The sequence below is a fragment of the Sus scrofa genome, chromosome 5 (assembly GCF_054392235.1).
Source record: "Sus scrofa isolate SSC_HxYL_T2T_F1_AM1 chromosome 5, Sscrofa_HxYL_maternal_Yorkshire_Landrace_v2.0, whole genome shotgun sequence".
Taxonomy (NCBI): Eukaryota; Metazoa; Chordata; class Mammalia; order Artiodactyla; family Suidae; genus Sus; species Sus scrofa.
The window spans coordinates 21,043,470-21,311,584 of NC_139387.1; the positions used below are offsets into that span (position 1 = coordinate 21,043,470).

A 268,115-nucleotide genomic window follows, 5' to 3' on the forward strand; every position below is an offset into this window, starting at 1 on the left:
ACTGGTTAAGGTAGTATTTGCCAGGTTTCTTCACTGTTTTCTCTTTCCCTATTTGAAAGCAAGTCAGTAAAGTTTAGCCCATCCTTAATGGGGTTGGTAGAAATTAAGCCTCTGTGAGGAAATTCTTATTGAATAAGTACTCGTGTATTTATTTTATAGTTGGGTTATAATTCAAATCTACATTATTTTTATTGCTCAAATTGTCCCAACTTTTTTTGTTTTGTTTACTCCAGCTCTGGACATTGGGAGCTCTATCAGGTGGACTTCTGTGTCCATTTGATATGTCTACATCCTTTTACTTTTTTGAGCATTTTCTTACTTTCTGATACGCAAGTTGCTTTAGGCCCATCTATATTTTGCCTAACACAGCTTGAGGTCAGCCATTTCTCCAAGGAGGCTTTGTTCATTTTATTGGAAAGTATGCTTAAAAGCCAAGACCTAGCTCCAACATTTTACATTCAGTTAATATTAACTTGTGTCTAGAATGATTGAATCTGGATTGTGGCCCCTTCTGAAATTACTGACAGCCTTTCCAATTTCCTGTCAACCTATGGATTTACTTCCCTTCCTACCTAAGAGTCCTTGGTTGATTGTTTATACTACAGCTACAAACATTCTTGATTATTTTTGTACATTTGACTTCCTGTGTCAGCATTGACAGTCACTCAGCCATTTGATTTCCTCATGTAGCCATTAGCAATATTACATTTTAACATTTAACTTTATTAGGGTTTTTTGGGGGGTGGTTATTTTTTGGCTTGGCAGCCCTAAGTGAGCCTTTAAAAGTTGTGTCAACTATTCAGTCAATAAACATTTATTAAGCCTTTACTATGTACTAGGTTGTGGATAAAAAATAAAACAAGGCAGGAGTTCCCGTCGTGGCTCAGTGGTTAACGAATCCGACTAGGAACCATGAGGTTGTGGGTTTGATCCCTGGCCTTGCTCAGTGGGTTAGGGATCTGGCATTGCCCTGAGCTGTGGTGTAGGTCATAGACACAGCTCAGATATCCCCTGTTGCTGTGGCTCTGGCATAGGCTGGCAGCTAGAGCTCTGATTGGACCCCTAGCCTGGGAATATCCTTATGCCGCTGGCACAGCCCAAAAAAAAAACAAAAAAATAAATAAAAAATAAAACAAGACAGGCCCTGCTATCAAGTAGTTCAGAGTCTGGCAAGTGAGACATACCATTAATTGCAGGTTTCCCAATCCTGACCCCATTTCTCAGCAGATGATTTTCTTCCAATTTCATAGAGAAAATGGAAGCATCAATTTCCTCAAACTTTCTTCTAACAAAGATCTATTTATTCACCAATACCAATTTACCCCTTCTATCTTTTTAGAGAAATATTTTGCTTTTGCAAGGCCAACCCTGCCACTTGTGCTCTCAACCTTATTTCCTTTGACTTCTTTTTGTTCTTGCTTTTTCTTTTTCTTTTTTTTAGGGCTGAATGTGCAGCGTATGGAAGTTCCCAGCTAGAGGTCAAATGGGAGTTGCAACTGCCGGCTTGCACCACAACCACAGCAACGCAGTATCCGAGCCTCATCTAACCTACCCCACAGCTCCTGGCAGCTCCAGATCTTTAACGCACTGAGTGAGGCCAGGGATCGAACCACATTCTCTTGCATACTAGTCAGGTTTGCTACTGCCCAGCCGCAACCCCTTTTTGTTCTTTATTTCGATAGCTTTTTTTTTCTCCTTTTATCTCCAGTCTCTCCTTGATTCCCTTTTGTTGACCTATGAGCGTGTTTGAGGTCAGCCTCCCTGCCGCTCCTCCCCCATTTTGAAAAACCCCTGCTTCCTCTTCAAGCTGCTGATCTAACCCTTTCATTTCCAAAGTTAGTGAAAGTAGTTTACGTTTAACTTTTCTCCTGTACTCACCCCTCAGGCCGCTTTGTTCAGCACCCAGTGTTTGGGTTTTGTTTTTTTTTGTTTTTTTCTTGTGTTTCAGGGTCACACCCACTGCATACGCCTGCTGCATATGGAAGTTCCCAGGCTAGGGATCAAATCTGAGCTACAGCTGCTGGCCTATAGCCACAACAACATGGGGTTCGAGCCATGTCTTCGACCTACACCACACTCACAGCGACACCGAATCCTTAACCCACTGAGCAAGGCCAGGGATCGAACCCGCATCCTCATGGATACTAGTCAGATTCGTTTCCACTGCGCCATGACAGGAATTCCTAAATTCTTTCTTAATACCAGTGCCCTGGTTGCCTGCTCCAGTGCTCTTTTCAGTCCTTAGCTTATTAGACCTCTCCGCCACAACGTGCATCTTGGTGCTTTCTTCCATGGAATGTGAGACTGAGGCACTCACACTTGTGGTTCTCCTTCGACCTTTCTGCCTACTTGCTTCATTCTCCTCCGTAGCCACTTCCTCCTCTGTTCCTGAAATAATGGTATTCCCCATCCTAGGTCTTTTCCTCACTCTGCCTTTCACCCCTAAACAAGTTGCACCCACTCTTTAGCTATTGCATACATGATGGTAACTCCCAAATCAAAACCCTTCACTTTTTTTTCAACCTGATACCCTGCTGAGTGGACATTTTCATCTGGGTGTCCCACAGATAACTCAAACTCAACATGTAAGAAAGGGAAATAATCCTTTGTGTTTCTTACCTCACTTAGCAGTAATGACTACCCCTTGATCACTTACATGTGAAACCCAGAATCACTTTTTAATTCTCCCCTTTATCTACCAACATTCATTTGATTACCGATTCTGTCACTATTACCGATACAGTATATCGCAATTCCCTCCCCCCTTTATTTTTATTTCCACCATCCTGGTACTCACCCTGATACAGTATATCTCAATTTTCCCCCCCTTTATTTTTATTTCCACTGTCCTGGTACTCACCCTGGCTACTGCTTAGGTCTTATAACTGATCTCCCAGTCTCCCTGAGCCCCAGTCATCCATCTTCCACGTTGCCATTTGACCATTGTCTAAAATCTTTGGCTTTTAAGAAGAGTCTGGGAGTTCCCGTCATGGCTCAGTGGAAACAAATCCAACTAGTATCCACAAGGATGCAAACACACAGACCTTTTGTTCATACTTTTATTATTTTTTTCTACTTACTTTTTTAATACTTTTATTGTTTTCAAGTTTTTAAATATTTTTTTCAAAGCTGATTTTACTTTTTAAAATATATATATAAATTTTATTGGAATATAGGTGACTTACAATGTATTAGTTTCAGGTGTACAGCAAACTGAATCAGCCATACAAATACATGTAGATCCATTCTTTTTCAGATTCTTTCCCCATATAGGCCATCACAGAGTAGTGAATAGATTTCCCCAAGCTATATAGCAGGTTCTTGTTACCAATCGATTACATATATAGTAGTTTGTATATGCCAATCCCAACTTCCTAATCCATCCCTCCCCCGAACTTTTCACCTTTGGTAACCATAAGTTGGTTTCAAAATCTTTGAGTCTGTTTCTGTTTTATGAAAGCTATTTTGAACATTTTTTATTAGTTTATACATATTAGTGATGTCAATATATATGCGTACCTTTATTTTTGCTTCTTCTTTTTTTTTTTTTTTTTTTTTTTTCTCTTTTTGCCAGTCCTGTGCCATGCAGAAGTTCCTGGGCCAGGGATCCAATGTTCACCCAAGCTGTAACCAGAGCCCAGCAGTGACAACATTGGATCCTCAACCCACGGAGCCATGAGAGAATTCCAGGAACTCCTGCTGCCTTTTTCCTGATGTTCCCTTGGCCTACAATAATCACCCTCCTTTTATTTGTTTTCAATGTGTTTACCTCTGAGACAGTTTTTTTAATTTTAATTTTTATTTATTTTTGCATATCTATTTTTAAAATTATAGTTGATTTACAATGTTTCTTTAATCTCTGTGGTATAGCAAAGTGACCCAATCACACACAGTTCCCTCCGTATTCTGTACTAATGTTTATTTTTTGGCTGCACCCATGGCATATGGAGTTTCCCAGGCCAGTGGTCAAATCTGAGCTACACCACAGCTACGGCAGTGCTTGATCCTTAACCCACTGTGCTGGGCGGGGATTGAAAGTTTTATCTCCTCATCTACCCAAGCTGCTGCAGTCAGTTTCTTTTTTTTTTTTTTTTTTAACATTACAATAGAAAGAAACTTTAATTTTTTTTTCTGAGAAATTATGACAAAGCATTCATCTCTGTAGCACACAAGCATTATGTATACTCGGAAACTAAGAATATTTTGAAGACAGCCTAAAACTCTAAAATTTTGTTTTGATGGTTAGACTTGTTATTTATTGCAGTCAGTTTCTTAACCCACTGCACCATAGCGGGAACTCTGGACCATCGCAGACTTTATTTATTTTGTCTTTTTAGGGCCACACCCGTGGCATATGGAGGTTCCAGGCTAGCGGTCTAATCGGAGCTACAGCTGCCAGCCTACACCGCAGCTCACAGCAATGCCAGGTCCTTAACCCACTGAGCAAGGCTAGGGATGGAACACTCATCCTCACGGATACTAGTCGGGTTTGTTACCACTGAGCCACGATGGGAACTTCCACTGCAGACTTTAATCAGGGGATCCTAATGAAGAATTTTGTGTATATGGAATCCAGGAAGCCTTTCTTCCTACACTGAAGTTCTTTCTCAGGGCCTTCCTAATCCCCCAGTTCTCAAATCCTTACCCATTCTCTCACCATCTCAACTCTAAACTACACTTGCCCAGAGCAGGTAAAGTTGCCAGAAACCTGGCTGGAATGTTTCTTTTCTTTTCTTTTTTGGCCATGCCCACATCATGCAGAAGATCAAAACCACTCCACAGCAGTGACCAGAGCCATGGCAGTACAGCACCAGGTCCTTAACCCACTGAGCCATCAGGGAACTCCCATCTATCTTGAGGGTAGTTATCCAAGGCTTTGGTAAATGAAGAGACTGCCTTTCTGCCCGAATCCTTAACTTGATATCCTCTGGAGGAGTCTCCCGAGATGCTCCTGATACAGAAGCTGTTTTAGGAAGTTCCTCTGTGGGACAGTGGGTTAAGGATCTGGCATTTCTGCTATGGTGTGGGCTTGATTCCTGTCCTGGGAACTTCCACATGCCTTGGGTGCAGCCAAAAAAATAGATATTTTTTTCCTTTAACTCCTCCCCCGGTCCCAGATTTACCTGACCCGGAACTGATGAAGGAAAATAGCTGTAACTAAGGACGACATGCTACCTCTGGACTCCTCAAAGGGCCCAGGTAGGGATGGGCAGCTATCCGTCTGTCCATAGCTCCAATCATTCCTCTAGCTGCTACTTCACACTGTGGAGCTTTTATTCCCTCCTTCTTTCATGCAAGCCTCCCAAGAGAAAGGCTCCAGAGTCGAAGAGGACTCAGACTCTCATAACTGATCTAGGCCAGACCATTCCCAGAAAGGGTATCCAGGCAGCCACCAGGGGAACAGAAGCTAGGGAAACAGGGAACTGGTCTCCTCTGGCTCTAATTCCCATGGGAGCAGGCTGCTCCCAGGTGTGGAAATGACCAGTCACTGTAGTTTCTTATTCTGGGCAGTCGTCTGGAGGAGCTGGACTCCAGTCTTTCAATTGCAGCACAAGCTATAGACCTCTCTCCTTCCATCTCCATGCTGACATTCCCTCTACACATCCTGTGCCCTCCCTTCGCATTTTATAGTTCCTGCAGCTTGAGAGATATTGGAGATGTGCTATGGCCATTAGTCCTCAGAAGAGGCCCTTTCTGCCCCCTCAGTGTGTCTGCTGACCTCTGGTGGTGATAGTTTGAACTGTACCCTCTTACTCTTTTTCTGGTTAGTTCTGGCAGGTATTGGTACACTTTTTTCTCAATCCTTATTCAAATATTCAAATACTGTGTAAAATGGGAATACTTTTTCTTGCCAAATTTTGAGTTTCTTTCAAGCATCATGGCATGCGGCAAAGAACAGGACCTGGGCTTTAGAGTCAGACTTACTAGGGTCAAATCCTAGCTGTGCTGCTTCCTAGCAGTGACCTTGGGCAAGTTACCTAAACTCAGCCTTCTTGCCTATGAAGTGAAGATGATAATAAATAGCTCAATGAGCGAATTCGATGAGATTATTGTAAAATTCATTTCCCTGTGGTGCCCTAGCACATAGGTGTTCAATAAAATTTTGTTACTGGAGTTCCCGTGTGGCTCAGTGGGTTAAGTACCTGACGTTGTCACTGCAGTAGCCTGGGTTGTTTCTGTGGCTTGGGTTTGGTCCTGGCTGGCCCAGGAACTTCTCCCTGCTGTGGATGTGGCTAAAACAAATTTTTTTTTTTTTTTTTTTTTTTTTTTGCCATTTCTTGGGCCGCTCCCGCGGCATATGGAGGTTCCCAGGCTAGGGGTTGAATCAGAGCTGTAGCCGCTGGCCTACGCCAGAGCCACAGCAACGCAGGATCCAAGCTGCGTCTGCAACCTACACCACAGCTCACGGCAACGCCGGATCGTTAACCCACTGAGCAAGGGCAGGGACCGAACCCGCAACCTCATGGTTCCTAGTCGGATTTGTTAACCACTGCACCACAATGGGAACTCCTAAAAAAATTGTTGTTACCTTCTCAATAATGGTGATTTGTTTAGTGTGTGACTCAATGTCAGTTTTGGAAATTTGGCAACATAAAATTCACCATCATACCTATTTTCAATGTGACTTTTTAAAAACTCTGAGTAATTTTATACAACTGCTTTTCTGACTCTTGAGTTTGGAAAATGAGGTCAACTCTAGTGTGGGCCATTCTGTGCCCAGGGAACGGCAGATCTGAGCCCCAAAAAAAGGGCTAGACAAGCTCTTGGGCACAGCTGAATGGTTCCGAGCCCTTGACCTCACTTTGGTTTCCAGCCTAGGAAGGGCTGACAGGATCCAGCACTCTTTCCCAGGGTCAGCAAAGGGCCCAGGTTTGAAGTTAGGCACCACTGGGTTCTCAGCAGGGCCTCCAAGGCCCCCTCCTCCTGCTTTGCAGAGAAAAGCGGAGGTGGCTGAAGAGAGGAGGATATGAGATTGGTTCTCTGCTCCTCCCTCTCTCTCCCTGCTTTTCCCCACACCCATCCTCTCCCCCACAGAGACTGGGAAGAGGGAGGGGGGCGGAGTTGGGGACTGAGGGCTCGGAAGCCCCACGGTGCCCTGTGTCTGGAGGAAGCCCTGGCCAGGGGCAGCTGTGCTGGCTCTGGCTCTGTGCCTCTCACTGCTTCAGCATGATGCTGGGGACTCTGGGACTTTGGGCACTGCTTCCAGCAACAGTGCAAGGTAAGTGTCTACAGGGAGAGCAGGGTCTTTCCATCTACCCGCTGAGGAAGGAGGCATTTGAAGCAGCAGCCACCCCTTTGGAAGAGTGGTGAGTAGGGTGGGTGAGTGACGGTGAAGGGTACAGCCACGTGTCCCTGTGTATGTAGGGTGGGGGGGTCAGGTTCCAGGCTTCTGCGGACCCTGGGTCCTCCTGTGGCTTTACCATGCTGGCCCTGGGATATAAAACATGTTTTGTCTCTCCTTTGGATGCAGTTTTGGCCCCCGCATTCACTCCCATCTTGAACCCTCCCCTCTCCTTACCCTGGGTCGCAGCACCCCCAAGCAGGCGGACCTGTGTGTTCTTTGAGGCCCCTGGAGTGCGGGGAAGCACAAAGACTCTGGGGAAGCTGCTAGATGCAGGACCAGGGCCCCCCAGGGGTATCCGCTGCCTCTACAGCCACTGCTGCTTTGGGATCTGGAACCTGACCCAAGACCGGGCACAGGTGGAGATGCAAGGTGAATAACACAGCATGTGGCAGGTGGGAGAGAGGCACATCCTGGGTGGGGGTGGCTGCTGAGGAGAGGAGAGGTGGACTGTGTGGAGGGAAAGAAAAGCCCAGGAGGTAGAAGGGACGCCTCTGATAGAGAAGGGACACCCTCTGGTTTCCCAGACCCCATGATACTCTCTTGTGCGTGCTCTCTCTCTCCCTCCCTTTCTCTCCTCTTCTCCCAATCCCACCGCACTAGGATGCCGAGACAGTGATGAGCCAGGCTGTGAGTCCCCCCACTGTGACCCGAGCCCCCGAGCCCATCCCAGCCCCGTCTCCACTCTCTTCACTTGCTCCTGTGGCACTGACTTCTGCAATGCCAATTACAGCCATCTGCCTCCTCCAGGGAGCCCTGGGACTCCGGCTTCCCAGGGTCCCCAGGCTGTCCCAGGTAGCTACCCAGGGTGCTGGAGCCAGGTTGGGACTGAGGCCCAGGTTAGGATGAGAGGTAGAACCAGGGCCAATTCTCACCCTAACCCCGGCTCAAGCTTTCTTCCTCCTGGCCTTGAGAAGTTGGTTGCCCTGGTGACTGGGAGATAAGGGGGCTTGTGACCAGGGTGGGGGTGGGTAGAGAAGCAAGATCTCTGACGAGAGGGAGAGGAGCAGAGAGCATAATTTGGGGCAGGGCTCATCCCGCCTGCATTCTTGCTTTAACAGGCGAGTCCATCTGGATGGCACAGGTGCTGCTGGGGCTGTTCCTCTTCCTCCTGCTGCTGCTGAGCAGCATCATCGTGGGTACTAATCTGCCCACCCCTCCCTTGTGACCCCAAGACGTTGCCCCAGAGCTCTGACCCCTCTCCAGGCTCCCCTGACCCCTATTACTTCCCACAAAGCCCCCTTTCCAGTCTCTATCCTCAAGTACCCTGACCCTAAGGCTCTTCTCTGCCCCAGCCCTGCTACAACGTAAGGCCTGCCGAGTGCAAGGTGGGCCAGAGCCAGAACCAGAGCCAGAGCCAGAGCCAGACTCAGGCAGGAACTGGAGTGCCGAGCTGCCCGAGCTGCCCGAGCTCTGCTTCTCCCAGGTGCCCAGGGAGGGAGGGATCCTCTAGGCACTCCCGGAGGGCATACTGGGGAGGAAGCCTGGCCCGGTACTAGCTGAAACCTGGCGCCAGCATCGTGCGTGTGTGTCCGCATCAGGTTATCCGGGAAGGAGATCACACAGTGGTGTGGGCTGGGCAGCTGCAAGGCAAGCTGGTAGCCATCAAGGCCTTCCCCCTGAAGGCTGTGGCCCAGTTCCAAGCTGAGAGAGCACTGTACGAGCTGCCTGGCCTACAGCATGACCACATTGTCCGTTTCATCACCGCCAGCAGGGGCGGCCCTGGCCCCCTGCCCTGTGGGCCCCTGCTGGTACTGGAACTGCACCCCAAGGTGAGAACTGAGGAATGTATCTGTGTGTGTGTGTGTGTGTGTGTGTGTGTGTGTGTGTGTGTGTGTGTGTGTGCTGGATGACAGCTAGGTCCTGTGCATGCTTATTCTTCTGCTTTAAATTTCTTCTTCTCTGGAACATTAAAAATGCTTTCTATTGTTTTTTCTTGTTATTACACAAGCAGTTCTTGCGAATATTTTGGACTCATAATATATAGACAAGGAAAGGGAGAAATCAAAACAATTCATATTCCCAAACTTAAGGAGCTATAGTTAACAACCTCTAAGCATAGCGCTCCAAACACATTCATTCAAGTAGTATTGATGAACTATATGTCATGCCTCCTGTGCTATAGGAAAAACATACCCAGTCCTTGCCTTTCCAGATCCTATAGAGTAGTGAGAGAGACAGAAATGGATCAAGCAAACTGTAAAGTGTCAAGCATGTTAGATGCTGAAAGAGAGGTTACCACAACAGAAAAATTAAATGCAAAGGTCTTCCTGTTGTGACTCAGTGGTAATGAATCCAGCCAGGACGTGGGTTTGATTCCTGGACTCACACAGTGGGTTAAGGATCTGGCATTGCCATGGGCTATGGTGTAGGTCACTGATGTGGCTCAGATCTGGCATTGCTGTGGCTGTGGTATAGGCTGGCAACCATAGCTCCAATTAGACCCCTAGTCTGGGAACCTCCACATGCCATGGGTGTGGACCTAAAAAGCAAAAAACAAACAAACAAAAAACCAACCAAACAAACACTGCCTTTTTGGTTTTGGTTGTTAAACATTCTTGTCACCCTGAAGATGCTCCATGTTTGTGGAATGAGGGGCTCTACTGCTCCTTACACTCCAGTTTCCACTTGCTCCCCGCTGGGTCTCCCCAGTCCTGGCTCTGACATAGGCTGACACCTCAGGGGGGTGGTTCATGAAGGGTGCCCCCGCCTAGCCTGCTCTGCCTCTTCTGTTTCTCCCAAGTCCTTTGAGGCAGCATAAGGTGCTTAGTAGTAAGTGATGCCGGAGTTAGACTGCTTGGGGTCAAACCCTCTCGCCAAGTGATTTCCAGCAAGGTTACTTAGCTCTCAAGCGCCACATCCGTAAAACGTGTGTGACAGGAGTACGTCCCTGGTAGCGAGGGTTATAGGAGGCCTGGCTCACAGTAAGTGTTCAGGACACTTGAACTAGAGCTACTGTATTTCCTGTCGGCCCAACTGATGCCTGTCCTTCCTCCTCCACTGCCCGCTGCCTTGGCCTGGATGTGTCCGTGTGCAAGTCTGCTAGGAGAAGTCTGTCTGTTGAGCTCTGCTCCCTGGGGTGGATCAGCCACCTCCAGCCTTGTGTGTCCCCCTCTTCACTCTCCTTCTCCCCAGGGCTCCTTGTGCCACTACTTGATCCAGCACACCAGTGACTGGGAAAGTTCCCTGAGGATGGCGCTGTCTCTGGCACAGGGCCTGGCGTTTCTCCATGAGGAACGCTGGCAGGATGGTGGGTGAGCTGGTGGCAGGAGGCTGTGGGAGTCAGGAGCCACACTGCTGTTTCTGATTTTCCCTTAGCTGGGAGGGGAAGGATTGGGTCAAATAGAGAAAGGAAGAAGGATCCATGCCCCTCCCACTGTGGCTTCTCCCACAGGCCAATATAAACCAGGTATTGCCCACCGAGATCTGAGCAGCCAGAACGTGCTCATTCGGGATGATGGGTCCTGCGCCATTGGAGACCTGGGCCTCGCCTTGGTGCTCCCTGGCCTCGCTCAGCCACCCACCTGGGCCCCTACTCAACCCCGAGGCCCAGCTGCCATCATGGAGGTCAGTACTCTGGAGAAGGCTGAGGTCCAGGCTGGTGGCAGCGCTGCTGATGAAGATGCGCAGCAGTGCCCTACAGCATATGCGATGTTGCTGAGTCTAGCTGGGGGGATGTTGCATGGATCAGTGTTGTGATGAGGGTTGCCAGGGAGATGATTCTTGGCACTCCATCCCTTCCTGTCCAGGCTGGTACCCAGAGGTACATGGCACCAGAACTCTTGGACAAGACTCTGGACCTACAGGACTGGGGCACAGCCCTCCGGCGAGCCGACGTTTACTCTCTGGCTCTGCTCCTGTGGGAGATCCTGAGTCGCTGCGCAGATTTATACCCTGGTAAGGTGTGACAGTGCTCCTCATTTTCCCCTCCTCCCAATTCCCCTCCATCCATTCTGGTGGTTTTTTTTTTTTTTTCTCTTACTTTTTAGGGCCACACCCACGGCATATGGAGGGTCCCAGGCTAGGGGTCAAATTGAAGCTGTAGCTGCCAGTCTACACCACAGCCACAGCAACACGGGATCTGAGCCACGTCTGCGATCTACACCACAGCTCATGGAAATGCCAGATCCTTAACCCACTGAGCAAGGCCAAGGATTGAACCTGTGTCCTCTTGGATGCTAGTCAGATTTGTTAACCACTGAGCCATGACAGAAACTCCCCGTGGTTTTTTGTTTGTTTGTTTGTTTGTTTTTTCCCCTCCATCCATTCTAGACCTACCTACCTCCTAACCCCGGAAGCTCTACTCTTCTCCCTCTTGACCTCTCCACGAGGAGGCGCCCCCTTAGGCTCCTGACATCTAGCCCATGTTTCCTTTCCCAGACAGCAGCCCACCCCCCTTCCAACTGGCCTATGAGGCAGAACTGGGTAGCAGCCCCACCACCTGTGAACTGTGGACCTTGGCAGTAGAGGAGAGAAGGCGTCCCCACGTCCCATCCACCTGGAGCTGCTTCGCCACAGTAAGAGGCCACAGGCTGGTGGGTTGGGATCCTGGAGAGTCTGGGCATGGGCTTCAAGGGCTTGTCTGCAGGACCAGCCCACGTATTCCTATCTCATCTCCCACCACTCTTGGTTTGTTCAGATGGAGCTGGGCAAACCTGCTCTGTACCAGTTCGTCTGCTTCCGCCGTTAGTCTCACACAGCCCATTGCTGAGACACACACCTTCCTTTTGCTCAGTCTTGCCTAAGTCTGACCCTTTTTCCTCCATCATCGTTTGCCCTCAGTTCCTTCCTCCATGAAGTCCTCCTTGGCTTTGCTTCTGCCCTGAGCTCTGCCCCTAAGATAGCTCCCCTCCCAATACACTGTAGCCCAACATTCAGCTCTATAGCTCTGCATTCTGTCCTCCACATCTGTGTTTCTGCCATGGCCCAATAAAAGCCAAAACTAGGTATAAGGGGTTAAAACAGTGGTCTGATAGTGAAATTTCAAGGTTTCCTAGGAAAACAGTTTCCTAATAAGAAGCCCCTTCCCCTGCTACCTGATCTGAAGTGTCCAGTGCCCAAGTATCTATTGGGTTCAATAGCAAAGGCCAGGCCTTGTTTCCAGAAGACCCTGGTTGCCTGAGAGGAAGGAGATGTCTCAGTGACATGTTAAGCCATCAGCCTGCATTAGCTGCTTGGAGGAAATGTGGCCCCTTTGGAGAGAACCTGTCTTACAGAGAACAAGAAGCAAAGGGCTGGATTTCAGTGGTGGGGAGGAGGGGGCTGCAGGAAGGATCAGAAGAAGAGCGTGGAGAACAGGGCCATAACAGATATCTTTTTCACCCTGGGGCCACTCAGGATCCTGGGTCAAGCCTGCCTCCTGGTCATTCTTCCCAGGACCCTGGTGGCCTGAGAGAGCTCCTGGAGGACTGCTGGGATGCAGACCCAGAAGCACGGCTGACAGCTGCGTGTGTACAGCAGCGCCTGGCCGCCCTGACCCATCCTCAGGAGGCCCGTCCCTTCCCAGAGGGCGGTCTACGTGGATGCCCACCTCTCTGCCCAGAAGATGGTCTCTCAATTCCTCTCCCTCACCATTTGCCCTTACAAGCCTCGGCTGAGCATCTGCCACGTCATTGTTCAGCAAGGCCCTAGTTCCAGAAATCCTCAACTCCCTGTACCGCTTCTCATGTGTAAAGATGCAGTTTATGTATAATCTGTGTACATGCAAACATAAATACGGTAATCAGATGCCTGTCTGCTTGGCCTCACCACTGCCTTTCCTACTTACCGAATGCACGAATTGATCCTTCTGTGGGCATCTAGTCCACCGCTTCTTTCTCTTTCTTTTTTTTTAGGGCTGCACCTGCAGCATATGAAAGTTCCTAGGCTAGGGGTCATCCTATACCATGGCCACAGCGACTCAAGATCAGAGCCAAATCTGTGATCTACACCACAGCTCACAGCAACACCTGATCTTTTTTTTTTTTTTTTGGCCAGATCCTTAATTCATTGGGTGAGGCCAGGGATCCAACCCACATCCTCATGGATACCAGTCAGGTTCCTTACCACTGAACCATGATGGGGACTCACTGTCTCTCTTCTTTTTCTTCTGTTCTATTTGGTGGGATGTCATACTGGGCCCTTGGGAAAGGATGAGAACAACGAAATCGCAAATCTGAAGGTGCTCCAAGAACCCTAGCTCATTGCACTGGGGTCTCCTACAGTGTCCTGGGGGAGTGTCCTCCCCTGAGGTTTGGGTGGGAAGGCCTCACAGAACACAGGCCACTGGAGAGGACAAGAACACCTTCCCTGTTGGGCTCCTCTAGGACAGAGAGAAACTTGGTGCCCTGGAGAGTCAGGGAAGAGGGAAGGCAGACCTCCTGTTGAGGGGAAGGCAGGCCCCACCTTGAGCTGCTCTTGAAGAGCAGTTTGCCAGGAGTGGTGGGGGTATAGAGGGCATCCCTGGCCCCGGGAGGTGATCTGTCACGTGGCGCAGTAGGCACTGCAAGGAGCCCAGGTAGCAAAAGTGGAAGGTGTGGAGAGAGGAAAGTTGGCTGGGGCACTAAAGGCAAAGCCTCGTGAGCCCTGCTGAGTTCTCTCATTTATTTATTTATTTATTTTGGGTTTTCTCTATGGACGTTTCTTTTCTACCCCAGGGCCCTTTGTCTTTTTTTTTTTTTTTTTTTTTTTTTGTATTTTTAGAGCCGAACTCGACCCAAGGCACATGAGAGTTCCCAGGCTAGGGGCTGAATCGGAGCTGCTCCACCACAGCCACAGCAACTGAGACACAGATCTGAGCCTCATCTGAGCTTTTTATACATATACATATATTTTAATATGTATATATAATCACAATATTGTAAACCAATTATATTTCAGTAAAACTTCAAAAAATTAAAAACGAAGTTCCCGTGTGGCTCAGAGGATTACGAGCCTGATGTGGTGTCTGTGAGGACGGGGGTTCAATCCCTGGCCTTGCTCAGTGGATTAAGGACCTGGCATTGCTGCAAGCTGCAGTGTAGACCACAGATGTGGCTCGGATCCCACATTGCTGTGGCCTGAGGTGTAGGCTGGCAGCTGCAGCTCTGAGTCAACCCCTAGCCTGGGAACTTCCCTATGCTTCAGGTGCAGCTGTAAAAAGAAAAAATAATAAATAAATAAATAAATGAAAAAAATAGATCAGTTCATTTAGGTACAAACATACCATACTAATGTAAGAGTTCATAGTAGGGAGAACTAGGTATAGAGAATATGAAAACTCTGTATTCTCGATTTTTCTCTAAATCTAAAGCTGTTCTAAAAAAAAAAAAATAAAGCTTTAGGGAGTTCCCTTTGTGGCTCAGCGGTTAACAAACCTGACTAGGATCCATTAGGATGCAGGTTTGATCCCTGGCCTAGCTCAGTGGGTTAAGGATCTGGTGTTGCTGTGAGCTGTGATTTAGGTCACAGACTTGGATCCTGCGTTGCTATGGCTGTGGTGTAGGCCGGCAGCTGCAGCTCCGATTGGACCCCTAGCCTGAGAACTTCCATATGCTATGGGTGCAGCCCTAAAAGAAGCAAAATTCATTATTCCATGATTCTTTTTTGTCTTTTTAGGGCCGCACTGGCGGCACATGGAGGTTCCCAGGCTAGGGGTCCAATGGGAACTGTAGCTGCCGGCCTACGCCAGAGCTAGAGCAATGTGGGATTCAAGCCCAGTCTGTGACCTACACCACAACTCATGACAACGCCGGATCCTTAACCCACTGAGCAAGGCCAGGGATCACACCTGTGTCCTCGTGGTTGCTAGTCAGGTTTGCTAACTGCTGAGCCACAACGGGAACTCCTCCATGATTCTATGATAAAATATTGAAGTCCTGATTGTAAAGATTACTTCACCAAATCCAGTATATCCCTAGTATGGCATTGCCATGATTAGTGATTCCACACTCATGGAGAAGAATATGCATGTAAATAAACTTTTTAGAAACTTGGAAACATAAACCTATGAATAGAAAAGGACTCATGGAAGGGAAACTGTGTGGCTGAAGACAGGGTGGTGGACAATGGGAAGAATTTTTTACTATCTACTTTTTTTTTTTTTTTTTTTTGCATTTTTATGGCTGCGCCCATGGCATGTAGAGTTTCCCAGGCTAAGGGTCGAATCGGAGCTTTAGTTGCCAACCTACACCACAGCCACAGCAACACAGGATCTGAGCTGCATCTGCGACCTACACCACAGCTCATGGCAACACCGGATCTTCAACCCACTGATCAAGGCCAAGGATCAGATCTTCATCCACATGGATACCAGTCAGATTCGTTTTCACTGAGCCATGACCTGAACTCTCTACTATTTTTTTAACCTCTTGAATTTTCAACTTTTTGCATATTTTGTATATTAAGATTAAATATTCACTTATTAATTTAAAAAGTCTGTGCTGGGGAAGTTCTCTTGTGGTGCAGCAGGTTAAGGATCCGGCATTGGCGTTTCCACTGTGGCACAACCGGATAGTGTTCCGCCGTGCTGGGACACAGATTCGATACCCGGCCGGGCACTGTGGTTAAGGATCTGGTGTTGCCATAACTGCCGTGTAGGTTGCAACTGCAGCTTGGATCTGATCCCTGACCCAGGAGATTTCATACGCCTAGGGGTGGCCAAAAATTAAAAAAAAAAAAAAGGATCCAGCATTGTCACTTCTGCAGCTCAGGTTGCTGCTGTAGCTCAAGTTCAATCCCTGGCCCTCAAACTTCTGCCACAGGAGCAGTCAAAAAGAAAAAGAAAAAAAGTCAATGCCTAGAAATAAAAAGACTAGAGCAAGCTGAGCAGCCTCACCTGCCAGGAGACGACCAGATCACTTCCCTTCACAGCTTCACCAAGGCGACCTGAAGACAGAACTGCCCATGGCCAATGCGTATTCCTCCATCATAACTGTTAAATGTGCTACCTGGAGTTCCCATCGTGTCTCAGCAGTAACAAACCCGACTAGGATCCATGAGGACTCAGATTCGATCCCTGGCCTCACTCAGTGGGTTGGGGATCCAGCACTGCTGTGAGCTGTGTGTGTAGGTCACAGATTTTGCTGACCTTGGCAAAGCTGCCAGAGATATTTTCAACAAAGGATTTGGTTTGGGGGTTGGTGAAACTGGCTGTGAGAACAAAGTCATGCGGTGGCATGGAATTCTTAACACGTGGTTCATCTAACCCATTCACTGGGTAAAGTTGCTGGGACCTTGGAGACCAAATATGAATGGTGTGAGCATGGCCTGACTTTCACTGAGAAGTGGAACACTGATAATGCTCTGGGAACAGAAATCACTATTGAAGACCAGATTTGTCAAGGTTTGAAACTGACATTTGATTCTACCTTTTCAGCAAGCACAGGAAAGAAAAGTGGTAAAATCGAGTCTTCTCACAAGAGGGAGTGTATAAACCTTGGTTGGGATGTTGACTTTGCTGAACCTGCAATCTGTGGTTCAGCTGTCTTTGGTCATGAGGGCTGGCTTGCTGGGCACCAGATGACCCTTGCCAGGGCCGAAGCAAAGCTGACAAGGAATAACTTTGCAGTGGGCTACAGGACTGGGGACTACCAGCTACACACTAATGTCAAGGATGGGACAGCATTTGGAGGATCGATTTATCAGAAATACGTGGAGATCTTGACACTTCAGTAAACCTTTCTTGGACATCAGGGACCAACGGCACTCGCTTTGGCATTGCAGCTAAATATCAGTTGGATCCCACTACTTCCATTTCTGCAAAAGTCAACAACTCTAGTTAAATTGGAGTGGGCTGCACTCAGACCCTGAGGCCTGCTGTGAAGCTGTCACTGTCTGCTGTGGTAGATGGGAAGAGCATTAATGCTGGAAGCCACAAACTTGGGCTTGCCCTGGAGCTGGAAGCTTAATCCATCGGAAATAAACCTCTGGGAATGGATATCAGATTTGACCTTATATTATTTCCAGTGTGACCAGCAGGCTTCCCCACTCCCACCCCTCAAGAAGGTGATCAAAGAAAAAGAGATCTAAACGAGAGCTGTATTTTAAATATTTAGACAGGTACTTGTTAGATGGTTCCTAGTTGAAGTGGTTATCTATCTAGTTATCAATGCAGCAGTCATGCAGTCACCTATGCATCTCTTAAATGGATTTAACTGTTAAATGTGCTACCCGGAGTTCCCATCGTGTCTCAGCAGTAACAAACCCGACTAGGATCCTTGAGGACTCAGATTCGATCCCTGGCCTCACTCGGTGGGTTGGGAATCCAGCATTGCCGTGAGCTGTGGTGTAGGTCACAGATTCTGCTCAGATCTTGCATTGCTGTGGCTGTGCTGTAGGCCAGCAGCTGTAGCTCCGATTCAACCCCTAGCCTGCACTATAAACTCTATATTCTTTGGGTGCAGCCCTAAAAAGATAAATAAATAAATAAACAAACAAAAAATAAATAAAATGTGCTGCCCACCAATAATGAAATAGACCTTTATGAAAACTGAAAAAAAAAAAAAAAGACTAGATGGAAATATGCCAAAATATTAACAACCAGTGATTCTGTTTGGGTGATGGGACCTCAAAAGTAGTTTGCTTTTTCTTTGGCATGAGGGAGTTCCAAGGCTGAGGTCGAACCCATGCCATAGCAGTGACGATGCCAGATCCTTAACCTGCTGAGACACTGGGAATTCCAAAAGTTCTTTGCTTTTTTGTCTGCTTTTCTGTGTCTTTAATTCTCTCTCTCTCTCTATCTCTTCTTCTTCTTTTTTTTTTTTTGCCTTGACCACATGTAGATGTTCCTGGGCCAGGGATCAAATTTATGCTACAGCAGTGACCCAAGCCTGGGTAGTGACAACACCAGAATTATTACTGTTATTGTCTTATCATTTTAACCATTTTTAAACATACAGTTAAAAATGGCATTAAGTACATTCACATTGTGCAAATGTGATCTTGTCTTTCTCCAGAATTTTTTCATCTTTCTGAACTGAGATTCTGTACCCATTAAACAACAAGTCTCCATTCCCTGCTGCCTCCAGGCCCTGGCAATTACTTCCCGTCTCTATGAATTGAGACACTAGGTACTTCATATAAGTGGAATTATATAGTATTTATCCTTTTGTGCCTGGCTTATTTCACTTAGCGTAATGTCCTCAAGGTTCATCCATGCTGTACCGTACCATGTGTCAGAAGTTCCTTCCTTTTTTTAAGGTCGAATACTATTCCATTGTATGCATATATCACATTATGTTTATCTACCTGTTGATGGACATTTGGGACTTTTGGGACATTTGGGATTTTTCCATCTTTGGGCTATTATGAATAATGCTTCTATGAACATTTGTTTACAGAATGATTTTTGTTGTTGTTATTTCAGGTGTTTGGTTTTTTGTTTGTTTGTTTTTTTGTTTTTTGTTTTTTTTGCTGCACCCATAGCATGTAGAAGTTCCCAGGCCAGGGATCAAACCCATGCCACAGTAGTGACCTAAGCCACAGCAATGACAATGCCAGATCCTTAACCCACTGAACCACCAGGGAACTCCAGCACGATCTTTTAAAAATGGAAATTAGGAACTCCCATTATGGCTCAGCAGGTTAAGAACCCAATATGTGTCCTCAGGGATGCCAGTTAGATCCCTGGCCTCACTCAGTGGATTAAGTATCTGGCATTGCCACAAGCCGCGGTGTGTATGTCACAGATGAGGCTCCGTCTGGCATTCACATGGCTGTGGTGTAGGCCAGCAGCTGTAGCTCCAACTGGACCCCTAGGCTGGGCACTTCCATGTGCGGTGGGTGTGGCCCTAAAAATAAAAAAATAAAAATAAAAAATAAAAAAGGAGAAGAGAGGCAGTACAAATTTATACCGGTATTTGCTTGATGTAACGAAGACATTGTGGAAGTATGTATATATCCCTGGCTCTGCTCAGTGGGTTAAGAATCTGGTGTTGCTGTGGCTGTGGCATAGACCTGCAGTTGTGGCTCCAATTTGACCCTTAGCCTGGGAACTTCCATATGCAGTGGCTGCAGCCCTAAAAAAAAGAAAAACCAATTACAAGGGTTATGTAGGTTGGGGGAGGTTGGGGAGATAGAGAACAAGAGGAGGAGAGACTTCTTACTTTATACCTCTTGGTTCTTTCTGATTTTCAAATCATGTGCATCTATTACCTATTCAACGAAAATCAATACATAACATGTAAAAGTAGTTTCAACCTTTGTCTTAAGGATAATGCAAAGCCACTGAAGAATTTTAAACAGTAGGGTGCCATCAGAGTTGCCTTTAGAAAACAATTCTCCAGGTTGCAATGTGCAGAATGAATTGGAAGAGGGCCAGAGTGGATGCTACATGACAGTTAAGGGGACACCACTTCATACCCACTAGAATGACTATATGAGAATAAAGACAGGCAGTAACAAGTGTTGGTGCAGATGTGGGGAAATTGGAGCCCTTATACATTGCTGGTGGGGATGTAAAATTGTGTAGCTATTTCGGAAAATAGTCTGGCAGTTCCTCAAATAGTTACACATAGAGTTACTATATGACCCAGCAATTCCTCTGGCAAGTAAATACCCAATAGGACTGAAAACACATGGTTGATGCGCTCACCCCCACACCACCTTCCAGTCTGTGGGCCATCCAGGAGCAGCTGAAGCCATCCTGAGAGGGAGGGGCGGGGCAGCAAGGCAGCCTCCTTACAGCTCCTTGGAGAACCTCCTGCCTCCCTACTGGAGCTGCCAGCAGCGGCCAGCCTTGCAGCAGGTATGTTCTAGGTCAATGGCTTTTTTCTGCCTTTTCTAGGGCTGCGCCTGCGGCATATAGAGGTTCCCAGGCTAGGGGTCCAATTGGAGCTGTAGCCACCCGCCTACACCACAGCCACAGCAACGTGGGATCCGAGCCGCGTCTGCGACCTACACCACAGCTCAGGGCAATGCCAGATCCTTAACCCACTGAGCAAGGTCAGGGACTGAACTCGCAACCTCATGGTTACTAGTTGGATTCGTTAACCACTGAGCCACGACGGGAACTCCAGGTCAATGACATTTAAGTCTCCAGCTGGATTCAGTGGACTAGGCAAATGGGGCATCCAATGGAAAAAAAAAAAAAATTCATGAAACATGGCTATCCACTCATTATTTATGATGTGTTCCCTGATGCAGAGTTTTCTAGATGCAAGTGAACTGTAGTGTCTTTCCTAACAGATGAAGCTGAAAAATCTGACAGAATTATTACAATGTTGCCCACCAGTACTGGTGCAATGGAAGCTTATTCTGGAACAAATGAAATTCTTAAAAAAATTTGGAGCAAGGCTCAGTAACAATAGAGTCCACGGTTTCAAAAGAATTGACCAAAGAAGTTGAGAAAAGGTGAGCAATTTTCATAGATGCCCTTGTTTCTGTTGCGGTCGGTCGGAACTGCTCGACCTGGGAGCCTAATGGTTATGGTGGGAGGAGTCAAAGACGAATTTGCTGCTGCTCAAGAGGTGCTGGGGGTGCATGGGCTCCGTTGTGGAGCCCTTAGGGCTGGATAGGCTGCAAGGATCTGCCACAATATGCTGTTAGCTATTCATATGATTGGAACTGCTGAAGATATGAATCTGGGAATCAGGTTAGGGCTTGACCCAAAACTATTGGCTAAAATCCTAACTATGAGCTCAATCAGGACAGTGTTGATCAAGTGATGGATGGAGTATCCTTGCCTAATAACTATCAGGGTGGACTCAGAGCAACACTCATGACTAAGAATCTGGGATTAGCACAAGACTCAGCTACTGGCACAAAGAGCCAGATCCTTCCAGGCAGCCAAGGCCATCAGATCTACAGGATGGTGTGCACAAAGGGCTGCTAGAAGAAAGACTTCTCATCTGTGCTCTAGTTCCCAGGAGAGGAGCTGTTCTGAGTTTGCCCTTTGGCAGTAGTGGATACTGTTGGAAACCAAACTTTATCTTGGCACTTTCTTTTTTCCTTTTTTTTTTTCTTTAACAGCCTCATCTGCAGCATATGGAAGTTCCCAGGCTAGGTGTTGAATCAGAGCTACAGCTTGTGGCAATGCCGGATCCTTACCCCACTGAGCTGAGGCCAGGGATTGAACCCCCATCCTCATGGATACTAGTTGAGTTCATAATCCGCCGAGCCACCAGAGGAACTCAGAGTTTTCTTACAGCTCACTCTACAAGAAAATGGGTTTCATCAAAGGTCCCCTGTCTGGTTTTTGTTTTGTTTTGTTTTTTTTTACTCTTCTCTGGTTTTGACTGTCTAGGTCACAGTAAACCCTGGAATTTTTTTACCCGTTTATAACTACTACTACTACTACTACTACTACTTATTATTATTATTATTTGTCTTTTTAGGGCGGCACCCATGGAATATGGAGTTTCCCAGGATAGGAACTGAATCCAAGCTGTAGCTGCTGGCCTATGCCACAGCCACAGTAACACCAGATCCAAGCCTTGTCTGTGACCTATGCCACAGCTCAAGGCAACAATGGATCCTTAACCCACTTAATGAGGCCAGGGATCAAACCAGTGAGCTCATGGATACTAGTCAGATTTTTTTCTGCTGAGCCATGACAAGAACTGTCACTACTTATTATTTTCATTTTTTATTTTGAATTTTATTTATTTTATTATATTTTTTCTTTTTAGGGCTGCACCCTCTGAATATAGAAGTTCCCAGGCTAGAGGCTGAATCAGAGCTACATCTGCCAGCCTACACCACAGCCATGAGCCGTGAGCAACACCAGAGCCTTAACCCACTGAGGAAGGCAGGGATCGAACCTGCATCCTTGTGGATACTAGTTGAGTTTGTTACCACTGAGACTTGATGGAAACTCCTATTTATTGTTTTAAAAATCTATTTAGGGAGTTCCTGTCACGGCAGTGGTTAACGAATCCAACTAGGAACCATGAGGTTGCAGGTTCGATTCCTGGCCTTGCTCAGTGAGTTGGGGATCCAGCATTGCCGTGAGCTGTGGCGTAGGTTGCAGACCTGGCTCAGATCTGGTGTTGCTGTGGCTCTGGCATAGGCCGGCAGCTACAGCTCCGATTAGACCCCAAGCCTGGGAACCTCCATGTGCCGCAGGTGTGGCCCTAGTAAAAGGCAAAAAAAAAAAAAAAAAAAAAAAAAAAGACAATAAAAATCTATTTAGCAAACATATAATGTCTGAAAATTTTTTCCTGCAAGCCACTGATAGTCTCTGCTAACTAGCCGATTGACCTTTACCAAAACTTTGAACCCTGACATGAGCATTAACTAAATCCCTGCATAGTTCAGTCGGGATAGTATTCACTCCAATATACAAATAACACCACAGTTTTTTCAACAGGATAAAAACCTATCTTAGAGGAAAGAAAAGAAACTAGTGTAGGAGTTCCCGGCGTGGTGCAGTGGTTAACGAATCCGAACCAGGAGGTTGCGGGTTCGGTCCCTGCCCTTGCTCAATGGGTTAACGATCCGGCGTTGCCATGAGCTGTGGTGTAGGTTGCAGACGCGGCTCGGATCCCGCGTTGCTGTGGCTCTGGCGTAGGCCAGTGGCTGCAGCTCTGATTCGACCCCTAGCCTGGGAACCTCCATATGCCGCAGGAGTGGCCCAAGAAATAGCAAAAAAGACAAAAAAAAAAAAAAAAAAAAGAAAAGAAAAGAAACTAGTGTAAGTAAAGGGATTAGAGAAATGGGACGTAAGTGAATTACTACTTGCGTCCCTCAGAAAGCTTGTCCTTTTAACCAAGTGGTGATATTCTTGCATTACTGAGGTCACTGATTTATTTTCCAGGAGTTGATAAAGCAAGAGAACGCCTTGCTGCATGTTAGATAATTTGGAGGCTATTACATTTATTTTGGTGTGTCTCTCATAACAACACCCAATGCTCAGCAAACTTGTTTTTTGTATTTTTGCTCCCTGTACATTCTTACCACACATTTTTTTTTTTTGACTTCAAAAGAATGACATCTTTAGAACTGTTTTAGAGCCAAGGATGGTATATGTTTTAGATAATTACTACATTGTTCTAAATATAACCATGTAGGAGTTTCCTCTTGGCTCAGTGGGTTAAGGATCCAGTGTTGTCACTGCTGTGGCTTTGGTTACAGTGGTGGAGCAGGTTCAGTCCCTGGCCCAGGAATTTCTGCATGCCATGGGTGTGGCCAAAAATTAAAACAAACAAATATAACCATGTAATTTTTTTTTTTTATTTTTAGGGCCGAACCTGCAGCATACGGAAGTTCCTGGGCTAGGGGTGGAACTGCAGCTGCTGGGCTATACCACAGCCACAGCAATGCAGGATATAAGCCCCATCTTCAACCTACACCATAGCTCATGTCAACACCAGATCCTTAACCCACTGCATGGGGCCAGGGAAACCCACATTCTCATGGGTAGTAGTCCAGTTCTTTTTTTTTTTTTTTTTTTTGTCTTTTTGCCATTTCCTGGGCTGCTCCCACGGCATATGGAGGGTCCCAGGCTAGGGGTCGAATGGGAGCTGTAGCCACCAGCCTACGCCAGAGCCACAGCAATGTGGGATCCGAGCTGTATCTGAGACCTACACCACAGCTCATGGCAATGCTGGATCCTTAACCCACTGAGCAAAGCCGGGGATCGAACCCACAACCTCATGGTTTCTAGTCAGATTCGTTAACCACGGAGCCACGACGGGAACTCCAGTAGTCCAGTTCTTAACCCAGTGAACCGTGCAGGAACTCCTAACCATGTAATTTCGAATTTAAATAAATTTCTATGCTGAAATAAAAAAAGAAAACACGGTCACACCTATGATTATGCACAAACTTGTACACGAATGTTCATAGCAGCAATATTCATAATAGGCAAAACATAAAAACAATTCAAATGTCCATCAGTTAATGAATGGATAAACTAAATGTGGAATATCCAAATAGTGGCATATTATTTAGTACTTCCTTCAGAAAAAAGAATGGAGTTCCCTTGTGGCACAGGAGGTTAAGGATCCCAGGTTGTCACTGCAGCAGCTTGGGTCACTGCTATGGCAAGTGTTGACTCCTGGCTTGGGAACTTCCATATGTGGTGAATGAGGCCAAAAAAAAAAAAAAAAAAGAAGAAGAGGCCATTGCAGCATTCCCGTTGAGATATGATGGTAGGCTGGAAGCAGAGAAGATTGAAGAGAAGTAGAGAAATTTCAGATTTATTCGTGAAACAAACGGACCCTTCCCGATGCTGGAGCGGGAAGAGGGGAAGGTGAAGGAGAGAGCCATCAAGGATCACCTCCGGCGTTTCTGCTTTGTGCAATTCGACAGATGGCGGAGCTATGTAGTTGATACAGGGAATCCTAGGAGAGATTAGAAATCTCTGTATTTCTCCCAAGAATGTTTCTTTACTTTCTATGGACGCTGACAGAGGCGGCAATATTGAGTTTTAGGGTGAATATCGGCAGCTCCCCGCCCTTCCTTAAGCTGTGTATATATATCTGTACAACATTTATCATGGTATATTTACTTTATAAGGTGTGGCACCCACTGGACTAAGAGCTCAGAGGTCAAGGGTTGAATTTCCTCTAGGTACTCACGAACTTGCTCTGAAGCTGGCCCCGCCCACCCATAGCCCCGCCCCCAGGCATTTCCGGCCCGCTCGCCCTCTGCACCGGCCTCACCCCAGAGCGCCCAGCTCCGCCCCCACTGCAACCATTGCCTTTTAGCCTAGTGGGGACTAGAGTGATTGACGAGCATGTTCTCCAATCCTAAAGCCCAATGTTGTTATATTACCAATTCGGAGGCAGCACAGGCGGATGCCAAAGCCTAACGTGAGAGGGTGATCGGGAAGTGAGAGTGGAGGCTGCGGAGGACGCCTCCGCCCAGGCGGTGGTATAAAGCTGACGGGACGTCAGTATTCTGTTCCTTTCTTTCTCCATTCCTGGGTGAGACGCCCCTTCGTTGCTGGGGAGCCGGGGTCTCCACTTGCCTTTTTTAAAGGGTAAGAGGGTGTGTCTAACTATATAAGCGTTTGAGGATCTTTCCTGAGCTGCCTTACCTCCTTTCGCCTCCAGGCAGGTCCTTCTGTTAGCCTGGGGTGCGGGGTCCTGTCTCCCGTCACCCATCCTTGGGGACGGTGAAGTTGTTTTAGATCCCTCCGCAGCCTATGGTGGTTAAAATCTTCCGGACTCGGTCAAGGAAAGGGAGAGGAGTGATGGGGATAGCGAGATTCGCGCACTCAGCCCCTCTCCCGAGGAGTTAGAATCCGCAGCCAGAGCGAGTGGAAGGTGGAGGGAAACTAGGTATTGGGGGCGAAGGAGCGGGTGGAAGGAGACATTTCTTATGTGGCGAACCTGTTAGTTCCCTGGGAGCCTACAGTGGGGCAGGAGGCGTTGAAGTTGGGCTTGGTGTCTAAATCACCCACCCACTTCTGGGCCGTCAGCTTTTAACCTTCATTTCTTTCTCCTCAGGCTGGTGAAAACCCCTGAACATGTGGAATCCCAATGCCGGTAAGTGTTTGGGGAGAATCTCTTCTCCTGCCCCAGTCCCTTTTCGGATGGGCCACAACAGGAAGTTTGTGTCCGTTTCTCCTCCACCTCTGCCCTAACCTACAAAAAAGCAAAGTCCATAGCTGCCCAGTGTCTTCCCCCAGAGTTCACTGTCTCCAGGGAACGTTACCTTTTCTTTCTCTTGTATAGGTTTGTCTCCCCTCCCCTCCATGCTCCTCTTTCTTCAGCTTTACATTTTTTCCCCCCTAGGGCCACACCTGCGGCATATGGAGGTTCCCAGGCTAGCGGTCCAATTGGAGCTGTAGCTGCCTAACTGCGCCACAGCCACAGCAACGCGGGATCCGAGCCGCGTCTGCGACCTACACCACAGTTCACTGCAGTTCCTTAACCCACTGAGCGAGGCCAGGGATCGAACCCACAACCTCATGGTTCCTAGTGGGATTCGTTAACCACTGAGCCACTACAGGAACTCCTCCATTTTCCTTTAAGTATTGAGTGAAAAATGGAATCCCCTTCTTTTTGTTGTTTGTTGTCAGAAGCTCTGGGCAGTTCTAATCTTAAATTTATTCTTTGCTTTTTCCACCAGGGCAGCCAGGGCCAAATCCTTACCCGCCTAACGTTGGATACCCTGGAGGTTGCCATCCTACCCATCCACCATCTGCCAACCCTCCCTTTCCTCCAGGCCCCCTTCCCACTCCTCCAGGAGTGCCCCAGGGGAATCCAGCTTTTCCCCCTGGCGGGCCTTGTTATCCTGTGCCACAGCCAGGGCATCCAGGATGCCAGCCCTCAGGTCCCTACCCACCACCTGCCCCTTGCATGCCACCTGTGAATCCATTGGCTCCTGGCATGGTAGGACCAGGCATGGTGATGGACAAGAAGATGAAGAAGAAAATGAAGAAAGCTCATAAAAAGAAGCACAAACACCACAAGCATGGCAAGGTCAGTGCCCTCTGGAGCCTGGCTAGGAAGAGGTGCCCCCTCAGAAGGACTAGGGTGGCTGGAGGTGGGAAGAGAGGTAGGTGGCAGGGACAAGGAATGGGGATTCACAGTCTGAGGACTTGGGACAGGGCATTGTGTTACTCTGGCAGATGGTGCTTCCTTTTTGTAAAGGATTCCCACTGCGAAGAATTTAATAATCTTGAAAATAATTATTAGGCTAATTGGGCCTTCTGTCTGCCAGGGGCTATGTTGAGCCTTAGAATGGCTATCAGAATCAGGTGCTTTTCTTTTTTGCCTTTCTTTTCCCAGAGCTTTGGCCTCCCCACCCCCATGCTTGTTCTGGCAAGTGGGACACACCCACTGAGGTGGTCAAATGTCAAGACCTTTGGCCAAGCAAAGTCTTATGTAATGATAGATAATAATCTGGTCCTAGTTCCTGGAATTTCTTTCTCTCCTTCACTGTTCTCAGCTTGTTGTATTAATTACGTAGGTCTTCTTGTCCAGCAGGGAAACTGAGGACAAGAGCCGTCAGTGACTCAGGCTCCAATAAAACCCTCAATTTCGTGCTCAGTCTCAGGCTAAGTATCTTCATGCCAGAGGAGTGTAAATTAGCAAGTAGCTCTCAGGACCAAGTAGTAAAAGTAGCTCTCAGAACCAACTCTGGAAGAATTGAACCAACCTTGAGATATTTAAAAAAAATTTTTAGGGCCACACCTGAGGCATATGGAAGTTCCCAGGCTAGGGGTTGAATCAGGCACCACAGCCACAGCCATGCTAGGTGCAAGTGGTGTCTGCAGCCTACAGTGCAGCTCACAGCAACGCTGGATCCCTAACCCACTGAGTGAGGCCAGGGATTGAGCCCGAATCCTCATGGATTCTAGTTGGGTTTGTTACTGCTGAGTCACAACAGGAACTCCCTTTTTTCCCCCTTCTTCTTCTTCTTCTTTTTTTTTTTTTTTTAATTTTTAGGGCAACCTTGATCTTAAGGAGGCCTTAATTTACATTTTTCTGCTTAGCAAATTTTTTTTTTTTTTTTTTTGTCTTTTTGTCTTTTTTGTTGTTGTTGCTACTTCTTGGGCCGCTTCCTCGGCATATGGAGGTTCCCAGGCTAGGGGTTGAATCGGAGCTGTAGCCACTGGCCTACGCCAGAGCCACAACAACGTGGGATCCGAGCCGCGTCTGCAACTTACACCATAGCTCACGGCAACGCCGGATCGTTAACCCACTGAGCAAGGGCAGGGACCGAACCCGCAACCTCATGGTTCCTAGTCGGATTCGTTAACCACTGCGCCACGACGGGAACTCCTGCTTAGCAAATTTTTTTGCCTTATGTATGGCTTTGGGTGCTAGTCCTGTTTCTGGATCTTTGGTAGAAGTCTGAGGAGAAGGAAAGGTGAGATTGAATGGAGGGATTAAAAAATGTTTTGGATGGAGTTCCCATCGTGGCACAGTGGTTAACGAATCCGACTAGGAACCATTACGTTGCGGGTTCCATCCCTGGCCTCGCTCAGTAGGTTGAGGATCCTGCTTTGCCATGAGCTGTGGTGTAGGTCACATGCAGCTTGGATCTGGTGGTGTAGGCTGGCAGCTGCAGCTCCGATTAGACCACTGGCCTGGGAACCTCCATATGCCGCGGGTGCCGCCCTAGAAAAGACAAAAAAAAAAAAAAGTTTTGGGTGACAGTTTTTTTTGTTTGGTTTGTTTGTTTTGTCTTTTCTGGGGCTGCTCCCTCGGCATGTGGAGATTCCCAGGCTAGGGGTCGAATCGGAGCTGGAGCCACCAGCCTATGCCAGAGCCTCAGCAACGTGGGATCTGAGCTGCCTCTGCAACCTACACCACAGCTCACGGCAACGCCGGATCCTGGATCCCGCCACGATGGGAAATCCTGGATGACAGTTGTTAATGGGAGCATGCATGTAATGAACCTTCGGACTAGGACTCTCCCAACCTTCTCTCCCACCTTCTTCACTTTCTCCTAGTCCGGGCTTAGGAAGAAATAGAGATCCATGCACACACAGCTGCTGATTCTACTCACTTTTGTTAACTTCGTAGCCACTAGGAGCTGTCCTAATCATGCAGCTGATCCATACTATATAAGGTAGCAGCTGTTTTTCCTAGCACTATACTATGCTTGTGCCTATAATTGATTCCTTGCTTAGGCATTGGCTCAGGTAAAGAAAGTTGGAAACTTGCTAAGAATGCAGTATGTTAGGAGTTCCCGTCGTGGCGCAGTGGTTAACGAATCCGACTAGGAATCATGAGGTTGCGGGTTCGGTCCCTGCCCTTGCTCAGTGAGTTAAGGATCTGGTGTTGCCGTGAGCTGTGGTGTAGGTCACTGACGTGGCTCGGATCCCGCATCCCGCTTTGCTGTGGCTCTGGTGTAGGGAGCGGCCCTAGATAAGGCAAAAAAAAAAAAAAAAAAAAGAATGCAGTATTTTAAATTCTATCCAGTGATTTAGGATGGTTTCATCCACTCCTGTATGCTCACTGCTGAAGGAAATCCTTGCTTTTGGTGATTAGGGGGCATTCTGGTTCAAGGCTCCTGACCTTAGAAAGCACTTGGTTGGAAGTTGCCCTGTGGCGCAGCAGGTTAAGGATCTGGCATTGTCATTACAGCGGCTCAGGTCGCAGCTGTGGCAACAGTTCAATCCCTGGCCCGGAAACTTGGGACTTCCGCATGCAGAGGGTGTGGCCAAAAAATAGCACTTGGGTGGAGGCTTAGGGCACCAAAGAATGTCCCATGGAGGGACCAAAGGTCATTTGGATCTGATGATATCTCCTTTCCCCTTTCCCCTTGCAGCATTCCTCCTCCTCCTCCTCTTCCAGCAGTGACTCTGACTGAATACAGGGCCTGGACCCTTCCCTCAAGTCTCTCCAGTTCTGCTCTCCCATCAAGCTTCAGATGCCATCTTGTCCCGGGGGAAATTAGCCCTCGTGTCCTACCCTTCCACCCTCACAGTCTGGGCCTCATTCTGCTGTTCATCCCTCACTGGCTAGAGAAAATGGGGAAAGAATTGCCATGAGCTAGTTTGGATAGAACTGTCAGCTGATGAGTTTTGCAGGAGAACTATTTTTTGAAGACGGTGAGATCTTTGGGCTAAATGAGGAAGACAAGTCTAAGATCTGCAAAATGTGATTCTTTACTCTTCCTTTGTAATACTTCTGATTGGGGAGATGCTGTGAAAATTTAATTATGGGGGAAAAAAACTGTACCTTTCTTGTGATTGTGGCATACTTGGGTGATTTAGTGGTGAATAAACATTTCCCAGCAAGCTCTTTATTGGTTGCATTAACTGCAAGTCTACTGAGAAGTGGAGTCCACTTGGTTAATGAGCTCTGACTGCTATTTTGAAAACTAATCTCTACTCCTTGGCACAGTAAGCCATCTCAGATCCTCCTCTCACTCTCCAACTCTCAGTCCAAATAAAGCTGTTTCTCCTAGTCTCTGTTCACCTGTGCCATTACCGTGGTTGGGTCTAGCATGTTCTACGACTTTTGCTGCCCTTGCGCAGACCCTTTAAAGTGTATCAGTTTTATAGTAAAGGACAGAGCATCATCAGGAAGATACCATACCGTCCGTATATTTCTCTAGTGGGAGGATCCTTCAGAATTGATTCAGGCTTTGTGGAATGAGTTTTATTGTCTTCCATTTGATGAATGGATATAGGTATTTAGTATAAGTTTTTATATCTGTTACAGAGCTTCTCAACCTTGGCTGCATCATCAGCTAATGGGGAGTGATTTAGGGCTTTGCCTGAAAGGCTCTTTTTTTTTTTTTTTTTTTTTTAAGGGCCACACAGGTGGCGTGTGAAGGTTCCCAGGCTAGGGGTCAAATCAGAGCTGTAGTCGCCAGCCTACGCCACAGCTACAGCAACGACAGATCCAAGCTGAGTCTTCGACCTACACCACAGCTCATGGCACCGCACTGGATCCTTAACCCACTGAGCGAGGCCAGGGATTGAATCTATGTCCTCATGGATGCTAGTCAGATTCATTCCCACTGAGCCACAATGGGAACTCCTGAAAGACTCTTGACAAGTTTTTAGGAATGGGGATGGGAGTTCCCAATATGCCATGGGTGTGGCCCCTAAAAAGCAAACAACAACAACAACAATAACAAAAAAAAAAACAATTGGGCCTTGCAAAGCAGTATTTTTAAGAAACTGGGTGATTCTGTTGTACAGCTAGAAGTGAGGGCCACTGGTTTATCGAATACCATTCATGGTATTACAATCAGGTTCAAAGATCGATAAAGATAAGGATACTATAGGAGTTCCCATCATGGCACAGCAAAAATGAATCCAACTAGGAACCATGAGGTTGCGGTTCGATCCCTGGCCTCGCTCAGTGGGTTAAGGATCCGGTGTTGCATGAGCTGTGGCGTAGGTCACAGACACTGCTCGGATCTGGCTTTGCTGTGGCTGTGGCGTAGGCTGGCGGCTATAGCTCCAATTCGACCCCTAGCCTGGGAACTGCCATATGCTGCAAGTGCGGCCCTAAAAGGACAAAAAACAAACAAAAAGTAAAATAAAATGGGGGGGAAAAAAGATACTATAGAATGCAAGGAGGGAGTTCGCTGGTGGCCCAGTGGTTAAGGGTCTGGTGTCACTGATGTGGCTTAGGTTGCTGCTGTGGCATGGGTAATTGCTGTGGTGTGGATTTGACCCCTGCCCTGGGAACTTCCAAATGCTGCAGGAATAGCAAAAAGAAACAAACAAACAAAAACTGCCAGAGGGATATAAACCTAGAAATAACTGGGGAGGGAAGAAAGAATCGAAGATAACTTCAGGAAATGTGACATTTTACTTACCTCTAGGCCTTGCGTGGAGAAATATGAGCAGAAAAAAATAATAGTTTACCAGGTGGATGTCAGCGAGGAGCTGGGAAAGGCATATGCTTGGATACCAGGTGTAAAGCTCTATAGCATGTTTGGGAATCACAGGTATCCCAGTGGGGCTAGATTAATTCCTGGGAAAAGTGTTTATTGAGGAAATACTGTGTTCTGTGTTTGAAGCTACAAAGATGAATAAGACAATCCCTGTCCTTTATGACCTGCAAGATCTAATGGAGCAGATGGACCTGTGAATATGTAAGTAGGTTATTATAAGAGGGACCACAGTAGAGACAGGATCAAGCAGTGGGTGAGCAAAGGAAGGAGTGACAGTCCCACTGGGAGATGAGTGAGCTCCTGGCTGGGCCTCAGGATGAGTAGGAACTTCCCAGTTGGTAGTAAATGATATCAGCTAACACTAGCATTTATTATGTGCCAGGCACCAAGTGCTTTTTTTGGGGGGTTGGGAGGTCTATACCCTTGGCATATGGAAGTTACCAAGCTGGGATGCTAGTCAAATCCAAGCCACAGCTACAAGCAAGTCTACAGCTGTAGCAATGCCAGATCCTTAACTTTCTGCCCCACGGTGGGAACTCTACCAAGGGCTTTACATGTATAACTCGTGTTAATCTTCACAGCAACTCTATGATGTAGGCACAACTCTTCATTTTGTGGATCAAGAAAACTTCATTCCAGGAGTTGCTGTCGTGGCACAGCAGAAACAATTGGACTAGGAACCGTGAGGTTGTGGGTTTGGTTCCTGGCCTCGCTCAGTGGGTTAAGGATCCGGCGTTGCTTGAGCTGTGATATAGGTCACAGACGCGGCTTGGATCCTGCATTGCTGTGGCTGTGGCGTAGGCCAATGACTACAGCTTCAATTCGACCCCTAGCCTGGGAACCTCCATATGCCGCAGGTGCAGCTCCAAAAAGCAAAAAAAAGAAAAAGAAAACTTCATTTGGGATTTGAACCCAGGCAGTGTGACTCCTGGGTCTGTTCTCTTAACCTAGTGGATTTCAGGTGAAAAAAGGAGTTTTGTAGAGGCGCAGAATTGTAAAAAAAAGGCACAGGATGAAAGTTCAGGAATTCCTGAGCCTGAAAGCAGGAATTGAGGCTGAAGTGGGGGAGATGGGCCTAGAGGAAGGAGTGGACCTGAGAAGTGTTTCTTTCTTTCTTTCTTTTTCTTTTTTTTTTTTCTTTTCTTTTTTTTTTTTTTTTTGGTCTTTTTTTCTTATGTCCTTTTAGGGCCGCATCCATGGCATATGGAGGTTCCCAGGCTAGGGGTCTAAACAGAGCTGTAGTCGCTGGCCTATACCACAGCCACAACAATGCCAGATCCGAACCGAGTCTGCAACCTACACCACAGCTCATGGCAACGCCGGATCCTTAACCCACTGAGTGAGGCCAGGGATCAAACCTGCAACCTTATGGTTCCTAGTCGGATTCATTTCCGCTGCGCCACAACAGGAACTCCAAGAAGTGTTTCTAAGATGGAACCCACAGGGATTAGGGATTGAATGTGGGGCTTGAAGAACAGGGAAAGGAGTGTTTTCTGTTGGCTGTATTGCATCCATGACTTGTCCCTGGGGTGAATTAATGTGAAATAAATGCTTAAATGTCTTTTAGAGCTAGCTTCTAATTTCATTAGGAAATCCAAGACCAAGGCCTGTTTTCCAGTGTCCTGGATTTGAAGGCCATTCTAATGTTTTCTCCCTGTCACCCTCTGTTTTCATTTACTCATCAGCTCTTCCTTTCTGAGGAGGACAAGGGAGATGTGGACACAAGGGGATTGTGAGGTGAGGAGAAGCAGATGTGGTCAAAGAAGGAGAGACAGTGAGAAGGGGTTGGAGGAGGGAAACACAAAGAGAAACGAATTTTGGGAAGAAAATTTACCAACCTGCTTCTTCATCAGTTTTAACCATGGACAGCCCATTTCCCCTTCCTGGTTTTTCTAAGCCACATGCATAGCACCTTGCTGTTTTGCTATTGTTTCTCAAAAGTCTGTTAACTTTTTGGAAGCCAAAATTAATACATGTACTTGGGGGAAAGTTGCAGCTTTTTGGGGGCGGGGGGCACGCTTGCAGCATATGGACATTCCCAGGCTAGGGGTCAAGTCGGAGCTGCAGCTGCTGGCCTATACCACAGCCACAGCAACGCAGGACCCAAGCCATGTCTGTGACCTACACTGTCTGTGACTTACACTGCAGATCACGGCAATGCCAGATCTTTATGCCACTGATCGAGGCCAAGGATCAAACCTGTGTCCTCATAGATACTAGTTGGGTTTGTTCCTGCTGCACCATAATGGGAACTCCCTCCTGTTGCCTTTCTTTAGGCTACTAGTATTACTTGCCTGGCTCCTGAGAGCAGTGGGTAGGTGCGCCCTGTTTTGTCTATCAGTATAAGACTCTAAAGATGGTGGTTCTGATGCTCTATGTCCATGAGAGGATCTGGGAGTCTGCCATTCTTTCCTTACTAGAAATGTATAGAAAGATTTCCACAAAATTAATTGAAAATTGGGGAAAAAAATTGGAAAGGAAAGGAAATTCGTTAGATCTAAAATACAAGTTGAGGAATTCCCGCTGTGGTGCAACAGGATCAGCAGCATCTCTGCAGCGTCAGGATGCAGGTTCAATTCCCAGCCTAGCACAGTGGGTTAGAGGCTCCAGTATTGCTGCAGCTGCAGTATAGCTTGCTGTCGCAGCTGGGATCTGTCTGATCTCTGGCCCAGGAACTCCATATGCAGCTGGGATCTGATCCCTCGCCCGGGAATGCCATCTGCCTCGGGACAGCCAAAAAAGGAAGAAAAAAAAATTGACACTGCAAGTCTTGGGGTGAGTCTTCAGTTTGATGTCCTTTTGGAATCATTTCCCTATATCAGGTTATTTTGAGACCCTAGGCAAGTTCACTGGACTAGTTTGGTTCCCCTTCTGAGACAAATTTACTGATTCAAAAAAGTAGCAAGTACTGCTGTTGGATATATCTTTTTCAAAGCTGTCTGCAACTGTTGGCCAGTCCTGATAGAAGCCATATTACTGTCTGTAGAGTTATTAGAAGAGTTGTGTTGTGATATTTTATCAACTTTTAATTACACCTTTGTTTTGCCCCCCTCCCCATGTTAGAGATGATTTAATGGATAGCCACTCACTTTCACCCAAACTCTCAGAGCCCCTGGGGTATAAATGGTCCAACTGCAAAGTCTTAAGGTTAATCTGACCTTCAGCCCAGGCCTCACAGTAAGCCTGCTTTGGTTTGTTTTATTCTGGATGTCCTAATATTTTCCTACTTCCTCTCCTCTCTTTCAGTATTCATTCTGCCCTTTGCCTTTGTCAAATGACAGACTTCTTTTTATTTATTTATTTATTTATTTATTTTTAAATTTTATTTATTTATTTTTTTGTCCTTTGAGGGCTGCACCCGAGGCATACAGAGATTCCCAGGCTAGGGGTCTAATCAGAGCTGTTGCTGCCGGCCTACGCCAGAGTCAGAGCAACACCAGGTCCGAGCCACATCTGCGACTTCCGCCACAGCTCACGGCAACACCAGATCCTTAACCCACCGAGTGAGGCCAGGGATCAAACCCACAACCTCATGGTTTCTAGTCGGATTTGTTTCCGCTGAGCCACGACAGGAACTCCAGACTTCTTTTTTTTATTTTTATCTCACATTGTTCCTAATGCCCATGCTATCATTTGGGGGGTGGGAGGAAAGTACTGGAGTCCCCAAGCCATATTATTTTCCACTTCGGAAAGCTTTCACTTTTCACATAACTCCACTGAATTGGGGTTGCCCAATAAAACTTGACTAATATTAAGGATAGAACTGACACCCAAAGAACTTGAACAAGGTTAAATAATAGCCCTCCATTTTTTTTTTTTTTGTCTTTTTTTTTGCTATTTCTTGGGCCGCTCCCGCGGCATATGGAGGTTCCCAGGCTAGGGGTCTAATCGGTGCTGTAGCCACAGGCCTATGCCAGAGCCACAGCAACGCGGGATCCGAGCTGCGTCTGCAATCTACACCACAGCTCACGGCAACGCCGGATCATTAACCCACTGAGCAAGGGCAGGGACCGAACCCTCAACCTCAAGGTCCCTAGTCGGATTCGTTAACCACTGCGCCATGACGGGAACTCCCATTTTTTTTTTTTTTTTTTGTCTTTTCTAGGGCCGCTTGCACGGCTTATGGAGGTTCCCAGGCTAGCGGTCGAATCGGAGCTGTAGCCGCCGGCCTACATCACAGCCACAGCAACGCGGGATCCAAGCTGAGTCTGCGACCCACACCACAGCTCACGGCATCACCGGATCCTTAACCCACTGAGCAAGGCCAGGGATCAAACCCGCAACCTCATAATTCCTAGTTGGATTTGTTAACCACTGTGCCACAACGGGAACTCCAAATAATAACCCTCTAGTAACTGTCTCTTTCAATATGCTCTGTATTTTGTTTTATTCTCTTCCAGGGCTCCTCCTTTTTTTTTTTTTTTTTTTTTTTTTCAGTTGTGCCCACGGTATGCACAAGTTCCTGGACCAGGTATTGAATCCTAGCCACAGCAGTGACAAAGCTGAATCCTTAACCACTAGGATACCAGGGAACTCTATTTTTTAAACAAAAGTTTTCATGCAGGAATTTACAGATATATATACAAGAGTAGAGAAACAGTATATGAACTCCTCTATTCTCATAACCTAGCTTCATTAATTGTCAATATCTTGCCCATCTTCTTCCATTCGTATCATATTTTTCCCAATTTTATTATGAAAACTGTTTTTTAAGTTTGAGGAACTGTGCAATGATCACTCATAAACCTACCATCTACACTCAACAGTTGTTAACATTTGACCAAATTTGCTTTATTGATATACCTACGTGAACCATTTAAAAGTCTGTTCTGGAGTTCCCATTGTGGCTCAGTGGTAATGAACCCAACTAGTATTACCAAGGACATGGGTTCGATCCCCGGCCTTGCTCAGTGGGTTAAGGATCCAGTATTGCTGTGAGCTGCAGTGTAGGTAGCAGACGTGGCCCAGGTCCAGCATTGTTGTGGCTGTGGTATAGGCCAACGGCTACAGCTCGGATTCAACCCCTAGCCTGGGAACTTCCTTATGTCACAGTTGCAGCCCTAAAAAAAACAAACAAAAAGTTTTTTTTACATCACCACCCCTCACCTTTAAATATTTCATCATGCACCTCTTAAAATAGCATTTCTCCTACATAACCACAATTTCATTATCACACCTAAGACAATTAACAATACCTCCTAATATTAGGTAATATTCAGTTCATGTTTGAATTTCCTCAGCTGTCCCCAAAATGACTTAAAATGCTTTTTTTTTTTCTCTTCTTAGTGCTGCAACTGTGGCACATGGAAGTTTCCTAGGCTAGGGATTGAATTGGAGTTGTAGCTGCAGGCCTACGCCACAGCCACAGCAACTCGGGATCCAAGACACATCTGCGACCTACACCTCACACTGCAGCTTGAGGCAACACTGGAGCCTTAACTCACTGACCAAGGCCAGCATCGAACCCACATCCTCATGGATACTAGTTGGGTTCTTAACCCAGTGAGCCACAATGGGAACTCCTATGGCTATTTTCTTTAAAACCAGGATCCAAACAAGATCCACCATTTTCCTTTTCCAGAGAATAGGGTAGTTGTCTTGTTGAATTCCCACATTCTAGATTTGCTCATTATCTCTTCAATGTGTTTCACTTTTTCTATTACCCTTGTAAATTTCCTGTAAATTGCAAATCGGTTCTGAAGGCTTGATTAGATGAAGATCAAACACTTGCCGGGACTACTTAATAGATGATGTATGTATGTATGTATGTATGTACTTATGGCATCTCATCAAGGACTATGTCAAAGTTGTACTATTAGTGATGCAAAGTTTGATCAATTTGTAAAGTGGTGACTATCAGATCTTTAAAGTTAAAATTTGGGGGGCTTTTAGTGGGACTTGCAAATAATCTATGTGGTGATATTTGGCACTGGGAGAATATCCTGTTCCCTAACAGCGTTTCACTTAAAATTTTGATGATTGATGATGGTTGCTTGAATCATTTATTTCATTTTGGGTTAGAGAATGAATGGTGATTTTCTCTTTTATTTCTCTACATTCATCATATGGAATTCTTGTTTAAAAGTTTCCCCTTAGTACAGTTCTTCCTAAAAGAAAGGGTAAAAGCTTAATTCATTCCTTTAATTACCAATTTTCAGAGTAAGGAGTTGGTGTAAAAGTTACTTCCATTATGGCAAATTAGTTTTTTTCTCTTTTTGAATCTCACTATAGACTACTTACTGAGTTTTTCCCACCCTCTCTTGTCAGTGCCTCCTCACCCCTCCCATTTTCCCATTTCCTTTATCCATGGCGACTGCCAACTCTCTCCGTACTAACGCCTGAGCTTTCCAACCAGCCCGCTAGGGGCCACTAGTTTCCTCCCTGGCCCCTGCGCTGCCGCTCTATCCTAGACTTCGCCATCTACTACCAGTTATTGTCTCGCTGGTGCCAACGCTGTCCAAGGAGCCGCTCTAGGCTATTGGGAGGCCGTCCGCATTGCGTGGGGAAGGTTTGGACGACGCAGTCGCCTCGCCGGCCCCCGGGGCGGTTAGCGCTTCCGGGGTCGGAGGGTGCGCGGGGTTGAAAGCGGGCCGCTCCGCCCCGTCCCCCTCCCAGACCAGCAGAGGCAGCAGCCGGAGCAGCCGCAGCCTGCGCCCTCTCCCGCCCGCCCGCCCTCCGCCCGCCCGCCCGCCCTCCGCCGCCCTCCACCCGCCCCGGGGTCTCTTTCCCCCTTCCTCCTCCTCCTCCTCCACCCCCCCCTTCCTCCTCCGCCCGCCCGCGGGGCCCCCCTTGCCTTCCCGCCCGCCCCTATTGTTCCGCCCCCGGCCTCCCGCCCTTCCCCTTCCCGCCCGCTCCCCTTTTCCCCCTCAGTCGCCTCGCGCCTGCAGGTAAGCTTCAAAATTTTTCCTCCGCCCCCGGCTATAGCTGTATTTCTGCTCTTGCCATCGTTCTTAGCGGGCTCCGGTCCCCGTCACGAGCCCCGGCCTCGCGTAGTCCCGCGTGAGCGCCTTCCCTCTCACTCTGCTTGGCCGGCCATTCACGCAAGGCCCTGGCTCCGCCGAGGCCTAGTAGGCCTCGCGCAAGGCCTCCCCCCATCCCCCCGCCTTTTCCCGGTGGCGGCTGCGCAAGAGTCAAGGAGGGCGCGCGCGCGGTAGGGGGGGCGGCGGTGGATTTGTTGGTTGAGGGGGGTGGGGGGAGGCGATGGCCGGCTTGCTGGCCGGGCGGGTGAGCGCGGCTCCCCGCGGGGGTCAGGCGCTGGCGCAGCCACACGAGGAGGCGCTACTAGTCCGGCCCCTCCCCCTGGATCGCAGCGCCCCCCCCCGACCGAACCGTTTATTTATTTTTTTTCCTCTTTTCTAGTGGAGGGATGGGGGGTGCATTTTTTAGGTGGAAAATGCTTGGATGACCAAGGAGAAGGGGGCTGCGGAGTTCAAGGGTGGACGGGCTCCCAGTTACCGAGTTATTCAGGACGTTGTCTCGGGGTAACGAATTTTGAAATTACAAAATGCCTGCCGCTATAGACCCAGACAGAGCTATTTATAGGAGAAGGGGTAATGTACTGCAGGATTAACTGCTGGATTCCTGGGATTGGATACACTTACATTGACCTAGTCAGGAGAGAAATATGACAGGGATTTCTTGGATGATTTAGAGTTGGAAATGCTTCTTTCTGCCTTACCTCAAGAAATGGCTCCAGATATTTCAATATTCTTGCCCTTTCGAACTTGCATTTATTGTGGTATTTGTCAAGTGCTTCTGTTGTATGTTAGTAGCTATAAGGAATTAAACTGCCAAATTTTTACCGTGTCTTATTTTTTTAAAATGTCGTTCTTACAGACCTAATAATGTCTCCCCCCCATCCCCACCCCCAGCACTCTTGTTTTTCCATGAGTGAAAAGTGTTGAATGCTGGTATTTTTCCAGCAATTAATTATATTCTGAAACCGGGGGAATGAGGTGCTTTGGGGATGCAAAGCCCATCTTTTAAGTAATCACACACTTGAGGTAACCATGGAGCAGCTTGCTATATACAGAATGGTCTGGCAGCCACTTAAACACTTTTAATATTTAGGATATGGTCCTAGAGCAAAGTTAAAACAGTGGCTGGTTATATGAAGAGGGAAAACTTAGCTGTAGGAGAGAGATCATTGATGTTTTGAAGGGCTGGATACTAAAAATGTCACTGGAGAAATTTCACAACTTTGGGGAGATTATTTTTAAAGCTAAGGTTGTTAAGTAGTAAGGAGGTGTTGTAGGCTAAGCTATATACGAAAACATTGTTTCTACATGTCATCAATTAAAGCAGAAAGGTTAGGAACATTAGAGGGTAGGGTGGGGAAAAGGCTTCATTTGGTAGGAAAGGCTCATTACTTCTATGGCCTTAATACGTTTTTAGCAATACCAGTTATTTTGATTGTTTTCTTTGGAAGAAAATTTAAGATTTAGTAGAGTTGAATAAAGATTGCGTGGTAACAGGTTAATAACAGAAAGAAGGAAAATTTTCAACTCTTGAGGCACTATCAAGTTGGTTTGGGAAAAGAGGGCTCAGGCTGCACTTAATGTATTGAGTCATTTCTCAAAAAGGAATATGGAACCCCAGCTTGCATAGAAGGCATTTCAGATAATACTTTTTTCATTGAGGTGGTTGATTTAAATCTTTTGAAAATTATTTGGTGACATCTACTGACATTCAGCACTGTAATATAAGCTAAATCTTAATTTCTTTATGTAGAAATTGCTGCCAGTAAGAATATTTACATGTGTCCTCACTAGATTCCAGTGTGAGCCTAACAAGGAAGCGAAAGGTTGCTTCCCTCACTGTAGTTGGTTAGAGTTTTGCCTTCATTATTTCCAGGTGTTTCTATTCTTTTGAAGCTTAGTCTGCTGAAGGACAACTGATGCAGGTTCAGCAGTTCCCTTAGAACCATTGCCAACTGAAGAAATCTTTCACATCCTGAGAGTCAGCGGAAACCTTACCATTAATGAACTGGAAAGTCGCCTTCCATTCTTTGTTACAAAACTTGAGCTGTTAATGCAGTTGTGCTAGATGTATACAAGGCTGCCAAGTGATAGACTGTGCACTTAAGGAAAAGAGTCAGAAAACATTCATAATAGTTAAAATAACCTTGGGAAATATTGCCGTTGTTTTCCTACTCTGATTTTGGTCATATTTGTGTTTCAGTTTTTGGCTTTCACCCCCCCACCAGTGACCAAAGACTTGACCACTCAAAGTCCAGCTCCCCAGAACACTGCTCGACATGGACACCGGTGTGATTGAAGGTGGATTAAATGTCACTCTCACCATCCGGCTACTTATGCATGGAAAGGTATGCACCAGCTTGGGAAATTGGGTCATAGTAACTGCTAGGGGAGGGGCCAGGAAGAGAGAGCATGCATCTTGGAGCTCATCAGATTAGCACTGTGGGGCATCTGGCTTTAGCACTCTTCTCTAGTGGAGTAGAAGAGAGTGTAGTGGGGAAATGGACAGACTTTCCTAGGAAGCTCCACTGAGCGGGAAGGGCTTAACTAGAGGCCAGAGCCAAAGAGTGTCTCATACCTGAATAAGATTTTTCTCATGGAACTTGCTATAGCTTGTGATAGTTAGATTTCCCCTGTCCAAACAATTTTGGATAACTTTAAGGTGGGGTGGTATATTTGGCATTTTGAAAAATGAATTATGGAGTTGCTGTCGTGGCACAGTGGTAAACAAATCTGACTAGGAACCATGAGGCTGCAGGTTTGGTCCCTGGCCTTGCTCAGTGGGTTAAGAATCTGGCGTGGCCATGAGCTGTGGTGTAGGTTGCAGAAACGGCTGGGATCTGGCGTGGCTGTGGCATAGGCTAGCAGCTGCAGCTCCGATTTGACCCCTAGCCTGGGAACCTCCGTATGCATGGGATTGGCCCTAGAAAAGACCAAAAAAAAAAAAAAGAAAGAAAGAAAGAAAAAAAATGAATTATATTAAATGCAAAGATAGTATTTAATCAATTATTCCTTCATGATTTTTTGTTAGCTTCACTTATATTTTGAGCAAAGGATATAAGCCTTTCCATTCACTTCTAGTAAATCTTACATTTTTTCCATTACTTTGGACTGTAACAATTAATTCTTGTGATAAAGACCACTTCATATTTGACACTAGTTTTCTCCATTGCAGGAAGTTGGCAGTATCATCGGAAAGGTGAGGCAGTTTCACTTCAACTCTAATTACTATTTAGACAATTTGGGTTTAAATAGCCAGTGGAGCTCACCCTTGACTTTTCCCCTTACAGAAAGGAGAATCGGTTAAGAAGATGCGAGAGGAGGTGAGTTATTGGGGATGCCGGGGTTAGGGACCATTACCTTAGGAAGTTAAAAACTTTTAAAGCAAACCTTCTTTTTAATGAGAGATTAGAAGAGGGGAAGATGTTAATACCAGGAGAAGGTGGTATTTTTCTGGTTTGGTTATTTGTCATGACAAATAGTATGCTGGGAAATGTAGATCTAGTAAGTCTTAAATTCATTCAAAACTTAAAGCAGCTTCTGTAGTCTGTTTGAGGACAAACACAGTATGTGAAGTTTTGTCAACTTTGCCTTGTGTCAGGATCATGTGTATAAGCAGCTCCTTGCCCATCTTATTTAGGAGGGGTTATATATTTGTGTGTGGTATGCTCAGATCTTTTTTGTCTGTTTAACGTTTTGGTTCTGTTTCCTATCCAGAGTGGTGCACGTATCAACATCTCAGAAGGGAATTGTCCTGAGAGAATTATCACTTTGGCTGGACCCACTAATGCCATCTTCAAAGCCTTTGCTATGATCATTGACAAACTGGAAGAGGTTTGTTCCTTGTCCCTCATTCTTTTTTTTTTTTTTTTTTAATTTATTTTTTCCCCTCACTCTTCATTTTAGGTGCTCCTAGATAGCTTAGTGATTTTCCAAGGATTTAAAAAAAACTCCAGGGCAGACTAGCTCATAAAAATCTGTGAATGGGTCCTTTGCTCCCATTTAGCAACCCCAGAATTGGACCATTTGTAGTTTAAAAAGAAGTTATTTTAATCTGAAGAAACATAGTTGACCCTTGAACATCAGGAGTTTGATCTGTACAAGGTCCCTTGTACTTGAAATTTTTTCAATGAGTACATCAGTATTGCATAGTATGTCATACAGAACCACACAGTCCATGCATGTGGAACTATAGATAAATTATACATGGATTTTTGACTAGGGTGGGGGCCAGTGGTCCTAACCCCTATGTTCAAGAGTCATCTATAGTTTGAGTGCTCAAGTTGGCAGCAGCACATACACAAAAATTGGAATGATAGAGGTTAGCGTGGCCCCTTTGCAAGGGTGTCACAAATTTTTGAAACGTTCCATGTTTTCTCAGTTATAAAATAAGTCAGGTGAGGGAGTTCCCTTGTGGTGCGTGGGGTTAAGGATCTGGCAATGTCTCTGCAGCAGCTCGGTTGCTACTGTGGCTTGAGTTTGATCCCAGGAACTTCAACATGCTATAATTGTGGCCAAAAAATAAAAGTTAAGTCATGGAAGGTTATATATAGCAATAAGGAATATAGTAATACTTTGTTTTGTGACAAATGGTTAAGTAGACTTACTGTGATAATCGTTTTTTGTTTTTGTTGTTGTTTTGCCTTTTTAGGGCTGCACTCTGCGACATATGGAGGTTCCCGGGCTAGGGGTCAAATCAGAGCTGTACAGCCACAACAACATCAGATCCGAGCCGCATCTGTGATCTACACCACAGCTCATGGCAACACCGGCTCTAACCCGCTGAGCAAGGCCAGAGATTGAACCTGCAACATCATGATTCCTGGTCGGGTTTGTTTCCACTAAGTTACTATGGGAACTCTTGTAATGATCATTTTGTAATGATTAAACAAATGTCAAGTTACTGGTATACCTGAAACAAAATACTGTGTATTGACTATACTTTAAAAAAAAACCAAGTTCATATTGTGGTTCACTGGGTTAAAAATCTGACTGCAGCGGTCTGGGTCTGAACCCTGTCCAGGTTAAAGGATCTGGTGTTGCCACTGCTTTGGCCTGGATTCAATCCTTGGCCTGGGAATTTCCGTTAAACTGGCTATTAAAAAAAGAACAACCCAGATAGTTTGACTATTATCAGGCACTCAGTGTAAAAACAACAAATGTGTGAAAAACCAGCCTTTATTTTTATTTCTTTTTTTAGTTAAAATAATTTTTTTCTTAAATTGTTACTTTTTTTTTTTTTTCTTTCTAGGCCACTCTGTGGCATGTGGAGTCCCCAGGCCAGGGATCAGATCCAAGCCACAGTTGGTGACCTATGCCACAGCTGTGGCTGGATCCCTAACCCATTTTGCCAGGGCAGGGATTGAACCTGTGTCCCAGTGCTCCAGAGACACTGCTGATCCAGTTGTGCCACAGTGGGAACTCCTATTTTTTTTATTTCTTGAAGGTATGCCACCTGGTTCAATAGTTGGATGAATAAATTAATGTTCTTTTGTTAGCTCTGCTGAACACTAATACTCTATAGATACAGAAACCTTCCAACCCTGTTTGCAGTTAAGCTTTTTTAAAGTCAGTCTGGAAGTTCCCTTGTGCTGTAGTGGGTTAAGGATCTGGTGTTGGCACTGCAGCAGTGTAGGTTGCTGCTGTGGCTCAGGTTCCATCCCTGGCCCAGGAACTTCCGTATGCTATGGGTGTGGCCAAAAAAAAAAAAAAAAGTTAATCTGGTAACTGCCAGAGCTATACTTGGAGGGAATATGTTTTATAGGCTATCAGAAGCAAAACGTCAATACTAGAGATTTTTCACAGAAGGAAGTCTCTTTGTTCAGTAAGTTGCCTCAACATTAAAATGCTGAACAACCAGTGCTCTTGCCCACTCAACTCTTTAGTTTCTCTGCTGTAATGCTGGTAATCACACATTCGACACTACAAGCAGAGAGAGCTTTGGAGCTTGCTGCTTGATGCCTCAATGGTGTCTGAAATTTTATCCTTACCAAGATCAGAAATATATTTGGACCTGCAAAACCTTGCTAATCCAGAGCTTGTAGCTTAAAAAACATTCAGAAAATCTGGAGTTCCCTTCGTGGCTCCGTGGTTAACAAATCCAACTAGGAACCATGAGGTTGCGAGTTCGATCCCTGGCCTTGCTCAGTGGGTCAAGGATCCGGCATTGCCGTGGGCTGTGGTGTAGGTTGCAGACGTGGCTTGGATCCCGAGTTGCTGTGGCTCTGGCATAGGCCGGTGGCTATAGCTCGATTCGACCTGTAGCCTCAGAACCTCCATATGCCTTGGGAGCAGCGCAAGAAATTGCAAAAAGAAAAAAAAATTTTGGAAAATCTGTTTAAACATAACAAATAAGGAGTTTCTGTTGCAGTGCAGTGGAAATGAATCCAACTAGGAACCATGAGGTTGTGGATTTGATTCCTGCGCTCTCTCAGTGGCTTAAGGACCCAGTGTTGCTGTGAGCTGTGGTGTAGGTCACAGACATGGCTCAGATCCCATGTTGCTATGGCTGCAGTGTAGCCCAGCAGATGCAGCTCAGATTCAAACCCTAGCCTGGGAACCTCCATATGCCGTGGGTGTGGCCCTCAAAAGTAAAAAAAAAAAGCTTTAACGAAAAAGTTTCTTAACAAATATCTAACTGTTCTTCAACTATAATGTAAATAAAAATCATTTAAAAAGAAGTTTCTGGAGTTCCCGTCGTGGCGCAGTGGTTAACGAATCCGACTAGGAACCATGAGGTTGCGGGTTCGATCCCTGCCCTTGCTCAGTGGGTTAACGATCCGGCGTTGCCGTGAGCTGTGGTGTAGGTTGCAGACGCGGCTCGGATCCCGCGTTGCTGTGGCTCTGGCGTAGGCCGGTGGCTACAGCTCCGATTCAACCCCTAGCCTGGGAACCTCCATATGCCGTGGGAGCGGCCCAAGCAATAGCAACAATAACAGCAACAACAACAAAGACAAAAGACAAAAAAAGACAAAAGACAAAAAAAAAAAAAAAAAAGACAAAAAGATAAATAAAAAGAAGTTTCTGGGTCTATCTACTACATAGAGTTTAAACTAAGAAGTGATGTTTAACTATTTTAAAGCCATAACTTTTTAGAAGCGGCATATTGTTAGAGGAAAGACTGGGTTTTGGAGGTGATCCAGTCTTCTAATTTCAAATTGACAGCTTCTTAGATGTGACTGGGCAGGTACTCAGTCTCAATTTAATTATCTCTACAATGGAAATATTACTGAAAATTAAAACAAGGGTAAATAGAACTACACCATTTTATCTTTTTTTTTTTTTTGGTCTTTTTGTCTTTTCTAGGGCTGCACCCGCAGCACATGGAGGTTCCCAGTCTAGGGGTCTAATCAGAGCTGTAGCTGCTGGCCTACACCAGAGCCATAGCAACGGGGGATCTAAGCTGCGTCTGTGATCTGCACACCACAGCTCATGGAAACGCCGGGTCCTTAACCCACTGAGTAAGGCCAGGGGTGGAACCTGCAACCTCATGGTTCCTGGTCGGATTCATTAACCACTGTGCCACGACAGGAACTCTTTTTTTTTTTTTTTTGTTACAATTTCTTAAGAGCACAGAATTAGTTGCTTGAATTTGGGTTGCATCGTTATTTCACCTTTTTTTTTTTTTGGTCTTTGTCTTTTCTAGGGCTGCACCTACAGCATGTGGAGGTTCCCAGACTAGGAGCCTAATCAGAGCTAGGTTCTTAACCCACTGAGCGAGACCAGCGCTTGAACCTGCAGCCTCACAGTTCCTAGTCAGGATTCGTTAACCACTGAGCCATGACAGAAATTATTTCACCTTTGTCTTAATTTTTTTTTTTTTTTTTTTTTTTCCCTGTGCCCATGGAATGTGAAAATTTCTGGCCAGGGATTGAACCCACACCACAGCAACGACCCAGGCTGGTGCACTGACAACACTGGATCCTAACCCACTGTGCCACAAAGGATCTCCCTCTTAATGTTTAATTTTTTGATTTCAGTATTTTATTTTGCTCTTTTAATTTTCAAAACCAGTGATCAGTTTTCTCCCTACCAAGAACATTGCTCCTAGGGTGAAGGAAAATATGTTTATGGCTAAATCTGAGGAATTTTGTAGAGCTTTTTATCTTTTCAGAAATATGGGGGGGCAACATTTGAGCCTTTGTTGATGCAGATCATGACATAATATAGCTCTTATAAGGGTAAGTGGTTCTTTTATGTTAGTTAATGAGTTCCTCAGTATCTGTTTAAACTCTTATATTCTGGTGTTTTTGACTAATTTCTTTTTGTAGGACATCAGCAGCTCTATGACCAATAGCACAGCTGCCAGTAGACCCCCAGTCACCCTGAGGCTGGTGGTCCCTGCTAGTCAGTGTGGCTCTCTCATTGGGAAAGGTGGTTGCAAGATCAAAGAGATTCGGGAGGTAGGTAACTTCTGTGGTTTTTCTTTTTGAAAGTAAATTACTCTAAATGTGGCTTCCTCTATTAACTTTTACTTTATCTAGGAAAAATTGGTATTTGTTAAGATGAAGATTTTTTTAAAGTAACAGTCCTAGAAGACTACAACTTGGTGTGTGTATGTTCTACATGATATGTATACGTTTTACATTTTATATATTTTGACCATCAGATGGTGGAAGATTAGTCACATTCCAGCTATTCTGTATGACATGTTGGCAACTTTTTAATGAGGCTACATAATTCTTTTTCATGTCTGGAGAGAGAGATTATAATTTGATATATAATAATAGTAGATATTTTTCTTGGCCAGATTCCTAAATAGCAAAGGGAAAATGAGAAGGTATATTAGGATGTAGGTGTAATTGTCCCTTTTAAGTTGTGGAGTTACATTGTATTATGGAGGCTTCCAGTTGTATCTGGGACTTACTGAATTGGTTGTTGGAATGAAATTTGAAAGGTTTCTAAAGGAAAACTGTTGTACATGCCATGTGAGCAGAGATTTTGATTTTATTTATTGATGTACTCCAAGTACCTGGAATGGTGCCTGGCATAGAGAATGGGCTAAATATTTGTTCGAGAAGAGAATTAAAGATGGGTGATATTTGTGGGTATTTTGTTTGTGGCCCACAAAGCTATCATTAGCTGAGAGGAAACCATCTAGAAGGATCTTTTTCTTGAGAGCGGGTTAAATTTAGGCTATTATTCAGGCTTATTCTCAGCTTTCAGGGGCTAATTTATTTATAACTGTGATTAGACAGTCTTATCTAGAACAAGGGAAGAGCAGGAAAGGAGGATAAAAAGGGTAAGATAGGAGATGGGATGAATGTCTACTGAGTTTTAGACTCTAAAATTTTTGTTGGGAGATATTGGAGAGTATGAACTGTTTTCTCTGATACTTGAATTTCTTTTTACCCCAAAGAGTACAGGAGCTCAGGTCCAGGTGGCAGGGGACATGCTCCCCAACTCCACTGAGCGGGCCATCACTATTGCTGGCATCCCGCAATCCATCATTGAGTGTGTGAAACAGATCTGCGTGGTCATGTTGGAGGTAAGCCCTCAGGCTCATGCTGAGAATGGGGGGAGGGTGATTTAGGGAGACAGACTGATCTATATTTAGAAAGACTAGAATTAGGTGAGGCTGTTAAAAGCCTCCAGTGGGGGGGTGGGGGAAAAGGTTCCCTGAGTTCATATTTTCCTTACCCTAGCTTTGACTTTTTCTTATAGTCCAAGCAAAAATAGAAACTGCTAAGCAGCGGTGATCATTTGGTTTTTAGCAATTCTAGTGGAATTGGTAGAGGAAGATCCACTACTCGGACTGAGTGGACAAAAGATGTATCTGGGTTCCTGAGAGCTACATTGTCTTTCAGATTTTGGTGTTTTGGCTCTCTGTAACTTTGATGTATTCTTTAAATTTCTGTTCTGAGGCAGGAATTATATAGAAACTTTTTTCTGTATCTGTGATGTTTCTGAATGACTTACAAGGTCCTGATAGATACGGTTCAACTAGAAGACTGGCAAAATTAAGGGAAATTAAACCTTGTCATAGGAAGTTGTTTCCATATTGGTGAGAAAGGAAAGCAGGACTTTCAAGAAGAGTTTAGAAAAATATTTGTGCACATTTCTGTATTCTAGATATAACATTTGGGTGCTTTATTTACTATTTTAGCATTATTTCCTATTCAGGACAATATGTAAGGTCTTAATTACCAGCTAAAATGTACATATGTGGATATTCCCTAGTGGTCTAGTGGTTAGTGCTTTCACTAATGCCACGTGGGTTCAATCCCTGGTCTGGGAACTGAGATTCCACATCAAGCCACTGCAGGCTACAACAAAAGTAACAAAAAAAATATACACAAAGATTTTTCATGTTCGTTAGACTTAGTTGAACACATGAAAATAAATACCTAAATTATTACAGTGGGATCTGTCTTGATGAGAGTACTGTGAGCTCTTGTAGTCCATGGACCATCTTCTGTTTTAGAGGCAAATAACTAGATGATCTAGCCAGAGATAAGATTGGTGGGTGAGGGGATGGAAATAATACAGTTTTTTAATTTAATTGACCTGTGTGAGCTTAAGCCACACAGCTGAAGCAGCTTTGAAACCTTATCTCTTTTTGTTTTTTTCCCCTCTGACTCTCTCCCAGTCCCCCCCGAAGGGCGTGACCATCCCGTACCGGCCCAAGCCGTCCAGTTCTCCGGTCATCTTTGCAGGTGGTCAGGTAAGAAAATTTTGATTGGTGGGCTAGGGTGAGCAGGGATTATATTTGAAATTGTCAATTGCCAGCAGCACACCAGGCCACTCTGCATGCTTGCTGAAATCTGTACTCTGGCCATAGTTTGACCTGCTTTCAGTTTTATTTATTTTTTGTACTGGGGAAAACTATGAATGCCATCTTATTTAATTTTTAGCAGGCAATGGGAGTTTTGTAGGCACTCGGAAGAGGTAATTTAAGGTGGGTTGGGTTAGAAGAAAGGATTAAACTACATTGGTGTCACTATTTCTCTCCCCACTCCTACCCCATCCATGATTTTTTATGTGTGGGATGTTCTTTAGAGGTCTGGGTAAAGGTAGCAAAGAGTTGGACCTCTGAAAGAGATTCTTGGATGGTGGTCTCAAATTGGGGGGTCCTGAAATTGAGTGTCCTACAAACTTCCCCTTCTCCCCACCTCACCTCCCCTACTCCTACCCCTTCACTCCCAAACTCCAGTGTGTTGTTCCTGGGCTCTTAACCTCGTAAACACTGGTTTGAACCCACATGGCGTAACTGAAATCAGCTGGGATAAAGGGTTCAGTGTCTTAGAAGTGGGAGAGAGCGCATGTGGGGCTGTGACCCTTGGTGTTAGAGTAAGAACACCAGAGTACCCCTTTGGCCTCTCCTCCTTCACCCACCTAAACTCTGAGTCTTTGGCATATGGTTTATTCTGTAGTTAGATTTATGTGACAGGGGCACTGATTAGCACCCATGGTAGTTTTGTGCTTTTGGCTAGTATTTGAGGAATAGGTGGGTCTGTTTTTTTAAATATTGAAGTTCAGGTTAAAATAGGTGACCTTCATTTTGATAGTTGCAAGTAAAATGCTCAAAAGTGCCTTTTCCTACATGGGGCTGACTTGTTATTTAGAGAAGCAGTTACTCAGCTAGTTCCATCTTGTATTTGAACTGGGGAAGCACTTAAGTACATTGCATTCATATTCTATCGAGTTGTTATAAAACTGAACAAGTTTTGGGGGATTTAGTTTGTCTTAGAGTTCCGGAAGCTTTCACAAGAAGTTAATCATAGCACAGTGTTACCTTGACAGTTTAGTACCTTGCCTTAACACTAGCCTTGTGCAAATTGGTTTGTCAGAGGGCTCTCAGTCAGTCTGGATAGTGAGGCAGGATAAGCAAAAGCCCAGAGTCAGTGTAGCAGGGAGGTTTAGTTTTAGGAGTTTCCCCTTCTCCCCTGGAACTACAGGTTCCTACTCTTCTGGATTCTTCCACTCCCATTTGGGATTATCCGTGCCACATGGCAGCAATCCTCTCCCATTTACAGTTCTTCCTCATTTCCCTTTCCTCCCCCACCCACCCCCTTCTTACCTCTTTGCTTTCCTTCCCTCCCTCCCCTTTATTCAGTTGACCACCCTCTAAAAGCTTGCAGCCTCCTCTTCGAGTGGCCCTGTTGTCATGGATTATTCCCATGGGCCTTTTTAAATGAACAAGTTCATGCAGTGTCCACAGATGGACCTGTCTTTTGTTCCTTTGTGACAAAGTGGGCTCTGTAGAGGTTCAATTTAATCCCACACTGACCAGAAGCTGTCATCAGCTCTGTTGTCCCGCCTCTTTATTCTTACTGAAAATAGCCCAGTTGTGCAGTATGAAATCTGCCACTATAGGTAACTTTTTTTTTCTTTTTAATTCACTAATTACAGCTCGTTTCAAATTGTGTTGTGAGCTCCTTTTTAAAGGAAAATAAAAAATTAAACAACTTTTTTTGTGTGAATTTCATGCTGGTGACAAGGTGCCGGATTGACAGCCCTGGAGACTGAAATCCTCTATTTATCCACAGGACAGGTACAGCACAGGCAGCGACAGTGCGAGCTTTCCCCACACCACCCCGTCCATGTGCCTCAACCCTGACCTGGAGGGACCACCTCTAGAGGTGAGAGGGGATGTTCAGTCTCCAAGGCTCACTCAATCCTTCCGCCTCAGCCGAGACTGCCAACACGCGGGGGGCCAGTGGCGCTGGTGATTTTTGTGCTGTGGACACCACCTGTCCACGGGGACCTGGACTGACCCCCCCACATCATTTCACACAGGCCGCGTAGCCCACCAGATGGTAACACCAACTCTTTTTTTTACTTTTTTTTTTCTTTTTTTGTTCAACCCGTCTTCCCTGTCTCCTGCTCCTCCTACCCCATTTTCACCTTCCCACCCCTACCTGGGTGCACTTTTGGGGTTACTGGCCACTGTGATGTGAGAAGCTTCACATCCTGTTAACCAGCTGCTCCTTCCTTCCCCTCCTTTCCTGACCCCCCCTTGTCCCCCACCCCACTGCCCTGAAGACCCAGCTCCCTTTTTGGGAGGTTACGGTGTGGGGGGAGGAGGGCATAGTGGGAGCTGCAAGTGCCTTTTATGGAGGGGAGGTGGGAGAAGGCAGGACTCAGAACACAGTGGTTTTTTTTGTGTGTGTGTGTGTTCTATGGTCAGCTCCCTAGTGCTAGGGACCCAGCTAGCTTCAGGTGCACTTAAGGTCTTTAGGCAGACGTAGAGAAAAAAATAAGCTAGGGAGAGGGAAGTGTTTCAGAACATGCCATGTAGGTTTGTGCAGGTACAAATCATTCATGTTACCATGATTGGTAGGAGGGTTGGGGTGGTTGAGGGAAGAGACTGTTTTCTCCTAGGCTATCTTGTACACGGGGAGAAAGAAGGGGGCTCGGTTGATCCAGGCATTGTTCAATCCCACTTCCCACATTTTCACTAAGAAACAGTTGTGTTATTTTGTCTTTGATTGCAGGGAACATGGCTCCCCTTATAGGCATCCTGGAATAAGCCATCATATTTAGGGTTTAAAGAAGGCCAACTCAGGTCTGACTGTATTTGCGAGATACCATCTACTGCCTCAAACCCTGGCCTCTCCATTCTCTAGTTCAGCTCTGGCTTCCTGGCTAGTTGAAATCTGTCTTTTTTTTCCCTCCCCGCCCCCCGCACTGGGTGGCTGTCCGTGATTGGTTTTTAATAGGAACTGTTTTCCTCCTTTTGTAGGCCTATACCATTCAAGGACAGTATGCCATTCCACAGCCAGATGTAAGTTTTGTTTTCACTTCTTGTTTCCAAAAGCTCCCTCTCCCATCCAAAATTGTCTCATTCCTTTCTCCATGTAGGCAGAAGTGAGTTGGGTCTTAGACATTTGCAGTATTGTTTTCCTCACAAGGTGAACTCTATATTGTAGCCCTTAAATAATCTTTTATCAGGGGATAGTAGCACCTGAATTTTGACATTTCATTCCTGGTAATTATAATCTGGCAAATTATTAGATTCTGCTTTTTTCCATGTTCCAGATCTCTTTAAAAGAGACTGGACCTATGCATCTCTGCATGGAGTCCTTTCCATGGGGGTTGAGGGGGCTGGGTGTGCCCTCTGTACTCCTCAGTCTGAGGTGAAAATTTAAAAAGCATTTAGAAGCATGGGGAAAGGGGCTTGTTTAGACAGGAGGGATAGGAGGCTGAATACTTGGGGATTCAATTCAATAAAACCTTGCCTGTCACTAAAAATTCCAACTTAAAAAGTGCTGGTATTTAGACTTTAAGAGTATTTCTTTTTCTGCACTTTTCCTCTATCCTTACTAACGCTTTCAGGTGCTGAGCTTTAGATTTGGGAAGTTGAGTTTGGCTCTTGGTTACTGGTAGGCCTAGGAAGGTGAAGTAGCCTTGAAGAGGAGTTGTTTTACAACAGCCAGGACAGTTTTATAGATGAGAAAAATAGCTGTAGGAATCATGGGGTGGGGGTGCTAAACCCAGTTTGGTTTTATCTTAATCTCTCTCCTCCTTGCAGTCTCCCTGCCTCCTCATCTCCTTCCCTCCTCCCAATACTGACAGAACCCTGCATGGTGTGTTTTCCCTGGCACCACTGCACAGTTTGTTTACCTAGCCTGTCTGTGCTTGTCCCTGGGGCAACTGTTGCAATGGCTGCAAACACCTTCATTAAATAGGCCATGAGGGAATGGTTGTCAGGCGGATGCTGCTGCTTTTCTTTTCACACACCCAAATGCATTCATTCTCTTGGTACTGATAGCCTTTCTATTTCTAACTCTTAACTTTACCTTCATGTTATGCCCATTCGCCAGAATTGTGACACAAGCCCCATCCTTACCCTCTCTTGTAGTTTGAGTAATAGCTGACTTTGTGGATCAGGAGCTCTGCATTTTCAAACTTGAATGTGCTTGAGCCCTAGTTATGTTACTGTTCTAATGCCAGCCTCTCCTGTTTTTCTTCCTGCAGTTGACCAAGCTGCACCAGTTGGCAATGCAACAGTCTCATTTTCCCATGACGCATGGCAACACCGGATTCAGTGGTACGGATACCTCAATGTTTATTTCTATAAGGTGTAGTGCAAGACAGAGGCCAGCCCCAAGGTCTCAGTTTGACATCTGTTTAAAACAAATGTCATTACCCAGCATCCTGCTGGTTTAAACCTGCCTGTTTTCTATGGCTAAACTGAAGGAGGTAATGTGTTTGTTAACTTGGTTTTCATTTGGGGTGACTTGTTCTAAAAGAGAAAAAAGGCCCTGGAAGGTTTGGGGTGAGGTCTGGGGATGCTTATCAGGCAAAGGGTAGGCTGGTATTTTTTCTAATCCATCCTCACTTCCTGCCCCTTTGATCTGATTGGCACCCCCTTTCTCTCCACCAGCTATTCACAGACCTGGGTAGAAAATCCATTTGTGCCAAATTATGTAGCATTTTTTAGTTTTGGTTTGGTTTTGGTTTGTTTTTGGGCTTTTTTTTTCTATGTAAGGAATAACTTGTCCGATAGGGTTAGGATGAGACCACCAAACTCATTTTCACTTGTATCTTAACAGGCATTGAATCCAGCTCTCCAGAGGTGAAAGGCTATTGGGGTAATGATTAAAAAAAAAATCTGTAGTATTCTACTGTTATATTAATAAACTGGTGGGAGTCTTGTTTCACTGCCCATGACATACTAGCAAAACATGCACATGGCAGAAAGGAGCTGAGAGAGCAAAGCAGGGGTGGGCCTTCTGCCCCTGAGGGTCCCTTGATGGATCTGGCCTACCCCCCCTGTAAAAATATTGAGTTTAGCAGCCATATCTAACAGCAGGGCCAGACTTGAGAGGTAGCCAGCTGGCCTGGTCTAGTCCAGGTATGGGTGTTTGCTGATGGGATTTTTTTTCTTTTTCTTTGGAAAACAAAATAAAAAAACAGGAAAAAAATTATGGAGCAAAAGATAGGGACTAAATCTGGAGAAATGAACTTCCCTCACCTTACTGCCATTTCGTTCTCACTGACCTTCAAGTGTAGGTTAGGTTGGGGTGTTGGGGGGGTGTTAATCTGATATAGGTGTATTTAAAGCAACTCTGCATGTGTGCCAAAAGTCCATGGTACCCAATAACAGGCATGATATTGGCGCTGGTGATAGCATCAGGTGAGATAAAATTGGAACACGACAGCAGGAAAACCAACCAGAAAAGGGGAGAAGTGCAGAATTACTTGATTAGATTTTGGTTTTGAGGGTTGAGGATACCACATTCCCTTGCCCCTTGCTTCCATTCCCTTACACCCTAATAGGCTGGGCTTTACAGGAAATGGCATGAAATCAGATCTTCTGTGTGTACAGAGGAACCTTTCCAGCATAATTTCTACACCCCTTTCCCCCTCTTTCCTCTTTGGAGGCTTCCAAGTTAGTGATGAATCCCAACAGCCAATGCTGGGTTTCCAGTTTGTTTTCCTTCTGTTAGGTAAATGTGCAAATCAGTGGGAGTTTGTATGCTGTGCATTGAACTTCTTTGCTCTCTTCTGTCTTTTTAGCAGGTTTGGATGCATCTGCTCAGACTACTTCTCATGAACTCACCATTCCAAACGATGTAAGTATAGTTAGTTGGGTTGCATGGGATAAAAATGAAAGGTTTGGTTTTAAAGGATAGAGCAGTGTCGACACCTAGGGAAAGAAAATGGCATTGTAGACACCAAATTAAATTCTTAAAACTATGTAAAATCCTGAATAAAAACTTATTGAGGGGATTGATAAAACTATCGTGTGGATTATCTTGAGCCAGAAGGAACCTTTCTGTCTCAAGTAGAAATTCCCATTTGTCTTTGTTTCTTATAAGATCCAAAGCCTTATCCCTAACACAGTGGTCCTTGGATGTTCTAACACAGTGGTCCTTGGATGTTCTATCTGTGCTGTTCAACATGGTAGTAGTAACTAACCACATGTAGGCTTTTTTTTTTTTTTTAGGGCCACATCTGTGGCATCTGGAGGTTCCCAGGCTAGGGGTTGAATAGGAGCTACAGCTGCCGGCATCTACCACAGCCACAGCAACGCAGGATCCGAACCAAGTCTGTGACCTACACCACAGCTTATGGCAATGCTGGATTCTTAACCCACTGAGTGAGGCCAGGGATCAAACCTACAACCTCATAGTTGCTAGTCAGATTCGTTTCCACAGCGCCACCATGGGGACACCTTTCCCCCCCTTCACTTCGGTGCCACACCTCTAGGCATAGGGAGGTTCCCAAGCTGGGGTCAGATCAGCTGTAGTCACTGCCCTACACCACAGCGACAGATCTAAGCCTTGTCTGCGACCTACACCACAGCTCACGGCAATGCCCAATCCTTTAACCCATTTAGCAAGGCCAGGTATTGAACTTACATCCTCATGGATGCTAGTTGGGCTCTTGACTGAGCCACGACAGGAACACTACATGCAGCTATTTGAATTGAAAATAACAATAATAAGTTGAATTTCTGTCTCACTGGCCACCTTCATGTGTTCAGTAGTCATTAGTGTCTGTGGGTATTGGACAGTGCAAATGTTGACCAATTTTTTACTTTTTCCCAAGGTAGTATAAGTTAGCTAGAATTCTTGTTAGTATAGTAAAAGAGGTAATCATAGCAGGATGAATTTAGGCATCTTCGTTGACAGAAACGGGAAATACTTTTACCTTTATGCCTAGCCACAGTAAAGTAGGTTTATCATCATCCTTGCTTTATTTCATTTTTGGAGTTAGTACTCTGAGGAAATGAGCTAGGAGTCAATCAGCTCAGAGTTGGCTCTGATGTGTAGTGGTCAGAAAAATGGGGCAAATCTGCAGTCCTCTGCTCTACCAGCTGAGCTATCAAGGGGACAAAATAGGGCAAATCTGTATCAGGAGTCTGTGAGTAGAGTGTGTAGAATACAGATAGTGGGAGTTCCCGTCGTGGCGCAGTGGTTAACGAATCCGACTAGGAACCGTGAGGTTGCGGGTTCGGTCCCTGCCCTTGCTCAGTGGGTTAACGATCCGGCGTTGCCGTGAGCTGTGGTGTAGGTTGCAGACGCGGCTTGGATCCCGAGTTGCTGTGGCTCTGGCGTAGGCTGGTGGCTACAGCTCCGATTCAACCCCTAGCCTGGGAACCTCCATATGCCGTGGGAGCGGCCCAAGAAATAGCAACAACAACAAAAAGACAAAAGACAAAAAAAAAAAAAAAAAAAAGAATACAGATAGTGGTTTCCATTGCCACATTTGTAGATAAGCCATAGAAGGCTAAGGGGTGGGATGGATTCTTGGACATAGCCATGCAATTCTTAATTTGGTATGCCTTTTCTTTTTTTTTTTTCCCCCTTAAGTTGATTGGCTGCATAATCGGGCGTCAAGGCGCCAAAATCAATGAGATCCGTCAGATGTCTGGGGCGCAGATCAAAATTGCGAACCCAGTGGAAGGATCTACTGATAGGCAGGTTACCATCACTGGATCTGCTGCCAGCATTAGCCTGGCTCAATATCTAATCAATGTCAGGTAAGGGTTCCTTACTTTTTGTATTATTGATGCCCACACAAATAATGTGTGTGTTGGGGGAAGTTACACTGTAATATTAAGTTGGGATTATTTGGGGGATGGAAGTGGAAAGGGTAGAGATGGCAAAAGAAAGTTTAAAGTCTACCTTTAGACTTTAAAGTTTAGCTCTACTTTTCATCCATTCTTAGTGTAGGAGAAAAGTGAGCAGATTGTAATAAATTTGCATGGGGTTTGGGAAAAGGGGGTAGATTGTTTGCATTTCATTTTTTGATGTGTTTTTGGAGTAGAAGGGATGGGGCATGTCTTCAGTGGTAGGACTGCTCTGGCTAGTACCCCCATACTAACTTAAAGCCAAATGTGGGTCTCTTGCTGTAGATGTCATATAAATTAGTATTTCATTAATTAAGTTTAGGCTCCAAACCACCCTTAATTGAAATAAGGATAATGGAGTTATGAGTTACGTGACAGCAAGGTAGTTTCTTGGAGGCAGTCGTTACCATTTTTTTCTGAAAACATCCATTTTTCTCAAATTGCCAGTATGTTCCATTGTTCAGAGCTTGTGGGAGAGGCACAGGTACTGGAATGTTTTAAGAAATACCTAGTGATTTCTTTCTTCCCGCCTCACCATCTCATTTCATCCCTTAATGACTTCCTGAGGTTTTATTTTTCTTATCCAAACCTGGCTAATGTTAACATACACAACTGTAGCAAGACTCTTCACAGTCCAGTGGGCATCCTACAAGGCATTTGTATTTCTTGCTTAGCACATGTGCTTAAGTCATGTTCTTAATTGCTTACTAATGTTTTAAACCAGTGTTAGCAGCTCATTTCCCAAGAGGCTTAGCTGTCCCTCTTATATCGACCTTGTTGTCATTTACTTCTACCACAGTTATTTGGTCCCTGTTGTGCTTTAAAGTTTTATGAGTTCCTGAACCTAGTGCAAGGGAATGGAATTTGTAAATATTTTTTGCCATGTTATACTGACCATGTATTTATTCCATGGTCTTTTATCCCCTGGTTAAAAATTTATCAGTTCCCCAGCAGTGGTTCTGACTTTCTTTTTGCCTTCTGTTTTTTCCTGCCTTGAGGTATTTGCTAGTCTTTATGGAGAGACTTTTGTATGTCTAGATCTGCTTTCTTCTTGAGCTACCAAGCACATCAAATTCTTATGTTCAGGCTGAAATGGTAGTTGATAGCTTTGCATGGAGGCTGTTTGCACAGGTTTGTTTCTAATTGGGGTGGGGGGTTGTTAAACGAGGCAGAAATCATGTTCTTGGAACCTGAAAATCAAGCTGTTTTTCTTCTGCTTGGATAGACTTGCCCTGAATATTGTCAGATAGTTTTTCCATGTAACCCGCTTGCCTGATCCCTAACTGGGTCAGTGGCTAAGTTATAAGGAAGCAAAACTTTGTCCACCTTCATTTTCCTGATTTAGTCACTCTTCAGGATCATCCAAGCTATGTACTTGGGTCAAAAGTTTTTAAAGCTTCATTTAACACCAGGCAAGGACTATGCATACACATAGCTTACTCTTCACTTTCTCATATTGGCCCAGTTTGAATGCAGGGAACAAACTGGTTTTAATATGAACACAAGGGAAGAAAGACTTCTGTTTTTTCAGTAATGGACTCTTAAGCATTAATGCTGATTCTGGTGAGTCTTTTTTATGGATTGCAACTATCTTCGGATTTAGGAAAACAAAATGGAGTCTTAGGAGGAACATCCCTGCCTTTGAAGAGTTAATCTTGTGCAGTAGGTTGTCCAAACAGACTTCAGCAAATACCTGCAATTCTGGCTTAGACACATGCAGGCATTTGAGAGCTACAGGTCATCACTGTTATTTAGAGCTTATTTTCAGCTAAGTGGTACTTTTACTTGATTAAGCTGAATTTTTCAGTAGTGCTTGAAGTTAACCCTCCAGTTTTGTATGAGAACTATGGTCAGTTAAAAACAAAGAGCCTTTTTTCTCCCCATCCCTTCACCAGAAATGAGGCCTTAGGTCTTATCTACACTTCTGTTTGAAAATGCTGCATTCTTTGAAGTTTGAAATTAGTGACCTTCTTTGGATCGCCTGTCCCTTTCCATCCTAATCTACTGGTTAGTTCCGGTTAGTTCGCTGTGGAGGTAGAAGCAAATTTTAATATTAATTATAGGAAAAACAATTTTTAAAAATATGTTGTTAGCATCCCAAAGCTTCCCAAGTGATGGGTGGGTAAACATTTATTTCTTCTTTGAAGATTTATGAGTACTTTTTCATTTTCTGCTTGAAATCATTCTTTTTCTGCCTTCTGGGTTAAATCAATGTGTCAGATATGTGGAAGTGTGTGATTTCTTTTCTCATTCTGTCAGTTTTTTATTCACCATGGCAGTTTTAAATAGCGTTGTGGAATGGGATTTTGTAAAGCATACATTTTTAGAGGGTGGGACGTAGGATAAAAGACAGCTTGTCACAGGTTGATATTAGGTCTTCCTAATTGGCAGCCAGAGGCACTTACTGAAGCGGTTTTTGTCCTGTACTTTTTCCCTTTTGTGGTCTTCCCTTCCACCCACCCTTTTTTTTTTGTTCCTTTTTTCCTCTGTTACAGTTTAGAAAACGCTAAACCCTCCTCCCAGGCAGCCTCCGTCACGATCCCTGATCACCTCAGCATCAACCTCTCTCAACCCTCCACCCCTTCTTCTTCTTCTTCCTCCTCCACCACCACCCCCTCGCTCGCCACAGCGGGGACCTCCGACGCACCCTCCAGCCTCCCCAACCCTCTTCCGACCGCCCCTTGTGTCTCCAGTCTGCTTGGCATGAAACCCATCCCTCTCCTGGCTCTAAATGTTGTGTCTGCTGCTAAGGGTACCGGGGCTTCAGCTACCACCACCACCACCTCTGCCGTGCCATGTGTAACTAACAAACTGAAAAGCGAGAAACAGAGATTCTCTCCCTACTGACTGCATATTTTTGGGCACCCTGTCAAATATTTCTTGGTTTATTTTGTTTTTCTTTGTTAATATTGGTGAGAATCAAACAATTGTGAGCTTGTGACAGTTTCCTTTTTACTATTTTGGGGGATAACAGGGTGGGGGCAGGGGCAATGGTAACCTGTGTTTAGGTTTAGGCCATTTCAGCCGAGTGCCTGAGTTTGTCTGACTTGTTGAATTCTTATCTAGAGCCATAGTTCTTGCTCTTCATTCTCATTCTGTTACTTTTTGTAGCTTTATTCTGCCTTGCAATATAACAATGTGTTAGGCTCTGTGTTACTGAATAAAGGCTTCTCCGTTAACTTTTTTTTTTAATTATATCATGGTTGAGTTATCAGCTGGCCTTCTTGGCCAAATTTGTGTTTCTAGCTGTAATAAAGTTGCCACAGTAAGAACCTTAGTTGACTGTGTGCTGTGAAGGAAAGAAGTTATTTCTTTACCCAGAATGGGGAGGCAAGTTGGGGGAAATCTAATAATAAAGTTTGCCAGCTTCTGTCTGCATTCCTCTGAACTAGTATTACCCCTCTACCTGTGACATTGGGTACATCTGGAACAACCAACCTGTGACATTGCCCGAAATTTGACAGGATTCTGTCCAGTTACTCTAACCATCCCTGATATTCAGCCAGGTCCTTTTACCCTTCTGTTCTCTGCCTACCCTTCTCTCTCCCCTCCAACCCTATCACAATTCGAGGATTATGAGTAGAAACCTAGATTTAGAAGGAACCTTTAAGAGCATCTGTAACTCATTGATCCACTTATTTATCGGATTTTTAAAAGGCCTTGGGAGAGTTTAAATTTGCAGGTCACATGAGTGACTAGTCAGGAGTAGCAACTTGTGCTTCCTTTTTTTTACCCAGTCATCTAAGATTGTACTTAATAAATATCCCTATAGCCTCATTCCTTTTCTTATCCCAAGGTCACAGTTCTCTCTCCATAAAATAGTAGAAGTGCTTTAGGTATAGTGGCAGAAGATCTCTTAGAGTCACCATTCAGCCCGAGTGCATGTTGCCAGAAAGGATAATGTTCTTCCCAGGGCTTAGAGAACGAGTGTGGAGATTTTTTTTCCTGATGACCTTTGACCACATCCCCTTTGGTGTACATTGTTTTTAAAACAAAGTAATTGAATTGCAATAGATTAACTCATGATGTTGTGCCCCCTCAATTCCAGATTGGCCTGTGAATTAGTGTTTCGTGTCTCAGGTCTGCATGAAGGACTGGGGGCCAATTTCATTGTTAGTTGCTGGATGCTCCTTTATCATGTCGTCCAGCTTTCCTTAGTAAGCTCTTTCTGTAATTTGCTGATACTATCTTCCCCAGAAACCTGGTTTTTATTTTATCTAGTTCTTGAGTTTAGAAGGCCTCTTTAACCTAATGAGTACTCCCTAAAGGATTGCTGGGAAGGAAGTCAGATGTTTTAAGGGGCTGAATACCATCACCACCTCCAGAGGTACTTGGCATTCAGTTTTTAGAAGCTTACAGCTCCCTCGTGTGGTTCGTCTTTTCCAGGGTCATTAACATACTATTTCTGATTGAGTTTTCCCTTCTTGCCCTCTCTCCCTGTTGCCCCCTCCCCCCAGTACCTGCTCAGGCTGTGTATAAATTCTGGACTATTGGAGTTCTTTTTGGTGCCAGAGTCCCACCACCCACTTGCATGAATTGAGGGTTATTTAGGTCCTAAACTGTTTCCAGCAGCTTTTTGAACCTTCAATTTCCTCTAAACTCTTTGATTCAGGGCCTGTTATAAAAGGCCCTAGACCATCCCATTTTGAGACTGGTAAGAATCCTCTCCCTTTAAGAACTGACTAATCCGTTTTATGCCAAATATCATTTTTGAGTTAAAACAATTCAATTTGCAGTTGAAGGACCCATCTATTTCCTGGCCATCCCTTTCCACCCTCCCCATTCTGGCCTGTTTTAGCTTTGCATTATTCTGGTGGAAGAGATACACATGGGGAAGCTTCAGTCATGCTCTCTTGACACAAATGCCACTGAATGTAAACTCTATGAAATTAAGAAATGAGACTGGGTCTCACACATTTAATTCTACTCACAATAGGAGCTCTTTCTGGCTGCCCAATACCTACAAAGCAGGCTGATGGCTGAAAGACTAAATATCTGTCCTTCAAAGACCAAAATTGGATTCCAAGGTCTTAGATCAGTTTTAAACAGAAAGCATTGTAGCCAGGTATATTTGGGTGGATTTGGTTTAACAGGAAGACCACAAATTTAGGAGCCTCTAGAGTGAGCTCAGGAGTTTCTGATAACAAGTTTTTACTTCCACTTACAGCTTACAAACTAGGCCTGAAAACCATAGGTTGAGTGTAATTTTTTTATCTTTGTCTTTTCCAAGGCCGCACCCGCCGCATATGGAGGTTCCCAGGCTAGGGGTCTAATTGGAGCTGTAGCCACTGGCTTATGCCACAGCTAAAGCAACTCGGGATCCAAGTTGCATCTGCAACCTACACCACAGCTCACGGCAACGCCAGATCCTTAACCCAATGAGTGAGGCCAGGGATCGAACTCGCAACCTCATGGTTCCTAGTCGGATTCGTTAACCAGGGAGCCACAACAGCAACTCCTAAGTGTAATTCTTGACCCATACTTTACTTGCTGCTGCTTTAACATGCCTTGGTGTTTAAAACTGTAATGTCTTTTAATATCTCAGTTTGATAGAGAAACCCAGAACTGTTCTATCAGTAGCTTGGGAGAAGCTAAAGTCAGCCCAGCAGTAAAGAAACATTGTTTCTGTGTATTGTGACCCTCTAAGAGGAAGCTTTAGTGTGTGTGGCTTATTTTTGGAGAGTGCTTATTAACATCTCCCACAAAGACAGTTTAAAGGGTGTGTAGTTTGAGGGGTATCCACAGTTAATAACCAAGGTCCTCAGTTTCTAAAGTAATTTTCCTCTGGAAGCTTGGCTTGCAGAGTCATGAACCATGGTACTGGTTGATCCAAGAAATCTTAAAATGTTTCCCTTGATACTGTCCCTGATAGGTGTGCTCCTTTACATTGTGTCAACCACACTGAAAGTTTTGGAGGTGTGAGGTTCTGCTGGGCACTTGGAAAACTAACTTTGAGTTTCTTTTGTGTGTGTTACAGGCTTTCCTCGGAGACGGGTGGCATGGGGAGCAGCTAGAACAATGCAGATTCATCCATAATCCCTTTCTGCTGTTCACCACCACCCATGATCCATCTGTGTAGTTTCTGAACAGTCAGCGATTCCAGGTTTTAAATAGTTTGTAAATTTTCAGTTTCTACACACTTTATCATCCACTCGTGATTTTTTAATTAAAGCGTTTTAATTCCTTTCTCTGTTCAGCTGTTAATGCTGAGATCCATATTTAGTTTTATAAGCTTCTCCCGTTTTTTTTTTTTTTTTTTTTTTTTTTTTGGCTCATGAAATTTTTTTTTTGTTTGTCATGGAAATGTAAGAGTGGAATATTAATACATTTCAGTTTAGTTCTGTAATGTCAGGAATTTTTCAAAAAAATTAAAAGATGGACTGGAGCTTTTTTCTTTGTGAATAGAAACTGGATGCCACAGTGATTCATGTGGGTTTTATTCCTGGTGTGTCTTGCTGTTATTTTTGCACCTTTTATCCTTCAGAGGACAAGGACCCTGCTTGGGTTTTGAATATAAGCCTTTATTCCAGTGAAGATGTTTTCTTCTCTTTTACCACTTCCATCTTTTTCTGGAGCCCTTGATCCAATATTCCCTTGGGTCTGCGTTGCAGAGAGACCTCACAACTATAGCAGGCTGGCTGTGTGTTCCCTTGGTCCAAAAGATTGGGGGTTACCTTTCTTAGGATGTGTCTTCAAAGAGTAAGCAAGCACTTCTGTGAGTGGGTGGGAAGGACGCCTGTGCCTACACATGGAAGCAGCTGGATGTGTGTGTCCTCCTGGGATTCAGATTGCTGGGAATGTCTGTTCCCTTGTCCAGACTTAAAACTTCAGTCTCTCGTGTTTAATAACTGTTGATTTATAGTTTTGTGTCCATAATAGGAATGGGTGTGATAATAGGAATGATCTATAGGAATAGATCTAAAATCCTTTATAAAGGTGAGCCTGCTCCCATTTGTGCTGGTATTAGAAGGTTGGAGCTCTAGGTGATTTTTAGTTTGTGAGAAAAGCATAAAAAGAGGAAGTCACTCAGCTGGAGTCCTCAAATATTGTCTGGAGCTCAAGGCTCCTACTTAACCATGTGAGCCACCCCATTCATTCACCAAGAAAACCCTCAACAGCTGGGCCTGCATGGAGTGGTTATATTTCAGGGTTTTTTCACAGGGGTTACAATATGACAGTCCCCACCCCAATCAGGCACCAAGATAAAAGCAAGGGACTTAAAACAACACCCCAGTTCTTCAGCCTGAGCCATCACATGCTTTCACAATCTCCTGGCCTCCCCCTAGCTCCTAAGCCAGGGCTTAGGCAGAGAAATGGAGGGACAAAAATTATATTGCCACCTGAGAAACCTCAGAGGGGAGGACCCAGCCTTAGCCTCCCTCCTCCCAAGTGCAAAATGTAAACAGTAAACGGAAAACAAAAAAAGTGCAGTCTAAATGGCTCCCTTTCCTGCTTCTCCAGGTTTGGGCAGAAAGACTAGAGAGGAACGCAGGCGAGTCTGGCCTTTCTGTTGCCTCACCACTTGCTGAATGGATCAGGGTGAAGCAGGAAGGGGCCAGTTTGCCCTTACCCATAGCTCTAGGGCAGTACTTGTCTGTCATTTCCACAGCTGCCAGTGTCCCTAGAGTTTATCAGGTGACTTGGTCAGGGGTCAGTCTCCCTTGAGCCCTACTTAAGGCTGGGACAGCCCTGTCTTTGTTGATTATGTGGCGCATATATATTATTTATATAAATATTTCTCTATGTACAAGGCTAAGAGTAGCTTTCATGGAGGGAGGGAGGCTGGGGGCCGCAAGGCGTCACCGCTGTTGGTGGTGTCCAGTTCAGTGCTGTCACAGTCTGAGTCCTCAGAGTTGGGAGGGCCCTGTGAAGAAGAGCAGAAGTGCAGTGAGGGGCGGCTCTGTGCTTGTTGGCAACTAGGTTCCTTGCGGGTCCTTCACTGAGGCCTTTGTAGTAAGCGGCAGCGTGGTGACTATGTTCTCCTGGTTTCAGTTGCTCAGGCCATTCAAGGCACGAGACTCCTAGTTTAAGGATTCCTCCCTGGCTGCAGTTTATAGGTGCTCTGTAGACCTCAGGCCTCTCATGTATCGTGAACATTTGCCCTTTCGTGTGGGCGGAAACAGCATCACAGATAGAGAGGGCCTTGGAGGCTAATGGTACCCATCTTCCTGGCCTCCGCATCTAGCTCCCCAGTAGCTTTCAAATGCCGGGTGTCTCCTCCCTGTCCACGACCTGGTGGTGTCTGTGACTCACCTCCCCTCTGAGTAGGGCGTGGTGTGGGATGGCCAGAGAGCTGGGTTCAGGGCCAGTGACCACCTCTGAAGCAGGTGGGTCCAGTGGGATTTCTGAGCCCTGGGAACACATGTCGTCAGACCGCTCGTCTGGCCGCTCGTCAGTGTTGGTACTGCCGACTTCGGGTGTGCCACTGGGGGAAGGCTCACTAGCTGTGCCTTCCTCCCCGTCTGAAGGATTCTCTGAGCTGAAGGTAGATAGTGACGGGCGCATATTCAGGCCCTGAGGCCACCTGTATGGTAGAGAGCCCCAAGTTAACAGCTTAACTGCACCCAGCTGCCTAGAGAGCCATCACCTCCTGGTTCCATCACTCACCTCTGGCTTGAGGCCAGTTCTACCTCACTGTCCACTTCCCCTTCCTCTTCCTCTGATGAGATGCCACGCTTCTGCAGGAGAGATGAGTGGACTGGTCAGAAGGGTGAAAGGTCATCAGGGACCCAGGATAAGGGAACATGGTTAAGTAGGGAATGACCTAAAGTTCGGGAACCTCACATGGGGAGTAAATTAGGGACTTGCACCCCAGGGAGGAGGAGGAAAGGATTGCTCAGGAACCATCCCATACTTTACCTGACTTCGGGTGACAGCAGCCCTGTACAGCAGTGCAGCTGGCGTCAAGTGCTGGGACCCAGCCCGGCTTCCTCCCCGTCCCGCCGTCCCTTCCCTTCCTGTTCCCAGCAGCCCCACACCGTCACCAGGTCCTACTGGTGGAGGTGGCTCCCCTTTGGCTCCCCCTGGTGAATCCGGGCTGGTGGAGCCAGGTGCCGAGCCCTCACTTGGGGGGGTGTCGCCCCGGGCTGGAGGCGGGGAGCCAGGATCCCCAGCTCCCCCGGTTGCCCCCCGGCCCCTGGCTCCCAGTGCTGCTGTCAGCAGATCAGGGGATGATGAAGACATCTTTCGCAGCAGGAGGTCATGGTGGAGCCCACGGAGGGCTGGAGGGCAGGCTTCCCAGGCTGAGAGTCCCCCTCCTAGCCCCCCTGGGCTTCCTGGTCCCCCAGGTTCATGGGGTGGCACAGCTGCACGAAGCCCAGGCAGGTCCCCACAGCTGCCCTTGGCGCTGGCCTTGCGGTGACGGGTCTTGCCACGGCGACTCCGTCCTGGTGAGGGGGGGCCCTTAGCACACCCAGGAAGCCCCACCCCACTCAGGGCTGCATCTAGTTTGGGTAGCAAAGACTCTGTCTTGAGAATATCTGGCCTGGTGGGAGAGGGAAAGTGGAAGTTGGAGATTAGCAAAGTCATCACATGGAAGTGCTCCCTAACCATGGGCAGTACTAGGCACCTCTCCCATCCAACAGCAGTCTTCCTGGCATCCTCGAGCCCTACTCCTGCCTCTCTAGCATCCCCCTTACCATTCTCGAACCACCGTGTGCTTGTTAACTCTGGTCCTACCTTTTGCTGTGGGGCGACAGCTTCTGCGGGACATTCCTCTTCTTGATGAGCTTCTCCATTGTGTTCCCATGCAGGAGGCCTCGGGAAGGGTGTGACTTCAGCAGACCCGGGCACCTCCGCTCCAAAGCTTGCTCCCTCCTAAAAATGAGACATCTTAGTTGGTGTGACTGGGAAGGGGTCCAGGGCGCAGTGGGATTTCTGGGTCAGGCACAGCTCCGGGAAGGCTGGGGATCTGGTGCTCGAGGGTGTGTTTGGTTACCTGAGCAGCTCTCGTTCCTTCAGCTCCAGCTGCAACATAAGAGCATTAAGTTCCATGTACAGGTTGTTGGCTCTTTCCAATTTCCGCTCATAGTGTTCCCTGATGTCCAAAGCGTGTCTGAAATGGGCAAAAGGGTCCCCAGGGTGAGTTGGCTTTACCTGCTGCCGTAATTATCCTAGTCTCTGAGAACTGGTCCACGGGCCCTGTTGTTGGTGAAATCACCTCCCCAAACACAGGCACACACCTGAGCTCCTCCCTCCTCCGCATCACCAGCTCTTCCTCTAGACGGTGCAGACAGGTGCCTTCTGACTTAATTTTTTCAAAATGCAGCTTTACCTCTTCGCGCCACTCTGCCTGGGGGTGGAGAGACGATGAGGGGTGAGGGACATGCCTCCACCCCGCAGACCTGTAGGAAGCCTCTGCAAGTGCCTGCACTGCTGCAAACTGGGGCTCTGGAGTGAAAATCCGCACTCCTTCCCAGCCTCCCCTCAAAGGGCATCGTTATCTTTGCAAAGAGATGGAGCTGAGGTATTCCTTTTCCTCCCCACAGCACACCTGGGACTTAAAGTAAGTCTCCTGGGGTGTGGAGAGCACATCTGCTGAGGCGATGTCCAGATGCAGCAGGATCTGTCGGAATGATGGACGATTTCGTGGTTTGCTGTTCCTGGAGGGAATGGAATTGGGGGAAAGGAAGTTCAGGGAGGACCAGAAAGGAACTCAAAACACCCTTTGCCAAAATGGGTCCTGGAGAATCCAATCCTAGAATGTATTCTGTGACAAAAGAATTCCCTGGTCTACTATCTAGGAACTGTCACCAGCTGTCCTTACCATGTCAAAGTCCTACAGTAAGGAAACCGACTTAATCCTATTTTTCCATCTGATTTGCCAAAACCTTTTTCTGAGTAACTCCATTAAAAGAAAGACACTTTGGGAAACGCCGAACCAAAGATCAGAAATCTCCCACCTTCCTTCCTGGTCTAGGTTCCAAATAAGGGTCCAGGGCCTTTGCCTCCGGCGCTCTGAGGCCGTCTGCTGGAGGCATAACCAACCGTGCTCAGCAGCTGCGCTGGTCCTTCACAGGCACTGCGTAGCCGCCCTCTGTATCACACAGTATTGTCCCTAGGACCAGGCAGCCGGACCCAGAATCCTCAACAGGGATGTCCCTATGTTACGGATAAGGTTCACAGGGGACACTGCTTGCCCAAGGTCACGCACCATTTGTGCACCCCCTGGTCGGTCCAGCTTCTCTCAGTTTTTTTCTCTTAGTCCCTTTGATCCACATTCTGAATCCTGGAGTCTTGGAGAGCCATTTCTGAGACCTCTGTCCCCTTTTCCCTGTTCAAGATTGTGGGCCTGGCTGCCTGGTCCTAGGTACTGGCTAACCACCAGCAATGCTTCCTGGCGTGGCCAGGCCATCCTTACCAGCACTGGCGGAGCAGGATTTTGAAGCCGTCTGGGCAGCTAGAGGGCACAGGCAGATGGAGACTGTTGCTTCCCACGCCCCAGATGATGGCAGAGGAGTCTACGTCTTTGTAGGGGATCTCACCCGTCAGCAGCTCCCACAGCACCACACCGAAGGACCTAGGGATGAGACGGCGTGTCACTTGGGAGGGGCTTCCTCCAGGGGCCCTGGATCATCTCACTTCTCACTTGTACTCAGGCCCTGGAAGGACCCCACCCCCACCCCGGCCACCTGCTGTCCTCAGTCCTCATCCTGGCTCTCACCAGATGTCAACCTTCTCAGACACAGGCTCGTTGCGGATCACTTCAGGGGCCATCCAGGCTACTGTCCCTGCAAAGGACATCTTGGTGCTCTTGTCACTCAGCTCCTTGGAAGTGCCAAAATCGGAGATCTTCACCACATCGTCGTACGTGATTAGCATGCTGGTAAAGAGTGCAGTCAGCTGGGCGCTGGGCCCCTCCACGCACCTCCTCTGGGTGCAGCAACGCTACCTTTCTGTTTTAAATTATTTGGGACACCCAGGTGTGTGGGGGGTGGTTCTTACCACGGCCCTCCCAAAACAGGACTGTCATTTGGGGGGGGTGCTGAGATGGCCACATGGACTAGGACTTTTAGGGGCTGAAAGCAGGGAGATGATGACACTGACCTGGGTGGGGACACTCACAGGAGACTATGCACAGCAGCTTCGCCCTGCCTCTTGCTTACTCACTTGGGGGACTTGAGATCTCTGTGGATAATCTTGTGTAGGTGCAGATAGTTCATGCCGCCAGCGATGCCCATGGACCAGTCAACCAGTAAGGAGGGAGTGACAGGGCGGCCAGCCCGCAGCACCTCATACAGCTGGCCCTGGGCGCAGAACTCCATAAGGATGCAGTAGCAGGGAGCCTGGGTGCACACACCCCTGGGGGCCGAACACAGTGGTATGAAGGCCCCAGCCAGCCCAGTGCCCACCTGACTCACACCTGGCACCCCTGTTCCCCCTCACGCCATTTTGGCACTCCTTGTAGGAAGGGTGCGGCAGACCCCTGCTGCCCGAGGCAGTCCCTGCCCTCAGCACAGTGCCCCTGGCCCCGCCCCAGATCTTACTTGAAGGTGATGATGTTGGGGTGCTTCAGCTTTCGCAGGTGCTTGATGTCGGTCTCCTTCAGGTCCCGTACCTTCTTCACAGCCACTTCCTCCCCATGAAAGCGCCCCAGGAAGACAGCGCCCTGGGCCCCTGAGCCCACCCACTGCAGGTCCAGGATTTCCTCAAAGGGGACCTCCCAAAGGTCTGTGGACAGGAGGCACAGTGGCACAGGCTCAGAGAGCCCCGCTAGGGGCCTTGTAATGATCAGGCACAGGGGGGAGCACGGAGTTGGCCAAAATGACTCACGGAGGGTGAGGCCGACAAGTAGCTAAAGTGGGCCGAGAAGACTAGGTCTGAGGGGACAGGGAAGGAAATGAATGGGTGACCTAAAAAGAAGCTGCCGATGGATGAATCAAGGGGCCGGGCTCTGGGGAGAGAAAGGGTCATCCGGTGACTTGGGTGGGACGGTGCAAACAGATCTCAAGGAGACGGCGGTGGGAAGGACCCCCTCGAGGGCTCGGCCTACCTTCCTGCTGCTGCTTGTGCTCCGTGGAGTAAGCTTTGCCAATCATGGTCCAGACCGGGCGCAGGCAGCCGAAGAGGCCTTCCAGGAAGCCACTGCCGCTCTGGCACTGTAGCCGCACCTCATCTGCTCGAACTCTGGATGCCCGACTCTCAGGGGACCCAGCGGCTCCCCCTGGGCCCCCTGCATCCTGCTCGTGGAGCTGCAGGACACTGTTGGCAAAAGGCTCAGGGGGCGGCTCTCCACCTGGGGAGGGGCTGGGCCCGCCCCCGCCCTGCCCCCCGAGCGGCACGACATCTCGAAGTACACACTGGGTAGGCGTCAGGTCCTTCTCGGGGGTGCAGTCGGAAGTGTCTGGGTCCAGCTTGCGCATGGACGCCTCGCTTAACGTGGACACGAAACCCCCAAAGGAAGGAGAGGGTGTGCGGGTCTCATGGAGGCAGGCCATAGCCTCGGGCCTGGTGCGGTGGGGAGCGGTGAGCCCTGTGGGAAGAAGGAGAGAGGGGCGTCCAAGCCACAGGCGCCCCAGCTCGGGATGCGCACCCTAGAGGCAGAGGCACAGGTTGGGGAGCTGGACTCGCAAGAGCCCTGTTGGAAATAACACGTCAGCTTCACCCTCTGGTACCCACCCGCGCCAAGTTTCACCTGGGACCCATCGTGGGAAACCTGACACACGGCCTCCCTCTGAAGCATCTGTTAGTAACACAAGTCTTCCTTACCCGGGTATACAAGTAACACACCTACGTACCACTCTCGGGTAGATGCGGCTGACGGCCCTGCCCAGGTACATACCGGGAAAGTACATCTCAAATTCAAGCGAGGTAAAGACGAGTTTCACTTGAGGCTCACAGGCACACACGTGTCATATAAGGGTCTCTCGGAGACAACACGCCTTTTTCTCTGAGCCTCAACCTCAGGCACACCTGGGCCTCCCCCAGAGTGAGGCGCACACAGGTGACACGGGTAGGCCTCAGGGCCCCTCGATCAGTCTCATGCGTGTGAGGCCCAGACATTCCTGGGCCTGGGCCTCACACTCACGTACCCAACACATGACACTTCTCCTCAAGCACTCGCAGGGCTCACATCTGGGGCTCCCTCTCGGGTGGTGTTCTCGGGTACACACCTGGGACTCAACAGCGTAACTGACAACTGTAACCAATCCATTGCATTATCTGCCCAGCACAGATGAGGGACAGAGGCAGAACCGTCCAAGCAGGATCAGACACTGTGTCAGGACAAGCTGTGAGCCCACTGCTGCATCTCCCCCAGCCCTCCCATCTGCCCAGCTGCTCCCCAGGGGTCAGTTAGAGAAGGTCCTGTCTCCTTGTCTCCTCCACTGCCCAAACCAAGATCCAGCTTTCCGAACAATGGGGATTTGTCCCAGTTCATAGCTGGGTGCTTTCTAAAAGGCAACCATTTAAAAATCTGAATCCTGGAGTTCCTGCTCTGGTGCAGTGAGTTAAGAATCCAACTGCAGGCATTCCCGTCCCATCATGATACAGTGGTTAATGAATCCGACTAGGAACCATGAGGGGGCGGGTTTGATCCCTGACCATGCTCAGTGGGTTAAGAATCCAGTGTTGCCGAGAGCTGCAGTGTAGGTTGCAGACGCAGCCTGGATCCCGTGTTGCTGTGGCTCTGGTGTAGGCTGGTGGCTACAGCTCTGATTAGACCCCTAGCCTGGGAACCTCCATATGCCACGGGCACAGCCCCAGAAAATGCAAAAAAAAGACAAAAAAAAAAAAGAATCCAACTGCAGGAGTTCCCGTCGTGCAGCAGAAATGAATCTGACTAGGAACCTTGAGGTTGTGGGTTCGATCTCTGGCCTCAATCAATGGATTAAGGATCCAGCGTTGCTGTGAGCTGTGGTGTAGGTCACAGACATGGATCGGATCCCACTTTGCTGTGGTTCTGGATTATACCCCTAGCCTGGGAACCTCCCTATGCCACCAGTGCAGCCCTAAAAAGCAAAAAAAAAGAATCTAACTGCAGCAAGCGGCTCCAGTAGCTGTAGAGGAGCGGGTTCAGTCCCTGGCTTGGTGCTGTAGGTTAAAGGATCTGGTGTTGCGGCAGCTGTGGCTTGGATTCTATCCCTGGCCCTGGCCCAGAAGCTTCCACATGCTGTGGGCTAGGCCAAAACAAAAAATACAAACAAAAAAACACCCCAAACAAACCAAAAAAAACCCCTCAGTCCTAGCCCTGCCTCTGTCACTTACTGGCTGGGTGATCTCAGGCAAGCTGTATTTGAGTCTCAGTTTTTCCAACTGTACAAAGGGATAAACCAGCTATCAGGCACAAAGTACATTCTTCAGCCAATACTGATCTTGTCCAGGGCCTGACATAGTGTCACCCATTTCCCTCCACACCTAGTCAGGTACCAGATCCTGAGATATAAGGATTACTGTGGACAGCAGTACCCTCTAACTCTTCAGCATGGTGGGGTCCTTCCTTAACCCCCTGCGCCAGACCCTCTGAAGCCCAAGTGGAGAGGGGTGCCAGGAATACAATAAACAGGGCTCGGGGCGATGAGTCATGTGCACCTCTAATGGGCTCAGCTCCTGTAACACTTCACTTCCAGGCTTCTCAAAGGCTTTCTCAGCAGCTGTGGGGTTGGCCTGGCATCTGAGCGTTTAACAAGCACCTCAAGTGATTCTTATTATGCCTGCCACAATCGGAAAGCTCTGACCCAACGCCCTTCCAGGCCCTCTTCTCTAGTTCCATGGTGCTGCCTTAATTCAGGCCTCATTAGCTAAGTCACCTGGCCCAGGACAACTACCAAGTTCTTCCAAGCCCCCCAGCTCAACCCAGTCTCCACCTAGCCTTTAGAAAGATCTTTCTTTTTTTTTTTTTGTCTTTTATCTTTAGGGCCGCACCGCTGCATACGGCGGTTTCCAGGCTAGGGGTGGAATCGGAGCTGTAGCTGCTGGCCTGCGCCAGAGCCACAGCAACGCCAGATCTGAGCCAGGTCTTCAACCTACACCACAGCTCATGGCAACACCGATTCCTTAACCCATAGCGAGACCAGGGATGGAACCCAAAACCTGGTCAGATTAGTTTCCACTGCGCAACGACAGAAACTCCAGAAAGATCTTTCTAAAGCACACATTGGCCAGCACCTCCACTTCTTCAAACCCTCTAGTTGCCCTCACTGCCCTTGTTCCTGCAGCCTCACTTCCATGCTCTGGTCGCTTCCAGCCTCATCTCCCGCTGCTCTTTGTTCTTTGGGGTTTTTCTGCTTTTTAGGTCCGCACTCACGGCATATCAAGGTTCCCAGACTAGGGACTGAATCGGACCTGCAGCTGCCAGCCTACACAACAATGTGGCGTCTGAGACATGTCTGCAACCCACACCACAGTTCACAGCAATGATAGATCCTTAACTCACCAAGCAAGGCCAGGGATCAAACCCAAATCCTCATGGATACTAGTCAAGTTCATTACCACTGAGGCACTATGGGAACTCCTCCCAATGCTTTTGTTACCCAGGCCATATTGAACTAAGCCTGCCACCAAGCTACATCAGGCGTTTGGGCCAGGGCACCTAAGGAGAATGGCTAACTCGCATGGAAGGCTTACCGTGCATGTTAGCCTCTATTATAGGTGCATTAGCTCATTTAATCCTAAAATCTCTTTCTCCCATGACAGAGGTGGCAAGTCTAAAGAAGTCTGACCAAGGTGACTTAGCTAGAGACTCAAGCTCCGTGGCCAGTCCTGCTAAGCCTGGAAGACACTTCTCAAGTCCCATCTTTAGTCTTCCTCCCCGACCCTGCGGCTGACTTACCATCCCTTCCGAGGTGGTACAGCCCCCTGTGCTTCCTCCATCATGGCTCCCATTACCCTGGAGGCATAGTGCTGTCCCGCGGGCATCCGGCTCCTCTGAGAGCCTAGACCCCTTGCGAGTGACGATGAGGAACGGGATCCCAGGGATAACAACAGCACCCAGCGCAGAGGAAGGAGTCCAGTAAGGTGCAATCACTGCCCTGCATGCCCCAGAGGACGGTCCTAAAGACCTGACGTTCACTACTTATTGCATTAGTTCCCTCGCTCCTCAGAACCACCCCGGGAAGGAGGTATTATCACTGGCCCCCTTATATTCTGGAGAAAACTGAGGCTCAGAAAGCTGAAATCCCAGCCTCTGACTCCCCAACATATCCCGCCAGATATTGGCGGCTTCAAGAGGTGAGACGCACGCAGCAAGGCAAACGACAGGTCAAAGTGACAATTCGCTAGAGAACGTCGGCTGTACGCCCCCAAGCCGGGACTCCTTTCGGGACCACTGAGAACGAAGGCCTGGGCTCTTGGCCACTCCGAGCGGAGAGGAAGGGGTTACGGCCCCATCGCCCCCTCCTCCTTCCCGACCTCCTTCCCGGCCGTCACGTGGCGCGGAGGTGGGGGCGGGGGCCGGGCGGCAGGAGGAGGGGGTCCGGGCGGGGAAGGGGAGGGGACGCAGCGGGTTGGGGGAAGCGCTGGGCGCTGCGGCGTAACCATGACGACTGGGCCCGAGGCAGCGCGTGAAGTCACCGGGATAAGATTAGCCAGGGGTCACGTGAGAGGCGACGGCGGGGGTGGGGCTGCGCCCGGGCCCCGCCCCTGACCCAGGCAGGCCCACGTGCTAGCTGTGGACTCGCAGTCGGGGACCCTCGACCCCAGCGCCTCTGTGTCCCTTCCTCCCCGGGCCCGCCCGGGTCCCTGCTTGCAGGCAGATCCTCGGCCGGCGCGCCGAGTCGAGGGAGAGCTATTTGTGGTGGAGGGAGGGAACTTGGGTTGGCATTGGGGGTGCGGTGCCACAGAGAAAGCAGGAAATGGGGAGACAGGGAGACCGGACACAAGGCAGGCAGGGCCAGAGGAGGAGGCCGTGGTTGAGGGAGAAACAGAGGAAACAGCGCGAAGCGCAAGAAGAGTCAAATGTGAGAACTCTGGACTGAGAAAGTGATTTGAGAAAGAGGAGATTGAAAAACAGACCTGCGCCCTCCCCAATTCCTTTTCTATTTAGAAGCTGAGCTCTGAGTAGGCGCAACACCTGGTCTCTTAAAGAAAAATTTCAGCCTTCATCGGGTATGTGGAGACTAGGAGGCTTAGGCATAGAGAGGGTGACACGCTCAGAGACACTTTTGAGCTTCCCTCCAGGTCCCCAGGCCTCCCTAGAGGTCCCTCCGGTATCGAGGGCCAGCAGCTAGGGAGAGGGAAAGAAGCCATTTCACGTGTTTGTTTTTGGGGCAGTGGAAGCAGCTGAAGAGATGGGACGAAGAGAAAGAGAGGGAACCTAGCCAGGCTCGACCCACCTCCTGTGTTGAGGCTAATGACAGTTCTTCCAGATTGACCTGAAGGAGTGTGTGTGTGTGTTTGGAGGGGGGGATGTTGGAGGGGACTGAGGCTCCAGGGAGTTAAGAGTAAACTGGAGATTCCTCTCTCTCAACACACACCCTCTCTGTGTCAGTTCTTCCAGACTGACCTGAGGGGGAGAGAGAGAGTGAGTGTGTGTGTGTTTGGGGTGGGGGGGATGTTGGAGGGAACTGAGGCTCCAGGGAATTATAGAAAAACTATAGAGATTCCTCTCTCTCAACACACACCCTCTCTCTGTGTCCTTTATCTCTGACCCGCCAGCTGTGTCCCACTGCCCCCCAGCTGGGCCTTGGCGCCAGGGCTTTGGGGGGATAGCACGGCTAGGAGCCCCTGGCCCAGACATTCGGTCACCCAGGGGGAGGGGAGCTGTCTCCCTGGCCATCAATTATGCAGAACATGGGGGAAGGGCAGGGATGTGGCAGGAGGGGGTGGATAGTCCTGTCAGTCATTCTGTCAACCATATTTACCAAATGCTCACTGAGCAGAACTCTGGTCCAGATTGGGTGAGGGGACAGAGTGGTCCCTCAACTAGGCATCTTTCAGAGGAAGAGGCTCTTTGGACACCCTGCGAGGTCCCAATTCAGGTTCAGCCAACAGATCCTCTCTTTGCTAGTGGTCCCCTTCTGGAGGCTGGAGGGGTGGAGTGGGGGCAGGGAGAAAAATCCCCTCCCCCTTTCATTCTTCCTCCCAGGTTCTCCTGCGTGAGATGCTGGAGGCCTGTGGCTAGGCACCTCTCTCTCTGCCTCCTGTTCTAGCAGCAGAATCTCAATGCCAAGCTTCCCGTCTGGCTGTCTGGGGGGCTCTACTGAGAGGCCATCTGTCTAAGTCTTGGGCTCTTAAACCGAGCGCTTGCCCCTGACCTGGACCTTACTTTGCCCTCAGGAAAGAAAGATTCCACTCCCTTGATTTGGAGTGGAGGGGATATCCTCACGGGAAAGCAGACCCAAGACTCGGCACATCCACCTCGCAGGCTTTTGAGATCCTGAAGGAATAAAGGACTCTGACCCCTCCTGGCCTAGGCTCCCAGCCACTTGACTGCAGCTTGTTTTTGTTTAGCTTTTTTTTTTTTTTTTTTTTTTTCTGGTCTGTTTGCCTTTTCTAGGGCCGCTCCCACAGCATATGGAGGTTCCCAGGCTAGGGGTCTAATCAGAGCTGTAGCCACCGGCCTACGCCACAGCCACAGCCACGCCAGATCTGAGCCGCGTCTGTGACCTACACCACACCTCACGGCAACGCCGGATCGTTAACCCACTGAGCCAGGCCAGGGATCAAACCCGCACCCTCATGGTTCCTAGTCGGATTCGTTAACCACTTCGCCACGACGGGAACGCCAATGATTTTGTTTAACTTTTACAGGATCCACGCTCCTCACCCCAGGATTATCCCCAGATGGAAAGAACTACAGTTTGTCTTTTGTGCCCTCACGAGGGGGAAGTGCCTTCCCCTGAGAGCCCTGGGGAAAACTGGAGCTCACCACTAACCCCGGGCCCCCGCCTCACAGAGGTTCAGCCCCCGAGACCCCCTAGCTGCCACTGCTTCTTCCTCTGGTGGGGCGGGCAGTACTATTTAGGAAAAAAGAACCAGGTTTGGATTTGAAGACATCAGGAGCTAGAACTCCAGCTTTGCCATGAAGGAACGCAATCCCTCCGAGACTCCCAGCCTCACTTTGTGGGGTGGTGAGGGTTAAGTAAGATGCTGTAGGGACGGCCACAAGCACAGTGCCGGGCCCCTGGCTTTGTCTTTCTGCTTGGCTGGACACCAGGTCTTTCTCTGTGGATTCTAGAGAGGTCATCTCTGACCAGGATGGAGACGTGGTCTCCCACCTTCTGTATCTCCAGGACAAATCTTGATTTTTCAGGTCTCAGGGGAACCAGGTCACAATGGCAGTGGTGGGTTAGACGCCCCCCCCCCCTTTTCTCTGCACATCCTTAGATCCACCTCTGGGCTGATTCTCTGTACCTCATCCTCACCCCCTGGCATCGTCATCCAGGATTACCCCTCAGCCCAGAGGGGGAGGGGAGGAGCAAGGTATGATGGGTCACCGGGGTCCCCCACTATTCAGGACCTCAGGAGGACCTGGAAGAAGTTCAGTGTGTTTTAACCAATTGTTCCTGAGCTGGATGTGCATTTTAAAAGATCTGGAAGGATAGGTACTGATGCGTAACAGTTTCTCAGTAGGTGGAATTGTGGGTATTTTATGTTTTGGGTGGTTTTTTTGGTCTTTTTTTTTTTTTTTTTTGGTCTTTCTAGGGCCACACCCACAGCATATGGAGGTTCCCAGGCTAGGGGTCTCATCAGAGCTGCAGCTGCGGGGCCTACGCTGCAGCCACAGCAATGCCGGATCTGAGCCGTGTCTGCGACCTACACCACAGCTCACGGCAACACCGGATCCTTAACCCACTGAGTGAGGCCAGGGATCAATCCTGAGTCCTCATGGTTACTGTTTGGGTTCATTACCGCTGAGCCACAACGGGAATTCCTGTGGGTATTTTAAAGAAATTTAAAATTTGGGAGTTCCCATCGTGGCTCAGCAGAAATGAATCTGACTAGCATCCATGAGGACACAGGTTCGATCCCTGGCCTTGCTTAGTGGGTTAAGGATCCAGTGTTACTATGGCTGTATGTACGCCAATGATTACAGTTCTGATTCCACCCTAGTCTGGGAACCTCCATATGCTACAAGTGAGGCCCTAAAAATACAAAAACAACATTTTTTTAACTCTATTTTAAATCGGAAAGAAAATTACAGAGTGCCTATCCATTCCTATCAGCTAGCCTTGGACAGTGAGCTACAGAGGTAGAGTGGGTGGCCTGAGAAGTAGAGAAGTTTGGTTGAGGTCCTGTCTCTGCTCCTGACCAGCTGGGCAACCTGGAGTATGAGGCTTCTTAGCAGACCTCAGTTGCTTCCTCTCCTAGTGGAGACAGTAGTAACAAAATCACACAGTGGCCATGTGTGAATTGGAGTGTAGGTAAGAATGAAGGCTCTGGGTCAGACAGACCTGGGTTCAAATATTAAACTCTTGGCACACACTGATTTTTTTGCTTTTGAACAGATTATTATTATTATTATTATTTTTTTTTTTAGGGCGGCATATGGAAGGTCTCAGGCTGGGGTTGAATCAGAGCTGTAGCCGCCAGCCTGTGCCACAGCCACAGCCACACAGGATCCAAGCCGAGACTGTGACCTACACCACAGCTCACGGCAACGCCGGCTCCTTACCCATGAGCGAGGCCAGGGATCGAACCCACATCCTTATGGATCCTAGTGGGGTTCGTTAACCACTGAGCCATGACAGGAACTCCCCGATTACTTCTCTCTCTCTCTCTTTTTTTTTTTTTTTTATCTTTCTGCCATTTCTCGGGCTGCTCTTGTGGCACATGGAGGTTCCCTGGCTAGGGGTCTAATCAGAACTGTAGCCACTGGCCTACACCACAGCCACAGCAACTCGGGGATCCGAGCCGCATCTGCAACCTACACCACAGCTCACAGCAATGCTGGATCCTAAACCCACTGAGCAAGGCCAGGGATTGAACCCGCAACCTCATGGTTCCTAGTCGGATTCGTTAACCACTGAGCCACGACGGGAACTCCCCAGATTACTTCTTTTAAGTTTCCGTTTCCTCATGCCTAAAATACAGATGATGATCACACTGCCTCTTAGTATTGTTATAAGCAGTACTGAGATAATCCCCAAATAAGTTCCTGGCCTGGTACCTGGCACACAAGGAGGGAGCTCCCTATAAACATTAGCAAGTGGAAAGCGCCTAACAACCGGTAGTAGGTTCTTATAAACCTGTGTCCCTCCCTTCTTTCCTCTCCACAAAGCGAGGCAGCCTCCTTGGCTTCCACCAAGCAAGAGGCAGCTGGGATGGTACAGGTGGAAAGGGAGTTGGACAAACACACGGGATTAAAAAGGAGAGTGAAGAAGGAACCAAGAAAAGAGCTCTTTATCCTAGAGGAGCCTTAGTCCTCTCGAGAATAGCGCCCCTGCCTTCTCATCGCCTTCCCCCAACACGCAGATGCCCATAGTTCTTCTGGGAGCAAAGGAAGCAGAAAGACCCGTGTCCACCGCCTGGTGAAGCTCCCATGTCCCCTGCTGGTGTCATCTCCACACTATCCTCCTTCTGCCCCAATAAGGACTCCTGGCAGGGTTGATTCCCTAGTTCCTTCTTTCTCCCAGCCCAGCAGGGTGAGGTGGGACTACACGTGATAAGCCACTGGGCAAGTCCAGAGCGGTGGGTACTAGAGTTTAGGGTCCTCTTCCTGGCAAAGCCAGGCTAGCACATCATCACCTCTAGGGGAAGGACTGGGAAACAGCAAAAGGTTTTTAGAGGGTTTCTGCCATCCTCAGCTGTAAGGACACCCAGGAAGTCCTGAGCCACTTCCTGCTTAAACTTCTTGCCTCCCCTGCCCATAACTGGGTTGAATTAGGGGTGGATGTTACGCATTTTCACTTGTGCTGGTGTTGGTTTTCCCAGCATCACCTGGGTCCCCGCGGTGAATGGATGGGTGGCAGCCTGGAGCAGGCAGAAGTTTTTTCCCATCCTTAAGTATTAGATAGGGGAGAGCAGGCCCTAAAGCTGAGAGGAACTTCAGCATGTGGACAGGAAGAGCCAGGGTGCACTCAGGCCCTTCCTGACTGCCCCCGACTCCCCTTCCCTTGGGGTGACCCTCTGGCTGAAAAAATGAGAGCTCCCAGAGCCATGGAATCCATCCTCTGAGTTGGAAGGAAAATGGTATTTAGAGAGACCCACAGGGTGTAATGGGAGAGAACCCTGGTGGGAGAGAGACCCTGGGTGCGCCTCCACCTGGCTGAGGACCCCTGACCCCTGCTCCTTCCAGAAGGGAGCAGGTAATGGAGCTCAAAGATGGGACTCTTCCCTCAATTCTAAGGGACTCCCCATTATTTCCTTCCACTGTCTGTAGAGCCTCTGGCCCTTTCTTTTCCCTCCCCTCAGCCAAGGCCATGGTTCCCAGGAGTTTTAACTCTGTGCAAAGGATTCTTGCTTATTTTTAAACCAAGGAGTTTGATCAGAGTGTAGGGAAAAGGGAGGAGGCTCGTGAAAGGGCTGGTCCAGGGACATGGGTTAGGGGAGGCAGAAAAACCACATAAGAATGGGGGAGGGGAGGATGACCATCACCTGGGCATCCAGGAACAGGTGCTCACTGCCTATAATCCTCAGGTGCAGCCTGCTAAGTGTGGGGGGCAGGGAGTTGGATGGGGGGCACATGAGGCCTTGTCCATCCTTCCCTTTCCTGAGGGGCCCAAACTCTTCCTCCTTCTCTCCCCCCCCTTCTTGAGGTTGAGTGGGAGGAGAGGAGGACGCTCTCTTTCCCCCTGTCCTTTAAGTCTGTTCCCCAATCATCCCCCCACCCCCACCCATACACTCCTTTTCAGCTCTGGAGGCCCTTAGCCTCCAAGCTGGGCCGCGGCATCCCTCTGCTTGGTTCCCCTCCTTCCCATCCCCACAGGCGTCGGGTCCAGGTCCCCAGTTCCTCCATCCTCACAGTCTCAGCATCCCTGCGCCACCCTCCCCACACCCCGCCACATCTGCATCCCGACCCTCCCTCGGCACCCAGGTCCCGGGTCTCGGACCTATCCCTACCCCCAACCCTCCACAACTCGGCCCGGCTCTCACCTCGGGGGCTCCGCGGCCGCAGCACAAAAGGCGGCGCTGCTGCAGCTCGGCTCCGGATGCTGCTCCCGCCTCCTCCTCCTTTTCCTCCTCCTTCCCTCCTCCCCCCGCTGCCCTCAACCGGACCAGGGGCGCTGTCACAGGCGATGCTCGTGCGGTGTCCGGGAGCGCGGGATGTCAGCTTCAGCTTTCTTCCCCCACCCCCCGACCCCAAGCCCTGTCCTCACTCGGCTTGAACTCCTGCTCCTTCCAAGGCCCCCGCCCCCGGCCCCCCGGGACGGACACGCCCTGAGCGGGGGATGCTGCGCTGGAGCCGCCGGCCTCTTAAAGGAGCCCGCTGCTGCCATCCGGCGCGCTCCAGGCTCGTCTCTGGCCGGTCTGGGCCCCGCACCTTCCTGCTGGCGGTGACCTGGGGCGGTCCCACCTCCGGCCTTTAACCGATTCCGTAGGCGCCCCCTATGAGCGATCTTCTAAGCTCCCTGCTATACCCTGAGACAAGAGCCCCTCAGATGGGACTACCCCAGCGCTCTAGCATCGCTCCCCCCGTCATGTTGATCTTGACAGCCTTCTTTCCCCTGTCACCACTCCAGTTTCACCCACCTGGGATCCATTCAGCTCAATCCCCGTTCCCTGCTAGTGTTCCTGGATAACCCCTCATTATTACTCCAAGATTTCTCTGGATCATCATCCCCGCACCGAGCAAGTCCGTCGGTGCGGGGACTTGCTTTTCCCTGACCCATTCTCAGAACACTCATTAGATTCAGACATTTTTTCGTGATCTCTTTCTCCAAGGTCACAAGATTCTCCCTACAATCTTTCAGGCCAGTGGCTGTGAGACTTCGGCGAGGAGGGAATGAAGCTCGGGACCTCAACATCCGCCTTCTGCTCTGCACACACATTAGTCAATTAGTCTTAACAGGCCAGAATCCTCTCTTGCTCTCTCTTTAGCTGAGAGACACAAGACGCAAGGCAGAGGGAATGAGATCACCATGTGCCTTAGTCCTTCTAATCCTGTCGTCCCATTATAGCCTGATTCTCAGGCTCCATAGGGGGGTCTCCTGGTGTAGGGGAACCAGCTACAGAAAAGTTCACTAGAGCCATTCTAAAGAGGCTTTAGAAAAGAAGCGGAAACCGACCGGCTGCAGGGCAAAATTAAGGGTAAGGGAAGTGAAGGACAACCTAGGAAAAAGTAGTCGTTTCTGTGAGACGAAGGCCCGAGAGCCAGGGGTTTAGGTCAGAGGCTGAGTGGAAACTGAGACAGAGATGAACTTGGACTTAAAACTGACTGGCCTGGCGCTCTGAGGGGCAGAGAATAGTCCCCTCCCGCGTGCAGGCAGGACCCACCCTCCCAGACCGCAAACAGCCAGGAACCGACAGCAGCATCACCCCTGGGCCAATCACAACCTTTTCTCAAGAAAGAGGCGGAGTCAAAGGGGCTGAGCCTTCTCTTGTCCCCGCCTCTCTAGGTGAAATAACCAATTGCAATCCACCTAGAGCAAGTAGGTCCATTCGGGAATAACCAATTGTGCTGCAAAGCTTTTCGTGAATATTTGACCCTGCCCCTCTAGTTGCGACAAAGATGACGCGCGCGAGCTCCTGGGTTCTGTAGTTTTCTTGGGATCCGGAGGCCTTCTAGCTCGAGTTCGCCCTTACGGCGCCGTCCCCCAGCCGCTGCCAATCGGCTAGTACGCACGCCCAGAGCCCCAGCCCTGGGGAGAGGCTACGCGGAGGGAAGGAGGCGGGGCGATAATAAAAACAAGCAAACGAACCAACCCCCAAACCAAAAACACATCCTCGGCTTGGGAAGCAATAGTGGAGGGGTCCGCTCCTCCCAGAAGGCGGTGCTGCCAGCCTGGGCGGACCACGCGGAGAGTTGTGGGGCGGATAGCTGTCCTCCTGATGAAGACTCATAGAGTCGGGTGGGAGGGGGACTGCATATCCCAGCATGCCCCGCGGTGGGCCCGACCGGCCGCGACTCGGGGCTTGGCCCCGGCCCTAGCTCGTCGGCGGTGTGTTGGGGCGCGTGGAGGCTACAGTCACGGTGGCGCCCGCGGGGACGGAGGAGGGAATGAGTGAAGAGGAGCAGGGCTCCGGCACTACCACGGGCTGCGGGCTGCCCAGGTGAGCCGCCTGGTACCAAAGCCCGTAGGGCGCGGAACGTGGCGTGGTGCGGAGGGAGTAGCGGCGCGGGCCCCAGCATGCACCTGGTCTGCGGGTTGTTCCCGGCAAGCACTGGGGTAGTGGACCGTGGTTCCCGGCATGCACCCCGGCAGTGGCCACTGCCTCCGGCTTTAGCTAGTTTGGGATTGGCCTGGTTCCCAGACTGCACTGGGGCAATGGGCTTTATGCCCCCGACATTCAGTGCATTTGGTGGGTACTGGGTTCCTGGCCTGCACTGTGTCAGGGGACATGCACTTTCAACCTGCACTGGGGTACAGGATTCCCCCACCTTAACTGAGACAGGAACAGTGCTTTGCGCTTGCCCTGGGGCAGTGGACCCTGCTTTACCAGCCTGCACCTCTATTCCACATTGAACCCAGCCAATGGCTTCTTGAGGTCCTCTGGACCCTATGTCCCCCATAGCGAGCCTGGGTCTGATATGGCAGTGCTTGGCCAGGTGGGTGCAGAGAGGGGAGGTGTGATGAGGGTCTGTGCCCCTCCCCCCAGTATAGAGCAAATGCTGGCAGCCAACCCGGGCAAGACCCCGATCAGCCTTCTGCAGGAGTATGGGACCAGAATAGGGAAGACGCCCGTGTACGACCTTCTCAAAGCCGAGGGCCAAGCCCACCAGCCTAATTTCACCTTCCGGGTCACCGTTGGCGACACCAGCTGCACTGGTGAGGAAGGCTTGGGCAGCCTGGCTGGGGTGTGCATTCACAGGGCCCCATTGGCTTTATTGCTTGGAGTCTTTTTAAAGCCCTTTTCTCCAAGACCAGTGAGGGAAGGAGAGATTTCAGGAGGGGGGGGGGAGTCACTGGAGTGGGAGCACAGGTCTGTGAGGTGGGTAGGATTTGGGAGAATTAGAGGAACAAGCAGGACTGCCACAGGTGCTCTGGCAGATTGTCACCATCCTAGAGGAAAAAAATGAGAAGAGATAAACCGAAATCTCATTGAAGTATTTGGGGAGTGAGTGCCCGCTATTCTGGACTCTGTTCCAGGTATTTAACCAAATTCCTACTTAGTCTCAAATCTCAGTCGAATCTAGTGATGTAGGTGGTAGTAGCCTCATGTTGAAGGAATTCCAGGCTCAGATTCAATAGCTGGCGCAAGGTCAGGTGCCTGGTAGGTGGCAGAGCCAGGCTTTGACTGTAGAGCCTACACATTCTATTTTTCCAACCGTCTCTATTTATTGAGAGAAAAGAAAGGGCTTCCCAGAGGAAAGTAAGGCAGAGAAAGGCCCTCCAGACGAGGTGTCTGACCTCAGGAGCAGTTCAGCCTGGCATGGCTTGATTTGGGGAGCTCATAGAAAGATAAGGGCCCTTCCCTCCAGCAGGTAGTGTAATGCTTCCAGTCTTGGGCAAAGGGAGGTTGGTGAGAGGGGGCTCGGTGGACTCCCTTTGGCTGTGAGGAGAGAGGCTGTGGGATGCTGGTTTCTCTTCCGTCCTTCCAGTGACCTCCAGTATTGCCCACACCCCCTCTCTCAGGTCAGGGCCCCAGCAAGAAGGCAGCCAAGCACAAGGCAGCTGAGGTGGCCCTCAAACACCTCAAAGGGGGGAGCATGCTGGAGCCGGCCCTGGAGGACAGCAGGTGAGGGAGGAACAGCAGAGGCATCCTAGAGGCTCTGCCAGGAACCCAGGCCCCTGCACCAGCCCCTCCGCCCAGCAGGCTTGGCCTGGTGACACTGAGCCACCTTGACTTGGCCTCTTCCTGAGAGCTTCCTCTGGACCCGAGCAGGATGCTTCTAGGGCTCCTGCTCCTGTGAAGGATTCTTGGGGGGAATGGCCAGCCCCAGTGAGTGCTGTGGCCGTGCTTTGGGACCCATGTTGGGGCCTAGGGAGGGAGAGGGGTGGAGGCTGAGGCTGGCGGGAGTGGCTCCCCAGCATACTTCCTTCTCTCCAGGGAGATGGCATTCCCTCTTCCACACTCAGGTTGGAGTTTGTTGCTCCATGGTGCTTGGGTAGGAAGAGCCCCTCCTCCCACTTTTCTCAGTCTTTTTGATCTAGTGTTTGGCAGCAAAAGATCTCAGGAGGAAGAACTGGTGGTTGAGCCTCCCTGAGGTTTCGGCTCGAGTGGGAAGGGATTTTCTTAGGGGATGGGCAAGACAGGAGGACCTGGGTCCCCCACCCTCTATCCCCCATCACCCCACATGGGTGTGAATCAAAGGCCCCCTTCCCCTCGGGAAGTTCTTTTTCTCCCCTAGACTCTTCGCTGCCTGAAGACGTGCCGGTTTTTACTACTACAGCCGCTGCTACTCCCATTCCATCTGCTGTTGCAACCAGGTATCTTGTGTCTCCTGACTGCCCGGGAGGGGAGGAGGGAAGGGGTCCTGGCTCCTGGCCCCCCAGCCCTTGGACTCAGGCTGGTCAGGCACGAGGAAGTCTGAGAGTAAACAGAGGATGGAATAGTTGGGGACCAGAGTTTGAAGAATTTGCACCAGCCGGTAAGCAATCGGGACAGGAGGTAATTTATAATTTTCAAGTAGCCAAGTGGATGATATTCGACCTCCTGCAAGGGTCTTGCAGGCTCCGTCTTCTTCTGAGTGGGCTACCTGATGGTCCTGTGTTTGAGTCGCATCAGGTGCTTCCGGGGACTGGATATACAACCCCTCTCCTGAGGTGACAACCGAGGGTTCCAGAAAATTCATACGGGCCTCGGGCCTGGAGGAGACCTTGTTTGGGTGGAAGGGGAAGGAAGTGGGCTTGACGGGAGAGACAGCTGCCTGCCTGGCAGGGAGTAGGGAGAAGCCAGTGGGGGAAACCAGAGCAGGGCTGCGGACTCTTGGGCAGCCTCAGGGGGAACCAGCCCCTCAGCTTTGGCCCTGGGCCCTTTTTCCTTCAGGAGCCCCCCCATGGAGGTGCAGCCCCCCGTGTCCCCTCAGCAGTCTGAGTGCAACCCTGTTGGCGCTCTGCAGGTGTGCCCCCCTCATTTCCCCTGCATGCCCGTCTTCCCTCGAACCAGGGGCCATGGGGGAAGCTGATGTGGGGCGGTTACCTGGTCCTGAGGGCTCTTTGCAGCCCCCTTTGTTCCTCCTCTGACCTGGAATCTGAGGTCTGCAGGGTGGGAGGCGAGAGGATGTGCGGACTCTCGTCTCACTGTCTTGCACACCTTTGTTTCCCCTCCCAAGGAGCTGGTGGTACAGAAAGGCTGGCGGTTGCCAGAGTACACGGTGACCCAGGAGTCTGGGCCAGCCCACCGCAAAGAGTTTACCATGACCTGCCGAGTGGAGCGTTTCATTGAGATTGGTAACTGGGCGGAGGGGAGTTCTGTAGCTACTACCCCCAGCACTCCAGCCCGGCCACCGGCAGCTCCCGGCCTCCCTCTGCCTTCTGGCGGAAACCCCCAGTTTGGCTCCTTCCTTGCCCTCCTCTTCTGGCCCGCCGGGTTCTTGGGTGCATGGCAGGTCTTGAGCTCCCTTTTCAAGTGACATCCCTTAGGGGACCCTCAGCCCACGTTTGAGCTGGGTGGAGAGCACTGAGTCTATGGGGAATCATAATCCAGCAACCCTCTCCCTGATGCAGGCAGCGGCACTTCCAAAAAGCTGGCAAAGCGTAATGCAGCGGCCAAAATGCTGCTTCGAGTGCACACGGTGCCTCTGGATGCCCGGGATGGGAACGAGGCGGAGCCTGATGACGATCACTTCTCCCTTGTGAGTGGCGTGGGGGCCCTCAGTCCATCCTCCAGGCCAGGGAAGGCCCCTGGGGCCTCACGTCTGTGACTCGGAAGTGAGCCCGTCTGGGTCCCAGGCCTGCTTCTGCCCATTTTCTTACGAGACCCAGGGCTCCTTAGGCCCCCTCTCAGCCTGCGCTGCAGGCCCGCCTGGTGAGTGCCCTGGGGGAGCTGGCCCAGGCAGGGGTCTCGTGGGCTTCTGTTACTGGAATGAGGAAGGCTGCCTGGCTATGCGGTCCGCAGTCTAGTAGTTAGAGGGGGCCACGCAGGGATTGAGAGGGGTGTGGGGGGGTGCTGCAGGCAAAAGGGAGGAAGCATTCTTTGGGCTTTTCTCTCCTTGGACCTTGAATGTCTATTAAGTGCCTGGGTCTCACCGCCCTCATCTTGTTAGGGTGTGGGCTCCCGTCTAGATGGACTTCGGAACCGGGGCCCAGGCTGCACCTGGGATTCTCTGCGCAATTCGGTGGGAGAGAAGATCCTGTCCCTCCGCAGCTGCTCCCTGGGCTCCTTGGGCGCCCTGGGCCCTGCCTGCTGCAGCGTCCTCAGCGAGCTGTCTGAGGAGCAGGCCTTCCATGTCAGCTACCTGGACATTGGTATGGCTGGTTGGGGGGCCGGGATGGTGGGACTGGACCAGGGCAAGTACGGATGGGAATAGGGGTTTGGGAGGGGATGACGACGACAGGGACGCGCACTTCCCGGTGCTGCCTTCCTGCCAACACTGCCCCCCTCTTCTCTCCTGGTCTCCAGAGGAGTTGAGCCTGAGTGGCCTCTGCCAGTGCCTGGTGGAGCTGTCCACACAGCCAGCCACCGTGTGTCACGGCTCTGCAACCACCAGGGAGGCAGCCCGTGGTGAGGCTGCACGCCGCGCCCTGCAGTACCTCAAGATCATGGCGGGCAGCAAGTGAAGCCCCAGCTGGACTCATGGACATACATCGTTTGCTCCCTGCTCTTCCTGCCCCTGGCCCACGCATCTGCCCGGCTCTGGTACCCCCGGAGGTGCCATCTCTACCTCTGACACAGACTGCCTGCCTGCAGGCTGAGGAGGGCACAGGGCCAGGAGCCTGGGACCATGGGGCCTCGGCTGGCCCAGGTTCTGTCCTCACGTTACTGGTGATGACAAAGAGGAATGAAATCGGGGCAGGGGGCTCTTCAGTAAGAAAGAGCCCCAAATAAATGTGCTGCTTTTTGGATTCTTAAACCTTGCTGTTTCCCTGAGTGGCAGAGGAGGGTAGCACCAGATCACCTCCCCAGCACGCCTCCCTGCTTTGTTTTCCACAGGTTACGTGTGTTTGCCTTCCTGGTGGCAGGAGGTTGGGTGCAGTGACCTCTGGGAACCCCCATGGCCTGTGTTCCTGGAGAGTCTGGTTTGGCAGAGATTGAGGGGGCCAAGGTTCCGGCCCTTTCAGGTCTCATACAGACACAGACACACAGATTCAGAGGCCAGTCAGCTTTATTTTGGGGGGACACAGGGCACTTTTGGGGTGTGAACCTTGCATGCAACCATCAAAGGATGACATGTCACTTCTTCCCAAAGCGCTGAGGGGCAGCCAGGCTCCAGAATGGGGAGCTCAGTGCCCCTCCGGCTCGGGGACTCAGCCGTTCGTTGCTCCAGGAGCCCCGGGTGTTTCTGCCAAACCTTAGGGAGAGATCCATCCTCAGCTGCTGGTCCTTCGCTTCCTTCCCCTCCTCTCCCTCTCACCCATGTCTTGCCCATGCCTCTCAGACTCACCTTTGGGGCTGAAACAGGAAGGCTGGACTCCGGCCAGGTCGCTGCATGGCCTGGAGCAGGGAGCGCAAGAGTGACCCTGGGGTCTGGGCATCCTGCGGTGGGAGGGCTCCACTGTCTTCCTCCTGTGGTGGGAGGGCATCCACGAAGGAGAGTGGGCAGAGGCCGTGGGCATTTAGGTCACGAGGGAAAGGGAGTGGTTTCCAGGGCAAGCTGAGCCTGAGCAGAGTCACATGAGACGTGCGGACCCAATGACCCTGGCCGCCAGAGAGTATTTGAACCTAGAATTCGAGTCTCAAGCAGAGGTAGACAAAAATGGTGGCAATGGGGTGGGCATGCTAACTTACCCAGAAGACCTGGTCTCCTTCGCCACGGCGCCCTGGTCCTTCTGCATGGCCCCAGTCTGTTACTAACAGCAGCAGCAACAGTAGCACTGCTGCCCGCCTGGAGTCCATGCTGCCATCTGCTTTCCTGTGGCCACACCAGCCTCTTATACCTGCTGTCCCCCTGTTCCTCACCCGCCCACGGCAGCCCGAGGGGGAATCTAGCGCAGGCAGTGGAAATGCACAGCAACATTAAGAGCCGCCCGGGACCCCCCTCCCATGGTCCCCCTGAGACTTCCTGCTCTCAGCCTCCAGCCCTAGACCCTAAGCCTGGAGTTATAGACTTTATTAGATGCATAAATCCTGTCTCCAGAGCTCAAGGAGCATCATTAATTGCAGACACTTTGTCAGAGCCAGGCCCTGGGGGGCCTTCAAGAACTCCCAATCCCTCAACAGGTTGGGGAGCTCTGATGGATCACCTCCTCTTTCCTAACTTGTAGAACAAAAGCAAAGAGAAAGTCCTGTCAGGCTAAGCATTATTCCTGGGAAGACAAAAGGGAAGAGCCAGGGTCTGAGTTGGCCAGGATGACCTAACCTGGAACCTCCCCTGACCAGGGCTGCAGGAAGGGCCCCCCAGCCCATTGAGGGCCATTGTACCTGCCTCTTGGGGGTGTTAAAAATGGCCTCACCACTCACAGATTTTCCTGTGGATAGAAGAGTGAGATACAGAAGAAGACAAAGTCTTCACAGACCCTAGAAAGTGGAGATGGCTTCAAATGTTGGTAGACAGACCCCATCCTCACAGCACTGCTCAGGACCTGCCTCCTTCCAGCCAACGGAGCGGTCCTCGGCAGCTGAGGCACTGCTGCCACCCTGTGGTCACAGCTCTGCACTGCTGGCCGGGCCATTTCCTTTTTCTCACATAGAGATCTTTGAAGGGGAAAGAGGATGGAGGTTCTGAGGTCCGGACTCCACGGTCCGGTCCCAGAAATGCAGGGGCAGGATACTGGGGCTGGATTATTTGCCCACCTTCCTCCAGTCATTCCAGCATCTGCATAGCTCTGGCTCTGGCCTATTGGGGCTGGTGCCCAGAATCCCATCTTAGGAAAAAAAAATCAGGCACCGCTTCTCAGGAAAGGTTCTTTCAGAGTCAGCAGGTACAGTTTCCCTCTGATCCTAGAGTCCCTTCCTCAGCACCACCACCACTGTCGTTCTCTAGCCTACGCTGGAGAGATGCCATGGCTTTATAAAGGGCCTGTGCATTAGCCTTGGGCAGGATGCTTAGCTCTCTAAAGTTTTACCTAAAACCTGGTGATGTTAAAAAGAACTACTTCCTAAGGTGAGCATTATTTGATACTTTTGATAACCCGTTCGGCACAGGATCTGGCTAGAGCAGGCATCCTCACGACATTAGCTGTGATTATCCCTGCACACCTGAGTCCCAGGGAACTTACCATCTCCTGAGTCTTCGGACACACTTATCCTTGCATGGAGGACTTATCCTGGCTTTCACCTCCCTGTGGCCTCCACCAGGGGTCTTCGTTTGCCCCATTCTCACAGCACATCTCTCATCTTTCATGGGTATCAGCCTTTTCCATGTTTGAAGACAGATTTCATTCTTCCACCCTCGAGTCTTTTTTTTTTTTTTTTTTTTTTTTTTGGCTCAAGGAGGAGCATCCCTCCTTTAAAGCAAGATGTCTAGAAACTAACTTATACTTTGGATAGGGAGACAAGAGCGGGTTTTGACCTGGATGGTCCAGACACTCATTTCTATCAATGCAGGCTAAGCTAGGGCAAGCCTTTCTGTAAGCTTTGTCTCACGGATGGTCCCACACGCAGAATCCGATGTTCATCATCATGACATCTTGTGGTTTCTCTGCTTTTTAAAAGGGAGTACCATGGAGTTCCCATAGTGGCTCAGTGGAAATGAGTCTGACTAGCATCCATGAAGATGCAGATTCCAGAAATCCCTGGCCTCAGTCATTGGGTTAAGGATCCAGCATTGCTGTGAGCTGTGGTGTAGGTCACAGACATGGCTTAGATCCTACGTCCCTGTGGCTGTGGTGTAGGCTGGCAGCTACAGCTCCCGTTCTACCCCTAGCCTGGGAAGCTCCATATGCTGCAGATGGCAGCCCTTAAAAAGAAAAAGCAAACACACAAAATAAAAGGGAGTATTGGGGAGTTCCCTGGTGGCCTAGTGGTTAGGATTTGGTGCTTCTACTGTTGCAGCTCGGGTTCAATCCCTGGTCTGGGAACTGAGCTCCCACATCAAGCCACTTCAGCCTGTGGCAAAACCAAACCAAACCAAAAAAGCAGTATCAGGCAGATGGGTAGATGGTTCTTCTGTGGAAATGGATCCTGCTCCACAATGAGGTCCTTATCCATTCTTTTTTCTTTTTTCTTGTCTTTTTGCCTTTTCTAGGGCTGCTCCGCAGCATATGGAGGTTCCCAGGCTAGGGGTCTAACCGGAGCTGTTGCTGCCGGCCTCCGCCAGAGCCACAGCAACGCGGGATCCAAGCCGTGTCTGCGACCTACATCACAGCTCACGGCAACACCAGATCCTTAACCCACTGAGCGAGGCCAGGGATCGAACCCGCAACCTCATGGTTCCTAGTCGGATTCGTTAACCACTGCGCCACGAAGGGAACTCCAAGGTCCTTATCCATTCTTATCTGATGGCGTTCAGAGGAGCAGGGTGTGAGGCAGGGTGCGGTGCTGCAGAGCAGCTCTGGAGTCAGAACTGTCTTAGTCCAGCTGAGCGCCTTGGGTAAGGGTCTCAACCTAAACCTCACTCATCATCAATACAGTGAGGAATCTATTCCTGTTATCAAGAGGCTTTGTAAACAGTGAAAAACTCGAGGAAGGGAAAGCATCGAGCATTTCTTCCAGCACTCCACCTAGCAGAGAGCAGGCACACAAGAACCCGTTATTTGTCTCATCACTGGTTGCAAGTGGATCTGAGCTGAGGCTGCATTCAGAAAGGGGTTGGTCCAGCTGCTTCCTGTGTCCAGGGTGGAGGTGACTGGTTTTTCCTTTTGTTAGAAGTTGGAATGGGTTAATTCTTCTAACTTGGGAAACCATCCTGCCTTGGGAGTCTCATCCCCGCCTCCCAAACCTCTCCATCTTGGCTTTGGTATTCAGTTTTGAGCAACTGCATTTCCTGTTCTCTGGACTCTCATGTGCTCCTGACCACAACACAAGGGAGACTACCGCCGCCTTTCCCACTCCCCTAGAGGAGACCGGGGCTCCCTGTTTGTGTCAGTTATACCCAACACCAGCCACAGACAGCATCTAAATCAACTCTCGCCCCCTGGAAGCCCCTCCGAGGCACCTGGCTCTCTCCTGATCAAGCTTTTCAGCCTGGCCACCTTCTGCATGTGTGAGAAGCAGCAAGGAATACACAGATGCAAGAAAGGAGGACAGACTGCCCTCTGCCTCCCCATAGTTCCTGAGCACTACCTGTTTTTCCTGGTGAATTCTCTTACCTGCTTCTGAATACGCTCCACCCCTCATTTCCAAACCCACCTCCTCTCCACACCCACAGAAACTTAGAGAATCATAGGGTGCTTCTCCTTTTATCTATGTCTGCGGGCACGCCTCAGACATGCCGGAAACTTCTTGAGGGTTGGGCTTATTGTTTTTTAATCACTGGGAGGACGGTGGGGACAAAATGCTGAAAGGTAGGAGGCTACCTGCCTTCAGATGCCCTCCACCCCCATCCAAAGTATACAATTTCTCTAGGGAGGGCTCCCGTGATGCTGAGGGCCCCTGTCCCCAGGGCAGTGCACAGATCTGAGCCTTCTGTTGTGTTATGTCATTTATATAAACCACCCACCTTCTCTAGGCTGTGTCTTCCCTGCATAAAAAGGACGGGTAAGAATGCCAGTTCCTTCTGTCCTAAGAAGTGGGAGCATGAAGATCACAGACATGAAAGCCAATGAGTTCCCAGAAAGAGTGGATAACGGGGCTTGTAGATCAGCATACGGAAGCATCAGACAGAAGTGGTTCTCTTGATAGTTTAATGTTACATTTGCAGCATAAATAAGGCACAATATATGTCAGGGCAAGGGAGAGGGGAGAAGGCATGGCTGGGGGGATAACTGCTATGTGGCAAGGGCAAGGGGGAGGGACGGCCAGGGAGAATAGAGCGAAGCCTCTGCCTCAGCCCTGTCCCGGGAGACTGTGAGAGCCTGCTCACAGGGATCGTGCTGAAGTGGATGGTGGGGAAAGGGAGCAGACAGTTTTGTAACAAAACAGCCTGTAGCACTGCATCCTCCCACCCGTCAAAGCCCACCGCTGGGGGCTGGGGAGACCCAGACCCAGAGTCAAGATCCTTGATGAGATGAAGAGGTGTTGCCACATGTCAAAGATATACAGATGAACAGAGATATAGCCATAGACGCACAGCTTTCTTTTCAATAGATACTATGTCAGGAGGCTGCAGCCTCCACTGTGGGGGCTGGAGGCTCATCTCCCTGCCTGAAAGGTGTGTAAGGGGTGGGAGAACAGGGCAGCTGGTCCTTCCTGTAACAAAGGACATGGAGTGACCAGTTTGCAAGGGAATATGAGACAAGTCCTGTCCAGGCCCACGTAGGACAGGTTTCAGGGGTATGTAGAGGAAGGTGAACCTAGATTTTGAGATGAGTGATGCTGTTGTTGTTTTAATGGGAGTGGAGGGAGAGTCCGGAGGAAATGGAAAAACATGTTAGTGCTAAGGCAGAGGATGGTACTTAAAATATCCTTGATACCCTATAAGCATTTCCCAGCTTGCCCCTAAGGTGATGGTTCTCAAACTTTAGTGTGCGTTAGAATCACTTTGAGTGCTTGTTAGAGCCCATCCTCAGAGTTTCCGATCCATTATGTCCGAGGTGGGGCCCAGAAATGTGCATTTCTAACAGGTTCCCAGGTGACGGTCCTGCTGGTCCCGGACCACATTCTGAGGACCACTGCCCTAAGGGGAAGTCAATGTCACTAGTGCTCACGGCCATTTCTTACAGCTAAACATCCCTCACCAGTAACCGATGCTGATGAGATAGCTCTGTGCTCCCAGTCCCCGTTAAAAAGGTAAAATAAACCCTAGCAGCTACAATACAAACCTGCATCGACTAGGACATAAGCTGCCTGAAGCTGCCCTGCTCTCCGCAGCCTTTTCTCATCCTGGGGAAGAACGTTCCCCCAGAGAGAGAGAGACGAATGAACTGGCGTGGAGGGTGGGGATGTGGGCCACCTGTGCTCATTCCTGCTGGGTCACCACCTGGGGGTGGTAGGATTTATGTCTGTGTGCACAGAGAAACAGAGAGATCCCGCCTATTCTATGAGGGGGATGATTAGGCTTGTGGGAAGCTGAAGTAGGATGGGCGGGGGTCCTCTAATCTGCCTTAGGATCCTCACCTGTCCTGCTCGTCCCTCTGCCCCTGTCAAACAAAAGTCTAAAGAAAGCAGAAAGAGCATATCAACAAAGGCATATGTGATATATAGCTAGGAGGACTGGGTTCTAAACAGACTGGTTATGACATTAAAAAAAAAAAAGAATACATTTCCTTTCTGTGTATACAATGTACAATATTCATGAAAAATTATGATTTGGGGATGGGAAGGAAGCTATGAGAGAAAAGGGGACTTGGTGAGGAAGAGCTGTCTTAGGCTAGCACCTTTAAAGGAGCCTCTCAGTGTGGGTGAACACAGGGGGGGCCTCAGGAGCCAGAGGAGGAGGATTTTGGTGTCTGCCTGGTGGTTCAGGCTGTGGGTGGGGCGTGGTTATGGTTAAGCACCCTGTCTACTGAGAGGCAGAGAGGTGCTGAAGGGCAGTGAATCAGGAAAGGAACCAAGAACAACAGAACAGGCGTAGAGAAGGCAGCAAAACGAGGTTCAGCAAGGCCATCTCCTCTTTTACCGCCACCAAGAGGGTACAACCTAGGGCTTACGACCAAGGAAAGGAGCGGAGGCTGAAGGACGTCAGATGTGGGGTGTACGATGAACAGGGGAAGATAAAGAAGGTCCTACTCTGCCCAGCCCTTCCTGATGGTGTGGGAGGCTTTCTCAGACTTTTCAACTCTAAGCAAGCTTTCTTTTAAGACAATAGAGCCTAAAGTCTGTGGACCAGAAGACCTGGTTCTGGCCCCTTTCTCTATGGCCTTGGGTCTCTGGCTGTATCCTAGGCAGCTGTGTCCCTGGAGTAAAGTCGGAGGTCTGAGTCCTGTGTTCATTTAGAAGAGTCCCAAGTCATCCGCACTCCCAGCCCCAGAAAGTACCTTCCCTCAGGCCCTAGAAAGGCCATGGTCCTTACCTCCATGATGTTTGGTTGTCTAGATGAGTCTGGAAGGCAAAGAGCAGGGGGAGTGGCCACACGGCTGGCTGCAGTAATAAGGTAAATGTCTTCCCCTTGACTATAGGAGAGGCTTCGGGGCAAGCAACTGCTCCGCCTTCTTAGTGAGATCAAGGACCAACGAAGAGCTGCCTGGGGGTGGGGGCGGAGGCGGAGGCGGAGGCGGAGGCGGAGGTGGGGATCCCCTCACGCTCCTTCCTCATTTCACTGCTGCTTTACTACTAAAGTTCTGCCAATGCCCTTCAGGTCCCCAATACTAATTTCCCACTGATGAAAATGAAACAAGGACTCAAGGAATTAGACACGAGGACTGAGAAACTAAGAAGACCCTGTACATAAATTAGTCGTCCTACACAGGGACAGACAGACTGGCCAAACTACCTCTGAGGCCAAGCAGTGAGGCTGGGCATGTGTGCAGTGACAAATGATTCTTAACTTGAAAAACACTTGACTGAAAGGGGAAGAAAAATAGTCAAGGGTCTTATGAAGGCTCCTTAGGAGCCATAAACTCAGTCAAGCTTTAGGGCAAGGCTGCTAGTGGAAAATCAAGATAATAAAAAATGAAACACAACTAAGGCAGGAGAAAATCCCAGGGAGCAGCCGTCTAAAGGCAAAGTCCTGAGCACGAATTATGGCTGTGAAGTTTTAAAGGCAAGTGGAGTCCCGGAGGGGGTAACCAGCATCCTGACCATCTGCCACGCCATTTGCGGGCCTGAGTCACCTCGGGGCTGTTCCTGTTGGGTCCTGGGTGGGGGAGGGTGAGAAAACCACGTTTTCTCTCCTTTCTCTTCACCAGGTGTGGCTTCTTCAGCACCTGCTCTGAAAAGCGTCGGGGGAGGGGGGGATTAAAAACAAATGCGGCAGAACCTGTCATCTGACTGGCTTGCCAGTTTATCAGTCTGAGATGGAAATCGTGGCGCTTAGAACAATTCCTCACTCCTCTATGATAGCCAACTTTGGAAGACAAAATAAGAAAGGAAGCTGGCAGTTATTTTGAGTGCATGTATAAGACAGAGGTAGGAAAGAGAGAGAAAGAAAAGGACATTATTGGCTTGGGCAGATGGCAGAAAGTGGCTCAGGGACAACTGGAAGGGTTTCATACTGAAGGGCTATTAAAGCTGACCTATCTATCCACAGGCCTCTGGCTTTGGACTGCTTCCTATGGCCTTGGTAGAAACTGCACATTCAGAGCCAAAAGATGAGACATCTTAATGGGGAAGAAAGAGGGACTAGACAGATGAATTCTTCCCCTTGTAATAACCCTACTTCTCAAAGTAAGAATGGCTGAGACCAATAATCGCCAATTTCCAGGGCAGACCAGACCCTTCACCAAAGCAGGGCTCTTCTGCTGACATCCGCACTCCACGCCTCCCTTTCCCCTGCCTCCCCCATCCGACCTCATACTCAAGAAAACTCACTCCTGGCCATGATGCCTCACAGTCCCAGGGCTTGGGCTGTGGAGAAGCATTGCATCCAGGAGGCAGAGAGCAGAAAAGAGCTAAAGAAACACTACAGAGCCAGAGAGACCTGGTGGCTAGGCTCAGGGCCTGGTGAATGAGAGAGAAGGTAGGTCCAGAGGGTGAGGGACTCTTGCAAATAAAAGACCCTCGCTCAGAAAAGAAGACAGACGGGGGAGACTGAGAGAGGCGGGGAGCAAGGGAGTGCGAGGGTCCCCTACGTGGCAGCCTCCACAGGGTCGCTCTGAAGAGAGACAAAGGCCGGAGTGTGGACGGGGGATGAAGAGGGAGAGGCAGGAACGGAGAGATGACCAAAAGGAACATGTATGTGTTGGCCAGCAAACTCTTGTAAAGCATAAAAGCATCGATCTAGTAACTTGATGGAAGGAGCTTTAAACTGCATTGTTCCTGCCTGTCCTGATGACTAGAACTGACGGAGGATGGAGCGAGGAGCGAGAGGAAATCAGCCATCAGATCCCAGGCTCTTTCCTGTTTCGCTACCAAGCAACATCTAATAAGGCCACAAAGTGAGGTTGCCCAGGCTTAGTGGGAGGTGGAAGAGACCCCACCATCAGGCTGGGAAAACTCAAAAGACAACATGAGGTTTCCAAATAACTCTGAAAACTGATGAAAAAGGACTAGAACTTTGGAGCTTTCATTTCTTTGTTTTTGTTTTGGTGGCAGGTAGGGAGAAGAACTAAAGTTTCTGGAAGAGCTGGGAAATACCGCTACTTCATACATCAAAGGCAATCTTACATTCTCCATAAGTAAATGTTTTAACTAGAATTTAGGAAGGGGGACAAGGGATAAACAAGCAGCTACTGGGAGACAATGTCCTGAGTCTGTGGGGTGGCTGGGGATGGGTCAGCTGGTGATATGCCATCAACTCTAGCCTCCCTCTACCTAGCAGGAAGTGGCATGCTGCTAAGGATCAAGAAGGTAACAGCCATGGCTTAGTGGGAAGACAGGGAACTGAGAAACCCAACACCCAGAAGTGCAAGGGTTAGTGTTAAAAGAGACAGGTACACGTGCACGGGCAGGGATGATTGTTCGGACCATCTGGAAAGGCCTCTGGCTGTGGGTACATCAGAAACTTCCCCCTCGGGGATGATCTATGTGGCTCTGGGGCTGGGAGGCTCCTAGTATAGGTGTCAACGTACATGACCGTGTGAGAAAAGCCCCACACGTGACCATTACTCACAACACACAATTCCCCCCCGACACTGCCATGTCCCAGGCAGACGGGCGAGGGTAAGATGACATCTCTCTTGGCTCTTGGGCGGGCGAGCTCTGGCTGGGGACCTCTCCACCCGGGGAGGCATCATCTGCCCGCAGACTGAGACTGTGGGGTCATGATCACATGCGACTGTATCGGCATGCTCAGTTCTGTCCTTTGGCTGGCCATCTGAGTGAGGACTGAGGTGGCCACAGCTTCAGCTGCAGAGCGAACGCTGAGGCCATTGCTAGGGGCTGTTGCTGAGCTGTGCTGAATCACGGGGGCCGGAGAACCCGTTGGCTCTGAGCTTTCCTTGGGGCTTTCTGCCAGGAAGGAGGGCAAAAAGCAGAGCAAGTGGTTAGAAAACAGAATGGGGACACAGGCAGAACTACCTTTTTGCCATAATTCTAAAGGAGCCCAAAGGAAAATGAAGCCCATCTTTCAGGAGGGAAGACTTCCCAGAACCTTGGCTTCTAAGCCATAAGTGGGCCAGGAAACGGGAAGTGGTGAGAAGGGAAGCAAGCTCGGCCAAAACGAACCTATATATCCCCATAAAGCAAACCACCAACATGTTAATTACACTGCCTGGCTTCTAGGTCTCTGCATAATTCATCACCCCTATTGGAACACTTTTTCCTCTTATTAATGTCTTAAAGGGATGGAACCTGCATGCTCATGGGACACTATGCTGGGTTCATAACCTTCTCGGCCATGACGGGAACTCCAAATGCCTGAGTTTTCTTTCAGAATTTAAATATTACCTCCTCTGTGAAGCCTTCTTTGTTATGCTCAGGACATTAACTATTTCATCACTTGTGCTTGCAGAGCATACATTCATTTACTCATCAAATACTTCTTGAGTACTGCCCATGTGCCAGGCACTGGCATATATAAAGAATACAGAGGATCCCTGCCCTCAGGAAGCTCTGGTCTAGGGGTGCTCTAGGATAGCTGTGCTTACCTTATTCATGGGTTGATACGTTTATCTCCTCATAACCCTATGAGTCTCTCAGAGGTAGGAATAGTGTCTCATTTGTCCTGTGTCAGGTACCTACCACAATGTCTACACCACACAGTAGGAATGAAGTACATCTATGCTGTAACAAATAAATAATTTCAAAGATTGACTACCTGTCAGAGTTCCTGTAGGGACTGAATAGAAACCTTACTGTATACAGACTTTATATGGATAAATATTCAGTTCTTAGGTCTTTCTTAGCTTATCAAAAGGATCTGAAAGAGTTGCTCACTAAACTTCTTGAAAAGCTTCCTTGTCTGACCTTACAGAACACCATATTCAGCTACTCAGCTGTTCCTCCTACCTGTTTGGCTGCTCACTCTCATCTCTCTGACCTCTAAATGCTGCAGTGTTCAGGGCTCAGTCCTGGGACTTCTCTTTTTCTACCTACGCTTCTCCTTTGACAATAACATCTCATCCAGTTTCACGGCTTTAAAAACTAACCATACTTTTCTGACTCCCGAAGTTGTACCTTCAGTCTTTTCCCTGAACTGCAGATGCACACAACCAGCTGCTTGCTTGACAGCTCCACCTGTAAGCCTAAGAGGCCGCTTAAACAGCCTGTCCAAATCTGAGCTCCAGAGAGACCACCCAACCCATTTCTTTCCACACTTCCCTCATCTCAATCAATGGCAATTCCATTCCTGCAGTGGCTCAGGCCAAAACCTTTTGTGCAATTTTTCTTTTCTTTTCAGGTCCACACCTGTGGCATATGGAAGTTCCCAGGCTAGGGGTCGACTGGAGTGGCAGCTGCCGGTCTACACCACAGTCAACAGCAGCACCAGATCTGAACTGCATCTGTGACCTACACCAATGGCAATGTCAGATCCTTAACCCACTGAGCAGAGCCAGGGATCGAACCCATATCCTCATGGATACCAATTGGATTAGTTACCACTGAGCCATGACAGGAACTCCTGGTGCAATTTTTGATTCTTTTTCTCACATATACTTCCCCATACAGGAGTCATTAAACCTTGTCACTCTAACTTCAAAAGATATCCTGAATTATATCCCTTCTCATCACTTCCACTACCACCATCCTGGTCCAAGGCTCTATCATCTCTTGCTCATGTGAGTGTGACAGCCCCCTAGGCGGACTACCTGCTTCTGCATTCTTACACTCTCTAACAGAGTGATCCTGTTCAACACAAGTCAGATCAGTGATGTCACTACTCTCCTGAAAACCCCTTCATGTTCCCCAATGTAGAACAAAAACTGAGGTCTTCACCATGACCAATGGGGCCCTAAATGCTCCCATTACCTCCCCTACCTCATTTCCAAATACGCTCCATCCCCCATTCTCTCCAATCCGGCCAGACACCAGTCTCCCTGGTGTTCCTAGAATGTGCTAGACGTGCTCCCACGTTGGGTGGCATGTACTTTTCCTCCGGCTTGCAGTACTTTTCTCCCATATTGACACATGGCTAGCCCCCTCACTTCCCTAAGGTCTTCCGTCAAAAGCCACCTCATCTAAAATTTCAAGTATTGCCAACATTTCATACTCCTTTTCCCTGTTTTTTTCTTCCAAGCATGTACTCTTTATCTAACATACTATATATTGTACCTATCTGTCTTGTTTATTGCCTGTCTCACCTGCTAAAATACAACCCCCTCAAGGGCAGGGACTTTAATCTAATATATTTGGTTCCCTATTGTACCCTCAGCATGTAAAATAGTACCTGGCACAGAACAGGCTCAATCACTATCTGCTTAATGAATGAACGTACCCTGAGGTGCCCATTAAAATTAAAATTCAAATGGAGATGTTTAAAATTGGTGATGTGGTTACTCTTTTTCTATAGGAACACATCTCTGAAAGGAAGACTGTTAGTGGAAAAACAATTCAATATATCAAAATTTGATAGCCAACATTTAGATGAATTCTTTAATTTGTAAGGGAAAATGATTTATTAGCTCTTCCTGTCAATAAGCAAGTTATTCACAGTAATTTTAATTTCAGGATTGTGCTTAGCCTGAGCATGACTCTGTGACCAGCTCTTTCTAGCTCTATATTATGTGTGTGCATGGATTACAAACTGAAACTGTCATCAGCTCATCACTAGAAAGATAGAATACACCTCCAAATTTTGATACTGAACAGACCCCAATGTATCATCTGCTGTTGTAGCTTCCTGAGGCCAAGAGAGAAGCTCTGGAATAACGAAGAGCTGGTTCTGAATCTTGGCTCTGCTACTTTACCAACTGTCTAACTTCAGGCTGACTAATCTGAGTGCAGTTTTCTTGTGTATAAATGAGGTAATATCTATTTCATGAGAGAACTGGGAAAATGGTTGAGTGTCTCACACAAAATAGGCAGCCAGTAGATATACTGCTGCCCTTTATCTCCAACTACGACAGATGATTAGGGCAACTACCCTGTTCTCAAAAAAATTTTTAGTAAGATTGGTTGTTCCGCAAAAGCAGCCCACCCATCAGTCTGGACTCCCCAGAACAGTCAGAATAGGGTTATAAAATAATAAGCAGTTGAGATACTCATTATAGGAGTCTACTGACTGACTCTGCTTAGGTTGGGAGCTACTCACCTAAATAGCCTTGGGTCTTTTTCTGTAGTGCCGTGACTGGGCAGTCTTTATGAGCTAACAGTAGCTGTTTCAACTGAGCCACCTCATTGCGTAGTAACGTGACTTCATTCTGAAGAGGGAGGGAAGAAAAGAATATCAAGAAAATTCATGCTCTGCTCTTGAACCCCTACTGGCTATTCCTAAAGTGAGGACAGAATGTTGCCTAGATTTTTCTCCCTTGAATCTGGGAAAAATCCAGCAAGGCTTCAGATAGCCCAGGGCCTCTACAGCCAGAAATTCAATGACAGTATCTGCTTACAGTGATAGCAGGGATATAAAATAGAAAAATTACTATTTAGGATAAATGTGATTATGCCGAAATTAATAATGCACATGTCCTTTGACTAAGAAAGTCTAGCTGCAGGAATCTATTTAACAAAGCTATCTACTCAACTGTATATAATGTACACTGCAGCAGTGCTGTTCTGGCAAAACATTAGAACTATCCATACCTTATAATATAACTACATAATACAATGTTACTACTATACAGCTATTTTAAAAAATGAAGTAGGGGAGTTCCCTTCGTGGCGCAGTGGAAACGAATCCGACTAGGAACCATGACGTTGCAGGTTCGATCCCTGGCCTTGCTCAGTGGGTTAAGGCTCTGGCATTGCCGAGAGCTGTGGTACAGGCTGCAGACTCGGCTTGGATCTGGCATTGCTGTGGCTGTGGTGTAGGCTGGTGTCTACAGCTCCAATTAGACCCCTAGCCTGGGAACCTCCATATGCTGTGCGTGTGGCCCTAAAATGACAAAAAACAGAAAAAAAAAGTAGGTCCTCTGTACCTATGGCTAGATGTCCAGAAGATAACTGTTTTTACGTTAAAACAGATGCACAGTCTCCCCCCCCAAAAAAACTATAAATGGAAACAAAATAGAAATACATGTATGTTTGGTAGGTACACATCAAACTCATCTATCAGAAGAGAATGAGACTGGGAAAGGCATACAGAGGAGGGACTTTATTTTTATTCTATAGTTGTGTGTGTGAATGTCTATCATATATATTTACATACAAAAACATTACCTTTAAAAAAATAAAAAATAAAAATATTACCTTTGTAATGAATAATGAAATCTTTTAATAACTAATCAGAAGAGGGGAAAATAGTTTTCAGAAAAATATCTGGATTATAACTGTTCTATTTTTGCTTGTGAGGCTTTTCCTTTCTTTTATTAAGCTGCATTATCTGGGGCAAATACATTTTTCCCTTTGGGTGTTCCACTACCCCAATCAGATTCTACTGACAACTTAAAAGAGCACCTGGGGCACTTAATCTAATTCCCTTTATCCAATCGGGTCTATGGATGACTCATCCTAGTAACAGATTTGGGAGTAGATGGTGAGTGTCCTTTCTAGCCCTTGGGGAAGAGATTTCAACTCTGACTGTTGAGAGAGTCTTTCTGCATTCTTCCTGGCATAGTCTCTGGATCTGTCTTAATTAATTAATTAATTAATTAATTAATTTTTTTTTTTTTTTGCCACACCCTGGCATGTGGAAGTTCTTGGGCCAGGGATCAAACCCATACCACAGCAGCGACCAAAGCCGCTGTAGTGACAACACTAGATCCTTAACCTACTCAGATTTGTCTTCAGTTAAAGAACTACCATCTTCTATTATATTGTCCCACTTTCCTGATTCAAACTCACTTTCCAGATTCAACAATCACCCAGGACCCACTTACACTCAGCTGAATGTTCTGAGAAGTGAGTTCCTCTGCCTTCTTCTCTAGGGAGGACACCCAGAGCTTCCGCTTTTGACGGCAGCGGGAGGCTGCGGCCCGGTTGCGTTCCAGAAAGCGCTGCCGCCGCTCATCCGGATCTTCATCCACTGTGCGCCGCCGCCGCCCTCCAGTACTAGGAGTGGGCTGGGCTGGTGAGACCTGTGGCCCAGAAGGAAGAGTTACTTGAAGGGAACGTCAGTCCTTTCCAAATTAAACCTGACGTTAGATTAGGAAGATCTGGTAAAGATCTGGTAAAGGGATGTACCAGTCTCTGTAACCACAGCAAGTCTCATCACTATGTCCCTTAGCTTCTCTTTTGTAGTAGTTCCTCATTCTGCCTCCCATTTCCTTTCAGTCTTCTCAGTTCCATACTTAGACAAACCACAGTTCAGTTGGAAACTCTGATTATTTCTGAGACAGACAGACAAAAATGAAACTAGGATCACTTTTTGTTTCTTAACAGGAAATCTTGTAGGTAGGGAAATCATAATCAAGGGAGGTGCCAGGGGAACTTTTAGGGAGACTGTGGAATAAAAAACTGGAGAATCAGTGATTTGGACAAGCAATACATACAAAGCAACTACAAGTTTTAGAAAAGGAGAAATGATTTTACTATCAGTGATATGAACTATCATGAAGACATATGGACTAGAATATTTTATTTACAATTAGTTATTAATCATCCTCAGAAATGCCCCCTTCCCTGTCTTGTTTGCTCTGTTTGTTTTTATATTTTTTTGTCTTTTTAGGGCCGCAGCCGTGGCATATGGAGGTTCCCAGCCTAGGGGTCAAGTCGGAGCTACAGCTGCTGGTGTATACCACTGCCACAGCAATGCCAGATCTAAGCTGTGCCTGCAACCTACACCGCAGCTCACGGCAACACCAGATCCTTAACCTACTGAGCGAGGTCAGGGATCGAAACTGCGTCTTCATGGATACCAGCAGGATTCGTTTCTGCTGAACCACAACAGGCACTCCTGCTCTGTTTGTTTTTAAAGAGAAAACGAGTGTGTTTTAATCTCGTTACAAACTGGCCATAAAGGACTGTCTTTTGTTTCTAAACTTCAAGCTGATGTCTCTTGTCTCTAAAGCAGTTCTGAATCCTCTTCCGTTTCTTTTAGCTGGTATGTATTCAAAGAAGACAGTCCAATTTTATAACAGCGGCCAAAATTAAAATACAGAAAGGTCAACCATCTGTATAAAAGAAACCATATAATGTACAACAACGCCAAAAATAAGTTCTTTCTAAATCTGTTGCTATTAGGGAACATCTACACGGGCAGTTCCCAAATGCCAGAACTCACATCAGTTTCATGAGACTAAGCATAAGCTTATAATAGAATCTTATATTCTACTTTAGGCCCTACTGAACCGTGTTCTCCATTATATGGATAATGAAGAGATGATTTTATTTATTCAGATTAATATGCTCTCTCCCAAAAGAAAAAAAATGGAGAGGAAATTTCAAACTCAATTTAATGAGCTAGAGGCCTTGGGTCACTGCTTCTCATTGTACTAAGGGAAGTTTACACAAATTCTCTTGTGATTTTCAATTTGCTCTTTGTCCTGAGCCAACTGGAATACATGTAAATGACAAGTTCCTCTTCTCTCATAGGCAACACAATAACACATGCAGAGAATGGAGATGGAAGAATAGGCCAAGAGAAAGACAGGAAGAATGAGAAGGAAAGGCATTAGCTGTGACTAAAAAAGAAGTCCTGTCATTTCCTCAAGAGGGAAAGCAGCATAACTTGAGCAAGGGAGCTACTGCTTTACCATTTCCAGGGACTGGCATCAGAAGGGGTTACAGGAGGGTGTGCAGGCTTAGCTTCCAACAAGAAAACTCAAATGAAAGCTTTTGTTGTTGGCCAAGGTTTCAGGCAGCATATGGTCATTAAATGTTAGGACATGTGGTAGTAACTGATGAAGCAGGTGGTGACATCAGGAAAAGGGAATGGGTAAAAGATGCAACTCGAGAAACTGATTTCAGGTGGTTGTCACCTAACCAGTACAGACAATATGAAAGCTGAGTCCTATTCAGCTTTCAAAGAAACTTTTACTAAACTGAGACCTCCTTGAAAAAAGAATTGGACTTCTAAATGGGATACCTCTGGCTTTTTTTAAGACTTTAATTTCTCCTGAGAAAAAGAGATTAAGTTGATAAGGAAAAAAGCTTTTTTTTGGGTGTGTATTTGTTTACTGAGCTATTGTTCATACTGTGACATCACATTTTATTAAAATGTGTGTGTGTGTGTGTATATATATGTTTTTGTTTTTTTGCTTTTTAGGGCCGTATTTGTGGCATATTGGAGGTTCCCAGGCTAGGGGTTGAATCAGAGCTGTAGCTGCTGGCCTACACCACAGCCAGATCTGAGCCATGTCTATGACCTACAGCTCATGGCAATGCCGGATCCTTAACCCACTGAGCGAGTCCAGGGATTGAACCTGCGTCCTAGTGGATGCTAGTCAGATTCGTTTCCACTGAGCCATGATGGGAACTCCAATATATTGTTTTTTTTTTTTTTTGTCTTTTGTCTTTTTTTTTTTTTTTTTGTCTTTTGTTGTTGTTGTTGTTGCTATTTCTTGGGCCGCTCCCGAGGCATATGGAGATTCCCAGGCTAGGGGTTGAATCAGAGCTGTAGCCACCGGCCTACGCCAGAGCCACAGCAACGCGGGATCCGAGCCGCGTCTGCAACCTACACCACAGCTCACGGCAACGCCGGATCGTTAACCCACTGAGCAAGGGCAGGGACCGAACCCGCAACCTCACGGTTCCTAGTCGGATTCGTTAACCACTGCGCCACGACGGGAACTCCCCAATATATTGTTATTATTTGATTTTTGCTATAAATCTAATCAGTTAAGTTGGGATGGTTTTTTGTTTGTCTTTTTAGGGTAAGACTTAAGATAGGGGAGCCTAGGGGAGTCTCCTTTGGTGTACAAAGTGGACTGAAGTGAGGTTCTGTCACATTTTAGAGTGTTTTGCAGATATGGCATTCATATATAGAAATAACCAAAAAGCAAAAAACAAAAACTGAGACCTGCTCTGTGACAGTTCTGCATTATCAAGTCTGTTTGCATTTGGTATAACACAAGGATGGATAAAGAATAGTATATATATATATACACCTGAAACTAACACAACTCTGTACATTAACTATCTCAATTTAAAAAAAAAAAAAGAATAGTGTATTTTGCAACAAACTGTTAAAAAGAACCAAAATGCAGGTAGTTGCCCAGAAAGCTGAAATTTATTCTTCTTACATTTTCCTGCTCCTTAAAAAACATATATGACTTAAAGAGTAATGGTGACACAGCTGGTTCCCCTATCCAAGGGTCTAACTGACCTGTGGCTGGGCAGGGGATGGGGCATCAGGGTGCTGGATGAGGATCTGGCTTTGCTCTGGACGAGCCGTCACCATGGTGCTGGCAGTACCCACCACCATTCCACAACCACCATTGATTGAGGAGACTTGGTGGGTTAGGGTAGCTTTTAGTCTCTGTGGGAAAGATAAGAAAAAAATAGCTTGTCAAGGGTGAGGTTCTATCAAGCATAAGAAAAGTGGGCTTAGATTTTTATTATTGACCTTACATTTGGCTAAAATTCCCACACTGATTTGCTGTTAACTGAACCATTAAAAGAAGATGATAGGGAAAGAAAATGTGCACATGGATCCCTAAAATGCTTACTGTGTTCCCTCACTATCGTCCTGGGCACAGTTGGAGGGTGGGGGTTGTTGAAGCAATAGAGTCCAGATGAAAGCTCTTTCCTGGAACCTGGCCAGGCACTGGTTACGCAGTTATTCACCTCCTGGCCAGCTCTCCTGCCCACTCATCCACCCTCCATCTGTCACCCTGGAACTGAAACAGCAAGAGTTCCACTCCAAACAATCTGTGCTGCTCCTTTTCACTGCCATGGTCTATGCACCATGCTCCAAAGGTAGAAGAGAGGAGATAGGAGTCATGAATCAGGGTCTTGTCTTCTCCAGACCCGCAGCAGGGTGGGTCTTCAGCTTCACAAGCCCCAGAAGGTTCCTACATGTGGCTCACTTGAAAAATTGAGGCAGATACCACTTCTCTCAAAAGGGCCATGGGATGGGCTGTACTCACCATCTTGGCTTCTGATGGCATAGGGTGGCCAGAGGGAGAAATGGAACCACTGCTGTTCACGGGTGGGCCAGGGATACCAGGAATGTTGGGCACCATAGACACAGGTCTGGCCAGCTGGACCAAGAGAGGGAAGAAAAACCAGAAGGGAACAAAAATACTATTAGGGCAATAGTGTCCCCAAACGAAGTACGTGCTTTTGAGATTGGCACATTCGGACCTATTCTATGCAACCTGCCCAGAAGGCATGCAGAAACAGCCTGGGAAATACCATCTTCCATGGAGCATCAGAGCATAGAGGATCTAATCCTTCAGTGCTATGACAATTTCTATGGGAAAGGCTGAAGCTGTACCTTGAGGAAAATGGTGGGCAATTTGTGAGGTGATTAGTGCCAAGTGAAACCAACCAATCAGCAGGCTGGCAAGATCAATTCTTAGACCAGGAGCCAATTGTCCAGATGAGTCTTTGTCTAGTATTCCATAGTGCTGGATTGGCAGGGGTTAGTGAGGAGTTGGGCAGGCTGCCATGCTCAACTAATACAGACCAGAGCCCACGTTTCCCTGGGGCTCATGTATGTTTATGAGCATTCAGGTGGAAGGGAGGGATTAGTTTGTTGGTAGGGTTGGCTGCCCAACTACAGAGCTCACCGATATAACAGAAGGCATCTGTACCGGAGGCCCTGGCAGCACAGGCATGGTCTGTCCATTAGCAAGATGCATGACGAGAGGGAGGGAGCCAGTGGGAGACCTAGGAGATATGAAGTGAAATGCTCATAACACAGACCCTTTTGCCAATGATCTTTCTCCTATAACTACAGCAGATTTCTCAGTCTTTTCTAGTTAGGGTAGCATATAAAATCTTGACACCCTCATGAAGGTGGAAAAAGCAGAGAATGCTATTTACCTTACCTTGTAGAGGGAGAGAAATGGCAAGATTTTTACACCTTGCAAATTAAGCAGAGACACTGTATTCAAGTAGGTGGGAAGTTAGTCCTATTAAGAGTTTAGAACAATTAAATAAGTATACCTACCACTGGCCTGTATGAATTCTGTTTTGCCTTAGGCAAGGAATACTTGGACCAAAGTTGCCATTCTGCAAAGCTGAATTATGCCATATGTTAGCCAAGTTTGAATAAGTTCCTCTTGTTTTGGTTTCCATGTTTTGCTCTACTCTGTCTAAGAAAGAAGCCGTTTTGTATTTTTCCTAGTGGATCTAGAGAACAATAAACTATAAGAGGCTGAATCCTGACAACAACCTCTTAACCCCTGGATGCCTGGGAACAGGATCTTGAGTCATCCCATTAAGAAATCTACATAGGCTATGCTGAGAGTGAAGACAAACAGACAAAACAAAACTAGGAACAGCAAAGACCAAGAACCCTAAATGGGCCTAAGGGGAACATAGACTTAAAAAAGATGACTTAATGGGTTTCAGCCCCTTATTGAGTGGTGCCTCCATAAACGTCCATACTGATTGAGGCCAAAAACTAAAAATATACTTTCCTGTGTGACCTCCACCATCCTGATGATGAACTTCCTAAAATCCTAAGGATTCTTCTCCTTCTTCTTTTCTTTTTTGGCTGTCCTGTAGCATATGGAGTTCCTGGGCCAGAGATCAGATCCAAGCCACGGTTGCAACCTACACTGCAGCTACCACAATGCTGGATTCATTTAATCCATTGTGTCAGGCCAGGGCGCAAACCTGCGTCTGGGTGCTGCAGAGACACTGCCGATCCTGTTGCACCACAGCAGGAACTCCAAAGGATTCTTCTTTTACACTAAGTATTAAACCTCCAAATTAAGGAAGTACACCCCCCAGTAAAAACTCGTTTGTCTACTAAAATGGCAAAGAAGAGTCTGTTTATGGGGGAGGAATTTGAGAGATAATCTTAGTGACTTGTTTTCCCTGAGTATTCAGAAACAGTCTCTATTTTATCAAATAATTTCACAAAGAGGAAAGAGATTCAGGCTTCACTATCTCTTGCTGCTCTCTTCACTTACCCCAGCTGCCTGTTGGATGGTGGAGCTTGTGTGATGACAGAGGTTGGGGAGGGAAGGGTTGGGTGAAGTGGATCATAGCCCAGGTGGAGAGGCAGGGAGCCAGGGCGCACGATGGTGGGCGTGGGAGTAGAGATCACAACAGGCTTTGGAGCAACCTCCTAGGGAGAAGACACCAACAGATGACAAAATGCCCTAAGGGCTGCTTGTAGGGAAATACACAGCTAGTAAAAATCTAGTATAAATTTATTGGAAAAAGCAACAAGGCTAGTCATGAAAATCCTGACCTGATTCCACTGCGATCATGGCCCCACACCTCACTTACCCATTCCGTAGGAATGCTGAGGTAAGACCCTTTGACTATCTCCCTTTCAGGGATGGTGGCTATATGAATGAGATGACAGCTGGAAGATCACCTGATATATAGAAGAACTAGAGTACTATATAAATTCTAAGAATTGCTATAATTTTTCACGATCTAGATACTCTCATTCTAAACCTGATGCTCAAGTGTCTGCTGATCTCTAACGGGAAAAGGCAGGTTTAAGACTGGTGATAAGGCAACCCAATAGCTCCTAGACCCTTTAAAAACAGGGCTGGGGAAGTCTGAATAACGATCATATTGTGATATAACAAACTGTTTCCAATTGTTAACTTGTTAGGACCTCAGATTGCCAGTGGCCACGATGGCCCTGAAAACATCACCAGATAGCCTCTAGGACTTGGATGCTGATGAAGAAGGGAAGAAGGTATGGAGGAGGCAGTTTTGAGAAGTTACCAGTTTTGGAGGGAGGTAAAATGAGGTACAGATGCTCTATCCACAGTGGATATTAAAATTAATAACTACTGGTAGAGCAGTAGAGACCAGAAGGAGGCATGAGGGGGCTTCTGAGGTCCTGATATTACCTAAGTGTTGCTTACATAGGCTGTAAACTTTGTGAAAACGCAATAAGCTATACACTTACAATTTGTATACTTTTCTGTATGGGTGCTATCTATAATTCAATGAATTTATAAAAAATAATACAGAAAGTTTATTCTAAAAAAATAATAATCAGGAGTTCCTATTGTGGTGCCGCGGAAATGAATCCGAGTAGTATCCATGAGGAGGCAAGTTCAACACCTGGCTTTGCTCAGTAGGTTAAGGATCTGGTGCTGCCATGAGCTGTGGTGTAGGTCACAGACACAGTTTGGATCCTGTATTGCTGTGCTGTGGCGTAGGCCAGCAGCTGCAGCTCCAATTTGAGCCCTAACCAGGGAACTTCCAAATGCCAAGAGTACAGCCCTAAGAAGCAAAAATAAATAAATAAAAAAAATATATATTGCCTTTTTTTTTTTTTTTTTTTTGCTTTTTAGGGCCACAGGTGCGGCATATGGAAGTTCCCAGACTAGGAGTTGAGCTGGAGTTGCAGATGCCAGCCACAGCCACAAGGGACCTGAGCCGTGTCTGCAACCTACACCACAGCTCATGGCAATGCTGGATCCTTAGCCCACTGAGCAAGGCCAGGGATGGAATCCGCATCCTCATGGATCCTAGTTGGGTTCGTTAACCACTGAGCCATGAAGGGAACTCCCGACGCTGCACCCTTAACCCACTGAGCGAGGCCAGGGATTGAACCTGCATCCTCATGGATACTAACTGATTCGTTTCCACTGCACCACGACTACAGGAACTCCTTACCATTTATTCATTCTCTTGGGGATGGACATGTGGATTGCTTCCAGTTTTTTGACTATTATGAATATAACTGCTATGAACATCCTTATATTCTTCTGATAGACATATGCACTAATTTCTTTTCCACACAAACTTAGAAATGGAGTTGTTGGGTCAGAAAATAGGTGTAATTTATATAAATCTTTTGAACGATTAACATTTAAATATAATCAATATTCCTGCATCACACAATATTTATACCACATTTCATCTATCAATTAACGTTTGAGATGACTTGGTGGAAAGCTTTACCTTCTGCTTGAGTGGTGGGGAGCAGGGGCTAGAGGCAGGGCTGTCAGGTGGGGATGAGTCCACCTCCACTGGCTCTTCTTCTTTGATTTTGATGTCTGGTGTAGAAGGCAGAGACATGTCAAGGGGCCCAGAAGCAGCCTGCGATAAGAGAGAAATGAGCATAGTTCAACCCCCTTCAGGTTAAATCTCTATCTTTCCAGTTAAAAGATGACGGACAGTACTTCTAAGAAGTTCGGCCCTTGGTCAGAACACTGAATTGAAAGTCAGAGAACTGTGGAGCCTAGGTTTTACGTACAATTCTGGCCAAATGGTTTAACTTCTTGGGGTTACTATTTCCCAACTGTAAAATGAAGCTATACCTGCTTCACCATGGGTGAATACTTATAAAGATTCCAAAAGGGAGAAAAAAACTTAAAATGTTTATTAAGACCCTGAAAGGGGAAGAAAAAAAAAAAGGTGTCGTTTATCCCTGTAAATACTATATTATTTTTCAGGACTGTACAACGATTCCTGAGTCCAGTGCCTTCCTATTCCCCACCAGTTCTGTTGGCTACTAGAGAGCTGTGAATACATTTTCTGCTAATCAGAATTACTAGACTATCCAATTATCAAAAGCAAATAAAAGCAAATTGGCTATTAAAGTTCTGTCAACAAGACAGGAAATATCTTTTCTGGGGAACTCCCCATGCTAGATGTGATCTCAGCCCAAAATCTGGTGCTAGAGGCTAGAAGTTAGGAAGATAGGGTTTTATAGTAACCATGAAGGAAAGGCTGATCATTTGATTAGTGAGAGAAACTAGAACCTGGTCCTAGAAGCAAGACTGGAGAAAACCAGAGGAAAAAAGGGTACTTTTCTGGCAGTGGTGCAATCACCTCACAGAACTGTGGAGCTGTACACGGCTTTGACGAGAACAATAAACCATCTGAAATGACAGCCCTGATACTGCGACAGGAGGGCTGGCAGTGCAGTTCAGTTTCATGACAAAGTGGATCCTTTGTTCTATTCTTCCCATATCCTAGGATCCTCGATGAAAGAAGAGCTTGTTTCTAATTCATCCCTTGTTACCTTAATCGCTAGAAATCTTGGTAGCTGAGCAAACTGAAATTAATCTGCTATCTACTACATTAGAGAAGGTGGTAATGGTTCTTTCTCTCCAATCTGATGTGGAAGAGCAACAAAGATGGTTTCATTTCTGCTCTCTATATTGCTACGCTGTCAGGCCCAACTGGGCTAATTCTTGGATCCCTGAAGTCTGAGGGTGGTAGGGAGAAGAAGCCTTTAAGTAAATTCAACCACAGGTTCTGGAGCTCCCGTCGTGGCTCAGTGGTTAATAAATGAGGTGGTGGGTTTGATCCCAGGCCTTGTTCAGTGGGTTAAGGATCTGGCGTTCCCGTGAGCTGTGGTGTAGATTGCAGACGTGGCTTGGCCCCAAGTTGCTGTGGCTGTGGCATAAGCCAGCGGCTACAGCTCCGATTAGACCCCTAGCCTGGGAACCTCCATATGCCGCGGGAGTGGCCCTAGAAAAGGCATAAAGACAAAAGAAAAAAAAAAAAGTAAATTCAACCACAGGTTTAAAATCTCCTAGGGGCATCATCTAGAAAAGCTGTGGTTCAGAAAAATTCTGGGGTCATTAAACACTCCTAGAGAAAATTTTCCACTGAGTCTTTGCTTCTTGTCAAGGGGAGATAAAGATCACTCCTATACAGGCTGGGAGAAAACCAAGAAATACCTGTTGAGTAAAGGCCTAACTATGAATGGCCTCCTGTAAGTGTCAACTGAGCTAAATGGCAGTGGGAAAGACTTTTCCCAGGCTAGGGATTAAACCTGTGCCACAGCAGTGACAACACCAAATCCTTAACCTGCTAGGCCAACAGGGAACTCCATGGACTTGAAGCATTTAAAGGGAGGCTAATTTTCTTGAATTTGCCTATAATGAGTTTGCTTTAAAATCCTTCATATCGGGAGTTCCCGTCGTGGCGCAGTGGTTAACGAATCCGACTAGGAACCATGAGGTTGCGGGTTCGGTCCCTGCCCTTGCTCAGTGGGTTAACGATCCGGCATTGCCGTGAGGCTGTGGTGTAGGTTGCAGACGCGGCTCGGATCCCGCGTTGCTGTGGCTCTGGCGTAGGCTGGTGGCTACAGCTCCGATTCAACCCCTAGCCTGGGAACCTCCATATGCCGCGGGAGCGGCCCAAGAAATAGCAACAGCAACAACAACAACAACAACAAAAGACAAAAAGACAAAAGACAAAAAAAAATCCTTCATATCTTGGTGGAAACAATTTTACTGATTTCTTTGTTCTGGAGATGGGAGAAATGACAGGAATGAGGTAGGGAAGCTGTAAAATAAAATTATACCACCTAGGAAGCAACTGCTTGAAGAGGGACCTGGGTCTCTGAAGAAAAAGAATGATGAGAAGACTGTGGCTAATTTTCCATTTGAAAGGAGAACTACAAATATATGCCACTGAGTTTTCTTTTCTTTTTTTCTTTCTTTTTTTTTCAGGGCCGCACTTGCAGTATACGGAAGTTCCTAGGCTAGAAGTCCAATCAGAGCTACAGTTGCCGGCCTACACCAGAGCCACAGCAACACCAGATCCGAGCTGCGTTTGCAACCTACACCACAGCAACGCCGGACCCTTAACCCACTGAGCGAGGCCAGGGATTGAACCCACAACCTCATGGTTCCTAGTGGATTCGTTTCTGCTGCGCCATGATGGGAACTCCTCTCCACTTTCTTTCAGTTTGCAGGAGATAGTATAAAATGAAGCTCATAAAAAGCTATGGAACTTGGAAAGGACCCAGTGATAAGAACACTTTATTCTTATAATTTAAGCTGGATGGAAAAATCATGCACAAACTCTCTTGATTAACCTGCTCTCTCCTTCTTACAAGGAAAGAGCTCCCCTGGAAGTTTTTTCTTATGTCTTGGCTTTTCTATATTCTTATGGGACTCCATGCCTCACTGCGCTAAACAATTATGGGAGATATATATTAATGTATACAGGTTTTGAGATAGAGATATTACAATTTTTTTTTTTTTTGGCGGGGGAGCCACTATTGTGTTATGTGGAAGTTCTCAGTCCAGGGATCAAACTTGTGCTGTAGTTGCAGCCTGCACCACAACTGTGGCAATGCCAGATCCTTAATCCACTATGCTATAAGGGAACTTCCTAGAATTTTTCTGAACTATTATGAAACACAGACCTGACTTTTATTTTATTTTTTGTCTTTTCTAGGGACGCTCCCGCGGCATATGGAGGTTCTCAGGCTAGGGGTCGAATCAGAGCTTTTGCTGCTGGCCTACGTCAGAGCCACAGCAATGCGGGATCTGAGCTGTATCTGCGACCTACACCACAGCTCACGGCAATGCCGGATCCTTAACCCACTGAGCAAGGCCAGGGATCAAACCCGCAACCTCATGGTTCCTAGTCAGATTCATTAACCACTGCACCACGACAGGAACTCCAGACCTGTCTTTTAAACTGTAACTAATGACCCAGAATTTTAATTCTAAAGTAAACTTTGACCTTTCTAATTTCCTTTTTCTCCAAGACCCCTTACTCCATGGGAAATATTTTTCTTTGACTCTGCTGCAGCCTTTTTTTTCTTCCCCCCTTCAGCTGTGCCTACAGCATGTGAAAGTTCCTGGGCCAGGGACTGACCCTGTGCCATAGCTGCAACATGAGCTGCTGCAGTGACAACACTGGATCCTTAACCCACTGCGCCACAAGGGAACTCCTGACTCTGTTCTTGAATTATTCCCTCTGATCTTCCAAATTAAAGGATTTTCTAGGGATCTGGAAAATAAAGGTTAAAATCAGAATCATAGCACCTCAGAATCTGAAGTGATTCCAACATTTTAATCCTCTCTACAATGTCTATACTAAATGGCCTACATATAATTGAATACACTTTGTGATAGCTTCCACCTCTAGGCCACAAAGAATAAGTTTAACCCCGCTTTTAAATGAAAGCTCTTCAACTATTTGAAGACTGCAATTTTGTTCACATAAATAAAATCTTATCATTTTCAAGCAAAATTTCCTCAATTTCTTTTCTCTCTCTTTTTTTTTTTTTGGCTGCCCTGCAGCATATGCAGCTCCTGGGCCAGGGATCAGATTGGAACCACAACCTAGACTTAAGCCACAACTGTGGCAAGGTTGGATCCTAAACCCACTGTTTGGGGCTGGGGTTCAAGCCCTCATCCCTGGGCTCCTAAGACTTGGTCAATCCCATTGCACCACAGCAGGAGCTCCCCTCAGTTTCTTTTTCTTTTTTTCTTTTCTTTTTTTGTCTTTTTGCCATTTCTTGGGCCACTCCCGCAGCATATGGAGGTTCCCAGGCTAGGGGTCGAATCGGAGCTGAAGCCGCTGGCCTACACCAGGGCCACAGCAACGCTGGATCCGAGCCACATCTGCAATCTACACCACAGCTCACGGCAACACCGGATCGTTAACCCACTGAGCAAGGGCAGGGATCGAACCTGCAACGTCATGGTTCCTAGTCGGATTTGTTAACCACTGCACCACGACGGGAACTCCTCCCCTCAACTTCTTTTAAATGTTCTCAAAGTGACCTGATTTGTAATTCTTTCACCATCCTGGTTGATCTCCTGTAAAAAGCTTTAAGGACATCCTTCTTTAAGTCTAGTCTTGAATATTACTAGAGAGCAACTTGAAAGTTAAGAGCCATGTACACTGAAACAAAGAAGAGCCAAAATTCAATAAATGTTTATTGATTGGCTGCCTGAACAAAACAATTCAGGGAGTTCCGTTGTGGTTGCAGTGGAAACAAACCTGACTAGCATCCATGAGGATGTGAATTCAAATCCTGGCCTCTCTCAGTGGGTAGGGAATCCAGCGTTGCCATGAGCTGTGGTGTAGGTCACAGACTCGGCTTGGATCTGGCATTGCTATTTGACCCCTAGCCTGGGAATGTCCATATGCTGCAGGTGTGGCCCTATTAAAAAACAAACAAACAAACAAAAAAACAGTTCAGGTGAAAAGTCTGGTTAGCTCAGAAAAGAGTGGGGTTTGGCAAAAAAAAAAAAAAAAAAAAAAGTTATCTAACAAAATCTGTGTAATTTATAATCTTTCTTTAACATCTTCATCATAATCAGAACAAAAATAATTTAAAAAACAGACTGCTGAATAATGCTACACGGGTAGGGCTACCAGACTGAATTTTTTTTTTTTTTTTTGCTACACCTGAGGCATGTAGAAGTTCCTGGGCCAGGGATCAAACCCTCAACACAAGTGTTTCCATTGTGGCTCAGAGGGTTAAGAACTCGCAAAGTGTCTTTGAGGATGCAGGTTCAATCACTGGCCTCACTTAGTGGGTTAAGGATCTGTCATTGCTGCAAGCTGCAGTGAGGTTGCAGAGGCGGCTCAGATCTGATATTGCTGTGCCTATAGTATAGGCCTCCGCTGCAGCTCCAATTTGACCCCTAGCCTGGGAACTTCCACGTGCCATCAGTGTGGCCATAAAAAAAAAAAAAAAAAAAAAAAAAAAAAAAAAAAAAAAAAAAAAAAGACCAGACAAACAAAAACCGAAAACCAAAATACTTTGCCATAGCAGTGACCAGAGCTGCTGCAGTGACAATGCCAGATCCTTAACCCCCCTGTACCACAGGGAACTTCCAAGAAGGCTGATTTCTGATAAAGATCCAACACTTGTGCTGATCCATCATCTGGACCCTGTAAAGCCTGATGTGGCTGACTCGGATTAGTAAGTACTATCTGGTTCTACAGAACAAAGCCCATAATTTGTGCTTTAATCAATTAAACAAATTATCCCAGAGCACAATGAAAGTTGCCCAGATCTGAACATCACCAGTTTTTCAGCTAAAGTCCCATCTCTTGCCTTTTTTTCATCCTCATCTGCAGCTTTCTTGAATTCATGTTCAAAGGAGCTAGCTAGTTCATTGAAGAGTCCCACCTCTTCACAGTTCTTCAGGAATCTAGTCGGAGTAGGAGTTTGATCTGTAGACATGGAAAGAAAAGGAACCTCTATTTTAGTTTTGACCTGAAATTAAAATTTGAGAGTATATAGGGAACACATTTTTATTCTTCTATTTGGAGAGAATCTCTGTGTTAGAGCAAATTTGCTTTTATGGAGCCCTAGTAAGTAAAGACTGCTGTTAGGCCACCAGAGGGTGTCTGTGCTGTGCTGCCTCAAGGCGAGCAGAGGGAAGACGGAACAATGTTTTGCTGTGCCACATCTGTGTAACTGCCTTTTTCTCAGAAGCCGGTTTCAGCTCCCTCACCCTCAAACAAAACCAAACCACCTACCCAGGTGGACTCTGTACAACTTCCAGGCTGGAAAATCAAGTCGAGTTAAATGACATTTTCTTTTTACACTCACCCACTGCTAGGTCTGAAGTGAGCAGGTATAAGAAGAGGGATGTTAAAATCTGATGAGAAGAAACTGAGGATCAGATAGCTGAGTCTGCTTGCTAAAGCTACCAAGTAAGAAAGGGTGCCCTGTCTTTCAGTGGTCACTGAGGTAACCTTCTAAAGGCATTCTAGACAAATCCAGGGGCTGGGGAACAAGACAGCGAGATCATGAGCTAGCAAAGGAAACTGCAAACAATAGAGCTCATTTCACAGAGACCTGGGCTCAGGGCAAATTCCGGAAACCAGGATATTTAGATTTAGATTTGCCAGCCAAAATATCCTCTTGGGGTCCCCGCACAAGTCTCTCCTCAGCACTTGGGAAGAGAAAGGCTCCTCGTAACCCATGGGAACTTTTAAAACAACTTGAATTTTGGATTTGATCTTCTTTCTATCCTGTTTTTCTAGTTTTTCTCCCTTAGGTCAATTGACTCTTGTTCCCTGGTCCTAACTCTATTATGACGCTTTTCCTTGACATGGTAATCACTTCAGGGATTCATCTCATACTCCAAAGCACTAAACTGAATGATTGGAATAGAACAATGTTTAAATGGTATTTTCAGGAGTGAGATCTGGGGTTAAAATTGCTCCTTCTAGTGTGATCAATTTGGAACAGTCCAGTGGGATTTTCCATGGAAACAACATAATTTTTTCTTTTTTTTTAAACAAAACCTCTTCTGAACCAGAGTGTTTGGAAAAATTACCACTACCTCCCAAAATAGTTTTAAAAGGTTCTCTGGCAGCTTTCGTTGGCCAACGATAAAGCCACTTTCCCTCCATCCCTGGGTGAGTGGAGGTAATATTCCCTTATGTTTAGAGAGTACTTCACTAAGGGCACAGAAAAAAATCACAACTCAAGTGGAACAGGACAGGGCAGCTAAGGGCATGGCTATGGTAGAAGAGGGCCGTTTGAATCTCTGATCTGAGGCTCATACAAACTTCTCCCATTCCTGAATGAACAACCAAACAGCCAGAAAAGTGTATAAGAAAACTCTTAGCCTGCTCTGATGATTCCAAAAAAAAAAAAAAAAAAAAAAAATCAACAGGTGTTTACTGAATACTTTCTGTGTTTTGCTGCTATATATGCATACACCTGTGTTCATCTTTGGGGGAGGGGGAAAGAGAAGCATAGGAGTTTTAGCCAAATATAAGACATGATTCTTGCCATAGAGAATTAAGAGAATGTTTTTTAGTTGAGGAAATAACACTAATATAGTTGAGTAGATACCATGGGGCTAGGTTATGGAAAGCCTGAAAACCCAAGCATAAATAGCCCCGGAGGTCTTCTGTGGTGCAGCACATTAAGGATCTGGCATTGTCACTACTGTGACTGAGGTTGCTGCTGTGGAGCAGGTTTGATCCCTGGCCCAGGAATTTCTACATGCTATGGGCATGCCCCCCCCCACCCCCAAAAAAGCCTTGGAGGTCACTGTGGTGCAATGGGATCTGTAGCATCTCTGGAGCATTGGGATGCAGGTTTGATCCCCAGCCCAGTAGAGTGGGTTAAAGGATCCAGTGTTGCCGCAGGTGCAGCACAGATCATACCTGCAACTTGGATCTGATCCCCAGCCCAGGAACTCCATATGCTGCAGGGCAGCCAAAGAAAGAAAAACAGCCTTATAGTAAAATAAAATAGGAAGATAACAACAGATTTTAAGCAGGGGAGAAGAGTTTAAGAAAGTCTGGATTTTCAATAGAAGGTGAGATGGATTAGAGCAAAACACTAGTCAAGGAGGCCAGCTAGGAGACAATGGAGGAATTCAAGCATAATGACAGTGGATGGGAGGAAGAACAGGAAGGAACAGAGCAGTCAGAATCTGAGGAAAAAATAAAACAACTCAAGATTTTGAGAATACTCATATCACTGAGTAACAAAGGAGAGGAATTGGTCTAGGGGACAAGAAGGTAAGATCAGTTGCTGACATGAAGATACGAATGACAAAAAAAGATATTCAAGTTAAGTGTTCAATAAGGGGTTGAAACACATGTGACTTAGCAGGTCTTAGAGACAAGAGAATCACTAGCCTAGATAGGATATCAGAAGTGTGCAATGGGGTGAACACTGCAAAACAGAATGAAAAGAGCAACAGGAAATCATTTTCTCTCCCTGGGACGGTCCTGTATTAATATTTCTCACCACTCCTGGAGACACAGCATAGGCCCTTCCACCTATTTAGAATAACCCCTCCATCTTGATAACCATGCCCCATACTTACCTCTTTCAAACATCTCTCCAATCAATTTCACTTAATACTAATTCTCTTAGTATTGATACTGTATTATTCACTTGGACTTGACTGCAAATACTAATTTTTTTTCATATCTATATGCCCTGACAATAAATTTAAGTATGTGTTGCCTACATATGTGTTTACATCTTATCCATTCTTTCCGAGGACCTTCCTCAGGCTTTTTCTTTTTTTTTTTTTTCTGTCTTTTTGCCTTTTCATGGCATATGGAGGTTCCCAGGCTAGGGGTCTCATCAGAGCAGTAGCTGCCGACCTACGCCACAGCCACAGCAACACCAGATCTGAGCCGCGTCTGCAACCTACACCACAGCTCACGGCAATGCCGGATCCTTAACCCACTGAGTGAGGCCAGGAATCGAACCTGCAAACTCATGGTTCCTAGTCGGATTCGTTAATCACTGAGCCACAACGGGAACTCCTCCTTCAGGCTTTCTTAAGGTTCATCAATGACAATGTCCCCAACTCAGGTCTTCTTCCCAGAATTACAATCCACAGGCTCCTAGCAAAGTGCCTGGTGCATGCAGTAGGTATTCAACAAACACTTGCTGAATTAGTAAGGAACAGGAGATCTGTAGAGCAAGCCAGCTTTTTCATGTATGAAAGTATGGGAGGAGGGTTTTTCTCTTTCCTTCTCCGTGTCTCCAGTAGCATTTTAGTTAGTAGTACTTAGAGAAATTTTGCCTTACCTGAGTTATTAGCTGATATAATAACTACCAACTAAATCCCCTATTGGTTTAATAATGAGGTAAGCTTACTTAACTCAGGCTAAGTCAGAACCCCTCATTGGTATTAAAAGAAAAAGCCCACTTTGGTTTGCATGTCTGTCTAGCACAGAACTGCTGCACGATTTGAGAGCAGCTGCTGAGAATGCTCCCTCGAGAATGGCATAGGTGAGCAAGACAAAAATCTAAAACAACCGGGGAAAGGTTTCAGGTCACCCAAATTGGCTTAGAAAAGTCCCACTGAGTAAATGTCTTGTTTGCCCTCAGTGGTGTCTGGGTTCATAAAGGGAAGTTGAATTTACGAACTGACAGTTTGCCTGCTAGGGGAAAACTGACACCCGGTGGAAGAGAAGCAGCCAGGTTAGTTCAGCTTTCTTGCTTTCTTTTGTTCATTCCTTCACTGTGGGTAGGGAGAAAAGTTAAAGGCATCTTTTGATTGTAAATCTTCTAAAGTCTTAATAAAAAGAAGGCAAGGAGGGAATAGACTGAAAAAAGCTAAGACAAAACCTCAACACACTGACCCTCTAAAACTGCAGACCCCAATCTTGTATTAAAAACTGAGAACAGAGGGCACAATAGAAACTTGGGAGCTTTCAGTGTTCCTTTTTCCTGATTAAATGCAGATCACATAAGGGCTCTTAATGGGAGAAGGGGAGTATAGCTCCCAGTACATCTGGTCCCTGGTATTAATCTTAACTGTCTAGTGATATCAAGGCACGTGGCTTCTGGGGCAGCAAATACCTGCAATGATGACTGAGTCAGTTCGGGCTGGGCCAAATTTCAATGTCATCTCATGCTTGTGTTTATGAACTGCCAGGTGGTCCTCATTTGTAAATCTCTGAAACGAAACAGAAACAGAGATGTGAAAAAAAAAAAAGAGCGATTCAGTGCCCTTCTAAAATGTCCTACCAAACATCCTGCAGTCAGGTTGGTCCCTGGAAATGGAACTGGAGAGGGAATGAAAAGGAGAAAAAAAAATGGAAGTGATGGAAAAGGAGAGGAAAAGGAGATGGAAAAAGAGAGTAAAAAAAAGAAAATAGGAAAGGAGAAAAGGAAACACTAGAAGGCTGGGAGGAGAGGGGAAGGGGAAGACTGTAATATCAACTGCTCTGAAATATCAGGTCCAAACGAGAGAAATGGACAGACTGTTGGTGAAGTGGGATCCAGGCAGGAGGCTCCAAATGAAAAAAACATGAAGGCAAACTCATAGTAAACAAGGGGAAAATAATTTTTATTAATAATAATAAAGAAAGGAGAAGGGAAAGGCTGGGCACTAGCTGGTCATCACAGAAATAGGAAATTCAGAATGAAGCTCTCCATGGCAGGGCTGAATTGGACTATTTATGAGGGGGCTAACAGGGAGATAAATTATGCAGGATTAGGAGAACCATTTAACTTCCTGGCCTCCACAGTGCTGCAGCAGGCGCCTGCCCAGCTATTTGGCTCAGGGTTTTAATGAGCCAGGATGGAGCTGTAGAGGACAGAGGCCCAATGGCCAGCAGTAATGGCACACACCAGCCCCATTGGCCAAATGCTGTCTCCCTTTATCAGGCAGCCCGCCTGGGCTCCATCAGCCATAAAGGGGCCAGTGCGATGCTGCTGGCTATATAACAGCAGAATAAAAATGCAAGCAAAAAAAATTTTTTTTTGTTAGGGTAGGGAGAAGCCCATAAGCAGGATGAGGGAAGGGGGAAAGGAGATGGTACAGAGAGTTTATTTATTTAGGGGTTTGGGTGAAAGGACAATGAAAATGTGAGCCTAGATCTACCTCAGTTTATGACTGGGTAAGACAGGATTACTGGACAATAATTTATGCTCCCACCCCTTCTAAGGGGGAGGTGAAAGGAACAGATGAACAGCAGTAATTCAAAAGAATGATACTCTCAAAATTCCCTTTGAGGCTAGCTGGCCAAGTTCCTTCATTAAAACATGCCTGCAACACAGTAACAGCTTGGATGCTGCAGTTTTCCATAGCTCCTTCACTAGCCAGGCTCTGAAACATGGTTCTATCTGTCTTTTTGTTTCTAAAAATAATGATTGGTTAGTCCTCTCTTTTCATTCTCCGCCTTAGATCCATACTTCCTACCAAAACTATACCTTTAGCCCTCTTCCCACAGCTTTTGACTGCAAGCCAAACAGACAGGAGATGGCCACATCCTAGCACCTACCAAGTCAAGAATGCAACACTGAACTGTTTGAATCCCTTTGTTTTATTTAAAAGTAGCTTTCACCAAATTTGCTCTGAGCTCTGTCCTAACTATAGCCAGCTTAAGACCTAAAATACTTCCAGGCTAGGCATATAGGTCTGAAGCATAAAAGGAATTTTCAGTTAAAATTATGAAGAATCAAGAAGTAAAACAGTCCAAAGAAGACTACCTGCGTGGTTTCCAGTGGATCTGGGATAGAACTGAATAAAGTGAGGGGATATTTAGCCAAGAACTTTCATTTTCTCTACTGTTGATTAACCATAGGCATCAACTTTCTCAGTCACAGATTTCCTCCTTAAGTAAAGAAAGGTGGGGGGTTCCCACTGTGGCTCAGTGGTAACGAACCCAAATAGTATCCATGAGGATGAGGGTTTAATTCTTGGCTTCACTCAGTGAGTTAAGGATCTGGTGTTGCCATGAGCTGTCGTGTAGGCTGCTGATGCAGCTTGTATCTGGCATGCCTGTGGCTGTGGCGTAGGTCTACAGATACAGTTCTGATTTGACCTGGGAGCCTCCGTATGCCGTGGGTGTGGCCCTGGAAAAAAAAAAAAAAGGTGGGGGTGGGGACACAGTCTGTTAACCAGGGGTAGAATATGTCTAGGTTAACAAGTCACTGTGGAGGATCTGGGATTACTGGGTATTTGGTAAAAGAAAATGAGCAGAACTAGTCTATAACAGAGGAAAAACATCATTTTACAGGGACAGGAAGGGAAGTGGATTAGACAGGGGTAAACTTTCAAAATGTACTGGTAATGTTATAACAATCTTTTTCCAAAAATATGTTTATAGACACTTTAAGTAACTTGAAACATTTGGCACAATGTTCTAGAATATAGAAGAATGACTTTCAAGCAAAAAATCCTTTTCTCCTTTCAGAAATCTAGTTTGTTCAAAACTGCTTGAAGAAAGATTTTACTTCTTTTCGTTTTTTTTGTTTTTGTTTTTGTCTTTTTGCCATTTCTTGGGCTGCTCCCGTGGCATATGGAGGTTCCCAGGCTAGGGGTTGAATCGGAGCTGTAGCCACCGGCCTACGCCAGAGCCACAGCAACTCGGGATCCAAGCCTCGTCTGCAACCTACACCACAGCTCACGGCAATGCCGGATCCTTAACCCACTGAGCAACGCCAGGGGTCGAACCCGCAACCTCATGGTTCCTAGTTGGATTCGTTAACCACTGAGCCACAACAGGAACTCCTGAAGAAAGATTTTAAACCTCCAGGTTTTGCTCTTTTACAGTTTTAAAAGCACCCCCCCCCTTTTTTTTTGCTTTTTAGGCCTGCACCTGCAGCATACAGAAGTTCCCAGGCTAAGGGTTAAATCGGAGCTGCACCTGCCAGCCTACACTACAGCTATAGCCACAGCAACACCTGATCTGAGTGGCGTCTTCGACCCACACCGCAGCTCAGCAGCTCACGGCAATGCTGGATCCTTAACCCACTGATCGAGTCCAGGGATAGAATCCGCATCTTCATGAGTATTAGTCGGGTTTGTCACCCGCAGAGCCAAGGTGGAAACTTCTGTATGGTCTTAATTTATCTTGTTTGTCCTCTAGCTCTTGTCCCTTTCTGCTGTACTTCCCCCATTCCCTTCCATGGTATACCCCATTCCCCTTCAAACTATTTATTTTTTCCAAATCAAAAGCTGGGGTCTGAAGAAGGCTGAAGGTGGCTGAAGGGATCTCCTACCCATCAGCATCTTAGAAGGTTTGATAACTTGTCAACATGGATAGAAAAAAAAATGATTTTTATCTTCATTAAACTCTTTAACTGAAATTTAGCATTCCTAATTCATAACAGAAATTGCACATATTTTCATATCACATTACAGTTATTACTGGTATCTCAAAATAGCCTTTCTACTCATCACTATTTTAAAATTATGATAGTCAACATATCTGCCACTAAAGCTTGTTATTTAAAGCATCAATCGGGGAGTTCCAGCTGCAGCTCAGTGACTTAAAAAGTTTTTTTTCTTATTAGGGCTGCACCTGTGGCATTTGGAAGTTCCCAGGCTGGGAGTCAAATCAGAGCTACAACTGCCAGCCTACGTACGCCACAGCCACAGCAATACAGGAGCTGAGCCATATCTTCATGCGACCTATGCCACAGCTTGCAGCAATGCCAGATCCTTAACCCACTGATCTAGGCCATGGGTTGAACACGCATCCCCATGGATACCGGTCAGTTCCTTAATCCACTGAACCACAACAGAAACTCCCTGATTTAAAAATATTCTGGAGTTTCCTATGTAGTATAGTGGGTTAAGAATCTAAATGTAGCAGCTTGGGTCTCAGCAGAGGTGCAATTTGATCCCTAAGCCTGGCGCAATGAGTTAAAGGATAAAGGATTTGTTGCAGCTGTAATGCAGGTTCAATCCTGGGCCCAAAAACTTCCACATGCCTTGGGTGTGACCAAAAAAAAAAAAAAAAAAAAAAAGAATATTTTTCTGAGAAAGGGTTCATAAGCTTCCCCCAACTACCACTGGGGGTCATGACACCACAAAAGTTAAGAATCCCTCTTGACTAAATCTGGTAGTACTTGTCAGAGGAAGAGGAGCCAAAAGGGCAGAATTTTTAGAAGCAGGGCACTGGCTTGGTCTTTGTTCTGGTTATTTCTTTTTCTTTCTTTTTTTTTGGGGGGGGGGGAGCTGAGCCTGCAGCATGCAGAAGTTCCCAGGCCAGAGACTGAACCTGAGCCATAGCAGTGAACTTCCATGTGGCACACCTGTTACCCTAAAAAGCAAACAAACAAACAAACAAAATCTAGCTCTCCTATTTGTGTATGTGTACGTATATATACACACATATATATATAGCTTTTTAGGGCTGCACCTGAAGCATATGGAGGTTCTCAGGCTAGGGGTTGAATCAGAGCTGCAGCCGCTAGCCTACACCACAGTCACAGCAACATCAGATCCAAGCCTCATCTTTGACCTACACCACAGCTCACAGCAACGCTGGATCCTTAAACCACTGAGCCACTGAGCAAGGCCAGGGATCAAACCCGCAACCTCATGGTTCCTAGGTGGACTCATTTCTGCTGTGCCATTATGGGAACTCCGTATTTGTTAATATTCTTAATGAGTCTTCCTTTGTTCTTCAGTCTTTACGTATGACTAAGGTTTTAGCAAGGAGCCACTCAGGGAACATTCACATTGGCTGTAGGGTAAATAATGATAATTTTCAGTAAATGTGCAGATATTAACTATCTCCAAGACAATTGAGGGCTGATATCATTCAAAATGGGGGCTGAAGAATTTGACTCATACTGGATCAGGAAAGCAGTTTATATGCTTTGGGAGGAGATCTGAAAGGTAACACAAGTTTAGAGTCTTAACTGCTCAAGTAAATGAATCATGACATTCTATGGGTTGTCTTTGTGTGTGTGTTTTAATGGTTTCCTTTGCTGTGCAAAACTTTTGAGTTTAATTAGGTCCCACTGGATTATTTTTGCTTTTACTGTCATTATTCTAGGATGTGGATCAAACAAGATGTTGCTGCAATTTATGTCACAGAGCATTCAGCTTTATGTTATCCTCCAGGACTTTTTATAGTATCTGGCCTTACATTTAGGTCTTTAATCCATTTTGAGTTTATTTCGTGTATAGTGTTAGAAAATGTTCTAATTTCATTCTTTTACAAGTAGCTGTCCAGTTTTCCCAGCACCACTATGGAAGAGATCATCTTTCCTTCACTGTATGTTCTTGCCTCCTTTGTCATAAATTAGTTGACCATAGGTGCTTGGGTTTATTTCTGGGCTTTCTATCCTGTTCCACTGATTTACATTTTGGTTTTGTGCCAGTACCATACTGTTTTGATGAGTGTAGCTTTGTAGAATAGTCTGAAGTCAGGGAGCCTGATTCCTCCAGTTCTGTTTTCCTTTTTCAATATTGCTTTGGCAATTTGGGGTCTTTTGTGTTTCCACACAAATCTAAAAATATTTTGTTCTAGTTCTGAAAAGAATGTCATTGGTAATTTGATAGGGATTGCACTGAATCTGTAGACTGCCTTGGGTAGTACAGTCACTTTGACAATATTGAATCTTCCAATCCAAGAGCATGCAATATCTTTCCTTCTGTTTTGTGTCATCTTTGATTTCTTTTATCAGCATATTATAGTTTTCAGACACAGATCTTCTGTCTCTTTAGGTAGGTTTATTCTGAGGCATTTTATTTTTTTGATATGATGGTAAATGGGATGGTTTCCCTAATTTATTTTTCTGATCTTTCATTGTTAGTATATAGAAATGCAATAGATTTCTGTGTATTAATTTTGTATCCTGCAACTTTACCAAATTCATTGATGAGCTCTAACAGCTTAAGACAACTCACAGAATGGGAGAAAACCTTTGGTCTAGTCACCAAAATATACAAACAACTCATACAACTAAACAACAACCAAAAAAGCAACCCAGTTGAAAAATGGGCGGCTAATCTAAATAGATATTTCTCCAAAGAAGACATACAGACAGCCAGCAGGTAATGAAAAAATGCTCAACATCACTAATTATTAGAGAAATGCAAATCAAAACTACAGTGAGATACCACATCGCACTGATCAGAATGGCCATCATTAACAAGTCTACAAATAACAAATGCTGGAGAAGGTGTAGAGAAAAGGGAACCCTCCTACACTCTTCATAGAAATGTAAATTGGTACAACCACTATGGAAAACAGTATGGAGGTTCCTTGGAAAACTAAATACAGAACTACCATATGATCTAGCAATCCCACTCCTGGGCATATATCTGGACAAAACTAGAATTAAAAAAGATACATGAACCCCTATGTTCACTGCAGCACTATTCACAATAGCCAAGACATGGAAACAACCTAAATGTCTATTGAAAGATGAATGGATCAAGAAGATGTGGTACATATACACAATGGAATACTATGCAGCCATTAAAAAGAATGAAATAATGTCATTTGCAGCAACATGGATGCAACTACAGATTCTTATGCTAAGTGAAGTCAGAAAGAGAAAGACAAATATCATATGATATCACTTATATGTGGAATCTAAAATATGACACAAATGAACCTATCTACAAAACAGAAACAAACTCACAGACATAGAGAACAGACTTATGGTTGCCAGGGCGGAAGAGGGAAGGAGTAGGGTCGACAGGGAGTTTGGGGTTGGTATATGCAAATGATTACATTTAGAATGGATAAGCAATGAGGTCCTACTGTATAGCACAGGGAACTATATCCGATCTCTTAGGATAGAACATGATAGAAAATAACATGAGAAAAAGAATGTGTGTGTGTGTGTGTGTGTGTGTGTGTGTGTGAGAGAGAGAGAGAGAGAGACTGGGTCATTATGCTATACAGCAGAAATTGGCATAACACTGTAAATCAACTATATTTTACTTTTATTTTTTTATGCACCAAGGCATACGGAAGTTCCCAGGCTAGGGGTTGAATCGGAGCTGTGGTTGCCAGCCTACACCAGAGCCACAGCAAAGTGGGATCTGATCCATGTCTGTGACCTACACCACAGCTCACGGCAATGCTGGATCCTTAACCCACTGAGAGAGGCCAGGGATCGAACCTGCATCCTCATGGATACTAGTCAGGTTTATTACTACTGGGCCACAACAAGAATTCAACTATAATTTAATTGGGAAAAAAAAAAGAATCAGGACTTGGCATAAATGGGAGAGGGAAAGTGTTATATGCTAATTTGCACCCAATCTAGAGACCAAGATGATATAGATTTGCCCTATCCAGTATGGTAGCCACCGGCAGTACATGGCTATTGAGCACTTGAAATGTGACCAGTCCAAACTGAGATGTACATCTAGGGGGAGATCCTGTCGTGGCTCATCAGAAACAAATCCAAGTATTGTCTATGAGGATTCAGGTTCGAACCCTGGCCTTGATCAGTAGGTTGGTGATCTGGCGTTGCTATGTGCTATGGTGTAGTTCACAAACACAGCTCAGATCCCAAGTTGCTGTGGCTATAGTGTAGGTTGGCAGCTGTAGCTCCAATTTGACCCCTAGCCTGGGAACCTCCATATGCCTCAGGTGCAGCCCTACAAAATAAAACAGAACAAAACAAAACAAAACAACACAACACTAAGTTTTGAAGACTTAGTACAAAACAAGAAAAAGAGATTGTAAAATACCTCATTAATTTTATTTTTATTACAAGTTAAAATGATAATTATTTTGGATACTAGATTAAATAAAATACATAACTAAAATTAATTTTGCTTGCTTTCACTTTTTTCCCCTCTTTTTAGGACCAAACCTGCGAAATATGGAAGTTCCCAGACTAGTGGTCAAATTGGAGCTACGGCTACTGGCCTACACCACAGCCACAGCAATGCTTAACCCACTGAGCGAGGCCAGGGATCAAACCCGTGTCCTCATGAATACTCGTCGGGTTTATTACCACTGTGCCACAAGGGGACCTCCTACTTTTACTTTTTAATGTGGCTACTAGAAAATGTAAAATTACATATGTAGCTTACATTTTTGTGGTTTGCACTATATTTCTTTTGGACAGCTCTGATCTAGATGACATGGTCAAAGATCTAATGGAATTTTAATCATGTGCCAAACTTGATTATTTCCCCAAACCTATTCTCTCTAAATACAGTTTAGGAGTTCTCACTGTGGCTCAGAAATAACACACCTGACTAGTATCCATGAGGATGTGGGTTCTACCTCTGGCCCTGCTCAGTGAAGGACCTGACAATCCAAATGCCACAGATGCAGCCCTGAAAAGACAATATATATACATATGTGTGTGTGTGCGTGTATGTGTGTGTGTGTGTATAGTTTATTTGTTTATACTATATGGCAGTGGTTTTCAAACAGGGGCAACTCTCTCTCCCAGGGGATATTTGGCAATGCATGGAGGAATATTTGCTTGTCACAACTGAGGGATGCTACTGAACTCTAGAGGACTGATGTCTGGGATGCTGGTGCATATCCTGTAATGCACAGGATGGTTCCCCAAAGCAAAAAAATTATCTGACTTAAAATGTCATTTGCCTCGGTTGAGAAACCCTGCTACAAGGTAACAGAGAAAAAGAGAAAGAAACAAACAAAAAAAGGGGGCTGTTTTTTAAGTCTCCCTTGCCAAACTGCCAGCACATGTTTTTGGATCTGAAACTTGGAAGGAAAAACACAGGCAGAAAACTCCCAACCTCATTTCATAAAATGGCTGATGTACTACAGATCTGCAAATACTTAGGACAGGGAAATTGGGAAGATGGAGTCAGAAGGCAGTGTAATTAGGAGAAGAACAGACTAAACACGGAATTCTCATCTCTGCCTTGTTAGTAACAAAGAAATAAGACAGAAAAAGCAAATCCAATCCTGCTGTGTAGCACTGGGAGCTCTGTCTAGTCATTTATGATGGAACATGTAATGTGAGAGAAAAAAATGTATACATGTAAGTGTAACTGGGTCACCATGCTGTACAGTAGAAAAAAAATATATTTCTAAATAAAAGATTAAAAAACACCCAATTTTGGCCACTTTTGATTTTCAATCCCTAGTGGAAGAAAGAAAAATATTGAGAGAGGAAATTTTCTTAGTTTAAGAAATGTTAAGAAGCATAAAATGGAGTGTCACGACTCTGAGAAAGTCAATCTGAAAACCGATATTAGTATTATAATGGGCAGGGAAAGTACAGTTTTGGTAAAAACATTTTCCATTTCTAGGAAGTTGATTCTCACCCATCCTACTGTGATGAGAAACTAGAATCCTACCTACTAGGAAACTAAACAGAGCTAAGTAAAAAGTCAATAATGGCTTGAAGAACAAGCATGGTGAGACTGGAAATTAGGAATACATCTCAATGAAAAAAACCTTAAAATTTTAATTTTTAAAAAATTGATGTATACCATGTACAAACTGCACAAATATTAAGTGTATAGCTCAACAAATTTCTACATAAGTATATGGTGGTGTAACCACACCCAGATCAAGATATGAAACATTTCAGGCACCCAGAAGGCTCATATCCCTCTTTTCTTAAGCTTTCAAATGAAATAATTATATAAAACACTTAGTACCTAGCATACAGCATGTCAACTAGTTCTCTCCTCTTTTCCTTTTTTAAATCTTTCTTTCTTTCTTTCTTTTTTTTTTTTTTTTTGTCTTTTTGCTATTTCTTGGGCCGCTCCCACGGCATATGGAGGTTCCCAGGCTAGGGGTCCAATCGGAGCTGTATCCGCCGACCTACGCCAGAGCCACAGCAACGCGGGATCCCAGCCGCGTCTGCAACCCACACCGCAGCTCAGGGCAACGCTGGATCATTAACCCACGTAGCAAGGGCAGGGACCGAACCCGCAACCTCATGGCTCCTAGTCGGATTCGTTAACCACTGCACCACGATGGGAACTCCCCCGTTTTTAAATCTCAAGGTAGACAGATACTACAGTAAAAATTAGTTTTTCTTTGTAGAATAAATCCTTTTTTGGGCCACTCCTGCAGCATGAGGAAGTTCCTGGGCCAGGGATAGAACCTGCGCCACAGGAGTGATCAGGGCCACAGCAGTGACAACAACCAGAGTCTTAACCTGTTGAGCCACAAGGGAACTCCATTTGCAGAATAATTCTTTTTTTTTTTTTTTTTTTTTTTTTTGTAGAATAATTCTAAGTAAGTCAATGCTTAGAGTTCTTTTTTTTTTTTTAGTCTTTTTAGGGCTGCACGCACAGCATATGGAGGTTCCCAGGCTAGGGGTCGAATCTGAGCTGCTGCAGCTGCTGGCCCACGCCATAGCCACAGCAACGAGGGATCTGAGCCACATCTTCAACCTACACCACAGCTTACAGCAGTGCTGGATCCCCAACCCACTGAGCGAAGCCAGGGATCGAACCCTCAACTTCATGGTTACTAGTCAGCTTTGTTAACCACTAAGGCATGATGGGAACTCCCTGGAGTTCTTTTCCTAATCCTGTTAAGACTAGTCTTCCAGAAGCTTTTGCTTTTTTTTTTTTTTAGGACTGCACCCACAGCACATGGAGGCTCCCAGGCTAGGCGCTGAATCGGCTCTGTAGCTGCCAGCCTGCGCCACAACCACAGCAATGTGGGATCTGAGCCGCGTCTGTGACCCATGCCACAGCTCATGGCAACACCAGATCCCTAACCTACTGAGTAAGGCCAGGGATCAAACCTGCAACCTCATGGTTCCTGGTTGGATTTGTTTCCACTGCACCACAACTGGAACTCCCCAGAAGCTTTTTGAAACAGCAGCACTGAACAGCACTGAAGTGAAGGCTCAGGGCGAATGTGAGCTCAGGCCAACTAAAGCTAAATTTTTGTCTACTGACTTTGAGCCAGGCACAAGCATATGGGGATTAGAAATGTAATAGTTTCAAGCTAAATCCTTGGTAAGTTTTGTAACCAATGAAATTTCTGTGCAATATGCACTCAACTCCCAGCCAAATTCATTCCTGAAATGTTGTTTTTGGCTACTACAGCTCCAATTTCTGTGTGGACTTGCCTCACATTTTAAAATGCTCTTATATCCTGACCTGTAATTAATTCACATCCCTTTCTTTGTTTTAGAAGAGTAGACTAGGGGAAGGAGACAAATCAAAACGCTTTGGTTATTAGGAAATGAGCCCTGAATGCCTAAACTATCAAGGAATTGAGCTTGTATTTGTGATAGAAAAGTCACTTGTGCTGAAACCCAACTACCCTCTTCTCTATAATTTGTGGATTTGGTACCACTTCATGAACAGAATAGCTTTCTTTTATTAGAGTGTCTACACTTGGGCATAATCTGATGAAAGAAAATAGTTTGAAAAAGCAGGAGAAAACTGTGAAACTGTGGGGAGCAAACTCTAGGATATAGTTATATCAGTGCTGAGCAGAGTGGAAAGAATAGCGGACCTTTTCTTGGACACTATTTAATTGCTTCAACTGATCTTCTGAAAGAAGAAAAGAAACAGGGAGATCTGCAACAGTCTTTTTTTTTTTTTTTTTTTTTTTTAAAGGCCCACACCTGCAGCACATGGAAATTCGCAGGCTAAGGGTTGAATAGGAGCTGCAGCTGCTGGTCTATGCCACAGCCACAGCAACACAAGATCCTAGCCGTGTCTGAGACCTACACCACAGCTCACGGCAACGCCAGATCCTTAACCCACTGAGTGAGGCCAGGGATTAACCTGCATCCTCATGGATATTACTCGGGTTCACTGAGCCATAACTGGAACTCCTGCAACAGTCTTTGCAACAGTCTTAATAAGGCTTCTTATCCTCACTTGCAGAGCTTCTACTCCCAACACAAGATGTCATTTATGTTTGGGAAAGTGGAAAAGGGAGAGGGGAAGGGACTAAATACATACCTCGAAACCAACATAACTTTCATTTGTACCTTAGTCAAACCGAGGCTCCTGGTTTCTACTTCAAGATGCTGCTGTTTACGGAATGAGTCACACATCCTGCTTTGAATACTTCATGGCTCTTGAATGAATCATTTCAAAGTACAGGATTGTTCAACAAATAAATACAACCACAGCAGCAGCAGCTCATAGGCTGCATGTGTGAGTAAGGTAATTTATAGAGGAAAAATAAGAACAGGAAACTTCTTCCCAAAATACTCTAAGAGAGAATGTTGTCAGGGAAATAAGAAGTACAAACTGAAGAATAAAAGGAGGGGGGGAACCCACCAAATTATAACTAAGGCAAATTCCTTTGTCTGTGGGTTGAAGAATTTTTTGCTTGGGGAAGGCTGTTTGAGTGTCTTAAAGAGAAGATCCTGGCAGCTGGCTAAATTAGTTCATTGTAAAAAGAAGGAATTTTGAGAGGAGAGACATTATTTGACAGTTGGTCTAGCAGAAAAGACCTGATAGATTATAAGCCCTTCAAGAGGAAGAATCCTCATTTGTCTGTTCATGGAAGAATCTAAGCACTTCAAACAGTACCTGCACACAGTAGGTACTTACTTAATAAACACTTGTTGAATAAATGTCAACTAGCATATCTCATTAAAGTGCTACAAAGCACCCCCAATTTATGAAACTTTTATCCATGAGTACAATGGTGGGAGTATTTTTCATTATCAATATCCAAAAGAAGAGTTGATATTGTAAATATCAGCTCTTACCTATGGAACTAAATAAAGGCTGGGCCCAGTGAGGACAAGAATATCCTAATGGGAGGAGCTTAGAATAAGAAACAAACCGAATTTCAAAAATTAAGGCAATAAGAAAAGGTCAAGATGGTAGCAAAGGGGATTTAAACCATTGGGAAGAATTTGACTCTGAGGGGGTTGAAATCATTCCCAGAGGAGATTTTATTTTATTTGTCCTTTTAGGGCCACACCTGCAGCATATGGAGGTTCCCAGGCTAGAGGTCGAATCAGAGCTGTTGCTGCCGGCCTACACCACAGCCACAGCAATACAGGATCCAAGCCGAGTCTGTGACCTACACAACAGCTCACAGCAACACTGGATCCTTAACCCACTGAGCTAAGCCAGGGACCGAACCTGCAACCTCATGGTTCCTAGTCAGATTTGTTTCTGCTGCGCCACGAGAGGAACTCCCCAGAGGAGATTTTAAAGGGATGTAAAATGCACTGGTTTTCCGGCCCTCTTGTATTTTCACAACTCTTTTCTCCTATTCTTCCACTAATACTTTCTATCCAGGTCGGTCTCTAGTGATTTGAAAAATCCACTTGTTTTCAGTTTTGTGCCTCAAGACAATCTCCCTATTCTCACATATGCCTTCCTCTTTCCCCTCAGTTTATCCAAATACTACCACTTTCCAAGGCCCAGCTGAAATTCAATTGCTTTTTCTTTTTTAACTGAGGTATAGTTGATTTACAATGTTTTGTTCGTTTCAGGTGTATAGTAAAGTATATACACTTTTTCAGATGATTTACCTTTGCAGGTTATTACAAGACCAATTGCTTTTGGGGACTTCATGTGGAAGTGCCCAGGCAGGGAAATGACCCAAGCCATTGCAGTTGGTTCTTAACCCACTGCACCACAGCAGAAACTCCAACCAACTGCTTTTTGAAAGCTTTGCTAATGACTAATCTTCAGCAGTCTATCTTTCCTGAATTTGTATGGTACCTTGAACAATCTGCACCATATCATTTAGAATTCTAGTCTACACAGTCTCATAGGTTTGTACGGTAAACTACCAGAGGGTTAAAAATGTACCCTACACTTATTTTTATTTTTTTTGTTTGGCTTTTTGTCTTTTTAGGGCTGCATCCATGGCAGAGGTTCCCAGGCTGGGGGTCTAATCGGAGCTACAGCTGTCAGCCTATGCCAGAACCACAGTAACGCCAGATCCTCAACCCACTGAGTGAAGCCAGGGATCAAACCTGCAACATCATGGTTCCCAGTCAGATTTGTTTCCGCTGCACCAACGATGGGAACTCCACCCTACATTTATTCTTTACCCTCCCACCTACCCCATCTAAGGGCTTAATCCAATAGCGAGCACATAGTAAGTGCTCTATGAATTCCTTTTTCAGTGATTAGGTCAGGTTTTACATAGCGGTATGAGAATAACTGCTGAAAAGCTTTATCAATTTTGGATTCTAAGACCTTTCACGGGGCACACTTTTGGAATGACCCTTTTCCATTTCCATTTCTAAAGGTATGTTTCATTATGTAAATAAGTGAGAATCAGTGTATCTTCCTCACTATTTTGTTAAACACCAAAATAATACAGATTCCCTTTAATACAGAAAGGCACTTAGGACACTTCAAGTACACTGGAATTATACCGCTTTCACATGAAAGGACATTGATGCCTTGTGGCAAATTTATTTTCTTCAGGTATCTGATTCCATCGCTGAACTTTATTTTATTACCAACTAAAATGTTCTGTGCAAAAAAATGGCAATTCATCAATAGCAACCTTTTCCTTCTTCATGCCCCAAACCACTGGTGGTAATTTTAACCACATCTTTTTAAGCATTTCCTTTTCGGATCCCAATGACTTGAATTTTATTGGGCAGAGTATCAGCATCTCACAGGTATCAAGCAGTGTCAAGAACTGGATTCCTCCTTTTACAAAGTTTACCCTGGAGTATCCGACAAGAGGAAAAGGTATATTACAATCAAATCAACAAGCCAGGTGAGGGTTGGGGAGTGGAAAAAGAATGTTAAAACCCATAATCAACAATGAATTGCTAGATCTTCATTGTTAGGATCTGAGATTAACATTAATGCATTATTCCACAACAGACAGACCAATGATGCAACCATTCCTCTAAGCAGCGGAAGTTTTAAATGCACAGCCACACCTGATCACTCATTTTTATTTTCGCTCCTGTTCCCTCCTCCTGTTTATGACAAATGTGAAAAATCATGAGCCCCAAGGGTGTGTCTTGTGCCAAATAAGCTGCAGGTGCCTAATAAATCACAGCAAAAAGGTAATGAGCTCCAAAGGTCACATAGGTCAACTCCAACCAGTGTTGGGCAGTGCAGGAAAGAGAGGCAGATACAATTTCTTATCAGTATGGGGAAAGATTAGGTGTTTTATTTTTATATCTTGGCCTAATGGGATTGAGAAATATAATCTTATTTGAGGTTTAACTGTACTTAGAAGGTCCTGGGCATCTCAATTTCTATGGATTCCCTAGTATATCACAGTAAAGCAGTAAGTATAAATGTTGAGGGTTTCTTTTTTTCTTTTTCTTTTTTTTTTGGTCTTTTAGGGTCACACCCTCAGCATATGGAGGTTTCCAGGCTAGGGGTCAAATTGGAGGTGTAGCTGCTGACCTATGCCACAGCCATAGTAATGCGGGATCTGAGACGTGTCTGCGATCTACACCACAGCTCACAGCAACACCAGATCCTCAACCCATTGAACAAGGCCAGGGATAGAACCCTCATCCTCACAGATACTACTCGGATTCATTTCCACTGAGCCATGACGGAATACCCAGTAAGTATAAACCTTTTCTCCTTCTCTCACTCTCTTTATTTTTATTTATTTATCTATTTATTTATTTTATTTTAGGGCTGCGCCCGAGGCATATGGAGGTTCCCAGGCTAGGGGTCGAATTGGAGCTGTAGCTGCTGGCCTATGCCACAGCCACAGCAATGCAGGATCCTTAACCCACTGAGTGAGGCCAGGGATCAAACCTACAACCTCATAGTTCCTAGTCAGTTTCGTTTCTGCTGCACCATGACGGGAACTCCTCTTTATTTTTTGATAGTGGTAAAATACACATAAAATTTATCACTGAAACCATTTTAAGTGTACAGTTTAGTGATATTAAATACATTCATATTGTGCAACCATCACTACCATCCCTGCTCATAACTCTCTGTATCCTGCAGAACTGAAACTCCATAGTCATTAAACAATAACTTCCCACTCTCCCTCCAACTCCTGGCAACCACCACTATACTTTCTGTCTTTATGATTCTGCCTATTCTAAGGGCCTCATTTGAATGAAAGCATACAGTATTTGTCTTTTTGAGACTTACTTCACTCAGCATATCTTCAAGGTTCCTTTATGTTGCAGAATATTGCAGAATTTCCTTCCTTTTTATTATGGCTACATGACAGCCCATTGTATGTATATATCACATTTTGTTTGTCCATTTATCAGCAGATGGACATTTGGGTTGCTTCCATGTTTTGGCTATTGTGAACAATACTGCTATGAATATGGCTGTACAAATAACTCTGCTTTCAATTCTTTGGGGGCATATACTCAGAAATGGAATTGCTGGATCATATAGTAATTCTGGGTTTTTTTTTTGGCCATGCCTACAGTATGTGGAAGTTCCCAGGCTAGGGATCAAACCCGAGCCACAGCAGTAACAATGCTGAATCCTTAATCTCTAGGCTACCAGGGAACTCCAGGAATTCTATTTTTAATTTTTTGAGGAACTGTCATGCTGTTGTCCTCATTGGCTATACCATTTTAATATTGCCACCAGAAATGCACAAAGGTTCCAATTTCTCCATATCCTCACCGACACTCATTATTATCATCATTTGTCTTTTTTAGGGCCACACTCATGGCATGTGGAGGTTCCCAGGCTAGGGGTCAAATCCAAGCTGTAGCTGCTGCCCTACACCATAGCCAGAGCAAGGTAGGATACAAGCCGTGTCTGCGACCTATACCATAAATCCCAGCAACGCTGGATTCTTAACCCACTGAGCAAGGCCAGAGATCAAACCCATGGTCCTCATGGATACTAGTCCAGTTCATTAACTGCTGAGCCACGAGGGAACTCCTATTTTTAAAAAATTTATTATGATTTTTTTTAATATGGAAAGCTTCATGAAATTGCATGTTATCTTTGTAAAGGGGCCATGCTAATCTTCTCTGTATCTTTCCAATTTTATATATATGCTGCTGCAGCAAGCATTGATTTTTTTTGTTTTTTTTTTGCATTTTAGGGCTGCACCCATGGCATATGGAAGTTCCCAGGCTAGGGGTCGAATCAGAGTTATAGCTGCTGGCCTACGCCACAATGACAGCAACACCAGATCTGAGCTGCGTCTGTGACCTACACCGCAGCTCATGACAACACCGGATCCTTAACCCACTGAGCAAGGCCAGGGATGGAACCTGTGTCCTCATGGATGCTAGTCAGATTCATTAACCACTAAGCCACTAAGGGAACTCTGATTTTTTTTTCTTTAAAAAGTAGCCATTCTAATGGGTCTCAAGTAGTGTCTCATTGCAGTTTTGATTTCCATTTCTCTATTGATTAGAGATATTGAGCATCTTTTCATGTGCTTGGTTGGCTATCTGTACATCTTTTTTTTTTTTTTTTTGGAAAAATGTGTGTTTTCACTTTTTTTTTTTCCTGCTTTTTAGGGCTGTACCTGCAGCAATATGGAAGTTTCCGCACTAGGGGTCGAATTGGAATTACAGCTGCCAGTCTAGGCCAAAGCTACAGCCACCAACCAGAGCCACAGCCATAGCAATGCCAGATCCAAGCTGCGTCTGTGACCTACATCACAGTTCACAGCAATGCCAGATCCTTAACCCACTGAACAAGACCAGGGATTGAACCTGCATCCTCATGGATACTAGTCGGATTTGTTTTCGCTGTGCCACAAAGGGAACTTCTAATTTAGTTAAGTCCTTGATCCATTTTGGGTTAATTTTTGTATGTGGTGAAGAGTCCAACTTCATTCTTTTGTAAGTGAAAATCCACTTTTCGCAGCATCATTTGTTGAAAAGACTATCCCTTTCCCCACTTAATGGTTTTGGCATCCTTGTCAAAAATCACTTGACTATAGGAGTTCCCATCATGGTTCAGTGGTTAGCAAACCCAACTAGCATCCATGAGGATGTGGGTTCAATCCTCAGCCTCGCTCAGTGGGTTAAGGATCCAGTGTTGTGCCATGAGCTGTGCTGCAGGTCGCACACGAGGCTCGGACCCTGCGTTGCTGCAGCTGTGGCATAGGCCAGCAGCTTCAGCTCCGATTTGGACCCCTAACCTGGGAACCTCCATGTGCCACAGATGCAGCCCTAAAAAGACCAAAAAAAAAAAAAAAAAAAAAATCACTTGACTATATATGGATCCCTATTCCATGCCCTTGGTCTACATCTGTCTTTATGCCAAACCACAGTTTATAAACTGTTTCAAGTTGAATATAGTTTATGATGTCATGTTAGTTTCAGGTATACAGCATAGAGATTCAGTTTTTTTGCAGATTATATTCCATTATAGGTTACTACAAAATATGAGATACAATTCTCTGTGTTGTACAGTAAATCACTGTTGTTTTTTTTTTTTTAAGGGCTGCACCTGCAGCAAATGGAAGTTCCCAGGCTAGGGGGTCGAACTGCAGCTGCAGGTGCGGGCCTACACCATAGCCAAGTCACACCAGATCTGAGCCACATCTGTAAGCTACACCAGAGCTCATGGCAACACCAGATCCTTAACCCGCTGAGCAAGGCCAGGAATTGAACCCACATCCTTATGGATATTAGTTGGGTTCCTAACCCGCTGAGACAACCCGCTGAGCCACAATAAGAACTCCTATCTATTTTATGTATAGTAGCTTGTACCTGTTAATTCCATACTCCTAATTTGTCCTTCTGCCCCTCCCTCTTCCCTTTGGTAACCATTAAGTTTGTTTTCTATGTCTGTGAGTCTATGTTGTATATATACTCATTTGTATTATTTTTTAGATTCCACATATAAGTGATATATTTTTCTTTCTCCGTCTGACTTAATTCACTAAACATAATATTCTCTAAGTCCGTAAACATTGCAGCAAATGGCAATATTTCATTCGTTATGAATAATATTCCATTATATGTATGTATATATAGTATACAGACCCCCCCACACATTTTATTTATTTTTTTTAGTCTTCTGAGGGACTAACCCGAGGCATATGGAAGTTCCCAGGCTAGGGGTCAAATCAGACCTAGAGCTGCCAGCCTACGCCACAAGCACAGCAACACCAGATCCAAGACACGTCTGTGACCTACATCACAGCTCATGGCAACACCAGATCCTTAACCCACTGAGTGTGGCCAGGGGTTAAACCAGCATCCTCATAGATACTAGTCAGGTTTGTTATTGCTGAGCCACAATGGGAACTTCCACATGTATCTTTTTGATACATGCTGCTGAATTCTGTTTGTTAGTATTTTGATGAAGATTTTTGCATCAGTGTTCATAAGGGATATTGATTTGTAGTCTTCTTGTGGTATTTTTTGGTCTTTTTAGGGCCAAACTCACAGTATATGGAAGTTCCCAGGCTAGGGGTCAAACTGAAGCTGTAGCTGTCGGCCTACGCCACAGCCACAGCAACACAGAAGCTGAGCTGTATCTGGGACCTACACCACAGCTGAAGGCAATGCTGGATCCTTATCCTACTGAGCAGGGCCTGGGATCAAACTTGCATCTTCAATGGATACTAGGGTTCGTTTACCGCTGAGCCATGATGGGAACTCCTCTTGCGGTGTCTTTATTTGGTTTTTGTATCCGTATTATGCTTGTCTTGTAGAATCAGTTAGGAAGTGTTCCCTCTTCAATTTGTCAGAAAGTTTGAGAAGGGTTGCTATCAGTTCTTCAATAAATGTGTGGTAGGATTTACCAGTGAAGCCTTCAGGTCTACAAGTTTTCCTTGCTAGAAGATATTTTTATTACTGATTTAATCCCCTTACTAGTGAAACGTGTATTCTGATTTTCTATTTCTTCATGATTTAGTCTTGAGAGGGTTTGTGTTTCCAGGAATTTATCTATTTCATCTAAGTTATCCAATCCACTGGCATACAACTGTTTATAGCACTCTCTTATCATCCTTTTCATTTCTGTCGAGTTGAGAGTAATGTCTCCACTTTCATTTCCAATTACTAATTTGTATCATTTTTTCTTAGTCCATTCAGCTAAAAGTTTGTATGTATATGTGTATGTGTTTGTTGATGTATGTATGTATGTACTGGTTGATGGTACATATTTTATTTTTATCTTTATTTTTTTTGGTCATATCTGCAACATGTGTAAGTACCTGGGTCAGGGATTGAACCCATGCCACAGCAGCGACCTGAGCTGCTGCAGTGACAGTGTCAGATCCTTAACCCCCTGCACCACAAGGGAACACCAATGGTACACATTTTAATTTTACTGAAGCATGCTACCAGTTCCTTTCATATCCCATCACATCCACATCACTGCCATTAACGCTTATCTTTTTTTTTTCTTTTCTTTTTTTGCTGCAGCATATGGAAATTCCTAGGGTAGGGATCAAAACTGTGCCACATTATCGACCAAAGCTGCTGCAGTGACAACACCAGATTCTTAACCCACTGCACCACAAGAGAACTCCCTATTCCTCATCTTTTTTTTTTTTTTTTTTGCCACACCCGCAGCATAAGGAGTTCCCAAGCTAGGGACTGGATCTAAAATACAGCTGCAACAAAGCTGGATCCATAACCTGCTGTGCCTGGCCAGGGATCAAACCCGTCTTCTAACGCTCCAAAGACACTGCTGATCCCATTGCGCCACAGTGGGAACTCCTCTAAGTATTTTCTTTTTTTCTTTTTTTTTTTTTTTTGTCTTTTTGTTGTTGTTGTTGCTATGTCTTGGGCCGCTCCCGCGGCATACGGAGGTTCCCAGGCTAGGGGTCCAATCGGAGCTGTAGCCACCGGCCTACGCCAGAGCCACAGCAACGCAGGATCCGAGCCGCGTCTGCGACCTACACCACAGCTCACGGCAACGCCGGATCGTTAACCCACTGAGCAAGGGCAGGGACCGAACCCGCAACCTCATGGTTCTTAGTCGGATTCGTTAACCACTGCGCCATGACGGGAACTCCCGTCCTCTAAGTATTTCCTAATTTCCCCTGTGACTTCTTTGATTCACTGGTTAATAGTATATTAATTTCCACAATTTTGTGAATTTTCCAGCTTGTTGATTTCTAACCATTTCATTGTGGTCAGAGAACATACTCTATATCATATTCGTCTTTTAAAATCTATTAAGACTTAATTGGGGAGTTCCCATTGTGGCTCAGTGGTAACGAACCCAACTAGGATCCATGAGGATACCGGTTTGATCCCTGGCATGGCTCAGTGGGTTGGGGATCTGGTATTGCCATGAGCTGTAGTGTAGGTCACAATACAGCTCAGATCCTGCATGGCTGGGGCTGGGGCTGGCAGCTGTAGCTCCAATTCGACCCCTAGCCTGGGAACTCCATATGCCTCACCTGCAGCCCTAAAAACCGAAAAAAAAAAAAAAAGACTTAATTTGTGTGGCCTAACATATGGTCTATCCTGGAAAATGTGCTTTGTGTACTGTTGCTGTGGTTTGAGTGTTCTATATATGTCTCTTAGTCTAGTTGGTTTATTATATAAGTTCTCTATTTCCTTATCTTCTGTCTGGATGGTCTATCCACTACAGTGAGTAAGGTATTAAAAGTCTACTTGAACATCTACTTCTCCCTTCAATTCTGTCAGTTTTTGCTTCATAAATACATGCTGGTTTGTCATTAGGTGTGTAAATGTTCATAACCATTATATCTTCTTACTGCATTAACACTTTTTTTTTTCATTTTTATTTTTGGTCTTTTTGTCTTTTTAGGGCCACACCCAGGGCATATGGAGGTTCTCAGGCTAGGGGTCTAATCAGAGCTGTAGCCGCCAGCCTACGCCACAGCCACAGCAACTTGGGATCCGAGCCGTGTCTGCGACCTACACCATAGCTCAAGGCAATGCCAGATCCTTAACCCACTGAGCGAGGCCAGGGATGGAACCCGCAACCTCATGGCTCCTAGTCAGATTCGTTAACCACTGATGCACGATGGGAACTCCGGTAGTGTGCATTTGTTAATCCTACACTAATTCATCCCTCCCCACCTTTCTCCTTTGGTAACCCTAAGTTTGTTTTCTGTCTATGAGTCTGCTTCTGTTTTATAAACAGATTCATTTGTACTATTTTTTAGATTCTACATATAAGTGATACCATATAATGTTTGTCTTTCTCTGACTTGCTTCGCTTGGTATGATATTCTCTAGGTCCATCCATATTGCTGCAAATGGCAATTTTTCAAATTTTTTTTGAATCATGTTTTAAATATTCTGCCAATTTCTGTCTTTTCAGAGTTTAATCTATTTACATTTGCAGTAATTACTGATAAGGGGAACTAACTTCTGTCATTGCACTATGTCTTCCATATGAATTATAGCTATTCTGTCCCCCATTTCTTGCATTACTGTCTTTGTGCTTAGTTGATTTTTTTTTAAGGAAAAAGTCTAAATTCTTTCTCATTTCCTTCTGTGTATATTCTTTTTTTTTTTTTTTTTTTTTTTTGTCTTTTTGCCTTTTCTAGGGCTGCTCCCGCGGCATATGAGGTTCCCAGGCTAGGGGTCTAATCGGAGCTGTAGCCACAAGCCTACACCAGAGCCACAGCAACTCGGGATCTGAGTCTCGTCTGCAACTACACCACAGCTCACGGCAACACCAGATCCTTAACCCACTGAGCAAGGCCAGGGATCGAACCTGCAACCTCATGGTTCCTAGTCGGATTCGTTAACCACTGAGCCACGATGGGAACTCCTCCTTCTGTGTATATTCTACAGCTATTCTCTTTGTGGGTTACCATGGGGATTACATTTAACATACTAAAGTTTTATACTCTAATCTGAATTTATTCCATCTTTACTTCAACAACATACAAAAACTCTGCACCTTTACAATTCTCTGCCTATCTCTTTCAGTTGTTGTTGTCACAAAATTACAACTTTATATATTGTGGGCCCGAAACATAAATATTCTCCCACCCTCCTTTTTTTTTGGCTGCACCTATGGCACGTGGAAGTTCCTGGGCTACAGACTGAACACATACCACAGCTGTACAACACTGAATCCTTAGCCCACTGCAATACAAGGGAACTTCCATAAATATTTCTTTTGAATGCATTAGTCTCTTAAATTATGTGGAAAACAAGATTTGAAGTTAGAAACAAAAATTATAGTAATACTAGCTTTTATACTAGAATTTTTTTCCTTTAACTCTCTTAAATCATGTAGAAAACAAAAAGTGTAGGAGTTCCTACTGTAGTGCACCAGGTTAAGATCTGGCATTGTCTTTTTTTTTTTTTTTTTTTTTGGCATTGTCTTTATGATGGCATGGGTTTGATTCCCAGCTCAGTGCAGTGGGTTAAGGATGTGGCACTGCCACAGCTGTGCCGAATGTCACAGCTCCAGCTTGGATTCAATCCCTGACTTGAGAACTTCCATATGCTATAGGTGTGGCCAAAAAAACCCAAAAAAAACCAAAACAAAAAATACAATTACAAACCATTCTTTCAGTAATAATATTAGCTTTACAATTGCCCGCTTATTTAGCTTTCTCAAGATTCTTTTTTAATTTTTATTTTTTGTCTTTTTGCTATTTCTTGGGCCGATCCCGCGGCATATGGAGGTTCCCAGGCTAGGGATCGAATCAGAGCTGTAGCTGCCAGCCTACGCCAGAGCCATAGCAACTCGGGACCCGAGCCGAGTCTGCAACCTACATCACAGCTCACGGCAACGCCAGACTGTTAACCCACGGAGCAAGGGCAAGGACCGAACCCGCAACCTCATGGTTCCTAGTCAGATTCGTTAACCACTGCGCCACGACAGGAACTCCCTTCTTCTTCTTTTTGGGCCACCCCACAGCATATGGAGTTCCTGGGCCAGGGATCACATCCGAGCCACACTTGCCATCTATGCTGCAGCTGTATCAACACTGAATCCTTAAACCGCTGCAAGGAGCTGAGGATCCAACCTGCGTCCCAGCACTCCAGAGATGCTGCCACAGCAGGAACTCGTAGCTTTTTAAAAATTCTTATTTTTCCCTATGGCTGTGAGTTACTGTCTAGTAGACTTTCACTTCATTTTGTAGGACTCACTCAAGCATTTCTTGAAGGGCTAGTCTATGGTCACAAATTCTCTCGCTTTTATCTCTCTGGGAATGCCTTTATTTCTCATTTTTTTAAGGGTAAATTTGCTGGATATAAGATCCTTGGTTGACAGTTTGTGTTTTTTATTTTTTTTTAAGCACTTTGCATGTATTTGGGCCCCTGTCTTCTGGCCTCCAAAGCTTCTGATCAGAAGTCTGCTTATAATCTTATTGATGACTCCTTGTATATGATGGTTCACTTCTCTCTTGCTGCTTTCAAGATTCTCTTTGTCTTTGGCCTTTGAAGTTTTTTTATAATGTGTTTTGGTATGGGTTTGAGTTCATCTTCCCTGAAGTCTGTTGAGACTTTTTGGATGCTTATAGTTAGGTCTTTCATCAAACATCTGGGAAGTGTTCAGCCATTATTTCCCCTTCTTCTCTCCTTCTCTTTCTCTATTCCCTCCCTCTCTCCCACACCCTCCCTCCCTCTACTTCTGGGACTCCTACGACACACGTATGTTAGCCCCTTTAAAAACTTTCACGGCAAAGCAGAATCTTCAGGGGTAGTTTTGAGGAACACTGAGCCCACCATCTCTCCAGACCACCAGCATTATGATTAAAAGCAACTTTCCTTTCTACCAACATTGCCCTTATCTCTCTCTCTCTCTTTTTTTTTTTTGCTTTTTAGGGCTGCACCTGTGGCATACAGAAGTTCCCAGGCTAGGGGTCGAAATGGAGCTACAACTTTTGGCCTATGCCACAGCAACACCAGATCTAAGTTACATCTGTGACCTACACCACAGCTCACGGCAATGCCTGACCCACTAAGCAAGACCAGGGACTGAAGCCAAATCTTCATGGATACTAGTCAGATTCATTAGCACTGTGTCATGACAGGAACTCCAACAGTGCCTCTCTTAAATACTGATTTTTGAGTGGCAAGCACCCAGACCTGATTTGGTAATAAAAGGGAGAAAAGTGGAAAAATAAGACAGAAAAAGGGCTCAAGCCTTAGAAATCATTTCAGCCAGAGAGAGAAGAGCCTGTACCAATGTGAGGAGGTGCAACAAAATGGCTACCTGCCTATACCTTTGTGATCAGAAGCAACAATCAGCACCCAGAGCCTAGATCCCTAATAAAGGAAAGGGTCCTTTTTGCCCATAGCAGCTCCCCCATATGATGTGTGCAAGCTGTTTTTTGAACACATGCACAGCTGCCTAGCACTGGCTGATGTTGGAGGGATGGTAGCTGCTACTGTACTGAGCTGAAATTGACTGAAATTAACCACAGTTTACTCTCCAATTCTTCTCCTGGAAATTGCAAGCCTTCAATAGACTCCAATACAATTCTTGTCTATGTGAAGAGACAGACTCCTGGCTCCTACTCTACCACCTTCCAAGAATCAATCAATCAATCAATCTCCCAAAAAAATTTATTGGAGTATAGTTGATTTACAATGTCGTAGTTAGTTTCAGGTATACAGTGAAGTGCCTCAGTTACACCTATACATATATCCATTCTTTTTCAGATTCTTTTCTCATATAAATTATTATAGAATATTGAGTAGAGCTCCCTGTCCTGTACAGTAGGTCCTTGTTATCTACTTTATAAACAAATGCGTATATTAATCCCAAACTCCTAATTTACCACCTGCCCCTTTTCTTTTGCTTTTTAGACCTGCACCTGCAGCAAATGGAAGTTCCCAGGCTAGGGGCTGAATTGGAGCTACTGCTGCCAGCCATAACTGTCACTGACACCACAGCTCACAGTAAGGCCAGATCCTTAACCCACTGAGTGAGGCCAGGGATCACACCTTCATCCTCATGGATACTAGTGGATTTGTTCCTGCTGCGCCACAACAGGAAACCCCCCCCCCCCTTTTTAAAAATACTCTCTGTCACACTTTTTCTAGTAAGGCCATAAACTAAATTCTGTGTCCAATGGCTTTAAACTAGAAAGTTGTATGGCTTACCAGGCCTCTCTGGTCCTGAAAATACTTGTCAATTAATGCCTTGCATACTGGCTTGCTTGGGGGAAGGCAGTGGAGGTGGGGGCAGGAATGGAAGAGGCAAAAGGTTTAGGGAAGACATAATAGTTTCTTAAACACAACCCTCATTCCCAAACTTTCCCCACTGTTTGCCTCACATCATAAAGGCTGGAAAGCCAGATCCTCACTTTTCCGGCTTCCCATGTAGCTAAGATTAAACCTGTCACACGTTCAGGTCAATGAGACACAGAAATCAACTGGAGGCTGGGATAGAAGACTACACTTCTGGGAAAGCATTTGTTTCCTTATAAAAAGGAAAGCTAGAAGAAAATCCCTGGTGCTACTCCTTGTTTCTTCCTTATCCTTTGACAGTGAAGCAACAAACTTGTGAATAAAATGTAAAATACCTAAAAATGGCAGAGCAGAGAGGTAGAAAGAGCTAGGTCCTCAATGACCTTGCTTAAAACTTATGTAAGAGTCTTACTTCTTAGATGTCTTCTGTTACAGGTGTTCATAAAGTTTTAAGCTACTGCTAGGTACTTGCAACTGAAACTATTCCAAACCAATACATGATGATTTTCAGGATACAGATTCTCATTTTCTCTATTGTTTTCCTTTTTTTTTTTGGCTTTTTGTCCTTTTTTAGGGCCACACCCACAGCATATGGAGGTTCCTAGGCTAGGGGTCCAATCAGAACTGGAGCCACTGGCCTATGCCAGAGCCACAGCAACTTGGGATCCAAGCTGCGTCTTCGACCTCCACCACAACTCGCGGTAATGCTGGACCCTTAACCCACTGAGTGAGGCCAGGGATCGAACCCGCAACCTCATGGTTCCTAGTCAGATTAGTTTCCGCTGAGCCATGACGGGAACTCCTTTTTTTTTTAAATTTATTTTTTATTTTTTGTCTGATTCTCATTTTCTTAAGGAACTTGGAAATAGAATATATAAGAAAATATCTCATTCTACATCTTCAAAAATATGTATCAATTATACCCTAGTGCAGAATTCCTTTTTCATTTTCATATAGTATACCAAATAAATTACTCTATCCCATCATCACCTATTGCCCTAGGGCTCCTTAAAAACAATGGCTATATACTGTCTGGGCTTTTAGGAAGGATAAAACAGTAAAAGAGAGGCACTCTGTGCTGCTGCTGCTGCTCTTGAAACTAAGGTATGTGATTTTAGGCTGAACCATGTCTTTTTTGTTTTTCTTTTCTTTTTACAGCAGTACCTGTGGCATACAGAAGTTCTTGGGCTAGGGGCTGAATCAGAGCTGTAGCCGTAGGTCTATGCCACAGCCATGGTAACACTGGATCCCAGCTGCATCTCAACTTACACCACAGCTTGTGGCAACACTGGATCCTTAACCCACTGGGTGAGGCCAGGGATCGAACATGCATCCTCATGGATATACAATGGAACCCACATCCTCATGGATTCTATGTCCAGTTCTTAACCTGCTGAGCCATAACGGGAACTCCATGAACCACATCTTTTCTTATTCCCAGCTGCCCCTCTGCCTCAATACCTAATAGCTGGCTCTTTATTAAATGCCGTACTCTTAGGAACTATGCTAAAGAATTAACAACAGTAGATCCATTATCTTTCTTTAGGTGGAACCTACCTACTTGGATGGATTAAATGTTCAACAAACTTTAAAGGACCAGTGCTTAGGAACAGAGAAATCCCAGGGGCAATTCAGCTATGCTTGGTCCTGGGTCAGTTACATGGCTAATTGCTTTCTCCATAGCTCTTGCCTAATGGGAGACCTTTTAGTGTTCTACACTCCAGATGTAGCCACTTAGTTGGGGTACCAGTAAAGCTCCCAAAGGAACAACTTTAGTTATTAACAAAGCAAGGAATGCTTCTTTTGGGTCAAAATGATTATCACACAGTCCTATTAAATACTTGCTGACATTACAAACATATTTTTCAATCTCATCTCTTTCTAAATTCTTATTAGGATAGCATAAGCCCTTGAAAAATACATCAAATACTTTTATCTTCTAATTTCTTGCACAGTAAGTGTTGTCATCCCTAGACCTCACATATGGATGGGAAGGACAAAGATGCAGGGTGAGAAGTGTGGACCTTAACCACTGAAGTTAGGAAAATCTACTACACTGGACTTTTTTCTTGGGCTGTTGAAGATTTCACTACGGAAAAAGAATACTCTAAACGCTTCTTAACAATACAGGTGGTCCTGAATGCCTACAAGCTAAGCATATATGCGTCACAGTACAGAGCCTACAGTAACTAAAACACTGCCTTGTAAGGGTATATACAATTTAGTACTCTAACATTTAATGCAAAAGAAAAATTAAAGCTGAGGAAGAGAGAGAGAGAGAGAGACTAAGAGTTAAAGACAGAGGGGAGAAAAGAACAGAGAGATCTCAGTCTCCAAAACTGAGTGCTTAGACTGCTGGGAAAGCTTACAAGAGTATACTCGCCCCTCTAAAGTAATTTCAAAATGCAGAAATGTGTTTTTGTTTTAAGCAAATTATCAAAAGTACCCAGAGCCTTAGCAACCACAGAAGAGGTTAAAGGCTGGTAAAGAAACAGGCAAAGACAAAGACTCAAATGGTTTGGCAGTCTCTAGAAAAAACCAGAAGCTTTATGGTGTACTAATTCTCCTTGCCACCTTAATTTAATGCAGAAAAAAAATTCTTACTCAGATTTGCTCACATATTCAGCTGATTGATTATCTGTGTCTAACTTGAAAAGTTCTGAAATAAAACTGAGCAATGGTAAACTTTTTTTTTTTTTTGTCTTTTGCCATTTCTTGGGCCGCTCCCGCAGCATATGGAGGTTCCCAAGCTAGGGGTCTAATCAGAGCTGTAGCTGCCAGCCTACGCCACAGCCACAGCAAAGGGGGATCCAAGCCGCATCTGCAACCTATACCACAGCTCATGGCAACGCTGGATCCCCAACCCACTGAGCAAGGCCAGGGATCGAACCCGCATCCTCATGGTTCCCAGTCGGATTTGTTAACCACTGAGCCACGACAGGAACTCCGGTAAACTCATTCAATTTTTGATTTTTTTTTTTTTTTTTTTTTTTTTTTTTTTGCTTTTTAGCCATGAGAGATGTATTTTAGAATGTTGACCACTGAGTATAAATCTATAATACAAGAACAAAGGCAGGCAGGGAAAAGAATGGAATCTCTGCTGCCTAACAGGAGCACTTATCCACACGCTCCTTGACTTTCATAGTGAACAATTTTCCTAGCAACAATGTTAAGTACTGGGGAAACTGCCCCTGCTAACCTCTCCAGCCTCATCTCTTGCTGCTCTCCATCACAATTTGCGCTCCATCTACATCAAACCACCTGCAGTTTCTCTGAACATGCTATGCTGTTTCATTCTTTTGTATCTGCTGTTCTCTTACTGTGGAATGTTCTTCTCTACCTTTTTTGGCAAATTTCTATTTGTCTTCCTTTCCTTTCTTTTTTAGGGCCTCACTCACAGCATGGAAGTTCCCAGGCTAGGGGTCAAATCAGAGCTACAGCTGCCAGCCTATGCCACCACCACAGCAACACTGGATCTGAGCTGAATCTGCAACCTACACCACAGCTCATGGCAACGCCGGATCACCAAGCCACTCAGCAAGACCAGGGATCAAACCTGCATCCTCATGAATACTAGCCAGATTTGTATCTGCTGTGCCACAAAGAGAACTCCCTCTATTTATCTTTCAAAACCAGTTAAGGCATCATTTCCTACATGAAACCTTCCCTGATGTCTAATAGACCTCTCAATATATGCAAATACTTATAGTATTACACTTACCATATTACAAGTAACTATATTTTTATGTGTCTGCTTCCTCTGTGAGACAGAATATACTGATGTCTTATACATCTTTCTGTCAGTGTCTAGAACATTGCAGATATTCAAAAATTTTTTATTAAATTGAACCCACAAAAGCTACTGAGGGTCTGACTGAATTGAGAAAATTATGCATGTACTATATTTCCTGGAAACCTGACCCCAGGCTTACTCAAGGTTGGAGCCACTTGGTAAAATACATAAAGGGAAATGCCTTGATTTTACTTTAACAATGGATCCTATGTGTGTACTAAGTCTAACTAGAGACATCTGTAAAACCCATAGTCAACTTTTTTTTTTTTTTTCCTGGTCTTTGCCTTTTCTAGGGCTGCTCCCGCGGCATATGGAGGTTTCCAGGTTAGGGGTCGAATAGGAGCTGTAGCCACTGGTCTATGCCAGAGTCACAGCAATGCAGGATCCGAGCTGCATCTGCAACCTACACAGCAACCTACACAGCAAACGCCGGATCCTTAACCCACTGAGCAAGGCCAGGGATCGAACCTGCAACCTCATGGTTCCTAGTCGGATTCATTAACCACTACGCCACGACGGGAACTCCCCCATAGTCAATTCTTGATTGTGGTCTAAAATGATAACAAATTGTTCCAATTACATAGAGCCCCCCCATTACATCGGAATACAGACAAACTAGGAGGTGGTAATGGGATTCGATTAACCTTCCTATCACATTACAACAGGCTTATCTGTCAGAGGAAGAAAGGAAATTTAAAAGCCATTAAGCATACCAATGGGTGTCAAGGAGGAACCAAGATTCTGGTACTCCTAATCCCCATTTACTGGTAACAACTCACTTCAGCAAATTGCAGCTTTTTTTTTAATTTTAATTTTAGGGCTGCACCTGAGGCATATGGAAGTTCCCAGGCTAGGGGCTGAATCAGAGCTACTGCTGCCAGTGGTGTCTGTCACCTACACCACAGCTCATGGCAATGCCAGATCCCCAATCCACTGAGCAAGGCTAGGGACTGAACCCTCATCCTCATGGATACTAACTGGATTCGTTTCCACTGCTCCACAACAGGAACTTCCAAACTGCAGATTTTAATAATAGTGTGGCAGGCCAATAGTGGCAACTATATTAGTTTGCTCACAAAGTACCACAAACCTGGTGGCTTAAACAACAGAAATTTATTGTCTCACAATTCTGGGGGCCAGAGTTTGAAATCAAGGTGTCAGCAGGGCTAGTTCCTTTCAAAGGACAGGAAGGAGACTCTGTCCCATGTTTCTCTCTTAGCTTCTGGTGGTTTGGCAGCAATCTTCGGTCTTCCTCGGCTTGTGACAGTATAACTCCAATTTTTACTCCCTGGGTGCATGTCTGTGTCCCATTTCCTCTTTACATAAGGTCACCAGTTATGCTGGAGTAGGGGCCTACCCTACTCCAGTATGACTTTATATCAACTGACTACATCTATGATCCTATTCCCAAGTAAGGTCACATTCTGAGGTACTTGGGTCTAAGACTTCAACATGTAAATTTGGGGGCACACAATTCAAACCTGTCACAGCTACCAAAGATATAATGCTAATTCCTAGGTCCTGTGAACGTTTGTATGATGACTAAATTAAGGGTTTTGAAATGAAGAAGTTATCCTAGATTACACAGTTGGGCTATCACAAATATCTTAAAAGAGAGAGGCAAAGGGAGATGCACACAAAGAGAAGAAGGTAATGTGAGGACTTCTAGAAGCAGAGATTGGAGCAACGTGGCCATAAGCCAAAAAAATGCTTGCAGCCACCAGAAAGTGGAAGAGGTAATAAGGAAAGGATTCTTCTGAGAGCCTCCAAAGGGAGTGTGGCTCTGCCCACACCTTGATTTTGGACTTCTGGCCTCCTGAACTGTAGGCTTAACTAATATGGTAGATATCAAACTATCAATAATCACTTTAAATGTCGACAGTCTAATAAATACACCAATCAAAAGAGATTATCAGAATGGATCTAAAGAACAAGACCAACTATACATTGTTTATAGGAAACTCATTTTTGTTTCTGTTTGTTTTTTTGTTTTGCTTTTTAGGGCTCCACTCCAGGCATATGCAAGTTCCCAGGCTAAGGGTTGAGCTGGAGCTACAGCTGCAAGCCTACACCACAGTCACAGCAACACCAGATCCAAGCTGCATCTGCTGCCGGCACCAGAGCTGATGGCAATGCCAGATTCTTAACCCACTGAGTGAGGCCAGGGATCGAACCTGCATCCTCATGGATACTGGTCAGATTTGTTTCTGCTGCGCCACAACGGGTCACCCGGAAATTCACTTTAAATATAAAGACATATATGGATTAAAAGTAAGGGGATGGAAAAAGATATACCATGGCAACACTAATCAAAAGAAAGGGGAGTAGCTATATTAATTTCATACAGAGCATACATCGGAGTAAGGAAAGTCATCAGAAATAAAGAGAGACATTACATAATGATAAAGGGATAAATACTCCAAATAATAAATGGATAGAACTGCAATGAGAAATACATGAATCCACTATTATAGTTGGAGAGTTTAACACTCCTCTATCAGAAATGGACAGAAGTGAAAGTCAGTAAGTACAGAGGTGAAGTCAACAGCATCATCAATCAACTGGACATAACTGACATCTATAGACTACTTCATCTAAGAGCAGATGACATATTCTTCTCAAGTTCACATGGAAGGAACACTGACCAAAATAGACCTCATTCTTGGATATATACATTTTTATATATTCTTTTTCTAATAACATTTGATACCTATTTTCAGTTTACAGCTGAAACTGTACAACTCAGACTGGGACTTAAACCCATGGGCTGGGACTCGAACCCAGTCAAAAAAAAAAACCCAGATTGGGACTTGAATCTGCTGTCTTTTTTTTTCTTTGGCTACATCTATGGCATATGGAAGTTCCCAGCTCAGGGACTGAATCCCGAGCCACAGCTGCAACCTATACCACAGCTGCGGCAATGCCAGATCCTTAACCCACTGCACCAGGCCAGGGACTGAACACACAATGCCACAGAGACAATGCTGGATCCATAACCTGCTTGCACCACAGTAGGAATTCCAAACCCACTGTCTTTTAATTAAGATCACACACCTGGTTTCAGGTGTGAATGAAGTTCAGGTTACGTCTTAGCACAGAAAGAATTCATCAAGAGACAAAGTAATAGGTAAATTTATTGATAGAGATACACATCTCAGAAGGCGAGAGCAGCCTGGAAGATACACATTCCATAAACAGAATGCAGTACATCTCAAAAGACAAGAGAGTGGCCCTAGGAGAAACACATTCTAAAGAATGTGTGGGCAATCTCAGATGGTGAGAGGCCAGAGAGACCTCATTCTGAGCTACATAACAAACCTTAATAACTTTAAAAGAACAGAAATCACACAGTGTCTGCTCCCAGACCACAATGGAATTAAACTAGAAATCAAGATAGCTGGAAAAATTTCCAAATACTTGGAGATTAAATAACACATCAAAGAAGAAATAGAAATCTCAAAAGAAATTTTTATATAATTTCAACTAAGTGAAAATAAAAATACAATTTATCAAAAGTTGTGGGATGCACACAAGTGAGCTTAGAGAGAAATTAACAACATGAATGTATATTTAGAAAAGAAGAATGATCTAAAATCAATAACTTAAGCTTCCATCTTAGGAAATTAAAAAAAAAAAGAAAATTAAACCTAAAGTAAGCAGAAGAAAGTAAAAAATAAAAATTGGAACAGAAATCAATTAAATCAGGAGTTCCCGTTGTGGCGCAGTGGTTGACAAATCCCACTAGGAACCATGATGTTGCAGGTTCGATCCCTGGCCTTGCTCAGTGGGTTAAGGATCCGGTGTTGCCATGAGCTGTGGTGTAGGTTGCAGACGAGGCTCGGATCCTGCGCTGCTGTGGCTCTGGCGTAGGCCGGTGGCTACAGCTCCGATTGGACCCCTAGCCTGGGAACCTCCATATGCCATGGGAACGGCCCAAGAAATGGCAAAAAGACCAAAAAAAAAAAAGAAATCAATGAAATCAAAAACAGGAAATAAATAAAACCAAAACCTGACTCCTTGAAAAGATTGATAAAATTGATAAAACTCTAGATAAGCTAACCAAGAAAAAAGAGAAGATACAAACTACTCATAACAGAAATGAAAGAGGAACATCACTACAGATTCCATGGACATTCAAAGGATAATAAAGAAATATTATGAACTTGGAGTTCCCACTGTGGCGCAGCAGAAACGAATCCGACTAGGAACCATGAGGTTGCAGGTTCCATCCCTGGCCTCGCTCAGTGGGTTGAGGATCCGGTGTTGCTGAGAGCTGTGGCATAGTTGCAGATGCAGCTCAGATCTGGCGTTGCTGTGGCTGTGGTATAGGCTGGCAGCTGTAGTTCCTATTCGACCCCTTGCCTGGGAACCTCAACATTCCATAACTGCGGCCCCAAAAAGCAAAAAAGAAATATTACGAACAACTCTATGCCCACAAACTTGGTAACCTAGATGAAATAGACCAATTCCTTAAAAGACACAATCTGCCAAAACTCACACAAGGAGAAATGGACACTCGTAATAGGCCTGTATCTACTAATTAAATTGACTCAATAACTAACAACCTTCCAAAACAGAAAGCACCAGACCCAGACAGGCTTAGTTGTGAATTCCACCAGATGTTGAAGGAGTAAATTACACCAATTCTCTATAGTCTCCTCTAGCGAACAGAAGAAAAGAGAATACTTCCTAACTTATTTTATGAGGACAGCATTACTCTACTACCGAAACAAGAGAAAGACATTACAAAAGACTACACACTTCTCTCTCATGAACATTAATGAAAAATTCCTCAACAAAATATTTGTGAATCAAATCTAACAATATATAAAAAGAATTATACAACCACAACCAAGTGGGATTTATCTCAACTATGCAAGCCTTGTTCAACAATTGAAAATTAACGTAATCCATCACATCAGCAGGCTAAAAAAAGAAAAATCACATAATCATATCAACAGATACAGAAAAGGCATTTGACAAAATTCTGTACCCATTCATGATAAAAACCTCTCAGTAAACTGAAAATATAGGGGAACTGCCTGTATTTGATAAAAAAAAAAAAATCTGCAAAATAGCTACAACTAACATTATGTTAACGGTGAAAAACTCAAAAGCTTTCCTGCTAAGATCAAGAACAAGGCAACTATGTCTCCCACTCTCACCACTCATTTTCACCACTGTACTACATTATCCCAGCTAACACAATAAGACAAGAAAAGGAAATAAAAGTCATACAGATTGGGGAAGAAGAAATAAAACTGTCTTTGCAGATGACATTATCATCTATGTAGAAAATCCAAAAGAATCAGGAAAAATTTCCCAGAACTAATAAACAACTACAGCAAACTTGCATGATATAAGATTAACATGTATGTCAAAAGTCAATTGTTTTCCTATATATCAGCAATCATTAAGTAGAATTAGAAATAAAGACATAGGCATTCTCTTGTGGTGCAGTGGGTCAAGGATCTGGCATTGTCACTGCAGTGGCTCTGGTCACTGCTCTCATGAGGGTTTGATCCCTGGCCCAGCAACTTCCAAATGACATGGGCGCAGCCAAAAAAAACCTAACACGATGCCATTTACATTAGTACCTCCGAAGTGAAATACTTAGGTATAAATCTAACAAAATAAGATCCATATGAGGAAAATGATAAAACTTTGATGGAGTCAAAGAAGAACTAAGTAAATGGATATTTATTGTCAAGATGTCAGTTATTCCCAACTTGATCTATAGATTTAATGCAACCCCAATCGAAATTCTACCAAGTTATTTTGTGAATGTGAACAAACTGATTCTAAAGTGTATATGGAGAGACAGAAGACCCAGAATAACCAAGACAATACTGAAGAAAAAAAAATGTTAATGGACTGAAACTATCTGACACCAAGACACACTCTAAAGCTATGAGAATCAAGACAGTACTGCTGAAAGAACAATTTAATACAGTGAGCTGGTCTTTAACAAAGGAGCAAAGCAATAAACATTTTTCTCAAGTGCACATGACCTAGAGTAGATCACATGTTAAGCCACAAAACAAGTCAATAAATTTAAGAGTACCGAAAGAAATAATATCAAGCATCTTTTCTGACCACAATGGTATGAAACTAGAAATCAATCACAAGAAATGAAAATTCAAAGATAGAGAGATGAAAACATGCTACTGAACAACCAATGGGTCAATGAAGAACTTGAAAAAGAAATTAAAAAAATACCTTGAGGAGTTCCCATCGTGGCTCAGTGGTTAACGAATCCCAACTAGGAGACATGAGGTTGCAGGTTCGATCCCTGGCCTCATTCAGTGGGTTAAGGATCCGGCATTGCTGTGAGCTGTTGTGCAGGTCGCAGACGTGGCTCAGATTCCGAGTTGCTGTGGTTCTGGCATAGGCCACTGGCTATAGCTCCGATTAAACCCCTGGCTTGGGAACCTCCATATGCTGTGGGTGCGGCCCTAGAAAAAGACAAAAAAAAAAAAAAACAAAAAAACAAAAAAACCCTTGTGACAAGCGAAAATGGAACTATAACATACCAAAACTTATGGGACACAGTAAAAGCAGCTCTAAGAGGGAATTTTTTTTTTTTTTTTTGTCTTTTTGCTATTTCTTTGGGCCACTCCCACGGCACATGGAGGTTCCCAGGGTAGGGGTCGAATCGGAGCTGTAGCCACTGGCCTACCCCACAGCCACAGCAACTCAGGATCCGAGCCGCGTCTGCAAACTATACCACAGCTCACAGCAACGCCGGATCCTTAACCCACTGAGCAAGGGCAGGGACCGAACCTGCAACCTCATGGTTCCTAGTCGGATTCGTTAACCACTGCGCCACGACGGGAACTCCTAAGAGGGAAATTAATAGCAACAAATGCCTACCTCAAGAAACAAGAAAAATCTCAAATAAACAACCTAATTTTAAGTATCAAGGAACTAGAAAAAGAACAGAGTTCTAAGTTAGTAGAAGGAAGGAAATAACAAAGATCAGAACAGAAATAAATGAATTAGACTAAAGAGACTACAGAAAAGATCAATGAAACCAAGAACTGGCTGGGTTTTTTTTAGGGCCACACCCATGGCATATGGAGGTTCCCAGGCTAGGAGTTGAATCAGAACTGTAGCTGCCAACCTACACCACAGCTCATGGCAATGCTGGATCCTTAACCCTCTGAGCGAGACCAGGGATCGAACCTGCATTCTCATGGATACTAGTCAGATTTGTTTCCGCTGAGCCACAATGGGAACCCCAAGAGCTGGTTCTTTGAAAAGATAAGCAAAATTGGCAAGCCTTTAGCTAGAATAACTACGAAAAAGACAGAGAATCTAAAAAAAAAAAAAAAAAAAAAATCAGAGAAGAGACATTACAACTGATAATTCAGAAATACAAAGTATCATAAGAGTCTACTAAAAACAATGATAAGCCAAACAACTGGACAACCTAAAATAAATGGATAAATTCCTAAAAACACACAACCTTCCAAGACTGAGTGATGAAGAAACAGAAAATACCAACAGACTGTTCACCAGCAAGGAGGCTGAATCAGTAATCAAAAACCTCCCAATAAACAAAAGTCCAGGACCAGATGGCTTCGCTGGTGAATTCTACCATTCAAAGAAGAATTAATTATCAATCCTTCTCAGGCATCCAAAAAATAAAAGAGGGAACACTTCCAAATTCATTTTACAAGGCCAGCATTACCTTGATATCAAAACCAGTTAAGGACACAAGAAAATTATAGGCCAACACAAATGCAAAAATCCTCCACAAAATATTAGCAAATAGAATTCAACAATACATTAAAGGAGTCATATACCATGATCAAGTGAGATTTATTCCAGGGATTCAAGGTTGATTCAATATTCAAATAATTCAATCTGATACACCATGTTAACCAAATGAAGGACAAAAAACATTTGATCATCTCACTAGATGCAGAAAAAGCATCTGACAAAATTTGACATCCATTCTGATAGAAATTCTCAACCAAGTGGGTTTAGAGGGAACATACCTCAACATAATAAAGGCTATATATGACAAGCCCACAGCTAACATCATACTGAACAATGAAAAGCTAAAAGCTTTTCCTCTAAGATCATGAACAAGACAAAGTGCACACTCTTGCCACTTGTATTCAACTAGTATTGGAAGTCTTAGCCAATGCAATTAGGAAAAAAAAGTAATTGAGGCATCCATATCAGAAAGGAAGAAGTAAAACTATCACTATTTGCAGATGAAATGATATTACACATAGAAAACCCTAAAGACACTTCCAGAAAAAAAAAATTTTTTTTTGGACTTTTAGGGTTGCACCTGTGGCATGTGGAGGATCCCAGGATAGGGGCTGAATCAGAGCTGTAGCCGATGGCCTACGCCACAGACACAGCAATGGGATCTGAGCCGCATCTGAGACCTACACTATAGCTCACGGCAATGCCAGATCCTTAACCCACTGAGAGAGGCCAGGGATTGAACTTGTGTCCTCATGAATGCTAGTCAGATTTTGAGCATGAGCCATGATGGGAACTCCTTTCTGTTTTGTTTGTTTTTTTTTCCCCAGAAAATTCTTTTTTTTTTTTTTTTTAATTTTCCCACTGTACAGCAAGGGGATCAAGTTATCCTTACATGTATACATTACAATTACATTTTTTTTCACCAGAAAATTCTTAAGACTAAAGAATGAATTCAGCAAAGTTTCAGAATACAAAATCAATATACAAAAAAAATCTGTTGCCTTTCCATATACTAATAATGAACTATCATAAAAAGAAATTAAGAAAACAATCTCATTTATCATCATGTCAAAAAGAATAAAATACCCAAGAATAAATTTAACCATGGAAAGACCTATACATTGAAAACTCTAAGACAGTGACGAGAGAAACTGAAGAAGACACAAATAAAATAAATGGATGAGTTCCCTTGTGGTGCAGTGGGTTAGGGATCTGGCATTGTCAATTCAGTGGCTTGGATCACTGCTGTGGCGTGGGTCGATCCCTGGCACAGAAACTTCCACAGGCCATGGGTGTGGCCAAATAAATAAATACATGAAAAAATAAATAAAAATGGAAAGATATTCATGCTCATGGGCTGGAAGAATTAATTTTTTTCTTTATCAACACATCTGCAACATAGGGAAGTTCTCAGGCCAGAGATCAAATCTGAGCCTGAGCTGTGACCTATGGTACAGCTGCCACAGCTATAACAACACCAGATCCTTAACCCACTGCACCAGGTTGGAGATCAAACCAGCGCCTCTACAGAAACAAGCCAAATCATTAACCCACTGTGCCACAGCAGGAATTCCTGGAAGAATTAATATTGTTAAAATGTCCACAGTACCCAAAGCAATCTACAGGTTCAATGAAATCCCCATGGAAATTCCAATGGCATTTTTCACAAAAAGAGAACAAATAAGGAGTTTCTGTTGTGGCTCAGTCGGTAACAAACCCAACTGGTATACATGAGGATGCAGGTTTGATCCCTGGCCTCACAGAGTAGGTTAAGGATCCAGCCTTATTGTAAGCTTTGGTGTAGGTGGCAGATGTGGCTCAGATTTGGAGTTGCTATGGCTGTGGCTGGCAGCTGCAGCTCCCATTCAACACCTAGCCTGGGAACTTTCATATGCCACAAGTGTGGCCCTAAAATGCAAAAATAAATAAATAAACAAATAAATGGAACATTAAACTAAAAAGCTTCTGCACAGCAAAGAAAATCATCAAGAAGATAAAAAGGCAACCTACCAAACCTAGAGAAAATATCTATAAATCATATATCCACTAAGGGGTTAACATCCAAAATATATAAAAAACTCATGCAATTCAACAGCAAAATCCCAAACAATGAAATTTAAAAATGGCAGAAGATATGAACAGATATTTTTCCAAAGAAGACAAAGATGGCCAACTGGTACATGAAATTATGTTGAACAATACCAATTTGTATATGTGGATACAGAAGGCCAACCATATGTGGAATCAAAAACCCACCAAGCTTACAGACACAGAAAACAGACCGGTGCTCACCAGAGATAGGGGGTGGGCAAAATGGGTGAAGGGAATCAAAAGGTACAAACTTCTAGTTATAAAATAAATAAGTCATGGAGATGTAACATATAACATGGTAACTACAGTTAATATATTTCATATTTGAAAGTTGCTAAGAGAGTAAAAGTTCTCAACACAAGAAAAAAATTTTGGGAGTTTCCACTGTGGTGCAATGGGATTGGCAGGCTGGGATGCAGGTTCCATCCCTGGCCCAGCACAATGGGTTAAGGATCCAGTGTTACTGAAGCTATGGCATAGGTCACAACTGTGGCTCTGATCTGATCCTTGGCCCAGGAACTCCATATGCCTCAGGGCAGCCACAAAAGAAAAAAAAAAAAAAAATTTCTGTAACTAAGTATGGTGATAGATATTAACTAGATTTATGGCGGTGAACATTTTGCAATACCTATCAATATCAATTCATTATGTTGCACACCTGAAACTAATACAAAGTTACATGTCAAATATACCTCCATTTTTTAAATCCACATGCAAAAAAGTGAATCTAGACACAGACTTCCACTAGGCCACTGAGGAACCCCTAGACACAGACTTTAAACACTTTGCAAAAATTAACTCAAAATGGATCACAGATCGATTTCCCACTGTGCCACAGCTGGTTAAGGATCTAGAATTATCCTTTGGTGGCTCAGGTTCAATCCATGGCCTGGTGCAATGGGTTAAGGATCTGGTGTTGCCACCGCTGTGGCTTAGATCTCAGCTGTGGCTTGGATTCTATCCCTAGCCTGGGAACTTCCATATGCTGCAGGTGTGTCCCTAAAAAATAAGAGTAAAAAATAAGTTTAAAAAATTTTAAATAAAAAGGATCATAGACATAAATGTAAAACACAAAACTATGAAAGTACCAGAAGATATTATAGGAAAAAAATCCTAAGTAATCTTGGGTTTGGGTTTTAGATACAATGCTAAAGGCACAATCCATGAAAGGAATAACTGATACTCTGAACTTCTTTAAAAATTAAAAAACTGTGGAGTTCCCGTCATGGCTCAGTGGTTAACGAATCCGATGAGGAACCATGAGGTTGTGGGTTCGATCCCCAGCCTTACACAGTGGGTTAATGATCCAGCGTTGCTGTGAGCTGTGGTGTAGCTGCAGATGTGGCTCGGTTCCCGCATTGCTGTGGCTCTGCTGTAGGCCGGTGGCTACGGCTCCGATTGGACCCCTAGCCTGGGAACCTCCATATGCCAAGGAAGTGGCCAGAGAAATGGCAAAAAAGACAAAAAAATAAAAATAAAATAAAACACTGTGACACTGTCTTTCTGTGAAAGACATTAAGAGACTGAGAAGGCAAGCCACAGCCTGGGAGAAAGTATTTGCAAAAGACATCTGATAAAGACTGTTATTCAAAACACATAAAGAACTCTTAAAGCTCAACAATAAGGAAGCAAACAACCTAATTAAAAAATAGACCAAAGAGGAGTTCCAATAGTGACTCAGCGGAAATGAACCTGACTAGTATCCATGAGGACCCCGGTTCAATCCCTGACCTTGCTCAGTGGGTTAAGGATCCGGCCTTGCTGTAAGCTGCGGTGTAGGTTACAGATACGGTTTGGATCTGGTGTTGCTGTGGCTGTGGTGTAGGCCAGGAGCTACAGCTCTGATTAGACCCCTAGCCTGGGAACCTCCATATGCCACGGGTGAGGCCCTGAAAAAAAAAAAGACAACAACGACAAAAAAAGGCCAAAGACCTTAACAGACATCTCTCCAAAGATGTAACAAATAAATAAATTGGTTTATTTATAAAAATAAATCAATAAACAACAAATAAACATATGCAGAGATGCTACACATCTTATGTCATCAGGCAAATGCAAATTAAAACAACTGTGACATACCACTACACATTTACTCTATCGGCCAAAATCCACATCACTGACAACACCAAATGCTGACAAGGGTATGAAGCAACAGAAACTGTCACTCATTGCTAGTGGGAATGCAAAATGGTAAAGTCACTTTGGAAGACAATTTGGCAGTTTCTTACAAAAATAAACACATGGAGTTCCCGACGTTGTGCAGCGGAAACGAACCCAACTAGGAACCATGAGGTTGCGGGTTCAATCCCTGGCTTCACTCAGTGGGTTAAGGATCCGGCATTGCCCTAAGCTGTAGTGTAGGTCGAAGATGCGTCTCAGATCTGGCATTGCTGTGGCTCTGGCATAGGCTGGCAGCAACAGCTCCAATTGGACTCCTAGCCTGGGAACCTCCATATGCCTCAGGTGCAGCCGTAAAAAAACAAAACGAAACAAAACAAAAATAAACATATTCTTACCATTCAATCTGGCAATCATGCTTTCTGAAATTTATACAAAGGAGCTGAAAATTTATGTCCACACAAAAACCCACACCAGGATTTTTACAGCAGCTTTATTTATTTATTTATTTTTGGTCGTTTTCTGGGCTGCTTCCCGTGGCATATGGAGGTTCCCAGGCTAGGGGTCCAATCGGAGCCGTAGCTGTCGGCCTACGCCAGAGCCACAGCAATGCAGGATCCAAGCCATGTCTGCAACCTACACCACAGCTCACGGCAACGCCGGATCCTTAACCCACTGAGCAAGGCCAGGGATCGAACCCACAATCTCATGGTTCCTAGTCGGATTCGTCAACCACTGCGCCACGACGGAAACTCCTACAGCAGCTTTATTCATAATTGCCAAATTTTGGAAGCAACCAAGAGATCCTTCAGTAGGTGAACTGATAAAGAGTGGTACATCCAGACAAGGGAGTATTATTCAGAACTAAAAAGAAATAGATATCAAGCCATTAAAAGACACAACGAAATCTTCAGTGCATATTAAGTGAAAGACGGCAATCTGAAAAGGCTACGTACGTACTGTATGACTCCAATTACATGGCTTTTTGGAAAAGGCATAGCTATGGAAAAAGATGAGTGGTTGCTGGGAGTGGGAGGGTGGGGAGAAAGATGACTAGGTAGAACATAGAGGATTTTTAGGGCAGTAAAAACACTCTGTAGGGCAAACAAATGATAAATACACGTTCTTGTATATCTGTCCAAACTCATCACATGTATAACACCAAGAGTGAACTCTAAGGTAAGCTATGGACTTTGGGTGATTGTGATTGTGTCAGTGTAGGTTCATTAGTTGTTAACAAATGTGCCACTCAGGGGAGTTCCTGCTGTGGTGCAGCGGAAACGAATTATGACTAGTAACCATGAGGATGCAGGTTCGATCCCCAGCCTCGCTCAGTGGGTTAAGGATCCAGTGTTGCCACGAGCTGTGGTGCAGGTCACAGACAGGACGTGGCTCTGGAGTTGCTGTGGCTGTGGTGTAGGGCAGCAGCTGTAGCTCCAATTTGATACCTCGCTTGGGAACTTCCATATGCCGTGGGTGCGGCCCTAAAAAGCAAAAAACAAACAGACGCAAAAAAACCCAAATGTACCACTCTAGTGGGGGATGTTGATAACGGGGGAAGTTATGTACATATAGAGGCAGGGATATATGGAGAATCTCTGCACCTTCTTCTCAATTTTGCTGTGAACCTAAAATTGCTCTTAAAAAAAAAAAAAAAAAAAATCTTGGTACAACCACTATGGAAAATAGTATGAAGGTACCTCAGAAAACTAAATATAGAACTACCATATGGCCCAGCAATTCCACTCTTGGGCATATATATGGACAAAATTTTCCTTGAAAAAGTACATGCACCTGTATGTTCACTGCAGCACTATTCACAACAGCCAAGACAAGGAAATGACCTAAATGTCCATAGACAGATGAATGGATTAAAAAGATGTGGTATTGGGAGTTCCCGTCGTGGCGCAGTGGTTAACGAATCCGACTAGGAACCATGAGGTTGCGGGTTTGGTCCCTGCCCTTGCTCAGTGGGTTAACGATCCGGCGTTGCCGTGAGCTGTGGTGTAGGTTGCAGACGCGGCTCGGATCCCGCGTTGCTGTGGCTCTGGCGTAGGCCAGTGGCTACAGCTCCGATTCGACCCCTAGCCTGGGAACCTCCATATGCCGCGGGAGCGGCCCAAGAAATAGCAACAACAACAACAACAACAACAAAAAAGAAAAAAAAAAAAAAAAAAAAAAAAAAAGAAGATGTGGTATTGGAGTTCCTGTCTTGGCTCAGCAGTTAGCGAACCCAACTAGGATCCATGAGAATTTGGGTTCGATCCCTGGTCTTGCTCAGTGGGTTAAGGATCCAGCACTGCCGTGAGCTGTGGTGTAGGTCAAAGACGCGGCTTGGATCCAGAGTCACTGTGGCTCTGGCGTAGGCCGGTGGCCTCAGTTCCGACTGAACCCCTAGCCTGGGAACCTCTATATGCCACAGGTGCAGCCCTAAAAGACAAAAAAAAGAGACATGGTGTATATACACAATGGAATACTACTCAGCCATAAAAAGAACAAAATAACACCATTTGCAGCAACATGGATGGAACTAGAGACTCTCATACTAAGTGAAGTAAGTCAGAAAGGGAAAGACAAATACCATATGATATCACTTACATCTGGAAACTAATATATGGGACTAATGAACCTTTCCATAGAAAAGAAACTCATGGACTTGGAGAACAGACTTGTGGTTGCCAGGAGGGAGTGGGATAGTTGAGGTTAATAGATGCCAACTATTATCTGAAGTGGATAAGCAATGAGATCCTGCTGTATAGCACAGGGAACTATATCTAGTCACTTGTGATGGAACATGATGGAGGATAATGTGAGAAAAAGAAAAAAAGAGGAGTTCCCATCATGGTGCAGTAGAAACGAATCCGACTAGGAACCATGAGGTTTCAGGTTCGATCCCTGGACTTGCTCAGTGGGGTTAAGGATCTGGCAGTGTCGTGAGCTGTGGTGTAGGTCACAGACACAGCTCAGATCCCAGATTGCTGTGGCTGTGGTGTAGGCTGGCAGGTGCAGCTCTGATTCGACCCCTAGCCTGGGAACCCCATATGCCGTGGGTGCGACCCTAAAAAAAAAAAAAAAAAAAAAAAAAGCAAAAAAGAAACATTTTATATATATCTTTAAAAATGTTTGGAGGAGTTCCCTAGTGGCACAGCAGGTTAAGGATCCAGCACTGTCACTGCTGTGACTCAGGTCACTGCTGTGGTGTGGATTCGATCCCTGGCCCAGAATTTCCACATTCTGTGGGCATGGCCAAAAAAAAAAATTTCTTTTGAAAACCACCACGTAAAAGTAAATAGATTATTGCAAATTTGTTCTCATAGAGTGTTCGGAAAAGAGCCTGAAAAATTAAGCCTGAATTAGAGTACTCATTGCTTACATTTCTAATGTTAAGACAGAAAAGTACAGCATAGCAGAAAGTCCACCTTCCAAGCAAGAATTGCTGTCTCTTTGACAGAGCTCCAATCCAATTATGCCCTAGCCACTGATTTTTCTATTACCACTTCCCCTTTGTTTCAGAGACAGCATCCACGACCTTCTGGTCATGTGGTGGAGGAAGAAATTGCTTCCCAGAAAGGCTTAGCCCACTGCATTTTACTAGATAAAGAGAAAACAAAAAGCCATTCGACTCTGACAAGCCGATTACTGTCTATGGAGGAGCAAAATGCCTCCCTTAGGACTAAGGGAATAACCAACAAGGTACAATATGTTCAAACCTTTAACCACTGCTTTGCCATGAGCTGCTCCATGTGTGCACACAACTCTCTCTCCTCTGAGCAGTCACATGCATAACTGAAAGTACAAGCCTCCATAAGGCCCTGTCTCATTGTAGCTTCAAATGCAAATAAAGTGAAAGAATGCTGAAATGAATCTTCCCTTTTCACTTTTGCAATTATCTAGGTAAAATTTAAAAAGGAAAAAAAAAAAAAAGGGCAAGGCTGAAAAGGGAATAAATTATTAAATCTAACATAGTACCTTATAAAACATATTTAGACACCTAGACCCCTGAAAATTTAAAAGTAACTACTTTTATTATCCCCTCCCAATATAGTCTGAGTGGGCTACATGCCCTTCCTTAATACTAATAAATACTTAAAAGTGAAGTAAAACGACAAATGTCTGAAATTATAATAAACATAATACAGTGAAAAAAATCAATGTGCACAGGTTGCCACCATGTAAAAAAATCATGCTCACCGAAGTGAAAGATGTCTGTAATATTATCCACCCAGTCTGGTATTATACAGCTACCTCCACCTACTCCCCACAACTGAGATCTTCAAAACTATCTCAACAACTCCTTTCACTATTCAGATAACTAATGCCAGCGAAAGGTTTTTCTTGTTTTTTGTTGTTGTTATTGTTTTGTTCAGTAAGCTTGAGAAAGAGACACAAAAAGGAGCTGAGGTTAGCATTAAAATGTAGGGCCTTTCTCTCTTCTTTAAAAGCAATCATCCATCCTATTAAGCTGTCACTGTCCACCTGATAAACTCTTAGGAGCTAAGTTTGTAGTTTCTGTTTGATAGGCTGCTGCCCTGAATCATCTTTTCTTAGTATTTACCGTTTTGCAGAAATACCTGGCAGGACACACGCACACACAACTAACCAGCTTGTCAGAGGCATCCAGCAACATAAACAAATGAGATCTATGGACACGTAGAGTAATCATTTCGGTAGTTTGTGATCTTGCCCAGTAAGGCATTCTCAGCTCTGAAGCCAAGAATTTGACTTCATGGTCAGAGAAGAAAAGACAAGACTCCAGTCAGGTATTTCCTGCAGTTGAATGCAGAGTTAGTTTCATATAGTCCACAGTTATATAATGAATCATTATCAGAATAAAGAAGTAAATGTATATTTTAAGCAACTTTCCAGTAAAAGATAAATACTTTCAGACAAAAATATACACAGAATCTCTTTACTGACAATATCAACTATAAGACTTTCTCATCTCTTTTGATCCTTTATGTGCACTTCTACATATTTTTATCATCACAAAGTATTTTACATAAATATTTCTGAGTATCTTTATAGCCACATATTTTCACTTCCAATAATGGAAGAAACGTCCACTGCATCAACACACCACAGTTTGTAAGAGAAAAGGCAAGAGCAGGTATATGGAAGTGCTATGAAGTCCAAGAAGGAAAGAATGTGAGATCTGAGTGGAGAATTCTATTATTTAACAGTTAAGACATACCTCCATACATTCATATGTCCAAAAACTCAGAGAAAAAACAAGTTATAAATCACTGGGCAGATCACACATTTCACTACACTGGTTAACATACTCCTAATCATACCCTAATTCCTCCTTAATCATATTTCCTCTTGTTACCAATCAGTACAGCAGCCACAATGACAAAAGCCCCACTGCTACATAGCACCTCAGAAAGCAAGACAGCAGATACTGTCCTTGGCATTTGGGAGCTGATAGGCCTAAAACTAAGATGATGAAGAAGGGAATACGAGTCAGAAAGTGACCCAGTCTAGACTTCACAAGATAACACCATAATGTTTCTTTGAGCCTGTTAGTGGAGAATGCTGAAGGTATGATTTTTAGGTCACAGTTTTCTGGTTCTGTCTACGTTTCTGGTTGGTCAAGAATTTGTTTTCTTTCCCATCTTAAAATCATATCCAGACCACTAAACAGTGGTTGTTTACCTCACAGAGTGTTAGATACATCTCGGCAGCATTCCTAGGCAGACAAAAAACATTATAGGTTAATAGGGCTGAGGCAGTTGCAGAGAAGCTCTTCATTTTAGTAAGACTTCTTATCTTTTTGAACAGGGAGAGTTTAGCTGTCAAATCAGTTCTCTCTGTCTATCTAGATCAATAACAAACTACAGCTAGGACTTACTTAAGTGACTGCACTTGCACCATTTACCAAAAAACACTATTTTTTTTTTCTATGCTAGATGTGTATATTTACATGTGCATGGAGAAGAATAAGGAAGCAATTTATCCCAGTGGAAGAGCTGGTCTGAAGTCTGTACGGGTTTGTACTGTAGCTCCATCACAAACTATTGTATGACCCTGTACAAGTTATTTAACCCCCTCTGAGTCTTAGTTTTCTCCTCTGTAAAATGGAGAGAACATTATATCCTTCCTTGGGGGATTTCTGTAGTTAAATAAAATAATATCTGCAAACTACTTCTGTACTTAGTAGTTTTAGCTGTTGCCAAGATGCTGGCCTGCACTAGCTGAAGGTACTCCTGAACATCATGTTATAGAGCCTACCCTAGATTAGTGTTCATTTTTATCAGAGTCAATTCAATTTAACAAGGAAATTAAAGTCACATTGAGGCTAAGACTGGAAGATTCTCACATGCAGCCAAATCTAAAAGGTAAAGAGTCAGTATCTCTATAAAATGAGATCTTAACCAATACCAGAGAGTTAACATTCTAAGTAGACAGAAAACTTGAATCTCAGAACTAATGAGATCAGGCCACTCTCTTTCTCTCATAGTTTATCAGTGTAAATTTTATAGACCAGGACAAGGTGGAAATGTCTCTTTCTGTCCAAAGAAAAATAAGCTGTTTCTCGTATTTATTGGGGCCCTTAAGACTTATACTTCTCAACGAGCTTCTAGCAGAAGGAAGGTGAGATACCCCCCAAAACAAAACTAAGGAGTAAAACTATTTATCTTTAACATCCTCATAGGTTGCCACGTCTCCTTTGCTCAGGGGCCATTCCACCTAAGCCAGTCTTCATCTACTAACCTCTAAGCACAAACAAAAATTTCCATTCCTTTATGTAGCCAATATTACATCTGTGGTTAAAGTAATTTATACTAGAGTATTAATAATAGCTCCCAAACTTTTCTAATAATATTATCTTGAATTAATGTAAAGTACAGGAGTTTATTTTCACTGATTTTTTTCAATCACATACAAGGCTGCCCAAGGAAGAAAAGGAGAAGGGACTTTATGATCTTCAACTTCAACAAAAGAAAAAGGATCACGGGCTTTACTTCCTCTTGTCTTGCTCAACCCTAATACCTTGACCTCCAGATATAGTCCATTCAGCGTTCATCTTGACCTGTTCCCATACCTAGAACCATTAAAACTGTCACCGAGGAGTTCCCGTCGTGGTGCAGTGGTTAACGAATCCGACTAGGAACCATGAGGTTGCGGGTTCGGTCCCTGCCCTTGCTCAGTGGGTTAGCGATCCGGCATTGCCGTGAGCTGTGGTGTAGGTTGCAGACGCGGCTCGGATCCCGCGTTGCTGTGGCTCTGGCGTAGGCCAGTGGCTACAGCTCCGATTCGACCCCTAGCCTGGGAACCTCCATATGCCACGGGAGTGGCCCAAGAAATAGCAACAACAACAACAACAACAATAACAACGACAAAAAAAACAAAACAAAAACAAAAACAAAACTGTCACCGGGCAAGCCAAATCCTTTGACAACAGAGACATTCCCAGTAGACAAGAAAGGGCTGCCACCTAAATCTCCTTAGATTGACTCTTGCACTTTTAGAGGGACCTCAAAGCTGTGACCTCACATGTCCTAATTTTCTCTCCTCCCTTCTCCGACTAATCTCCCTCACATTGTTATCCGCTCCTGACTTTAAAAAACTAGAGGACTGCATGATTCTAACTATATGACATTCTGGAAAAGGCAAAACTATGAAGACAGTAAAAAGATCAGGGATTACCAGGGGCTGGGATGGGATGGGAGGATGAATAGGTGGAGCAAATGGGGGTTTTTAAGGCGGTGAAACTATTCTGTACACTGTAATGGAGGATCTGTGTTACTATACATTTGCCAAAACCCACGCAATGTATAACACAAAGAATGAATCCTAAAGTAAACTATGGACTTAAATTAATAATAATGTCTCAATATTGACTTATCAGTTGTAACAAATGTACCACACTAATACAAGATGAGAGGGGCTGGGGGTGGAAAAGGGGTAGGGGGTATATGGAAACTCTCCATACTTTGCTCTTAATATTTCTGTAAATGTAAAACTGCTCTAAAAAAATTAAGCCACACCTATGGCTCGCAGAAGTTCCCCAGGCCATGGACTGAACCTGTACCACAGCTATAATCACAGCCACAGCAGTGAAAATGGCAGAGCCTTAACCCACTGAGCCACCAGGGAACTCCAATTTTTTTTAAAATAGAGGAAATACTGGTTAATAATCCCCACCAGGTAAAATGACTAATAAGAGCCAAGATAAGCAGTACAAGAGGAAAACAAAAAATAAAAAATTAAGACCATAGGGACTGATTGCAAACTGGAGGACAGTAACTTAAGACAAGAGACTTGAAGAAGGGAGAGGAGAGAAAGACAACTCTCACAGCATTTTTATAGTGACTGGTGTGCAAAATACTAAAGCAAATGTTATCTCCCTCAGAGAAAGAGAAGAGAAGCCAAGCTTATATGGGGCACTGAAACACTCAGCAGAAAAATCACTACCATTAAGCCTCTGGCATACTTACGAGTGTCACCCTGATGCCTCTCCCTGTGGCTAAGAAATCAGAGCTCGTCACTGTAACCAAGTCGGCAACCTGTGCTTGTGCCAATCTTTGTAGTAGACTGAGGTATTTTTCAGGAAAATCCAGGGATAATTGCCCTGTATCACAAGAAGATCTGACCCCTGAGAGGAGAAAAGAGGCGTTCCTTTTGCCACAGGATGATTCTCTCTGGAATAACATAAATGGCTCTTAGAGAGATTATGTATCCGATAAGCAGAGCTGCAACTCTGACAGCCAATCTGCTGAATGCTGAACAGAGCACTCAGCTTTCTACAATGACTCAAAGGACACAGCAAGGCTGCAGATTTATTCTGCTGACTTTCCCTGCAGAGCTACAACTTTTTCAAAGACAAAAAGGAAGTCTTTCCTTCCAACCCAATGAATTGCAATCCCAGCTGAGATCGAACGACAGAACTATGCTCAAAATCTGACACCATCGATGTGAACAACAAGATTCAAAAGCTGGAATGATGGCTGGCAATTTTAGTCTTTAGAGCAGAAGTTGGTTCGGCTCTTCAATCTGCTGGCAGAATCAGCATCTACATAGGGCACATGGTATGCCAGACTGGGAATGGGCTAATTTCACAAAATTCATTCTCATTCTCTCTGTACTTTCACATGACAATTGAAAATAGTACAGATTCTTACCAAAGCACAATCATAAGTAGCATATTTCACTGCACAAAGAAATTTCAAAATAAAAACACAAAGGCACCATTACAAGGAGATATATCCCAAAGCTTCCATCTTTTCTCCATGATGCTTTCCTTCTTGAAATCCTTTCCTTAACCTCATAATTTTAAAAGAAAACTTAAAATGCAAAAATCTATCTATAATAAACTAAAGAGCAGCATTTCTCCCTCACAATTTGTATGTCATTTCCTCAGGATGAGATTTTAAAAGAGAAAAGCTTTCTACACATCCTAACTTGAAAGTAACAGACACGTGCTATGATTTATAGGACAGTCCCTCTGTGGTTAAATAGATTCCACCCTCAAGAGACAAAAGAAAATCAGGCTTGAGAATTAAAAGATACCCAACTTGTTTAAAGCCTTTTTTATATTATCTTATGGTAAACAAAGATTAAAAAAACACTAACATCTAGAGGAAATCAGTTTTATTTTGACTTTCAAAGACATGCATTGCTGTATCAAGCAAGTACCCCAGAATAGGTACTGAAGCAAGGAGATTAATAATAACAAAATATAGCACAGAAAATTATAAGCAGGCTAAATCAGAAGAGTATTTTCCCTCTGAAACAAAATATATAACACTTTTTAGAAAAAATGAATGAAAAGGTCAAAAATAAAGATGTTTTGCTCTATAAATAATACTGACAAGCAATACGTCTTAAATTTTTGTACGTAATCAAACATCAGAAATTTAGCTAAGTGTTTACTAACACTTGCAACTGTAACTCTTTCAAAGGGATTTACCATTTAGTTATAAAGACTCTAAGATCAAAACCTGGCTCTGCCCGAACCCCAGCTGAAGGGGCTTTTCTTATGTCATAAAGTCCAATTTAAAAGGGGCACTGTGCTTTATTTAAATCAATAACATATATATATATATAGTTAAAAAGATGAGGTTTGCCCAGGTACATTCTTTGAGCAGAACATTGAAGTTCTTCCTCTTTCTTCTCCTATGAAAGAGCTTCCAGAGAGCATCTCTTGCATCTTGTTCATAATGCACAATTTATCGGCATTTTGTTTCCTTTCTAAATGGCTGGGAGGGAAGAGGAGCTCCACAGCCACTGTGTGCAGTTAGTAATGGCGCTTTTACTTGTCACTGTACAAAGCCTGTTAAATATTTACAACACAGACAGCAATATCTAGTCCTAAACACCCAGTTGTGAGTTTGAATTTTTTTAGAAATAAATCTATGACAAGTTTTCCCCAGCAAAACACCAGAAGACTCTCCTAACAGCTTCAAGAGACCCAGCGGGTCCAGAGGAGCAGTTATAGGCCATCTGGTGATTACTTATTATTATTTATACAGCGCCGTAGATGTACACACAGATGTGTTATGAATCCACATACAGAGTAGGCCTTAACAAGGGCTTCAGACAAAATGCGACTGCTGAGCAAGTCAATCTGCATTAAAGAAACACGCTAACCAGACAGAGGGAGCACACTGGCTGTTCTTCAATCTGCTGCATTAACTGGAAGAATATTTGATAAAAGAATGAAGAATTCTATATATAATAATGACAATATCTTGAAAGTTAACAATCTAGCTCTATGTATATGGTTTTGCAGGGGTGGCAAAAGAGGGACTAATGAAGGACAGGCTCTCAGATCCAGAAGGTGCTTTATAAACTCAGCAGGTTGTAAAAGAAGGGATTACGAAAAGCCCCTTCTCCTGATTTAGGATGAAGTAGCTACAAAGACAGAGTGTTTTTTTCTTCTACCAGGAATGTTCTGAGAACAGTTTCTGGGCTCCCATTCCAAATATTAAGTCATACTCAAGGCAAACAAGAGTGAATAACTGAAAATATTCACCTTAATTTCTTGGTTATAGCTCCAATTAGGCTCATATACCCTTTTTTGGGGGGGAGGTGGGGGCAGACTGGAGCAGGGATGCTTTTTATCTTTTTTTTTTTTTTGTCTCGTCCTTTTTTTTTTTCAGAGCCGCACCCACGGCATATGGAGGTCTAATCGGAGCTGTAGTTGCCAGCCTACACCACAGCCACAGCAACACCAGATCCGAGCCGCATCTGCGACCTCCACCATAGCTCACAGCTAATCTATTATGTTCTTAGTGACATAATAATAAATATAACACGAAAAACTAAAATAACCAACCACATGGTTCTAAGGGCAAGTGTCAAGAATGCCAGATCTGACATTAAAAAAAAAATTGGGTTTATAGAGTTCTCTGGTGGCTCTGCAGGTTAAAAGATCCAGCGTTGACACTGCTATGGGAGCAGGTTCAAAATTCCACACGCTGTGGGCATGGCTCAAAAAAATTAATTAAAAAAAAAAAAAAAAAAGACAGGAGTTCTTGGCTCAGAGGTAACAAATCCAACTAGCATCCATGAGGATGCAGGTTCAATCCCTGGCCTTGATCAGTGGGTTAAGAATCTGGTGTTGCCGTGAGCTGTGGCATAGGTTGCAGACACGGCTCGGATCTGGCAATCCTGGTCCGTGGTGTAGGCCGGCAGCTGCAGTTCTGATTTAACCCATAGCCTGGGAACTTCCATATGTCACCAGTGTGGCCCTAAAAAGCCAAAAAACAAACAAACAAACAAAAAACTTGGGTCTAATTCATCTTTTTTAACATGACTATATATATATTTTTAATTCTAGTCCCAATTTTTTCTTTACTATGCATAACAGTGGTATATTTCTATCACAAAATTATATAAAACCTCGGCATACACAGAGTAGATTAAAAGTTACTGCAAAATCAACATATTACAAAAAAAAACAGGGCATTTGGCCTAACTGTATATAATGCGGTGTATTTTCAGCTGCCTGACAGCATGTAGGCTCTCTTACCAGATGGGAACTGGATGAATTATTGAATGAAATATGAATTATTAAATAAAAATTTGAATTTTTTTAAACTCTTGGCAGGGGGTAAGGAAGAAAGGCTTATTTGTGTGCCTGAAACTGTCCTCACCTGTCGAAGCATGTAAAGATAGCACATATCTCCACAAATAGAATTTATTCACCAAAGCCATTTCTTCTCATATTATTCTCCAATTCAAGATGCTCCCTTACCATAAAGAATTAGTAATCAACACCAAGCATTCTTCCTCAGTTTTCTTTTGTGCCAATGCCAGCTACTATGGGAACTTGCTAAAGGGACAGAATTAAAAATCCAGAGTCCCATTGTACCAGTATGACCCATTTAATGGGAGGGCTAGGATAACACGAATAATCTCTACAGATCTGTGTTATATAGGCAATAAAACATACACCTTTGTAGCATGCCGGCATTTAACCAATCATAGAAGCTATTTGTTGCCTCATATATTACAAAGCAATAGAGATTTAAGGGATAATGTTCATGGAGGCAGAGGATACAAAGCAATAAACAGCATTGGAGGTTGGTTAAATGCCAAGTGAAGCCAGGACTACAGCACCATAAACATTATTCCTATTATATGACAAGATAAGGAAGTAAAGAAGCTGCCCTCCGTCCCACCACAACTAGGGCTCGACTGCTACTCCTGGCCTTAGGAAGGGAAAGCAGGCCCCTGAGGTCTATGAGCTAGTTACATGTTTCATGTCCCAGAAAGATCTGAACAGAACCTCAACCTGTATCTACATGTCCTCTGGGAGAAGAAAAGATCTGGTAGTAGATATCCTGGGGGCAGGGGGCGGAGAGTAACAGCCCCTCAGGGACACACTGGACAGAGAAACAATCAAAGGATTTTTCCTTAAGAGAACAGACTTGATACTGAGTGGTTATGATAGAAACCTTTCTCAATGGCTAAAAATGGGATGATTCTACCCATCCATTAATAGCATCTCCTCAGAGGAAATGTGTTCCTGTTCTTAAGGAAATAAGACATTCTAAGTAATAAGCTTACACAACCAGCTTCTGCTCAAAGACTGGTTATGGTAACCAGAAGGATGACTTAAATCTGCATAATTTGTATTGCAAACCAGTGTCATGTAACTGAGAGGGAGGTAGAGAAATATGGAAATTGTTGATTCCTGGTAATAAAAATTGAACAAAAAGCATCTAATAGGTAAGTTATCTAATTGTATCCAAATGAAATAACATCTCAAATTCAAGATTACTGACACAGACACAGTAATTTTTCCTGCTTCCACATGCAATAGAAGTTCATAATCCACCTTCAAGTAAAAGTGCCTTTAAAAGTATTAAAAACTTAAAGACTTTCTAGACTCAGCACGAAACTGTATTTCTATTATTTTAATAACACAGAGGCAAAGCTATTTTATAGTCATAATGTTTTAAAATAGATCCTATCTTACAAACACTTCTCAGATCCATACAACTCAAATTCAACCAGTCCTTTACCAGAGGGTATCTGGGGCTCTGTTGCCTTAACACTAACCCATTCTCTAGAGGCAGCTCTAGTAACTATTCCTGCTACCACATTCCATACAGAAGTATTAGCAAGGATATTTCTTTCTCCGAGTTCCTCTTCATGAGAGTGATGAGGCCTCAAGAGAAACAGAGACTCAACAAGAGAAAAGGAATGAGAAAGCTCAAAAAAAAAAAAACAAAACCAAAAAAACCCCCATCACCTGTCTTTTCAAATAATAATGCAAAGAACACAACCTTCAGCAGCCATCTTTTTTTAAAAAGTACATGTAGCATATTTAGAACTCAGCTGTGTCACATCAGACTTACTGTTGGGAAGTGGATCATGAACAGAATCCAAAAATAACAGCCATTAAAGACCTAGCAACCAAAACATGTTTACGTATCCATTGAAAGCCCTGTGGTTTTGATTATATGGTGGAGAGCATAATCCACTAGTCTATTTTAGGTGAATTTTCCTTTCACCTTCCCTTAATATTAAGGCGTAAGATGATTTCTGAGTCTAGGCAGAGAATATTTAAATAATGCAACATTCCTACAGTTCCTGTTGGCTGTTTGTGCGTGTGTGTGTGTGTGTGTGTGGATAAGTCTCTTCATTTATAATTTGCTGTCATTCCTTCTTCCTCTAACTGGGAGAAGCCACTGATTTTTGAGACTTCTATGGCAGTGCGTTCTAAATACGCCTTGCAAAAATTATCATGGTCCTTATTACCCCTCCCGGAATTTATACAGCTTTTTTATTAGTCTACCATTTCTTCAGTAAAGAATCTGAATCAATGATAGTTGATTATAAATAGACTTGAAGGCCTCAAGGTGATTCCAGAATGAAACAATTTTCAAGAGATATAAGGAAGTTGGGATGACAAGTCAAAGGAACTTTATTTTACAAGTATATCTTCTCTGCCCTATTTTTCACTATTTCCTATAACATAAAGCAATCACAGAAAATCCTGCATAGATTCCACTCTAGAGTTATTTGTTATTAGATATTGGGAGAAAATTGGAAGGAGACTACACATAACTAAAGAACTACGATCTCACATGACGCTAAAGTTTTGACATGCAAAGGAGGTAAAGGAATCAACCATAATTTCATTAAAAAAATAAAACTTTAAAGAATATATAATTGAAACATGTTGCTATACAGCAGAAATTAACACAATATTATAAATCGACTGTACTGCAATTTTAAAAAGTGGAAATTTTTTAAAAACATAATGGAAAAGAGTATGAAAAATAAATTTTTTAAAAAGGAAAAAAAGTCGGAGTTCCTGTCATGGTGCAGCAGAAATGAATCCAACTAAGAACCATGAGGTTGCGTGTTCGATTCCTGGCCTCACTCAGTGGGTTAAGGATCTGGCGTTGCCATGAACTGTCCTGTAGGTCGCAGATGCAGCTCGGATCCTGAGTTGCTGTGGCTCTGGTGTAGGCTGGCGACTACAGTTCCAATTATACCCCTAGCCTGGGAACCTCCATATGCCGCAGGTGCGGCCCTAAAAAAGCAAAAAAAAAAGCAAAAAAAGTCAAACAACAACAACAACAAAACAAACAAAAGAAACAAAGGAGGTAAAGGGATAAAGCATGCTACCTCAAAGCCTTAAAGTAGCTTCTCATCCTTTCTTTTTTCTATGAAACAAATACCTTGAATCCAAAAGAAGGTAACAATCTCCCTGAGGGGAAAAAGCCTTAGGGACCCAGGCTAGAAGTTAAAATGAATCTTAAGAGCCAAATACCAATAAACAATTCAGAAATGGGAGGGAGAAGCAGGGGTAGGAAAGGTTTATGTTAAACAGAACCGGACAAAATATGAAGGAACCAAAGTAGAAAGTCCCTGTTTTCATATCTAAAAGAAACAAACACAAAATCCTTCTGGGATCTCACAAATTTCAGTGAAAACTACTGTTTTCTGATAAGACAGCCTCAAAAAACCCTATTTATACATTTCTACCTCAGAGAGCCAGGTAGAAGACCTGCTTTTCCTATGTATTCCTTTCTTTCCTTTTTTTATTTTTTGTCTTTTTTCTTTTTAGGGCCCCACCTACGGCACATGGAGGTTCCCAGGCTAGGGGTCTAATCGGAGCTTTGCTGTCAGCCTACGCCAGAGCCACAGCAATGAGGGATCCGAGCCACGTCTGCGACCTATACCACAGCTCACAGCAATGCTGGATCCTTAACCCACTGAGCAAGGGCAGGGATTGAACCCGCAACCTCACGGTTCCTAGGTGGATTCATTTCCTCTGCGCCATGACAGGAACTCCTTCCTATGTAGTTCTTTATTTTTATCATCCATTTCTATTTACTTTTTTTTCCATTTTTATTTTTTTAAGTCCTTGTCTGAGTAGTGGTAAGCATATGACATATAAGATAGACACTAAGCAGCTAAAATAATAAGTGAAGTAAAACAAACATAAGTACAGAAAAAAATAAATCTTTTCACCAAAAATGCAGATTTTTAAAGTAAGTAAGATAAGTAAAAAGGGTACCAGATGTCAATTATGGGAGTCACATTAAGTACTATTATCAACAAATTCACACACAAAAATTTGAAGGAATCAGATTGAGATTGTGCTGAATAAAGCTGCCTAAAAAGTGAAACAAATTTATTCTATTTTCCCAAGTGACTTTTATTATAAAAATATATATATAAAATATAAACCATATGGGGAAAACATGCAGTCAACAAAAAATAAAGTTGAAAACTTTGAGAAGGAAGGAAATAAACCCTAAATACTTCAGAATATAATGGCTTTTTCAGTCTTTTATGAAATTCTCAGCATTGAAGGGAATTTGGAATCATCCTTTTGCCCACTGCTTGTCACCAACCCCATCTCATCCACCTCTCAAATTCCAATTCTTAGGAATCTCTGGAACTTAACTCTCTCTTCTTTTTATCCTTCTCTAAGTATTTACAATGTTTCATAGAACTAGTCTGTAATCTCACACACTACCAGCGAGTGTCACTGGACAGTCACATGACATACTCCTAACTGAATAAAAATTCAACCCTTCTGGTTCCATAAAATCAACTTTATGATTCACCTTAATGAAGGTGAATAAAATTTTTCTTGAATAAAACTTTCTTTGTATTCCTTTCTTTTTTTTTGGCTCCACCCGTGGCATGTGGAAGTTCCTAGACCAGGGATCAAACCAGAGCCACGGCAGTAACCAGGGCCACAGCAGTGACAATGCTGGATCCTTAACCTACTGAGCCACCTGGGAACTCCCTTTGTATTCCTTTCTTCATCCTTTGTTGGACATGGCAAAAGGGGAGGGTCTAGGAATAAGAGTTAAGAAGGTGCAAAATAAAAAATTAAAAAAGCAGTTTCAACACAATTACTTTATTTAAAAAGTATATGGTGAAAAACATTTGACATATAATGTACATGTATACAAACAATAACATGGCAGCTGACACACAGAACAAGTCATTTCATGGCACCAGCTGGTGAAAATAGCCGAGAAATCTTGTAGCTGTGTGACTGCTGTGAGATCAGTTTCTATGTTGGATTTGTCTTTCCTAGATGGATATTTGCCTTAGCTGCGAATAATGATTTTTCTAGATCAGTGGTCAAAAGAAACACCTTTTTTTCTTAAGTGAAAAATTCAAAACAGATTCTGGAAATTTGAGGTCCCCGCTGAATGGGTACATTTTCAGCTGCCCATCCAAATATGTTGAGCAGACTTTTATATCCATGAAGGTTGAAGAGAAGGTATTTTTAAACTTGCTTTGTATTTATATAAATAGCTTTAGAAAAGAGGCAAGAGCAACATGTATTCCTCAACAGTGTGTGTTGGGAAACAAACACCAGTAGAATAACAATATGAAAGAGAGCAAGGCAGATTTCATTAGGGTAGAGTGCCTACACTTCCTCATAACTTGGATTTACACACTGCAAATCCTCTGATCTGATTACCTCCAGTGATCACGTAAAACACCGGCTTTAAACTCTTTGCCTTAGTGATAAAACAGCCACTTTGATTCACAACGAGACATTCACAATAAAGTATATTGTAAACGTACCTGTCCACAGCCCGGGGCATTGCACACAAACGGTCTGTCGTCTCCCATATTTCATAAAGCAGAGCGGAGCTGAGGAGGGGGAGGTAGGGGGAAAAGTTATGTTAAATACGCTGGAGTTGGGGGGGGGGCGCTTCAAAAATATCAAGCCTAGAAACAGGTGTTCCAAGAATGCCGTCTATCAAAGCTATAAACACCGGCTACTTTGGGGAGACCCATTAGACAGGTGGCATATGATCTACTGTGCCTCAATTGAGAAGTTTAATTAGAAAAATGTAGACCTAAGTAGTCATGAAATTTCAAGCCTTTTGTAGATTTTCCCTCTTTCTGCTACAGTATATATAACATACTTCTCCAGTCTGCTGAATTACAACCAGTGCAGTTCCCTACGTCAATAAATCCACTGAACGCTCGATGCGGAAGCCATATTTCTGAACTAGAGAAGACCAAAATTTGTCATTTAATTAATTAAGGGATTATAGGAGGGGTGCTCCATTTTACAGGGCCATAATCTGGCTCCCTGGTGTATAAACTACAAGACTGTTGGCAAGGGCCGTTTATCCCAGATTATTGCCAAAGAAAACAAAGCACCCATCCTATTGGGCTACATGGGAAATGATTTTCATTAATAAAAAAATAAAAATAAAACCCTTCTCTCCCCACAGGGAGCCTCCTTCTTCCCCCACCAATCATCTGTGGCAAATGGAGAAATATCAGTACCCTTCCCCCTCTGATTCTATTTATGGCTAGGTTTTTAAAAGCAGCAATAAAACAAATGTCGACTCTTTGGGGGTTTACTGGGTGAATATGTTCCGGCTGTTTGTGCTGCTCTCGGCCAGAGTTCTTGGGCTGCTCTGTTGCAGCCAACAGATGTGTGCTGCTGCAGGGGATAAAAGAAATGGCACTAAAAGGCATCACCATCTATCCTCTGTTTCTCTGAAGAATTTAACAGGGTTTATACTGTGGTTGTTTTTTTAATTATTGAAGTTAAACTCTTGAAATGTTGATCGAAATTCCTTGTCAAAGAGCAGTAATTCCAAGTGAATGTGTTGGGGAAATTTCTCACATCCCAACTAGGAATAAAAATAGAGGTAGAGATGGATAAGGATTAGAAATGCAAATCACAGTAAAAATATTCCTAAAAGATAAACCGTATTTTGGAAGGGTGAGAGAGAAAAAAAGAGGAGGGACACAAAAATAGTCATCATAAAATTAACACCTAAAGGACATTTTCAAAGGTCCTTCCACAACACAGAAAGCAGTATGAAAGAATATGAACGAGGGAAGATGAAAGAGGAAGAACTACAATTTGAATATACCTAGAAATCACTTCAGAACTGTAACCAAATTTCAGATAAATGAAAATGTCAGGTTAATCTCAGTCAGGTCTGCATTAAAATAAAATGCTAAAGTGCTAGACTGAATCTGGCAATCAGAAAACCATGCTTAAAACTCAGAGGGCAGAGGTAACATCTCTCCTGCTCTCTTAAGACTCACTCTGGGGTTGGAAACGCGTATTTCTGGTAGTCTGATCAGTAATTCCACAACTAATCGGTGTTTAAAATTGTGGGGTGTCCCATAAAATAGAAAGGGCTTCTTAGTCATCTTTCAGTGTGATAGGAACAGGGTCTACCCATGAAGGAAACTGATGCTGCAGCAGTGCTGTAATGGAAGAGCGCCTGTATATACATAGGTGTACACAGATTTATATCACATTTAGCCAGGATAAATTGCTTCAATAAATTCTGTTCCTGGGAGAGGCCAGCTCAAGCTGATGACTGGGTACGGGGAAAATGAGAGCTTTATTCTTCACATAGCCCCAGGACAAGGGGGTTTTCTGGTTTGTTTGTTTATTTTAAATACATGGTGATTTTTTAGCACTTTCTGGAACTACAACAGAGTACAAAAAATAAATACAAGTACATAACAGTAAATACATGTAAAGACCAATGCCATTATGGCTAAAAATTCAGAACATTTCTGGAAAGCAACTGATCTCTGGAAAAATTCCTAACAATTGCTGTGCTGGAGGTAATTTCACTTCCTGGTCCCAGAACCTGCTTTCCTAACATAATCGCTAAATGAGAATTTTATTTCAACAAGATCCTCTAACATATTTTCAACCAGGAAGTATAAACTACAAGGGCTAGAGCAGATATAACATAAAGACCAGGCTGGATTCCTTAGTTTTACCTTAGTTCTGTTTTTTGAGGCTGAATTTCCTGTTTTCTACCTATTTGGAGGAAGAAAAAGGTCTTGGCTGGAGAGTAGGACAGCACTGGCATAGGAAGCAATTAAATATATTCTGGAATGGTTTTCCTCAAAACACAGAATTCAAAATTTGACTTGGTTTTGCACAATCACATCATAATATATGGCTTCAAATTTTATTTCGCCACATCCTTACTAGGAAATTGAGATGAAAAAATCATGACTTTCTAAAAGAAAAAAAAGGCAAAAAAAAGTTTGGGGGAAAGCATTAAAATGTAACAGAAGCAAGTATTTTCATGGCTCTTAAATATTCAAATCTGACAGCCACTAACTAGGATTTCCTGCTTCCTTCCCATTTTGCTGGCTTTTGTTTTGCCATTTTCACCAAAGGGAGATCACAATGGGAGGAAGAAGGCCCTCTTTCCTAAACACCTACCATTATTCATAAATCATTCCCTCAATCTCTTGTGCCTTTTCATTTCCCATCATACTTGCTTTTAAAGTGATGTCTTTTTGAGAAATTAAATATTTAACAATAGTGATCTGTCTCCCCACTTAAAAAGAAGTTCCAGTTAATATCTTAAAAAAAACCTTTTTTTTCACTTTCAGTCTGCTGTATCAATTGCTACATACACAGAATGCCATTGCTTATTTCTATTTGATACTTAAATCTTTAATTATGAGAGGTCAAACTGATGCCTTCACAAAAACAAACAGCAACACATTTTTGTAGTATAAAGAGACTAAGACAAAAGGTGAAATCTTGAATAAACGATGCTGCTATTCACTAGACTTTAACTCACAGCCCATTTTTAACTGTCCTGCTTGACAAGTAGATCATGTATCTAGACATGGCACTCAAGTCCACTGTCTGTTTCTCAATCTATTCTTCAGGATGAAACTCAAGTATTTTATAGAACTAAGCGATAAATGACAGGCAGGGGATATATACATTTAGAGACACTTCCAAGGAAAAGTAAAATGCTCTCAGTGGAGATCTTAGAACAGGAAAACAAAGATTCGTAAAAAGGCTGTCCAAGGGGCCAAGTTGGCCAAAGAAAAAGCTCATGAACTCACTCACCAGAAGGCATAAATGATTATCAAATTGGTGTTTACTTAAAAGATAGAAAGTTATGTTAATGCTGGCAAAGAAGTGAAGAAAACCCAAGGTTTACAGAATGATTTTTAAAAACTGAGGTAATTTCATAAAATCCTTAAACAGTTTTGTCAGGGCCTGAAGTATACCCTAAAATGGTCAATATGTAAGTAAGAAAACTGATTCTCTTTGTATGTATATATGTATATCTTTTTTTTTTTTTTTTTTTTTTTAAATGAGGATAGAGCCTGTCAGTGAGGTCTACAAAGTCAGTTCTCTGGACCTGGGTGTAATATGATTACTTCTTTTTTTTTTTGGCTGTGCCCGTAGCATGTAGAAGTTCCCGGGTCAGGGACTGAAACTGAGCCACAGCAGTGACAACGCCAGATCCTTAATCCCCGAGCCACCAGGGAACTCTAATATGATTATTTCTTTAGTAACCAAGTGATGTTAGTAAGATGGCCCAACTTTAGGTAAGAGTACAAAAACATACCCAATGGCCCGTTTGTAGATTCCTAATAACAAAATGCAGACACTGCTAAGTACAAAAAATAAAAAGGGCATGTATACCATAAATATCACTAGCTATCATTCATTCATTCAAAAAAAATTACTAAGGAACTACTAAGTGCCAGGCAAAGTGGACATAAAAATAGAAAGACAATAATAGCCTTTTGCAAAAAAAAAAAAAAAAAAAAAAAAGGAAGAATATTTCACTCATCTGTGCCAAAGAAAACCAGAGCTGGACAGTAGTTAAAGCAGTAAAAAACAGATTTTATTCAGGAAAATTGCAACAGAGGGTAAGAGATCTCACTGTATAACCAGGCTGTTTTGAATACAGCATAAGCAAGTGGGAATTTATAGCCAAGGATCAGGGTAGGAGTTGGTGGCTAGAAAATTACTAAGAGGAAACATGATGGGTAGGGGGGATTCTGGTTAAACTAACCTAACAAGATTCTTGCTGAAGACAAGCCAAAGTGATCATACATCACCTGGGGGAGGGCAGGCAGAGGATGAAGAACCTGATCAGATGTGAGAGTGATCAGATATTGAGGGTGGGAGGCTCTTGCTAAACTGACTTAGCAGGATTCTTGCTAAAACTCGATTTTACAAAGAAGTAAACAGACAGGCCTAAAAGAAGGTTCAGGAGCCTGACTCAAGTTTGGTCAAGCAAAGAATCTTTGTCACTTGGCATGAAAGATGCCAAGTAAGAGGTAAGAATGATGGCTTAGTTCCACAAATAAAAAAAAAAATGGTTGTATTACCTGTGACCAAAAGGGGAATGGGGTAGAATATAGAGATTAGTTTAAAACTCCTAGAAACTTTTCCTCTCATAAAACAGTTGATATTCAATAAATATTTACTGATTTAATCTGAAGTCAATACTCAAGTATATTTTGCTGTAATTTTATACTTATCTTTCCAAGTTTTGCAGAAAGTTGCTGGGTCCACAAAACAACCACTATGCAGGTATTAATGTATTTAAAGCTATATATACTTAAGACATTTTTTTTGGCTGCACCCATGGCATTCCCAAGCTAGGGATTGTACCCATGCCCCAGCAGCGACCTAAGCCTCAGCAGTGACAATGTCAAATCCTTACTCTGCTGCGCCACAAGGGAACTCCTAAGACATATTTTAAATACATGTTCACAACTACTATGTGCCTAAGAGACACTGGAGGCACTGTATATGACTACACCCGACCAACTGTATGCTTTTCTTTCTTTCTTTCTTTCTTTTTTTTTTTTTTTTTTTTTTTTTGGTCTTTTTAGGGCCACACTTGCACCATGTGGAGGTTCCCAGGCTAGGGGTCGAATTGGAGCTGTAGCCACTGGCCTACGCCACAGCCACAGCAATGCCAGATCTGAGCCGTGTCTACAACCTACACCATAGCTCACGGCTAACCCACTGAGCGAGGCCAGGGATGTACCTGCGTCCTCATGGATACTTTGAGATTAGTTTCCGCTGAGCCACCACAGGAACTCCCAATTCTATGCTTCTCTTATCATACAAGTAACAGAGAGGAAGTTCTACAGTTATTGGTAAGAGTGTTAAAATGGTGTTGTTTCCTGGTAGCTTAGTGGTTAAATATTCGGCAATGCTGTGGCCTGGGAACGTTCATTGGCAGCCAAAAAAGAGGGGGGGAGGATTTGGCAAGTTAACCCTTAATTGACCCTTGAAAACAAAACCTAGACCAGAACTGTTAAGATAGTATTTTCAAGTATGCTTGCTAGTCAAGGATGCAGCAGAGAGGGCACCTTAAAAACAGGAACTTTGGGGAGTACATATTTGGACAATCTTTTTGGAAAGCAATCTGGCAATGTTTATACTAAGTGTCTTAAAATGTTTTATATGCTTTGAACAAATCATTCTTCTTTCAGAACTTTATTCTGAGTCTAAAACCAGAAACATGGACTATTTGCATAGGAAACTGTTCACAGTCATCATACTCATAACAAAAAAGAAAAACTAAATTAAATACCTAAAAAGAATGGATAAAGCGTTCCCATTGTGACTCAGAAGTAACAATCCTGACTAGTATCCATGTGGACTTGGGTTTGATCCCTGGCCTCATTCAGTGGATTAAGAATCTGGCCTTGGGGAGTTCGTGTTGTCATGGCTCAGTAGTTAACGAATCCAACTAGGAACCATGAGGTTGTGGGTTTGATCCCTGGCCTTGTTCAGTGGGTTAAGGATCCGGCATTGCCGTGAGCTGTGGTGTAGGTCACAGAGGCAGCTTGTATCCCTTGTTGCTGTGCCTCTGGTGTAGGCTGGTGGCTATAGCTCCGATTAGACCCCTAGCCTGGGAACTTCCATAAGCTGCAGGAGGGGCTCAAGAAAAGGCAAAAAGACAAAAAAAAAAAAAAAAAGAATCTGGCCTTGCCAGAGTTCCCGTTGTGGCTCAGCGGTTAACGAATTCAACTAAGAACCATGAGGTTGACAAAAAAACAAAAACAAAAACCAAAAAAAAGGAGTTCCTGTCGTGGCGCAGTGGTTAACGAATCTGACTAGGAACCATGAGGTTGCGGGTTCGGTCCCTGCCCTTGCTCAGTGGGTTAACGATCCAGCGTTGCTGTGAGCTGTGGTGTAGGTTGCAGGCGCGGCTTGGATCCAGCATTGCTGTGGCTCTGGTGTAGGCCGGCAGCTACAGCTCCGATTTGACCCCTAGCCTGGGAACCTCCATATGCCTCGGGAGCAGCCCAATAAATAGCAAAAAGACAAAAAAAAAAAAAAGGAACCATGAGGTTGAGAGTTTGATCCCCGGCTAAGATCAGTGGGTTAAGGATCCGGCGTTGCCATGAGCTGTGGTGTAGGCTGCAGATGAGGCTCAGATCCCGGGTTGCTGTGGCTGTGGCATAGGCTGGCAGCTACAGCTCTGATTAGACCCCTAGCCTGGGAACCTCCATATGCCTTGGATGCAGCCCTTAAAAAAAAAAGATAAAAAAAAATAAAATAAAAAGAATGGATAAATATAAATTAAGATACTGTCTAACAATAGACTGACTATAAGTTGTTAAGAATAACATTTATGAAAGCTATTTAATGACATGAGAAAATTCTATACATTAAGTGGGGAGAAAAAGCAGGATATAAAATTGCATATGCACCATAATTCCAAATCTATAAAAAAAATCAAACAAAATAATAAGCATAGAACAAGATGAGGGAATTCATATCAAATGTTAATAATGGTTATCTTTGGGTAACCATTATTCCAGATGATTTTATTTTTTCTACCTTCAGTGTTTTCCAAAGTTTCTACAGTGATCACAGGTTGCTTTTAATAAATCAAAAGACTATAATATTAATAATAAAAAATACTGATCTGGGGAGTTCTCTGATGGCCTAGAGGGTTGAGGCTCCTGTATTCACCGCTGTGGCTCTGGTTGCTGCTGTGCAGCATAGGTTCAATCCCTGGCCCAGAAATTCCTCCATACTGCCTGTGAGGTGAAAAAGGGAAAAAAAAAAAAAAAGAGAGAGAGAGAGAACCTGAAATACATGTGCAACTTTCATTTAAAAAAAAAAAAAAAAAAAAAAAACCGATCTGTATGACTTAAAAAAAAAGTCAACACCTGCCAGATTATTCTAAAGCACTAAATAGTACGGTATTTACAAATGATACAAAGTTGTTCACTCTCTACTACAAAGCAAGAGAACCACAGAACCAACTGACAAATTAAGTTCAAAATGGACTACCAAAAAAAAATCTTTCTAAAAATATAAACTAACAGCATCATATAGAAATAGACATGGTGGAAACTTAGAATGACACACAGGATAAATCAAGCATTTCAAGGTAATTCCGCCTTTATTACCCTCAAAGACCCATTTTCAGACTCCCACAAATGCTCCCTAACAATGAATAGTACTTATATTAAACACTTAGAAGTTGTCCCGACCATCCAGCACAGAGGGAATAGAGATGGAATCAGGCTGAGCAGGTACTGAATGCCTTTCAGCTAAGCTACAAACAAGCTAAAAAATTTTCGGCACTCAAACAGAGCTCTACAGGCTCCATTCCCTTGTGATATTAAAAAGAAAGAAATTATATACAAACAGTTCTCTTCCAAGAGCATAGCTTTGGATACCAAGTTACAGATTCTAAGATAATTTAGCAGCTGCTAAGCAAAGAGTACAAACAGAAGTACAAAATCTCCACCATAGCAGTCTCAACCTATTATTCTCCGTAAGATACTCTGTGCTATTGTGATTTGCATTATCTCTAGAACACTGACTTATGAAAAGTTTCTAATAAACATATGAACAGTGAAACTATAATGAAGGTACATTAACCTCAGAAAACAGAGAAGTCTCAAGTTTTACCAGCCAGTAGATTATTTAGGAACTGAAATTTCTTTTCATTTTTCTTTTTTTTTAGGGCCGCACCTGTGGCATATGGAAGTTCCCAGGCTAGGGGTGGAATGAGAGCCAGCCTATGCCACAGTCACAGCAATGCTGGATCCAAGCCGCCTCTGCAACCTACACCACAGCTCACGGCAACACCCGACCCTTAACCCACTGAGCAAGGCCAGGTATGAACCCCCACCTTATGGATACTAGTTGGGTTCATAACTTGGTGAGCCATAACAGGAACTCCAGGAGCTGAAATTTCTGTTCATAAATTCTGGGGTAATTTTCTATAGTATTATTTAACGTAACAACAGCTTAATACATTACTTCATTAGTAGGTAAACCAAATGCCCCAAAAGGATTAATAAAACACACATACACTTCTACTAGTGTATACCAATTAGTCTTTTATAAAGCACTTTGCTAACAGATTGAAATATGTAGTAGAGAGTTACCAAAAAGTAGGCCAAAGATGAGTCAACACATTGAGGATGGCCTGAATCTTAGTTACCTATTCTCACACACCCCAAAGAAGATATAAAAATGGACAACATATCTTTTCATAAACCCAATTCTAACTCAATTGTGTATTTTCAACAGGTATTTCTTTTTCTTTTTTTTCTTTTTTTCCTCTTTTTGCCTTTTCTAGGGCTGCTTCCTGCAGCATATGGAGGTTCCCAAGCTAGGGGTCTAATTGGAGCTGTAGCTGCTGACCTACGCCACAGTCACAGCAAAGCAGGATCCGAGCCGTGTCTGTGACCTATACCACAGCTCACGGCAATGCCAGATTTTTAACCCACTGAGCAAGGCCAGGGATCAAACCCACAACCTCATGGTTCCTGGTCATCAGATTCGTTAACCACTGCACCACGATGGGAACTCCCAACAGTTATTTCTTATATGTTTATTATATCAATGAATATCCAGGAGTTCCCATCGTGGTGCAGTGGTTAATGAATCCGACTAGGAACCATGAGGTTGCGGGTTCGGTTCCTGCCCTTGCTCAGTGGGTTAACGATCCGGCATTGCCATGAGCTGTGGTGTAGGTTACAGACGCGGCTCGGATCCCGCGTTGCTGTGGCTCTGGTGTAGGCTGGTGGCTACAGCTCCGATTGGACCCCTAGCCTGGGAACCTCCATATGCCGCAGGAGCGGCCCAAAGAAATAGCAAAAAAGACAAAAAAAAAAAGAATATCCAGACACATGAATTTGAGGGATGGTTTCTTGAAGCATTATTTTAGTCTAGGAAAATTAAATAATGTTCATAGTTTTAACACTAGTTATATTTTATTATAATAATTATAATAATTTTTAATCTCATAATCCAGTTATAGTATATATCAAGGATTGGCAAACTCCAGCCAATGGGCCAAATCCAGCCTGCAGCCTGACACTTTTTTTTTTAACTCAATGAATTTTATTACATTTATAGTTGTACAATGATCATCACAACCCAATTTTATAGCATTTCCATCCCAAACCCCCAGCACATCCCCCCCACCCTGCAACCTCTCTCATTTGGAAACCGTAAGTTTTTCAAAGTCTCTGAGTCAGTGTCAGTATCTGTTCTGTAAAGAAATTCATTGTGCCCTTTTTTTAGATTCCGCATCTAAGTGATAGCATATGTTGTTGGTGTCTCACTGCCTAACTTCACTTGGCATGATAATTTCTAGGTCTATCCATGTTGCTACACTGCAGTTATTTATTTATTTCCTTTTTTTTGCTTTTTAGGGCCGCACCCATGGCATATGGAGGTTCCAAGGCTAGGGGTCCAATAGGAACTACAGCTGCTGGCCTATGCCATGGTCACAGCAACGCCAGATCCGAACCTCGTCTGCAACCTACACCACAGCTCACAGCCACAACGGATCCTTAACCCACTGAGCGAGGCCAGGGATCGAACCTGCAACCTCATGGTTCCTAGTCAGATTAGTTTCCGCTGAGCCATGACAGGAACTCCTATATTTTTAAGTGATTAAAACAAAAAATCAAAGGAAGAAAATTTTGTGACATGTGAAAATTACATGAAATTCAAATTTTAGTGTCCATAAATAAAGCTTTATGGGAACATGGCCATGTTTATTCTTTGCATGTTGTCTCTGGCTAGCTACTTTTGTGCTACAGTGGCAGAGCTGCAATATCTAACATATTTATTACTATCTGACCTTAGTTTGCCAAATCCTGGTATTTATGATAACTATTATTAATTAAAATACAAGGTTGAGGAGTTCCCGTCGTGGCGCAGTGGTTAACGAATCCGACAAGGAACCATGAGGTTGCGGGTTCGGTCCCTGCCCTTGCTCAGTGGGTTAATGATCCGGCGTTGCCGTGAGCTGTGGTGTAGGTTGCAGACGCGGCTCGGATCCTGCGTTGCTGTGCCTCTGGCGTAGGCCGGTGGCTACAGCTCCGATTCGACCCCTAGCCTGGGAACCTCCATATACCGCGAGAGCGGCCCAAGAAATAGCAACAACAAGAACAACAACAACTAAAGACAAAAAAAAAAAAAAAAAAATACAAGGTTGAGGGAAGTTCGTTGGTGGTCTAGTGGTTGGCACTCAGCATTTTCACTGATGCAGCCCAGGTTAGAGTCCTGGTCTGGGAACTAAGATCTCACATCAAGCCACTGCACTCCACGGCCAAAAAAAAAAAAAAATTAAGAACAAAAAACCGGAGTTCCCGTCGTGGAGCGGTGGTTAACGAATCCGACTAGGAACCATGAGGTTGCGGGTTCGATCCCTGCCCTTGCTCAGTGGGTTAACAATCCGGCTGTGGTGTAGGTCGCAGACGTGGCTCGGATCCTGCTCCTGCGTTGCTGTGGCTCTGGTGTAGGCCGGTGGCTACAGCTCCGATTTGACCCCTAGCCTGGGAACCTCCATATGCCGCAGGCGCGGCCCAAGAAATGGCAGAAAGACAAAAATAAAAAAAAAATAAAAAAAAAAAAAAAAAAAAGAACAAAAAACCAACAACAAGGTTAAGATATCCCAATTACAACAAATAGGGTTAGGGTTAGATTGTTAATAAGGACTTTTATTACGTGATTATTCAAGAAATTTTTTATTTGATTTCTCAAGATTTATAAATTAGGTTTTCTTAAAATATAATTAAGCTAGCTCCACTGTTCTCAATCTTTACCATCGTCACCTAGGCACCTTGTAAAATTACAGATTCCTAGGCCTCCTGGATTCTCTTGGCACTGGGGCCCAATAATCTACACTTCAAAAAACACCCTGAAGGAGCTCCCATTATAGCTCAGCAGTAACAACCCGACTAGTATCCATTAGGACACAGGTTCTATCCCTGGCCCTGCTCGGTGGGTTAAGGATCCTGTGGCTGTGGAAAAGGCTGTCAGCTGCAGCTCCAATTTGACCCTAGCCTGGGACCTTCCATATGCCACAAGGGCTGCCCTAAAAAGACAAACAAACAAACAAAAAACACCCTGGGGAGTTCCTGCTGTGATTCAATGGGTTATGAACCCAACTAGTATCCATAAGGACAGGGGTTCGATCCCTGGCCTCACTCAGTGGGTTAAGGATCCAGCATTGCCATGAGCTGTAGTGTAGGTTGCAGATGCAGCTCAGATCCCATGTTGCTGTGGCTGTGGCGTAGACCGGCAGCTGCAGCTTCAATTCAGCCTCTAGCCTGGGAAACTCCGTATGGTGCAGGTGTGTGGCCCTAAAAAGGGGAAAAAAAAAAACAAAACACCCTGGGGGGTAATTCCCACTGTAGCAGAGCAGGTTGAGAATCCAGCATGGTCTCTGCATTGGCGCAGGTTCAATTCCTGCCAGTATAGTGGATTAAGGATCCAGTGATGCTGCAGCTGTGGTGTAGGTCACAGCTGAGGCTTGGATTGGATCTCTGGCCCAGGAACTTCCATGTTCTACAGGTGTGGCCTAAACCAAACCAAAACAAAATATCCTGGGTAATTTTGACACAATGATCAGGAACCCACCCTTTGAGAAGCACTAAAATTGTTGAAGAGCTTACGGTAAACAGCTGTATTTTTCAAATGGGTTCCAGGGATCCCTACAGATTCTTGAGAACCTTTCAGAGGGTTCAGGGGTGTTCAGATCATACATGGGTAAAAGCCCTTTTTTTGGCCTCTCTCAGCATGTGGAAGTCCCTGAGCCAGGGACTGAACCTGAGCCATAGCAACAACCCAAGCCACAGCAGCCTTAACCACTAGGCCACCAGGGAATTCCTAAAAGATCTATTTAAAGGGCACAACAGGCCAATTCATATTAATGTAAGGGAGTATTAAAAGTTCACAGATGAGGTTTCATATTCTACACAATAGCTAGCCTTTAAGAAACTATCAGTTTTCAGATTTGAGTGTAGTATCAAAGAAGAAAGGTTATCTACAATTATCTGAAAAGCATCTTTCCTTTTCCTATTACATATCTGTGTGAGCACAGATTTTCTTCATATATACTTCAACCAAAACAATGTATCCTAACAGATTGAATGCAGAAGCAGATATGAGAATACAGCTGTTTTCTATTAGCCAGACATTTGACACTCTTCAATTTTTTGGATATTATAGTTATTTACGTTGTTATTTTAAAATAAGTAAATAAATCTTTTAAAAGTTCCCCCTTCTAATTTCTCATATGCCAAATATAAACAGATAAGCAAAAGCTCTTTGAAGACCCCAATAATTTTTAAGAGTATAGAGGGGTGGGTACTGAGACCAAAAGCAGTTTGCAATCCACAGTCTGAAAATCGGCAGAATACCCTAGATTGATCAAAGAGAAGGTTAAAACTAATTTCTGGATTTCAGGCTCAGACAAGCAGGGACAGGTTTCAAAGAAAGAAGCCAGCTTAAACAGACCAAATAGTTTTGAAGCAAATGACTGAAAACAGATGGGAGTGAAAATTAGGCTGAATCATAAGTTAGGCAACACATGGCCAAAGCTTTGAATCTATCTGGAAACAGCTTCATATAGGCAACTACCAGAATTGAACTTTTTAAAAGTCTCCTAGGCTTTTGGACGATTCAAGGAACTGTTTTGGACTATTCTCAAAAAAGGTTAATAAATCCAAAACAAAGAAGCAAAAACATGCTAAAAGTGACAGTAGGAACCAGCATTAGAAATAACTAGAGATTATACCTATCTATATTTGTCTTCAACATGCTTTTACCAGTAGAAAAATTCCTGGAAATTGGTAGGCTGTGAAAAATCTATAGTGTTGTATTTTCTTTATTTTTCCTCCTCATTTTCAGATAAAGTGTGACCCCTAAAACAACGAAGCAATAGTAATCAACCCCAAAACAATGATCTTTAAGGGTAAAGTTTAAATCTTCACAGACAATTTAAATAGGCTGTGAACAACAACAAACCTGTTAGACTTGTAACATTAAACCCCAGTATGAGCCTGGCCCACCATAGGAAATAGCTACGTTATCTCACAATGATAATCATGGAGACCATTTGAAATTCTCAAGGAAAAAAAAAAATCTATTTTCTAAGACTGCCACATACTGGTAATAGAGTGACCTATTTGGGGTATCTCAAACATTCACTGCTTTTCAAAAATCTCTAACATAGGGAGTTCCCATTGTGGCTCAACGGAAATGAATCCGAATAGTATCCATGAAGATGCAGGTTCAATCCCTGGCATCACTCAATAGGTTAAGGATATGGAACTGCAATGAGCTGTGGTATAGGTCGAAGACGCAGCTCAGATTCGGAGTTGCTGTGGCTATGGCGTAGGCCAGCAGCCACAGCTCCAATTCAACCCCTAGTCTGGGAACCTCCATATGCTGCAAGTACAGCCCTAAAAAGACAAAAAAAAAAGAGAAAAATCCAAAAAACTCTGACATAGCTATTAGCAGACTACTGATTGACCAAAACTTAAAAAAAAACTTTAAAGAAATGGTACTACGAGAGATATGTTAGTACCAGAAATACCAGAAAAAACATGCTAAATAAAACGAGCATAGTATTACTCAAGTTTGATAACAGTTAAATAAACATTACTGCCAAGAAACCTGGTGCCAACACAAGTCATTTACAGCAATCATATGTTATATTCAATAAATCATCCTGTTTTTATAATAAAGTCAGGCATATTCTTGTTTAAAAAAGAATGGTTAGTCTATTTTTTCTTCCCTTTTTTTTTTTTTATTAGGGCCACACCTGAGGCATACGGAGGTTCCCAGGCAAGGGGACAAATGGGGGCTGTAGCAACTAGCCCACACCACAGCCAGAGGATCCAAGCTGCGTCTTTGACATATACTGCAGCTCATGGCAACACGGAATCCTTTAACCCACTGAGGCCAGGGATCAAATCCTCATCCTCATGGATACTAGTTGGGTTCCTTACCACTGAGCCACAACAGGTAACTCCAGTTACTCTACTTTTAATTCTGAAAAAAATATAACATCTAATGCATGGTAGAAATGTAGAAAAATGTTAGGCCCCAAATAAAATTTGATCAACTTAGAACATAAATCTCCACTGTGTCAGAAAGAAGCACTACACCAGATAAGAAGGTACTGGTAGATAATCTACTCAAAGAAAACAAGTTGGGTTTTGTGAGAAGGTGAGGCTATGGCAGAACAAAACTGTTTCCATGGAGGCCCAAAGCCACAAGCTCACAAAGTAACTTTTTAAGCTAAATCTTGGCTCTTGTTAGACTTCCACAAATTGATATGTATTAAGGACAAATGCAGTAGTGAATTAGAGAAACTTTTTGCATAGTCAAGTTTCAATGTATAAGAACATTTAGGATTAAAATCACCAAAAGATGAAAAAACCTAACAAAGTGAAGTTGTAAGTTTGTAGTACGTTTTGTTATTCTTCATGACAATACTGCAGTAGCTCACCTTTGGTTAAATTGGGAATCTTTCTAAGGGGTCCACTTACAGAGTTTTAAAACTAGATAATAGGAGTTCCTGTCACAGCTCAGGGGAAACGAATCCAGCTAACATCCACGATCTATCGATCCCTGGCCTCCCTCAGTGGGTTAAGGATCTGGCATTGCTGTGCACTTCGGTGTAGGTGGCTCAGATTCCGAGTTGCTGTGGCTGTGGTGTAGGCCAGCAGCTACAGCTCCGATTTGACCCCTAGCCTGGGAACCTCCATATGCCACAAGTGCGGCCCTAAAAAGCAAAACAATAAAAATAATAAATAAATAAATAAAAATAAAAACTAGACAATAAATTCGTCTTTTCACAAAACCGTTCCTGAATTTTAGTATTCATCCCTCCTCTCTAAGGAAGCCATGCAGTAGGTACGCCCTTACTTTCAAAACTGTATTTCTGTATATACACAGTGAGTAAATTATTCATATATATATTTTTTTAAGTTTCTCAACAAAAGGACAAACAAGAGAAGGAAAGAAAACAAAACACTACGATTTAACATAAGGCAAAAAACACATTCTTTCAACAGTGTCCACTAGGGAAATTCTGAAGAGAATATGTCATGATAAAAATTTTCTTTTTTTTGTTTTTTTTAGGGCTGCATCCACGGCATATAGAGGTTCCCAGTCTAGGGGTTGAATCAGAACTGTATTGCCAGCCTACGCCACAGCCACAGCAATGCCAGATCTGAGCTATGTCTGCAACCTACACCGCAGCTCACAGCAATGCCAGATCCTTAATCCACTGAGTGAGGCCAGGGATTGAACCTGCGTCCTCATGGATACTAATCAAATTCATTTCTCCTCAGCCACAATGGGAACTCCTTGTCCTGATAAAATATTTTAAGACGTAAAATGATCCCAATGCAAAATATTTGTTGCTGCTAATTTTTGTTTCATTTTTAGCTAAAAGAGTTAATATTTCTTGTCATCTACGATCCCTAATTTTTGTTTATCTATTCCCACTGGGTGAGTAGAACCATTTCAATTTCATTTTCTTTACAATCTTACTTTTATTCCTGATTCTTCGATAGTAAGTTTCTTGAACTGAGCTTCTATTTATGAATGTTTGGACTGCAAAGGACCTTAAGGGGTCATCAAGTCCATCCTTCTGCTTTCCAGGAGAATTCATAACTGCAATCTCATATGGATGAGACTATATCAAAAGAAAATGTATTCTGTCCCTAACAGCATGCTAGTTTATTCCACACAATCATTTCCATTCACAATTTGCAATTTTCTAAAAATGAAAGTAAAAATCAAAACCCCAAAAGAGGAAGGTGCTTTAAAACTGCATTTATCAGCTAAAATTGCTCAAACATAAATTCAACTATTAGGCTAAAATTAACCCACAGGAAAGTTGTTGGCCGCCAACAGTAAGTCTTTAGTCCCAAGAGATGTTTTCTGATGCTTTATCTTATTTATAGCACCATTTTACTTACACTACAAACTTAGACCACCACGCCAATAAACTATAATTATAAATAGCAATTATATATATTATATATCATACATACAATATTTTACACATATGTATCATATATATGAATGTATATATGTATGTAAATGTGTGTACATTTCTTTTATAGGTGCTGTAGGTTTTTATTCCAAGCAGAAAATGAAAAGTTAGGTCTTGGGAGTTCCAGTCATAGCGCAGCGGAAACGAATCCAACTAGGAACCATGAGGTTGCGGGTTCGATCCCTGGTCTCGCTCAGTGGGTTAAGGATCCGGCATCGCCTTGAGCTGTGGTGGAAGTCGCAGACGCAGCTCAGTTCTGGCATTGCTGTGGCTCTGGTGCGGGCTAGCAGCAACAGCTCCGATTAGACCCCTAGCCTGGGAACCTCCATATGCCATGGGTGTGGCCCTAAAGAGACAAAAGACAAAAAAAAAAAAAAAAGGTCTAAACTGGAGATGTCAATACTATGGGGAAGCTACAATACAACTGTTATACAAGCTATTGCTTAATTCTGTAATATGTAACTTAAAATGTTCAGGGAATGATGTTTCTTCCTAAAAGAGTTTCCAAAATAGAATTTCATCTGATGACAAAAAACATGCAACTATGAGGAAACACTGTTAAATTGTTCTAGAATTATTTTTTTAGAAAGGAAGCAGGGGAGTTCCCACTGTGGCGCAGCAGTAACAGTGTCTCTGCAGTATCTCGGGCCACTGCAAGGGTATGGGTTCAATCCCAAGCCTGGCACAGTGGGTTAAGGATTCCGAGTTGCCACAACCGGTGGTTGGGTTGCAGCTGGGACTCAAATTCCATCCCTGGCCCCGGAACCTCCATATGCTATGGGGCGGCCAAACAGGAAAAAAAAAAAAAAAATTAAAATAACAAGGAAGCAGGACTAGAAGTCTTAAAAACGGAGGGGGGGGGGAATAATACTTAAAAAAACAGGGGCCAAGGAAGGTAGGGTCCAGAAATTATATTCTGATGAAATACTGTTTCCCAGGAAGATTATAAAGTGAAATATTAAATAGATGGCTTATGAACAACCTGCAAGTAATGCAGTGATCTATAAACACTAGCATAAGATAGCTAAATAGTAACACACATAACTTCATTTTTTTCTTTTTTTTTTTAAAGGCCACATGCAGGCATACAGAAGTTCCTGGGCCAGGGATTGAATTCCAGCCACAGCTGCGGACTTGCGCAGAGGCTCCAGCAGTGCCAGATCCTTTAACCCACTGTGCTGGGCCAGGGATGGAACCCACAGCTCCATGGTGACCAAAACCACTGCAGTCAGGTTCTTAACCCATTGCACCACAGCAGGAACTCCTTCATTTCTTTTTTGACAGGGACACTAGCCTAGGAGCTCAAGGATAATGTCAGAGGCAGAATATATTTAGACTTCACCAGAACACCTCCTAATACTTCACAGGAAATATAAGTTAGATAATAAAACAGTACATGGATTCATAACTGAATTTTACCCAAAAGATTCATTAAGGGAGTAATATCAACCTATTGATAACGTGCTGTTACACATTTTTCCACCCTTATATATTTTTACCAGTGACCTAAAACAAAAATATAGGTGTCATGTTTACCAAATTTGACTATCAACAATACAAAGATATGAGGAATGGTTAAGAAGCTAAATAACATTACCAAGCTAAAACAATAAAACTAACAAGATGCCATCCTGGGAACTATATCTAGTCACTTATGGAGCATGATAATGTGAGAAAAAAAATGTGCACATGTTTGTGTTGCTGGGTCATCTTGCTGAACAACAGAAAATTGACAGAACACTGTAGATCAGCTATAATGAAAAAAAATCATTATTAAAAAATAAAACTAACAAGATGACAATTACAGGGATAAATGCAAAACCATCAATTAAAATGAAAAAATTAATTATGTAAGTTAATGTGATCTTGGGTTTTAAGAACAGAGGTATTGAGTGCAGTGGAGGATAAAAAAGCCACACTCTCCCTTGTACTGTGTATTGATTTGATTATATCTGAGATGCTATTTTCAGATCTAGATAAGAAACCCTAATAACTCCAGCAACTAAGTTGATGAGGAGCCTGAACTTTATTCAAAAATGTCACTTAAGGAATGGCTGAAAGAACTTGGGATATTTATCCCAGTAAAAGACGACTTAACAGGACATAACTGCCATCAAATATTTGAAGGGCTACCATGATGACAAGGAATTAGGTTTATTTATTGTAGCTTTAGATGGCAGGAGTTAAGAGCTTCAGCAAAATGTAAAGAATGTTCTAAAAGTAGAGCTCTAGTATTGGAACAGGGTATCTGAGAAGTAGAGACCTCTTCCTTACAGCATTCAGAAGTCAAAAGACCACACCACCCACCAGACATTCCAAAATGATGCATTTTCACATTTCATGAATGTACTTGATCCCAAAAGAAGACCGTTAGGAGAAGGCAACATTAAAAAATGATAAGCTAAAAACTGTTTTCTTTGACATGTTTCTAGAGATGGAAGACTTTTTTTCACTGAGTCTAAAATCACAGTACCACAGTCAGAGAAACCAGCAACAAAAGAAGTAATGCTTTTTATTTTTTAACAAATGTTGCATTTGTTTTTCCAAAGAAACAACATCTGCCCCTTAACTTCAGTACCTTTATCAAGGGATAAGGGACAATTATGTGCAGGTCTGCCAATTAGTTTCAAGGAGAGAGCGGTCTTTATTAGACATTTACATGGCAAAGCTATTTGCTCCACCTAAAACTTCCTTTCAAAAAGGCTCCTCCTCATCAGACGTGGATAGGAGGCTGCTCTAACACTGACTCCCTCCTACTGCAGCCGAGGAAAAGCTCAGTCTTGACATGTACAAAACAATAACTTGAGAGAACTTTAGAGCAGCTGTGTTCAGGCAGAGCTAGGGACTTAAAGCAGCAGCTTGTGAGCTGGTTGAAAAAACAATTTTCATTTTGGTTTGGAAATGGGGAGAGGAAAGAGAAAGAAGACATACAGTAACGGTAAATATTAGCATTTAAAAGCCATGGTAAACAAAAACAAAAGTTACAACACTACAACATCACAGGATGTAATCTTTAATCCACAAATTTCAAGATGAGAACTGCTATAATTCTCTACTTTTTTGGTAGATGTTAATAAGAAAAAAAATAATGTTGCATTTAATAGTACCCAAGTCAAAGCCATCACAAACTGTAGGATGGAAGAATAAAACAAGGAACTTGGCTCTCTCCTTGAATTGGGGGGGTGGGGGGTGTGTGCATGCGCAAGCTGCTGCCAGGCAAACTGTGAAAATGTCTGTATGTCCAACAGCAATGCTCTGAATGTGAAATTCTGGAAGCCAATTAAGTAATTAATCTTAAAAAGTCAGTAACTAATTGGTTTCAAAGTGCTGCAGAGGTAACTTCCTAGCCAGGAGAACAAATAGTTGCTGAAAACCCAAGGTGAATGATACAAAGCAACATACTCTGAGATTTCTCTTCATATAACAGCTTTTTGGGTATTTCAGATGTTATTTTGCTTCCAAAAGTAAAAGGAGAAGAAAAGAAATGTAAAAGACAAATCTATGTAACAGCAAAGGCATTATTAATTAATTGGCTGTATTAGTTCATTATTAAATAATATGTAACTATCAAACAAAGGGCAAAGACTTGCCCCTTTTCTGTATAGAATTAAGAACTGGTAAGACTACTTAGTATAGCTGCCAAACTTTCCTTTAGCTTCTTTTCTTACGGACATGTTAAATTTCGCAATCATCTCCACTTACCTTATATCCTCCATGTTTAAGTACAAATTGTGTTTGATTTCCCCAACCCTTGCCCTAAGATATTATGACATATCTTTAGCTTCTGAGTCTGGACACAAAGGAAGAAGCTGAAATTTTTTCACTTTCCTGAAATATGTGTGCATTTTATTTACACCATTAAAAAATATATAAGCTAAATAAAACTGCGACCATTTAGCAACTCTTCCAGAATATCAGTGGGTAAGAAACATATTTGACAAAACAAATTTCAATTTAGGATATTTTGTTGTGCTTAGAATACCTATAAAGACCGATGTCTCTACAAGAATAACTTGCATTACTGCAAAGTTTTTAAACACAGGGCTCAAGCGAGCTTTCAGAGAAAGCTCTGCATACCCCCACAAACCTACACTTACTATGACACAACCCTCAGAGATATTAAAACACCCTCTGTTAAGGAGAAAACAAACTTTTAAAGTTAGTAAAGCAGCAACGCGGGAATCTGGGTAGGAGGTGCCCTGGGTAGTAAACACCCCAGTCGGAGAACATAACAAGCAATTGAGAGCAACATATAACTCCCTATGGGGCTCCAACTTGGCTGCTTAAGTCTCAAGCCCCCATCCCTGAGTTGAAGAGATGAAGTGCGGGAAGAGGAAGAGGGGGAGAAAGGAAATCAGAGTAGAAGTGATGAAAGTGCTCTATTTTTCTCCTTCTCTACCCCTATCCCACCTCTCTTGCAGGCTGGTCACGAGACTGGGTGCAATATCCACCAAAAGTCCTACATCTATTTCCCAGGCTTCTTCTGATACCTAGGCTAAACGCTTGTATATATCAGCCGTCTCCTAACCAAACACCTCCCTTACTTCTCTGGATTCCCCCATACCCTCTCTAAAGTGATGCCTTTTGGCCATTAACACACCACTATTAAGTCTTCCCAAACTCACTCACTTAATTTTCTCCATATCCACTTTTTTCCTGCTATCATGTCCCTAATACTCTTTTTTATAATTCAGTCGAAATGCCGTGCTCTCACTTCCAATGATTTACCTCTATCTTTCCAGCCAAACCAAGTACCATGTTTTCACCTACTCATCCCTACCTCCTGCCTATTACCCTTGCCGCTTCCAATGCCAAGCCTCTAACCCCACTCTTGGAAGAAACCCTGGGTCTTCAACCAATTTAGTACCCCACCCCTTCCTCCCATTCCACCCCATTCCAGCCTCCACTAGACTTCCATTCCCTCAGGATTCAACTCCCCTCTCATTGCCACGCCCTGCGCCCCCCGGGGCTACTTACCCCAAGTTCTCCCCACACTTCAGGCCTCTGGCCCCGCCTTCCCCCCCCAAAGGAAGGAGGCGGGAGGAAAGAGAGAAGGGGGCGGCACTCCGCAAGGTAAAGACGATCTCCTATTAGTGCTCATCGCCGCCAATCGTAGCCTCCTTCTCTTTTATTGGTCGGCCTTAGCCCACGCCCCACCCTCTTCCTCAGACAGGGCCCGGCCACCGCCTCAGCGCCCCCGTCCAACACACACTGGGAGGGGAGATCCCGGCCTGGGACACTGGGACAGGCCAGAGTTGAGGGGGAGAGTCCCGTCAGCTCATGGACTAGTTAATGTTAACAGGACTTACCCGTTGGTAGCTCCGTCGCCTCCTGCCCGCCTGCGCTTCGTCTCACAATCTACCTCCAGCTCCTTCTTCCCCCCCCTCAGCGGAGCAGATACTTTCCTCTCGTCCGGCCAGGCGCGCGCACTTCTCGCGAGATGTTGAGAGGGGGTTGGAGGAAGGGCGAGATTTGTTGGGCCTGAATTGGAAAGCGGCCGAGGGACTGGCCTCCGAAAAAAGAAGGGGCTGGACTTTGAGTGGGCAGGGCTAGGTAGGGAGGCTGAACAAGTTCTCTAGGCGGTGGTTACACGTGTTCGGCTGCCTAGTGTAAGGGAGAAAAGAAAAAGAAGGAAAGGGAATCCTTACAGGTGCCTGTAGTACTGGAGATTCAAAGGTTCTCATTCTACAGAATGAGATCATCTTAAAGGAGCGCACTTTAAAAACGAGAGGAGATTATACCTCAATAAAGCTGTTAAAAAAGGGGAAAAACTGAGACAGCTATACAAGATTCCAAACAGTTGAGTAGTTGCATTTTCTTCTTTGCACTTAGAGTAGCATAACTGTGGCCATAATCTGCTCTGTGTGTGACTGTTTATGGCAGTGGAGAACTTCTACCAAAAGTTCAACCACAGGAATTGGAGACTTTTTACAAAATGCAGGCCTTCAGAATTATCACTTCCTTGAAGAATTGAACTATGAGAAGGAGACAGCCTTCGGAAGATTTTGGGTGAAACATCAAATGCAAAGACCATTTAAAAATTTCTCATATGGTTACTAAGGTGGTAAATTTTGTTATGTGGTATTTACAACTAAAAAAAAAACCTTGATTTTTTAGTTTTATTTTTTTAAGGCTGCACCTGCAGCCTGTGGAGATTCCCAGGCTTGGGGTCTAATCAGAGCTACAGCTGCCAGCCACCACCACAGCCATAGCAACTCAGGATCCGAGCTGCGTCTGCGACCTACCTACCACAACTCATGGCTACACTGGATCCCAGACCAGTTGAGGCTGGAGATTGAACCTGCATCCTCAAGGATACTAGTCGGACTCATTTCTGCTTCGCCACAATGGGAACTCCAAGAAAAACTTTTTTTTTTTTGTCTTTTTCTAGGGCTGCACGTGCGGCTTATGAAGGTTCCCAGGCTAGGGGTCTAATCAGAGCTGTAGCCGCCTGCCTACGCCAGAGCCACGTCTGCAACCTACACCACAGCTCATAGCAACACCGGATCCTTAACCCAATGAGCAAGGTCAGGGATGGAACCCACAACCTCATGGTTCCTAGTCAGATTCATTAACCACTAAGCCACGATGGGAACTCCCCGAGAAATACTTTAAAAACATTATTGTAATTATAAGGATGGTTGACTCAAAATGTTACCTCTGGAATCTCTCTCAGGAAGCTTCCTTTTGCAGTTTTATATCAGCTTTCTAAACTTCCTGCCTAGGATCTCATCTGTCTTCACAGCCTCTGAAAGGTAGAAAGAATCCAGGTGATTTCTCCCTAGGTAACAAAAGTGAAAGAGCAGCGTACAATCACCTATGTTCTTGCGAAGTGAATTGAGAAAAGCTGAGAGGGGTCCTGGTTGCCAATCTACTCTCTCCTAAAACAATTTCTACTTAAAAGAATACAATGATAGGAGTTCCCGCTGTGGCGCAAAGGGATTGGCGGTGTTTTAGTAGAGCTTGGGATACTAAGCTGTGGCTTAGGTCATGACTGCAGCTGTGATCTGACCCCTGGCCTGGGATCTCCGTAAGCCATGGGGCAGCCAAAAAGAAAAAAACAAAAAAAAAAAATACAATGATAGCAGCAGACCCTCAGTATGTATGGGAGATTTCTATATAACAGCAGTGGCATTACAAATCAGGGAGAAAGAAATTCTACAAATTGTGCTAGTCCAATTGACTATTATTCTATACATACAAAATAATAAATATAATAGCTAAATTTATTGATTTTAGTATGTTCCATGCACTATTCTGTTTTACATGTACTAATTCATTTTTCCTCAAATTTATATCTCCAATCTGTATCTCTCCCCTGAAATGAAGACTAATATCTCCAGCTGCCTGCATAATAGATCCATTTGATGTCTAATCGGTATTTCAAACTTATAATATCCAAAGCAAACTTCCCTTTTCTCCCACCTGTGCCCCTTCCCTAATCTTCCCTTAGTAAAAGTTATCTAAATTGTTCCAGTTGTATTTTTTTATTGTGATATAATTCACATACCATAAAAATCTGTCTTTTTTTTTTTTTTTTTTTAGGGCCACACCCAGGGCATATGGAATTTCCCATGCTAAGTGTCTAATCGGAGCTGCCGCTGCCGGCCACGGCCACAGCCACAGCAACACCAGATCAGAGCCATGTCTATGACCTACACCGAAGCTCACTGCAACACCAGATCCTTAACCCACTAAGCAAGGCCAGGGATCTAACCTGAGTCTTCATGGATACTAGTTGGGTTTGTTACCACTGAGCCATGATGGGAACTCCAAATTCATTTTTAAGTGTACAATTCAGTGATTTTAGTATATTCACAAAGTTATGCAACTAACACCAATATCTAATTCCAGAACATTTTCATCACCCCCCTGAAGAAATCCACACTTACAAGCAATCCCTCCCTATTTACCGCCACCAAACCCTGGCAACCACAAGTCTACTTTGTCTTTGTGGCATTGCCTGTTATATTTTATATAAATGGAATAATATAATATGCAGCCTTTTGTGGCTTCTTTCACTTACCATGTTTTCAAGGTTCATTCACGTTGTAATATGTATCAATCAGTATTATATTCCTTTTATACCTGAATAATATTCTATTGAATGGATATTCAATTTTTGTTTATGGACATTTGTGATGAGCATTCAATGGATGTCCATTCAATGGACAATGAATATCCATTCAATGTGATGGATATTGAATGGATATTCAATTTTTGATGGACATTTGTGTTGTTCCCATTTTGGGGCTACTAGGAATAATGTTACTTTGAATGTCTATTTACAAGTTTTTTACATGGTTGTTTTAAAGTCTCATGATATATACCAAAGAATGGACCTACTGAGTCATATGGTTAAGTCTATGTTTAATTTTTTTTTGTTTTTTTTGCTATTCTAGAGCCGCACCCGGGGCATATGGAGGTTCCCAGGCTAGGAGTCGAATCAGAGCTGTAGCTGCCAGCCTATGCCACAGCCACAGCAACGCCGAATCCTTAACCCACTGAGTGAGGCCAGGGATAGAACCTGTGTCCTCATGGAGCCTAGTCAGGTTCGTTAACCGCTGAGCCACAAAGGAAACTCCACTATGTTTAATTTTTTGAGAAACTGCCAAACTGTTTTCCAAAGCATTTGCATCTTTTTACATTCCTACCAGCAATAGATTCCAAATTTCCAATTTCTCCACATCCTCACACCAACACTTTCATTAACCATTTTTCTGATTCTAGCCATCCTAGTGGATATGGAATGGTATCTCATTGTGGGGTTTTTTTGTTTGTTTGTTTGTTTGTTTTTGGTCTTTCTAGGGCTGCACTCGAGGCATATGGAGGTTCCAAGGCTAGGGGTCCAATAGGAGCTGTAGCAGCTGGCCCACGCTGGAGCCATAGCAACGCAGGGTCCAAGCTGTATCTGTGACCTACACCACAGCTCACAGCAACTCCAGATCCTTAACCCACTGAGTGAGTCCAGGGATCGAACACGCGTCCTCATGGATGCTAGTCAGATTCGTTAACCGCTGAGCCCTGACGGGAACTCCCTCATTGTGGCTTTGATTTACATTTCCCTAATGGCTAATAATGCTGAACCTTACTTCATGTGCTTATTGGCCATTTATACATCTTCTTTGGAGAAATGTTTATTCAAATCCTTTACAACTCTCTATTTGCATGAATACCAACTTAATTTCAATAGTATAGAAAAGCTTTGCTTTTCCTTTCTCTTGTGTTATTATAATAATTTCTATATTTTCACTGATATTCTCTATTTGTGCTGTTATTACATACAAATTACATCTTTCTACATTGTATGACCATCAACATAGGTTTATGATTATTGTTTTTTCATTTGTATAATTCTTATTTTCTTGTTTCTTTGAATATCCCACAACTTTTTGTTGAAAACTGGACATTTAATATAAAATGGCAGCAATGAAAATCAGATTCTCCCCTTCCTCCAAGGTCTCTCTTTTTTTTTTTTTTTTATTTTAATTTTTTTTTTTTATTTTCCCACTGTACAGTAAGGGGGTCAGGTTATCCTTACATGTATACATTACAATTACATTTTTTCCCCCACCCTTTCTTCTGTTGCAACATGAGTATCTAGACATAGTTCTCAATGCTATTCAGCAGGATCTCCTTGTAAATCTATTCTAAGTTGTGTCTGATAAGCCCAAGCTCCCGATCCCTCCCACTCCCTCCCCCTCCCATCAGGCAGCCACAAGTCTCTTCTCCAAGTCCATGATTTTCTTTTCTGAGGAGATGTTCATTTGTGCTGGATATTAGATTCCAGTTATAAGTGATATCATATGGTATTTGTCTTTGTCTTTCTGGCTCATTTCACTCAGGATGAGATTCTCTAGTTCCATCCATGTTGCTGCAAATGGCATCATGTCATTCTTTTTTATGGCTGAGTAGTATTCCATTGTGTATATATACCACATCTTCCGAATCCAATCATCTGTCGATGGACATTTAGGTTGTTTCCATGTCCTGGCTATTGTGAATAGTGCTGCAATCCAAGGTCTCTTTTGATGCTGTTTGGTGTTGTCGTAGTTTTTTTGGTTTTTTGTTTTTGTCTTTTTGCCGTTTCTTGGGCTGCTCCCGCAGCACATGGAGGTTCGCAGGCTAGGGATCGAATTGGAGCTGTAGCCACTGGCCTACGCCAGAGCCACAGCAACGTGGGATCCGAGCCGCGTCTGCAACCTACACCACAGTTCATGGCAATGCGGGATCCTTAACCCACTGAACAAGGCCAGGGACCGAACCCTCAACCTCATGGTTCCTAGTCGGATTCGTTAACCATTGCGCCACGACAGGAACTCCTGGTTTTGTTGTTTTTAATTTAGGGTCACATCTGCAGCATATGGAGGTTCCCAGGCTAGGGGTGGGATCAGAGCTACAGCTGCTGGCCACAGCCACAGCCACAGCACGACCAGATCCGAGCTGTGTCTGTGACCTACATTGCAGCTCACAGCCATGCTGGATCCTTAACCCACTGAGTGGGGCCAGGGGTCCAACCCGCCACCTCGTGGAAACTAGTTGGGTTTGTTAACACCGAGCCACAATGGGAACTCCAGTAGTTATTTGCTTAATGGCTGTAATTCTGTATTACTTGTCATGTGTATCCACTGAAGTTTCCACTGCATTAGCCTAATAGGTAATTACTGGGCAAAGATTTCCCTAAATGCCTAGAACCAATATGTCTTTGCCAAGGGATTCTGAATTCATACTGGGATATGCCTTCAACACTCAAACCAGGCAGTTTCTGAATCTGCCTTAGTCTTTACTTTTTGCTTAGGCAGAGCCTCAAGTTTAGTCAGTGGTGAGAGTTTAAGGGCTTCTAAGTTCTTTCGTGACCATGTGCCTAAGAATTATGAATGTGCATGGCCTTCTAGATTCCTAGGAACGTGTCAGAACATTCCAAAACCCCAGTGGATGTTATAATCCCCAGATTTTCCTTTAAAATTTTTTTTTCTAGAAGGAAAGATAAAAAGATAAATAATTTGTTTTTTATTTTTTAGGGCCACACCTGCAGCATATGGAAGTTCCTAGGCTAGGGCTCAAATCAGAGCTGCATCTGTAGGCCTATGCCACAGCCACAGCAACGTGGGGTCCAAGCCGCCTCTGGGCCTATGCCGCAACTTGCCCCAACACCAGATGGTTAACCCTCTGAGCCACACTGGGAACTCCCCTTTTAAATTTTTTGGTTAGCCTATTTTACCCCAACTGCTATCCCTTGTCATAAGCAGCTACAGTATTAAAAAATTTCCTCTTGTCTTTTAAACAAATGCCTCCAAAGAAAAGACTCTGTATGAGGCAAGCTCTGAGTCAGATCAAATAAAGATAGCCATGAGTGGATCTTCCAGGAAACCACTGGACAGGTCAAATAATGACAGCACTCTGAGGATAGGCTTTGAAAGAGCTGCAACCTCATTTGGCCCCCTCCAGTGGCTACAAGGCTGCTGGTTTTCACTGTGATTGCAGGATTTGGTCTTCTTCCTTCCTTCCTTCCTTCCTTCCTTCCTTGGCTTCTCTCTCTCTCTCCCTTCTTCTTTCCTTTCTGTCTGTCTTTTTAGGGCCACATCCGAGGCATATGGAAATTCCCAGGCTAGGGGTTGAATCGGAACTGTAGCTGCCAGCATACACCACAGCCACAGCAACACCAGATCTGAGCCTTGTCTGTGACCTACACCATAGCTCACAGCAGCACGGGATCCTCAACTCACTGAACGAAGTCAGGGATGGAACCTGCATCCTCATGGATACTAGTCAGATTTGTTTCTGCTGAGACACAATGGGAGCTCCCAGGATTTGTTTTTCAAGGTTACCATGGAGTTGGGGAGAGGGGAAGATTGGAATAGGGTAAATTAAAATGCCCCATAGTTCACTGTTCTTTCTGAGATTCAGCCATTTTTCTTGCACAAACACTCCTTTCATTGTTACAAACCTTTGTAAAAAAAAAAAAAAAAAGTAAAAAGTTGTAAAAAAGATGATGCTGTTGCTGTGCCGTGGCATAGGCTGGCAGCTACAGCTCCGATTTGACCCCTTAGCCTGAGAACCTCCATATGCTGCAGGTGCAGCACTGAAAAGCAAAAAAAGAAAAAAGTCTTTGCTAACAATTTTGCCAGCGTTCTCATTGCTTTTATGGAAGAGTGGATTTGGGGAGGTTCTTAATCCACCATTCTTGTTGACATCACTCCTTCCAGTTGTGTTTCAGGCAAATCCTTTGGAGTCATCCTTGATGTCTTTCTCAAACATCCTACATCAGCAGATCCTGTAGAGGCAGAACATCCTCTACCTTCAAAATATATCCAGGATCCCACCGCTCATCACCACTTCCCCCTCTTTCCTCTGTCATTATTTTCCAACAACACCACCTCCACACTTTTCATCACACATTTACAGTTTCCCTTTTCCAAGCATGGTCCTGTTTCAAAAGCTTTGCATTTTCCCACCAGGTATGCACATTCTTTTACTTCTTGTAAATCATTGTTCAAAGGACATCTCCTCCAAGATGCTCCCCTGACAACTCCCCCCTCATACCCCATTACTCTATCCTCTGCATATTGCTCCTTTTTTTCCTAGCATTTAACCACCACCTGGTATCTTATACTTACTAACATTTATTCTTTGTCTGCTCCCATTATGATGTAAACTCATAAAGTCAGAGACTTTGTCACTGAGTTTATCATTGTATCTTTAGGACCTAGAAGTGCCTGGCTCATGCTGGCAATCAGTAAATTCTGGTTGAGGAGTTCTCTTGTGGCTCAGTGGGTTAAGGATTCAGTGTTGTCACTGCAGCAGCTTGGGTCACTGCTGTGGCACAAGTTCAAACCCTCGCCCAGGAACTTCCACATGCTGCAGGCATGGCCAAAAACAAACAAATGAAAAAAACCCAAAATAAATTCTGGTTGCAAATATGCCTTTATCTTTCATTTGCTCCTTCAGATCCATTTTCCCCCTTCTTCCCAGTGTCCAGTATGGATATCAGTGGACTCTTTGGCCCTCTGGCTTCACCCATGCAGAACCCCAGTAGGAGTTTCAAGGAAAGAAGGATAGTGAAGCCATCCTTCTACAGGCTCCTCCCAGCCAGATTGCCTCAGATTTATCCTATCCCTGGATCTAAGATCCCTATCTTTCTATAACCACTGCCTACCCTCTGTACGTGGAATCTGTCTTCCCAATAACCAGTGTTTACCTTAATCCTCTCTTTTGGCCTCAGTGTTATAACAGCTTCTTTGCTGTTACTACCCTCAGGATATTGTATTACCCCTGGTAGGTCCCCTCACCTACCTGTGTTTCTGTAAACAAACCCATCTCATACCATCCTAATTTAAGAGTGACCTCTGTTTCTTTGGGTCTGTGCCTGGTACAGATGAATGAATAATCCTAAGAACAACTCTATGAAGTAGATATTATTACCATCCCTGTTTTACAGATGAGAACTCTGAGGCCCAGAAAGATTAAGAAATTTGCCCAAGATTACATAGCTAGTAAGTAACAGAGCCAGAATTTATTTTAAAACAAAATGTATAAATATTTTTATGACAATATGATAGGGAAAGAATCCTAAACAAAACTAAAAAGCATACCCATAAAGGAAAAGACCAAAAAACCTGAAATTCTCTACATCAAAAGATAAACAAAATGAAGAGGAGAAATCTCAGACTAGATAAATCACAGACTATTTGCACTCTACATAAGGGATTAGCATATAGAACATATAAAGAACTCCTAGACATTAATTTTTTTCAAAAAAGTGCAAACGGGAGTTCCCATTGTGGTGCAGTGGAAATGAATCCAACTCTTACCCATGAGGATGCAGGTTTAATTCCTGGCCTTGTCCAGTGGGTTGGGAATTCGGTATTGCCATGAAATGTGGTATAGGTTGCAGATGCAGCCCGGACCGAGTTGCTGTGGCTGTGGCTGTGGCTCTGGCCAGCAACTGTAGCTCCGGCGATTCAGCCCCTAGCCTGGGAACTTCCATATGCCGTGAGTAGAGTGCAGCCCTAAAAAGCAAAAAAAAAAAAAAAAAAAAAAAACAAAAAACAAAAAACAAACAAAAAAAACACAAACAAGAAAGTAGAAAAGTAGGCAACACGATTGGACTTAGAGAGCATTATATTAAGTGAAATAAGTCAGAGAGTGAAAAACAAATACTGTATGACATCACTTATCTGTTGAAATCTAAAAAATGCAACAAACTAATGAATTTAAAAAAAAGAAGAAGAAGCGGCCTCCCATAATGGAGAACAAACTAATGGTTGGTTATCAGTGCAGGGAGGTGTAACAGGGGTGGAGGAGCAGGAGATACAAAGTATTGGGTGTAAATAGGATACAAGGATGTATTATACAACATAGGGAAGATAGCCAATATTTTGTAATAACTGTAAATAGAGTGTAACCTTTAAAAGTTGTATAAAAACTTAAAAATTTTAAAAAGATATGTTACTGTTATCATATGCACAAAAGCATAGCATCATTCAAGTATGGTTACGCTTAGAAAAATATTGTCAGAAAAGATGGCAAAGGAGTTCCCCCTTGGCTCAGCGGTAACAAACCCGGCTAGTATCCATGAGGACACAGGTTCGATCCCTGGCCTCACTCAGTGGGTTAAGGATCTGGTGCTGCTATGAGCTATGGTGTAGATCACAGATGAGGCTTGGATCCCGTGTTGCTGCAGCTGTGGTGCAGGTCAGCAGCTACAGCTCTAATTCGACCCCTAGCCCGGGAACTTCCATATGCTGTGGGTGCAGTCCTGAAAAGACCAAAAAAAAAAAAAAAAAAAAAAAAAAAAGGCAAAATGTAAAAAAAGTGGTACCTAGCATACTAGGAATATGAAAGATTAAACATATCCATAGTAAAAATAAATAAATAAATAAATATATTTTTAATAAAATAAAAAATTAAAAGATGCTCAATCTCTCTAATAATCAAGGAAGTAGAAATTAAAAAAATAAGATTCCGTTTCATACCATTTGGCGGATGAAAACTCGTAAAAGTGCAATAAGGGTTGGCAAGGATATAGCTGGTGGGAATGTGTGGAATAACTACTTTGAAGAAAAATTTGACAATATCTCATAAAGCTGAAATGCATAAGTTCATTACCTAGTATTTTCACTTGGAGGAGTCTTCCCTAGAGCAATATTTATACTTGTGCCCAAGGAGACATGTACACAATGTTCATGGCAACCCAGGTGGAAACTGTCTCTCAGTGGGGAAATGGACTACTATACAGCAGTTAAAATGAAAGAATAACATTCACACTTATATTAGGAGTTTCCGTCATGGCTCAGCAGAAATGAATCCGACTAGGATCCATGAGGATGAGAGCTCAATCCCTGGACTTTCTCAGTGGGTTAAGGATCCAGCATTGCCACAGGCTGTGGTGTAGGTCACAGATGGGGCTCGGATCTGGCATTACTGTGGCTGTGATGTAGGCTGGTGACTGTAGCTCTGATTCGACCCCTAGCCTGGGAACTTCCATATGCCATGGGTGGGGCCCTAAAGAGCAAAATAAATAAATAAATAAATTACATTTATAAACATGGATGAGTCTTAAAAACATAATGCTGAGTAAAAATAAGTTGAAAAAGAATACTACATAAACTAGGGTGCCACATATAACTATAAAATCTAAATGTACTAAACAATATTATGTATGTTATATACCTTATGCACATTTAAATGTTATAAAAGTATAAAAACACACAGAAATGGTACACCTAACTTTAATAATGTGATTATGTCTGTGAAGAAGGAGGTAGAGCTGTGTCTATATCTGGAAGGTTTTATTATTTATCAACATTTTTACTTTAATCGGTTTACATTCTTTTTTTTTTTTTTTTTTTTTTTGTCTTTTTGCCTTTTCCTAGGGCCGCTTCCCGTGGCATATGGAGGTTCCCAGGCTAGGGGTCAAATCGGAGCTGTAGCCGCCAGCGTACGCCACAGCCACAGCAATGTGGGATCCGAACCATATCTGCGACCCACACCACAGCTCATGGCAATGCCTAATCCCCAACCCACTGAGCGAGGCCAGGGATCAAACCTGCAACCTCAAGGTTCCTAGTTGGATTCGTTAACCACTGCGCCACAACAGGAACTCCTCAGTTTACAGTCTTATTTGTGGTGTCTTTTCTTTACAGTGCTATTGAGGTATAATGGACATAAAATAAACAGGCACACATTTATTTTATTTTATTTTTTTAGGGCTGTACCTGTGGCATATGGAAATTCCCAACTAGGGGTTGAATCAGAACTCATTTTCCTTGGGAAATACCTAGGAGTGGAATTGTTGAATCTTATGCTAAATGTGTATTTTGTTTATTTATTTATGTATTTATTTATTTTGCCACAACCACAGCATGTGGAAGTTCCCAGGCCAGGGATTGAACCAGTGCCACAGCAGCAACCAGAGCTGCTGCAGTGACACCACTAGGTCCTTAACCCACTATGCCACAAGGGAACATCTATATTTTATTTTTTTGAAGCTGCCAAATTGACTCTGTAATCTGAGTAGATTTAAAGATGCCAATGACTCTATTTCCAGTAGTAAAGTAAGTCCATGATGTGAACTGGTAGTAGACATATGCAAAATATCTGCATTAGATACTCCTAATCAACTACTTATAAGAAGCAAGGAGCTGGTTGACTGTCTATGCGATATTTCAAGAATTTTGGGAAAACTAACAAATATAATGAGATTGCCTGGTTGCTCCTATCACTGGACAAAGTCGTGAAAGAAAAGGATGAGCTCAGAGATTCAAATTTTCAGTTCAATCACTATATAAATGCGCCAAAGTCTTCTAGGTGTGCCCTAATGGAGACCCTTAAATCTTATAGCAACTGGGCAGAGATTGATGAAAATCAAATCCAGAATCTCATTCTATGACTAGCTGAATTACAACTCAAGTTGAATTCCCAGCCTCACAGGGTATCTGCTGTTAGCGGCGGCACTGATTGGGAAAGAATAGGATGCTTTAAAATGGTTTGGGGTCCTGTGGGAAGAACCTGATGAAGCTGGGGACATTGAGCCCCTAAATCCTGATAAGTCTTCTTTGCCAGTGAAGAAACCTCCCCATCCTCAGCAGAAGTGGCTTCCCCACCCACGGTGGTATTGGCCTTCCTACCCCCATCTGAGGGGGATTAACCCTGCCTTGCTTGAGGAAACTGAAGTGGCTGCTCTTGGGGCATTTGCCTTGTAAGGCAAGGCTGATTCTCCTCAAGACTCATCCCCATCACCCCTCTTTGCTCTGGACCTATAACTAGACTCAAGTCCTGGCAGGTCCCTAAAGACGAGGAACCCATGAGGTAACCTATGAGGAGGTATGCTGTACTCCAGGAGAACTATTTGAATTTTCTAGTTTATGCAGGCAGAAATCTGGCAAACATGGATATCAAGGGTGTAGGATAATGGTGGAAGAACATAAAGTTGGATTAGGACAAATTCATTAATATGGGCACCCAAGCAGAGATTTTGCATTTAATACTGCAGCTTGGGGATTTAGAAAGGACGGTGACAATTTCTTTTGTTGGTTGGCTAAAACATGGACCAAAAGATGGCCCACAGTGAGCAAATTGGAATAACTAGATATGCCTTGGTTTAACATAGAGAAAGGGATTGAAAGGCTTAGGGAGATGGGAATATTAGAATATATTGGTCATTTAAGACTTGCCCATACTGGGAGGGTCCAGAAGACCTTTCAATAATACTGTGAGAAAGAAATTTGTGAAGGGAGCCCCAGAATCCTTGGAGAATCTATGATCACTCTTCTTTGTAGGCCAGAACTTACAGCAGGCACTGCAGTCACTGAATTGGGAAACCTAAATGCAATGGCAATAACTGGAGCCTGGGGTGGCAGGCACCAAGTGGCAGCACTCAACACCAAAGGCAAGGTAGCATAGTTACCACAATGAATAGCAGAGTCAAAGCAGCAATCAGAATAGTCTGACTCTGGAGTTCCCGTCGTGGCTCAGTGGTTAATAAATCCGACTAGGAACCATGAGGGTGCGGGTTTGATCCCTGGCCTTGCTCAGTGGGTTACGGATCCGGCATTGCCATGAGCTGTGGTGTAGGTTGCAGGCACGGCTCAGATCCCGCGTTGCTGTGGCTGTGGTGTAGGCCTGCGGCTACAGCTCCAATTAGACTCCTAGCCTGGGAACCTCCATATGCTGTGGGAGCAGCCCTAGAAAAGGCAAAAAGACAAAAAAATACAAAAAGACAAAAAAAAAAAAAAAAAAAAGGAGTTCCCGTCGTGGCGCAGTGGTTAACAAATCCGACTAGGAACCATGAGGTTGCGGGTTCGATCCCTGCCCTTGCTCAGTGGGTTAACGATCCGGCGTTGCCGTGACTGTGGTGTAGGTTGCAGACGCGGCTCGGATCCCGAGTTGCTGTGGCTCTGGCGTAGGCCGGTGGCTACAGCTCCGATTCAACCCCTAGCCTGGGAATCTCCATATGCCGCAGGAGTGGCCCAAGAAATAGCAACAACAACAACAACAACAAAAAGACAAAAAAAAATAAAAATAAAAAAAAGACAAAAAAATAAAAGAAAATAAATAAAAGAAAAGAAAAGAATAGTCTGACTCTTGTAGACCTATGGCATTAGCTAGTTGATGATGGTGTTCCTAGAAGTGAAATAGATAAGAAGCCTACTAAATTTATTTTCTTTTCCTTTCTTTTCTTTCTTTCTTTTCTTTCCTTCCTTCCTTCCTACCTTCCTTCCTTCCTTCCTTCCTTTCTTTCTTTCTTTCTTTCTTTCTTTCTTTCTTTCTTTCTTTCTTTCTTTCTTTCTTTCTTTCTTTCTTTCTTTCTTTCGCTGCTCCTGCAGCATGCAGAAGTTCCCAGGCCAGGGATTTATCCTGTGCCATAGCAGCGACCTGAGCCACCGTAGTAACAAGGCAGCATCCTTAACACACTAGGCCACAAGGAAACTCAGTATTTCTTACTTGAGCTGTATAAGGAGAAAGTTCTAGGTCAGGCAAATAAAGACTTAATCTGAATCATAAAAACAGAGTCATAGCCCTTCAATCAGTTCCCACACTTGAGCCAGTTTACAGACTTAGAAACCCTGGAATGAAGGGGAAGCTGGGTCCCCTTGAGGAAGGATGCTGGTACACTACCAAAAACATTGCACCATTAATCTTTCTCCCAGCCTCCCCCAAAGAGACCTATAGGAGTCTACCAGAATAACTGCAATGGGGGAAAGAGAATAATCAGACCTTCCAGGGACTACTGGGCATTGACTCTAAACTGACACTAATTCCAAGAAACTCAAAACATCATTGTGGCCAGCCAATCAGAGTAGGTTAGCTGATCAATGGAGTTTTAACTCAAGTTCTTCTCACAGGGGGCCCAATATTTCCCCAAACCTGCTCTATGCTTATATCTCCAGTTCCAGAATGCATAATCCCATAAAACTTGCCAGTTTGGTCCATGCAGAAGACAGATGGGTCTTGGAGAATGACAGTGGGTTATCATAGGCTTAACTAGGTAGCCACTCCAATTATAGCTACAGAAGGAGATGTAGTTTTTTTATTCTTTTATTTTTTTTGTCCGTTTAGGGCCACACCTGCAGAATATGGAATTTCCCAGGCTGGGGGTCAAATCAGAGCTATAGCTGCAGGCCTACACCACAGCCATAGAGATGCCAGATCCTTAACCCACTGAGCAAGGCCAGGGATAGAACCAGCATCCTCATAGATACTAGTCAGATTTGTTACCACTGAGCCACAATGGGAACTCCAGGAGATGTAGTTTCATTGCCTGAGTAAATTAACGTGCCCTGGTACCTAGCATGCAGCTCTTGATCTGGCAAATACCCTTTCCTCTATCCATGACAACAAGGCCTGCCAGAAGTTGTTTGCTTTAAGCTGGCAAGGCCAGCAATACACCTTCATTGTGTTACCTCAGTGGTATATCAACTCTTCAGCCCTATGTCATAATTTAATTCACATGGATCTTATTGTCATTTGTTTCCATAAGGTATCACACTGGTTCACTACATTGGTGACGTGAAGCTTATTAGACCTACTGAGCAAAAAGTAACAACTAAACTAAACTGGTCAGTTTTTTTTGTTTGTTTGTTTTGTTTTGTTTTTGTCTTTTGTCTTTTGTCTTTTTAGAGCCGCACTTGCAGCATATGGAGGTTCCCAGGTTAGGGGTCAAATTGGAGCTGAAGCTACACCACAGCCACAGCAACACGGGATTCAAGCCACTTCTTTGATCTACACCACAGCTCATGGCAACACCGGATCCTTGACCCACTGAGCGAGGCCAGGGATCAAACTTGTGTCCTCATGGATACTAGTCTGGTTCGTTAGCCACTGAGCCATGATGGGATCTCCAGGTCAGACTTTTGCATGCCAGAGGGTGGGAAATAAATCTGACAATTCAATGGTTTTCTATCTCAGTGAAATTTCTAGGGGTCCAATGGTGTGGAGCATCTCAAGACATCACTTCTAAGGTGAAGGATAAATTGTTGCATCTGGCTCCTCCTACAACCAATAAAGAGGCACAATGCCTAAAGGGCCTCTTTGAATTTTGGAAGCAGTATATTTCTTCTTTGGGTGTGTTACACTGTTCCATTTACTGAATGACTCAAAATGCTGCTAGTTTGGAGGGGGGCCCAGAACAGGAGAAGGCTCTGCAACAGGTCTTGTGCAAGCTGCCCTCCCACTTGGGCCACGTGATCCAGCAGATCCAATGGTGCTTGAAGTATCAGTGGCAGATCTGCTCTTTGGAGCTCTTGGCAGGCTTGGTGAATTGCAGCACAGGACCTTAGAATTTTGGAGCAAAGCTCTGCTCTCCACTGCTACTGGGCCTTACTGGAGAATGAATCCTTAACCAGGAGCAACCAAGTTGCCTTGCAACCTCAGCTGCCCATTAACATAAACTGGGTGTTATCTGGCTCACTAAGCCATAAAGTTGTGTGTGCACAGCAGTACTCTATCATCAAATGGAAGTAGTATATATGAGACTGGGTTTGAGCAGGCCCTGAAGGCACATAAGTACATGAAGAAGTGGCCCACAGCCCCTTTCTGGGACATTCCTAAAGGACATTGGTGAAAGGAAGTCCTCCCGGTAGGCAGAACTCCAAGCAGCACACCTGGCTGTTCACCTTGCTCTGAAAGAGAAATGGCCAGGCATGCAATTATATACCATTTTTTTTTTTTCATTTTGGCCGCACCCAAAGCATATGGAAGTTCCTGGGCCAGGGATTGAATCCAAGCTGTATCTGCAGCCTATGCCGCAGCTGTGGCAACACCTGATCCCTAACCTGTTCTGCCAGGCTGGGGATCAAACTGGCAACACCAGATCAGACAAGCCAGATCATTAACCCACTGTGCCACAGTGGGAACTCCAATTATATATCAATTTATGGGCTGTGGTTAATGGTGTGGCTAGATGGTCAGGGACCTGGAAGGAAAGTAGAAACTTGGAGACAAGGAAATGTGGGGAAATACGTATACAGACTTATCCAAATGGGCAAAAAAAAAAAAAAAAGTGAAGATATTTGCGTACCTTGTGAAAGCTCACCAAAGGATGATTTCAACAGAGGAAGATTTTTACATTCACGTGGACAAGATGACCCATTCTGTGGATAGCAGTAAGGCTCTTTCCCCAGCCGCTCCTATCATCACTCAGTGGGCTCGTGAACAAAGTGGCCATGGTGACCAGGATGGAGGTTAGACATGGGTTCAGCAACATGGATTTCCATTCACCAAAGCCAACCTGACACACTGCTGAGTGCCCATCATGGCACCATTCTTTGGGAGTGATCAGTCAGCTACCTAGTGGCAAGCTGATTATGTTGGACCACTTCCATCAATGAAGGCACAGCATTTTGTTCTTACTGGAATAGACACTTACTCTCTCTTTCTTTCTTTTTTTTTTTTTTTCCGTACCTGCAGCATGTAGAAAGTCCCGGGTCAGGGACTGAACAGCAATGACATTGGTAGGCTTGGATGTGATCCCTGGCCTGGGAACTTCCATATGCCCAGGGTATGGCCAAAAAAAACAAAAACAAAACAAAAAAACCCTGGCATTTTCTAACTCCATCATTCCTTCTGCATTAATTAGTTGACATTCTACTGAGAAAAGCTTTTTCTTCTTCCCATTTATTTATTAATTATTGTCAGAATGATTCATTGATTCCTGTTTTATTCAGTGGATTCTAATATTTTACTATTATTTGTTTGATGTTCAAATTGTCATAAATTTTGCTAGTGGGAGCCCCTTCAAGCTCAATTTTGTATCCTTTTGAAGTGAGGTCTCCATCATTTTTTGAAGTATAATTGACTTATTATTATTATTTTTTGGCCAGGCCTGTGGCACGCAGAAGTTCCTGGGTAGGGGTCAAACCCATGCCACAGCAGTGACCAGACCCACAGCAGTGACTTGAGCTACAGCAGTGACAACATCAGATCCTTAACCCACTGAACCACGGGGGAACTTCTGAGCATTCCACACTTTGTCCTGGCACAACCATGTATTTCAAGTTCATTTTGTACTTTCCTTCCCCAGCCCTCAAATCAGCCCCTTTTCCAAGGATCAATCATTCTTTTCAGTGGAGAACTGGTGTTTAGAAACCATAGATCCATGCTATGGGATGTCATTATTCCCAGGTCCTTTTAGTGAACAGAATTAGGAGGGAAACGAACGTGTGTGTGTGTGTGTACATAAACATACACATTTCACCCTGAAACCTCCAATCCTAACCTAATGTTACAGGGTTCATTCTAATTTTCTTCTTTTCCATAGTTGAGATCCTTTTCTGGCAGAAGAAACCTGGCTCCCTTTATCCTCAATATAATTATTTATTTGACCAATCCCATTTAGATACAACCCATCTTTTGTTGACGTTGCCACCTGTCCCTCCCCCTACCACAGATGCCTGCTTCAGCTCCATCACCCTATGCCAGGCTCCCACAGTGGTTCCCCCACCTGGAATCAGAACCATCCTCACCCACCCTCCTCAGGCTCTAATATACCACAACAGGTTGCTGCTGCTGCTCATCTCACTGGATTCCCACATTTCCCGTGTAATGGCTTTTAGATTGAATTATTCAGGGAGGAAGAGGAAAGGATGAAAAGTGAGAAGACAGGAAGGCTCACAATAATTTTTTAATTAAGAAGACAAAAAAAGCCTCCAATCATTTTGATACCTGATTGTCATTCACAAAAGTATTACTCTTTGACTTGTGGCTGGAAGAAAATCAGATTTCATCTTTCTTTTTTTGGTCTTTTCTAGGGCCGCACCCAGGCTAAGGGTCTAATTGGAGCTGTAGCCGCTGGCCTACGCCACAGCCACAGCAATGCTGGATCTGAGCCATGTCTGTGACCTACACCACAGCTCATGGCAACATCGGATCCTTAACCCACTGAGCGAGGCCCAGGGATCGAACCCGAAACCTCATGGTTCCTAGTCGGATCCATTAACCACTGCTCCATGACGGGAACTCCCAGATTTCATTATTAAACTAGGTTTGGTTAATCCATGTCCATGGTATTTTTAATGGTTTACATAGCTACACAAAAAAGAACCATTGAGGTTATTATTGTTTTTAAATTTATTTTTTCTTTTTTGGCCACCCCTCGGCCTGTGGAGTTCTTCAGGCCAGGGGTTGGATCCAAGCCACAATTGCAACCTATGCCACAGCTGCAGCAACACCAGATTCTTAACCCACTGTGCCAGCCGGGATCAAACCTGTGTCACAGAGCTCCAGAGATGCCGCCTATCCTATTGTGCCACAGCAGGAACTCCATGTTTGAGGTTATTAGACAAATTTAGGAGACACAACAGAATAGCTGGATCCAAGACAGCTATCAAAGACTCAGTATTACTCTTTCATCTTTGACTAAACACTGAGGTACACTGCTTCTACCTGGAGAATATGCTCCAAAAACTCATAGATGAGCCATGCCCTGCAGGTTTTGTTATATAGAGTCAGGTTTAAGATTTAAGTTATTCATTTAATTACTTTTTCATTATTATTATTTTTTTGGCTGTGTTCACAGCATATGGATGTTCCTGGGCCAGGGATCAAACCCACACTACAGCAACAACCCAAGCCGCTGCAGAAACAATGATGGATCTTTAACCTGCTGTACCACAAGAGAACTCCTGTGTGTATGTATTTTTGTTTTTTGTTTTTACTTTTTGCTTTTAAGTTGCCCCACCGTGTAGACAGATAAACTATAAGAAGAGTCACAATGGAAGATACTTCTTTCACTCATTCATCCATTAAAAAAATATTTACGGAGTGGCTACCGTGTCATATGTACTCACAATCTTGTGACCAAGACCAACGTGTATGTAAATAATTATAGTGTGATACAGTAAGTGCAATAATAAGTGTATGTATGGACACATAGAGGAAAGAACAACAAACTCTAGAGTGAGTTGATGAATTTAGGCTTTTTTTCTTCCATGCAGAAATTTTAATAGGTTTTTTTTTTTTTTTTTTTTTGGGCCATGCCTGTGGCGTGTGGAAGTTGTCAGGCTAGGGATCAAACCCAAGCCATAGCATCGACCCAAACCAAGGAAGTGACAAGGCTGGATCCTTAACCCGCTATACCACAAGCGAACTCCCAAATTTAGGCTTTTGATCGAGATGTTTTAATGGCTAAAATATGAGATTTGAAGGGTGGAGGATTATCCGGTTTGAAGAAACAATATATTTAAAGGCCTTGATTCTTTCATCAAATAAATATTTATCAAGGTTCTACATTACGGTAGGTACCATTCTGGATGCTGATGAAACAGTGGTAAGTCATGTAAGACCTGGGCTTTCATGGAGCTTACACTCTAGGGGTAGGGGACATAAATAGGGTAATGTGGTAGCAGTGTGTTACATGAGTGTATGAGTGTGTGTTCATTCTAAACTGAATGGTAAGAGAGGGCCTTTCTGAGGAGTAAACATTTGACATGAAGCTTGAATGACAAGGAGTCAGACATGAGAAGACTGGGGGCAGAGGAGGGCACTCAAATGTAAAAACTGCTGGTAGCAAAGGACCTAGAATCGCCAGAATAATTTTGAAAAAGAAAACAAAGTTAGAGAACGCACACAACATTTCAAGACTTACAGTAATCAAGACAGTATGGTTTTGGAGTTAGAATAGATGTTTGTATGGATGGAAGAGAAAAAAAAGAATCCAGAAATAAACCTTACTACACATGGTCAATTGAATTTCAACAAAGGTGCCAGGTTAATTCAATAGAGAAAACACTGTCTTTGCGAAAAGTGGTGCTAAAACAATTAAACATCTGTATGCAAACTACAACTCATACCTTGCGCCACACAAAAAAGTCAACTTGGGTGAAAGACCTAAATATAAAACCCAAAACTATAAAACTTCTATAAGAAATATAACTGAAATTCTTCATTATTTTGGGTTAAGCAGAGCTTTCTTAGTAGGATATTAAAAAAACACAAACCAGGATTTCCCATAGTGGCGCAGTGGTTAACGAATCCAACTAAGAACCATGAGGTTGCGGGATAGATCCCTGCCCTTGCTCAGTGGGTTAAGGATCCGGTGTTGCCGTGAGCTGTGGTGTAGGCTGGCAGCTACAGCTCCAATTAGACCCCTAGCCTGGAAACCTCCATATGCTGAGGGAGCAGCCCTAGAAAAGACAAAAAAAAAAAAAATCCAAAAAACAAAACAACAAAAAAAACCCCCACAAACCATTGGAGTTCCTGTTATGGCACAGTGGGTTAAGAATCTGACTGCAGGAGTTCCCATCGTGGCGCAGTGGAAACAAATCTGATTAGGAACCATGAGGTTGCAGGTTCGATCCCTGGCCTTGCTCAGTGAGTTAAGGATCTGGTGTTGCCATGAGCTGTGGTGTAGGTCCTAGATGTGGCTTGGATCTGGTGTTGCTGTGGCTGTGGCCTCGGCTGGCAGCTGTAGCTCCAATTAGACACCTAGCCTAAGAACCTCCATATGCCGTGGGTGCAGCCCTGAAAAAAAAGACAATTAAAAAAAAAAAAGAATCCGACTGCAGTGGCTCAGGTTGCTGTGGGGGCGTGGTTTGATCCCCAGCCCAGCAGAGTGGGTTAAAGGATACAACATTGCTGAAGCTGCAGTTCAGATTTGATCCCTGGCCTGGGAACTTCCACATGCTGCCATAAAACTTAAAACAAACAAACCCCCCCACAAACCATTAAAAAATTGATAAATTTGAACTTCATCAAAATTATATAATTTTTTCTTCAAAAGATCCTGTTAGAAAAATGAAAAAGCAGCAAGAGATTGGGAGAAAATGTGTGATAAAGGGCTGGTTTCCAGAACAAAAACAACTCTGACAACTCAGAAGAAAAACAACTTAATTTTAAAATAGGCAAAATGTGTGAACAAACATTTCATCAAATAAATATATAAAAAGATGCTGGACATCATTAGACCTTACAGAAATGTAATTTAAACCACAACACCATATCATCACACACCCACTAGAATGGCTAAAATTAAAAACACAGAGAGTTCCCGCTGTGCATCAGTGGGTTAAGAACCAGATACAGTGTCCTCGAGGATGCAGGTTCAATCCCTAGCCTTGCTCAGTGGGTTAAGGATCTGGTGTTGCCACAAGATTTGGCTTAGGTGACAGATGCAACTCGGATCCGGTATTGCTCTGACTGTGACATAGACCTGCAACTGTAGCTCCAATTCTAGCCCTAGCCCAGGAACTTCCATATGCTGCAGGTGTGGTTGTAAAAATAAAAAACAACAGAAAACATAATATAAGGTGTTTAGGAGGATGAGGAGCAACTGTAACTCTCATACACTATTGATGGGAGTGCAAAATGATATGTCTCCTTTAGAAAACAATTTGGCAGTTTCTTATAAAGTTACATATACACTTACCATATAACCCAGAAATCCCACTCCTGGGGATTTACCGAAAAGAAATAAAAGCACAGGCCCACATGAAGACTTGTACATGAATGTTTATGGCAGCTTTATTGTAACAACTCAAAACAAGAAACCAGTAAATGTCTATCACTTGGTGAATAGATATACAAGTTATAATACATCTATGTAATGAAATATTACTCAGCAATAAAAAGGAATACATGCAATAACGTGGATGAATCTCAAAAGCATTATTTGAAGTGAAAGCCAACAGACAGAAAACCCTACATACTGCATGATACCATTAAGTGACATCCTGGAAAAGATAAAACTATAGGAAAAAGAATCAAATCAGTGATTGCTAGGGTGGTCGTGGTGGAGGGGACTGACTAATTCTATAACAAGAGAATTTGTTGGGGGGGGGGTCACAGAAATGCCCTATATCTCAACTGCAATGATTATATTATTGTACACATTTCGAAAACTCAACACATTTGTATATTTCATTTATTTATTTATTTTTGTATTTTTACCATTTCTTGGGCCGCTCCCGCAGCATATGGAGGTTCCCAGGCTAGGGGTCTAATCAGAGCCGTAGCCGCTGGCCTACACCAGAGCCACAGCAACGCAGGATCCGAGCCACGTCTGTGACCTACACCACAGCTCATGGCAATGCTAGATCCTTAACCCACTGAGCAAGGCCAGGGATCGAACCCGCAACGTCATGGTTCCTAGTCGGATTCGTTAACCACTGACCCATGATGGGAACTCCTTTTGTATATTTTAAATGGTGAATTTTATTGCACATAAATTATTCAATAAGCCTGAATTAAAAAAATAACCACCACTGGTAACAAGTGTGGTTTTAAAATGTGTCCACAGATTCTATACTTGATCTTAGCCAAAAGCCAGATTAGTGATATCTACAAATTCTTTTGACAGTCCTCTCTTCAAAACATGCAGCCTAATTCCACTCCCCTTTGGTGTGGGCTGGATTGACTTAGTGACACACTGCTAAGACGCAAAGTATGGCAGAGCTCCCGATGTGGTGTAATGGGGTCGGTGGTGTCTCGAGAGTGTTGGGACGCAGGTTCAATCCTCAGCCCGGCACAGTGGGTTAAGGATCCAGGATTGCCACAGCTGCAGCCTAGATCATGACTACAACTTGGATCTGATTCCTGGCCCAGGAGCTCCATATGCCATGAAAAAACAAACCAAAATAAAACAAAAACAGAGTATGACGAAGTGATGGTGTTGACTTCGGAGACAAGGCCATAAAAGGCACTGCAGCTTTCTCCTTGTTCTCTCTTGGATCACTCACTTTGGGGAAGTCAAGTAGCATATTTTTTAAGGCCCCTTACCAGCCTTGTGGAGAGGGCCACAGAATAAGAACCTGAGACCTCTTGCTGAACGACCATTTGAGTGAGACAGCTTGGAATCGGATCCTGTGTCTCAATCCTTGAGTCAACAGGGGCTGCAGCCCTGGCTGACACCTTGTCTCCAACCACATGAGAAACTCTGAGGCAAAACCAACTGGCTAAGCCAGTGCTGAATTCCTGACCCACAGAAACTGAGAAATAACAAATATTTGCTGTTTTAAGCCACTAATTCTGGAGGTAGACAATTACAGATACCTAATATACAGAGACGAGAGGAGTAATCTCATTCTGAGGTGAAAGTGGAAAGGTAGACGGGGAACAGGTCTTGCAAAGACTTATAGGCATTGTGAGGACTTCAGATTTGATTCTAAGTCCAATGGTAAGCCATTGGTGGTTTTATTCGGAAGAACAACAATCACAATTTCACATGGAGTGGTCAAGAATGGAGGCAGGGGAGTTCCCATCGGAGACCCTTCAAATCCATATGTTAAAGTCCTATCCCACTTAGTTAACGAACCCGACTAGTATCCATGAGGATGCAGGTTTGATCCCTGGCCTCACTCAGTGTGTTAAGGATCCAGCGTTGCTGTGAGCTATGGTGTAGGTCACAAACTCGGCTTGGATCCTGCGTTGCTGTGGCTGTGCCTGTGGCTGGTAGCTACAGCTCTGATTCAACCCCTAGCCTGGGAACCTCCATATGCCCTGGGTGCGGCCTTAAAAAGACAAAAAAAGAAAAAAAAAAAAAAAAGAATGGAGGCAGGGAAACCAGTTAGGAGACTATTTTTGTAGTACAGGTGAGAGATGGACCAGGATGGTGATCCTGGAGATGGATGTAGAGAGGGAAGGAAGTAGAGGAATGAAGGAAGAGCCTACAATTTTTTTGTTGTTGAAATGAGAGTAAAAGTAACATATTGGGAGAAGTGATGGTTGAAAGCAAAGCCTGAAGGAGTATATAAGCATAATGTGTTTGAGAAACTGAAAACAGGCCGATATGACTGGAGTTTATGGTGATTGGATAGGAAAAGAGAGTGGTGAAAAAGTAGGCTAAAAAGATAGGCATGAAAGAAAGGCCTTGTTTACTATCATAAAATGCCTAGACTTTATCCAGTTAGCCACTGGGAGTCACTAAAAGATTTTTAAGGGAGTTCCCATTGTGGCTCAGCAGGTTAAGAACCTAACACAGTGTTCCTGAGGATGTGGGTTCAATCCCTGCCCTCGCTCAGTGGGTTAAGGATCTGGTGTTACTGTAAGCTGCAGCGTAGGTCGCAGATGCAGCTTGGATCTGGTGTTGTTGGGGCTGTGGTGTAGGCAGGCAGCTGCAGACAATACAACCCTAGCCTGGGAAATCCCATATACTATAGGCTAAAGGTACAGCTGTAAAAAGAAGGGAAAAAAAAAGATTTTTAAGCAGGAGAATGATTGATCAAATTCACATTCTAGAAAGATAACCAGCAGCACCAATATAGTTTAGAATGAAGATGAGAGATACTGGAAATCAGAAGACATTTTGAGTAACTTTCTGATTTTTAGACATTTTGAGTAACTTTCTGATTCTTACAGTAGAAAGAACATATACGGCTGTGGAGTCAGATGGACCCAAGTTCAAACGTTGGCATAGCGATTTACCATATATTATGGGTTGAATTGTGTCCCCCTTCAAATTCATGTGTTAAAGTCCTATCCCACTAGTCACCCAGATGTGACCTTATTTGGAAATGGAGTCACTGCAGATGTAATTTGTTAAGATAAGGTCATGCTGTCGTATGGTAGGCCCATAATGCAATATGACTGGCATCTTTATAAAAAGGGGAAATTTGGTCACAGGCATGCCCACAGCAATGATGCCATCTGAATATGAAGTCAAGGAATGCCAAAAATTACCTGCAAACCACTAGAAGCCAGGAGAGAGGCATGGAGCAGATTCTGCTTCGCAGCCCTCAGAAGGAACCAACTCTGCTGACATCTTGATCTTGGACTTTTAGTCGTCAGAATTGCGAGATATTAAAATTCTGTTAAGCCCCTCAATTTGTGGTGCTTTGTTATGGCAGCCCTGGGAAACTAATACACCATCTGTGTGACCTTGGAAAAATTATTTTATTTTGCTAATCCCTGGTATCCTAATCTGTAAAATGGGGGTAATTCCATCTACCTAACAGGGTGGTCACGAGGATTAAATGACATGGCATCTGCAAAAAGCCTGGCCCTACAGAAATATTATTTTGCGTTTGTGAGACCCTGGTGCTACTCAAGGAAAATGGGACATTTTTGGAGATTTTTGGAAAGATTAACTACCACTATCAGGGTCATGTGCAATACAACCCAAAAGGAAAAGAATGGATAAAATGATCTTGGAATCCCATTCTCCTTTGGATTCCTTAGAGAGGAGCCCTGGGACTGTCCTGCTGTCTGTAAAAATGTAGCTTCTTTGGGGACAGAACACTAGTACAAGAAGCAAAAGCACTCTCAAAGGCAGGAAGATTGAGGCTAACTAACATCCTGTGGTGGAGTAAAGCTGGGAGGGAAGGAGGTGAACAGAGCTGGAGAAGAATGGGCCAGACGCCTTAGGCCTCCAGGTTTCCCAGCTCACTTCCTTAGGTAAAAGATTTCGGCTGGGGGTTGTCCTCTCTTCAACTCCATAAGGGAAACCCAGCAGAGGCCTCACCGGTCTCTGGAACGCCTAGTCCTTTCAAGCAGGGAGTCCCCTGCCAAAGCAAACAATCCCAGCTCTACGATTGTGCTCTGGCTGGGGTAGGGGAGAACAAAGGTCCCTTTCTTTGCTTCCCCAACTCTATGGCTCCAGCCAAAGGCACTGTTTACACAATCTTCGCTGGTGAAGAATTTGTTCCTTTTCTCTCTAGGTTACAGCTGGAAAAGATTGACTCCCTCCCTGCCTGTTCCCTTTCCCCAGACCCCTGGATAAGAAGTGTTCAGTACTTGAAGACCCTACCCTCAGAAGAGATGTCAGCACACTTAGGAGGAACTCCAGGCCCTTAGTGGTGTGACAGAGAACCTCCAAGTTTTAGGGGTCGAAAGCCTGTCTGACTGGGACACAGAGGCTGGCTGGCTGGGTCAGGAGACTAGCCTGTCTCCATTCCAATGCTGTTTATTCCCCCTTCTCACTCCCCAGGGATTCCTGGGCTTTCCCAGGTCCATTTCGAGGAGCAAATCAAATAATCAAAATCCAGGGCAGATTTGATTTCATTCTCTAAAAGGAAGGCAAGGTGGGTAGGATAAGAATGTTTTCTGGTGGGAAAAGTTTTTTTTTTTTTTTTTTTTGGTCTTTTGTCTTTTTAGGGCCACACCCGAAGCATATGGAGGTTTGCAGGCTAGGGGTCTAATCAGAGCTGTAGCCACTGGCCTATGCTACAGCTACAGCAACGCAGGATCCGAGCCAAATCTGTGACCTACACCACAGCCCATGGCAACGCCAGATCCTTAACCCACTGAGCGAGGCCAGGGATCGAACCCTCAACCTCATGATTCCTAGTTGGATTTGTTTCCGCTGCGCCACGACGGGAACTCCAGGAGTTTTCTTTAGTCTTCAGTTTACTAACTCCAGCAGCACATACGTTTCCCTCAAGCCCCAAAAACAAAAGCAAGAAGGCAAAAAGGAAGCCCCAGAGTGGTAGCGTCTAATTTTAGCACTGGCAGAGAATCCCAGTGTTAAGTTACTCCTGGTAAACTGGTAACTAAGAAACAGCAGAGATAGAGACAAGGTCTAGGGCTCCAAGAAGTTTTAAAATCTGATTTCACTTATTTCTATGACATCTCCAGGAGGCACATCTCAAGGAAATGGGTCCACTTCACACAAGGCCAGGAAATTGAAGCACAAGGAGGATTAACCAAAAGCGACTCAAATTCAGAATTCTGGGATCTTCAATCTGGTGAGCTCCATAGCGCCAAGTTGCTTTCTGAATATTTTATGGGTCTTTGCAATGTATAAATTTTCCCTGAGCTAAATCCCTACTGACTCTCTTCCTGTCGTTAAGGGAGTTATGGGCTAGGTGTTTGTTAGCCTTTGCAGCTATGTTTTGGAAACTCCAAAGTCCTTGCTCTAGCTGTTGGGAGATGTGGATGGAAAGGCTTTAGGGGTACAAATGGGAAGCAAGTCTGCTAGGCTTAGACACCACCCCTCATACATACAAACATACCCCTCAACCATCCTCCCCAGCAAGATCTGCAGAGTTGGTTTCTGTAAAGGCAGCTCCACAGTTCCTGGAAGGCTTTAATCCACGATAGTTAAAAATATCCATCTGGGGGGCAGAGCTGAGCCAACTAAGCCGAGCCTACCCAGAAACTCAGGAAATGAGCAGTGGGTAAAAATGAACCCAGGGGGAGGCACATGTTACATTTCTCCAAGACTACAACAGGGATGGTAATTGTAAACAAAACAAAACAGATCAATCGCCTTCACTGAGAAATCTAAAAAACTGTCCAGATTTGGACAATGATATCCTGGCCCCCGTACCTTGTGGTGTGGCATAATGCAAAGAGCTTTGGTCATCGGTTTCTCTTCTGTTCTATCACTTCCTACCTAGACAACCTCTAGAGTTAAGTCATGATTCCTGAATCTGAGTCTTAGTTTTCTCATCTGTTAAAACATGGAAAAATTATCTACTTCACACAAACAAAATGTCTATAATAAAAGGACACTGCATATGATTTTTGTTTAAAGGTCTGTCCTTGTTTAGCCTTTCTGAGCTGGGTTAGAGTCAGTGAAGTTTGGAGGCAGAGGGTCAGATAGATCGTTTTAGAATTTCCTATCAATGCAAGACCCAGATGAAACTAGTCCTTTTGCAGATTGGAAGATTGCACTTTGTTAGCTTTGTATTGCTACGTAACAAATCACACAAACTTAGTGGATTAAAACAAATCCCATTTATTATCTTACCATACTGTAGATCATAAATTCTGGCAGGCTTAATTACATTCTTTGTTTAGAGTCTCACAAATCCAAAGTCAAGAAGGTGTCAACTGGGCTAGGCTCTTATCTAGAGATTCTAAGGAGGAATCCACTTCCCTGCTGATTTAAGCTGTTGGCAGAATTCAGTTCCTTGAGTTGTTTGGACTGTGGCCCCATTTCCTTGCTGGCTGTTGGTCAGGGAGTCAATTTCAGCTCTTAGAGCCCACTTTCCAATCCTTATGTATGGTTCCCTCCATCTTCAAAGCCAGTAGTAGTGCATCTAATCCTTTCTTCAAATGTCTCTGAATTCTCCTTCTGCCACCAGTCTGAGAAACTGCTTTGCTTTCAAGGGCCCATGTGATTAGATCAGGTCCATGCAGGTAATCTCCCTATCTCGGTCAACTGTGCCATATATAACATCATAGGTATGAACTCAAATTCATAGGCTCTGGGGATTAGAGCAGGACGTTTTTAGGGGAGCATTTAAAAAAAATTCTACCTGCCACAGCACTTATTCATCAAGATAAAAGGAAATGCTGTCTTCAGTGGTTGGAGGGGCAGAAGGAAGTGGGAATAAACTACCTCTAACTAATCATTTATACTAAGAAGAAAAGCAGAGCATTTAAGATGACAGTTCTGACTGCATCCCTGGTATCCTAATCCATTGTATCTTCTGCCATCTCTAGAGTGCCTACTTTGGTCACAAGTTCTTAACATAGTGTCTTGAGGTAAATCCTCAATAAGAAAGACTTTTTTTTTTGGTCCTTTTTAGGACAGCACCCACAGCATATGGAAGTTTCCAGGCTTGGGGTTGACTTGGAGCTGCAGCACCGGCTTAACCACAGCCGCCGCAATGCGGGATCTGAGCCGAGTCTATGACCTACACCACAGCTTAAGGCAACACTGGATCCTTAACCTACTGAGCAGGGCCAGGGATCAGAACCAAGTGAGTCCTCATGGAAACTAGCCAGGTTTATTACCACTAAGCCACAACAGGAACTCCCAATAAAGACCTTTTAAGAAACGCCTGGGTACTAAAAAAATTCTTTCCCTTTTTTCTTTTTCTTTTTTGGCTGCATCTGTGGCATATGGAAGTTCCTGGGCCAGGGATGAAACCTATGCCACCACAGAGACAACACCGAGTCCTTAAGCCACTGTGCCACAGCAGGTACTCCCACTTGTTTCCTCATCAAAGTGTCAACACCAAGCTGTCCAAGAGTGTGCCCTAAGACTACAGGTTTAGGAGTTCCTGTCATAGCGCATTGGAAACGAATCCTACTAGGAACCATGAGGTTTTGGGTTTGATCCCTGGCCTCACTCAGTGGGTTAAGGATCTGGCGTTGCCGTGAGCTGTGGTGTAGGTCGGCAGCTACAGCTCCGACTGGACCCCTAGCTTGGAAACCTCCATATGCTGCTAATAAGACATAAAAAAAAAAAAAGATATGGTTCAATTAAGACAAAATTTCATTGCTCAAAACCTGGAGGACCAGGAAAATATTCCCTGTACTCCTCTTCCTTTTTCTATTTCAGAATTCAATATGTCTACTCCTTTACCTCATTTATCTTCACTGGAGGTAAGACAGAGAACAGCCTCTAGGTTCCTGGGCACCAACTTAAGCTAAATCACCTGTGCTGTTCCTGAGCGGCCTTTTCATCCTTATGACCTAGGAAGGCCTCAAACCAATAAATCCATCCTGAAAGGGAGGCTGGATCAGGGTTCCTCATTACTGCTTTTTAGCATGTAGGTAATTTTCCAAAGGACATCATTTTCTTCTAATTAGAATGGCACTCCTCCCCCGTACCAAAGAAGCACAACTGACTCTTTTTTTTTTTTTTTTTTTTAAGGACTGTACCCGCAGCACATGGAGGTTCCCCGGCTAGGAGTCGAATTGGAGCTGTAGCGCTCGCTGGTCTACACCACAGCCACAGCAATGCTGGATCCAAGCCACATCTGAGACCTACATCATAGAGCATGGCAATGCAGGATCCTTAACCTACCAAGCAAGATCAGGGATCGAACCTGAAACCTCATGGTTCCTAGTCAGATTCGTTTCCACTGTGCCACAATGGGAATGCCAAAACGCAACTGACTCTTGAAGAAGCTAAGGAGTAAAAAGAGGTGGAACTGAGACTCACGGCCCTCAGCATCTCTGGGTTTTTCCTCCAGATGCTTTATGGCCAGACTTGCCAACCACACAAGAGAGGGAAACTGTGTATAAAATGCCTATAATAGGCTCTGAGCTTCACGGAGAATAAGAAAGCAAATTATAATCAATATACTTTGAACTTTGATGGCACCATCCTTCCCAAATACTCAAGGTACCTCTGTGTGCATGCACGTAATTCCTAGGATGAGATTATCCTTATTTAGCAGATGGGTCCTAGAGTTATTGGTTAGTGATCTCTCCACTATCACAGTGACCAGGGGTAGAAAAGAAATTAAACTAACATCTCCTAATTGCAAACCGTGTGATCTTTCTTAAAACATAAGAATAGAAAGTTTTGGAGTTCCCTTCATGGCGCAGTGGTTAACGAATCCGACTAGGAACCATGAGGTTGCGGGTTCGGTCCCTGCCCTTGCTCAGTGGGTTAACGATCCGGCGTTGCCGTGAGCTGTGGTGTAGGTCGCAGACGCGGCTCGGATCCCATGTTGCTGTGGCTCTGGCGTAGGCCAGTGGCTATAGCTCCAATTTGACCCCTAGCCTGGGAACCTCCATATGCCGTGGGAGCAGCCCAAGAAACAGCAAAAAAAAAAAAAAAAAAAAGAATAGAAAGTTTTCATTCCATGTCATCAGGGTTGGAAAAACCTTCAGAAAATTTGCTCTTGGACCCTGCCTACTAAAACCTACCACTCCTTGACCCCAAGTTGTTGGCACATTAGGTTGCCAATAAGTATCTCTTGGGGCCCGAATCTAACAGGTTGCAGGTTGCCTTGACTCCTCCTAAGAAATTTGCTTCCAAGCTTCTTGCAGCACCATCTCATCATTTACCTCAGAGAGAACAAGAACACGTGGGCCACCAGCCGTGCTCTCTCCAAGCACCTGAGTTGCTAAGGAGTTAGATTCTATCCCAAAGAAAGAGCAAAAGAGAAAAATGAAACAGATGATTCTGATCTGATGACTTGGTAACGGGACTGGCAACAAAGGCTCCTAACCCGAGGTTCAAACTCAAGGGACCAAAACAAAGGCCTATTCCTCATCCCCAAATATGTACATAACTTCTACCTACTTGTGGCTGGAGGAGCTAATCTTAAGAGCTTCTGCTTAGGCCCCAAGGAATAGTAGAGCAATCTGGAAGCAAATTGTGGACAGGATTTCATTTAACCCTTGATCACAATGGCAAAAGGGCAGGGGTGAATGATTTGGGGTGACCTGCTTAGTTTACTCTAAGGGTTTAGTTTACTCTAGGGTTAAGTTTACTCTAGGGTTAAGTTTCTGCCCTTTTAATGTCATAGTCATTGATTGAACCAGAAGAAAAACTGTTGTGGCCATCTCTATTATCATGAAAGGACTTTAACTTATACTTAACTTCAAGCATGTGTAAGGTAAGGCTTAAAGGTTTAGCCTTTAGATAATGTAAATAATTCTTCACTTTTAGACTAACCTCACTGAAGTCCCTCTTGAGGCATTTGTAAGGGAAAAGGTTTTTCTTATTTTGCTCTTTCTTGCTTGGGAAAATAAAGTCACCAATACCATTGGGAGAGTCCCACAAGACCAACTGTAGTAGTCTTATACCCTAGGCTCCCAGACATGATCCTTGCTCTAGCTCCAGCCCTGCTAGTAAACATTTCTAGGAGAATCCTTTGATCTCTCAAAGTTTGTTTTCTCACTTGTGAAGTGAGGCGGTTGGTTTAGACGATGAAATAAAAAATGTGGCTAAGATACTGCTGAGATGTGTCACGCTAGATACTTCTAGGGACACAAAGACGAAAATGATGTAGTCCCAGCCTCAAGAAACTAACAATCTAACTTGGAAGATAAGGCACAGGGGTGTACACAAACCCACAATTTATGATACACTGTAAGCATTATAAAGGATGCAACATGCACTAAGGCCTTTCCTGTGGGTTAATGCTCATTTAACTGAAAGCAGATGGAGACCAGAGGAAAGCTTCATGGAGGAAGTAGCATTTAAACTAAGTCTTTTAAGGTAACAGGGAGAATTTGGAAAAGAGGAAAGTGATTCAGGGAAAGAAAGCAGAGATGGGCAAAGGGCAAAACCTGCAGATACATAAAGACAGGAAAGCAGGAAGAGTATTTGAAAAATGACAAACAGTCCACTTTGGGGAAGACTGTATGGGAATAATAAAAATAAAGCTGAAAAGGTTGAGGTCAGACTGTTTTTGAATTGGAACATGGCAAAACCAGTCTTATGCTTAAGGGAGATTAACCTGGCAGTGGTGAGAAGTAAATGCTACAGGGCAGGATGGGAGGCAGAAGCCAACAACGAGGTTACTGCAATAGACCAGGTCGGGGCAATAAGGGCCTCAGCTAGGACAGTGGCAGTGGAAACAGAGCCCATTAGTAAAAACATTAAGCCGGCACTGTAAGTTGCTACTGACCCAATCCTCCAGAGTAAGTAACAGGCTATCCTAGGTGAAAATTTTTAAAAAGGAACACTACTTTGAATAAAGCTTTTCTCTATGAATGAAGCATAGGTGAGCCCAGACCCATGCTGAGTTTAGAACCATCCCCAACCTCTCCTCCAGGCCTTATGTTTTCACCAAGGCATTCAGCCAACTGTGGAAAAGAAATATACACGAGAGACTCAAGAAACATCTTATTAATACAGTATTTATTTGTCTTCCCTCTGTCAAACCCTGAGCCAACCACGTTCCCCAGCCTGCCTGGGGAGGTACAAGAAAAGGAATACACGGGGCAGATGAGACCCAGGAGAAAGAACTATGGGAGGTGGACACGGCTCCTTCACATGGCGAAGAGGATGAGAAAGGCCACCATCAGGCAAAAGAGCCCCATGGCCTCCGAGAGGGCAAAGCCCAGAATGGCGTAGGAGAAGAGCTGTTGCTTCAGAGAAGGGTTCCTGGGAGAAGAGGAGAACAGACTCAATTTCTAGTCCACATAAAGAAAAGGATTAACATCAAAGTGTGCTCAGGCAGAATCCATCTCAAGCTAATACCTCATGGAACCAGTCTCTCAGGGTGACACCATCATGCCTAAATTCTTGCCCTGATACAAAAAGGGCTCTACAGAGATGAATGAGGGGAATGGATGATCTAAAAGTCTGCAACATAGCCCAGGCACAAACATTACCTTCTCTACTGGATCACCTCTGCCTTTTTTTTTTCCTTTTGGCTGCACATGAGGCACATGGAAATTCCCAGGTCTGGGACTGAATCCACACCACAGCAGCAACCCAGGACACTGTAGTGACAACACTGGATCCTTAACTCACTGAACCACAGGAGAACTCCTGGATCACCAGTATCTTCATCCTAACTTAAGACCCCTGGGCTTGGACACTTAACTATCTAGGGCTCAGCCACATGGAAGAGGTATATAGAGTGTCGGAATCTAACACAGCAGTGTTTTCAAACATTAAGCAGCAGAACCCCCAATAAGAAATGTATAAAAGCCAAAATATAATGGTAAAAAAAAAAGTGGGGGATTTGAAAGTCTTGTTTGATTGGTCTCACTCCATTCTCTAAGACAATCTCTGGGGTATACCCTAGGGCTTCACGTAGCACAGTTAGAAAAACACTGTTCTAGTGGATAAGGGAGTCAGAGGGACAAATACCTTCTTGCATTTCAAAACAGTCAAAAGGGAGTTCCCTTCGTGGCTCAGAGGTTAACGAACCCAACTAGGACCGATGAGATTGCAGGTTCCATCCCTGGCCTCGCTCAGTGGGTTAAGGATCTGGTATTGCCATGAGCTGTGGTGTAGGCTGGGAGCTGTAGCTCTGATTTAGACCCCTAGCCTGGGAACCTCCATATGCCATGAGTGCAGCCCTAAAAAAAGCAAAATAAAAAAAAAAAGTAAAAAGATTTTGGGGTACCAGTGGTCTGTGGGGTTTAGAAGATATGAATCAAAATGAGTTAAAGGTACCCTCCCCAACTTTGAAAGTCAACAAATAATTTGTTTCCCTTACTCTGTCACCACTGGAAGCCTTGATGGGTTAAGGTAAAGCAACACCAGCTTTTAACAGAATTGTGGACACAGAAGCAGTCACGTTTCCTGTTTCATACAAACCCCCCACAATAAACTTATTTTCCCAAAGACATTAAGAGAACTTGCAGATCTCTAGAGAATTAATTTAGTTCTAACAGTGAGTTGCCCAGAGTTGGTGGAGACCAAATAGTCCCAAGTGTCAGGGAGCCATGGGACTGGATGCAGAGGTGGGGAGTGATGGGGGGGTGGGGAATTCCCGGGGATGGGGAAAAACAGTAGTGAGGCCACTATGCTGACTGAGGGTCTAGATCAGGGGTAGCAAACTTCTTCTGTAAAGGGCTAGATTGTGAATATTTTAGGCTTGTGGGTTCCATACGGTCTGTTAACTTTTTTTTAATGACTCTTGCTTTTTTTTTAGGGATCGAACCCGCATCCTCATGGATGCTAGTCAGATTCATTTCTGCTGAGCCATGACAGGAATTCCAACTTTTTTTCTTTAAAAAAAGTTTAAAGCTCAGCTATCCAAATATCAGGCTGTGGCCCAAATAAGGACTTCCTGCCTTGGTTTTGAGACTCCTACTCTAAACCAAAGATGTTCAACAGAACTTCTCAAAATGGTTGCCAATAGTCACATGTGGCTACTGAGCTACATTAAAAGTACACAAGATATAAGTCTGTATACTTTTAGCTAATTAAAATTTACATTCAAATAGCACATGTGGCTAGTGGCTACTGCATAGGATAGTGCAACTCTAGATTCCAAATATTTTGGCCCAAGCCTTTGGAACTATAACAGTTAATGGAGGGCCCATCTTACCTGGCATAACCAATGATGAGGCTCCCAAACACAGTCCCAATTCCAGCCCCAGAGCCAGCCACTCCTACTGTGGCAGCCCCAGCTCCAATGAACTTGGCTGCTGTGTCAATGTCTCTTGAAATGGCACTGGTTTGGAAGCTGCGGCTAGGAATAAGTGAGGTGGTCAGGAGACGTGGGGCTGCCAAGCTGCTGTGACTCTGTGAAGAAACAGGTAGAAAGTTAAGTTTTTAGGAGAGCTTTTTTTTTTTTGCTTTGGAAACTTTTATACCATTTAAGCCCTTTATGCTATCAAATCCCATAGTTTCTCCCCCAAATAGAAAACCTTTCGACTCCCAAAAAAACTCCCTAAACTGCTTTGAAGTAGAACTTTTTTCTTCTTTTTTTGGGCCACACTTGCGGCATATGGAAGTTCCCAGGCTAGGGGTTGAATCAGAGCCACAGCTGCAGGCCTACACCACAGCAATGTGAGATCCGAACCACATCTTCGACCTATGCCACAGCTTGTGGCAACACCAGATCCTTAAAGCAATGAGACAGGGATCAAATCAATGTCTTGATGGACACTATGTTGGGTTCTTAACCCTCTGAGCCACAACGGGAACTCCCAAGCAGAACTTTTGAATGCAAGAGGTGGATGTCAAATACCTTCGAGATTCAGGTTATGGACTAGAAATTCAAGACTGAAGCCCTAGTCTATTCTTGATGTCTTGAGGATATCAAGCTCCTGGGACTAAAAGTTCCCAATTGAAGTTAATGGCAGTTACCACAGCAGGACACATGGGCATGTGCTGCCAGTGGCAAAAGCTGCAACATTAGGGCATATATGGTATCCTATGTGGTATCCTACATGGAGTTCTCAGCACTCCCCCTACTGGTTCTGGCAGGTAACTCTCCCATCCCCACACCGAGACCAAAGGCTTAATTCCACCTGTAAGGTACCTCATCTGTCAATGCCTCTGGTCGTTTCAGCACCACTGCAGACAGTGATCGGCTCAACAGTGGAGAGGTTCTCCTGATCTAGTGGGAATAAGGCAAGATCAGGAAGGTCAAAGAAGGCTGAGGAGAGGAGTTTAAGAACCATTCCAAATTACTCAGATGCCCCATTCATTCTCTAAAACCTTAATCAGAATTCAAACTTAAAAGAAAATCTGAAATCATTCTCACTTTTAAGAAATTCTAGATTCAAAAATGGCAACATTCCTCTTGTTTCCAAGGCTCCTCCATTCCTCAAGGGAAGAAAATCTACTTCCTTTAGAAATACCTATCCTTGCTCTGTACCCTTTTACAGGCCTTGAGAATGGGAAGAAATCTAAGCCTCAGAAGCATCTGCTTCACTCAATTAGAGGTCTACATATACTGGTAATGGCCAGCCCATTAGAAGGAAGCCAATGACTGGAGCATCTTTCCCTGAACATATCCTTCTAGAAAAGCACAAAGATCCATGTTTAAAACTCACCCCTTCCTGGTAGCCTTTTCTGACTAACTCCAAGCCAGTGTCTCCAGAGCAGACAACATGGTGGTTAACAGCCAGGGCTTCAATCAGATAAGTCTAGATTCATACCCTAACTGCATCGCTGTGTAATCTTAGGACAAGTCACTTAAATCTTTCTAAACCTGTTTTCTCATCTATCAAATGGGAATAATATAGCTCAGGCTTGCTTTGAAGAATAAACAAGATTATGTATACAAACTGGTAAATTCAGTGCCAGGTATAGTAAGTGCTCAATAAATAATATCTACTAATAACAGGATCATTCCTTTTCACTTTTGAGTGAATAATGAATTAACTGCCTCCATTATCCTTGTAATTTCTTCCACACTGTTGCTTCTGAATCAAATTATTTTTCCCATGTGTATTTATGTGTATTTTAGCTTCCACCCAAATTTAAGCTCCCAGAGGAACTCCTAGCTATGGCTCTCTGACACTCAGGACAAGATCCTGTACATAGTGCGTACTCAGTCCAATGCAGGCAATTTCATTCATGGTTACCATTTCTGGTGGGGGTTTCAATTTACAGAAACACAGTTTCAAACAGGAATGACCTGATCTTAGCCTCTCTCTCTCTCTCTTTTTTTTTTTTTTTGCTTTTTAGGGTTAAAAGTGCAGCATATGAAAGTTCCCAGGCTAGGGGTTCAATCAGAGCTGCAGCTGCCAGCCTACACCACAGCCACAGCAACTCAGGACCTGAACTGCATCTGCAACCTATACTGCAGCTCACTGAAACGCCGGCCAGATCCTCAACTCACTGATTGAGGCCAGAGATCGAATCCACATCCTCATGGATACTAGTCAGGTTTGTAACCCACTGAGCCATAATGGGAATTTCCTTTTCCTTCTTTTTTTCTAAAAAAACGGCTTTATCTGAGACCTATGCCAAAGCTTTGGCAATGCTGGATCCTTAACCCAATGAGGCCAGGAATCAAATCTGCATCCTCACAGACACTATGTTGGGTGCTTAACCCCTGAGCCACAATGGGAACTCCTAGATTCTCATTCATACTCTTCTAACATGGTTGGATGAGAAGAATTAACTGGCCTTCATGGGAGAAGAGGAGGGGGGTGCCTGGGAAGCATTCACTCTTTCCTGTCAGGCTAGCACAGCAAAGGCCCAGCTGCAAAGAACAGGCCTGAGAAGAGGCAAGGCACTTCTCCTTAAAAAGTGTCCCAGAAAAGGTGGGTACTCACCAAGGCGGGAGTGGAGACAAACCTGGCACAAGCATACATTTTCAGGGGATGAGGGACTGTGGCAGGAGAGCTGGAATTACAGAAGTGGCACAGTAAATATTGCCCTTGCTCATCAAAGGACATCCTTATTAGCAGAAAAGGTGCTTTGGAAAATTTAAATGGCTCAGAAAGCAGCAACTGACCTCAATATTTAGCAGAGATGGAATTAGAACCCTGAAGTCAGGACTTCCTCCAGACAGCTTCCAAGATTTCCTTACAATCAAGTGATTTTCCTCGGTCTAAACAAGAAGCCACTTGGCCCCGGCTTTAAGATCTGCTATCCTTTTCCACAGCCTCATGAGCTGGGGTTGTCAAACTTCCCCAGCATCTTTTGCCTAAGACTCCCTCAGTCTCCTACTCAAAAGGAACCCGTCTCAAGACTTCATTGCCCGGGGCCTAAATAAGTTTCCCTCTGAAGAATCTCCGAAGATATCTGCTAAAGGCCAAGGCATTGAAAGGGTCCTAACAATCTTTTTACTGCATTATCTCTAAGTGTTTGATTCCTCAAGACACTTAATTGCCTATGTTAACCAGATGAGGCTGATCAACGAGGAACTCTGCCATTATTCTAATTAGCAATGCCTGTGAAACTATTTTCACAATCATTTCCCACTAAGGGGTATTCAGTTTTATATTCCCAAGGTCCAAAACAATGCTGACACCACACAGGTGCCTAAACTGGTAGAAATGAACTCATCCAAGAAATAGTGGCTGAATTAAAGACCTACAGGCAGGGTTTTTCCAAGTAAAGTTGGAGCCCCAAATAAACTAGTTATCTGAAGGTAGGGATGGTGTTATGTACCAAAATGCATATTCTTAGGTCTCACTTTAGACCTTCTGGGTCAAGATCTCTGGGCAAAAGGCCCTGTATTTCAATCAAGCTTAGGTATACTGAGTGCATGGTCCTAAGACCAGTCTTGAAACCATGGCAGTGACAGAGCCAAGGCTTGAACTCTTGTCACTCTTAATGCCTTCTAATATGCTACAGGTTGAAATACTCGGCAATTACTTAGGCCTGTTAAACGACACTTCCTAAATGAGTGGGACTAGTGTTTTCCGAAAGTATGCTTCTGAATCCAGAATCTTAGTTACTTCTAGGTTAACAGATGTCTTCAACTCTTGTCCGGTCTAGAACCTGATTTCTGCCTCTATGTAACTCTAACCCAATCTTGCTGCCAGACTATTGTTTTTTGTTTTTTCTTTTTAACTGCACCTGTGGCACATGGAAGTTCCCAGGCCAGGGATCGAATCTGAGCCACAGCTGCAGCAACACTGGATCCTTAACATGCTGTGTCACATTGGGAACTCCTATTCAGATTTTCTTGGGTCAAAAAACCAAAATTCCTTTAAAGCTTTAAAAAGGGGGGGGTTCCTGTTGTGGCACACTGGGTTAAGGAGCTGGCACTGCTGCAACTGCAGAGTAGGTTGCAGCTGTGGCTCAGATTCAGTCCTTGGCCTGGGAACTTCCATATGTGCAGCCAAAAATAATTAGTTAAAAAAAATAAAGGAGGACTGTTTTTTCCCAAGGCAGCAAAACCTTAATAATCATTTGAAAAACGTAGTTCCTAGGGGAATTAACTGGAATAACATTTGAAAAGAGCTTGATGTGGAGCTGAAGGAGGTTGCATGAACCAGAGATCCAGCTACCGACGACCCAACCTTAGCCAAGTCTGCACTTGTTAACCAGTAACACTTTGGGCAAAGGCACTACCCAGATTCAGAGGTCTAAACCACGATGGGTTTCTTCCCCAGTGTCGATCAGACAGGGGGTTACAGGGAAGGTGACTTAATCGTTTCTCGCAATCTTTTTTTCCTCTTGAGGACAGAATCTTGGGACTCTGAGTAAACCCTTGGACAGGAAAGCTGGCAGGTGGATACTATCCCATGCTGGCCCCACCGCACCATTTTGGGCCTGCTGCCTCTAACGGAAAACCTATTAGCCCACGACTCATATGTTTTTCCCATCTTCACCGCGGTGGAAGGACGAGAACAGGACTGGGAGATAACCACTGGTGCCAAAGAAACCAGGCTCTCTGTCCTGCCACAGCTCTCCCGGGACACAGCCTGAAGGGAGGGAATGTCTTGGCTGTTCTATTCCTTTCTACCGTTTCCACAGCTTACGTTTTAAATTGAGGGGTGTTGACTAAAAGGACTGGTGGCTCTAGCCGAGCCACTATTTCCATTGCTCGGCACCTGAGTTCAGGGGACCAAAATCTGGAGGTTACAGGATTAGGAAGGCACGATTGAGGATAAGAAAAAAAGCAAAGATAAGGAGAGTCCGGGCGTTGTGACAGCTCTGAAAGGGCACGAGGGAAAGAAAAGAGGGTTTGAAAAGATGAGCCCGGTCAGGTGAAAGGCGCACTGCGGCTCCGACTTTCGCCAGCTCCGAAGAGGCGCCCTCCCCCCGCCCCAGCCACGAGACGTCCAAGATGGCGCCAGGCCCGCGCGGTTGGAGGTCACCGGCACGCGGAAGGGGCCGTCCCAAGGCGCGGGGATACCGGCGGCAAGGGAGGGCATGAGGGCCGGGGCGGGAGCATGCAAGGGTAAGGGCCTCAGAGCATCCGCGCAAGGGGGGGAAGCCCACGCGCGTGCGCGGCGCAACGCGGGAACGAGGGCCCAAGGCCTTACCTGCTCCCAGGGCAGAGAAGACAGAGAGGGGCGGGGAGGGGGCGGGGATAGCGAAAGGAAGCCTCGGCGCATGTGCGGCCTGGACTAACGAGTCGCTCCACCAAGGATAGAGTGATAGCAACGTTGAGGGTCGGCCCAGGTGCCACAGCGCCGCCTGCCAGCTCTGTTGAGGCATCCGGCCAACCACTCCACCTGGCGTTTGAAAGGAGAAACTGCATGCGGAGACCAGCGAGTGCAGAAATGAGGGCAGCTGTAAGCGGATCCGCAACGTGGCCTGCGGTTTGTTCTGCACGGCGTTAGGGATCTTGGACTGGCTTCCCCTTTCTGAGCATGCGCAGTTACATTGCAAAAAACCAACCCCCCCAAAAAAAACCTACCCAGAATGTCAGTATTAAATAGCACACAATGGAGACCGAGGTTCAGTGTCTAAAATGTGGCAGGAAGAAAATAAAGTCACAGGATTCCTGCCTTCGGTCGTTGGGACCCTGGCTTTATGGATGGAAAACCCGTTCAAGGGGCAAGGAGTCCACAAAATGTTCCAGCTGCTTCTAGTGGCTTCGCCTTTATTTCCCTCTTTCTTTTTTCAGTGATCAGCTATTAGAAAGCCAGCATCTGCGAACCAGAAAATAGGGGCTAAAGGTGATTAGGACTCAAGCGCCCTGATCTTAAACCTTCTTTCCTGAGTCCTGCAACAGTCAAAGAGTAACGGGCACCAGTGACCTGCAGTGAGATTGCAAGGGTCACCCCAGGCATGGCTGTGCCTCTGCCCAGGCTTCATCTACGCGAGATGAGATAAGCAGTGCCCCCAGGAGGTGCTCTCAAGAAAGCCTTTCGGCTTCTCCCTCGTGCCCTTTCGCTTGTCCTTTCCCCGATGGTAGGAAGTATGGGCTTCCCGGCCCTCACCTCTTCTGGGTTTTCCTGTCTCCCCGACAGGGTCTGACCGGCCCCTTTGGGGGGAGATCAGCAAGGCCTACCCATTTCCCCCCATGCCCAACCCCGGCCGTCCAGACATCGTGCTTGAACGCAGCACGAGAAAGACGGGGAAAGCTCACCAAACCCCCATAAAAAATAAAAAATAAAAAGAAAGCCGCGGCTGTAAATAAAGCCAAATCCGCCACCCTCTGAGGGGCCGTTTGTCCTCCCCTCCTTGGCCCCGTCCTTCCCGCCGCCCCCTCCCGGCTCCCGGGCCCCGCGGCGCCCCGGCCCCGAGCTCCTCCATTTAATCGGATTTGGGAGAAGGGGAGGATAAATCACGGCAGCAGCTTTACGGTCCCGGAGGAGAGGCGAGCCGCAGCCAGGCACACCCCGGCCGGCGATAAAAACCGCCGCTGAAAGCCCACGGAGCAATTTCCCGGGACCCCGAGCGACGCCATTACAGGAATGTAATTTTGCCCGGATGAGGCCCCGAGTTTAATTATCCTCGCGGAGGAATTTCAATGCGGCCAATCCATCTTGCAGGCGGGCGGCAGAGGGATTTATATGGGCCCGTTATTTCACACCGATCCTCCATCTGCATTTTTATGGCCCTGAGCTCCTGAAAGGGAGGGGAAGGAGTGGAGAGAAATCGGAGAAGCGGGCGAGGAGAGGAGGGTGGGCGATTTCCCGCCTTTCCCAAATCCACGATCCCAGCTCGATGAGGATTCTCACAGGTTCCCCCGAAATGCCCAGATCGCCCTTCAGTTCTAGGTGTTCACTTGGGGTGGGGATGGAGGCGGGGGGAGGTGAGGAATGGAGCTGGGATCCTTACGAAAATAGCAACAGGTATTTACCAAGTACCAAGAGGTGCCAGGCTACAGTGTAAGATGCTTAGAGGAGAAAAGAAAGACAGGTAGGCAAGGATATCCTCTGAAGTCCCCAGACACCCCCACCGCGCCACGCAACCTCGGAGACAAAAAGTCTACAGTTCTTGAGACTCCACGACTAACCGGTTGGTGCAGCTGTTTGTTGAGACAATGTAGATCCTTCTCGGATATCTCTAACTATCCCAAAGTTGGATTGGAGAAGGCACCCTTGAGGGAGCTAAAGCTGGCTCCTTGGATAAGTTGTCATAGTCTGCAATGTTGAATTCTCTATTACCCCCATTCAATGCTGGGCTCTAGATCCACACATTTGGGTTCCCAAATCTGTGTGACCTCAGGCAATGGGTTTAACCCCACTATATCGATTTTCCTTTATGTAACTGGGAATAATAATAGTGCTTACTGGGCAGCAAATAGTAGAATAATATATGTGAAGCCTGGGAGTACCCATTGTGGCTCAGCAGTAAAGAACCTGACTTGTATCCAAGAGGCTGTGGGTTCGATCCCTGGCCTCGCTTAGTAGGTTCAGGATCCCGCATTGCAGTGAGCTTCGGTGTAGGTGGCAGACTGGCTGGGATCATGCATGGCTGTGGCTGTGGCTGTGGCCAGCAGCTGCACTCCCATTTGACCCCTAGTCTGGTAACTTCCTTATGCTGCACGTGCTGCCCAAAAAGGCAAAAAAAAAAAAAAAGTGAAACTTTTAGCAAGGTGCTTGGAACTCAGTAAGAGCTTAATAAGTGCTAGTAATAGTAATAATAAGGGTTATTTTGGTGTTAGTAGTAGTAGTAATATATTTGGGAGGATTGCAACTCAGTTCTGCTCTGCTCCCTAGAGACTTTATTGCAAGCTCCTTGCAATGGTATCTCCTGAGAGACTCAACTATCACTTACTGAATTTTTTCACCTACATAAATCACACATAAGTTATTTAACAGGTTAGGGGGTGGAGATCTGTGGGAAGGGCTAAGAATCCTGGGGGCTATTGTTATCAGGTCTGAAGCCAGAGGTTAAATCGATAGGGGTGAGACTGCAAAATGTAGTTGAGGTCTGTGCGGAGGGGAGAATTTAAAGATAGCAGAATATGATGATCCAAGAGGACATTATCTAAGGGTCTCTTCTTAACCAAGAGCTTGGGCAAAGGTCTGTTCTTTACTTCACTAATGGAAAACGGCTCCAGGAAGGAAAGGGTGTGGAGCCAGAACTATATTTTCCAATCAATTCCTTTTTTTTCTACCAGACCATGTAGCAAGGTTGGCCTGATTGGCCAGTTCTTCTAATGACTGTGAGTGGCGGATTCTGACTGGGTAGCAGTCTCCCTGCACGGTGGTGACGAAAAAATGAGATTGATCTTTTCTTTCTTAGGATTGGTTAACAATCCTCCGAGGGGCTAGAGACTCATTTTAATTGACTGGATAGGCTAGGAGGGAGGTCCAACACCTCTCATATAGAAATTCTGAGAGTTCTTTTCCACAAAGGTCACCAAGAAAGAGTCTTGATGGGCTTTATGCATGTTTGCCTTTGGACTAGAAACACAATTGCTTAGGAAGAAAAGTCAAGAGAATTCTGCAGGCGTGCCACCGTTCAATTTGAAACCCAAACACAGAGAGGGATTAAAGAGGGAAACATAAGAGTGATAAAAAGAGAGAGCGAGAGAAACTGTGACACAGAAATACAAAGGGAAAAAAAAAGTGCCAGAGAGAAGAGGAAGGGTTTGAATAATTTGTTTTTCATTCCCAGTAGCTTAAGATGAGGCTACTTTATGATGCATTTTGCTAGATGCACATGTTGGCAGCGTGGGGCATGGAAAGAACAGCTGTCTTGGAGGCAGGAGACTGGGAATCTGGTCCCAGCCCTGCTAGTAACTAGCCAAGTAATGCAGGCTCCTACATCTCTCAAAGCTTCAGTGACTTCATTTGGAAAAATCAGAAGTAGGTGATCCCTAAGTTCATTATTAACTTGCTAGGATTCTCTTTCTTTCTGATAAACAGGCAGTGTGTATAGTTGAACTGGTATTTTTGTACTACCGATAAGGACTATTCTTGGGTCTTGTGCTCCTCTATTTATTTATGATTTGTGTGTGTCTGTGTGTGTGTTTTGCTTTTTTTTGCTTTTTAGGGCCACACTCAAGGCCTGTGGAGGTTCCCAGGCTAGGGGTCCAATCAGAGCTACAGCTGCCGGCCTACAAAACAGCCACAGCAACGAAGGATCTGAGCCATGTCTATGACCTACACCACAGCTCACCGCAATGCCAGATCCTTAAACCACTGAGCAAGGCCAGGGATCGAACCTGCGACCTCATGGTTCCTAGGCAGATTCCTTTCCACTGTGCCACCACGAGAACTTGTTTATTTATGATTGTTAAATTCAAGCTTCTGGGGCTGGTGAGCACTGACTGAGGGATGTTCTTTTCTTTCTTTCTACTTTTTTTGGACCACAGCATGCAGCAGCTTGATGTGGGATCTCAGTTCCCTGATTAGGGATTGAACCCAGGCCATAGCTATGAAAGTGCCAAGTCCTAACCACTAGTCCACCAGGCAACTCCCCTGACTGAAGGACTGTCTACATTCTCTTGCTAAATCAGTTCCCAGGACAGCAGGACTGTGAGCCATCAGTAAACCTCCCTCCTCCTGGAGAAAGAAAACAGTAGATGGAAGAAGGAAAAGGGTCATTAGAATCCAGGATTCCAAGAGAGGGATCAGCGGGAGGGTGGGTGACAGAAGGATGGTCAAACAAAGTTTTTGCTGGGAAGAACCCAAGTTCCTTTGATTTTGTAAGACAAATTTGTACATGCCCTACATATTTACCCAGAAACAGTATGAACAGATTTGGTCCCTGCCATTTCTTGGCTCCCAAGCCAAGGAACACACAGACAAAAAAGAAAATAAAAGTCCTTGTGATATATTGTGAAGAGCTAAGTTCAGCAAGTTAGAGATCTGAATCTAGCTTTGGGACCTATTACTAATTAATTATGTGACTTTGAGTGAGTAAATCACTTGACCTCTCTCGACTTCGGTTTTCTCGACTGCAAATGGTAGGAAAATGCTGGATGATGATTAAATTCTCTTTCAGTTTAAATATAAATGGCATAAATCTATTCTTCCTGGATGGCCCTTGTCTCTTGCAACTTCAAGTAATTGGCTAATATTAACTGAGCATCTACTATGTGTGATGTGTTACACTACATATTGTGAATGGGAATAAAAAAGGAAGCGCAGGAGTTCCCATTGTGGCTCAGCGGGTTAGGAACCCAACATAGTGTTGTGAGGATGGGGCTTTGATTCCCTGGCCGCACTCAGTGGGTTAAAGCTCCGGTGTTGCTGCAATCTGTGGGGGTAAGTTGCAGATTTGGCTCGGATTCTATGTTGCTGTGGCTGTGGCGTAGACTGGCAGCTGCAGCTCTGATTCAATCCCTAGCTGTATCAGAACGTCCATATGCCACAGGTGTGGCCATAAAAAGAAAAAAGAAGAAAAAAAAAAAAAAGGTTACGTGGGTTATAGGAGTTGAGGAGGCAACATGACTTCCAGCTAGAATGATCAAGGGGGCACCATGATTGAAAATTAGTTTTTTTTTTCTATTAAAAAAAACCCTCAAATATTTGAATCACATAAGAGAATGCAATTAATGCATGTCATTTATTCAACAGATTTTTTTTTTTTGAGATCGTACTGTGTGCCAGATGCTGTTCTAGGTGTTGGAAACACAAATGTGAACAAAATAAGATAAAAATCCTTGCCTCAGGAGTTCCCTGGTGGCTCAGTGGAGTAAGGATCTGGCATTGTCACTGCTGTGGCTCTGGTTAAAGCTGTGGCACTGGTTCTGTCTCTAGCCTGGCAATTTTTGTATGCCACAGGCACAGCAAAAAAAAAATATGAAGCATGATAATGGTTTAATGGACATCCATTAAACACCCCCCAGCTTAAGAAGCAAAAAAAAAAAAAAACTTACTAAGACCACCCAGGGGCCCCACATGTGTCCCTCCCATAGTCATCCTTGAATTTTATGTTTATCATTTTAAGGTTTTTCCTCCTATTTTTCCCACATTGCTTATTTTGGTCTTTTTTTCCTGTCGTACTAAGAGTGATGTAATATTTTTTGTGGACTCCTTGCTCTTTTCATTCAACATTATATTTCTTTTCTTTTTGTTCTTTTCTAGGGCCGCGCTTGAGGCATCTGGAGGTTCCCAGGCTGGGGATCTAATTGGAGCTGTAGCTGCCAGCCTACACCACAGCCACAGCAACGCGGGATCCGAGCCACGTCTGCGACCTATACGACAGCTCACGGCAACACCAGATCCTTTAACCCATTGTGCCAGGCCAGGGATGGAACCCACACCTCTGCAGTGACCAGAGCTCCTGCAGTTGGATTCTCTCTTTTTTTTTTTTTTTTTCCTCTTAGGGCCACACCCACGGAATATGGAGGTTCCCAGGCTAGGGGTCGAATTCGAGCTGCAGCTGCGGGCCTATATCACAGCCACAGCAACTAGGGATCCGAGCCACATCTGCAACCTACACCACAGCTCACAGCAACACCAGATCCTTAGCCCACTGAGTGAGGCCAGGAATCGAACCTGCATCCTCATGGATACTAGTCAGGTTCACTAACTGCTGAGCCATGATGGGAACTCCCTGCTGTCAGATTCTTTTTTTTTTTTTTTTTTTGGTCTTTTTGCTATTTCTTTGGGCCACTCCCGCGGCATATGGAGGTTCCCAGGCTAGGGGTCGAATCGGAGCTGTAGCCACTGGCCTATGCCAGGGCCACAGCAACGCGGGATCCGAGCCACGTCTGCAACCTACACCACAGCTCATAGCAACGCCGGATCGTTAACCCACTGAGCAAGGGCAGGGACCGAACCCGCAGCCTCATGGTTCCTAGTCGGATTCGTTAACCACTGCGCCACGACGGGAACTCCCCTGCCGTCAGATTCTTAACCCACTGCACTGCAGTGGGAACGTCTAGTCAATGTTTTGGATGTAAAGTGGTGATTTGAATTTATATTTATTTATATTTGCCTTATTATTAGTGAGGTTGAACATCTTTTCCTATATTTATTGGCCACTCATGTTTTCTCTTCTGTGAAATACTTATTCATGTATGTCTTTTGCCCAGTTTCCTATTGGGTTATATATCAGTTCCCTATGGATTTTAACAAATATATATAGCCTAGTCCTCATTCTTTGTCAGTGGCAGCTGTCTACTTCCAGTTTGTAGAGGGGTTGGTATTTTAGCAGTGGCTTAAAGGATAGATGATTTCAGTTCCAGCTCAGAGTCCCCATTTAGGTGGATTAATTAATTCTTAATTCATTCATCAAATATTTATTGAATGTCTAGCCAGACATCATGCTAGACTCAGAATACAAATATATCCCACATTTGTTCACCTCTTACCACTTCCAAGATCTAGCTGGGTCCAAGCCACTGACAAATGCTAGACCTCTGCAAGGCCTTCCAGGTGGGTCTACTGGATTCCAGCTTGGTCTAGCCATGCTCTACTCTCCATACAATATGAAGCTAAAGTGATCTTTTAAAAATGCAGACCAGGGGTTCTCTGTTGTGGTTCAGTGGTAAGGAACCTGACTAGTATCTATGAGGATGGGAGTTCGGTCCCTGGCCTTGCTCAGTGGGTTAAGGGTTGGGCATTGCCGTGGGCTGCGGTCTCTGTTGAAGATGCAGCTTGGATCCTGCCGATCCTGCCAATGCTGTGGCTGTTTTGTAGGCTGGCAGCTGTAACTCCAATTCGACCCCTAGCCTGGGAACGTCTGTGTGCTGCATGTGCGGGCCTAGAATACCAAAAAAGAAAAGAAAAAGGAAAGAAAGAAAGAAAAAAAGGAGCTCAGACCATGTAATTTAAAACCTCCCAATAGTTTTCCAGTTCTCATAGAAAAAAATTCCAGGGTTCAGCTATGCTAGGCCCCCACTGATCCTCAGACCCACCAAACTTGGTCCCTCTCAGGACCTTTGCTGTTTCTTCTGCCCAGATCATTCTTTTCCCAGACTGTGCTCACTCTCTGATTTATTTCGTCTATGTCTCATCACAAATATCACCACCTTAGAGAGGGCTTTCCTGACCAGCCAATCTAAGTAGCTGCCACCTTTCCTTCTTCTTTTTCTTTTTTTTTTGTTTTTTTAGGACCGCACCTGAGGCATATGGAAGTTCCTAGGCTAGGGGTCGAATTGGAGCTGCAGCTGCTGGCCTATGCCACAGCCACAGCAACGTCAGGTCCGAGTTGAGTCTGCGACCTATATACCATGGCTGAGGGCAATGCCAGCTCCTTAATCCACTGAGCGAGGCCAGGGATTGAACCCACATCCTCAGGGATACTAGTCAGGTTCGATTCCACTGAGCCTCAACAGGAACTCCTTTCTTCCTCCCTTCTTTATCTCATTATCCTCCTTCATTTTTCTTTTAGCATTTATCATAGTTTTCTTAAAAAATTTTTTATTGCTTTTTTCCCCACTAGAAGATAATAAGCTCCACTAGTCACGGGCCTTGTTCACTGCAATATCCTCAGCATTTAGAAAAGACGCTGGTACATAATAATTCTCAGCAGAAATTTTTTAGTAGTGAATGATTGAGTAGTGAATTGGTTGGAATCCTTGCCCTTAAAAAGCTTGGTCTAGCAGGGAATATAGAGAATTAGAAGATAAATGATTTGGGGAGTTCCCGTTGTGCCTCAGTGGGTTACGAGCCTGACTAGTATCCATGAAGATTCAGGTTTGATCCCTGGCCTCACTCAGTGGGTTAAGGATCTGGTGTTGCCATGAACTTTGGTGTAGGTTGCAGATGCGGCTTGGATCTGGTTGTCGTGTCTGTGGCATAGGCTGGCAGCTGCAGCTCTGATTTGACTCCTAGCCTGGGAACTTCCACATGCTGCAGGTACAACCCCCCCCCCCCAAAAAAAAGCAAATAATTTCAACACAATAGGATAGTGTTAAAAGATGGGTAAGCACTGGATGCTGTGGGAGCGCATATGAAGGACATGTATCCCAGTCCTGAGAAGCAGTAGACAAGGAAGGCTTCCAGGAAGAGGTGACTTTTACAAGGTACTTGACCTGTACTGGGAGGGAATGGAAGGATGTCCCACAGAGAAGGCCTAGTGAGTACAAAGGTTTGAAGAGTGGTATTAAGTAGTCCCTTCCACAAAGGGCTTAAGAAAATGCAGTGTGGTCAGAATAGCAGTTGTGAGTGCAGCAGGGTACAGAGCCTGGTTGTTAGTGTCATCAAACTAAATTGCTTGGATTTTATCCAGAGAGCAGCCAGGAGTCATTTAAACAGGAGTGTGAGAAGCTCAGCTTTGCATTTGAGAAAGATCATTGTTTTATGTTTTGTGTGTGTGTGTGTTTGTGTGTGTGTGTGTGTGTGTGTGTGTTTAGGGCCATACCAGCAGCGTAAGGAGGTTCCCAGGCTAGGGGTCAAATTGGAGCTACAGCTGCTGGCCTACCCTACAGCCACAGCAACACCAGCTCCGAGCCTCGTCTGCGACCTACACCACAGCTCACGGCAACGCTGGATCCTTAACCCACTGAGCGAGGCCAGGGATCGAACCCGTGTCCTCATTGATACTAGTCGAGTTCGTTGACCACTGGGTCATGATGGGAACTCCAAGAAAGATCATTGTTAAGTCTAGTGCAGAGAATGGATGAAAGGGGGCAGGACTAGGGGGCCAGAGTGCCGCAGGAGGAGGCTGTCATAACCCAGGTGGGAGACTGTAGTGGATGAGCTCGGCAGCGGCGGCGGCGATAGTGAGGATGGAGAGAAGTAGGCAGAGCTCGAGAGGTTTAGAAGGAAGAACCAATAACCCGCAGCGATGGTTCCTGGTGGGGCCTGTGTGGGTGGGGCTGAGCCCAAGCCATCAGGGCCTCCTCTACCCAGCAGAGCACATAAACAAACAAACAAAAAATTAGGCCTCAGTGGCACTCAGAGGCCTCTCCTCTCAGTGGGAGAGGAAGGTGGTGCTGGGTGTTCTGGCCTGGGTCCCTGAGTGGTGCCATTCCCTGACTGGACAACAGTCAGAGGGTTATCGGCGTCATGGCTCAGTGGTTAACGAATCCGACTAGGAACCATAAGGTTTCGGGTTCGATCCCTGGCCTTGCTCATTGGGTTAAGGATCCGGCATTGGCATGAGCTGTGGTGTAGGTTGCAGACGCAGCTTGGATCCCAGGTTGCTGTGGCTCTGGCGTACGCTGGTGGCTACAGCTCTGATTCGACCCCTAGCCTGGGAACCTCCATATGCCTCGGGAGCAGCCTTAGAAAAGGCAAAAAGATAAGAAAAGAAAAAGTAAAAAAAAAAAAGAGAGTCAGAGGGTTATAGTGAGATGAGCAGCCCCACCCCTTAATATTTGTGGGGCCCAGGGCAGGATAAAAAGTATAGCCTACATACCAAATGTCTAAATATGTAAAAGTTGTAAATCAAAGCTAACAAACTGTTAAATAAAACATGTTCTATCCTCTTATCTTGACAAACATATCCATATCAGCTGGAAGATTTATAGGTAGAATTCTGGGACTCTTCCAGCCCCCAGTCTGACCCTTGGGTTCTGTTGCTATTCCTGGCTCTGTCCCACGACCTGAGGGGCCTCACACCATAGTGCCGGCTCAGGGCAGCCTCACATCTAAACTCCATCCACACTCCAGGCTAGCCGGGCTGGTGGTGTGCTTCCCAGCAGCTCCTTCTGTGTTTTGAGGAAACTGGACCCCAGAAAGAGGTCCTGGAAGTGGGCTTGGGGCTGCCTGGCAGGACATCCTGGCAACTGGAGTGTGGTCTAGGAGCAGGGAGCCATGAGCTCTGGGTCGGTACATCCTTTTGGCCCTAAGCTATCCTCCCCTGGGAGTTGCCTTGTGGCTCAGTAGATTAAGGATCCATCGTTGTCACTGTAGCAGCTCAGGTTGCTATTGTGCCGTAGGTTGGATCTCTGGCCCTGGAACTTCTATATGCCATGAATGTGGCAAAAGAAAAAAAAAATGCTATCCTCCTGGAGGAGGAAGAGGCCCCCCAAAACAAGTACCTAGGGTAGAGGTCCCTCTTGCCAGGTATAAGGGCATGGACCCCGAAATCATATATATAGACTGTGTTCAAATCCCTATTCTGATTATTCATTGACTCTTTTTTGAACCTGGGCAAACTCTGAGCCTGTTTCCTTTCTTGTAAAATGGCAATAGGAGTTCCCACTGTGGTGCAATGGGACTGGTGGCATCTCCATAGCGCCAGGGCTCAGGTTTGATTCCCTGCCCAGCAAAGTGGGTTAAGAATCCCGCATTGCCGCAGCTGCAGCTTAGGTTGCAACTGCTGCTTGGATCTAATTCCTGGCCTGGGAACTCCACAGGCCTTGGGCTGGCCAAAAAAGAAACAAAAAAAGTAAATAAAATGGCAGTAATACTATCTAGTTCATCAGGCTATTGTGAGAAATAAATTAGAACTAAATTTGCTAATATATGCAAAGCACCTGATATTTCATAACCACCACTCAGTTTACATTGCTTTTCCTACCACTCACCACGTTTCTCTCAAAGTAACCATGGAGGCTGGGGAAAAAACATGAATTTTAAAAATTTTTTTTGTCTTTTTAGGGCCTCATCTGCGGCATATGGAGGTTCCCAGGCTTGGGGTCTATTTGGAACTGTAGCTGCTGGCCTATACCAGAGCCATAGCAATGCAGGATCTGAGCTGTGCCTGCAACCTACACCACAGCTCACAGCAACACCAGATCCTTAATCCACTGAACAAGGCCAGGGATCGAACCTGCAACCTCATGGTTCCTAGTCAGATTCGTTAACCACTGCGCCACGACGGGAACTCCTGAAATTTTTTTTTTAAGGGAAGTTTTTTCTGGGATGCATGGGTCTGGGAAAAAAGGTGTTTATAAAGAAAACGGTGATCATCTAGACGGCAGTAATCCAAGCTCAGACTGGGGCCATGTGGGAGAAAGAGGAAGCGTATAAATTGTCTTGTATGCAGATGAATGAGAAATGGTAATAGCATAATTTCCTTGACAATCTGTTTGTTTTGCTGAGGGTAGCAGCTGGTTACTGTTTTGATTCTTGGTTTTCAGGTTAAAATAAGGGAAGAAGGTGTGAATAATCTGAAAATCCAAACGTAATTTCCTGGGGACTTGGAGCATGGTCTGAGAACACGTGGTTACAAACACAGATGGATCCTGTCTGTCAAACACAGAGACTGGCTCTCTTATTAAGTTGATCTTGTATTGTTACTGAACATTTATAGATTCTTACCACATGCTATCACTCTTGCTGCTTCTGCAACAGGAATGCTCTCTCTCCTCAGACATTCCAAATTCTACTTTTTTCTTTTTTTTCTTTGGGGCCACATGTGCAGCATATGAAAGTTCCCAGGCTAGGGGTCAAAGCGGAGCTGCAGCTGCCGGCCTATATACCACAGCCACGGCCACACCAGATCCCAGGCATGTCTGCAATCCACACCGCAGCTCATGGTAACGCTGGATCCTTAACCCACTGAACAAAGCCGGGGATCAAACCCACATCCTCACAGATAGTAGTCGGGTTGTTTACTGCTGAGCCACACCGGGAGCTTCTCAAATTCTACTTTTAAAAAAATTTTTACTGGAGTATAGTTGAGTAATAATGTATTAGTTTCAGCAACAGCCCAGATTCTACCTTTTTTTTTTTTTTTTTTTTTTTTTTTTTGCTTTTGCTTTTTAGGGCTGTACCTGCGGCATATGAAGTTCCTATGCTAGGGGTCACATTAGAGCTACAGCTGCAGCCTATGCCACAGACATGTGGGTTCTGAGCCGAGTCAGAGCTCTCCACAATGCCGGATCCCCAAATCACTGAATGAGGCCGGGAATTGAACCTGCATCTTAATGGATGACAGTCAGATTTGTTTCTGCTGCACCGCAATAGGAAGTCCCAGATTCTACTCTTTATTTCAGGCCTACTCCTTCTCGTGGTAAGCATCCTTGCCTACCATCCTCCCCACTTTTTCTGAGCTCCTTCTTGTCTATATCATCTAGAACTTATTCATGGTTTTAATATGTTTCCTGTTTGGTATTATTCTCTTACCTTTTTCTTTTCTTTTTATAGCCACCCCTGTGGCATGTAGAAGTTCCCAGGCTAGGAGCTGAATCAGAGCCGTAGCTGAAGGCCACGCCAAAGCCATAGCAATGCCAGATCTGAGCCAAATCTGTGACCTACACAGCAGCTGGCAGCAACGCTGGATCCTTAACCCACTGACTGAGGCCAGGGATTGAATCCGTGTCCTCACGGATACTAGTCCGGTTCTTAACTTGCTGAGCCACAATGGGAACTCCCATTCTCTTACCTTTTTACAATTTTTTAAAATTAAAATTAAATTTTTTTGGCACACCTGTGGCATGTGCACTTTCCTGGGCCAGGGACCTAACCCGCACCTCAGCAGCAACCTCGGCCACTGCAGTGACATCTCCAGATCCTTAATCCACTGTGCCACAAGGGAACCCCTCTCTTGCCTTTTTAATGTGTGTAAGTCTTGTCTCCCCAGCAAGAATATAAGGTTATTAAGGGGAAGGAACAACATTTCTTCTTCTCTTCAATTTCCCATAATGTCCTTGGATTCATTTAATATATATTTATCGAGTCCCCATGTGCTTAAACTGGGGGTTCAGGTGCTGGGGATACAAAGATGAAATATATGTATATTTATATACATATATCCTCTTCACTTGTGGAGCTAGTAATGGACTCATGGTTTGATAACTGCCTATAAAAGTGTTGAGCCCATAATGGTTCCTCAGTATCGGTTTGATGGATTGAGGAACCATGCTGCTTTTCAAGTAGCATGACTGAATGAGTGAATGAATGAACTAACACAAAGCAATGCCCTGAAACAGCTGTTCTAGGTGTACCCCCTCCTATATGAGTGTAGGTCTAGCAGAGTTAAAGGTGTGAGGCTGATTTGAGGGGGGACGTACTCTTCAGCATCATCCAACAGGGAGCCTACCGTCTTTTCAAGGCAGTGTTTACTCCTTGCCTTAAGGCCTGGTGATTAAATCACAAAGCATTTTACAGGCGTTGGTGAATACCTTTTGCCAATTTGTGACATTCAGGTTGGTGAGCTATGAGAACTGTGTCCATCCATCATAATAGAACAGCTATTATTACTATTATTTTGTCTTTTTGTCTCTTTAGGGCCACACCTGCGGCATATGGAGGTTCCCAGGCTAGGGGTCTAATCGGAGCTGTAGCCACCGGCCTACGCCAGAGCCACAGCAACGCCCCGATCCAAGCCGCATCTGCAATCTACACCACAGCTCATGGCAACGCCAGATCCTTAACCCACTGAACAAGTCCAGGGATTGAACCTGCCACCTTATGGTTCCTAGTTGGATTCGATTCCCCTGTGCCACGATGGTAACTCCTAAAACAGCTGTCATTGGATACTTAATATGTGCTAGAGATTTTGCTAATTTCTTTGCATGAATTATTTAAATCCAAAAACAACTCTGTGAGGTAGGAACGACTGTAATCCCCACTTTACAGAAGAGGAAACTGAGGTACAGCTAGAAAGCAGAAAAGACAGGCCTTGAATCCGGATAGTCTGATTGCATACTGTGCTTCTACAACAATGAATTGGGAGAGTGGAGAGCTGAGCTCTTGAGCTGGCCCTGCCTTCTGCTTCCTGTGTGACCTGCAGAAGTCACCTCAACTGTCTGGTCTTCAGCCCCTTCTGATCACCAGTCTTTTTTTTTCTTCTTTCTTTCTTGCTTTCTCGATTTTTTTTTAAACGGCTGCACCTGTGGCATATGGCAGTTCCCGAGCCAGGGGTAGAATCCACAGCTGTGGATTCGAGCTGCATCTGCAACCTATGGTGCAGCTTATGCCAATGCAGATAACCCACTGAGCGAGTCCAGGAATCAAACTTATATCCTCACAGAGAGGCCAGGTCCTTAACCTGCTGAGCCACAATGGGAACTCCTGACCACCAGGCTTGAAGCTTATTCAAGTCCTGTGCTCTTTCCACCAGCCTCAATTGCCTAAATCTGGTGGCAATCCCCTAACTCCCATCTTTCATTTCCTTGTAGTATCAGAGGCAGGTTGTGATATTGTGTCATTCATGAGACAGATACCCTTTTTTGAGGTTATACATGAAGACCATGGCTTCATGAATGACTTGGCTGATGGGGAGTATAGAGAGGGCTGTGGGAGGATCCTGAACCCAATTCTCCCTGTGATGCCACCCCTCAACTCCCAAGTCTCCTAAGTTGTTTTTTGGGGGGAATACGGGGGTGGGGGGTGCACGTGCAGAAGTTCCCAGGCTGGGGGTCAAACCAGAGCTACAGTTGCTGGCCTACACCACAGCACAACCACATTCCATCTAAGCCAGCTCATGGCAATGCCAGATCCTTAACCTACTGAACAGGGCTAGGGATCAAACCCGCATCCTCATGGATACTAACTGGGTTTGTTACTGCTGAGCCACAGTGGGAACTCCTCAACTCCTAGGTTTAAATAAAAATATGTCCCAGCATACAGAATGCTTGTTACCGTGGGTCCATTCAAGCACTTAGCTGAGCCCAGACACTAATCAAAAGGCAGGTGGTGGGTCCAGTTCATTTCTGAGTATGAAGCTTGAACAGCACAGATAAGAGACTGGTAACATGAAAGAGTAGGTATGAGTTGATTTGAAAGGTCAACTTCTCTGAGGAGCCTCTCCACATAGAAACCGAAGCTGCCCAAATCCTTCATTTTGTCCCTTCATAGAAGGGATTTTTCCTCTTTTGTATGCAGACAAAGAATGATAATTATCTGAACAAATGTGCATGGTTTTTGTTGGCATCAGTCAGTGTTTTAAATTGGTATGCTTAAATAAAAATTTGTTTGCTGCACCCCTCATGTTTTTATTTCACTTGGCTTTGTCTCCGTAGTCTCTTTTTGTGTATCAAGGGTAGCTGTGTGTTCAGACCAGGGCACCCTCTGGCTGGAATGCCTGCTAATGTCCTTTCCTAGAGCGGCTAATACCAGGCAACCTGGCAGGATGGCCTTTATGTCCCTGCCCTCACCACCTTCCCCAGCCTCCAATTTCCTTTTGTCATTTTCCAGAATCATTTGCTTGGTTCCTTTGCATGCATTTTTTTTTTTTAACCTTCTTCTCCAACCCTGCATAAAATTTGGCAAAGACCAGGGAGAAAAATCTAAAGAGGAATCAATCTCCCCCCCCAACACCCCCAGCCCTTCTTTCTCTCTTTTCCTCCCTCTCCCAATCTCTCTCTGTCTCTCACACACACACACACACACACACACACGCGCACACACACAGAGACTTCATCTCTCTTCTGATCTTACTGTATCCCCTAAATGTCAAACCAAGATCACTCCCCAAACCCAAACCTAAAAGAGAGGGGGAGAGAAAGAGAGAGAGAGAGAGAGAGAGAGAGAGAGAGAGAGAGAGAGAGAGAGAGAGGGAGGGAGAGGGAGAGAATATCACTTCCCTTCTGGGAGATGAGTCCATGCTTTTAGGGGAGCCATCTGAGGCTACTGAAGGGCTAAATTTTGGAAGCATCTGCTTCTGTAAGTTTAGGGTCAGTCTTCATGCGTATGTGATGTGTTGGTAAATGTATTTTCCTTAAGCAGAATGTAGCTTTGATTGTAGGTCATTAATTCTAAGTGTGTGTTGGGGAGTGGGGAGGACGGGGATGGGGGGAGAGGAGGAATATTTGGTGAGGATAAAAAATCCTGTTCTGGCCACTGTGGGTAGGGATTCAAAAGGAAGTCTTGGCACCTGCCTTTCTGGGAACCCCCGTCTCTGCGAAGGGGGATCTCTGGGTCAGATAGAGTGAACCAGAAGAGGGACCCAAGGAATCGTTAACTTAGTTTACAAACCAGCATAACAGTTACAAATGAATTCACACGGGGACACCCATCAAATGGAGAACAGAACTGGGAAAGGGGTGATGGCACCAGGGCAGAACCGAGAAAATATAGGAAAGCTTCTTAGAGGGACGGGTGTGTGGGGAGGGGGGCTGGGAACCGCAGCCGACGGGAACGCACAGCCCAGCCGCCCCTCTCCCCTTGCCGGGGTCTCCTCCTCGCGAGCTGGGTGAGTGCTCCCTGGGCAGGACCCGCCCTCCCGGTCCCTTCACACCTGACCCCGCGCGCTCTCTCCTGCCATCCCCGGGCCCCTTCCTGCACACCCACTGCTCCCAGCTCCCCCTCAGTAATCTCCTGACATCTCTTCAAATCCAATTATCGAATTAATTGACGTGCTAACCGAGAGGCAAACAGAAAGGGGCGGCAAACAACGGGCGGCTCAGATTTATCCTCCGGCCTCCACAGGCCCCGGCCGGGCGAGATTTACTGGGCCTCGAACACGGCGACAGTTCAAACCTTTGATTAATCATGTTTTTCTCCCGGCCCCATAATTTAGTTGCTCTTTTTCCCTCCCTGCCTTTTTTTATCAGTGGAAACAGAGACGGAGTCCTCATCAGCTTCAATTACAAATATTAAGCCCCCGGACAGCACTTTGACAGAGAGGCGGCCAGCGGCCCCCCCTCCGTCCCGCCCCCCTAAATCATCCCCGAATTAACATCACAATCGGCGGCTGGCGCGCGTTCAGATTTAAATGGTGGCATATTGTTCGCGGACGGTCTAGTTCAGACCAGCGTGTTCGCAGCTCCCGGCGGCAGCCCCCGCCTCTCTCCCCACCGCCCCCTCCTGCCTCCCGGGAGGCTGTGACTCAGGAGCCGCGGGAAGCTCCGGCGCCCTGTCTCCAGCAGCGGAGGCTGCTGGCGGGGGTGCGCTGGGGTGGGGGCGAGCGGGCTGCAGAGAGGGTTAGGGCGAGGGGGGGCGAGTCAGGCACCGGGAGAGGGACTGCTGATGCAGGGTGGCGGGGAGAAGGGCCGAGGCTGGGCAGAGGCCCGTAGTTTGGCTTGGAAGGGGGCGCTGCGGGAACGGGGTTTATGCAAATGAGATGCAAATGAAGGCGCTGAAGCTTCGGGGTTGGGAACGCTACCATACAGCCCTTTGGGGAAAGGTTATGGCCGCTTTGACCCGTCGCCGCGTTTGTGGGGCACCCTTGGGTCGTGATGGAGTGTCTAGAAGGCAGGGAAATCTCTTGCTCTTTGAGACTTGCGGTATGAAAGAAGAACATGGAGGCAAGATTTTTCTCCGATTTCTGAGCAGTTAGAGAAAATTGACCTTAAACGACAGTCGGGAGGCTTGAAGGCAGGCCCCAGAAAGGACCGCCTTAGTGGGAAAACAGAGCGTGAGGGTGGAATATCTCCTGGGGAGTTTTTGTTTTAGAAGACCTTCGAAGGAGCCAGACTTCTCCGAGGGTATTTTGGGGAAAAGACATGAAAAGTATTTGGCTCTGTCCCACGGTGGAGGAGAAAAGGGAGAGTCATTTCCCTGACCCCATTAATCCTTTAAGACTGAAGGAGCACAGGAAGAAAAATGTCAATCCAGGAATCTAGGTTTCCAGATCTTTTCATATCCACCTGTCTCTTCGGTCTTGCCCGCATCAATCTCCAGGTCCCCATTTCTGCCTAGCAACATCACAACCAATCAAGATGCAATTAGGCCTGGCAGCTTGGCTCATCCTTAACTGGGATTGGCTGCTCGCAGTGTGCGCATCCCAAGTTTTCATTGGCTGACGGCCACCTGTATGGAAATGAGAATTTCCAAGGGACTCTCAGCCCCTTCAGCAATGTGGACCTGTAGCTCATGGCGCTGAAACCTGCAAGCTCAGAGCCGCAACTCCTGGGCTTGTTTCTTGCCCTCTTTGCCTCCTCTTTCTTCAAAGAGATGTCTCAAACTTTTCCCTCTGAGGCCTAGTCTGACAGAAATTCGACCAAATAACACAAAATAAGGCGGGTTTGTACGCTTATTGCATCTTCTTGGCCTTCTCTTTCAAAGTCACGATTTTGTCCCTTCCGTCAAATGCCACGACAGTTCTTGCCCCTCTCTCTCTTCCACGTCTGTCCAAGGTGCGGCTTCTTTACGTGTGGAGTCCCTCAGTCCCTGCCCCTTGTGGCCTCAAACCCTCTCTTCTGGCTCAGCTCCACCAATTCCCGACTGCTCCCCTCCTCCCACTCAGGATCCAGGCATCTCGCTCCACGATCTAAAGCCCAGTTTAGAAGGGAGTTAGAGGGAGAGAGGACTCCTCCCTCCCCCCCAAAAAAACCCCTCCATCCTCGCTCCCCATCCATTTTCTCCGAGGGAGCCGAGTTTGACAGCGAATTCATTCCGAGCGGGGAGGGTGATTTATTCTTCAAATATACCGACAAGTGCGGGCATGATGGAGCCCATTAAAATGTTGGGAGATTGTTTTTATGATTGAAGTCTGTATTACTCCAACCATAAAGAAAGAGAGCAAGGAGTCATTAGCATTTTCATGATGGTGTATTTCTGCTTGTCTCCGCGCCATCACTCATCTTTACTGCCCGTCCCTTTGCTCTCGCTCTGCTACAACGAGGAGAGACTGCAGCCTGAGTTGGGGTTGGGGGCGGGGGAAGGCGGGGGCCAGAGATCCCCCAGCCGCTCTGCCCTTCACGCCAAATCCTCACCCTCCCTGGGACGCAGATCATGGGGTGAGAGGCCCAATGCAGACGATGTGCCTCAGCTTTCTCCTGCCAGCTCTTCCTGTCCCCGAGTGGTGGGAGCCCGGAGTCCTGTCCAAATGGTGCTTGGAGATCTGGGCAGACTTGGGTTGGAGAAAGGGGGAGTATTCCTGCCTTTCTTCTGCTCTTCTCTTCCTGGCCTACACACCATTTGGAGCTTTCCAGGGTTATCCACATGGGAAAAAAGTCAGAAATTCTTGGCTAAGTGCCCTGGCTAGAGATATCAGAGTAGAGTAGGAGAGGACAGAGAGAGAAGTCTCTGGGTTTGGAGACTGTGTTGGGAGGAAGTGGAGAGCCTGGGCATTTGGCTTCTGTCTCAGCTTCTCCCTAAAGAGAGCCTTTTACCTTGCTCTGGGATGAGTTTAAGCCTCCTGTCTCCACCCCAATTTTCCAGTTCCTGCTCTCTCCCAATTCCTTAAGTCCTTGAGTCTTTCTACTCCATCACTTATAAGGCTCTCTAACACCCCAAGGAACAAATTCATACCCTCCATGAAAATAATAGCACTAAAAATAATCATTGCCAATGTAGGAGCTTGGAGAAAGTTGGTTATGGGTGAAACAGTGTCTCCAAGTGCCCAAGGATTGTTTGAGTCACCTGTTCTCACCCCTGGCTTCGGTGAAGACTCTTACCATAAAGAACCATTCATTCTGGGTTGAGCACAACCTGCCTGCATAGCCTATTGATCCAAATCATGTGGTGGTATTTGAGGGAGAGTTGGTGGGGATAAAGGCTAATTAAAGAGAGGGTGGGCAAATGAAAGAGTTGGCTCAAAAGAGATTAACAGTGATAACAACGATTAGTGGACCACTTTCCTGTTGGTCCAGTGCTTTCTCGTGGATGTCTCACGACACCCTGAAAGGTAGGTTTTTATGACTGCCGTTTTACGGATGAGGAAACCAAGGATCAAGCGAGTGAGTGTGTGTGTGTGTGTGTGAGTGTGTGTGTATGTTGTACTCAAGATCACTTGGCTAGTAAACAGGAGAATCAAGATCTGAGCCCTGAGCTGTCTTCATGATCTGATATACCTAAAAAGGAATTCAAGATCGCTAAAGTGGAAGCCAGGATGACTGATGCGCCATATACTTCATCTGAGTTCATAAGAAAGTGAAGACCATCTAGTAAGTATTCAATATTTTTGAAAGAAATCTTAGTAGGACTATTCATCCCTTGGCCACCAGAGCCAGGTAGGTGAGTAGTAATTAGCATTGCTGGGATTAACCTGTGTCTCATTCAGGAGACATTTATTGAGCACCTAGTATGTGTCATCTTCTGACTGACCACCCCCTCTCCTTTCATAGGCTTCCTTCCCCTGTGGAGATGGGCATATATGGGAGCTTTGGGGTTCTGGGCTTAAGCAGAGCCTCAGGCAGCTGGGCAGAGATGGAGCAAAGGGGGGTGCGGAGGTGAGAGCCCCCCTACAGCCTGCACAGTGCCCAGCAGTGGCTGCAGCAGCAGCCCCAGATTTACAGCTGCCCTGGTGCTGATGCCATAAAAGCAAACGATCCTTCTCTGTACTAATTTCTGTGTAATTAGATCTCTCCTGGCATGGAAAGTGGGGAGTGGGGGTGGCCAGGAGGGGAGGGTGCCAAGGACTCTTTGAAGAGGTGGGAGGAGGGGCTGTGGGACACACATGGCTTCATGTGGGGAGGGCTGGGCACAGGGATGTGCATGCACTGTGACAAAGATGGAAAATGCAATCATGCGCACATGGAAGGCAAGGAGGCAGATGAGTCCCTATGTGACAACACCCCTGAGCCCAGGACAGGGACAAAGCTGGGATCCTGAACAAAGATCCTGAAGCTAGAAGGATAACCCTTGCCTAGTCTGTGCACACACAGAAGGAACCGAAATCCTTGGAGGAGCTGCACACAGATGCCCTCAGAGGCAGCTAGGCACCAAAATCCCTCCAAGGGGCCAGAACAGCAAAACATTTGGGCAGACCCATCACGTTTACCAAACATTATGCACACCCATTTATCTGCACAAAACCAGATACACATTCCTCTTACATGCAAAAATTATAGCATCTGCACCAGATTGGAACTCAACAAATGTCAGTGCCCCCCCTCCCCGCCTCTTAGAGGCAGAAAACTAAAAGATGGAAAAAGCCTTTTTTAAAAGCACGGTTTTTCTTTAAGATACTTAAAGATGGATCCTGTTAAGCCAAGGGGCCGGGCGGGGGGCGAGCGGGAAGAACTGCAGGAGAAATTGAGAGGATTGCGAGGATGGTAGAGAGGGAACAATCCTGGAATCTTGCCTTTGCTTGGGAAGAACAGTCTCAGGGAAAGAATACAGTTGTTATTATTACTCTCCCCCCCCTCATCGCACCCCATGGTGACAAACAATGACCATGGCTATGGCAGTAATGTCATTTGGAACCACACTTCTAGAGCTAAGTATTCATTATGCATTGGAGGGTATTTGCAGAGAGACCTCAGAGGGCCTCTTATCCCATCTCCCTCTGCAGCCCAGATTTTCTATCACAGTAAGCCTGCTGGGGAGTCAGCCAGCTTCTGCTTGGATACTTCTGCCAAAAAGGAGCTCTTTACTTCCTAAGCAGTGTGCCTCTGTCACTGGACAGCTGTAATGATTAGATTATTCTTCGGTAGAATTGAAATCCATCTTCTTTTTAATTTCAGCATATACTCTTTCAAACTGCCTGTCATAGCTCCTTGAGTTATTCTCATGTTTTAAGACCAGTTCCATCAAAGCATTAATCGTCCCCCCACAACAGCAATAACAATTAGATACCCATTGGAAAATCAGGAGATTCTGATCTCCACAGATGACTGTCATGTACTTATCTTAAGCCCTTGTTCTAATGGCTAATTCCTGATTAACCTGAGTAATGAAAATGTATCACAATAAAGAAAGATTTGTCATGCCTTGTTATCACTTCATAAGGCCGTCCTTCTAGATACCTGCCATAACGTCAGGATATTTCTATCCCAATAAAACATGATCATGATGTGCTTGGCTAATAAAAAGGAAAAAAGCCATGTATTAAAAATATGTTCAAAATGATTTGCATGAGTGATGTAAATATAAACCACCACCATCATCACTGTCAACATCATCCTCAGTTTATTTGCCTTTTGAAATCCCTGCCTGACCTTGCGGGTGGGGGGCGAAGGAAGGGGGAGGCAGAAAATTAGCCTCTAAATGCTTCCCATTGCCAGGCTCTGTGCTAAACGCTCACAAAATCTCCTACCTTGGGAGGTAGGTATGATTGTGCACTTACAGGAAAGGAAATTGGGCTCAAAGAAGTTAAGTAACTTGCCTGAGGTCACACTGCTAGGAAAGGATATCAGGATTTTAACCCAAGGAAGTCTGTTTCCAAAGCTCGCACTTTTTCCCCTGAACTCAGACGGGTTAATTTTACTTGAATGTTAGCAGAGCCTCACCGAGTGGATCTAAACGCCGCCGACATGACTTTAGTGAGGAGTATATTGGGCTCAAAGACCTCACCCTTCCCAGATATCCAGATCCCCGCAGGGGAGCCAGGAGTTCAGAGCCTGAACTTCGTGGCTTTTGTGTGTTCGGTCACGTCACTGCCTCCACCCAGGGGTGCCCACATAGAATCACGGGCGGCGCTACACACATCGTCACTGCCGTACAGTAACAGGCTCACAAAAACGCAGTGTCACATTGAACCCACACAGGGACTCACGCAGGCTGGCGGCTCCTTCTCGTCTCCCAGGCGGTGGTGTGCGTGGCCAGCAGGGGTCGCCGGCGCACCAGGAATTACCACTAGCTGGGCCTGTCTCCTGGTGCCCTAACAGGATGGAATGTTCTTCCGCATCTGCTCTTCTCCTAAAATCTCTGGCTAGTCCCTCCCCTTTCCTCCTTTCCCTTTCTAGCCCCTCGTCTCTTCCTCAGGTCCTGTAGATTCCTATCGACGAGCTGGGCGATTGCCGCTTATGTGGCCCATGCCAACCAGGACCAGGGACCAGGGACCAGGGATTCTGGCTGTCAGTCCTGCATTAGGGATGGCAGGGAAGCCTGGAGTGCCCAATCTTCTGCTCCACCCTGGCCAATTAAGAGTCTCCCTCTTGTTAGCGCCTTCCCAACACCCTGTCTTGACCATCTTTTCATTGTCCCAGTGTTCATGTACGTGTTTGTCCCAAACATCCTCAGACTCCCGGGGGTCCGTTAGCTCCCTCCTCTTGGGAGAACCTAAGAATGAGGGAGGAGGGCAATCTCCGGAGCAGTGATCTCTGGCCTGTGGTTTTGGATGAGACGCATGATTTGGGGCATACGGGAGGAGGCCCCAGGTTGCCATGTTTCAGGAGGGAAAGAGGGGCCAGGTGTCTGCTCCCTGCAGGAAAGCCGTCCCTTCTGGGAGTGGCATCTCTCTGCTCTTTTCTGCCTCTCCCCTCCCCTGCTGTAGCAACAGCGCCCCAGCTTTCCCAAGCCCCCTTCTCTCTGCAGCCCCCTCCCCGCATCTCCTGGAGCCCAGTGATTGGCGGCTGCCTGCTGCAGGGCCGGCTGGGTTTATGGCTTTGCGGCAGCTGGGGAGAAAGCAAGGCCAGAGACAGAAAATGGAACCCGACCAAAAAATCAAGAATGATGAGAGTAAAAGAGAGGCAGACCGCGACAGAAGGCAGAAAAACCTCAAGAATAACAGACGCCCGAAATTGAAATGATGAGACGGACAGACTGAAGCAGAGATGGTGGCAAAAATTATACAGAGGCTAATAAAAGATGAAAGAAAAATGTAAGAGAGAGGGCGTGAAAAGAAAAAGCACACAGGAAAACATTTAGCTAAGTCCTGAGAGTAGGGATACACAGGGCTTTCCAGGGGCCAGGAAGTGCTGGTAGTACGAAAGGGTGGGATGGACACGTAGGCACTCCCAGAAATTCTGATACAGAAGAGGCTGGAGGATGTTGCAGCGAATCCAGTTCTCCCCACCTCTGTGCTCCCATCCATCCATTCTAGTCTTTTCTGTGTTCACACCCTCCTGGAATTTTATTTTTATTTTTATTTTTATTTTTGCTTTTTAAGGCCACATTCAAGGCATATGGAGGTTCCCAGGCTAGGGGTTGAATCAGAGCTACAACTGCCAGCCTACACCACAGCCACAGCAACACGGGATCCAAGCCACATCTTTGACCTCTGCCACAGCTCATGGCAACACCACATCCTTACCTGCTGAGCAAGGCCAGGGATCGAATCCGCAACCTTGTGGATCCTAGGTTCATTAACCGCTGAGCCACGAAGGGAACGCCCCTCCTGGAATGTTAAAGGTCATTATAAAAATGTCCTCCTTAAAGATGACCCCTGATCTAGTGTGGCAGCATCTTGTTCTATTTTCCGTGAAACCAATGGGAGAACTGAGGTCTGAGACTTGGGAGGGATTTTAACAGCAGAGCTATACTTTGTTGCTCATGAATTAATTTGTAAGGTTGTTGGCTCCCTGTCATGGCACCTCAATTGGCACATGCCACATTGACCTTATGGTATAGTAATTTCTCTATTTGGCCTTTTTTGCTCATATGTAAATAAGATCCTTAACAGCAAGATCTGTGTCTGCCCTTCTTTGTGGCTCCCACAGTGCCTTGTTCTTGTTTATTGAGTGAACCGATGAATGGCCCCTGGAGATGTTTAAGCAGAGGTTGGATGACTACCAATGAGGGATGTAGTTCAGGGAATTTCTGCACTGAAATTTATCTCTAAACACCTTTTTGGTTTTGAGGTTTTATCAGTCTATATCTTTGAACCTGGATTTGCTGTTTCTTTTCCTAGTTCTCCAGATATACAGGAGTAAGATGCACCGTGCAAAGTGGAAAACCCCAAATTACAAAGTAACTCCTGCGGGTGGGGCTCTGTGAAAGGCATTTTACACATGTGATCTCATCTAGTCATCAGAATAACCTTTCCAGGTGGGCGTTATCCACATTTTGCAGAGGAAGGCTCAGGGAGGTGAGGTGTTTTGCTCCAGGTCACATGATTAGGAAGTAGGACAGACAGGTCTGGAGACCTTTAAAAGGCTATGCGATGGCCACAACATTGTGTTTCTGCCAATTGGAGAGATTTCCAAGATTTTTAGAAAGGCAAAGAAGGAGTTGAGAAATGGGGGAACCAGAGGGAAGACATGGCTTCTTCTCTCTCTCTCTTTTTTTGCACTTGCCTGCAGCATGCAGAAGTTCTGGGGCCAGGGATCGAACGTGTGCCATTGTGGTGATGATGCCAGATCCTTAACCACTAGGCCACCAGGGAACTCCAAGATATGGCTTCTAAATTTAGCGATGGGGGAGAGAGTCTGGACCCTAAGCTGGGAGAAAAAAGCACAC

The 268,115-nt window shown here is 44.8% G+C and overlaps 8 protein-coding genes, 2 long non-coding RNA genes, 2 other non-coding genes and 3 pseudogenes across 82 annotated transcripts; 9 read left to right on the forward strand and 6 right to left on the reverse strand.

The window, feature by feature from the left end:
* The first annotated feature begins 7,033 nt into the window (after window positions 1–7,033).
* AMHR2 (anti-Mullerian hormone receptor type 2) lies at window positions 7,034–13,069 on the forward strand. Of its 10 annotated transcripts, none has more exons than XM_085024474.1 (12): window positions 7,034–7,219; window positions 7,532–7,714; window positions 7,946–7,972; window positions 8,076–8,137; window positions 8,404–8,481; window positions 8,638–8,768; window positions 8,884–9,114; window positions 10,478–10,592; window positions 10,737–10,909; window positions 11,092–11,239; window positions 11,723–11,859; window positions 12,719–13,069. In XM_085024474.1, exons 5-12 carry the CDS (start codon window positions 8,418–8,420, stop codon window positions 12,971–12,973), a joined length of 1,254 nt encoding a protein of 417 aa, XP_084880600.1. In that variant the 5' UTR covers window positions 7,034–7,219; window positions 7,532–7,714; window positions 7,946–7,972; window positions 8,076–8,137; window positions 8,404–8,417; the 3' UTR covers window positions 12,974–13,069.
* A 3,135-nt stretch (window positions 13,070–16,204) lies between these two features.
* On the forward strand, window positions 16,205–17,348 carry LOC100155517 (non-selective voltage-gated ion channel VDAC2 pseudogene; annotated as a pseudogene).
* A 2,908-nt stretch (window positions 17,349–20,256) lies between these two features.
* On the forward strand, window positions 20,257–21,274 carry LOC100518426 (3-hydroxyisobutyrate dehydrogenase, mitochondrial pseudogene; annotated as a pseudogene).
* A 3,728-nt stretch (window positions 21,275–25,002) lies between these two features.
* On the forward strand, window positions 25,003–30,111 carry PRR13 (proline rich 13). 2 transcript variants are annotated; one of them, NM_001244511.1, is given in 4 exon segments: window positions 25,003–25,223; window positions 25,693–25,731; window positions 26,318–26,746; window positions 29,471–30,111. In NM_001244511.1, coding segments are annotated over 3 exon segments (480 nt in total). In that variant the 5' UTR covers window positions 25,003–25,223; window positions 25,693–25,712; the 3' UTR covers window positions 29,503–30,111.
* Window positions 30,112–38,168: 8,057 nt separating this feature from the next.
* Window positions 38,169–63,497, forward strand: PCBP2 (poly(rC) binding protein 2). Of its 41 annotated transcripts, none has more exons than XM_085024808.1 (15): window positions 38,169–39,039; window positions 40,739–40,883; window positions 41,711–41,734; window positions 41,826–41,858; window positions 42,253–42,369; window positions 46,806–46,937; window positions 47,894–48,022; window positions 49,124–49,198; window positions 51,024–51,116; window positions 52,220–52,261; window positions 53,455–53,527; window positions 54,033–54,071; window positions 55,000–55,055; window positions 56,799–56,968; window positions 63,036–63,482. In XM_085024808.1, exons 2-15 carry the CDS (start codon window positions 40,815–40,817, stop codon window positions 63,070–63,072), a joined length of 1,089 nt encoding a protein of 362 aa, XP_084880934.1. In that variant the 5' UTR covers window positions 38,169–39,039; window positions 40,739–40,814; the 3' UTR covers window positions 63,073–63,482.
* Window positions 42,810–42,912, forward strand: LOC146403191 (U6 spliceosomal RNA). Its single transcript, XR_014804724.1, has one exon. It is a non-coding gene; the product is annotated as a U6 spliceosomal RNA (small nuclear RNA).
* Window positions 63,498–64,177: 680 nt separating the features above from the next.
* MAP3K12 (mitogen-activated protein kinase kinase kinase 12) lies at window positions 64,178–81,276 on the reverse strand. Of its 5 annotated transcripts, none has more exons than XM_005652570.3 (15): window positions 81,029–81,276; window positions 70,358–70,529; window positions 70,050–70,258; window positions 69,544–69,727; window positions 69,167–69,358; window positions 68,721–68,879; window positions 68,418–68,576; window positions 67,551–67,659; window positions 67,240–67,349; window positions 66,996–67,112; window positions 66,737–66,874; window positions 65,918–66,542; window positions 65,666–65,736; window positions 65,312–65,582; window positions 64,178–64,922 (listed from the first exon to the last, which is right to left on the reverse strand). In XM_005652570.3, the coding sequence occupies exons 2-15, from the start codon at window positions 70,492–70,494 to the stop codon at window positions 64,824–64,826; spliced, it is 2,580 nt and encodes an 859-aa protein (XP_005652627.1). In that variant the 5' UTR covers window positions 70,495–70,529; window positions 81,029–81,276; the 3' UTR covers window positions 64,178–64,823. The 5 variants fall into 5 exon arrangements, with proteins under 5 accessions (XP_005652627.1, XP_084811936.1, XP_084811935.1 ...); XM_084955810.1 differs by having other exon boundaries at window positions 69,544–69,950; XM_084955809.1 differs by lacking the exon at window positions 81,029–81,276 and adding an exon at window positions 73,827–75,008.
* A 1,712-nt stretch (window positions 81,277–82,988) lies between these two features.
* On the forward strand, window positions 82,989–88,049 carry TARBP2 (TARBP2 subunit of RISC loading complex). Of its 11 annotated transcripts, none has more exons than XM_003126194.7 (9): window positions 82,989–83,146; window positions 83,693–83,862; window positions 84,670–84,772; window positions 85,369–85,464; window positions 86,024–86,096; window positions 86,310–86,427; window positions 86,704–86,831; window positions 87,243–87,444; window positions 87,599–88,049. In XM_003126194.7, exons 1-9 carry the CDS (start codon window positions 83,094–83,096, stop codon window positions 87,754–87,756), a joined length of 1,101 nt encoding a protein of 366 aa, XP_003126242.1. In that variant the 5' UTR covers window positions 82,989–83,093; the 3' UTR covers window positions 87,757–88,049. The 11 variants fall into 11 exon arrangements, with proteins under 11 accessions (XP_003126242.1, XP_084811948.1, XP_084811949.1 ...); XM_084955822.1 differs by having other exon boundaries at window positions 85,386–85,464; XM_084955826.1 differs by lacking the exon at window positions 82,989–83,146 and adding an exon at window positions 83,273–83,395 and having other exon boundaries at window positions 83,698–83,862; window positions 87,599–88,041.
* Window positions 88,050–88,283: 234 nt separating this feature from the next.
* NPFF (neuropeptide FF-amide peptide precursor) lies at window positions 88,284–89,177 on the reverse strand. Its single transcript, XM_084955837.1, is given in 3 exon segments — window positions 88,284–88,487; window positions 88,581–88,834; window positions 88,925–89,177. Coding segments are annotated over 3 exon segments (495 nt in total). The 5' UTR covers window positions 89,033–89,177; the 3' UTR covers window positions 88,284–88,354.
* Window positions 89,178–92,902: 3,725 nt separating this feature from the next.
* Window positions 92,903–202,462, reverse strand: ATF7 (activating transcription factor 7). Of its 5 annotated transcripts, none has more exons than XM_005652573.4 (12): window positions 202,337–202,462; window positions 180,487–180,555; window positions 121,410–121,506; window positions 117,168–117,286; window positions 111,302–111,439; window positions 109,336–109,493; window positions 107,983–108,082; window positions 107,338–107,451; window positions 106,575–106,727; window positions 103,189–103,386; window positions 101,463–101,571; window positions 92,903–98,221 (listed from the first exon to the last, which is right to left on the reverse strand). In XM_005652573.4, exons 2-12 carry the CDS (start codon window positions 180,532–180,534, stop codon window positions 98,004–98,006), a joined length of 1,452 nt encoding a protein of 483 aa, XP_005652630.1. In that variant the 5' UTR covers window positions 180,535–180,555; window positions 202,337–202,462; the 3' UTR covers window positions 92,903–98,003. The 5 variants fall into 5 exon arrangements, with proteins under 5 accessions (XP_005652630.1, XP_013842526.1, XP_013842544.1 ...); XM_013987072.3 differs by lacking the exon at window positions 202,337–202,462 and adding an exon at window positions 202,005–202,046; XM_013987090.3 differs by lacking the exon at window positions 180,487–180,555.
* On the reverse strand, window positions 138,087–138,192 carry LOC146403192 (U6 spliceosomal RNA). Its single transcript, XR_014804710.1, has one exon. It is a non-coding gene; the product is annotated as a U6 spliceosomal RNA (small nuclear RNA).
* On the reverse strand, window positions 148,381–151,152 carry LOC146403193 (uncharacterized). Its single transcript, XR_014803282.1, has 2 exons — window positions 151,051–151,152; window positions 148,381–149,994 (listed from the first exon to the last, which is right to left on the reverse strand). It is a non-coding gene; the product is annotated as an uncharacterized LOC146403193 (long non-coding RNA).
* LOC146403194 (uncharacterized) lies at window positions 158,275–166,056 on the forward strand. Its single transcript, XR_014803280.1, has 4 exons — window positions 158,275–159,957; window positions 160,257–163,166; window positions 164,299–165,283; window positions 165,913–166,056. It is a non-coding gene; the product is annotated as an uncharacterized LOC146403194 (long non-coding RNA).
* A 32,475-nt stretch (window positions 202,463–234,937) lies between the features above and the next one.
* Window positions 234,938–243,453, reverse strand: ATP5MC2 (ATP synthase membrane subunit c locus 2). Of its 3 annotated transcripts, none has more exons than XM_084955834.1 (5): window positions 242,834–243,453; window positions 239,790–239,859; window positions 238,043–238,120; window positions 237,104–237,300; window positions 234,938–235,200 (listed from the first exon to the last, which is right to left on the reverse strand). In XM_084955834.1, exons 2-5 carry the CDS (start codon window positions 239,826–239,828, stop codon window positions 235,086–235,088), a joined length of 429 nt encoding a protein of 142 aa, XP_084811960.1. In that variant the 5' UTR covers window positions 239,829–239,859; window positions 242,834–243,453; the 3' UTR covers window positions 234,938–235,085. The 3 variants fall into 3 exon arrangements, with proteins under 3 accessions (XP_084811960.1, XP_005652632.2, XP_020947378.1); XM_005652575.4 differs by lacking the exon at window positions 242,834–243,453 and adding an exon at window positions 242,457–242,486; XM_021091719.2 differs by lacking the exon at window positions 242,834–243,453 and adding an exon at window positions 239,972–242,486.
* On the forward strand, window positions 241,781–261,464 carry LOC146403195 (uncharacterized; annotated as a pseudogene).
* Window positions 261,465–268,115: the final 6,651 nt, after the last annotated feature.

Excerpts from the sequence above, each read along its gene's own strand:
- AMHR2 (XM_085024472.1), top strand. The coding sequence starts at position 7,168 with ATGATGCTGGGGACTCTGGGACTTTGGGCACTGCTTCCAGCAACAGTG. Across the intron at positions 7,220-7,531 it reads GCTTCCAGCAACAGTGCAAG|CACCCCCAAGCAGGCGGACC; the intron begins GTAAGTGTCTAC and ends CCTGGGTCGCAG. Across the intron at positions 10,910-11,091 it reads GCCCAGCTGCCATCATGGAG|GCTGGTACCCAGAGGTACAT; the intron begins GTCAGTACTCTG and ends CTTCCTGTCCAG.
- PCBP2 (XM_085024792.1), top strand. The coding sequence starts at position 40,815 with ATGGACACCGGTGTGATTGAAGGTGGATTAAATGTCACTCTCACCATC. Across the intron at positions 46,938-47,893 it reads AGATCAAAGAGATTCGGGAG|AGTACAGGAGCTCAGGTCCA; the intron begins GTAGGTAACTTC and ends TTTACCCCAAAG. Across the intron at positions 55,056-56,798 it reads AACTCACCATTCCAAACGAT|TTGATTGGCTGCATAATCGG; the intron begins GTAAGTATAGTT and ends TTCCCCCTTAAG.
- MAP3K12 (XM_003126192.7), bottom strand. The coding sequence starts at position 70,494 with ATGGCCTGCCTCCATGAGACCCGCACACCCTCTCCTTCCTTTGGGGGT. Across the intron at positions 68,880-69,166 it reads AGAGATCTCAAGTCCCCCAA|CATGCTAATCACGTACGACG; the intron begins GTGAGTAAGCAA and ends ACTCTTTACCAG. Across the intron at positions 65,737-65,917 it reads CTGCTGTCACCCGAAGTCAG|AAGCGTGGCATCTCATCAGA; the intron begins GTAAAGTATGGG and ends TCTCTCCTGCAG.
- TARBP2 (XM_003126194.7), top strand. The coding sequence starts at position 83,094 with ATGAGTGAAGAGGAGCAGGGCTCCGGCACTACCACGGGCTGCGGGCTG. Across the intron at positions 83,147-83,692 it reads ACGGGCTGCGGGCTGCCCAG|TATAGAGCAAATGCTGGCAG; the intron begins GTGAGCCGCCTG and ends CCCTCCCCCCAG. Across the intron at positions 86,832-87,242 it reads ATGACGATCACTTCTCCCTT|GGTGTGGGCTCCCGTCTAGA; the intron begins GTGAGTGGCGTG and ends TCATCTTGTTAG.
- ATF7 (XM_005652573.4), bottom strand. The coding sequence starts at position 180,534 with ATGGGAGACGACAGACCGTTTGTGTGCAATGCCCCGGGCTGTGGACAG. Across the intron at positions 107,452-107,982 it reads AGATGCCTTCTGTTATATCG|CTGGCCAGACCTGTGTCTAT; the intron begins GTGAGCTCTGTA and ends CTCTTGGTCCAG. Across the intron at positions 101,572-103,188 it reads CTCAGAACATTCAGCTGAGT|AATGAAGTCACGTTACTACG; the intron begins GTAAGTGGGTCC and ends CTCCCTCTTCAG.
- ATP5MC2 (XM_084955834.1), bottom strand. The coding sequence starts at position 239,828 with ATGTATGCTTGTGCCAGGTTTGTCTCCACTCCCGCCTTG. Across the intron at positions 238,121-239,789 it reads TTGTCTCCACTCCCGCCTTG|ATCAGGAGAACCTCTCCACT; the intron begins GTGAGTACCCAC and ends TATTCCCACTAG. Across the intron at positions 235,201-237,103 it reads CTCATCATTGGTTATGCCAG|GAACCCTTCTCTGAAGCAAC; the intron begins GTAAGATGGGCC and ends CTCTTCTCCCAG.